At 36.1% G+C, this 246,560-nt stretch overlaps 4 protein-coding genes across 28 annotated transcripts; 1 reads left to right on the forward strand and 3 right to left on the reverse strand.

Annotated features, from left to right (window-relative positions):
• Positions 1–29,536: 29,536 nt before the first annotated feature.
• Positions 29,537–186,598, reverse strand: LOC105222614 (protein lap4). 25 transcript variants are annotated; one of them, XM_049448497.1, is made up of 35 exons: positions 186,004–186,598; positions 184,595–185,082; positions 170,344–170,461; positions 143,909–144,077; positions 143,262–143,507; positions 142,963–143,130; positions 141,130–141,496; positions 140,521–140,572; positions 139,086–139,160; positions 126,908–127,125; positions 126,451–126,780; positions 126,155–126,237; positions 125,730–125,992; positions 105,691–106,046; positions 105,145–105,429; positions 104,465–104,665; positions 103,282–103,468; positions 102,639–103,147; positions 98,481–98,768; positions 89,344–89,454; positions 86,698–86,877; positions 86,388–86,414; positions 82,892–83,050; positions 81,281–81,479; positions 80,979–81,067; positions 80,547–80,804; positions 80,118–80,453; positions 70,180–71,883; positions 69,550–69,987; positions 62,525–62,636; positions 58,561–58,927; positions 47,099–48,172; positions 44,855–44,987; positions 43,685–43,870; positions 29,537–34,474 (listed from the first exon to the last, which is right to left on the reverse strand). In XM_049448497.1, the coding sequence occupies exons 2-35, from the start codon at positions 184,754–184,756 to the stop codon at positions 32,336–32,338; spliced, it is 11,589 nt and encodes a 3,862-aa protein (XP_049304454.1). In that variant the 5' UTR covers positions 184,757–185,082; positions 186,004–186,598; the 3' UTR covers positions 29,537–32,335. The 25 variants fall into 25 exon arrangements, with proteins under 25 accessions (XP_049304454.1, XP_049304444.1, XP_049304440.1 ...); XM_049448487.1 differs by having other exon boundaries at positions 69,550–71,883; positions 184,595–184,967; positions 186,374–186,598; XM_049448483.1 differs by having other exon boundaries at positions 69,550–71,883; positions 186,374–186,598.
• A 374-nt stretch (positions 186,599–186,972) lies between these two features.
• Positions 186,973–188,846, forward strand: LOC105222612 (synaptosomal-associated protein 25). Its single transcript, XM_011200001.4, has 2 exons — positions 186,973–187,196; positions 187,257–188,846. The coding sequence occupies exon 2, from the start codon at positions 187,310–187,312 to the stop codon at positions 187,937–187,939; it is 630 nt and encodes a 209-aa protein (XP_011198303.2). The 5' UTR covers positions 186,973–187,196; positions 187,257–187,309; the 3' UTR covers positions 187,940–188,846.
• A 391-nt stretch (positions 188,847–189,237) lies between these two features.
• On the reverse strand, positions 189,238–190,770 carry LOC105222613 (mannose-6-phosphate isomerase). The gene is made up of 3 exons (XM_019989092.3): positions 190,413–190,770; positions 190,050–190,356; positions 189,238–189,983 (listed from the first exon to the last, which is right to left on the reverse strand). Exons 1-3 carry the CDS (start codon positions 190,671–190,673, stop codon positions 189,370–189,372), a joined length of 1,182 nt encoding a protein of 393 aa, XP_019844651.2. The 5' UTR covers positions 190,674–190,770; the 3' UTR covers positions 189,238–189,369.
• Positions 190,771–197,442: 6,672 nt separating this feature from the next.
• Positions 197,443–238,760, reverse strand: LOC105222630 (homeotic protein labial). Its single transcript, XM_049447846.1, has 3 exons — positions 236,892–238,760; positions 201,078–201,394; positions 197,443–200,960 (listed from the first exon to the last, which is right to left on the reverse strand). Exons 1-3 carry the CDS (start codon positions 238,180–238,182, stop codon positions 200,529–200,531), a joined length of 2,040 nt encoding a protein of 679 aa, XP_049303803.1. The 5' UTR covers positions 238,183–238,760; the 3' UTR covers positions 197,443–200,528.
• Positions 238,761–246,560: the final 7,800 nt, after the last annotated feature.

Below are 246,560 nucleotides of genomic sequence, written 5' to 3' on the forward strand. Positions count from 1 at the left end.
ATTTTAATATCAAAGATTGTTGAAATTTCTTTCACTCGCTCTCCTTTCTTTTTATTTTAGTTTTATTTTTGTGCGCTCGAATTTTAAATGCGCATTATACATACGTTTATCTTAGCAGCGTGCAGCGTGTGCGCGTATTCTTTATACTCTTTACTTTTGCCGTTATTTAAGTGGCTCGCCAGCCGTGTAGGTCTTTAAAGTACATAGATAACGGTTGGTGGTTGCCTTGTAGTTGGTGGTTGCAGTTCGTTCAAGCAAATCGAGAGCTGCTTATGCAACTACCGTTAGTTGTGCTTAATACTCCATTCACTGCTAATTCAAGAACTCACAATTTTTCGTTATTTCGGCAGCAGAACACAGTTTCACTTGCATATTTTAACTTCATTTCTACTTGAAACGTGGTAGGTTGGGTTCTATGGCTCATTTTCGAGTCGGAGCTCCACAAAGGACAGCTAAAGATATCTTTCGGTAACAGATTTCATATGGGACCGTCGTTTTTCACAAGCTTTCCTTGAGAGGAATTTTCCAGCAGCAAAATCATTGACCACAGACAGGAATAACAACACTTAGTGAGAATAAGAATCTCACCTCAAACTCACGGACCTAAGTATATACGAATCACCAACAATGTGTGACCTTGAGTTATCCTAGTCGAAAATAATTTCTGACCTTTTGGTCAAAGCTGGCCACTTCTGGGCGATTGCTTCCTTCAGACGGTCCAATTGTTGACAGTATAGAAATAAGATTTGGCCGTAGGAGATTCACTGCCAATCCATCTAACACATCGCAAAATCTTCCCAGCTGCCAATTTTAGCTTGACCACCGTTTGCGGCGGCTCACCGCGATGCATCCTCACCAAATTTTGTTTGATGCTGTCGAATGTGACCCCATTGTGAGCACCAGTAACCATTCGCTTCTGTTATGGATCGATTTTGATGCGATTCACAGATCGCTACTTGCGTGGCACCTATTGATTGATTGATTGATAGACAAGGAATGTACCGCCCAGAATAATGATAAAGTGCAATATACTGCAGGGTGCTAGCGAAGTGGTGTGATTCCTATCTGGAAACATGGATCAAAAGGCATTTAACCTGCGTCTGCAGACTACTTATGGAGTCAATTAGCAGGTGTTCTGGTGTTTCGGGCTACCTATCGCAGAACCGGCAATTTACGGAAGAAGCTAGGCCCCTGTTATGTAAGTGCTTCTTCAGCTTGCAGTGGCCATTGTGCGACGAGTCTGAGTTTCTCCCTAGGCAGGGTGATTGCATATTTAAACCTGCTGAGCAACGTGGTATGACGTATGCAATGTAGTTGTTGCCAATACCTCTCTGCACTTGGTTACGTTCTGCTTGGCTATTCAGCCGTTCTCTACACTCCTGTACCAGTGGTAGTTTATCTCATAGGAGGATATTGCTTTAAGTGCCGCTTGACTATAGCTAAGTACGGCTAAACGTTCGTTCCGACAGTTGCGTTGGAGGTTTATCTCTATGCACTCACTTATGGCAAAGACTTCTGCCTGAAAAATGCTCGCAAAACTTCTTAGAGAGATGGAGATTTTGGTGCGTGGTTCTGCGACTTCTACACCAATTCCCTCCGACGTTTTCAAGCTATCTGTATACCACTTGATTGTACTATCCCTAAGCAGTAGCTAGAGAGTGGAATTATTCCATTCAGCCTTGCTGCTAAAGGTAAACTTGAACTTCTGGGTGAACTTGAACTGCTAGGTGAAGTTTACCTTTTAGGTAATACTGTTCCTCAGGAAAAGGTCAATTATATTACACCACTGTTTCATCGGCTAGGAAGAGATTAGCTTACCTCTGCCATACCCTTCTGTTGTAATTTGTAGCAGTGTGTGTTTGATTGCCTTAGCGATTACTAGGTGAAGTGGTGTGAGCTCAAGCATGACTTCAAGTGCTGTCGTTGGTCAAATGCGCATTGCACCCGACATGCAGATATATGCGAGTCGTTGCAGCTTCTATATTTGCAGCCCTACAGTAGTTTGCGAAACATTTTGGCACCCATACAATAAATGATTCCATATATGGTTGATCTATATCACTATAGCAAAGTAATGAAATTAGAAATCCTATTTTATAGATGAAGAACCTTAAAAAACATATTATGTCGGTTTATTCTAATTCCGTATACTTCACCCGAATATCTGAAAGTTCTTGATAGTTAAAAGGGAATATTTAACAAATTTGACCTTCCTATGTAGAGAAGGATTGGACAATAGCGAGTTAAAATCAACACATTTGGAAAAGTGCGCCTTTTTCTGAGTGCTAAGAGCTCACTAGACTTCTTGAGATTTATTTCGGTTCAGACCATCTGCTTCCGTTCTAATAATATTGAGACAAAAGTGTCTTTCCTTATAAGCTCAATAGCGTGAAAATTACCTGTTATTCCTAAGAAACCAGGCACCCTTACTGTTCATATAAGAAAACATTTCGCTGTAATCAATCAGCTTCAGTACCAGTAATAATATAAGACAAAGAATTACGCTGGCTGTTTATTCTTTGTCTCATATTAGGACTGTTGGAACCATAAATCTTCTATTGCTTAACCCACAATAAGCCTTTAGGTCGGACGACATGCCTCAATAAAGTTGAGAAAAACAATTGTGACTACTTATGTAGAAAGCGTTTCCGCACCTTTAAACTGAGACTATTGAATTTAATCCGCTCACTGACAATTGCATTCAATTTCGCAGCGACATTCAAAGAATTCACCAAAAATCTAAATGAGATGAACGAATGAATTCAAATGTCGCGCTTGTCAAATCGTCTAGCGTCTAGACCAGTAAAGGGGCCACGCCGTCATGCTGCTTCCTGCCATTGTCAGGGCTGTGATGGCGAATTCCTGTGGTTTTGTTGAAGTTTTTCTAGCTGATGGTTTTTCCTTTTCTCTCACTCTTCCCCTGCTGTACAAAACTATAATGATGTCACATTGTTGGAGCGAGCCACCGCACACAAGCAAATCCCTGCCGCGGTTACTCAAACACAGCGCCGCCCTAACGGTTCGTTAGCTTTGTATGGGTTCAACTTAAACCGCAGTGCCAAAGTGTCACAAAGTTGTCAACATTGCAGAATTGTTGTAATTGTTGCATCGCACATTGCAATTGTACAAATTCGCCTCGCCACAGTTCCGAGTCGCAGCACTCAGCGCCGAGCACAATTTCTTGCAATTTGTTTGCAAACTTCAACTTTTCGTAATTCTTTCCCTTCCTTTTGTGCATATTTAAAAGCCATCAATTAAATTACACTTGTTGCACTTGTTGCATGACGGCTGTGAGTATGTGTTTGCTGGCAACTGCAACTGCCAGCTTGCTCACAAGCATATTAACAGCGAAATATGCGCTGGTGGCAAAATAATTCATTTACCACAGCAACAGGCCAAACTGTCACTTTTTGACTGCCAACCGCATGCCGTGGCGGAAGCGTACGGCGGCGTGTGCAGGCGGCGGTTTCAGATGAAAATGGGCGAATGGCCAAGCAACTGTTGATTCTTTGCCATTTCTGATACTGTTGCATGCCCGGAAATGACACACACATAAATATTTATATTATTATTTCTGGCGAAATGCCAAGGTGCAAACAGCACGAGCGGAAAGCGCACTCACATACACACACACACACATATTGCTACAACTTGCACTTTTTTATTGGCTCCAAATCCCTACAGTAACGAACTCTAATGACACTTTAAATGGCGAACAGTGAATAAGCTATAAAACTATATTAGTTAAGTGAGTTCGAGGGTAAACTTACATGACCATTGCTTGTGGCATTCCAAAGTTTTTATTTGATCAACAAAGCATGGCAGGATAATGCGATTAAAATTTGACTGTTGGAAAATCACTTTTATATTACTTTCGATGCTCGGTTTTACCAAATATATAACACTGCACAAGTCTCGGTTGGATATGGGAGCAAGCTATATCCGTTGGTTCATCTGTTCGTCCGTCAGTATAAATGCGAACCAGTCCCCGAAAAACTAATACAGCTATGTGAACAGGCATTGAGCAGTATCAAAAGTTCCGTCAGGATCGGGAGGGACCTCTCCGAGCGATTCGGTGCCAAGTGAGTTTTCAGATATGGCTTCTTCAATCAACTGCTTGAAAAAATAATTAGAGCTGCAGAGCTGAATGAGAAGGCCTTCTCTATAAGAGTGTACAGCTGCTGGCGTGTACTGATGACATCGATATCATTTGCCTCAACAAAACCGCCGTTTGTTCTGCTTTCTCCAGACTGGATAAGATATTGAAGCTTATGGGTCTGCTAGTGAACGCAAGCATGATGAAATATTTCCTGCGATCAAACAAACAGTCGTCTAGGCTCCCATGTAACTGTTGATAGTTATACCCTGGAAGTCCTAGATAATTTCGTCCCTCTTGGTATTAGCATTAACACCAGCAAGAACGTCAGCCTCGAAATCGAACACAGAATAACTCTTGCCAACAGGTGCCACTTCGGACTGAGTAAGCAATTGAGAAGTAAAGTCCTCTCCCTACGAACTAAGACCGAACTCTACAAGTCGCTCATTACTCTCGTCTTGCTATTTTGTGCAGAGGCATGAACGATTACATTATCTGGTTAGTCGGCGCTACCAGCTTTCGAGAGAAAGATTCTGCGGGAGATTTATGTTTTTTTGCGCATTGGCAGCAGCGAATACCGCAGTCGATAGAACAATGATCGCTACGAGATATAAGACGACATTGACATAGTTCAGCAAATTAAGAGACAGCGGCTACGTTGACAAAGCCATGTCGTCCGAAAAGAAAAAAACACCCCAGCTCTGAAAGTATTCGACGCAGTACCCGCCTAGGAAAACCAAGGGAGAAAAAGATCTCCACTTCGTTGGAAATACCAGGTGGAAAAGGACCTGGCTACACTTGGAATCTTCAATTGAATAATTCATTAATATTTGCGAACTTTCCATCATATAATTCAATTTTCAATATAAACGATAATCTCTATAAAAAATTTAACAAGGATATACATAGGTATTACCCTTTAGATCCATCTCGCTTGATTGTTTGCAGAGGGTATTTCAGTTCTAAGTTCCTTCGGTATTTTTACTCATTTCAAGAAAACATTTGGTATCTTCTCTTTCAACATATGCTTTTGCCATAAGTCTGAATTCTAACGCAGTTCACCTTAATATCGTTTGGTTATCTACAAAAGAGAAAGAAATTTGCCATATTTTCTAGATTGGGGAAAAACCCAATTGGTATTCTCTTCAATGTTAACAATGGAAATACTAATGTCTTTGTATTTCCTTCTTAGATTTGTATCTATAGGAGGTATAATAAAGTGTTATCTGTCAATAAGTTAATAGTTCCCACATTTTGGTATGCCAATGTCTTGATTACTTTTTGGCATAAATAATAACATTAGCTTAGCAAAGCGAGAATACCATGAGCAAATGGACATAACCATCGACAAGTCCGAGAAGTTTTCTTTCCATGTTGACCTTATGTTTCTAATTTTAACACTCAGTCAGAACGGATTCACAACGTTTGATCTAGCAATGTATAAAAATTGTATTACAATTTCTGTCTAAACGAGTGCATCGAATTAAAAGTTCATTCGCTCTCATTACTTTAAGTTTAATTTCATTTTGCTTTAAAATTTATGTCTTATCCATAATCCATGGCTCTAAATATTACTAGTAGAAAAACGGAAAATTGCTGACGTTGTCGCTATCTTATATTAAGCAAACAAATTCCTCGGGGCACATACGGAAAATACGGAAATACGTTTCCACGAAATTTGTTGAAAACAAATAAAGTACGAGGTGTGCTCAAAAAGTATAGCGAATTTTGTGTTTTTTCAAAAATTATTTATTTATTCATGAATATCTATTTTGTCCCCTTCAAAGTAATCCCCATGAGATATTATACACATGTGCCAACGGTTTTTCCAATCCTCGAAGCACTTCAAAAAATCATTTTTTTTATCTTCTTCAGCTCCTCCTTCGATGCCGTCTTTATCTCGTCAAGAGAAGCGTAGCGTCGTCCTTTCATGGGTCTGTTCAGTTTAGGGAACAAGAAACAGTCACAGGGGCCAGATCTGGGGAATACGGTGGCTGCGGCATCATTAGTGTGTTGTTTTTGGTCAAAAAGTCGCGCACAAGCAACGATGTGTGAGCAGGGGCGTTATCGTGGTGCAATTTTTTTGATAGGTAAAAATCGAAGACTATCCAAAACACGTGCAAGCAAAGCAGCTGACAACAATTAAATGAACATTCAAAATGGCCGAGCTTGTCGGCATAAGTGAGAGACATGAGTAGCAACATAAGGCAACAGAAAAATCGAAATTCGAATAGACGTAGAACGCAAAATTCAAAATTCGTGATACTTTTTGAACACACCTCGTAAATATTATTTCAGAACTCTTTGAAATCGACAAGTTTCCATTGACGGTCATTCAACTCTCTACCTCTTATGTAATTGTATCAAACCTCCTACTCATCACTTATGCAAACTGCAACCACCCCCTTGTTGTACCACTATAATCATTGGCATCTTTTCATCAAGACTTCACTTTCGAAATTGCATAAACGTTTAGCCACAGTTGAAAATGCAACAAAAAACTCAACCGAAAATTTGGAAAGAGCACTCGTTTTCATAATGTATGTAATATATGGTATGTCTCTGTGCACACAGAGATGCTTGAAAGTTGATAGCCATATTCAAGAAACATTCCATTGCAGGGATTCATAGCATTGAAATGACATATTTTCTCATCATAAAATACATTTTTTTGAATCTTTTGTTATAAATGAATTACACTAGTTAACAAAATTTTTATTTCTTTGTTTTTAAATAAAATTTGAATTATATATGAATGGAAAAACTTTTCAAGATGGGTCTTCTTGTGAGATCAAAACATATATTTCTTAAAAAGCACAAACACATAGAAGAAATATAGAAGAAAATTTATGATTTTGTGCTTCTAGAAGGTCTTTTTTAAGTTTCCAACAATAATTTGCTAGCGTTTCTCCGTTATGGAAATGTCATGACAGAACTTTCATCGCCTTGTTCGTGTGACAAAAACTGCGTTTGCCATTGTTCTTAAATTAAAAATTAAATATTTTTTATTTTCAACATTTACGAAAAAGTACAACACTTCTTGGAAATAAGGAACCTAACCTGAAATTTTATAAACGATTGGGTCTCCTTGCTCAATGTGATGAAAATCGGTTAGATACATAGAAAATAATTGAGGGTTTGCACTGCAACCTATGGTCTAATGTGCTCTCTCCTATATCCCACATGGAAACAAATGTCCAGCACTCCGAATAATTCCAAGATATTTCTGGCGCGGTAGAGATGTTGTCAACCCTGTTCACGTAGGTAGGTCCTAGAAACTTAAGGCTGTTTCTACAAATTGCTGGGCAATCTAGAATCAGGTGTTGTGGCGTTTCCTCCTTCTTATTGCGGAATCACCAGTTTGCGCAAGAGACTTTGGCCATGTTCGACAAGTTTTTCTTCAGCCTGCAGTGGCCAGTGTAGAGCGCGACAAGGAGAAGAAAGAAGGTTGATCATGGCTCTAAACCTTGCTAGGTTGTAACTTCTCAATATTAACTTGGAGTGGTGCATTCTTGTTGTTACTTCCGGTGTTGTTCTCTCTCCACTCTTTCCTCCGTGCGGAGGAAGTCCTTTATGATGTGGAAATGAATAGAACTTGCCCCATCGTCCTAGAACACGTCGCTGAGCTGGTTAGTTTGTCCACCCGCTCGTTTCCGGCTACCCCTATATGCCCTGGCACCCAAATCAGCTGCACACGGTTGCAAACTTATAGGCGGTTCAGCCGCCTTATACACTTCTATTCTTTTAGTGATTTGACTTCATAAGCTGAGATCGCTTTTAGTGCCGCTTGACTATGGTTGAGTATAGCTATACGCTTGTAGCGATAGTTGCGTTGGAGATTGATTTCTGTACACTGACTTATAGCAAAGACTTCTGCTTGAAAGGTGCTCGGATAACATCCCATTAGTATGGATAGTTTGGTATGCAGTCCCGCAATGCCTGCTCCAATTTCTTCAGGTGTTTTCAAGCCCTCAGTATACAATTGAATAACGCTGCCCTTCAGTAGTAGATCAGGCGTGGAATTACTCTACTCCGCCTTACTGTCGAGAGTAACTAAAATCGGATAACTTCGAACTCCAAATATACTTTTTACTGTTAGCAACTAAAAATAAGTAACATTTTAGCTGACTTAAAAAGCTTTTTCTTTTAAGCTTTAATATTCAATCGTCCAAAAAAACCGAAATTAATGCAACTATGGGTGGTCCGTTAGTCGTGGAATGCACCTTCAATATAGTATAGCACGTATATACCCCTAACAACACAGCACAAAGTGATTTCGAGTAAGATTTGTTTGCTTTTCGGCACTTCTATGCACTCACATTTCACTCATTCAAGCTAACAACATCAACTTCGACAACAGCGCCAACAACATGGGTTGCAATTCCTTGAAAGTTGAAGTTGTCAACATTGCAACACACTTTATTACAGCAGTAACTGGAGCATTCTAAGCCACGACACGACCATAATAACCAATAGCCATGCAACAATGCTGAAAGCAACAAATATGCGTATGTATGTGTATATGTAAGTGTGTGGCAACAAACTGTGTGCAAGCAGTGAAGGTACCTGCCACAACTCTTGCATATAAGCAAATATGTGGCGAGTCGTTACAAAGAAACACGCACCGACTGACAAGCGGCAAAAACCTTCCCCACCCAAGTAGCCATGCTGCGTGCAACATGCGTTTCAATACACGAAATATGCGAAAATGTCTGTTGCAAGTATAAATTTTGTTCGTACTTAATGTCCACTGCATATACTATACACTGGTGCATACCACCGCCACACTTGTGCGTAATGGGGCCGTGGGCGGCTGGCAACACCGTGGTTGGGTGGCAGCACCGTCGGCCACCCATTGTCAAGTCAACAACAAGTACAAGTGCACATTGGACACAGCGGCACCATTGCATGCCACATGGCGTCTGCCACTGTCATTGCGCTGCACGCCTCATTGCCGCACACTGCATGCCACACGCCACACTGACCTCAGGTCTGTCCGGACATGCGATAGCAGCAGTCGAGTTGCCCAGCAAACTTCGCACACAGTGTACGCCCGCCTCAAACGGTCAGCCGTTGCATTGTTGCAGCACACAGCGTGTTGGTCGGTTGCCTTTGTTGCACATAAAATCCATCAATGCAGAAGTCGCTACCGATTTCTCGTCCACACCAACGTCTCTGCTGCAGCCTGCGACAGCTGCTGCTTTCAATTTTGCCATCTGTCATCGCTGCTACGTATTGATGCTGCCAGTGTTGCTGCTCTGCGGCTATACATATGTATGCCACTTTTGTTGTTGTCTTGTTGCTGTTGTTTGCATTGCCACACAGTAGCTTGTTGCTGGCCAGGCAGAGTGGCGCTGAGTGGCGTTGTGACTGCTGCATATTGCCGAAATGAACCGCAGCAAGCACACAGGCATGTTTGTTGTTGCAATGATTTACGGCCAGCCGACGTCGCTCAAGCAACCGAATTTACCTCAAAATTTAAATAACTAGATTTCATTCAATCTCCTTTGGTATTCGCACGCACACAACTCTGCACATGTGTGTGTGTGTGTGTGTAGCAAGCCACACAAGTGCATCGACAAGAGATCGTTGAACAGAAGAGCTCAAATTGAATTTTTTCCTCCTCCACAAGCATGCGTAGCCCTGATAAGCCAGTGAGGGCGCCGAGCTTCTCAGGTACTTTTGCCAAAGTCCATACATATGCAGTATTTATATAGCACATATGTATGTATGTGTGTGTGTGCATTAGAGTTGTTAAATTCATTTTTCTTTGCAATGACTCAAATGAATCTTGTTTGCACTTGCAACAAAGCGTAGTATTGCAATGTTTATTGTGCATGTCAACTACCCTCTGCATTTGAGCCATTCATATGTGGCATCTGCTTGTCAAAATTGGCATGCTGCAACTGAAATATTGCACCACTTTACCTCGGTACTCGGTTCTACTTTCAAGCACATACAGTTACAAACACACATATAAACTTGCATAAATGCTAAATTCCTGTGCAACAACAAATAAATATCTTCTTTGCTTGCCACAGAATGACCATAAAGACAATGAATTTTAGCACGTAATTCGAGATTGGCAGCAAAGTCATTCCGTTAACATACAAAACCACATACATATGTGTATGATTTCGAGCATGATAAAAAGGAAACAATTTTAACAATCTGAAAAAGCCGAAAGCCATCTCAAAAATTCTCTAGAAATGAAAGAAAATTGAAAGAGTAAATGTCAATTTACTTTTCATTGAATTTTCGGACTGCTGTATGCCAGTTGATAATTTTATGGGAGTATCTTCTTCTTGCAAGTCTTTTTTTAACCGGTAATATCAGTTGTATCCAAATCAGGAATTGAAGCGGAAGCTCTTTCTTTATTCCAATCATCTAAAATGACGTGTGATTGAATAATTAAGGTGATTTATGGAACGATCTCAGTAAATCTCAAATCGCACATTAACCGACTTATTCAAAAGAAGATCTATCAGACTAAAACGTATTAGCTATATGGGGCTCGGCGAGTTATTTTATACCTTTCTCATACCAAATCCCAATCTTTTTAGAAAGAGGTGGTGTTATACTCTTATATTATAACGTTATGTGCATATCTTAAATTGGGAATTAGCTTCCGAACTCCTCGTATTCAATATAAGAGGACTTGAAAAAATGTAATCCATCTTCGTCCCTCTTAGATGGGAGTTTCCACTCGTAACAAGCACTATTTTTCATAAGTTTTACTCCGAAATCTTCAACGATGATTGATTTAAATAAGTCGATTGGTAGCATTATCCTTACATTCTTATACCTCCAGTATATAAACCAGGAATGTATTCAGAGAAAACTTTGCACGAAGCTTGAGGTTTGCCACCTTATGACCAAAAATTGTCCAGATCGAACTGAAACTGCTCCAACCTCCGAACTTTTTATCAAAAATATCGGTCAATATGTGAGATATATTATACATAGGCTGCTATATATATTTCTAGACTAGGCAACACTAAGTGTTGCCAGGTGCAATCTGACATTTCCATTGGAAAGTTTGACATTTTATAGCATAACATCACTCAGAACGTTTTGTTATTTAATCGTGAATTGTTTTATTTACAGGGAATTAAAAAATTCATCTCGGCCAAAAAATGGAATTAACTCGTGAACATTTTCGTGCGATCATTTTTCACAACTTTCGACGTGAATTATCACGACAAGAGTGCATCGATGAACTAAAATCTTTGTATGGCTATGAAGCACCATCCTATAGCACTGTGAAAAACTGTTACAACGAATTCAATCGTGGCCGACGATCGCTCAAAGACGAATTCCGTGAAGGTTATCCAAAAACAGCCGTTGTGCCAGAAAACTTCGATGCCGTACGTGAACTGATAATGCAAGACCGTCATGTAACATACCTTCAGATAGAGGCATGCCTATGCATTTCTCCCACCAGCATACATTCGATATTGCATGAACACCTGGCCGTAAAAAAGGTTTGTTCTCGTTGAATCCCGCACAATTTGACAATCGCTCAAAAAAAGGCTCGTGTGGATTGGTGTAAAGAAATGCTGAAAAAATACGATCGCGGTGCTTCAAAAGACGTTTATAAGATCGTCACAGGTGTCGAATCATGGATCTATGCGTATGAGCCCGAAACCAAACAGCAATCGACCGATTGGGTCTTCCAAGACGAGCCAAATCCAAAGGAAAAAAATACATTTTCGTTGATAAATATGCCTATTTTCATTATTAGGCCAGAAATATATATAGCAGCTCTCGTAGAAATTCCTGGTAATAGTATACTCGTATGCCAAAAATGGGATGAATTTGACTAATAATTGCCTTAGCCCCAATATACCTAATATACAGATTTTATAATTTCGGCTGACTTTACACAGCATGTTCGTGAATTGGGCTGAGCAACAACTTGAAAATAATCCGGATTTTCATCGAAAAATCATCTTCAGCCATGAGGCTCATTTCTATCTGAATGGCTTCACCAATACTCTATGAGTCACCATTGCATCCCGAAAAAATTACGGTTTGGTGCGGCTTTTGAACCGGCGACGTCATTGCGCTATACTTCTTCCGTTATGATCACGATACAATCGATTTATTGAAAACCAAGCTTGGTGAACGTATTATCTCACGAAGCCCTGTCAAATGGCCGCCTCGGCCGTGCGATTGATACCGTTAGACTATTTCCTATGGGACCAGGTCAAGCCGATGGGCCATGCCCATTGTACACCACCTCAATATACGAGTATTCAATTTACCCCCAAGAGTTTATATCAAATATGCTTTATTTGAGGTTGATTTTAGTATAATTTTCGCTGACGGGAAGTAAAATCTAGTTATAAAACTAATTTAGTTTATGGTATATAATAAAATTTAAAAAAATACCAAATTTGATTATATGTTAAATGTTGAATTCTTTCGCTACAAGTATAATCAAGTTTTGTCTACAATGAAGGTATTTTCTAGGGTGCAATCCTGGCAAGTTGTAGGAGTATGAATAGTTCGAATGCAATTTCCACGCAAAGTTAATCAAATGCAATTTATGGATATTCAAGTAGAAGAGTTTCTAATAACTTCACTAAATTAGCATATGTGGTGACGTATATGCCTAACATAAAATACGTGTACATACTACTGTTATTGACGCAGCGACATCTGGTGGTGGCAGTAAATCTTCTCGCAGCTTTGTTTGCTTGTGTATCGAATTGTTTTTTGCATAAATTGCATTCTATCCAGCTATTGCTGCTGTACTCCTATTGCAGAGTACGACGCGAAACTCGCGACTAGAGTCTTAAATTACAATGGGGAATACGAAACAAGAATAGAGGGGTGTTTTGAACTTGCAATAACAGAACAGAGCGGGCAAAAATGCAGATAAAGTAAACGTCAAATCCATGTATATGTGCAATATATATGCAGTTGCAAGACAGGCAAATACTCCACGGTATGGGAAAATTGTATTGCGTAGTTGTAGATCAGAGTTGCAAATTTACATGCCCTGCTGGAACTGTTGACTAGCTTGTGGAGGGCATTTTGCAGCACAAAACCCTAAGGTAATATGTTAGAAGACTTTGAAATCCGTAATCTTATTCAAGCCGAGGCGAGGGTACAAGTTTTTAAAGGGATGCCTAAGGCTTGTATTGTTTTCTTCATTATTTCTACTTCGAATGTCTAATTGAAACACCGGCTCAAAGAGCTTCATGAATTTCAAAGAATCTTATAAAAGTATTTGATTTTTATAAGAAAAACTTAATTGATCTCATAATTTTTTCGATTTTATTCAAAAGCACCTAAAAAAAATACCGACTTCCTTATGGATACTTCCTTAGAATGAACCTTAAACATTAAAATTTTTTAACTCAATTTTTCTCTCAAGGATAAAGCCTCCTTTGCGTATGCAAAACTATATGGGCATTTACGCAAACTTATATGAATAGTTGTTCCACGCAGCCATATGCCAAGGCGGAGCACAGTGCACATCAGGGTGCAAAACCAACATATGCGAATGCACGTCTGCAACGTTTTTCATAGAAATTTTATTACAAAGATGTGAAATTACAATAGCAAACTAGAGGAATGATGAAAAATGGCAAACAAAAAGAGAGAACGCATAAAAAATGCCAGCAAAAATGTAAGGGACAGGCAACCGCACCGGCAGGGCTCCCACGTTGGCAAGTAGTGGCGGCAGCTGGCAGCTAGTAGCTCATGTATCCAATTCGTATTAGCCCATTGTTCGCTAAGCAATTGCATGACACGATGCTGTAGCTGTCACCGGCCCTCTTTATACGCATTTGGAGCGCTTAGCTTGCATTTGTCGACTTACCATTTCGGTGCGTCTGTGCCGTCCTTTCCACGCAACAGCGGTTTCATTACTGCTCTTGTCAGCGCCAGGCTGTGCCCTATAACCTAGCAAATATAAAGTGCATGTTCGCCTGAAAATTAAGTTGACTGCATTTTGGCAAATGCAAATATGAGTGCAACTGAATGAAGACTGTCATTTGTCTGCCGGATCTGCTCATTCGCCGAAGGACTTCCATGTGGCGTCACATCATGTACTGCTCTGACCAACTTAAGCCAAGTGAATTTGTCGCAACTCAAGTTGTCGCCCAAGCAGCTGGGTTGTCAGCATACACCCGCTTGCTGGAAATAAATTTTAAGCTTATTAAATACGAAGTGAGGGAGCGCTGAAATAAGAATTAGTTTCAGAATTTTTAGAAATAATTTAAATTTAACAAGAATGGATGAGTTAAGGCAGGACGAAACTCGCATATTGAAGAAATATAAAGAGTAAAAAGTACCGTGTAAGTACCGAAGAAGTAAGAGTACAAATTTTGAGTTACTAAACAATGCGTGAACACGAAGAGCTTGAGAAGCTGTCCGACTGTAGTAATGAAAAGATGCGGTGACTAACTGTAAGTTTCAAGACATGAGTATACTCTTTTAGAACCCCCATAGGTGATCTAATAGCTGAAGCGCAGAGCATATTGAAATTGTTGAGGGAACATTTCTCCAACCTGCTGATTGGAAATGAAAGTTTAATACTAGAAAATGGTGAACCCGATTCCCCAATCGATGACGATGGAGCGGATGCTCCATTGCCCGACCGTAAAGAAGTTCAGATTGCCGGACGAGCTGTTCAAATACCGTGACGAAGAACTGATAAGGATCCAGCATCACCTTCTTTGTAGAATATGATCCGACGAAGGCATGCCCGACGATTGGAATTCAAGTGTGCTCTGCCCAATCCACAAAGAGGGAGACCCCACAATCTGCGCCAACTACTGTGAGATAAGTCTCCTAAACATCGTATATAAGGTTCCAGCGAGGGCACTGTGCGAAAGATTAAAGCCCATCGGCAACAAAGTAATTGGACCTTATCAGTATGGCTTTCGGTCTGAAAAATCAACAACTGACCAGATATTCACCTTGCGCCAAGTCTTGGGAAAGATCCGTAAAATAAGGATCGACAAACACACACCACATCTTCGTCGATTTCAAAGGTGCTTCTCACAGCCCGCAAAGGGACCGTATTCTTGATGCTTTGTCTGATTTTGCAATACCAAAAGCTCCGTCAGGATCCGAAAGGACCTCTCCGAGCCGTCCGTTACCAAACGAGGTTTCAGCCAAGTCGACTTTCTATCGAGCAACTTCTTCAATCTTAAGAGGAAATACCTCCTGTCATTAAACAAACAGTCGACTTCGCTTTCACTCCTCACTGTTGACAGTCATAACTTTGAAGTCGCAGATAATTTCGGCTATCTTGGAACCAACATTAACAACAACAACAACATCAGCCTCGAAATCAAACGCAGAATAACTCTTACCAACAGGCGCCACTTCGGACTGAGTAGGCAATTTAGACAAAAAAAATACTCTCCCGACGAATAACGAGCAAACTTTACAATTCACTCTTCATTCCCGTCCTATATGGTTCAGAGGCATGGACGATGACTGCATCTGATGAGTTGACGTTACGAGTTTTCGAGAGAAATGTTCTGCGGAAGATTTATGGTACTTTGCGCATTGGCCAGGGCGAAAATCATATTCGATGGAACTATGAGCTGTATGAGATATACGACAACATTGACATAGTTCAGCGAAATAAGACACAGCGGCTACGCTGGCTAGGTCATGTTGTCCGAAAGGTTAAAAACTCGAAGCTCTGAAAGTATTCGACCAAGTACCCGCCTGGCGAAGCAGAGGAAGAGGATGAAATTTTCATTTCACAAAATCTCGGAAAACTTAGTCTGCTTTATAAGCAATTGCTCAACGCAACATAAACTTTTGAAAACAATTGCACTTTCTTCAAAGCTCACAAATATTTATAATTGTTGAAGTTCAAAATTATACGAAATCCAAAAGCCTATAAGTGGCCACTTTGCCAAGAGAAGTAAATTTCGCCTAGTCTCATTTGACAAATTTAACTTCCGCACAAACTCCACTTTCTCATTCAAGTATTAATAAAGGGCTTATTGTCACAAATACCTTCTACAGGCGCATTACGTGTTGGAAACTTCCAAAGTCGAACAAATATTTCAGCGCGTGTACCTGTGTGCATTTGTGTGGGTGTGCGTCGATTTTGGAGTTTCCTTTGAATCCACGCAAAGGTCAAGCCATAAATTCCAGTCCTCACACGTGCTGGCATCCGAAAGCCGGCAAATAAAAAATGTCATTTGCGCAAACTTTACATTGAAAATTTAGGCAAATGGCGGATGACTACCCATATTCTCGAAGGCGGCCTGGCACATTGATTAATGGTTCCGGAAATTCGTACCTGCAGCAGGATGATTATTAGTTTTCGCTCATGTTTATTGCGGCAGGAAAAAGTTGAGCAAGGTTCTGAATATTGAATTACTTGTGAGCATGTGTTTGGCTGTGTGTGCATGCTATTGGAAATATATCTAAATAAATATTGGCGCTTCGTTGAGAAATACCAATTTAAATTGTATTGAATGAAAAAGTGGAAAGCAAGATATATAAGAGACTACAAGTGCCTCAGAATTAAATATATTACAACTGAAATATTTAAAATCAGATGTTTTAAATACAGAAAATTTATTCACTAAAAATATTTTTTTGATTTTGATTTTTCAGAAACGCAATCAAGATATCGCAGTTTTTACTCAAGTTACAGCTTGCATGTACGGACGGACGAACGGACAGACAGTAACCGAACGACTGCGAGTACGCTGCGTAATAGTTGCTAGACATTAGAAATAAAGATACAATAAAATCGGTGATATATTGATATGAAGAAGTGGTTAGAAACGCTGATAAAAATATTAAAACCTTAAACACGGTCCATTCTAAACAATCTTAAAATCGCTATGCTGCCGTAAATCTATGGAGGTATATTTAAATGATATCCAGTCCTCACATTCGTGTGCCTCCAAGACTATAAGCAGTTCAGCTAATACCAAGGAAACAGTAGATTGAGCAAGTACAATATTATTATCGTTTCCTTTGCTTAGTTGATAAGTTGCTTGAGTACAAAACCTTGGAGTCGGAGACAACTTTAAGATCGTAGTAATCAATTAATTCTTACAGCTGTTAATATACTTTCTGGCCTTGTCGCAAACGAACATTTTTAACAACATTTTGATGATATGAATAATTCTGGTTAATTGTTTAAAGATTACATACAAGTAAGAACTGCATTGATTGATTGATTGAAAGTTGAGGAATGCACTGCGACCTTTGGTTGTGCACTCTCCTAACTCACATTGACTCACTCAGCCCCAGCGCATGAATGAAATCCAACAGCTTGCATACATTCAGTTCTCCACACCAAAGGGTTAAATCCATCTCTCAACATCTCACTTAAATTGTGTAACTTGATTCAGCAAGCACTTTGCTCCTATTTGCCATCACCAAACCACAGCTCAAGGTTATCCACATTCTTATTTTTGGTTAAAATACAAATGCCAAATACACAAAGTCATTAAAATATAGGGTGATAGATTTCGAGGTTCCCTTTTTTTTGAAGAAGAAACACAGAAATTTCAAATTTATTGGAAAATGTTTATTATCATTCGAAAGAGCATGCTTTGCCTTTTATTTTTTGAAGATAGTCCAACTTTCGATGACGCGTTCAAGCATTACGGCTACTAAGTTTCGAATGACATGCGTGATGTTTTGCTCTACTGTCTGAATCGAAGCGGGATCGTCCGCTTAGACTTTAGACTTTACATATCTCCACAGCAACGGTGTGACATCACACGGTCTTGGTGGCCAATCTTGAAATTATCTGCTCACCGATGTGTGTTCTCAATAAATCCATTGATAGTCGGTTATCATGGCGCGATATCGGTCGCCATAGACGGTTACTTTCTCACCGACATCATTTTTGAAGAAATATGTACCGATGATTCCATCGACCCACAAAACATACCAAACCGTTGTTTTTTCTGGATGAAATGGCATCAGTTGAATTTCTTTACCTTGTTCTTCGTCTCAAATGCGGCTAATTTGCTTGTTTACATATGTATCTATTAAGCCAGGAATGGGCCTCATTTGCTGAACAAATTTTGGCTCGAAAACATCAGGTCTTTTTGGAGGTTTTCAAGAACCCATTAAGCGAAATGATGCCGCTTGTGAAGTCAAACTGAACAAAAATAACATGGCAGCCTGACACGGAAAAAAAGCTATTGAAAAGTACTTCTACTTAGATCAGCCGTTATAGGCGACTCTATCGACTGAAATTGTATTCAACTGTCAGTCGAAATTCGCAATTTGGTGGTCAGTCTACAAAAAAAACATCATTATATACACATTTGATTCAATTAAAGACTCATATGGCGAGGTTATGAGGAAGAAGACAACAAACATTAGGGGAAAACAAATTTAAGCCAAATTCTCATACATATTCTTATGCTTAGAAGATTAAGTAAAATTTCAAAGTAATTTAAATGATGCTAAGAAATTTTAGTTAATTCTTACATAATGTTATATTCACGGCTACAAATTGGTGTTTTTCCGAAATTGCAGCGCGTCTTTAAAATTTTAATGAATTTAAATGCAATCAAGCACGCTGATAACACCACATACGCATATACACATTTACCGTTGACCAATAGCCAAATTGCGTTCAATATATGTATGTATGTATGTATTCACCATATGCGTGCATTGGTATGCAAGTTATTCAATTTTAATGCCACTCACGTACTTTGCTTCGTATAAATCTGCTTAAAGCATATCCTTGAAAACTGCATTAGGTACCAATAAAAATGCGCCTCAATCCCCGAATATATGATGGAGCGTCTTAAAGAACGGCGCACCACGAACAACCAGCGATTGTGTCCCAAAAGCTCTCAACGGCCCAGCCAAATAGCAGTGCAATGTACCAACAAGCAAACGCCGGTTGTCACCGTTAGCAGGCAACAACTGAAGAGCCTTTTGTTGTCCCAAAACCAAAACACACACTATCACACATACAAAATGAGCTCGTTTGCTGCACGGCTTGACACAGCTGATGTTGCACAATGCGAACTTTAAGAGCGAACTGCGAGCCAACAGCACCGTTGTTATTTCCAGTAAGAGAGCGCACAGTGTATTTTGGCGCATGCGCAGCAAATAAATTGGTTTTTCATTAAATTTTCCTGTCAACTTCCAGCTGACACAAACAAAGTGCACGCGTGTGTGGCGGGGCGCAGCAACAGGCTATTGGGGGATTAAAGTATCAAGCTGCAAGCTGATATACGTTGCGCCATTAGGGCGGTGCAGAAAGCAATAAAGTAGTCATTGTTTCAGAATATTTTTTCAGCGCGTTGACCCAAATCGAATGGCGTGAATAAGGTCTGGTTCGCCACGCACGCACTCACACACACCCACCCACAAGTGAAAAGCGCGGCCATAAAACCGTCCGTTGGCGCGTATAATGAACCATTTACAGTTCGGTTCCTTCACAACTTGCATTGCCATTTAGAAACGCTTTTTATTGGTCACATTTTCGATTTTTTATGCATTTGTTTATTGCTGTTGTTGTTGTTGTTTTGGGTTTACTCCTTTGCATGACGGCATATTTGCATTTGCAGCACAGTGAGCACTTCGATTTGCAAATTTTATTGTGAAGGCGAAGCGAAAAGTTTTGTAAGAATAACAAGCGCCCATTACAAGTTCAATGCTTGCTAATGCAGCATTTGGCATTACCAACGCCTCGCTTACCCTCACCGGTCGTCCGCCTGGTCAACCTGCTCGGCCGCGTCACGTGCACTCGCTGCTACTTGTCCGCCTCACATTGCTATACAAAGTTATTTACGATTTACGTTTGAGCGCACTAATGTCCAGAAATTCACTTCAAAATGTAAAGTTTTTCTCTTCGCATTCGCTTTGCAAGTCTTTTGAAGAAGAAAATTGCATTTCGAATAAATTTGATTTCAACAGATAAATCCTGAAAGTAGGAACGACTACAAAATGCCCGGTGGCAGTCGCTTGGTGGAAGGGACGGTGTGGTTGGTATGGTGCGGCGGAACACCAACGGCATTTCCTTTTACGCTGTTACTACGGCGACCGGCACGACTTTATGTTGACAAGTGCATATTCCAAATCTCTTCAAATCCTGCCGCAAATTTGTTACATCAATTTGTGCATCAAAGTCAATAGAAAGTTTTTGTTCGGCACACGCAAAAGTGAGTCTATAACCACACTGTTATAATGCTAAAACAATAAGCTTTTGTCGCATAAAGTTCTGCGTCATTAATTCTGCATTATAAAGGTTCATTTGGAGGCAGAAATTGTCGATGTATATGTGTATGTATGTATAGAAACATGTAAAAACAATAATAACAATTTATTATAATCTTATTTTTTTAGTTACTTAGAGTAAAAATACAATTATTAATTAATTCGTATCGAAATGGCACATCAAGTGCTAATTGAGCCGGATAGACAACAGGGCTGCACTCCTACCTACAATTTGCTAAATTTATATCTGGTTTATTATCTTAACTAACTGGTACGCGTATGTGAAGGGAGTTAAGCAATAGATATGGTTAAAATTTACTTAAGGGGGTATTCTACTCTAGAACTCAAACTTTGGGCAGTTTTTTGAATTTTATTTAAAAACAAACAAAAATATTTTTAGTATCCATTTTTTATGGTGTTTTTATTGATATCTTAAGAATACCGAAAAAAAATTTTACAAAAAAATATTAAAAATTAAAATAATTAGAGGGGGGAGAGACAGGTGTAAAAAATGGCGCATCCTGGTAACATTGATCCTGACTCTCCTGGTGGTCTGAAAAAAAAATCTAAAGAAATTCTTAATCAGTAAGGATTCTGTTATAGTCCCTATTTCAGGGAACACGAAAACAAATTTTTTTGAAAAATGGCGACTGCCTGAAAATTTTTTTTCTTTTTTTTGAAATTCCTGAATTTTTTTTAAATATTAAAAACAAAGAATTAAGGATTATATAAAGAGGGTTCACACAAAATTTCTAGTAAATCGGTTGTATAGAACTTGAGACAATGCCGGTACCGTGTGGAAAAAGTAGTTTCGAGAAAAACGCATTTAAAAAAGTGAGTCTACGTACCTACCGGGCTAGGTACTGCGTCACTAAAGTAATTGAAGCTCTTAAAATAATTTTAATTTTTAAAAATCCTTCGGAGGATATGTTCTTAAGGGTCTAAACTTTAAAAATAATTTTTCAAAATTCTAGAGTTGAATACCCCCTTAACAAAACAAAAATCTTAAAAATCACAAACTAAATATTTAGCTACAGTCTTTAGTGTCTAAAAATGAAAAAAGTGAACCACAAGGATTTTTTTCAGTCCACTATTGTTTTAAAATTTAAAGTCTTAGTTATCTTAGTTAAAACTACCCAGTATTTATTTACAAGATTTGATTTCATATAGATTTGTCGTAATATTGTATGCAGCTTTGTAGGGCTTTAGGTTAATTTCTAGTTAGCTCTACCCCTAAACATTTCTCATCTAATATGTACGCGGACCTTACCTTGACTAAGACGATAAAAAGTCTAATCACATAAAATTGCTTATCCAAGGTTGAAATATTAAATCACCGAAAAGAGGGATTATACAACCACCGAATTTGACGTTCAATCATTAAGTTGTGGTATGTGTTCCATAAAGTAATTCTAAATCCCGTATTACTAGACATCTTCCCAGACCCAAATGGAGGAATTATTGCCCTCTACGAGGGCTTTTCTCTATATTTCTGGCCTAATAATGAAAACAGGCATACATACATATATCTCAACGAAAATGGTTTTCTTTTTTTTTTTCGTTGGACCCTGTGACGATCTTATAAACGTCTTTTGAAGCACCGCGATCGTATTTTTTCAGCATTTCTTTACACCAATCCACACGAGCCTTTTTTTGAGCGATTGTCAAATTGTGCGGGATCCAACGAGAACAAACCTTTTTTACGGTCAGGTGTTCATGCAATATCGAATGTATGCTGGTGGAAGAAATGCATAGGCATGCCTCTATCTGAAGGTATGTTACATGACGGTCTTGCATTATCAGTTCACGTACGGCATCGATGTTTTCTGGCACAACGGCTGTTTTTGGACGACCTTCACAGAATTTGTCTTTGAGCGAGCGTCGGCCACGATTGAATTCGTTGTAACAGATTTTCACACAGTGCTATAGGATGGTGCTTCATAGCCATATAAAGATTTTAGTTCATCGATGCACTCTTGTCGTGATAATCCACGTCGAAAGTTGTGAAAAATGATCGCACGAAAATGTTCACGAGTTAATTCCATTTTTTGGCCGAGATGAATTTTTTAATTCCCTGTAAATAAAACAATTCACAATTAAATGACAAACCGTTCTGAGTGATGTTATGCTAAAAAATGTCAAACTTTCCAATGGAAATGTCAGATTGCACCTGGCAACACTTAGTGTTGCCTAGTTCAGACATATATATAGCAACCTATGTACAATAGACCAGCGAACTTCAAAAAGGGCAATTAAGTATATACGTCGATAAATGACGGTTAACGTGGATTTTCACATTAATAGATGGGATGAACTCGCCATTTATTTAAGGACTTTTTTTCGATTACAACTAAGTTTTCAGTTTCAGAGGGTGAAAATGGGTGATATTACAAAGGGCCAAATGCCTTATTAACAACTATTCCACTCTGAAGAAAATAACAAGAAAAGCAGCCATACTCATCAGCCGTTGCAAACTTAAATTTATAATTACGAGATTTTGCCTATGTGATATTCTATCTCAAACTCATTCACTCAGGGTGATTCTTAAGAGAGAATCGTTCGATTGGCAACGACAGTAAATCTGATAGATTCGTAGCTTGTAACGTTCGGAAAACGAGGGTAAAAATCTGATTAACATTTTCGATCCATTTATTCAGACACGAAAAAAAGGCGGCAGAACTGAAAGTTGACGAGACCAAGAGTATGCGGCCGACAAACAAAACGCGAACATTTCTGCGTGTACATTCTTCTGTTGGATATAATCGACGAAGATTTGAAGAGGCGCTTTTCTAGAGAAGTATTGGATGGATTTCAACTGAGTTTGCTGCTTCCAGAAAAAGTCTATGCTTTGAAAACCAAAGAAATGGGAAATCCTATTGACTGCTTGATAGATAGATTTATAGGATAATGACAACGTCGTGCGACGTTTGATGCTCAAAGGTGAACTTGATCACTAGGAGTGCCATTAGGGGCAAAAGCAAAAATCAAAAGACAACAAGTTACCGACTACTACATCGGAAGCGTTGAAGAACTGCGATGTAGACCTAAAAAAGCATTTTTTCTCGAGAAAAAATTCTTACAACATAATAATACATACTTATATGAATACCTCAATACCTGATTGGACAGCAGGAGGTATGAGTATTAAGTATATGCTGAGCGTGCTGTTAAGAAGATGTACGAGCAGCCCAATATTCATAAATATTTACGAAAAAGCAAAAATATGCGAAACAGTTGTTGCTGTGCTACAAAAACTAAACGAGCCATGCTTAGCAAACATCAAGCGTCAGTCAACAACAAAACAGCAACAAAAGTAGCAAACTCATACACGCCAACAACAAAGTATTTTTCAGCGTGGTCGGTGCATATGGAAGTATGAAGGTAACCATCAACAAGCGGGTAGTTGATGACCTCTCTGCAGACGCACACATACAAATATACTTTTTTATGTACAAGTATGAGGGAGAGTGCGCCCTTATATGTACATAACATTTTGCTGCAAATCATTTACGTAATCAAGTTAAAGCCAACATTCTGGGCGAGTTGATAAGGTCATCGGTGGCGCTTAGTCGGTTGGCTGCTGCTTGTGCTGGTGGTGCTGGTGCATTATGCGCATTTACAAAGCTTATATTGCAATGCCGTCAGTGGCAGCTAAATCATAACCGTTACAATGGCCATTGCTGCTGCAGCGCCGAGTCATAGTAAGACAAATAGCAAGCGAATTTCCTGCAACACTTAGTGTACTTATTTGCATTTGTTCCGGGATTGTAGCGCCCTTCAGTTGCAGATATTATTCTGCAGCATTGCGGTTAATATTAGCGCAGCGTACATTTGCATGTGCCGTTAATACCGTCACCGTCACCGACACCAACAAAGCCAACACCAGCAAAACATTGTCAGCCGCGTGTTTGCCCCAACCGCACCGCAGCTCACCAGCTCACCGCAGCGTATTACGCTCTTCCGGCACATTAATCAAAAACTCATTTTTGGTATTGCCAAAACAGTCGCGATGAAAGCCGCCTCGCGCCCTCATCCCGCAACGCGAGCTCGTATCGCCCTCCGCTCTCATCATCGAAGCGTTCCGACATTCCGCAAAACATTCTGCACACTTCTAATGGGAATGACATGGCTTAAACCTGCTGGTGCCGTCCCGCATCTCGTTTGCGCCGTCGTTGCTGTTATTGTTGTTGTGTGGTTGTTGTTGTTGCGCGTCATTGTTAGCTTCCATGTCAGATGCGCCCGTGAGCGTTTCGCGTTCATTGTGATTATGCACTCACCCCTGCGAGGAGCCACATCCTGCCCGAGCATTTGGACCCGCTGGCTGTCGCTCGGGTACATTTAAGTGCCCTGACATTGAGTCATATTTGTCATCTGCGGTTATCATTTTGTATGTTTTGCTCGTTTATTTCGCTCGTTTTTGTTTCGACGCAGTCAAGCTGAAACTCACCCACAAAACATATGCAAATACAAATACACACAGTCGCACACGCACACACACACATCATATGTAAAGTAACATATTTGCAGCGAGGCGTATGATTCCCGACGCACACAATGAAATTTTCAAATCGCCAAAATTAAAAACGAAATCTACAATTCCGCCGGCAGCGTCACAAAGCTGGTACCGACTGCCTATTTAAATTGTTTTGCGACGAACAATGAAGTGTGGAGAGCTTTGGAAAATGCGTGTTCATTATCATATATTTGAACACAGCGCCGCCGGGATTGCTCAGCCAGTTTTCAGTATTTTCAGTTCGTATTGTGGGCAATTTGCAACGAAAATTCGGAAAAGGAATCTCACTCCCAACCCAGTGGGTTAATGCAGTGTAACCCAGTCCAATGAAAACAGTATTTTTTTAGTTAGAAATCAAATTGAAAAAATATATGTATGTAATTGGATATGCTTCTACAAAAAATGTGGCGTTTGCAAACCCACTTAGCTTGCTAGATCCAAAAGAGGTCGAGTAGTTGGTTCACACAACTCTGGAGTCTCATACGCAGTTCAGTCAGGCTTTCTTAAAAGCGTTATAAAGTGTAGCCGCTTGGTTCAATCACCTCAATCAGTTCATTTTTATATACGTTTTATACCATATTTTTCCAATATTGGTTCTAACAAACATAGTCTCATTTTTGAGCGAAATTCGACACTTCTGTCAAATACTTCTAACATGAGTAATTTTATAGACAATACATTGTCGATTAATAATCTTTCTTATTTTGGTTTCTTTTGTCTTCACCGCTGCAGCAGTGGAGGAATTTTTTTATTAGCTTGGGAACCTGTTTTTCCCCATCTGCCTAAAGTTCCTTAAGTTGGAGCATTGGAAGCCGTGGAATATATCCCATCTTATCCGACTAAAGGCTAGGTATTCGCATAGAAAAGGTTTCAGCGTCTCATCATTCCTCGCGCTTTTTCTGCGTTCCGGGAGATGATCCTTACAATATAACTAAGTTCCCTCTTGCCTAGAAGTAGAACCTTTGGGTTTGTTTACCAGCAAGACTATCACAAAACAATTTCCTTGTATGCCCTGTATTGCTAGTGTTCCAAAACTGGCGGTGTTCCTCTAGGGTCCATTAGTTGAAGCGAACCAACCGCGCGGGCCAGCACGTCTGCTTTTTCATATATTTCTATTACAATATTACTGAGCATCCAGTTTGTATTAACCGAGTTACATACTGAGAGTCTTGTTATTGTCTGCTTGCATAAATAAACGCATTAAAAATTAGTATTGGCTACCGGGAGCCTTAATTGCGGCTTAGCTATTCACAAGAAGGTTTATAAACTTGCTGGTGAGAACGGAAGTCCACCTGGCACCTTCTGTTATACCACAATTTCTACGTGAAAGACTAAATTGTAGTCAGTTTGAAGCTGTCTTCTGTCTACAAAGAAGCCCGTCGCCCGTTGATCCGTCTGTAAATATCTAGATTACGTTGTTGGAACTGTTGATCGCCGAGCCTTTGGTCCATTATTTTCCATTGGGGAAGAAAAACGTTTCGTTTAATTCCTTATGAGTCTCCCTTTCTCAGTCAGCACTTTTTCAATAATACCGTCCATCATACCACCACACCATAGAGTTCCAGATTCAGGAAGTCCTGTCAATGTGTTCAACTCAGCTTAGTTTTTTATTTAGGAGAACTTCGAGATATTTGTCAGAAATTGTAAATAAAACTCAAAATATTTAATTATTCATCAAACTTTGTCTTTTCGCATTCAAAGTAGTCCAATGTACCCAAAATATCCACCAAAATAATTTGAACGGACTCACGAGATGTCGAATTATCTTGCCATCTCTATGCATGGCGATTTGCAAGCACTATATCCTTCATTTTTTAAATATTTTTATCAGTTGAAGAGGTCGAAGGTTGTCGAGAACGAAGCATGTCTTCAACGATCTGTCGACTGTCTTTGAAGGTTTTGTATCACTCATTGGCTAGTGTTTTTGATAAATCTTAGGGGTCTAAACATTCAAATAAAAAATAAAATTGGTCTTTCCGAAATCTGTCTTACTTTAGGGCACCTATTCAGTACCCAGTTTCTCTACATATTCATAAATATATCTATATGAGTGTATATATATATTGAAAGCTCCATATATTGTATATGTATTCAACAAATTTAATTCCGTTGCAAAGAAATATTATGCCAACAAATGCCTTAGTTTATCGAGATGCTACCGTGTGGCACATAGCCATTTATGGTATGTACATGTAAATATATATTGCAGACGGCGAAGTGCATAGGTACGTCAAGGAAATAAATGATTCATGTCCAAACGACGCTCCACTTTCATTGCTCATTCCACTGCAGACCTTGAAAAACTTCACCTTTCTACCGTTTGACGTCTGTGAGTTTTCGCCATCAGCCGTGATAACCATGAAAACTTCATATTTGCACATTCTAAGGAATTACTTACATATATACCTATGCATATGTATGTGTATAAGTGTAAAATCGTGAATAATTAATAAAACTCTGTATTGGAAAACGTTTTTTTGCACATTCAAGAATTTGCATTCAAATATGATAGGGAACGTAATACTAAATATTAAGATATGAATATTTTTATTTAAGCATAGATATGTTTCTACACATTTACTTTCAGACATTTTTCAAAACTTTTTTCCGTACTTCATCAGTGGAAAATAACATTGCCAAGAGGACCGATTGACTAACACCTTAATAAGCAAATGTTAATTAGAAAGGAGGATGTGACGAGCCAGCAAAGAAGGTAAAATACGCATAGACCAGTTTGGTCCTTGGCGATATCATATACGTATAGAGTTCATTTGCAAAGTCAACGTTTCGGATGCCTATGGTTGACGTGAATTTTAACAGACTCTGCGATCTCACTGTCAATATCTCCTGCAGTGTATCATAACATGGAGACCCCAGATATTTACTGTGTAGTCTTGCCAATGCTTCTTGGTGCTGTGCATTATTTTCCTGGTGCTGTACATTAGGCATTTCCTGCAGTCTTCCCAATTTGTCAGCCAAATATTGTGGGCGTGTATCACCACCATACAGTGACCAGTCAGTATTCCCATCCTGTTACTACAGTCTCTTCTATCGAGTGCCAATAGGAATTTTATATATGTACTTCCGATCTAACGTTTTGCACATGACTTTTGCAGTTTTGGTCTCAGTTAGCTCGTTCCATCGGGTTTTGATTTTCTCTTCTATGCTTCTGATCGGATCTTATAGACAAAGCATGGGTTTCCCAATGTTGATCACGTTCTCGGATGTTAGCCGTACACCATTATTGGCAATCTCGTCCACTATTTCATTGCCTTCGATGCCTTTGTAGCCTGGCACCCAGTAGAAGTGTGAACTTCTGACGGCACTTTCCACTGCTGCCCTGCTTCCCAAGGCACTTTTGGCCAATATGCGATACCAGATTACTGCTTTGAAACCTGCTTGACTGTCTACGTAGATATTGAATCGCGAATTGCCTGCAGGTGCATTAGAAGCCAGCTCTGCGGCTTTTGCAATACCAAAGGCTTCAACTTAACTCTGATATATGTCCGCATCAACTCCATCGTCCATTTTCGAGCCATCAGTATAGATGTTAGCTAACATAATCTTACGCCAGCCATCTTTTTCTATGTTTACTTTGAACTTTCATGGCATGTAGTCGGAGTTTGTGCAACCGCCATTACTCACCGAGCTATGCCCGAAGATTCTACATGTACATTCCCCTCCAGTCAGTAGTCGTCTCACCGATTTTGCTGGGCAAGGGCTTTGCCTTCCAAGTTTCTTAACAGTTTATTCACCACTAATGCCCATAGAAGCGCAGATAGCACTCCACCTTGGGGAGTAACCCTACAGACTTCCTTGGCCATTTTAGCGGCGTTCTATTGTTCTTAGAGATCAAAAGGTTTCTGATCCAGCGTTGCATAGCATACACTGCTATCTATAAAATTATTATAAATGCGACAACAAAGTACTTCTATCGACCTTTCGCAGGCGAAAACCATCAACATTTCGTGTAAATTCAACTTTTTGTGAATATGTAATTTTTTTATTTGGTTTGATTTGTACGAAGAATATCTTTTAGTTTGGCGAGAATTATTTTATTTTTCAGTTTCATTCACGGAGAAGGTTGTGGTGGAGCTTTTTTAAGCACCTTAAGATATTTCGAAATACTCAATAAATTTTTTTTCACAAAAGTTCGCTGTGTATACGTGAAAGAGGTATAAATATACCCTGAAAGTTTCAAAACGGCCGATGCAGTAGTTTTTTTTAATAACCCCAAATCGACATTTTTTGGTTTTTCACACTATGTGGGCCCCTAAACACTGGCTGATCTTAGTGTTATTTTTCCATGTATCTACCAGCTCACATGTTTGTAAATGGTGTTTCAGCATATTCTCGTATATCTATCGATCCATCAGCTTAAATATCTGGCATATGAAAATCAGTCATAGTTTTCGGTTACTGGTTTTTTCAGTTCGAAAGTCGCAATGAATTTTTACACTTAATTGCTTAAATTTATAAGAAAAAAATGCTTGTGACACCCTAAAGTGATAATAAAATATTTGAAGTATCTCAATTTACTGCCAATTTAGTGGTATATGTACATAGTATTAGATTAAAAATTTGTATGTGATTGTGTCGGTGACATACAAAACGTCAACAAATCTTTATAGCAATTTGTATAAGTTAAATGCTTAAATATTTCAAACTGTGAGAAATTGCGAAAATATTTCAGCTCACTTACCATGTTCCATCCAATAAAAATAAATAAAAAATTCTCTTAATAAAAGTAATTCAAATTTTATTACATTTAAATTCAGTTATCTACTATAAAATATATTCAATAATTTGTTTGCAATATTTTCAACTTTTTTTCTTTGTTCAAAGTTCTTATAAAATTGTCACTTTACAAATTTAACTCAGCATCTGCAGGTTGCATATGCTCAGTTAAGGGTTACACATACATGCATACTTGTATGCATTTGAATGTGTTCGTGTGTGTGTGCATGTAGCTATTGTACAGTTGTACATGCATGTTTACATATGTATGTGTGTTTGGTAGCAGTGAGCTGCCACATTGCTGATATATTGTATATTTAAATGATGCTTCATGTTTGTATGTTTGTATATTTGTGTGTCTGCGTCTTAGCCGCAGTGACACACGCTGTTCTTAATTTATTAGTTGTGCATTGAATTTACACCTGTATGAAAGTTTGTATGTCTGTATATCTAATGTTATAATACCGTACAATTCAATTACAATTTGCATTACAAATAAGTATATCTGTAGGCATCATACACACACACATACTATTATAGACAAATCGTTAAACGTATTTTTGTGTACGTGTGTGTGTAAATGTAACTTAAGTCTATTGCAAAATACATTCAGTTTGCTATTTTATTATTAAATTATTGTAAAGAAATCAAATTACGTACGGAATGATGCAACAAAAAAAACATTACATAGAATTACTTAAGATGAAATACTCATACATATATTTTTAAGGTTGTTTTAAGCGAAATCAGCAAATTGAGAATCTTTAATATTTTTGTGGTATAAAAAATATTTCGTTTTCCAATTTAAAAAAAATTTATTTTTGTAACATATTTTTTTTAATAAATTTTTTCACATTCGTAGTTTAAAATATAAAATACCAAAAATATTTCGTTTTCCATTTTTTATAATTTTTTTTTGCAATAAATTTTTTCACTTTTTTTTTGGTAATGTATAATTTTGGACAGGTCAAATTACATACTAAAAGGACGAATTTTTTGTCTGATTGGATTTCGTTAAAATTCTCGTTAATTTCGTTTTTTTTTTTTAAATTTTTCGTAAAAATATTTTTAATTTATTTTATTTTTGCTCAAAAAATAATGTTTTTAAATTTTCGTATTTTTCTTTCGCTTTAAAAATAATATTTTTAATTTTTTTAGAATAAAAATAAAACTTTTTTTAAATAAAAATAATGTTCTTTAATTTTTCAATTTTTTTATTATTATTATTTCCTTTTTGCATTAAATCATTTTTATTTATTTTTCATTTGCTTTAAAAATAATATTTTTAACTTTTCAAAAATAAAAATTTTTTTTATTTTAAATAAAAATAATATTTTTCAATTTTTTTTATTATTTTTGTTTTGCATTAAATTATTTTTCATTTGCTTTAAAAATAATATTTTTCAATTTTTTATTATTTTTTTTTAATAAAAATAATATCTTTAAATTTATATTTAAAAATAAAAATAATGTTATTAGATTTTTTTTTTAATTTCTTCAAGCGTTATCTTGCTCATCGTCTTATTGGTAGCAAACAAGCTTAGGGTCTACTTGCGCTACAAGCTATTTTCAGCCTGTCATTTAGCGTCTGCAACGCTACTTTTTCGCCTAAAAGCAAAACAAACCGCATAAACGTTGGGGAAGCATTGAAAATAAAGTATAAAAAGACGGCAAAAATAAATGTAAAAATTAGTTCGTTAGCAAATAAGCAAATAAAAATTTTATTTAAATTAATTAAATGAAATCTTTCGCTTAGAAAATCAATCAACGAAAACGTGTTGGATTTTAGCATTTCTTGAGAATTTTTGTGGGATCACTAAAACTAATGTCGTTTGGGTATCGTCATTATAAATGCATATAAACACAACAAATTATATTATGGACGCTAAATTAGTTACAAATGATAAATGCAAATGGTGGTTAATTGAAAACGTAAATCATAACCAGCAACTAAATAATATGCTGTAGCAAATGTAAATAATTAAAATATCATAAAACGGTAAAAATATAAAATCGGGATTCATATATTGGGCGCTGGGGCTATAATAACATGCGACATGCAAATCGCAATAAATAACGGCTTAGTTTTCGTTACAATTTCGTGTTAATTACTTTACCTTACACTTTGAAGTAATATTGGGTAGTCGAAAAGGTATTTTCGTATTTCGAAATATAGCGAATTTCTTCATTACTTTCACTCACTTTTGAACAGCTGTAGCTTTTTTACAGCTTTCCCGAATTAAATTTTTTTTATTAATCAATTAAGTGACAAAATACGAAAACACTTTTTCGACCACTCTATATAAATTGCATTATTGGCTGCCAGTAAACTTAAAAATATCATTTAAAAAAATATTAAAAATTTTCTTTTTCTACGATTCATCATTCACTTATATTTTCAGCGCAATTTTGGAAATTTTTACAAATTGCCAAATATACAACTTGCTGTCGCCTGTTAAGTTACGCCCGCGCAATCGCTGATCCCATCTCCAGCTCCACTATTGGACACTTAAACTCGTATACATTGCTAACTAGTATATACTATACTCGCTACTCGCTTGTGTTGCATAATCCTACACAATATGTTTATGCATATACTATATATACACCCACTACTCCTCTCTTCAAATGCAACTGGTTGCAGAAAGAGTAAATATGTTTCCACATATTTATCATTCTTTCCCCCCTACACATAAATATGTACGCCACTGCATGCAGTTGTACACAGTTGCTGCACTGTGCAGCGCTGCCTGTTAGATTTAGTGCAATGCCTTGCCATTTATTTTGTGTCACATTTACTTCTTGCCATTCTTCCCTTTACGTTTTTGTTTGCTATGTTGTTGCTTCTCTGGTTTCGTGTGCGCACTCGTGCTGCTGCCGCTGCTGCTGCTGGTGCCTGCTGTGCTGGCTTCTGATTTCAGCAGCACCGCTCTGGGGATGCCGCTTTTAATCACATTCGAAATTGTGGTTGTTGTGGTGGTGACAGTGCCGTCGGCATCGGTGGTGGTGGTCGTTATTACACTCTCGCCCGTTTGCTGATCGAATATCTGCTTGTGATCGCCGCCGGCGTGCAGTAGTTTATTGAAAAGTGCCTCGCCGGACTCTTCGTCTTGCGGTTCGCGTTGCGTTTGTTTATGCTCTGGCTTGCGTATCGTCTCGGTGATGATGGTTTTCTTGACACCATCGTCGCCGATGACAGTCTTGGTTTCTACAGTGTGCACAACATTTTGCTTCGGTTTTTGAATGACCGCATCGTCCTCGTCGTCTATTACTGCTTGGCTGATTGCCGTCGCGATTTCGTCGTCATCGGCCAGCAGATTTTCTACCGATTTGCGTAGTTGTTTTGTGATCTCTTCGAGCTTGCGTTGTTCGGCTTGTAGTTTTTCGACAGTGTGTTCGATGTCCTTGTCGACGTCTTCTTGTGCGGCGCCGCTTTGCTTGCTTGCTTCGGTCTGATCCGCCTCTTTCATCGAAGTGTATGTTTGTGATTTTTGCAACTTTAGCGTTGACTCCGCATTGGGATTCTCAATCACTTGACAACCATCAACAAAAGTTATATTTACAGCCTCATCATCATCGTCAGCTTCGCCGTCTTCTTCCGAGTCACTGGAATCTAGAGACTCTTCCTCTTCATCCTCTTCGTCAACGTCATCGTCCTCCTCGCTTTCTTCATCGTCGTAACCAACTGCTAGCTTTTTAATTGTATTCCTATTACTGTCTCTTATTAGCTCTTGCAGCAGTCGCTCATTACCGTTATCATCACTAACAGCTCTAGCTGCAGAACGGCTTATCCCACTGGGGTTTGCACCATGTGTTGCAACATAGTCAACCATGTCTTGTTCATCGTCAGAATCCCCATAGGCGAGTTCGTGCTGCTCATCTTCATCCTCCTCCAGACTCTTCTGCAAATTCAATTTAACACGCTCGTTCTCCAATAACTCCACCAACACATTCTTCATTTTGGCATTCAATGAGAGTTCCTCTGGTGGCCGCTGTTGCTGTTGTTGCCGCACTACTGGCATGACAAACGTGTCGCTACGTAACACTCCTGTCGCTGCAGCTGAAAATTCCTCAGCCTCATCGTCATCATCACGCTCATCTTCCGCTGCTTCGTCATAACCACCTTTCCGCCTGGCAATATCTTCGATATGGTCATCATATGGCTTCGACCGCAAGCTCTTCTCTATTTCATTGTCGAAAATTGGATATTCGCGTTGAGCAGTGCTTCCCACCGCCAAACTTTTTACCTGCCCCTCACCGGTTATCAATGGATTAACCACCTCCACAATTGTGCTAGCTGTGGTTATACTGTGTGCTGGATAGTCGGTTTTCGTTGTTGTGCGTACTCCAGCTGGCACAACAGGCGCTGTTACGACGACTTCCTTAGCCAGTGTCTGGTGTATTGTTATCGGCACGGGCTGTATACGCAACTTTGATATGGACGACACGCTATCAATGGACGAAGGACCGAACATGCCAATACTGTCGAAATCATCAGATGGACCGGAATCATCGTCGGTGCGTAGGAAGAGCTTTTCATTATTTGCATGAACAGTCACAATGGAGGCGGCATCCTCTTCATCTTCGTCCTCCTCTTCCTCCTCGCTGTCGTCGTCGTCGTCCTCATCCTCATCATCGTCATCATCGTCCTCTTCATCTTCCTCATCGTCATCCTCGTCGACAGTGTCCAGTAGCGCAGTTTCCCTCAACAACTCCGGCGGCTCCTCATCCTCCAACGTCTCATCTTCGACCGTTGTGATTGCCTGTGTTACTGCTGCCAGCACTGTGGCTGACTGCTGGTTCGCACTTGCAGCATGTTGCAATGATGCAAATGGATTGCTAATTTTGTCCTTTCCGCCATCGTCACTGTCGTTATCATCGTTTTCTGGATCTTGCAACTCTAATGAGATTATCTTCTCCTGGCAAGTTTCCACCTGAATTGCGTGGTAAGTAGATGGAAATATTCGGATTCGCTTTAAGTAATTTTTCATTTCAGATTTTTTGTGTATTTTTTTGGTTTTTTGTTTATACCCGTTAATACTTGTAAAGTACGGGCATGCTAAGGTAGTTAGTTCGGTAATTTAATAATGTACAAGCAGTTTTGAGTAAGTTGTAGTGTACATAGTAGTAAAAGTGGTGAACACCAGCCCTGGTATATGCTACTTTTATATACACATATGAATGTACTGACAAAAGTCAGCTCTAATGCGGCATAAAGCTTAAGGTCTTCTAACTACAAGCAGGCATCAAGTATATGAAAATGTTTATATAATATATTAAAGCACTATATAATGGTACAATACATATATACATATATTTTGTTTAGTACATAAAAAACCTTCTGGCAACACCAAGTTATGAATTGCATGCATTTAAAGCTAATTTTAAAGTACAGAGATGTTAAGGCCACACCAAGCAATGTTTTAATCAAAAAAGTAAATAATGCAAATATGAAAAATATTGTGAAAATCGTGAAAATTATAATTTTGATTTTTGATTTTAGCTAATATGGGTGAATTCAATTAAAAAAATAATAATGTTTCGAATGTATTGCAACGAATTCAAAGGTCTTTTCTCTCCAAGAGAGTCATACATGTTTACAAAACCTGTATCAGAAGCTGGGACTTCAAGAAGCCAAGACTCTATTAGTTCGGGTTTCACATCCTTTGGCTTATGAGGTTACATGGGTTTAAGGGTTTCAAAAAATTGATATTTTTTATTGTCTTATTAAATTCTACAACACCTCTAGAATATGGTCCTGAATTTTCCAGTTGATCCGAGTAATAGTTTCGGAGATACTGCTTTGGGAACTTGTGCGCTCGAGGGTAGCTAGGCTAAGTGTACCGTCTTTAAACGTGTTTTTGTCGAAACTGTGTTTTTGAAGTCGGTTTGCAAGATTTCTCGAGAACTACTCCATCGATCTTCATGAAATTTTACACAGGTTCTTAAGATACAATTCTTAAAGACTTGGACGAAGAATTTAATATTCGATTACAATTATTTGAAAAAAAAAATTTGCGAAATTTTCACTGAAATTTTCATTTTTTTGTAAAAATGTCTGCCAAAAATCCAATTCTCAGTTTTTTTTCGTCCAAGTTCTAAGTTAAGGTTTTAACTGAAACACGAATTTTTTCACTTTAGATGGCCCTAAAAGGAATTAACCTGTCAACGCGAGCGCATCTTTTTTCTGCCAACGGAAATTGCGTCGCAATGGTCGAGTTTAACATCCAAATTTCAGAATTTTTTTGTTAATAGTGTATGTTTGCAAAAATAAAAAATTCTAATAGAATACTTAATTTTTTATGTGAGAAAAAAATTGTTGAAAAAGGATTTTTTTAACCGAGGAAGCCCATGTAACCCCTTATTGGTACCAGTCTTGAAAAAAAATTACAAAATTTTAAGATCTCGACTTAAGAATAAAAATAAAATGACATAATTTCACCCCTAGTTCGGTCTCTCTAGTCAATATATTTTACTACACATACCTGTACCTACGATTTCTTTCGTTTTTTTTTTACTTTTTTGTCAAAGCTACATAGAGAAAGACGAGTTGGAATGATCTTGTCACTTTCTCCTCTATTGCTCAGCTTTTGCCAGACTGAGAGTGAAATATCTCTACAGACAAAGTTCACAGCTGGACAGCTCCTACGATCTCATCCTATCTAACCTATCCACTATGTCTGCATAAAGTTCTCATCTCCTACACGTGCTCCCGATTTAAGATGTCCAAAACGCCTTCAAAAGCGCTAGATGGGTGGATATGGTTGACGTTTTCGAAATTTCCGACTACTTCAGAGCTGTGGTGCGGATCTACCTTAAGAGTAACAGAAACCTGTTATACCAGACTAGAGAGGGAACACGATGGATAGCGGTCACGTCAGGAGTAGCACAACGCTATACCAGAAGTCAAAATGCCAGATGAATCGTACTGACTTAGCTACGCTGACGACATGCAATAATTACAGCACGAGACACAGAAGAAGCGGGAAGAAAGCTTAATCAGGCTCGACTGACACAACCTCAAGCTCGCTACGGAAAAAAACAGAGCTAAAGAAATATACAATTACAACATGACAACGAAGATGGGAGAATGAGAGTCGCGGCAGATGGACGGCCAGGCAAATAAAAGACCTAAACTTATGGAAAAGCCATACATTTGGAGAACTCGACTTTTACACAATCCAGTTGTTATCCGGTCACGGCTACTTCAAAAAGTACCTCCACAGAATACGAAAACTTGAAGAGCCCTCATGCCTACATTCTTTGGAAATATGCGATGGCAACAATAACGATAGAAGACCTGGTTGGCCCAATAACCGCGGACAATTTAATCAGGGTCAGGAGAATGAAGCAAACGGGGGGACTATCCAGAATTCTACGCAGCAAAAAGCGGGATCTGGACGCAGGTACGCAGATGTAAATCTCTCAATGAGAAAAATGGAATGCCACCCTGAATTAATGGAAATGTGGTTCCAGGGTGGGCTATGGTCCCCCAAATGGGAAGTTTTGAGTGAAAAAAAGAAACATTTTACTAAAAACAAAAAAAAAACGCCTTAAACAAACCATTAAATTCTTACTAAATGGCAGATTTTTTCTTAGTGGTACGCTTATCTCAGGTTCCTTGTGACTTAATGATTTATCATACCTTCTAATTTCAGTTTAATTCGCCACAATTTCGATCCAATTACACATCCACGCTTTTTAACTAGCTTTTATTCTATTATCAGCCTCAACAGGACACATCTCGAGCTTTAGAATTTTAATTTTTATAGCATACTCTGCATACTTAATATTTCTGCGGTGAGAACCAGATCTTAATTACTTGTTTTTCACGTTAAATGCTCCTTAGCAGCGAGCAAAGTGCGCTGAATGCGCTGAGCTTATCTAAAACTTTACACTTTAAAAAGAGAAAAATTCTCAGAACTGCTTTTCCTTACGCTGTGCAACAAAAATTGGCATCCACACACGGCAGCTGGTTGTTGTTGTACGCCCTTGAACAAGTTGGCGAAGATGTGCACTTTGTACGCCTTCTGCTTGAGTGCATTTGGCGAAAATTTCGTAAAATAACGCACTCACTACAGCAGAAAGCAAAGTGTGCGCAGCAACAACGGTAAAAATCTAAAATCACCACCTGCCATAAGCACGACCATGCGCCGTACCGGGTCGGGTCGGTGAGTAAAAAAGCGAATTAAATAAATTTCGCTCACTTGTCTCCGGTCTATTTAATGTGCTTACACAGCGACACATACACATGGAAAGGTGTGCATTCGAGTCTGTGGTATATTTTTGTAATTTTTATTCGAAAGCAGAAATGTTCACGAAGCTGGCGAAGTATTTTCAATGTCGCATGGTTATGGCTCTCAGGATGTCTGCGGCCTGCAAGCGCAGCTGAGCCATTGAAATTGGAAGTTGTGTTCAACCATAGATGCACGCACCTGTCGCACAGCGAGGAAGATTGCAGTAATAATATTAAGCCACATTCATATGTATGTATGGATGTGTTATGTAAAGGAAAGTCGGTCGGGTTGTTTCAAAATTGCATATAACGGGTTTCTCAATAGGGACGCTACAAAAGTAGACCAATAGATACAGCAAACGACAACAATATTTTTTCCGCTTTTTTGATATTTCTCTTCGGTAAGGTTTGCCATTTCATCATAGAAAGGTATACGATCCAAGAACCAGCCGAAATTATTAAAATTTACTACCGAAATTTGGAGTCAGTGATCTCAACTTTAAGAATGCTACGTCCAATTTATGGTCGTCATAATCGTCCTGTCAGATCAACAATTGAATGTCTAGTGGAAAACTTTGAATCCACAGGCTTAGTACAGAATTTTTCTGTGTCAGTGAGCCAAAGAAGTGCCCGTGGTACTGCCGTCGAGAATATTGCTGCCGCTGGCGTATCAAGTGAGGAAAAATTAAAGACTTGACCGCCTAAATCCTGGATTATCGAGAAGGAAGTGTTGAATTAATCCACCTCATCTTCTTCCAACAGCTTCTGCAGATGACGTCTGGTAAGATTCCAAGCTATACAGTATGGACGCCAATAAAGCAATAACCTGTTAAAAGCCCCACGACTAGTGAGAGGCTAGCCTTGCTGAGGACTAAAAAAGATCAGTAGATCTCTTGCGTTTGATCTTCGGCCAAGAGGATTTTGCGACAGCTCATGTAGCAATGGGTCTAGCACCCGTTCTCACGACAGTTCCTAGAAATAGACGAATTCTCTGCTTGACAGCTTTTCATCGATTTTTGTCATTTCATTTCAAAAAGAAACTAAAGCTCCAATAACTATACTAAATTAACAGATTCCCACCTATAGTCCATTCTTCTGGAATTGGAACTTTCAGTTCAGTGATAATATTTTTCATTAAGTCACAGCCGCCACTTTTCATATCCAATAAACATGTGCATTGGACCTTCACAACTTTAAGTTACTAAGTATATTTTTAGTAACCACAAACATCTCTGACTCAAGGTTTCTGTGTTTCTTCACAACTTTTGCCTTACTATGTTGTTCTGGGTTTGCATTTGTAGACATTTTGTAGCTGCTGTGTGCGTGAAACTGAGTAGCTATGCATTGTGGCATTCTTTGACCGGAAAACGGAAGTGTACGAATTTTCCGTACCGTTATTTCCGTTTGCAACTTTCTGTAACGCAGCGACGAAGCTGCCTCGCCTACACTGTGTTTCAACTATTTTGTTATTTTCCTTCTCTTTGCTGATTACATTTCCGCTTTGCTTGAGCCGAAATATTGGATATGTGGGCTTATACGTTAACTTAGATGAACCCGGGAGAAAAACGTTGAGAAAATGATTTAAAAAACTGCACACGTTTACTGCTGTGGTTTTCGAAAAGGCTATTCATATGACGGCCAATCAGAGCCTTTCAACAGCGAAACCATTTGGCGAAGTTTTTTTTTACTGTCACTACACTACAACTGTACATTTAACATGAAATTCTTCAAAAAACAAAAAAGAAAATTTGGTCATGAGACTCCGGAGTTGATATAAATATGACAAAACTGCTCCGCCCGGGTCATTCGTCGTGTGTTAGTTAGTCTGCGACTTTCTTTACAATTTGTGGCGTGTGCGTGCTTGCAGTGACATTTTCCACTGTTTTAATTTTTTTTTATTTCACTTCCGCCATTTCTGTTTACTTTGCATTGCCATTTGCTGGTTTTGTCCCGATTTGGCCAAGTTTATTCAATTTTCATGCAGCTGTGAAATTCCATTAAGAAATTTCAAATTATGCCAAGGGCAAGCAAAATGTGTCAGCTTTCTGCAGGTGTGTGTATGTACATATGTAGGTACATATGTAAATAGCCAAACCACCAGCAATTGAAGTGACTTTGGTGAGCAAACAATGTAATTGTAGTCAAACATGGTGAGAAAATGTCGGAATAGGTTAGTGGGTGAGTGTGAATACTGGCTTAACCTATATGCGGCTACACTAAAAATAACAAGATAAAAAGGAAAAAAAAATCTTTCAAAATGTCCCAGTGATAACTTGATAGCCTTATATTTGTAAACAGCAAATATAAATTATTAGAAAATGTATATTATTAGCCAGTCCAGCTACAAATGCAAAGGCACTATGGAAAAAAAAAGTTGTTTCAAACTGTTGTAGGTAAATAAGAAGAGATCTATAACTTTTTAACATATTATTCCCATAATCTCAAATCTTTTTGTGAATCATATAAAAAACTATTTTACGAAATTTCGGGTTTAACTAACTTTTTTGTGTTCCAAAAACACTTCATTAATTTATTGAAAATATATATTTTTCCACTTTATTTTGGGCATTTTTGTATCATTTTTGTTAGAGATCTGTTAGTTTTGTGAATATTGGGTAAAAAAAAAACTCGTCTTACTCTTACTTTGAATGAAATAATCCTTCAGGATATTGAAATAGAGCATTTTGTCCATTGCTGACTCTATGAACCGAAGCTCCTTCAACACCTGCAGCCAGCATATAGGCCTACAACCACACATGGCCCCTGGCATGCTTCACAGTCGGCTTCATGTGCTTAGCTTTTTCTTGTGAAGCTCTGTATTGGGGCTGCTCCTCCACAGATATGAACGTCTAACGGGCTCATAAATATTGAATTTGGACTCATTAGTAAAAATAACATCATTCCTGTATCATTTTTTATGTGCTCCTTAGAGAATTTCAGGTGGTGGTATCTATTTTTTTATTAATGAGCGGCTTCTTGCGCGCAACTTGGCCATGAAAATCATGATCTCTTAAAACACGTCAAACGATTTCCGTACAAAATGTTTTGCCGGTTATGTCCTGTATCTTACTGACTAGTTTTGGGGCCGAAATCTCTGGGTCTGTTTTAATTTTTTGCACAATATAGCACTCATCAGTATTACTAAAAATCTTATCTGTAGCATTTCTTCACTTGTTTTCTATGCGGTTTTCGAAAACGAATCTGTGGATGATGGCTTTCATAGTAACATCTGGTGTATGCACAAGTTTTGCAATTTCTCGCCGAGAAATTAGGTTTTTATGGTGTTGAAAGGACCAAGGACTCGTTATTCTAATAAATGTTGAGTTTATGTGGAAAAGGTAGTATTGTTCTTTTCATTACCAACAACTTTGCCATCAACTTTTTTTCCATAGAACTCGTAGTTTTGTCGAAAATCGAGATAAAGCGTTTTCAACCCTTAAAAATTTAATCAGCCCCTCCTTTCTCTTCCTGCCCCTCCGATCCCCGGTAAATTATTTTTTCTTAATTTTTGTTATATTATATTTATTTTACAACTAATTTCAGCCTACTATGTTTTTTTTCGCTATCAGATATTTAAAAATTAGATACTCTGGGCTACATACATGACATGTGTACGTCTATCTTCAAAAAATTCACTATTTTCAATAAAGTTAAACTTCTAGGTGTGATACCGCTAGCTATTCCATAAGGACCTGCCTGAGAATACTGCTAGAAAAGTTGTTTTGTTTTACAATTGCTATTTATTGGCTAAATTTAACATCTGCGGTTAACTCAGAAAGTGATCTGTGGGTTGTAAAGGGTGATTTTTTTAAGAGCTTGATAACTTTTTTTTAAAAAAAGCTACGCATAAAATTTGCAAAATCTCATCGTTCTTTATTTGAAACGTTAGATTGGTTCATGACATTTACTTTTTGAAGGATAATTTCATTTAAATGTTGAACCGCGGCTGCGTCTTAGTGGTCCATTCGGAACGTCCAATTTTGGCAACTTTTTTCGAGCATTCGGCCGGAATAGGCCGAATTTCTTCGGAATGTGTCTTCCAAAGCTGGAAAACTAGTCAACAGGGTGCTGGCTTATTCTGTAGACTTTAGACTTGACGTAGCCCCACAAAAATAGTCTAAAGGACGGTTAAATCGCATGATCTTGGTGGCCAACTTACGGGTCCATTTTGTGATGAGATGAATGGTTGTCCGAGTTTTCCCTGCAAAATGGCTATAGAATCGCGAGCTGTGTGGCATGTAGCGCCATCTTGTTGAAACCACACATGTCAACCAAGGTCAGTTCTTCCATTTTTGGCAACAAAAAGTTTGTTAGCATCGCACGATAGCGATCGCCATTCACCGGACGTTGTGCGTCCAACAGCATCTTTGAAAAAATACGGTCCAATGATTCCACGCGCGTACAAACCAGCCCAACAGTGCATTTTTCGGGATGCATGGGCAGTTCTTGAACGGCGTCTGGTTGCTCTTCACCCCAAATTGGCGGCAATTTTGCTTATTTACGTAGCCATTCACACAGAAATGAGCCTCATCGCTGAACAAAATTTTGTCGGACGTAAAGCGCGAAAACACATTTCGAACCGAACACTGATTTTGGGTAATAAAGTTCTAATGATTTGCAACCGTTTCACGTTAGTAACTCTAATCAAGATGAAATGTCAAAGCATACTGATCATCTTTCTCTTTGCACCATGTCTGAATCCCACGTGATCTGGTCAAATACTATGCATGAAATCCTAACCTCAAAAAATCAACCCGTTTATAAGTTGTTGCTATTTGCTAATGGGTTATCATACTCATAAGAACTCATGACTGGTTTCAATTATTGATATGAAGACTTTCAGAATGTCTATCGCCATAAAAGTATTCAAACTGGTAAATCTAAGCCCTTAAAAACTGTCTAAAATTATTTTATTCGATTAAGCAAATCTCAAATCCCTTTTTAATAAAAGTGGCGTACAATTTTCATTCGTATCGACCATAAAACAAGTAGAAATTTTTAAAATTAAATAAAAATCCAAAAAAAAAATACAAAGAAATAAATCTTTTATAATCACGGCATAATCTAAATGGTGCAAAAATGTAAAATTGAGTTGTGAAAGCTTTGAGAAACTTGCTGGTGTTGGTGCTGGTGCGCAAACTAATTGATCTAATGCAAACAATATTTATTATACAGGTATAGGGTGTTCAAAAATGGGCTGATATTTTACCATAACTTATTCGAATTACTTGTTGAGGAAACACCGATTTTGACTGAATCATTGCTCTACTCTTTTGTCTTCGAAAAACAATTCGATAATACATTCTAAGAAGAAAACATTGAGTTCACGAATTCAAAGCCACAGCTCGTGACATTTCTTATTATTGAGTTGTAATTTTTAGCATACTATATTACATATTCAAGAATAATATAATTTTCGCTTAAAATATCACGTCATTTTGAGGCACGTCCTTGCAAAAATGTTTCTACAAGCATACAGTTAGTGCAAAATGTGAACAAATACAACTAAATATGCAAGAAATTAAAAAAAAAGTGTGCACAAATTCAATTAAATATTCCGTATTAAGACTAAGCCAACAAAATATTATGTGAAATATGCAACAAATGTTCCTTCCCGCTGAGAATATGTACGAGTTGTAAATGAAAATGACAATTGCTTGTACGCGCTATAACAAAAACACGCGAAAGTAACGGTTACAAATGTCAATTAACGAAGAAGTGTCAAAATTAAAAAAAATCACTCTATATATATTTATATAGTATATATCTAACGTGTGAATATTGTAAGAAAGAAACGTGATGCGTGTTTTTATTTTGGACTAAATACTAACAATTAACTAAAATCGCCACCAATTTTTAATTTTTTTCTATACAATGCCAATATAAATTGGTTAAGTGCACGGCTAACCTCAGTTTCGATGGTTTTCTCAATGTACTCGACAGTTCGCAGTTGAGGTCGCCCCGTTAACGGACACGGCACCTCTTCGGTGCGGCGCACAATTTTTTCATCGAGTATTTTTTCACGTTCACGTATTATAACCGGACCATCGCTCGATTTAATGGCGATTTTTGGAAAAACAATCTTTTTAGTCTGCTACAAATAAATATTGAGAAGAATAATGATAATGGAAATTGATTAGCAAATGTATTTCACCGTATGCATGCCAAATGTGTGGATGTAGTTTGGCGAATAAATGAAAAATTTAAATAAAGTATTTTTTATAGAGAATTTTTTTTTTTCATAGAGATTCTGTTAGCCTACGTTTCAGCGCCTTATTTTGCTACAAAACAATAATAAATTTCTACTAAAAAATATTTTATTTTTACAGCTGATTTATACGCGTTGTTTGTTCGTACCGCCAATCTCTAAAGGCTAGCGTTTCGAAGTTAGGTACTTTAAAAAAAATAATGGAGCTTTCAAAAGGTCTGCTGCTATATCTATTCGCTATTGTGATCTATATTTTTGAAAGCACGTTGCTTTTTAAGCTTAACTGCTTTAACCTCAAATATTGAAAGGGTTTTAGAAACAGTTGATTGTCCAGAAGGGAAATTGTATTGGCTATATAACATTACATTCAGCATTCCTGCTTCTTCTTAGCATCGTTGGACCCTTTAATAATAACTCTTTTATAAGTAATTATAATTGCTTTGCTGATAATAAAAAATTTTTTCTGCTACTTGGTTGCATTAGTTTCTAGTTTTTGTTCCGAATTCATGCCTATAGTATAAATGTATTCGAAATTAGTCTTCAGTTTGAAAGTTAGTTATTAAACAGTTAAATTATATATGCACTATATATGTATATGAAGTTATATTAGGCAGTAGTAATGCAAAAAACACAAGCACCGTAATTTTATTCACTTGGCGTATATGTAAGTATGTATTTTATGCATTTGGGTTACGACATTTGGTAACAAACCGTTATGTAATTAGTTCAAGCAAAACTGTTACGAAATGTATTAGCTGGCCATTAGACTGCGGGTAGGGACTTTTAAGGAGCTTTTATTCAATTCGATAATGATTAATAATTAATATTATGTAATGATTATAGTTTGTAATCGAAATTGTGCATACAAACCTCGGTGGCGACGGGTGTCGTCAGCAGATCATCAGCGATTTTGTTCATATTCTGTATGACGCTCTGCGCCTCCTGAGCGCCCTGTTCCAATGAGCGCAAGCGAGCAGCGCGCCAAGACGCGCGTTTCTCAGCACTGCAGAAGGAAAAAAGTGAAATGAAATTAATATTTTACACATTACTTAGAAACTGAAAAATAAAAATAAAAAAAAACACTTTTCGTGGAAATAAAAAGGTAAGCCGTGGGAAAAACCAAACCTTGCTACACAAAAGGAAAACGTAGGATCCCTAAATACGGAAGAGTTACGTAAAAATATTTACCTAAAATTTGAAAAATTAAAAATACACAATACAAAATATAAAGATAAAGATAATTAAGGAAATCGAGCTAATAAATACAAACACCGCAACCAATATTTACTTACAAGTGGATAAAAAGGATTTAAAATTACCAAAATTATAATTACGTTCAAGGTATATTCAACGAAAGGGGGGAGAGGGAGCGCTTTACAACAGAGCTTGATTGGTGTTTGTTTGTGAGCCGCGTGCGTTATTTAAAAATGCCAAAACATAGAATATTATGTATTTATGTATATTCATTTACCTGCGCTGAAATTGTTGTATAATATGTGAAATGTGTGATTCGAGACTTTATGTTATGAAATCGGCTTATTTTTAAGTGCTGACTTGTCAAAATATATATACAACAAAATATCGTGCAAAAAATGATATTTCTCTCTTGAGGAAAACTATATTTACGTTTTTTATAATGAAAATTTTAATTCATATTTACAAAGTTCGTTTCTTAATTGTTTCACGGATCCCTTAATTTAGTCAATTAACAAACTATGTACATAAACGATAAAGAAGTGATAAAAAAGTATGCAAAAAAGTATGCAGACCCCTAGTTTATCTTTTTATATATATAGGGTGATCCAAGTAGAGGTACTTTTTCCAAAAGCCTTTTTTTGACAGATCACGCGTGAGTGGTGTCAAGCTGTCACGTCATTTTTCTTCAGTATAGTTTCAGTTTCGGACCGGCGTATTAAAATATTTGGCGCATTTTTTCGATATCTTAAATTAATATCGTACAAAATAGAGCTTATGCAAAAACTGAAGCCGTTTTTAGAAGTTTCCAGTTGTTATCGACCCAAAATGTTCAGACAACAAGAAAAATTGCCTCAACGAACAGCAACCTGAGATTCAAGAGCTGCCATTTCTTCCCGAAAAAACAACGGTTTGGTGTGGTTTGTGCGCCGGTGAGAACATAACCGTTATACCTCCAAACTGACCGACTATTTGATGCCTAAAATTAGAACTCGTGATTTTCTTGTTCGGTTTGAATAAGACGGGGCCACTCCCCACACATTGCATCAATCAATAGATTTACTGAGAGAACACTTCGTTGAGCAGACAATTTGACGTTTTAGGCAGATCGATTGGCCAACAAGATCGAGTTATCACACCGCTGGACTTTTTCTTGTGGGGATATGTACATAAATCTAAAGTCTATGCGGACAAGCTCCGTTCGATTCAGGGCTGGGATCAAAACATCACCAAGACATTTGGCAGTTACCAGTCGAAACGCTCCAACGAGTCATCGAAAATCGGATTCAAAGAGTGGATGATCTTAGACGTAGCCGCGGCCAACATTTCAAAAAGATAATCTTCCAAAATTAAATGCCAAAGCATGTTCTTTCGAATGATAATAAACATTTTCCACTAAATTTGAAGTTTCTGTGTTTTTTCTTCTAAAAAGTAGGGAACCTCGAAATGGATCACCCTTTATATTCTTGATATTTGAAACTTTATACTGCGACTACGCGCGTTTCAACCAATGTCACGAGGAACCAAAGCACTCGAGAAACATCTTGACTTGAAACTCTATACTAAGTTTTTTGACAATGAAAACTAATTACACAAAACGTTGAGTATTTCTAGTCGACATTTGTATGCGATAACTGTACTTGTTAGGTGTATGTACAAGTATATCTATAAATAGATTTTTAATGATTATCATTTAGATTAATGAGGCAATAAAAAAATCGATGGGAGAGACAGATATTTACCTATTTATACTGAAATTTCCCTCAATTCTGTGCTTACCTCAAACAAATCACTTCGGTCAAACACCAAAGCATGATACTACTTCATAAAAACCCTTTCTTCACATATACTACTAACAAACTTCACAAAGATACCTTCCTTTGCCTACGATTTGCAACCACAAATCGGATTTCGACTTACTTAATCATTGCTTTGCTCTTCAACCCATTAGACGGTGACTGCTCGTGTTGAACCGCATCTGATGACCGCTCAACCACAACGGAAGTAGCAGCAGCTTCAACTTGCGTCCCAGCCACTGCACCGCCAACAGCAGCTGCTGCTGCTGCCGCCTTCAGCGCGCGCCGCTCCGCATTCGCAGTGCGTATGGGGATGCGACTGGATGGTGTGGTCGGTGACGTGTCCTGTTGTTGCTCTTCCTCTTGTTGCTGTTGTTGTTGTTGCGTTTGTTGCAGTAACAATGCAGGTGGTATGACAACTTTCACTTTGGGTTTCGGCAACAGTGACGGCTTCTGTTGGTTGGGCAAGCGCGTCGTTGAGGTCGATAAAATGGCTAATGGCGTCGTCGCAGCAATAACACTCTCAATGCTACTCGCCGTATCTTCGGCGTCATTGTAATCGCTTGGGACATCAGCGTGCTGTCGTTCAATATCCACAAACTGCGCTACAGTGCTACTTAGTTGTTGAGTTGATGTGGTACGTGGTGCGGGGGCGGGTGCTATTGTTGCTACAGACGGTGCAAGTGCAGTATCTACTTGAGGCTTAAACGACTGCGCTATTGTTACTGGTGTTGCTGTGGCTGTTGTTGTTGCTGCTGCGCTAGGTGTCGACTCAGTCAAGGACTTAACTAGTGCCGGCGATTTGAATGCGGCCAACGGTGTGGCCACCCACTCAGGTGCTGCCGGCTGTGCGGGCGGCTGTGCGTTGGCTTGCGCCGGTTGTGTTGGCGGTGGTGGAGCTTTTCGGTGGGCGACAAGCTCAACCGCGACGCCCTCGTCCGTGGGTGTTGTGCTCACACTCGGCGCTTTTGCGGCTTCTTTTGATTTCGCTTTTGTCTTTTTCGATTTCTTCGGTTTTTCGAGCTTGAGTCGTATTGTTGGCGGTTCGGTCGCTTCGCCACTCTTCACTAATGCCTGTGGCTGTGACTGTGACTGTGCTGCTGGTGTTGGTGGTGTTGCTGGTGTTGGTGGTGGTGTCGTCAATGATTCGATCCTTGTTGTTGTCGTTGTTGTTGTTATTGTTGTGCATTCAGCAACACTTTTTAATTTGGAATTTTATTGAATTCGTGTGAGAATGTTTGCAAGAATTAGAACAAAATTGACGAAAATTTACGAATGGTTACATACATACACATACATAGATAATGCATTTGCTTGCGTTTGCGGTGCACATTAATTTGGCATGAATGAATGCAAGTAATTCGAGTAATTGATGGGAGCACTGAGTTATTTTTTGATTGCATTTCTTAGTATAAATTATTACCATTCACTGTTAATGCTAGTTGTTTTTGTTTTTGTTTGAGCTAAGTGCATGGAATCATGATGTTAGTCACAATCAATGATGGTTGATGAGTTATTGGCTTTGGTGAGTGTGATTATTTGGATATTTCTATGCAGTCGCTTGTGCGTTAGGGACTCTGGCTCGCATGCCTTGCATTTAATTATTCACTAACACATTTTACATATAAAATTGCAGCAAAAAAAATTTAATCTCTATTTTTCATAAGCTTAACACGCGTAATTTCGTCGGTTCCTTTCATTGCCAGCAATATGCCAGCGTATTTATTGCATGCATATGCTGCCGCTCAACTCATATTACTAACCCTTTGAGAGACAAGTTTTCTAATTTCGTTGCTGACACGCCAAGCTCGCCCCACACGCGCTCGTTCATTCAATTTTATGGCACAATGCTGTGTGCCCTTTGTTTCCATAGGACCCTGTGACACCCACACTTGGCGCTACAAATCTACAAAATATATCGCTCATATACTTCACACTTCGTACTTGCACTCCTAGATTTCCCGACTGTGTACACTAAAGTGTGAAATTTTATTTAAAAATGGCGGCGTGATTCTTTGCGTTGCAACTATGTTATGTACCGTTTTTCTGCAACATAAGCGCGTATCGCCTCAATGCAAAATTAATTTTTAATGCTGTGCATAAACTTTTGACTAACTTTTGCCACTTACTCGCTTCCTGTCACTCCCTCGCTCTCGCTCTCTCGTGGGTGTACAGCGTTGCTCAGCAGTCGATTGCACTGCGTTGCTGTTCCTGTGTTTCTAAGTTTATTACGAATAGTAGCATGAAATGGGAGCGCCGAAGTAAAAATTCTTGTAATTGCTGTCATGTCATGTGTCATAGAAAATTTGTAAGTTTAAATTGAGCGCGTGGAATGCAGAAATTATGTACATACATACATATATTTCAATAAAGCGCAAACATCAAAGCGGTGGCAGAGCGTAGAAAAGGAGTGAGAAAGAGCAAAAGTTAGCTAAATCAATTGAAAATGTTTACTAATGTCGAGAAAAAATGTTTAAAAGAGAGGATTCAATGTCTTTAACTAAGTGTTGTCATACATTTGCTCAATAAAATGTTGCATGTTGTTGATGTTACAGCGGTAGAAAATATCGCTCCAGTAATTTGTAGGACTTTTGCCTGGTTAGCAATCCTTCTACTTCTTTATTGGCGTAGATACCGCTTACGCGGTTGTAGCCGAGTTTACAAGTTTGAATGATGTAGTCATGTGCAGAAGTACACGCAAGTGAGAAAAGTTCTCTGAGCGTCATTCACTTGAGAGTGGGCAGAAAGAATTATTTTACATATGGTTCAAGCAGCCCACGATTTCAGGTCTTAGACCAAGTATCCTAATATTCAAAAACTTTTGAAATAAAGTGAGAAGAAGAGCTACTTTTTTCAATAGCCTTTTATGGACAGATCACGCCCGAGTCATGTCAAGCTGTCATGTTACTATTTTTGTCCAGTATTATTCGGCATTTCATCGTGGAACGACTTTTGGCTGAACAAAGTTTGCAAATTGCAACATAATCGGCCTACTGAGCGTACTATTCGTAAAACCATCACCTTTCTTGAGACCCAGCATTCATTATTGGATAATATTCGACCAAATAGATCACGCCTGAGTCATGTCAAGCTGTCATGTTGTGTACACGAAGATATTCGGCGTCATTCGCAGCAACTCTGGCTGACGTATGGAACGACTTGGCGCATTTTACGTTAAGATTTTAAATTGAAAACGTTCATAATATAGCTTGTGCAAGAATTGAGGTCACTCGACCTTCCCAAGCGACATCACTTCGCTTAATGGGCTCTTGAAAAGTTTCAAGAAGATCCGTTGATTTCTAGCCAAATTTTGTTCAATGATGAAGCCCATTTCTGGCCCAATGAGTATATAAACAAGCAAAACTGTCGCACTTAGGACGAAAAGCAATCTGAAGAGATTAAAGAGGTGTAATTTTCTCCAGAAAAAACAACGGTTTGGTGTGGTTTGTGGGCCGGTGGAATCATCGGTCCATATTTCTTCAAAAATGATGCCGATGAGAACGTAACCGTCAATGGCGACCGTTATCGCGCCATGATAACCGACTATTTGATGCCTGAAATTGAAGCTCGTGATCTCGGCAACATTTGGTTTCAACAAGACGGCGCCACTTCCCACACATCGCATCAATCAATGGATTTATTGAGAGAACACTTCGGTGAGCAGATAATTTCACGTTTTGGGCCGGTCGATTGGCCACCAAAATCGTGTGATATCGCACCGCTAGACTTTTTTCTGTGGGAATATATGAAGTCTAAAGTCTATACAATCCCACTTTGATTTAGGTCTTAGAGCAGAACATCACGTCTATCATCCGCCAGGGACCAGTCGAAATGCGCAAACGATTCATCGAAAATTAGACTCAACGAATGGACCATCTGAGACGTAGCTGTGGCCAACATTTGAAAGAGCTAATTTTAAATAAATAAATGCCAAATAATGTTCTTCCGAATGATAATAAACTTTTCCATTGTATTTGAAGAAAGAAGTAGGGAACCTCGGATCACTCCTTATTTTGAATTTTAGACACATCGCGTAGATATCGAAGAGATACTTTTCAACGAAATACAGGCAAATTTCATCGTTTATCAATCTTCATTGTTAGATTTGGCTAGCAGTAACTCTTTTCTGTGCGCGACATGTTACGAATAAATGTAGCTTCAGGGAATAACAAAGAACACTTTAGCCGAAATCTGTAAAAAACTTAAGAGAAAGTTTGAAATATACCAGGCTGTTATTTACTCCAAAAAAATTTTAAGATGGTAGAAACTGTGTTTTACACCTCTATATATTTTCCGCGAGTATAAAACAATATAGTAAGTAATAAAACTCGACATTTCCAAAAAAAATTCACTACGCGGATTAGCAGTTGAAACTTAAATCATTTTCGAGAACAAAGACTGAAGGATTTTTTAATTTTATAGTCCATTGTGTATGTTAATTTCAGACTTTTTTTAATAATCACAAAACAATCACTTTTCAAGTATCTGGGCAGAACTTTTAGGATGTCGCCTAACCTAATGTAACCTTTCATTAGATAACCCGCCAATATTTTAGAACTCTACACCCGTAAATACTTTATTAAAATAACGTAAAAATTCTGTACATAATGCGATATACCCTTCACCAAAAGCATTATAATTTTTGTTTAGTAAATAATTTTAAATCCTTCACCAATGGCAAACGAAATGCTCGAAAATGAACAGAAGCGCATGAAATAGTTTGTAATCATTTATTTATTATATTTCCAACAAATTAGTTATGTTTTATAATAATAATCGTAATAATAATAATCTTAATGTGTAGGACAATGCATTATTTTAGGTGTAATGTAATAAAATAAATTAACTTAGAGCTAAACAAATATGGATGTATGGACTGTTGTGATAACATTTTTCGCGTTTTTCGAAAATTAACTGTGCAAAAGTGCAGTTAAACGTGGCAAACAATTGTTGGTTTCTGCTAAAGGAGCCAGTGAATGCAAGGCGAAATGCAAAAATGCTAAACAAATTTGACAAACAATCAATCAATCAGCTAATCAATCAAATGAGCGATCAATCAACAATGAGGGACTCAGCCACAAATACATTTGAGTATATATAAATAGTTATATATGTATATATACTATGCACAAGTGAGTAACTGTGATCAATTATATGTGTGTATAAATTCCGAATCGCTGGCATTTGAGTTAAGCACTGCTTCCTCGCATAAAATTCGTAAAATTCAACTTGTGTCGTGTGCTTAAAATCTAAGTTAACATATACGTATTATATAAATAATAAATCGATGCGTACAAATATATAAGTTCGTGTGTCAGTACAATACAATGGCATTATTATTAATATTAATATTTTTTTTTGTAATTTTTATAAAGTGTGATAACAGTAAATTTAACATTCCTTAACCATTCCACTTGCGTACACATAAATACAATACATGTGTGTGTGTATGTGTATGTGCTGTGAATATTAGCTGCTTCTTAGTATACTCTCAACTTGACTAAGTATTTAGTTACGTTATTATAATATCTTCACAAGTGTATATAAAAATAGATAAAGGTCTAAAAAGATAAAATTTCGAATTAATAATATTCGAATAATGTTTAGTTTAATAATTTATAAATAAATTTAGATTTTGTTGTTGTTTCGTATAAAAAAGTTTTACATCTTCATCTTCCACTTCCACTTCTCGTCTTAGTCGTATTAGATTAGTGACTCTAAAGTTATTTGCGTTACAAATCATTGTAGTTGTGTGTGTGTATGAGTTTGTGTATTAGATATAAAACAAGTGTAGTAGTAATGTAGTTATAATATAGGATTAGCTTTTAAATACTGCTTCAATTTCTTCAAGTGGATTCCTGGAAAACGGGAAGGAAATAAAGTGGTAAGAGTTAAAATGCAGTGGGAATAAGGTGTGCAAATAAGTGTGTAAAACAGAAAGAGCTTAACAAAGTAAAGCAAGTAAGAAAGTGTAAACAAGTGTGGAGCTATAATAAAAAAATATAAAAAAAAAACACAAAATGCAAAGAAATTTATTTTCTGCCAAATTTCAATTTAACTCGAATTTAATTGTGCCTTTGGGAAACGAAACGTGGATACAACGGAGTACAGAATTGGTATAAAGTATTAAATAGTAAACACTTGGGTTCAGTGTACTTATACTTAAACGAAGATTAATACACTTCCGCGAAGTGAACAGGCGAAATAGCCTTGGAGGTTTAATATTATTTGTATGAGTAAATTTTTTAAAGTATTTGGTGTAGTGCAGGACAACTAAGCAGCGTAGGTTTATGGTTGTGGGTGCGGAGAATGAATAAATATGAGTTCCAACATTTTTTGCGCACCGAAAAATATGTTCATTGTTAATCATTAAAACCGAATTTCGTGAAGTTGTCTGGTCAACTAAAAAACTTTTCCATACAATGACTTGGATTTAGCCCATCTGTTTATATGACAGCTATATGCTATAGTAGTCCGATCTGAAAAATATGTTCAGAGATTCTAGCATTGTCTCAGACAATAGTTACTGCCAAATTACGAGAAGATATCTATTCAAATAAAAAACTTTTCCATACAAGAACTTCATTTTGACCGCTCAGTTTGTATGACAGCTTTATGCTATAGTGGTCCGATTTCAACAATATCTTCAACGATTGTAGCACTGTCTTAGATAATAATAAGTGCAAAATTTCGTGAAAATATCTCAACAAACAAAACAGTTTTCCATACAAGGACTTGATATTGATCGATCAGTTTGTATGGCAGCTTTATGCCATAGTAGTCCGAACTGAACAATTTTTTAGGGGATTGCATTATAGCCTTATCCAAAAACAAGCGCCAAATTTCGTGAAGATATCTTGTCAAATAAAGAAGTTTTCTATACACGAACTTGATTTTGATTGGTCAGTTTGTATGACAGCTATATGCTTAAGTCGTCCGAGTTGAACAATATATTCAGAGATTGTAGCACTACCTTAGACAATAATCACTGCCAAATTTCGAGAAGATATCTCATCAAATAAAAAACTTTTCCATACAAGAACTTTATTTTGACTGATCAAATTGCATGACAGCTATATGCTATAGTAGTCTGATTTCGGGGTTTCCGACAAATTAGTAGATTCTTTGGGAGAAAAGGACGATTGGTATCTCTAAAACTGCGGGAGGCTCATATACTGATAGATGAACTCGGCTAAACCTACTCAGCTTTATACCTGTTTAGGGTAAAAATATATCTTAACTATGTATATAACAGTAGTTACTTGGCGTGGCCTAGATTTAATTTTGATAGATAACGCTGCAAAATCTATCGTTTTCATAATTTTTCCTGTTTGTTACCATTATACTAAAAGGAAATTACTCATACGCCATGACACACGATATTATACTTAAAAAAAGTCACTCATACGTCATGACGCACGGTATGATTTTCTTGATCAATCAATTCTTGGGAGAAATTTAAACAAGTCTTCTAAAAATCAGTTTTCTATATGTACTTTACTTTGTCACATAGTTTCTTATCAAAAAATAGCTTCCAAGATCAGCGCTCCATATATCAAAAGCAGATAAAACCAATGAGAACTCAATAATGCAGAAAAAAAAGTTGATAAAAGAAATAAACTTGAATAGAAGTTGAACAGGATATTGAAGGATTTTTAGGATGGCTGGAAATAGTTTTGAATTCTAATTTCGGACTTTTAAATGTTATATACATATGTACATACACGTATGTGATATATACGACACTTTCAGCAACGTCTCAATCTTAAACCAACTCAGTATGACAATATTTAAATGAATACACGTACATTAGGTCCATTGCAGCAGTAATTTTTCCTACACCTAGAAGAGTAACTCGCACTAGCAATTTGTTGTCAGCATTATTTAAACGTGCGTATGTTGGTGCATACGAGATGTTTTCGCAAGTATTTTGTAACACACCTCGCCTGAGAGCGACGCACCGTAATATAAATGCGCACAAGCAACGGATAAGACAGCGTAATGAAATTCTTGTTTGTACCGAATGTAGAGTGTGCGTTGGCGGGACGTGGTACGTGAGCGCTACGAGTGCGTTTGGCCAACGGCAAAATATTAAATTACTTTGTCTCTTATGGCACGAAGTTACCTTTGTAAACAACAGGAGCAAACGACGGTGTTAGCAACGGTGAAAGCAAGAGATACAGAGCGCGTGCATAACAAGCGCCACACAATAGCAATCGCCGGAAACGTTTAGTGGAAAAAATGGCTTGTTTACAACGGCGCTGGTGGTAGCCAGTTTTGTGGTTGTATGTTTGCTTTTTTTTTTGCAAATATCATAAAACAATTAGAAAGATGACCGTGAAAATGTTTAGTAGAATTTAAAGCGAGCATGTAGTGGTCAAACTGCAGTGAAAGGCAATTTGTGGAAAATAGTCGCAGTTTTTTAATCGGTCTTATACATACATACAAGAGTGTATGTATATTTGGATTTTTCAATTGATTTTCATATTTAGCGATAAATTCTCGAATCGTTTTCGAGCTTAAAAGCCTCAGGGATAGTATAGTAACCGATTACGAATGCTTATCGGATAACAATCAAAGGCAACTAGGTCACCAGTCACTATTTTTGTATATTATCCATTACTACCATTACATATTATAGTATACAAAAATGTCAAAATCAATCAGCTGACCGTAACAATCTTTAAGGAAAATATGTATACTTCATATTTTATTTCATTTACGACTTTTTCTAATACAATAATATGCCAAATGCTTAAAACTATCTCAAATCTTAAACCAAAAATATTTATAGTATTATTGCTAAAGATGAATATGCACTGGTAATGGTCAAATTATTAAACGAAATATTAATTTCTGACAAACTGACGGCTTCAAAAGAAAATTACAATAATTTGTTATAAAAAATTTAAACTTATCGTAGCTTAAAATATCGAATTTATTACCAATAATCTTATCCCTTTGATCATTATCTAAATCTAAAGGTTAAGTGAGATTTTCAGGGCGATCAATTCAGCCGTTTCGGAGAAAATTCCTCACCGAATTGGGAAACAACTTTGCCAAAAAAGGGTTTTAAGTTTTGGGAGCCGATGAAGTTAAAAAAACTTATGTTAAGTTAAAAAAATCGCACAAAACTTCTCATATATCCGAAACTAACTAACTAAACTATTTGCAATATCAATTACAAATTTTCAGGGAATATTCTCAAATACTTGATCATCCGAATTATATCAAAGAAAAAAATCGATTCGAAATTTACAAGTGGATATATTTCAGGTTAGGTTAGATTAAGAGGTCGACTCCAACAGAGATTTCACTTGGACAGCTTAGAATGTCGGTTCATTGCAGCACCTAAAACTCTTATAGTATAGATCATAATGCCATCAAAAATCGGCAAAGCGCTTTGAGCCGAATGTACTACTGTAAGCAAAAAATAGTAAGACTTTTTTAATTTAAATTTCGAAAATCCATTCGTTGAAATATTTGTTTTCTAGGTTGGTGTGACTATCAGTGACATTTGTCACAAAAAAATAATTAGTAGTGTACAGTATACGGTTGTCTTTCTGTCAGAGATCTTGATGTCGTTGAAAAATCGGAAGGATCCGTGAAAACCATATTGAAAGATCATTTGGGCCGAAGAAAAGTGATTGGTTCCAAAATCACTAAATTTTTTCGAATAGCGTTAATGTCTGTGAAAACGTGCTTTCCGACTACGGACCGGTTGTCATGAAACGTATTTTTACTAGCGATGAGTCTTAGATCCAAGCTTATGACTCGCTAACAGACGATCAATTGGCCGAATAACGTCGCAAAGGTGAGTCGAGGCCGAAAAAATCACGTCAAAGCAGTCAAAAATAAGTTATAGTGACAGTTTTCTGCGACTATCGAGGTGTGGTGCACTCCGAATTCCTTCCGATCGGCCAAACTGTCAACAAGGAATACTATTTGAGTCTTATGCGTCGTTTGTGCGGAGCTATTCATAAATAGAGGCCGGAGTTAGGGGACGACAAATCTTGTTTTTTGTACCATGACAGTACTCCGTCGCATACTGCACTGATTCTACGTGACTTTGTCGCCAAGTTTTCAACCAATATCGTGCCACAATCACCGTATTTACCTGAGCTAGCTCCCATCTGATTTCTGACTATTCAGCCAACCCAAATAACAGCTTCGGGGAAACTGTTTTGAAACAATTGAAGACATTAAACTTTAATCCCTACGCTCATTGGAGGCTTTTCCAGAAATTGACTTTAAGAACTGTTTCAAGGATTGGATAAAACGTTGCCACAAGTGTATTGGGGTCAAGGGGTATTATTTTGAGGGGACGACTTAGATTTTGTAGACTAAATAAAGAATTTTAGAATTATGAACAAAGTCTTACTATTTTTGCTTATAGTAAGTATCATTCAATCATTTAGTATTATACTTAGTAACTAAGTAGTTTCAAAAAATAAAAAAATCAGATCATACACAACAAAAGAAAACATAGGTTGACATTCGTTAAAGCAGTGTCTTAACAGCAACAATCTTAGAGCACATTTTTGACTGTTTTAGAAGAGGTTTAAGAAAAAATAATAATCCCACCTTTGGTAGATTACAACAATATTTCGTAGGACTAAATATGAACTACTAATAAATATTTGAAAAAATCACGTTATATTGTCTTTAAATATGTATGTAAATATTTAGTTACGATTATTGTCTAATTTCTAAAAGTTCAGACTTTTCATTATAATATTGTATGTGCGGTTTAATATAATAATTGTTAAACAACGCGAAGTCTTACATTTCTAGAATTATATAAAGTTCCTCCATATTGCTTTAAGTTTTAATTATATATACATATATTTATATATATATAGATTTATATTTAATTGTTGTAGATGTGATGATGTGTGTAGTTGATGTAGGTAGCATTAGCCCAAAGAAATGAGGGTAAAAGAGAACAAGAACCACGGAAAATTAATGTCGAAGCAAACAATTTATTTGGAAATATGAACATAGTGATAGTGATAATAAGAACTTATGCAGACAGTTATCTTTATGGAACAGCCAAAACCCAATCAAGAAGCACAATTAAATTCGAGTTGATAGCAAATCATAATTGACCTTAGATACTGAAAGGCATACTATATTATATTATAAATATCATAAACGACGTCACATAACTGCAACATGTTGTTGTTTGTGTGAAATGCATTTCAATTGCAACACTATTGAATTATGTATAATTAGATTGCGTTTAATGTAATTATGTGCATTTATTTATGATACAAGTATACGTGTATGTATTTGTGTGTATATTCGAAGAAGCATTAAAGCTAAACACTTTCACCAAAAGCATTAATAACAATTGAATAAAACAAAAGATGTAAGTAACGGTACTATAAATATGCAAATGATCACATAACTCATGTCGCACAACACACGCACACACACACACACGCACACTTGCCTCAAAGCCTTAGTAAATGCTTGGCGCGATGGATGTGTCCGTGTGTGCGCGCGCCGAGCGCTCGACATGAGTTGTGATCATGTCTCTAGGCGCTATTAATCTGATTTGTATTGCATGTGGCATACACTCACCTCATGTCATCCGCATCACAATTATCCCGCTCGACAATGGTATCGCGCAGTACGTGACGATGGTCAACTACAAGCCGTCTATCGTCGTCGTCATAATCATAATTCGCCCCATAAGTTCCGCCATCATGCGGTTGTTGTTGTTGTAGTTTTCGGTGTTCACCGACAAGGCACGGTATGGTGGCGGCGTGAGCAGCGCTGTTGGCTGCGGCAGAATTATTATTGGAAGCATCATACTCATCATTGCCATTTGCAGCGGCTCCATCCAATAAGCCCGTCTTCTTATCACGACGCAGTGTTGCGATTTTCCTCTCCTCTTCTTGGCGCAACTTCTCAACTTCATCCTTTGACAGGAATGAAAAAACTTTTTCTATTTATTTGGCGCAGACATGAAAAGAAAAAAAACGAAAAGAAAACTTAAATAAATGAACAATACTCGGAAACTTAAGCGCACAGCATAGAAAAGCCATAAAAATGGAACACGGCAAAATGAAAGAACTGTAGAAAATGCCCCAACAAAATGCCCCGGCAAAAGGCGAAAGTCAAGATGGTTGGCTTCAGTCGCATCAAGATTAATGCCTTTTTATCAAATTTACTATGAGTGGCCCTTTCGTTTCAATATTATTGCCCTAGTTTTCTCAGAAATCGAAAAATTAAGCGTGAAAAGAAATATAAAGAGTTACTGTTTTCAATCCATGGCTTTATAGCGTTGATGCAGAGTGCCAATCGCATTTTCTTTGTTGCACAATTTCAAAATAGAAATAAAGATTATATTGAAGCTCTTGCAGTTCTATTTAAGTGCGTAACTTTAGAGCTGTATTTACGAGGAGGACTAAGAATTTTTAAACGTTTTTATGCAAGAGAGTAACTAGAACTGAAGCTCTATATTTTTTAGTTTGACCGAACCTTTATAAGACAGGTGTAAATATTTTACAGCTGAATATTTAGTTTTTCGAGTGAAAGCATCGAAAAACAAGAAAAGGTGGTCGCTTTGTATGGCGAACTGAACAATTTGTTCGGATAAAGTAAAGATGCCGTGGAATACGTGAATATATCTTGATATATCTTGTCAAATAAAAGAGTTTTTCATATAATAAATTCCTTCTGATCGAACAGTTTGTATGGTAGTTATAGCCTATAGCGATCCGATATCGGCGGTTCCGACAAATAGGCAGCTTCTTGGGTAGAAAAGGACCTGCGCTAAAATCCATATTGTTTATAGACAGGCAGACTGACTTGGCTAAACCGACTCAGTTCGTCACGCTAATCACTCATATACAGGGTTTGTCCGGAAAGTATGGGGAATGTAGCTGTTCACAAGAAAGAGCTGGGGCGTTGTCGTGATGTAACTTTCACTCGCCTGCGATGTCATGTCGGACCCGATTAAGCCTTCGTTTGAGTCTCTTAATAAATTCCACGTATAACTTTACGTTGACGGTTTGCGCAGGAGGAACAAATTCATGGTGGACGATGCCTTTGATGTTAAAAAAATACAATAAACATCGTTTTCAGCGACCTCTTCCCCGTCCTGACCATCCAGGGGCTCGGAGACAACTGACCAGCCGCTAGTTCGTTAGTTAAACATGTCCGAACAGTGCACTCTGAACTACAATGGAATACCTCTTGATGTCTCCCATCGAGCACCTGCACAATGAGGTGCGTATGCTCCCAGCTAATGAGTATAATGAACTTATCTCCAAGCAGTTTCTGCTGGGGTGCTTTCGCAGAAATCATCACCTGCTTGAAGCGGAACTGCCTCACAGGTGCATCAAGAGGTCCTTACTCAACTTTATCGACATGTAACAATACGCCGATCAGACTTCGGACGCAACAAGCTCTAGACATACACTCACCGCCCATTCACAGTGGAGCCATTAATACCTTCACCGACTCCTCCCTCTCAGTGAATGGCGTACTTGGAGTTAAACCAATACCCATTAGAGACGAAGAACTCGAATTGCTGCGAGAAACGAGAGTTGCCCTTGCGCAGCTTCGTTCTGGATACTGTCGCAGGTGAAACTCTTACTTATTCAGAATCAAACTGACATATGAAACACATGTCCAGCGCGCAAAGAGTTCCCGCATGACACTAACCATCTCTTTGTACGCCATACTAAGCCTACACATCTGACACCCCTCTCCCTATGGTCCGACCCCGACGAAACTGCACGTTTTCTGGTCCAACCGTTGAATGACCTCGATGACAACTTACCATCCTAACGGGGAATAGGTAATCCGTTACAACAACAACAAAATAGCTTCGAAATACTGTTCTCATTCCTCAAAAAATGCGCCCATCACTTTGGTATGAGATTGGTACTCTACACTGGTATTCTATTTAGCTCTAATTAGCTTAGCTGCAGAAGTTATTTTAAAATGTAAATATCAAATTCGTATTCTCCCCTAATTCTTCAGACCGTTTCTATGTGATATCGATTACATGGCTTATATAGTTATAGTGGGTTAACCTAAAATTAGTTCAATCAACTTTCGCACATTTGCACATATATTTATATTGAAATCAGTACAACTTTAGCGCCCCTTGCAATAAAACAAATACCATAAGTGTAACTTTACTATTAATTTTCATGATGGGTATAACCAACTTGGCTAAGCACGAAATTCCTGCAGCAACACCCAATTCGTGCACTCACTCACTCATCGAGCTTGTCAAGACGTGCGCTCACTTGCTGTCTGCCACACTTTGAAAACTTTATGCCGCACTGTTGAGCAAATAGTTGTTATGTGCAGTGTAATAAGCAGCGATATTCCATAATACAAACATTAAATAACAACAAACACCTCCCACTGACAGACTAACAGAGTAACATTGGTTGCACGAAGCAGTTGTGGGTCCAGTGACACAACATCGCTTCGCAACCAAACAACATTTCTGCTCAGCTACGCCACCTTCTTTGTGCACCACGTTCCAATCCTGCATCTTATGGCGTCTGCATGCATAAATAACTGTACATAACATCTACATATGTAAATGGCGACCTGCAAGCGTAAAGATATTGGAGAAGTATATCGGTTGGTTATCTATCCCCACGGCGGCGTCCTTAACCCTCGCTCACTGTGCTCGCAGCTGCACGGCTAGTCATAAATCAAGATAGCAGGGAAATTATTTTGTTATCCAGCGTCACAGCACTGTGCTGCTGCTGTTGCATACAAGTACAATAAAGATTGGATATCTTCACTTTGAACTTATTTTGCTCTTTTGACTTCTTGGTGTGTGCGATTTATTTTCTTTGATCGTTTGTTTTAGCTCAATAAAGTATTGTGTTGAAAGCATTGTGAAATAATAAAAAAATTATAAAAAAAAGTAATGAAAACTTGTGGAAATCAAAACAACGCATAACTTTCCATCCTCTAAACGGAAATTTGTTGAATAAAAAGTTATTTCTGAGCTACTGATACCAAGCTTTTGCTGCGAAGAAGGGTACTAGTAGTTGTAGACGCAATCAAATAGCTGTTGGCGTTGTATTCATTAAGATTTTCAATATTAAAGAATAGCGCGTATAATTCTCATAGATTGGCATAATAATTAAGACAGTCCTACCAACATAGCAAAATAAATTTTTTTGAAATATCATTTAACCGAAGAATTTAATTACAATTTCCGGGTGCTTTTTTGTCACAGTGTATAATGTAGTTGATGCAGTTTTTTTATTTATTTCCAAAAATCGCTTTTCTTTTAGGGTGTCACACTAGTGCCCATACTGTGGCCCGTTGGTAGCTGCACTGAATTACAGCAGATAACTCATACGCCATGTCGGACAATTTTACTTTTTTATAGCAGAGCTTTTGTACTAATATTATTTAAGAAAATATTTTACGATTTGTGCATAATTTTTTTTTAATAAATTTATTAGAAAACCTTTTTGTAATCTTTAGAATATTATTGTGTAATACAAATAAAGTATTTTTTTTACTAAAATATAATATAATTTTTATCACAACTCACCTGTTTTTTGTGATGGTTTGTGTTGATCTTCCATGGCTGACTCAAAGAAACGTTTCTTATCAGAAACCGATTTAGGCACTTTTGTTGTTGTAATGGAATCCGATGTAGGTGACTGTTGAAGCAAAACAAAGTATAAATGCATTAATTAATATGCTATTATATAAGATATTATATGTTTTGGGAAAAAAATAAATAATAATAATAATAATAATACAGGTACAAAAAGTAGGTTTAAAAAATTATCATAATTACAAATTTACAATTTTACAGTTCTTAGATCGCTTATAAATGACCGTCATAAATCACTATATCGTCACCTAAAATGCAAAACAACGTATCATCAAAAGGCTCGAAATTGAGTTTTTTATTTTAACAGCTCCCGCTGTTAGATATAAGCAATATTTAACCACTTTATAACTAATATATAACCACTTTATAACCAATATATAACCAATAATATAACCAACTTATAACCAATTTATAACCAAAACTCAATCATTTTTGAATGGTTTCCATTATATAGTTTTTTCTTCGCCTGTAAACTTAAGAAAAGTGATGTTACGTTATTTTGCATTTAAGGTGACGATATGCTCAAAAACATACAATACTTCTCAAAAACTCTTTAATTGTAGAAAATATGTATGTTGCTTGGGTGAAAAAAATAGTACAAAGTAAAATTTGCAAGATTTTTGTCAGCATAATTCGACATATGTAAAATATCATTAACTAAAGATATTACGTTTTTGACTTATGACAGTATTTTATCAAGTAAGCAATATGTATATATAAATATATCTATGTATATATAAAGTGTATTTTCAGGTTTTAACAATTTGGTAGTTGTCGACAATTCGAAAAAAGGTTAGTGCAATAGTATTTGTGTGTAAAGCGAAGTATTTCACAAAATTCCTTTACAAATAATACACGGCTAAGAAGAGAAGGATCCCCTGACTGACCTCCAAGCGATTCGAATATCAAAGGCAATACCAACGAGCAGACCTTGTTCAGCAATGAAACCTTATTCTTTTACGAATTATTCTGCAAATTTTAGCATTTCCAACAAATTTCTGTACCACACACACACAAACACGCTTTCACACATACACATACATATGTACATATAAACATGCAACCTCTAAATGCCCGAGTGAGTATGCTTTATCAGCCAAGCCAACTGCTGTCTGTTTAATGGATCGAATGCATTTTTTCATGCAGTGTGTACTCGAAGAAGCGATGAAGCGACGGTGAGTAGCTCAGCATTCATTTCTTTTTTATGTACAGGTAATGAATTTACTGGCAAACAGAAAAACAACAACAAAACTAACAGAAAAAGTTGTACACTAGAAAAAGTGCTTTCTTTCCTCGGTAAAGCTCTGCGCTCGGGTTTTGTATTGTAGTTCATCAGAAATGCGGAGGGAACCAAAATGGTTGATGTTGCTGGGTGATGCGCTCGGTTGTAGCATACATACATTCGTGTATTGTGTAGCAGCAGCAGCAGCAGCATGACATCATTAATTCTAAATCTAGTAGAATAACGGTGTAATGCCACAACTGCAACGGCACACTACACAATCTGCCCCGAAGTAAAAGTGGTCGGGTGAAAGTAAAAAAAATGGAGGTATGACGGTGCATGAGCAGTATTATAGCGGCGGCGGTTGGCACCTTCGTGTCTAACTTATGTGTGGGTATGTGCGTGTGTGTGTGCTGAGGGCATTGTGTAATTAATATTACGTCAAATTCTTCATTACCAATTAAAGTCGAGTCAAAGTAGTGCTTTATGTTTCAAACAAGCGAGTTAATTAAAATTTATTGAGTTTCAATGTGTAAGGAGAGGCGGGAGAGCGGAGAAGAAGAGGATAGTAGTGTAAGCTAAGAAATAAAATGAAAACAAATTAAAAGACTGCAAAAAATGTTCCATACACGGAAAATAAAAATAAAAAATAATATTATAAAAATAAATAAAAAAAATTAAAAAACAAACTTAAAAAAAATTTAAAAAAAATATAAAATAAATGTAAAAAAAATTTAAAAAAAAAATATAAAATAAATGTAAAAAAGTAGAAAAAAAAATTAAAAAAACTTAAAAAAAAAAATTTTTTAAAAAAAATTTAAAAAAAACTTTAGACTTCAATAAACAATTTCATATATCTGTAAATGTGTGTATGTCTGACGTTTGGCAAATATTTAGCACTTAGGTATGTACGCGCTGCTTTAACTGTTTAACCAGCCGCTGTGAACAATGGCGTTTGTTCTCACTGTATTTTTAGACTCAGCGCTGCTAAACACAAAAAATTAGCAAACAAAAAAAAAACAGAAAAAATGAAAGAACCTTAACGATTTTTCCTACTGAGTAAGAGGTACTAAAAAGCTTTTCAACCGCGATCGGCTAGATGGCGCTGCAATTGTATTTTTACAACTAAAATCTATTACAATTCGTTAAAAAAAACCAAAAAAAAAAACAACAAAAAAAAATAAAATATACGAAAACTATCATCACACTTGCCTACACACATAAATATATGCGTAATAATTAGACGGGCGGAAGTAGACAAAACAAAATCAGGGCAACAGCCAAAGCCAACCAAAAGATAAGATAACAGAAACATGCCTTCTAGCGACAAACTTAATTAGCCAGCTAAGATAAGCGCAGCGCAAAGATAACGAATTCACATATACAGCAATATTTCACTGATAACTGCAGCAAACAGTTTTGTATATTAAAGTAATGTGGTCGCAAATGAGCCACCTGTCGCTTAGGCTAGGTTAGGTTAGGCATTTAAAGCGCACTATGCTTCAATTTAGTCATCCTCAGAGTGCTTTGTAGATATGTGGCACATATCTAGTAGCTATGATGTTGTTGTTGTTGTTGCAGAATTCTGCCGACTTCACAGTCCTTAAACGGATAAAAAATCTGGGTCCATTACGGTTATGTATAAATGACTGTCGAGGGAATGGATCGAGTAGCTACATATTTATAATGTTGTGCAGCTCAGAAAGCGCAACTGTGATTTTATAACTTCATTAGTGAAAATATAAATGTATTAGTTGCCGATCATATATGTATTTGTAGCCGACAACGAAAGAGTCTTCTGTCCGAAAACATAGAAAGTTGTAAGTTAGAAAAAAAATAAAATTTTTGATTCGCGTTTGCGAGAAAAAACATTAGTTTGTGATGTCATGCACGAAAGCGGAGGAAGACTTTGATTATTACTGACATTGACAGTTCATGTATGACGTATTACTTGGATGTCATGCACAAAAGAAGAGGAAGACTTCGAAAAAAATCGACATTGACAATTCATTTAGAACGTATTACGTCACAATTTTGTTACTGTCATTCTTGACTAGGATACACATACATATCTCACATATATTTGTGATAACTTTGAAGGCTCCACACTTCTCACATGTATTTATGATAACTCTGAAGGCTTGTAGGAATTTGGATTATTAAAAAATTTTGAAAATCACTACTAATACTGAACTAGTGTTAGCCAAAATCGAAACTCATATTGGAAAATGAGTCAAGAGTTACGAGTATCTAAGCAAAATGCTTAATGAGACGGCTGCGAATTATTGCTAGTCCCTCTAGAGTAAATTTTTTGTTGTAATGAATGTTGTTGGTATTGACCTCTAAGCACTAGATGCAATTAGATATTGCTCAGCATTACTGAAGCCTCCAAAATGCAGTTAGCCTAAGCATGCAAACCCAAACTCAAGCTCAGTGCTGATTGAGAATAATACCTCAGAAACCTTTTGTGGTAAATTTTGTTTTTGCTTGGTTTGGTTATTATTTGGGTTTAGATTGGTTAACCGGTCACTTTATCAAGCGATTTATGATTTTTGAACAACAAAATATGTTGTAATCACAACAACTATAACCAAAAATGTGCTTGATATTGATACCATGAATCTTCCTACTCAACGGCGCAGCTTCAAGCAAATAAAATTTTTTAAACAAAAACCAAAAAGACGGCACAAAATAAAACAAGTCCTCATAACGATATATTACTGATTTTTATTACAATATAATTAAATGTGTATTGGTTTTCGAAACTTACGGCTATTTTTGTGATGCAAATAGAATTAAATTAGAAAAGTTTGTCAACAACTAATAATAGAAGTTAGTATACGTACTATGTAATGCCGACCACTATGCTAAGTATGTTATGGTATGGATATGTATACTATACAGTCACTCACTGCAGTTACAATAAAAATGGAAAAGAAATATTTTATTTAGTTTTTGAAAAAACGTACAACATTTCCTAAACTAAAATGCAAAACAATGTATTTTCAAAAAAAAAACTAAATTGAGTTTTTTATTGCTTACGATTCATTATATCGTGTTACAAATATATAGCGTAAAATTTTCAGCGTCCGCTGGCATATATAACCAATGTATAACCATTTTATAACCAATAATATAACTAATATATAACCATTTTATAACCAATAATATAACTAATATATAACCAATTTATAACCAATATATAAGTAATATATAACCGTTTTATAACCAATAATATAACCAATATATAACCGTTTTATAACCGAAACTCAAATTTTTTTTAATATGAATGGTTTCTATATATCTTTCTTCTTCGTCTGTAAACTTTTGAAAAATGAAGTTACGTTATTTTGCATTTTAGTTGCCGATTTGTTTTTTATTTTAAATTTACGAAATTTTTTTTCAAACAATCTGATAAAAAACAGCGTCTGCATACTTGCGTGAGTGACTGTACTTATATGCTTATATATGTACTCTTAAAAAGTTCTAGTGTCTTGGTAATGTGCTATTGTTGTTGTTATTGTATTAACAGTTAAATATTATAATTCGATTCTTTTTACTATTTTATTGGTGCATGAATGATAGAATTTATTTTTCTAAACTGTAGAGGCAGCGCATAGCAACTGCAGAGCTGACAGTATTACTTTTAATCAAAATAAAGGGTGTTGCGATATAAATTTTATGAATTACTGTAAACTTTTCGTTTATTGTTTAATATTAGTGTAAATTTTAATTTTATATTAAATATTTTTTAAAAAAACTCCACCAAAAATGGCATACAACTTCAATACGAAAACCTAAGCTTGCATTGCAGCACCCTTTATTTGGCATAATCTGTGTGCCAACTACTTTTAAATGCCAGCAAATGACAAAGATTCAACTAATTTGTTGCTGTTTAAGTGCTACTAAATAAATATATAGATATGTTCTGAAATATAACGGTATTTGACGCGGCGACGTAGACCTGAAACCCTCGCAAACAGCGCCATGCAATTTTTTTAATCAATTTGAGCATACAGTATAAGGAAAGGGTCGACGAAATCGACATGGCTTGTTATTGTTGTTATTGCGGTATGAAGATGAATTGTATGGAAAGTGTTAGTTTTCAATTTAAATGCAAATATTTTTTATTTTATGCCACACAATTTGTTTTGCGACCTGCATGCGACGAATAGATGTCCAATTTATTGTTCGTATTGGGAGCGATGTGAGTGGCTAAGTCCCAGCAGGACGACTTTGATTAGATAGACAGACAATGGGCAAACAAACAAAACAAAAACAAAAATAAAAACAAAATTTGCATACATACAGCCGAATTGTATTTGAAATGATTTATTTCCAAACGAATGCATCCGAAACTCAACAAATTAAAGGCATAAACACAGAATAACCCACGAACTCGCTGCTGTGCGCCAACTAGTAGCGAGCAGAACGACCTACAAAGCAATAATTTGGGTTTGACGAAATATTACACAACCGACAAACAAACACAGGAGCTATGCACGACCGCAGGATCGATTCGTTGCGCGATTCGAGCGCGTGAGCGGCGTTGTGGCAAGCACCGATGGCAGCTGTGGCAAAGCGACGGCAAACAACAAATCTTGCTTATATTTAAGCAATTAAAATGCCCGACACCTACGCGCCGGCACTGCGCGTAGCACGCACACACACACACGCACACACATACAGAGAGAAAGAATGTAAAAACTTGCGGATGACTTGCAAATCGGAGTACAGCAAAACTAATGGAGAATACGCCTCAACAACGCTGCCTTACACAACGCCGCCTTGCCACATCAAGCGACGTCTGCACTAATCACACTGTGGTTTCTTTCCCTGTGGGCGGCGACATGGCACCCGAGAGCACGACACCTGCAAACTTTGGTCTCGACAGCGGCGACGATGTCAAGTCCAATTGCGGTTGCGATTGTGAACGCAAGTTTAGCGGACGTGCACTGTTCGGCGGCGGCGGTGGGGCGGTGCGCAATATTAAATGTGTTGGCTTAAGCGGCCGCTTGGGAGGCAACGGCGGCGGCGGTGGTGACGTTGATGACCGACAATTCACTGAGGTATCGCTGCTGCGACGCGAATCAAAGAATGATGTGTTGCTGTAGATGGCCTCCTCTTCGATGGTCGAGTAGATTTCTTCCGCCGTCTCGTAATAGGAGGCCGCATTCATGGCGCGCTGTAATGATGATGTCGACTCGGATTCAACCGACGCCAGAGTGGAGGTGGAAAGGTCTAATGAGTGGACTGTGTTTTGATAATCGCCGGTGCTGATGTGAACGGAACGTACGGAAGAGGAAATGGGCACAGTTGAGTTCTGTGCAACTATTTCGGATATTGCTGGAAATTGCATTGATGTGTATGATGGTGTGGGAGAGGCAAGGTTAGCAACTGGTGGTGCTGTTGTTGCTGTTGTTGACCCAGTGGCTTTTGTTGCTGCGGTGCTGGCGGTTTTAATTGTGTACGCCGCCGAACTGCTTGTGCTGTTGATGGAATGGGATAGAGAGGAAAATGTAGACGTCGCTGATGAAGTGGTAATCGAGGTGGTAGCTGTGGTGATGGTTGTTGATGTTGATGTTGGTTTCATACTAGTATATCTGTTGGTGGCGCTATTTGTGGCAGTGGCATTGGCCGCTGACGTAGTGTTATGTGTGTTTTTGTTGCTGCTTGTGGAACTGTGCGCAACATTTTGGACTTGTGTTGTTGGTTGGGTTGTCGATTCACTCACCAGTACGGTACGCTGATGTAGATGCAGTTGTGGCGATCGTTGTTGTAGTTGTTGAGGTTTCATGTATACACCAGTGGTGGCAGACGTCGCACCACCGCTAGTGGTCAAGAAAATAGGTGTAGTAACCAACGACGATGACGACGATGATGACACCTGCGACGTCGCAGCAGTGAACTGTGCTTGTGGCAGCAGTACGAGACCACCTACCGTGAATAGCGACTGGTTCTGTGGGGAATTAGAGAAGTGATGGCTCGCACTGTTTGGGACCAATTGACCAGTTAGGATGTGAGTGGTATTTGGCTGCTGGGGTTGTGGTAGCTGGGTATATTGAACAGGTAGTATTTGCGCTGTGGGGAAAATTTGTGTGGGCGAGAGTGGATTATTGGATGGAATGCCTGCCTGTAATGTTGCTGCTGATGTTAAGAGATCCAACCTTGGCTGCATGTTTGCATTGGGAGAAGTAATGGAAGAAATAGGTGAAGCAATGTTAATAGTTGAAGATTCGCTATCGCAATGGGAGCTACTATCACAACCGGGATTCAGAGCCGCAGAGGAAATCAGGTGTTCGGGCGGTGGTGGGAGAGGTAATGAATCAAAATTGTCATCTGAACTATCTATAAATGGATTTACCGAGTGTTTGATGCTTGCGTAATGTGGAACTGGTGGCGCTTCTTCGTGCGGTGCGCCCAGTTCGGGTATCTGTGACTTTCTGCTCGCACCACGCAGCTGGTTACGCACTTCATTTTCATGCAGCATGATTGTGCGGTGTTCGTCTTCAGTAACCAGTATGTGATCTGGTGAATTTTCGTGTATAAACTCAGTGTGGCGACGTTGTGAAGGTGGTATTTCGTCATCGGAGAGCGGCGGAGGTGGTGGAAGCACCTCCAAGTAGTAAGTCTCTTCGCTCTTTTTCACGTGTGGACTTGGCGAAGGAAGCTTTGGCATCGTTGAGTAGTTGACGGGTGGGGGAGGTGGACTTTCACGCGGTCGCGATGGACTACGTGGCGTCTTTACGCGCACAGGAAGTTTTGCACTACCACCAACCGGCGGTGGTGTTATTGGAACGGTTGGTGTTGTTGGTGGTGGCGGCGAACGTATTTCATGTATCGTATTCGTGGTAGGATCGTGTTCGAAGACTGTGAAATCACCATAACCTACGTCGGCTTTTTGGAAGGCATCGAGCGCAATATTGTGCACCAGCTCAGCTTTCTTAGTTTTCGGTTTCGGCAATATGGGCGGTGGTATGCGTTTTGGTTTGGCGCCGGTTGAGCTTGACAACAGATCTTCAGTAGATTTTGACTGCGCACTCACAACTGTGCTAGGCGTGCTACGACCGCTTGAAGCTGAACGCTCTGCACCTAACAAATTCTCCGTCGACTTCGAACCAAAGAAAAACTGTTCACGTGGTGATCTGAGCGCCGAGGGTGATTTCGACATAGCTTTCGCCAACTCAGTATATTCATCACTTTTGCTGTTGTCTAGGAACGCCTCACGGAATGGATTTTCTCTTTCGATCTCGGTAGACACCGTAACCTTTTCGGGTGGTGGCGGTGGACTGCGATAGCCACTACTACCACTTCCACCTCGGCTGGCTAAAGGCGAAGATGAGCGCACATGTTGCAGCGTAGGCGAATCAATTTCCTTAATACGCGCTACTGTAGGCACTATTGGCGGCAGTTTTTCGGGGCGTCTACAACGCTCCAATGTCGAGTTATTCGACGATGACGGACTGGCCGAACGTAATATACCTTTGCGTGGTAAACGCGGCCGTGCACTACCATACTCTTGTTCAGAATCGTAATAACGCGAGTAACCGTCGGGCGTTCTCGAGCGTTCATAATCAGATTTTGACCTTTCATCACCGCTAAGATCAAAACTAACCGATTTACGGTGACCACCATATGCAGAACCTGAAAGGTCGGGTGTGCTTCGACCAGATATATTTCCCAGCCTTTCGTGATTGGGCCGTTGCGGACGATAGTCATTCTCCGAATCGCTGGTGTAACGTGGCGAAGGCCGTGGTCGGTCAAAGTAGTCCGAATCAGTATCACCTTGATCGGCCGAAGCATTCGGTGAGTATGTATCGAATACATCTTCGTCTCCATCTATGTCGTCACCGTGCTCATCCGCTGGTTCCTCCTCCTCCTCCTCCTCCGCCGCGTCTTCTTCTTCTTCCTCCTCGTCGTCAATAATATAAATTGGTTCGGCTTTCGTGGCTTTGTTTGTCGTGGGAGCAATCGACTGATTTTGTCGGCTGTCTGTAGGCTTAGCTATGGGTTCTGTCCTCGTTTTGTGTATTGATGTTGGAGTTGGTGTGCGCCTCTGTTGAATGTTCTTTTGAACAGAAATGTTCGTTCATGTTAGAAAATATGTATGTATTTTAGTTTTAGTTTCCAACAATTAGTTTAAGCGATAAAACATTTACACTGAAGCGCGTTTTAAAGTGGTGATATGAGAACAAAGTGCTAATTGTGGTTTTGGTGCTTGGTGCTTGGTGGAACTGGAGTGAGCGAGTATGTTCGAAATTAGACTGAGTAGTAATTGAGTGCGCCGAAAAATACGTACATAGTTTTTGAGATTTTTTTTTTTGAGTGTGTTTGTGTGAGATTGAGTGAGTGAATTACTTACAATGCATTGCTTAGTAAACTTCGAGGAGTGAGAAGTACAAAAGTGAATTTGAATATATTTTTTGTTGTAATTATTGACAAATACTTTCGATTAGCACATTTGAAACCGAACAATAATCAACTTGATGCGGTAATGTCTGAACAGCGTATGGTATTTTGGACCAATTGCAGTTGATGTGAGAACAAATTCAAAAGTCGATTTTTTTCCAAAGTGAAATGTGGCAAAAAGAAGCAGTAAACTCAGCGATAAATGTGGGACAAAACAAATGCTGATAAACGCGTATACAAATACACATAAATGTAAGCGGAAATGAAGACAAGCGTACAAAGCATAAATACTAGATTCTGCAGCATCTCCTGCGGTACTAATAGAATAATACGAATAGCCCTGCCCTGCTCAAAAATAAAACCAATTTCGTTTTGGTTTACAGAATTTTTACAAAATTATTTCTTATTTTTTTGTTTTTTTTTTTTTTTGTAATCGAGAAGACATTGAGTTTTTATTATTTTGCTTTGGTTTTCTGATTTACATAAAAAATTTCACGGCTTTTATAAAGTTTTTGTAAATAATATGCATTCTTCAATGGAATAATCCGACTTATATTTGTATATTTTCATTATTTTGTTTGTATAGTGCCATAGTACGTGTTTTTTAGAGGAAAAGTCACCTTTATACACATATTCAAAACATTTAATTATATATATATATATTTGTTTTGTTTTTTTACTTTAATTATGCTATAAACTACACAGTGGACAATTGATATAAGTTTATAGTTCACTTGTTTGTTAGTTGTATTATCTTGGATTAGGTACACAAATCTTCAGGAATCTATACGTTCAACAACAGTTTGTAATTATTGCATCAAAGGAGGGATTTCAGCGAATTTGTTTTCAACATCTCAACAAACGAGTATACTTTTTGTAAAATTTGGTCGAATTCGAACGTGAACTGGGCTTGAAATGCGGGCGTGCCCGAATGTGGTATTGAACGAAAAATTTAAAAATAAAAAAATAAAAAAACAAAAATTAAAAAAGAAAAAAATATAAAAAATTATAACAGGAAAATACGAATTAAAAAAAAATTGAAAAATTTGAAAAAAAGATTTTTTAAAAAATTAAAAAAAAAAATTAAAATTAAAAAAAAATTGAAAAATTAAAAAAAAAGGATTTCTAAAAAATTAAAAAAAAAATTGAAAAATTAAAAAAATTAAAAAAAAATTTAAAAAAAGTTACAAAAAAAAATTTAAAAATTACAAAAAAAATTTAAAAATTACAAAAAAAATAAAAATTACAAAAAAAACTTAAAATAGAAAAATTTGAAAAATTAAAAAAATTTGTTTTGAAAATTTAAAAAATTATTTTGGAAAATTGAGAAACTAATTTTTTTTTTTGAAAATTAAAAAAAAAATTTAAAAATTACAAAAAAATTTTTAAATTACTTTTTTTTATTAAGAAAAAATATTTTCAAAAAAATTTTATAATTAATATTTGGAAAACTAAAAAACAAAATTATTTTGAAAATTAAAAAAAATTTTGAAAAATTACAAAATAAAATTTTTACGAATTAAAAATTACTTTTTTTAATTAAGAAAAAAAATTGTATAATTAAAATAAAATTGTAAACTAAAATATAAAAAAAAAACATAATTACATTCTTTGTCTAACTTTTTCGCTCATAGTAACCTAGAAGCTAACTGCTTAGTAGTTGAAGAAATTTTTTGCAGATAGGACAAGCTTACTTGTACAATTTTTAAGGGAGAAGAGGTGCAGAAAAAAGCCCTAAAAAAGTATTTTATTACTTTCTTAATGTAAAAGTCTTTAGGAATACACTCAAAAAAATTCATATCGTTCCGGTGAATATTTTCGAAGTTACAAGCAAACTTGAAAAGGCGTTTCAAGGTGCTTGGAAAGACAAGGTTAAACTTTAAACGCGTTTTTCTCAATATGGTGTATTCAAAGTCAGTGGCCAACATTACTCGAAAACGGCTAAACAGATTAGTCTCAGTGTCTTTAATATATTTTTTAGCAATTAAGGGGTTACATGGGTTTACGGGCTTTAAAAAATTTCAAAACTATGTTTTTGAAGTCGGTTTGCAAGGTTTCTCGAGAACTACTCAACCGATCTTCATGAAATTTTACACAGGTCTTTGGGATACAATTCTTAAAGACTTGGACGAAGGATTTATTTTCGATTACAACTATTTGAAAAATAAAAATGTCGCGAAATTTTCACTGAAATTTTATTTTTTTTTTGTAAAAATGTCTGCCAAAAATCGATTTTTCAGTTTTTTTTCTTCGTCTAAGTTCTAAGTTAAAGTTTTAAATATTTTTTTTCCAAAAATTTCAAAATTTCTTTGTTAATTGTGTATGTTTGTAACAAAAAAAAAAATCTGATAAATTATTTAATTTTTTATATGAAAAAAAAAATTTTTTGAAAAAGGTTGAGAAATCCCATGTAACCTCTTGTTAGCAACTAAATAGTAGTACCACGATGCCGTTTACGTTTTTCAACCCTTTTTGTAAAAACCCTGATTTATGACAAAAAATTTCGACTAACATTAACATTTTCAAAATTTCCGATTTTTTTTTCAAAACACCGCCACTTTCTGCTAATAAACCACTTATTCATAAAATTCAACAAATTTAACGCGTTGGTTTCAACACAATAATTAAGTATATTCTTCCTAGGAGACATTTTTAGCACAATAACTAAATATCTGCTTCTTACACAAACAAAAGACTAACCTCAACGACATAACAAATCTGCGTAACAGACTGCTGTGGCTAAATTCGGCAACTAAGTAAAGTTATTTACGCAAGTTGTTAGCGGAAAATCTTTAAAGGCTGACAGCATATACCGTTATGTTTGCAAAACATTTGTTGCTGTGTCAAAAGAAGCTTTGCTTGGAAGATTTTCAAATTTTGCACACATTACTTAGACACACGCGTGTACATACTACGTATGTATGTATGGCTGACTGACTATATGGGACCGTTCAACAGGGTAAATTGCAATAGATTTTTATACTTGTATAGTATTTATGTAGTATAAGTGTTTTTGTGGAAACCATTGTTGAGACTTTTAGTTGGTTAAAAGTAGAAAAATATTTGAGTTATTCAAATATAATAGTAGTGCAGAGTATAAGTAGGAAAATTTCGCTATACTTATTTATGTATGTACTTTATTTGCATGTATTGGGACACATTATATGTGGCTGCAGCAGTATCTGTTTTCATATATATTTAGCTATGTAATAATCCTCTCTGTATATATATGTATATATTATAAATGCATTTGCATAGTAACACTGTTATCATTTGATAAACATTCAATTTGTTTTAGTTCATTTTTCCGAAAAAAAATATAATACAAACAACAATTCATTTAATATACGCTACATATAACAAAATTTCAATTCAATTTTAACATTGACATACATACATACAAACACATAGTTTGATAAACTTTTCCAAAACAAACGCGCGTCAAATATTCGCTAAATTCAATAATCGCAGGGTTGCATTTTTTTGCTCTGCCTGTTGCTTTGTCTCGCATTTATTATTATTTTTACAGTAACACGTTAATTTACGCAATTATCGCGCTGAAATTATGCAACGGCATTTTCAGGTAGCGTACTTTATGCATGATCTGGCAACGCTACAACTCATAATTGGCGCTTCCAGCAGATAATGGAAGCTTTGTGTGCATGTTTACGCGCATAATGCGCACATACATACATACATATACTTATTATGTACATATTTTTACATTATTTATTTTTAGTTTATTTTATTATTATTTTTATTTTTTATATATTTTTTTATTTTTTGCTTCCAAAAATTTTTTTTTTTTATTTTAATTTTTTTTATTTGCAACAAAATTTTTGAATTTTCATTTTTTTCTTATTTTTTGTTTGCAACAAATTTTTTTTTAATTCCTGCTGTTGCACGCGCGCTTTATGTACTGTTTCCTGTGCGGGCCTTAACGACCGTTAAACTAAATATTCAGTCTTATAGTTATAATCATCCACTTGTTAAGCATTATTTTGCTCTGTGCTCTGCAATGAGAAACCAAATTCGGAAAAACGAAACAGAAAAGAGATTTTTTTTGTTTAATTTCAAGTCGAATTAGAGTAGATGGTTTAATTGTTAAGAGAGTTAAGAGAGTTCTTTTGAGAGTTTACAACAAATATTCACAGTTTGAATGCAGTGTCAATAGAGAAATACACCAATATTTGTTGGAATTCAAAAAAAAAGTAATCTGTTTTAGGTAGATAGGGTTAGAATGAGATTAACACCAATGTACATATGTATTTAATATTCGAGCAGCATTGCAAAAGTAAGTACATAAGTTTTTCAAACTAAAACCAAGTGTGAAACAGTATCTAAGATTTTTTTAATATATTTTTTGATTTTCATAACAAAAATTAAGTACTCATTTAAAGTTTTTAATTTAGTTTCTTTCAAATACACATATGTATGTATGTCTGTTTGTGTGTTTTCACGAAAACCAAATTAAAACCAATTCATAAAGTATATATATACAAAGCGGAGGGTTATAACTGCTTCGGCATGCACGCAACTAGTCTTCATTCAATGCTAAAACTAACTAAACGTAGGAGTTGTTTAAAGGAAAAATCATAAAATAAAAAAATTAACATTAAATTAACTAATTAATTTGAAAATAATTAATTAATTAATAATTAAAATAATTAATTTTCAAATAATTAATTAAAATTTCATAAAATTAGGTCTTTATTCGATGCTTAAACTAAAAGAAAAATTAATTAATTCATTTAAATTAATTAAATAAAATTAATTAAAATTAAATTAATTTAATTAATTAATTTTTCTTTGATTAATTTAATTAATTAAAATTTTTCTTTGATAAAATTGGTTAAATTAATTAATTTTTCATGAAATTTAAATATTGTTTTTTTATAATTAAACAGATTCTAAACATATTGAAATTTATAAAAAAAATGTATACAAAAAATAATAATTTTTTTACAGTTTCAAATTTCAATGTTCACTTTTTTCTGCTTAAAAAGTCTCCTCAACCGCCATACTCGCTTATTGTTGCCTACTTTACACAATTTCTTACAGTACTGTTCTTCACTTCAACCGATTTCCCATATAGTTGTAGATAATTGCATGTAGTTTCGTTATTATTTACTTAAAATTACTTAATATTGCCTTAAAATTACCTGTCAAAAGTTATTTATTAATTACAACTGTGTATATGCCCCAATATTAGTCCGGAAAGCAAGAGATATAACCAAAAGTACTGAAAATTGTTTAGTACCAGTGTTGGAAAACGTTTTATTATGTCGAGCAAGTAGCGTTATCTACTCTATATCGCTGATGCAGTTTGAACTAATTACGCGTATCATTTTTTAAATGAACTAATGGAAACAAGACATGACCTTGCAGAAAAAGCGCGAAACAGTGTTTTAAAAATATTTGAAATCATACTATTTTAAAAGATGATCAAGATGAAGATATGTTGCGAAGATCAATTGTGAAAGAAATATTTTTTTTTCATACATTTTCAGCGCTATAGAGACTAATATTGTAAAGGATTTCAAGTTGATCCGAGTAATAGTTTAATATACAGATACGGAGATGAGAAGTTTTGCGCTCGTGGCTAGCTTGACTAAGTGAACCATCTTTAAACGCTTTTTTCTCGAAAGTCTGTTTTTGAAGTCGGTTGGAAAGATTTCTTGAGAACTTCTCAACCGATCTTCATGAAATTTTACAGGCCTTTGAGTTACAATTCTTAAAGACTTGGACGCAAGTGTTTTTTCTATTACAACTATTTCAATAAATAAATGCCGCGAAATTTTCCTATTTTTTTAAACATTTCTGCCAAAAATTCAATTTTCAGTCCAAGTTCTAAGTTAAGGCTTTAAATAAAACGTGAATTTTTTCACTTTCGGTGATCCTGTAAGGAATTATTCTGCCAACGCGGGTGCATATTTTTTCTGAGGCGTCACCGGAAATATCGATGCAATGGCCGAGTTTAAAAATTTTTTACAAAAATTTCATAATTTCTTTGTTAATAGTGTATGTTTGTAACGATAAAAAATTTCATAAAATATTTCATTTTTTATAAGTATGAGAAAAAAATTGTTGAAAAAATACTATTTTTTACTCGAGGAAATCCATATAATTCCTTAAGGTTAATACTTTGGCAACACTGAAGCTCTAATATCCTTCACCGGTGCATTTTTATGCCATAAAAGAGCCGATCAGAGCAATAGTATGTTCAGAAATTGTAGCATTGCCTTGGACAATAATCGGAGCCAAATTTTGTGAATATATCTTGTCAATGAAAAAAGTTTTCTATACAAGAACTTGATTTTGGTAGTTCGACATCTGCGATTCAGATTAATTACCAGCTTTTTGGAGAGATAAGACCATGTTCAAGCGATATCTCAAAAACTAAGAGACGAACAGATGTTAAACAGTCGAACATAGCTAAGATAAGATAAGTAGATGAGGATGCACTGCGGCCTTGAGTCTATTGTGCCCTCTCCTAAATCACAAGGACTCACCTAGCCCCACGGTATTAATAAATTTCAATATACTGCTAAGTACCAGTAAGGTGATGTGATCCCTATTAGTAAGCATGGATCAAAGGACCTTTATTACGCGTCTGCAGACTGCTATACAGTCAATTAGCGGGTGTTCTGGAGTTTCAGCCTCCCTGTTGTAGAATCGACAATTAGACAAGAATAAATTATAAAGAATTAAATGCTTCTTCAGCTTGTCAGTGGCCAGTGTTGAATGCGACAAGTAGTCCGATTTTTCCTAGGGAGGTTGATTACATACATACATAGCTAAATCGAATTGGTACGTCGAATTTATCATGCTTTATAGCGTGTCCGACGTTTCCTTCAGCGTACTAACATACATTATTAGCTACGTGGCAAACCTAATATACCCTGTTTAGGGTGTAATTATAACGAAAACTTGATTTACTGCGCTTATCATTTAGGGATTCGGATTTTTTCGGCATAAAACTCAACAATATTTGACGAATTACTTATGCCAATGCAATCGATGCTCTCTTTCTCTCGCTATGCTCTCTTTATTAATCCATTTTCTACATAGACCCAGAAATCAACATTGAACCAAAAGTCTGCAGTAAAGCGAAAATCACAAATTTGCAATGGAAATTAGTGACATAAAATGAAGTATGAATGAAAAAATCTACCAAAAACACAAAAAGTATGAGTGAACCGATTTTTTCTAAAGATGACAGGCGACCGATGGCTCTTAGAACGAGACAAAAATTTTTTTTTGTTAAATATATTAATACACTAGGCTTTTATGCAAACTTTAGTCGCATATTTAAAAAAAATTTTATTTAATTCATTTAAAAATTAAAATTATACATACACATGCATGTATAAGCAGGCGCACATATGCATTTACATACATAAGTATGACACATTTGCGGCACTGCAATGCCTACCTAGGCATATATACACATAGATTCATAGTTATTGTTGACCCATATTATTAACACGTGTTCAACTGGGCAACTTTTCCGCTGAACAGCAACAATCCGCTTTCAAATAAAAATTAGCAACGCAAACAACGGCAAAATAACATACCAATGCAAAACAAAAAGAGAAAATGTGAAAATTCTTTGGAGAACAGGTGAGATATTTGTTTGAACACAATTTAAAGTTGTTAGCAATGTTTCAGTATGAGTACATATATGTATGTCTGTGTGTGGTGTTGGTGATTTTTTTTTATAAATATATTTTTTTTTGGGCGTTGGTGGGGTACATGAACACAACACAAAGAACTGAGAGCAAATGTTATTGTTCGACACGCACATGACAACACAAGGATTATGGTACTGGGATGCATGTTAAGCCTAATAACAAACAAATGCAAAATGTCTATAAACTGTCATCAACATACCTGTTGCTGAGTCGGTGGCGCGGCCACAGTTTTGCCACTTGCTGCTGTCGCAGCCACATCTCGGCTGCTGGCTGTGGCCAACGCTGGCGAGACAGGTGGTGATGTTGTGGTGGTGTTGGTCGTGGACGCAGTTGTGCCCGCAGTGGGCAATGTTGTTGGTGACGTGTGTGTTGGAGTGGAGGCAGCCGCCAACGCAGGCGACGGATTTGTGTCGAGTGTATGTTTCGAAATGACAACTGTTGTGGTCTTTTGAATTTTATCCTGATCGTGATGTTCGGCTGGCGACTTGGGTGGAACTGAGGTGAATGCATCCGCGGCACGCACGATTTCAAGCACCTACGCAAATAAAGAAAAAATGGCAAGGAAAAGAAAAGAAAATACATTAAGGCTGCGTCTATAAAACTGCGAGTATTATGCGATTGTAAATACCTTCTCGGGGGTACTCTTTTCTTTAGACTGCACCAGCGTTTTGTCTGCATTAGCAAATGTGGCGAGTGCGTCTTGGGGAGTTGTTGCTGTTGGTGGTGGTGGAGCACTGCTCTTGGATGTGTCGCTTTCAGCTGCATGCTGTTGCGGCAAAGCGCCAGCGCTCGGCGGTGTGGTGGGCGAGTGGGCCAATGCCGCCACAGATGCCAATACTGAGGGGTCGTTATTCGATTCGGTTTTCGGTGTAAAAACTTCAAAATCCTTGAATGGGAAGAAATGTTTCAAAGGTTATTAAAGAGTAGCTCCAAATTTTTTCAACTAGTAACTATTTAGTACAATTAATATTATTATTTTTTCAAGTTTTAAGTAAAGCAGGCTTTGCATATTAGGTAGAGCTAATATTAGTATGCAATAATAACATCCATTCACACTCACTTGTCGTATGCGCTCATCTTCGTCGCGGTCCAAACTCGACATGCTCTGACTTTGGCTCAGCTCCGAACCGGTTTCGGAAGCACGTGAACCTAGCAGCAGGCAAATAAAATAAAACCAAATGGAAATTAATTTTTTTAGTTTTGCTGTGTTAAAGCAACAAATGTGCAACTGAAAGTTGTGTAGTTGTAATGACAGTGCTGCCGAAGCGAATTTATTGCAACGCACTAGGGCGCCCAGCAGATTCGATTTTGCCACAATAACACACATACTACGCGGCATATGTAAATAGAAGTGTAACGTACCTTGTCGACTGCCTGTTGTGTTGAAGCCTGTGCTCATGCCGCCAGCAGCCCCAATGGAATGAATTAAATTGGATTTGTCGTATCCCTTGCACGCGATCAAATGAATTTCATTGCCAGCATTGCGCAGCACATTCACAGCGTCCTGATGTGAGATGCCCAACAACGAGTGGCCGTTGACTTCCAACAGGCGCATACCAACCTGAAAACACACAACAACAATCAAATTTACGATTTTAACAATTTTGAAAATAAATATTTGAAAACAATTTTTTTGAAAACTATTTTTTTGAAAGTATTTTTTTTTATTTTTTTTTAAGTAATTTTTTTTTTTTAATAAATACACAAATTGAAAATATTTTAAAATTAACAAAGCCGATATCAGTTATTGCAGAGGTTAATGCCTTCCGCATATTGTATTTTTGTATTCCAACCACTTTCGAACCTCTAAACTTTTATGCCTATCGTTCGAAAATTACTTTACTCAAATTAAGGATTGCAAATGATGCACTAAAACATATAATTGATTGAATATTTGAATTATTTTTTAAATGTAATTCTGAAAAAATTAAATAAAAATTATTTTCAAATTTTTAACCTCGAATACCCGATTAAAAAATTAAAAAAAAATTAAATTTTTTATATTATAAAATAATAATATTTTTTAATCATTTTAATTTTCAAATTTAAAAATTTAATTTATATTATAAAATAATAATATTTTTTAATAATTTTAATTTTTACATTTAAAAAATTACAATTTTTAATCTCAAATACGGCTTTGAGAAATTAAAATTAAATTTTAATTCCAAAAACCGGATTAAACATTAAAAATAAAATGAAATTTTTAAACATAAATGACCGAACGAAAAATAAAAGTTCCAAATTCCAAGTTCATAATAAAAAATTAGAAAAATATTTTTTTTTTATTTACATCTTTTTTAACAATTTTACCAGCTTTTAATCTAAACAATATTTTTTTTTATTACTCCCATTTTGAAATAAAAAAATTGAGTAAATATTTTTTTTATTTTTTAATTAATTTTTTTTTTTTTTTTTTAATTTCAAAATTAAGAAATAAAAAATAGGAATTTTAATTATAAAAATTAAACAAAAAATCTTAATTAAAAAAATACTTTCTTAATTTTTAATTTGGTAAATTTTAATTCCAAACATTTTGATTACAAAAATTAAAAAAAATTTACAATTCTTAATTTTTTAATTGTGAAATTTTTCTTTAATTTTTTAATTAAAAGTTTATAAAAAATAAATTTAATTAAAAAAATTAAAACACAATTTAAATTAAAAAATAGTTTCCCAATTTTGAATTTATTAATTTGAAAAACATTTTCTCAATTTTTAATTTGGTAATTTTTTAATTTCAATTCCAAACATCTTGAATCCAAAATTAGAATTAATAACTAAATATTTAATTTTTAGACCCAAGCACCTTTATAATTAAGATTTTGAAGGTTTTAAATTTTTAATTCCAATTTTTAACCCAAAAAATTTCAATTGAAAAATTCGCAGTCCCGCGAAATTAAAATTACACTTCCTCTTGCAATAAATATAGTTATTACGAGTATTTATACATACACACAGTTATTTGCATACCTTAAGTCTTCCGTCGCGTCTTGCTGCGCCGACTGAATTAATTTTCGACACAAACACACCCTCGTCGGTGGGATCACACGGATTTCCGCGCTGACCATTAAGTCCGCCCTTAATGTGCATACCCAGGCGCTCGCCTTCAGCTTTACTAATGGTGATTTCCTGTGATTTATAATAATAAGCAGTTATAAATATGAAAGTGCAACATAACTTAAAGGCACTGCCACTTGCAACAGCACAATCACTATATGGTACATATGTATAAGTATGTATGTATTTACTTATGTAGACGTAGAGGGCATAAAATACGTACTTAAGTACATATATATGCGTAGGCATATTTTTACTTATGCATACACATACATACACTACATACATAGATATATAGTATAACAATGAAGGATGCATATTGCAAACAGAGAAGTAATAATAAAATAACAAGTGAAATAAGTGAACAAAATAAACAAACGGACAGAAATATGCGGGAAAAGTGAAAAGCGTAAATATATATATAATAGCCCTGATTCTTTTGATTTTTGGCGCGATTCCCATTTTCATTCGAGGCAGTGAGCACCATATATAGCATACATCATACATACACACATACATATGTGGGGCAAATGAGAAAATAGTCGTAATAATAAAACTATGTGAGTATATAAAAGTGAAGTGCGCGATAAAAATGTGCACTGCTATGCTGCCATTAAGGGAGTGCTTTAAAAATGCTGCAAAAATGTACCAAAGAGAGCTATTTTTTTGGCTGCGCTTTGAGAAATATTTTAATTTTTTCGAGTTACTGGCTGTTTTTTATCAATGAAATACTTTGTAATGAAATATTTTGTAAATAGTCAAATGCTTAAACATACAAGGTGTGTCATAAAAATAACCAAACTTTTTGGATATAGAATAATGTGCGTTGTATATTTCTTTGAAAGTTATTTATTCAAAATAGGTGCCATTAAACTCAATACAAAGTTTGGAATGATCAACCATTGCATGCGTAGATATCTTATGTCATTTGTGAGCATGCTCTTCAGCTCCTCGGTTACTTTACTATATGTTGTCTTTTAGTTTTGGAGATAAAAAATAGTCACATGGTCAAGATTAGATCAGTCGAATTGATGGAGAAATCCGGTTTTTACGTCAAAAACTCGTTTACTTTTTTGGTCTTGAATTAAATATGTGGAAAAAAACGCCCACAGATCTTTCTTTTAGTCAAATCTTCAATTAAAATTCTCAAAATGGTAGTTTTACTTTGATTTAACCCCTCAGCCAATAATTTCACGCACTTTTTGCTATCAATTCAGCGCGATTACTAGCTTCTGGACGATCTGGCCTCCTCATTTAAATTGGTGCGACCATTTTTAAGGGGTTACATGGGTTTTACGGTTTAGAAAAAAAATATTTTTATTGAATTCTAAAATCTTTCTAGAATATTTTTCTAAATTCTCAATTTTATCCGAGTAATAGTTTTGGAGATACAGCCTTGAAAAGTTACGCGCCCGAGTTCAGCTATATAGTCACTTGAAACTTTAAACGTGTTTTTCTCGAAACCGATATTTCAAAATCAGTTCTCCTAATAAACACAAGTTTTCGAGATATAATTTACAAGGTCTTGCCCGAAGGATCTTGTTTTTAGTCAATTACAGCTATAATTCGACAAATCTTCACCAAAATTTTCAGATTTTTGCTTTCCTTTTGTCCTACCTAGTTTATGATCTTAATTAAAACACGATTCTTTTCTTTCTACTGTAGATGATGCTGTATGAAGTTTTGCCGTCAACCCGGAGGCACTTTTTTCCGAGGAACTGCTGGAAATGACATAGAGTTTTGGGACTTTGCTTCGAAATTTTTCCCATTGAAAAGAGGCTGTTTTTTGCTCGAGGAAACCCATGTACTAAACCCTTAAATCGTGAAATTCACGTATAAACACCAAATTTTACATTTTATGGCGCTTGAAAGGGTCTGAAAGATGACAAGAAACTCAAAATCTCTTGCAAGCCGGTTTTAATGACTTTGGTGGATATTTTGGGTATAAAATCCGTTCTTGCTCGACTCGATTTTTTTTTTCAAAAATAGTACGATTGTGACCGAATTTAAGGCCAAAAACGCATTGAATACCATCGATTAACCACCGTATTCACCAGATTTGGCTGCGTGTGATTTTTTCTTGTTCCCCAAACTGAAATTGCCGTTCCGTGGAACCCGTTTTCAGTCGATCGAAGAGATAAAACAAAATTCGCTGAAGGAGCTGAAGGCCATCACAGAAAGTGCTTATGAAAAGTGTTTCGAGGACTGGATAAATCGTTGGCTTAATGATTTAACACTTGGGTCGACTATTTTGAAGGCAACAAAATAAATATTGATGAATAATTAAATATTTTTACTATTATTTACAATTTCCGTGTGCCTTTTTGTCACAATATATATTCTTCTAATACTGAAAATTTTAGATAATGCTGTAGTATATTACATATTCTAATATAAAGTTCGGTTATTTTTATGACACATTTTGTATATACTATATACCCAATGATAAAAAGAAACGTGCTACCATATCATCAAAAGATCGATTGAGAGAAAGAATTTTGAAAAAAAAATTCAACAACTGTTGAAAAAAATTTCGAAAGGCCAAACTTTTTTTTGTAAAATGTATTCGAATTTCACATTTTTGAATTTTTGTTGTTGCGCATTTTATAAAATGTTTTAAAGCAAATAATTCAATTTACGTAACAAATTTTATTGGCAGCGTTTCTCTTTAAAGAATGTTTGACATGCAGCAGTGATATATTTATGTATGTATGTATATACACCTAAAATATAAAATAAATAAATTTTACTGCAAATGTAATAGTTTATATATATATATCTCTGGCGATATGCAAAAGTAACTTCAGTTCACGATAAGAACTTTCATTTTTCTTCTTCTTTATTCACATCAGCGGTGTCACGCAGTTATAGCTGACAAAAACTAAAATCAAATTCCAAGCTTGTGTTTCTTAGTTACTCACTTAAGTTCACTTAAGCTACTTTTACATTTCACCACAAATACTTCCATAAATATTATAAATATAAAACGCCACTTTCGTGCAATTTTTCGCCTTCACCCAAAATCCCATAAGAGCTTTTTTTTAAATAATGCTTTTCCATAATATTTTGCTTTGCAGCTAACTAATATTAAATTAAATCAAACAAATTGCTTACTTGCTACAGAACTTAGCTCGTAATGAAAAAGTAACGTATAACGAGTCGAACTTAATATTTAAAACTAATTTGTTAGGTCTTTAATAATGTTTAGTTCGCAGTAAAATGAACAATGCAATTTAGAAAACCCTTGAAAATGTTAAAAAAAAAGTTTTTGTAATTAGAAAAAAAATCCGAACTTGGAAAACTTGTCGGTCTTAACGGAACTCATTCATAAACTCAACAAAAATCAATAAGAATTTTAGAAACATTTAGAGAAACACTTAGTGAATAATCCAAACAAAAAGCGGCTTACCTCAGTTTGTAAAATTTCTACCTCAATCTTTGGATATTGCAATTAAAAAAGGAAAAAGGTGTAAATATTTTGCAATAGTGAGAAAAAAACAAGCTACATATGTAGTAAAAGCTAATATTTTTTGCAGTTTTAGCGAAATTGCTTACAAATAATACTTTGCTATGAGATGATATTTGCTACTACATGTTATATATAACTGTATGTATTTATTATTTATTTATACTACAAGCACAATGAAGCTTAAACTAAGCAATTCTCGACAAAACATCGAAAAAATATTTGTGTTTTTAACTCGGCATTCTTAGCTTACCTGGAAGCCAGGTGGCAGCGGATCGTGCTGTATGGTCAGCTTGATGTCGTCGCCCGGTTTCAGTAATTCCATTACAGCCTCCTGATGCGTGGCACGCGATATATCCACGTCGTTCACTTTCAAAATCCTATCGCCCATACGCAGTTTGCCACATTTGTGTGCGATGCCATCGGGCACGACCTGCAAAGCAATTCGATTAAGTTGTGTTTAAGTAACAGCAATTAAAAATACAAAATTTAATAAAAGCAAACTTCATTAATTGGATTTATGATTAAATTGGGCTGTTTAAAGTTTTTAGCCTGTAAAAATAAAGTTAAACTTAAGCTAACGTTCCTGCTTAAGCTACAAAGCGCTTGGCACTACATTAGCAGCCCGCTCGCATTGCATTCGCTCATTTGCATTTGCGCCGGCAGGGATAAGCGCAAGAAAGGCGCAAGCAACAAATGAAAACTTTAGTAAACACTTGTGTAATTTATGTAAAAGTCCAGCACAGAACATTATTACATGCCAACACAACACTGCTGGAGAAGTAAGAGCGACTTCCATTTAGCGCATTCAGCCGTTATTTACTGCCTATATACTAACATAGCTAATTTATGTAGCTATGTTTGTATACAAAAAATGCGTGGATTAAGCGAAGCAGACAATGAAAAATTGCCGCTTATTAAAATAACAAACATAAAATATTTCAAAATACAACTTTTCAACACATATTTTTCGCGGACAAATGCAAATGAAGTGAGAAGTGTACAGGTGTAAGTTTTAACACTTTTTATCGTAGAAAATATATACTATACATAGTTTTGTTGCAGAAAATTGACATAAGCCTATAATATTTTGAACTTGAGAAGTTAATTTTTTTTAAAGGGAATTATCGCTTTAGACAAGGGTAGATGGTTTTCGAAAATAAAAAAATACAGTGTGTTTGGAACATAATAAGATAAGTTCACACCAAATTTCGTGAAAGAAAGTTTTTTGTAACCGGTGATCCAAGTAGAGGTACTTTTTTTTCAATAGCCAGATTTGAGAGATCACGCTTGAGTGTACACGAAGACCGTGAAGAGTCGATTCGGCGCCATTCGCAGCAACTCAAACTGACGCATGGAACAACTTGGCACATTTTACGTCGAGATCTTAAACTGAAAACGTACAAAATACAGTTTGTGCAAGAACTGAAGCCGCTCAATCTTCTTAAACGACATCGCTTCACTCTATGGGCTCTTGAAAAGCACCAAGAAGATACGACGTGTTCGAGCCAAATTTTGTTCAGCCATGAGTCGCATTTCTGGCTCTGGATGAAGAGAAACCTGAAGAGATTGAAGAGGTGTCATTTCATCTAGAAAAAACAACGGTCTGGTGTGGTATCTTTAAAAAAATTATGCCAGTGAGAACATAACGACAATTGAAGCTTGTGATATCGGAGACGTTTGGTTTCTAGAAAACGGCGCCACTACCCTCAGATCGCGAACAATTGATTTATTGAGAGAATACTTCGATAATTTCACATTTTGGGCCGGTCGATTGGCCATCAAGATCCCGCTTCGATTCAGACCTTGGAGCAAAACATCACCCGTGCCATTTGCCAGTCACCAGTCGAAATGCTCGGACGAGTCATCGAATGTGGACTCAATGGATGGATCATCGAGACGTAGCCACAGCCAAAATTTGAAAGAGATAATCTTCAAAAAATAAATGTTAAAGAATGTTTTTCGAATGGTAATAAAAATTTCTCATTAAATCTGAAGTTTCTGTGTTTTTTCTTTAGAAATAAAGTAGGGAACCTCAAAATGTATCACCCTTTACAAGATAAAAAAAAGCTTAAAAAGTTATTAAAATTGAATCAAGGTTACGGAATCGTTGAAAATATAGGAGAATTGTTGTAATTTATCACAAACACAAGTATTTGAGTAGCACAAAGCATTCTGTGAAGGTCGACTTCGAAAATTTACCGCATGTGAATCATCCATCAACAGTGGGTTAATGGCGATAACGTCTGAAGAAACAGTTTTTAAAAATCGACGTGTTGACAACCGAAAGATAGCAGAGAATCTCAATATCTCTTAGTGGACCACCAAACAGATTTTGGATATGAATCATGTCAATGGTAGACTCGTACCAAAATATCCGAGTCTTTGGCAAAACGACGTCGAGTAGAGGCCGATAAATATGCTTGACAGCGTGGCTGAGGATCCTACTCTCATGAAATGCGTCTTTACTGGCGATGAGACATAAGTTTACGAATATGACGCCGAAACTGTCCAACAATTCAGTGAATGACGCTTCAGAACCGAGCCGAAAAAATTTTATGAAAAATTGGATTAAATGTTGCCCTACTTGTATTGACTCAGAGTCCTAATTCGAAGGCCACAATAAAGACTTGTATTAAAATTGGTAAAAGTGTTTGTTTGACCAGAGCTGTATTCGTTATCGCCACTCCCCGACTCATAGAATGAATTTCATGCTAGGCCCCAATAAAAAAATTTTCAGTTACAAACTTTTAATTGCTTAAGATTACAAATACTTGTGTCGCGAAATTTTCACTAAAATTTAAATTTTTTTGTAAAATTGTCAGCCAAAAATCAAAGCCCAAGTTTTTTAAATATAGTGAAACAATAAATTAATTAAAAATATATTTTTGTTACTTACATGCGATATAAATATGCCCGGCTCATGTGAACCGAACGGTACACACGAATGGTCCGTACCGCCAATGATGCTGAAGCCCAACGACCCTTGATTCTTCGGCAAGATAACTTCCTATAATTTGAATAAAATGGAAATGTTGAACTAATGTGCCGACTACAATAGTTACGAATGTGAAATAATATTTACAATATACTTTTTGAACAAATCGTTTACAATTTACAGAAAATCAAATTTTGAAAGACCCTCGAAAAGCGCAATGAGTGTTTGGTTGATGATGTGTGCGATAATTGTTGGTGATATTTACAGACATTACAATTACATAGTTATACACTTAATCAATAAGTGTCTTAAAGCCGTGTTAATGAAAGCATAAGAAACTAAGAAACATACATATGTACAGATATAACTGTGGACCGTTTGCAAAACGACTTATTTGACTTTAGAATGCTGCCTTTAAAGTAACTTAAATTTTATGTAAATTAAATATTTTAAGCAGATTTTAAGGATTTTTTTTTAGAATTTTTTATTCTAAAATTTTCACCTACTGCTGGCGGCAATAAAACTGCTAAGTCGAGATAAGTTGTTTTGTCGTAAGGCCACAGTTGGATATGGAGTAATGACCTGAGATAAAATTTTTTCCTAAGCGATTTCGTGCTATTGGCGTTTTACTTATAATTTAATTTTTTTATTTTTTATGTGCATGAAGTATGAGTGTATTTGTGCATGCAAGTTAGTTAGTAATATGAACAGAAATAATGACAGCGTTGATTAAATTTAACTGAAGCGATAAGAAAACTTTATGAAATACCTGAGCTGAGTGACTTTCGATGCCAAAACAAACGTGTGTGATAACAAAACAAGTGCGAATTCCTTATTATATCAAGATGTTTTAATTTCTTACTAATTAAATTGTTGTATAAATAAGTTTAAGAAAACATATATTACGCAGTATCTACTCAGAAATATTTTTACTCAAATTTTTTGATTGAATGTGAATAAATTTCTCTACACGGTTGACTAATTATTAATAAATATTATTTAAATTTCGGAATACAACACATTTTTGTAGTGGGTGAATATATTCTTGAGGAATTTTGAATAAAATATGAATGGGCACACCTGGTGTAAAATATAGCAAACAATATTTCGTAGGCACTAAATCGATATCTGTTACAGGTTTTGAGTTCCAGTCTTCTATCAGCACCACCAATTTATCTTTTAAGCCAATTTTCTCAAAAAAAAAGCATTTTCGAAGACTGGCACACCAGGTATGCCCCTTAAATTCCTTCACAAGAATGCCTTCACATCACTAAATTCACTGGATTTCGACCAAAAAGAGCGTATCGTAGACAACTGACCAGAATCATTCAATAAACTTAACGACTAAATTATAACGAGGTCATGTTTTCAGACTATTACTTGTGAATGTGATACACGAACATTTTGGAACTCAACACTGAATCACTCCGTAAAATGGGTAGCCTCTTTATTAACGAATAATAGCTCGAGTCTAAAACACTATTTTTGTCTGATAATAAGAAAAAAATAGAAAACTATAAGGCGGAGTGTCTTCCCGTAACAATTAAGAACTCATACTTGGAGAGACTTTCTTAGAGGTGTCAGAAAAGCTATTTCAGAGCACCAAACGAAAGAAAAATGGTTATTTTCTTTGACACGACACACCCTAGCATCTAATCATATGTGACCATATGTGATATAGGAGAGGGCACAGTAGACCATAAGTCGAAATGGAAAACCTCAATTTTCTATCTATCTAACATATATGGTATATAATGGTCAGTTCATTGATGCTTTCGCTTATTAACAAAGGAGTAGGGAGCTATTGAAAATCGTATTAAGATGTTTGCTGTCCCCAAGTGGTTGAAACCAATTCAGCCATAACATCAAAAAACGTTAACTACGGTTGCACTTTGATAACTACAATCATTCATTTCAGTTTTCCCATACAAGCACTCGGTTCCGATTGTGTATTTTGTATGATATATATGATATAATTTATATGATATAGTTGGCCGATATTGACAGTTGCGATAAATGAGCAGCTTCTTGGGGAGAAAACGGCATGAGCAAAATTGCAGATCGATATATCATACACTGAAGGACTAGTTCGCGAATATCAGACGGACAGACGGTCTTAAATCAATTCAGCTCGTTACGCTTAAACTCGTCAAATACGCTTAGACGGAAAACTACATCAAAGTAAATGGATATATCAATCTGAACAATGTCAGGACTTATTCGAGACCATCCAATCATCGGTCAACTGATCATCTTCTGACAACACGCTTGAAGCAAATAAAGCTCAACAGATGCAAGCGACTTCTTAAGTAATAGACGGTCAATGGCACAGTTTGTGGTTCGAGTTGGACAACGTGGCCTACGGACGAATACCCAACAGAAATTTTGAGAGTTCTTCATTTCGAGAAGCTTTGTTAAAATCATTAAAAACCTTGCATTTTACATTTATAAATGACCGAATCCTTCGACAGCGTTATCGAATATTTTTGCATCCCCCATTTAATATATGCAATTTTTAATAAAAATAATTTTAAAGAACTAATACTAAAGAACTTTATTAAAAAGTTAATATAGTTTCATTTTCATAACGGCCCGAACTTGTAACAGAACTTATGGCATAAGACAGTACTAAATAACGTGGTTCGTAATAAGTATTTTCACCTTATAGAACATGAGGGAACTATTTCTATAACCGGAATCTCTTCAAAATTCTACAAACTTCAGAGAACATATCTGCTGGCAGACCAAACCTAAATTAATTTCACGGTGCCTGCAAGTTTTATCCGTCAAGCCGGACCAAAGCAGACATATGAAGAAGACATGCAATAAAGTAGCTTCTCTTTTTAGTATAAAGTGTGCAACTGTATAAATATGTATTTACGAAAGCATTTACTTGGCTGATGAAAGCCGGTCGTCTACTCTCCGTATGACGCATATGTACTTCGTGTGTGCAACAACAACAGCTGTGCGCCAAGATGCGTCACTTGAGCCATAAGACATGACAAATATCAAATATTAACAAAACGAGCGTTGCTCTGAATTATTCTTCGTAAAGCAAGCAGCGCAGCCAGCAAAACAGCACCCACAAAGGAAGTAGAGAGTTTGGTTAAACTTTTTGTTTAATAATATTAACAAAGTGCAAATCCTAAAGTAAGTAAAAGCACAAGGAAAACTGCTGCAAACGCATAGGAAGCCAAGCGTGTGGCTGTGTAAGGAGCAGCGACAGAGTGTGGCTGTGTTAGTAAGCTACAAGCAGCGGCATTTGCGCTTCCAATAAGGGAAAAACTTTGCACTGGAGCTCACAATTATATGCCATGATTTTCTTCCACATTTTAAGAAAGTTTTTGTTTTAGTTTCCCTCACTTTGAAGATAATAATTCTTAAAAGCCACCAGCCAATATGATATCATCCAAAGAAGCGGGGAAAATATTTGCAAATGAAATTAATTCTAACAATTTAGTGACTTTGTCGAAAACTGTAGTAATATTCTAACTGCTGTAAAGTTCAGGAGGTCGAACTGAAAGTAAAGCATAGCGAAATGTTTTCGCAAACGAGGGTAATAGAAGGTCGGTTTTTTCTGAGCATAGAGAACTATTCTAAACTGCCTAGTGAAGACTAAAATTTGTTAGACAATATTAACTAGATACACTTATGATTTATGGTCTACATAATCAACCTACTGAGGGTACTATTCGCAAAATAATCACCCATCTTGAGACCCAGCATTCATTATTGTATAATATTCGACCAAATAGACCGTACCTGCAGTTCGCAGTGAAGAAAATATAACAGCCGTAGCTGAGTGACCGACGAATACCGCGGAGAGTCGACTCAGCGCCTTTGACTGACGTATGGAACGACTTTTACGTCGAGAAAGCGTACGACAAATGACAGCTTGTGCAAGAACTGATCCCGCTCGACCTTTCCAAGCCACGTCGCTTCGCTCTATGGGCTCTTGAAAAGTTTCAAGAAGATCCGACGTTTGACAGCCAAATTTTGTTCAGCAATCATGCCAATTTCTGGTTCAATTGGTATGTAAACAAGCAAACTTGCCGCATTTGGGACGAAGAGCAACCTGAAAAGATTTAATAGCTGCTATTTCAAGCAGAAAAAAACATCGGTTTGGTGTGGTTTATGGGCCAGTGGAATGAGCGGTCCATATTGATAATGAAAATGATGCTAGTGAGACGTAACCATCAATGGCGACCATTATCGCGAATTGATAAACGACTATTTGATGCCTCAAATTGAAGCTCGTGATCTCGGCGACATTTGTTTTCAACAAAACTGCTTCCCACAATGGATTTGAGAGAACACTTCGGTGAGCAGATAATTTCACATGTTGAGTCGGTCGATTGGCCTCCAAGATTGTGTGATACATATAACACCGTTAAACTTTTTCCTGTGGGGATATGTATGTTCTCTCCGGACAATCCCACTTCGATTCAGGCCTTAGAGCAAAATATCATGCGTGTCATTCGCCATTTGCCAGTCGAAATGCTTGAACGAGTTATCGAAAATTGAACTCGACGGATGGACCATCTGAGACGTAGTCACGGCCAACATTTGAAAGAGCTAATCTTCACAAAATTAATGCCAAAGAGTGTTACTTCGAATGATAATAAACATTTCCCCATTAAATTTGTAGTTTCTGTGTTTTTTAGGTTTAGAAAAGTAAGGAGCCTCGAAAGTGATTACCCTTTAGTACTTTTTGTAACCTAGCTACAAAAGAAAGCTACAACTTGGTTAAAACTTCATTCCTGTTATTTGAGGATGAATTTTTTATTTCGTAAACAATTATAAATATTTAGAAAGATTACATAAAATTCATCCTTATTATTTGGAACAGAATAAAATGAACAAATGTTTTACCTTAAATATACAGGTATTACTATTCGATTAAAACGAACATATGAAGTATGTGAAGTTGGATGTGGTTTCTCAATATTCTTTCGGGACTTACTCTCAGAGTGTGTTTTTTTAGGATATAAAAATATTTCTTATTTAAGGAGATGTCATCACTTTTTCTGAATTTATTTCATGTATGTTTTAGATCTAGTAAACAAAAATTCATTACTTCTCCAATAGATGAAATTATTATTATTAACGGGAGCTTGATTGAAAGGTTCTTAACATATCATCTTATAATGTGGACTCAGCACCAAGAGATTACTTCCTTTTACTGTCTGTAATGAATGATTATTGTGAGTTCGCCCCAAGAGATATCGATGGTCTTCAAAAAGGCAACAAGTTATCAAGCGGCCTATTTTCAACATGAATCGAATCATCGTAACTATGCTAGATGAAATATTTAATTAATAGCGAAAATAATGGATTTCTCTTTACTAGATCTATTAACCCTGGACGGTCATCCTTTTTTTTTTGTACATTAACGTCATCCTGCGTCAATATGACGACGACTTATTTCAAATCCATTTTCAGTAGGGTGTGAGTCGAAATAATGAACGCGTTTTAATTTTTTTTTTTTTTTTACAAGTCAAAAATAAAAAGGAAAAACTTATATCCCTGTACGAAAGCGGAAAAACATATTTACAATGAAAAGAAAATAGTTCGTAGTCATTTTGACGAAGGATGACCGTCTAGGGTTAATATGTGTACATGAATAATCTGCTTCTTTTTATGGCTTTTTGGTTGGGCATAGTCTTATTCATAAAAATTATTATTATTAATGCATAAGAGTAAATTATTTTTTGAAATCTTAAACTCCATCACCTAATTAAAAAAAAAATAAATATTAAAATATGAGAGAAGAAATGTGCTTCGCTTTGGAATTTTTATGCTTTTTAACTAAGATTGAGCGACAAATTTTATTACTTGCATGAAGTGTGGCTTCATATTTTTATTCATCGTTAAAGTGTCTTCCTTGTTATTTGCAGCTAGTATGAAAACAGATAACAAGGTACTCTTCTGCTAGATTACAGTGTAACAGGGTTGCAAATAATGCATTAAAAAATAATTGAATGGACATGTCAATTCATTTTTTTTTAATTGAAAATCTAATATTTTATCCAAAACTTTTTTTTATTACAAAATTTGCAGCCCTTCAGTGGAACCAACTTCTATAACTACCCAACCACCTAAATGGTGTCGAAATTATATATGCATGTAGTTGCCTTAATAAATTTGGTCGTTTTGCCGATATTTTCTTTATCTACTGAAATTTATCATTATGGACAAGACTGAAATTGTGCGATTATGGGCAACCGAAGCAGCCTATTCAAATAACCTGATCTAAATTCAACTCACAAGAAAAACTAGCATTTTAGAACGTTGCTGTAATGGGAGCCGGATCAAATTTGTTTCAAGTTATTTTATGTCACTAAAAACCTTATATCATTATATACATATCGTCAACTAAAATGCAAAATAACGTAACGTCACTTTTCATAACTTCACAGGTGAAAGGGTATAATAGATACGACTCATATTGAAACAAAATTTGAGTTTTGGTTATAAAATGGTTATATATTGGTTATATATTAGTTATATATTGGGTATAATTGACACGGAAGCTGACAATTTTATGCTACATATACATATGTAACATGATGGAGTGAATCATAAGCAACAAAAAACTAAATTCCGATTTTCTGATGATACGTTGTTTTGCATTTTAGGTGACGATATATATAAAGTACTACTTTAAATAAATTGTTCGAATTTCCGAATCGTTTGTATGACAAACTATTTAAAAAGTATAGTGCAGCTTAAAATTAGTAAACAATTTGATAACCCACCACAGGCAGGCAGGTTTGATAACATTTCATTGATGTACATATGTATGTATGTATGTAGATGTGCGGTTACTTACAAGGGCAATTTTATTTAGATAATAAACCTCATTCATTGACAAAAGCAAGAGTTCTTCAATTAAAGTAAAATAATTATCTACATGCATACATTTAACTATATCTAAAAAGTTTCAAGCGTTCAAATGCGAAAACAGACAAACAAATTTTAATTAATAATTTTTCAATATTTTGAAGATATTTTTTTTTGATTCGAGAAAATTTTGAGCAAAAAAACTATTGAAACTACCACTGATTTTTTTCATGCAAAATAAAAATATTATATGTACAACTGTGGTCAAAAAATAGTAAGACTTTTTTAATCTATATTTTGGGCGAAAACCGATGCGTCGAAATATTATTTTTCTGGGTTGGTACGACTGTCAGTGATATCTGCGCCAAATCTCGCATCAAAATAATCATTAGTGTTTGATAAGCGCTTGACTTTCTGAAGTACATGAAGTACATTCGGCGATTTTTACGATGAATGAATTATTCAACAAAGAAGTTCCACTATATTTTATATTCGGAATCAAATTTCTGGGCCCGAAACCTTCAGAATGTTGGAAAGGCCTTCGCTGATAATTGTTTGTGACGAGCAAGTCTGTTTGATTGTTACAAATTATTCAAAGAGGGTCCAAAACGCATTGACGACGAACTACGACCAGGACATCCAAGGAAAAAAACTGATGATCAACACGTCAATAAAATAAAGGAATCGGTGCTTGAGAATCGATGATTAACAGTCAGAAACCTTACTTAGTTCGTGTAAAACCATTTGGGTATAAGAAAACTGAAAGCACGATTGTTTTCAAAATCACTCAATTTTTTGGTAAAGGGCGTCGCGTAACGTCTGGGAAACAATGCTTTCCGACTACCATTGTTTTAATGAAACGTGTTATTACTGGCGATAAGGCTTGGATCTATGCTTACGAAGAGGAAACAGACGATGAATCCGTCCAATTTCGTAGCAAAGTTGAGCCGAAGTCAAAAAAACCACGTCAAAGCAGGTGAAAAAAAGTTATGTTGACAGTTTTCTTCAAGTATCGAGGTGTGGTGCACTCCGAATTTCTTCCGACCGGCAAATTTATCAAAAAAGAATACAATTTGAGTGTTATGGCTCGTTTGCGCGAAGCTATTCATAAAAGTTGGAATTCTGTGCCGACAATCTTTGGTTTTTACACCACAATAATGCACCGTCGCGTGCTGTATTGATTCTTCGTGAGTTTTTCGCCAAATTTTCAAACCGCAACCACCGTATTCGCCTGATTTAGCTCCGTGTAACTTCTGGCTATTCAGCAAAATCAAAATTACCGCATCGGGGAAACTATTTTGAGTCAATTGAAGATCTTAACAACTATTTCGAGGATTGGAAAAAACGTTGGCACAAATGCATTGAGCCCAAGGAGGACTACTTTGAGGCGGAGGACATAGATTTTGATGACTAAATTAAGAATTTCAAAATTATGAAAAAAGTCTTACTATTTTCTGCCCACAGTACTACATAGGAAATAATTATTTCTTATATATATTATTATATGAAATTCTTATTATATTGTATTAGGTATTTTTTAAACAAAATTTCCATCTGTTTTCGCACTTTAACGCTTCATTCATAACGGTATTTATGGACTATTTATGTGGCGCATGCATACACGTAAGTATGTATGTATGTACTAATGCAGGTAATTATAAGCGCCCATTTTAATAACCTTTACAACTACCGTTAAAGTGAAACCGCAAATTTTTTAGTTGCACTAACTACTCGAAAAGTAACTGAAAACCATTGACCATTAAGAGTTTGTGTGATGAGAGTTAGTTATACGATTTTGGGTGCGCCTAAGCATCCGGTTAGCAGCCGCAGTTGAAACTTCTTAATTATTTACAGTAAAAAAAAAATAAAACAAACTATATGAAGATTATGTAATTAATTTGGAGAAAACCATGAATAATGCCGCAAGTTATAGCGAAGGCATGGATGCATGGATAAGTGTGCAATCAATAACTAAATATGCAAGACAGCTTCCCGCATTTTTGCCGACTACCGTGTGAACTTAAAGTGTAGCGCTGCAACTGTTTGATTTTTTTTTTTTTTGTTTTTTCTATTTTCTATTTCTTTTTGTTTTTTTTGTTTTTGATACTTTTTGTTTTTGTTTTTGTTACTTTTACTTGTACTTCTGTAATGTTGTAAATTTTCTTTTGTTTTTTGCTTTTTGCATTTGTGCACACTTGTGATTTAAGTATTTTGTGTGTCTACTTCATGGGTCAATATTTTTTTTTGATAATCACCTCACTGATCAGTGGCTCCGCTAAATGGTTATCGGTGACACGCGTCATTACGGTTTCCGTAAATGTGGATTTCGTTATTGTTTCGGTAATGCGGCCCAGCTCCGTGGGTGCCGCGGGGAACATGGGCAGATCGGGTACAGCCTTATTCACCGTTACGGTGACCGAGGGTCCAACGCCCACCTCATTGCCACGCGCCACATTCACCTGATGTTGACTGCCACCGCTAAGGAAGTGCGCCGGTATCATCGCTTGGAAATCTTCACTAGTCAGCGGTCGGAGTGGCGGCACCTGCATTGAGCGCAAATTGTTTTCCCAGCATTACATGCAGTTCATACACAAGTTTAGACATATATATATATATTTGTTTTTGTTGTTTTTATTGCAATTGTCATTTTGGTGGGGATTTTCAATGACGTTTCGTGCGTTTGATTGTTTGGTTGGATTGCGTTTTGGTTAAAGAGTTTCAAAATTTTTGTATTAAATCAAAAGAAAGAAAAGAGAAAATAATGCTTGTTTAGGTTTTTGGGTTATAAATTCGGCTTATATAACTAGATTTTTTAGTGTCGATGTGTTAAAGCAATTTTGCGCTCATATATTATATATATTCATACATAAGGATGTCTAAATTAGCCAAAGTGATAACTGTAATACACTAGGAAAATAAAAATAAAAATAATGACCGAATAAATCAAAAATAATATCAAGGGAGACGAGCATCGACGGTTGGCACCCTGTATAATTAAAATTTATAAACTAAGCAATAAATAAATAAGACCTAAATAGACGATAATTAAATGCGTACGAACCCGTTTAAACATAAAGAAAAATTTTGCAGTGAATTGTTACAAATATATAGTATATATGTATATATAAATAGGTTCATATGTTTATGCAGGTGTAATAAAGGATGTTTATATTATTATGTATACCATGGGGTGCAGGAGTTTACACTGGGCTCTGCAAAATAGTAGTACATACAGTAATAAATTCGTCCAAATACACATTTAACTCTATGTATTCATGCAATAGACAAACACAAACACAATATTGCGGTTAATTGGAAGTAAATTGATTATTTATTTATTTTAGATTAGCACACAATAAAGGTATAAGTAAATAATCATTAAAAATATATACTTCCGCATTAAAGGCGGAAATGATTAAACAAAATAAAAATATCATCAACAATTGTTTGTTATCCGGTGAAAGAGTTAAAATATTAAGCATAACTGCGTGCCACACGCCAATGCAATGTGAAATTCATAATTTACCGCAAAAATTTGCAAAACTCTCTGAACGCGTACTCACCTTTCAATGGCAGCGCTACAACAAATATGAATTTTTATTATAAAAATAAGGCAACAAATAACAACTATGTACTATTTAATTTCGTCGTTAATACTTATTCTACAATTAATGATTATCTGAAATATTTTTGATATTTTTTAAATTTAATTTTTTTTAATTTATTTTTTTTTTAATTTATTTTATTTATTTTTATATTTTATTTTTTTTTATTTTTATATTTTATTTTTTCTTTTATTTTTATATTTTATTTTTTTTTTGTTAATTTTGTTTTATTATTTTTTTCAATCATACCGTTCTTTTATATAATTTTTAAAGCTGCCAAAACTGTTATAACAAATTATTTTAGTTATTTACTGTGATTTTTATTATTTTTAGAAATGACTTGGAAATTTTAGAACTCAAAAACGCATGTATGCCAAAAAGTGCACAAAATCGAGTTAGGTTGTTATTACTTTTCGACATAAAATTAGATTATGTTACAAAAATGTATTATAATTAAAGTCCAGCACAAACAATATTTTTGACATAAATCTCAATATGAAACATAAACTAAAAAACTCACAAAGTTGAGTTAGGCTGTTATTACTTTTCGTCACAAAATTAGGTTATGTTACAACCCAAGCCAAAAAATTTATTAAAATTAAGGATTAGCACAATATTTTTTTATAAATCCGTTGTACTGCCTGTGCAAGCTTTCAAAACGAGGAATAAACATTTCGAACTAAACAAATTTTACATACATTAATTATAGTACTTTGATAATTTTACAATGACAATCGATCTCCGTTTCAAGTCAAACCTGATAATTAACTTTTAGAGCCAATTTTCGTACTTTTTCTAACCTAAAAGTTCTAAATTTGAAACTGTGCAACTTTCATTTTTAGCTATTCTAACCTCAATATATGGTATAGTGAGAATATATGATTTTTGTGATCTAAGCAAACGAAATCTATATCTGTGGTCATATGCCGACCAGATTACTTTGAATCGAATTAGAGTTAAAGGCTCTATCAGTCTATTAATGTAGACAATTTGCTGAATAACTGAATTTAGTGGCTCTATTGGTCTATAAATATAGACAATTTTCTAATTGACTCAATTCAAATGCTACATTAGTACAATTTAATAATTAAGTTATACAGCTGATTGACTAAATTAGAGAATCTGCATTTATTTAGATTATTTGTAATTAATTGATTGACTTAATTAAGAGTCTAAAAAACTATTAATGTGAGCACTTTGCTTATTGACAATTTTAAGAGGTGCTATTAGTCTGAATTTATTAACTGACTAAATAAGGAGGCTCTATTAGTATAATAATGTCGACAATTTGCGAGATGACTCAATTAAAAGGCTTTACTGGTATTAATGTAGGCGATTTATTAACTAAATTTCCTTCTAATTGACTAAGTTAAGATGTTCTACCAGCATATTTATGTAAACAATTTATTAATTGATTAAATTAAGAGACAATTTATTAATTGACTAAATTAAGAGACTTTCTGAGAGACCCTTAAGCAATACTTATTTAATTATTAATATTTAATTAAGGAAGTGAAGTTATTTCTTAAAGAAATTTGCTGTGAAATTAGCCAAAAAAAATTTATATTTTAGTTTTATTCGGTGAAACATTAAGATAACCTCTTGTTCCTTAATCAACATGGGAATTTCAAATAATCGATCAGTAGAAGCATATTAATTGTTGATATTTATATTTGAGCGCATTCAACATAAATGTTAAGTTAATCCGGCAATAATTTTGGAGAACCGAACGTATTTTTGTTGTAATTTTAACTCGGCTTCCAAAACTTCTTTTTAAGTCGATGAGGTAAACATCTCTGAAACTTTGTAAAACTACCTTAACACATGAAGATTTATCTATCAAAGACCTCGATAACAACTCATTTGAACCCTACCACCCTAACGGAGACTAGATACCATTACAACAAAAACAATCATTTATCTATATAAAAAGGTTAGTTAAACCATGTATATGTTAACTCAAGAACGACTGAACCGAATTTCATCTCCGATTTGTTGAATTAATCTCCAGCTCAAATAGCAGAAAAAGTATGAAAATATCCGTAAGATATATTAAAAATGAAAACTAATTTAAAAAATATACAAAAACATTGAAAATACTCGAATCAAAATTTATAAAAGGCAAAACATCAAAATCAATAGGCGGTGTAGTCAAATATTTCTATATAATAAGCTAGTATTAGTAATATTTCTAACCGTCAAAATTATCAAGATATGCTTTTCCGGCTTCTACATACTTATACAACCTAATATAACTTAAAAATACCCTTTCTATACTTACCTTTCCGGTAATTTGCAATTTTAACGGTAAATTACGATTTCACATTGTCGAAATTTCGAAACCTTTAACTCAAAATTAGTGTTTGGTACAAATACAAACTCGTTAGCTGGTATGTGAATACAGAGGTGCAGGGTAATGCTTGGTATGCACGCGACTGTATGAATGGTAAAGCCACATAACTCAAATTACTTTAATACAAATATTAAACGATTAAATTGAAGCAGTTAAGCGCGTGAAATATGTATAATTTTGAAGCCATCAACAGCTGTCAGCAAGACGATCAGATTATATTATAACGGTATTTTTTCGAATATTTGCGCGCTGAAAAATGAGTAGATACATTGAATGGTTGGTGTATGGATGACTGACTGACTGACAAACAATAATTATGTGTTTAACTAACGACCAATGCGTATTTTATGTAACTATATAATGTATTCAATACAAATCGGTTACAGACAGACACACAATTAATACTGATTAATGTGGAGTAAAGGGAAAAAAATCAAACATTCGCTTTTACATACCTGAGTTTCAGCAGAAGCATCTGCGGCCGTGTTCGGGCCGGCAGTCGGTGTCGCTGTCGGCTTATTCGCCGAATCCGGGGGCTGTGCGGCATTACCGTTGGCTGGTGTGGCTTCCGCTGGCGCGTCTCCCAAAGGTATGGAATTTGCGCGCCTGGGAGCTGGCACGGGTTGACCCGTGACCTTATCGATTTGTTGCTGCTGCTGCTGCTGTTGCTGTGGCTGTTGGTATGGCACAGTTGTTGCCGCAGTCGTAAAACCATTTGTTTTCGGGGCATTGTTACCACCTACACTAGCGCTAGTTAATGTTGTTGCTGCTGCTGTGGCGTTAGGTATCGTAACAGTTTTATTTATTTCGTAAGCCGACGGCTGGTTGGTGTAGTTAAATTGTTGCTGAGCTGGATATTGCTGCTGTTGTTGCTGTGCCAGTATGGGTGCCGCTGTGGGCGCATGTTGCAGATTAGTTTGTGCTTGCTCTGATATCATGTCGCCGATGGAGCGATTGAAGTTCGCTGTTGTAATAAAAACAAGTGCAAAGAAAAGGAAAAAAGGTAATAATAATCAAAAAAGAAGGAAACAATAATCGATTTTAATTTTAAAAGAGGAAGAAATGCGTAAAATAGCTTCTGAGTGCGTTTTTATGTACCTGGTCGATTGGCGAGGTAACCGGAAGGACTGAGCGAATTCAAAACAGCTGGACTGCGTGGACTCAACGGTGCCTCTAATGGTCCACGGTACTCGCGCTGCAACACCAGACGCACAAAGCGTTGCGGCTCAGTGAGACATTGCACCGCAGCGTCATGACAGGCGTTCGTCATGTCATTGCCATTAATCTGTAAATACAAATCACACATTGGTGGATTAAGCAAAGTACACAAACAACACGCCAGCATATACAGTTTGATATGGCAATGACAACCGCGACAAATTGCGAATGTTAATGTGTAATTGCGAGCAGTTCGCATGCACAAATCCATATATAGTATGTACGTACATTAGGGTGTCATTTATTTTTCAAGTTGATTTTTTTTTTATTTTTTATTATTTTGCACACATCTTTTGAAGTAGCAGTTCTTGTTCCAAAATACAGGTTGTAATGCCAACAAGCTCTTTATTTTCAATTTAAAACGAGCCTCAATATTTTTACTTATCTTCCCATATATTTTATGTAGAATTTTTGTATATTTTCGACTTCGAAAAAGTGATATTCTAATACAAAATTTTCCATTCTACAAAAAACGTCATAGTGATATTTTTCACTGAAGCATTACTTTAACAGTTATACGCAGCCAAAGTAACGCATCAACTGGCCTGAGCAGTCATACAAGTGATTTATACATGCTGTGTTGCTCATACCACATGGTGTACTATATGAAAAAGTACACTTGATCCATAACTTTAACTGCATATAACTTTTAAAAGAATCTTTTGATGAAAAATATTATCAGTACTCTTTTTTAGAGCAGAGAATTTTGTATTGGAATCTCACTTTTTCAAATATTGAGATTTATTTGTTTTGGAGACAAAAAATTTATGATAAAAATATATAAAAAAATGTCATATAAATATACCGGACAATAAAATGATTTAGGCTCGGTTTAAATTGACAATAAAGAGCTGGTTTACGTTGGATCCTTGTTTTTTCTTGTTTTAGAGTAAAAACTAGAACTACAGACAACGTTTCCAAAAAAAAATGATGAAATTGGAACATAAAGCATGCCCTAATGTACATATATACTTATATATATGCATATAAGCATACGCTAAAGTCATTATAGCATATGCGAGTACTGCATATTGTTGTTGTGGTGTCGGTTTAATGCACTTACAGCCATCACGCGGTCGCCAACCATTATTTTGCCGTCACGATGCGCTAAACCGCCTTCAGTTATGCGTGAAATGAAAATTCCATCGCAGCCATCCTTAAATGGTGGCGAGCCTTTGCCACCGGCAATGCTGAAGCCCAAGCCCTGTCCGATTTGATCACGAATTAAAGTCGTGTGTAGTTGTAAATAGCTCAAAGGGGCATCCTGCAATGAGTGAAAAGAATGTAAAATGCAAAAGTCAAATTGAACTGGCGAAAAGGGGTGCATATTCTTGAAAAGAGCATGATTTCAATCTTAAAAATTAATTGCATAAAATGATACACATTTGTTAAGATTAATAAGATTTAGTAGAATATTGACTGATAAAAATGGTTGCTTAAGACACTAATTAAAAAAAAAATAGTTCAAAAAAAATGGCTGCATATAACATTAATTTAAAAAAAAAGTTTGCTTCTCATCAACACATTTCGAGCTGATGATGCATGTCGTCAATTTGTTATTACTTATCAAATATTCATATTTTCCAAATTATTTTTCAAATATTTGCAGCAAAACTTTTTCTGCATGAGCAAAAGTCCGTTTACTACTTTCATTTAATTTTCGTTTGCAAAACCATTTTTCATGAATTTTACTAAAAATTCAGCTGCAAAACTGACCGACGACCGACAACCTACAAAACCGACCTTGCCATTTTCCAAAACGCCATTTGTTGCACCCACTCCAACATGTTGCGGTTGGAGTTGTTGTTGCTGCTGTTGTGATAAATTTGCCGCATTTGTTGGTCCTGCTGCTGTTGCTGTTGCTGGTGTTGTAAATACATTCGCTTGATAGCTGTTGAAGTTGGCAGGCGCTTGTTGTATTTGTTGTTGTTGTTGTAGCTGCTGCTGTTCTGGAATAATTTCAATCGGTGCCGGAATGAATTTTTCATGTTGCTGCGCTGCGGCCAACGGTCGCGTTTCCACCGATATCTGCAAGTGAAGAAAATTTAATTTGCAAATATTTGTATGTTTATACACGCATTCGCATTGCAGTAAATAAAAATCAATTTGCCAACATATATTAAGCGACAATTCGCACTTTCGCAGCGCTAATTGCATGTTTAACGACACAATTTACCGCAGCAAGCGTTTAATTACGCTACAAATGAGGGATCGGCGCAACTTGTGGCGTCGACATAACGGCTATAAGTATATTTACATATATATATATATTTGTTTGTGTAAACTTACCTGTGAGACTGAGCCATCTTCGCTAAACACTGGATGGCCTATTAGGCGTGTCACTTCGCGCTCCACCACCAACACCAACACCGCACCGCAGGCCTTCAACACCTGCACGGCCTGATAGTGATCGGCGTCGACCACATTTATGCCATTCACTTTCAGTACTTTATCGCCAACTTTCAAGCCGGCCAAATCCGCTGGGCCACCCTCGGTCACGCGTGATATGAAAATGCCCTCGTCATCGCCTTTGAATGGTGTTGAACCGCGACCGCCCGCTATGCTCAAGCCCAGACCGGCAGTGGTGCGCTCAATATGGATTTCGTACTGTTCGAGACGCAGCTCGGTGAGACCGTCCACGGCATCTGTAATGGCAGAAGGAGAAGAATGCGTATGATTTAATGTAATAGAAGTGTGTGGCATTAAATACGGCTTGAGAGTAACATTTATGGCTACAAATACAACTTTATGGCATTTGCGCTTTCAGCAACTGCGCTACATATACAGAGGTATAGGTATTCCCAGAAAATTTTTGAGTTCAAGCAAGTTTCGTTGGTCTAGACGGACTTATTTTACTGCCAAGCTCTCATAGTCCTCCAAGCCAAAGGCGCACATTGTTTGCAATGCACGTCACGTTTGTTATTATCATGTAGCAATGCGCTGCGGCCACAAAAATGTAGGGCACACTCAAATCCACGAGCGCCCAAGCCACAAGCCCACCTGTGGGCGCGCACTTAGTTATGCTTTCAGCTGCATACTCAGCCGCGCGCCGACAGAGACACTTCAGCTGCCGCATCATCATTACCGTTACCATTTAGCATTACCACGTAGTATATATTTGCTTACCATATTGTCGATTGTGCTCCAGATCGCCGGTGTATGTCGTTACGATGCGCACACGTTTGTCCTTGCGCCGCAGCGAATTGCTCGGACTGCGATTGGAGGAGGCGAGTGAACTGCGTAAGCTCATATTGGCCGGACTGTTGCGGCCGCTGGTGTTGCCCAGCGAGCCCGAACGTCGCGAGCGGGGCAGCGTGTTGTCGCCCTCCTTTATTTTTAACTTAATGTTGAACATATTAACGTTTTGCTTTTCGTTTCACTTCTTCTTCTCTTCGTTTTCTACACTTATCTTTCTTATTCAATAATGCATGCGCTTGTATGTAGTTTGTCGGTGTGACTGTGAATGTGAGTCAAAAATCGGCTTATACGCTTCACGTATTCGATATAAACAATAATATTTCTGCTTTTGCTTTCTTTATTCGTTGGTGTAACAGATTTTGTGTAAACGGATCACAAACCCGCCGCCGCCTTTGTACTTGCAAGTACAGACACACACACAATTATATCTAATGCATCATCATTCTGTAAAGAGCTTTTATCAATTTTATTATTTTGTGCAATTTCATCGAATCGCAAATCGTACTCGGTCCTCTCGGTAAGTAGAGGCAACAGTTGCAGTTGCCGGCGTACGGGAAGCTGAAGCAAAGTAGCTTGGCATCTATGCGTACGCAATTTTATATAATCGCACAAGCACTAGAGCAAGATTTCAGCAGCAATGCATTGGAAGCGTTCAGGCAGCTGGCAAAGCCAATATAAGAACGTCAAGTAAAAGCATATGCATATATGCATGAGCACGGATGTGTGATGCAGTGAAAAATTCGCAGGCACTTTACAAAATATATATTTGCTTATTGGATTTTAATGCGTTGAACTGCATCGATAATAGCTTTTGAAAGTGACTAGTGACTACACAATTCATCGCTTAAATCGTGCGACTAAGCGGCAGCCAACGAAAGCTTCGCTCGTGGCGCAATAATATATCGCTTTTTGGTACTTTGTAGATTTATTGCAAGCGTTTATATATTGCTTTGTACGGTAAACTTAAATGCGAGCGGTATTTCGGAGATTTTCGTAAGTAAATTTCAGGAAAACGCGGATTATGGAAATTATTTTATCTGCTATTGTGAATTTTTCTTATTTTTCTTGCAATGAAAATGATTTCATTTAAATTTTATTTACGGGGTTACATGGGTTTCCTCGGGTAAAAAAACAGTATTTTTTCAACAATTTTTTTCTCCAAGACCTGTGAAAAATTTCATGAAGATCTGTTTAGTAGTTCTCGACAAATCTTACCAACCGACTTCAAAAACACAGTTTCGAGAAAAACGCATTTAAAGACGACGCATTTAGCCTAGCTAGCCTCGAGCGCAGACGTTCACAAGGCTGTACCTCCGAAACTATTCCTCGAATCAACTTGATAATTTAGGACAATATTCTAGAGATATTGTAGAATTTAAGAAGACCATAAAAAATTCAATTTTTCGAAACCCGTAAACCCATATAACCCCATAAACAAATAAGCATTCTATTGTTATATAGATAGTCGAGCCCCAAAAATCTTAAAAGTCGCATAGCGCGAGCTTGAGATTTCTTTCATATTTTTGGACTATCGTGCTTCAGCAAAGAGCTAACAATATGAGTCAAACTTTTAAATTTAACAACAACAACAATTTCATATTAAATAATAACAATTAGTACATTTTTAGCACTGCTCTTTCATGCCAAACCATCTCTACATGCAAAAATAAGAGTTCAAATATATATTTTATGGTGACAGTTTTTTTAATTTTTGAATTAATAGATTTATAAGAATATATTACAACAAAGTCCAAAAATTGTGCGGAAATTTTAAAAATATTAAAAAAAAAATGTTGATTCTTTTTTTCATTTCTTTAATTTTTTTTTTAATTTTTTTTAATTTTTTTTTTTAACATTTTTTAAATCTTTTTTCATTTCGGCTGCACCTAAGGTGTGTTACCCTTCAAAAGTGCTTTTTTATAGTACGAAAGTGTATAATAGATTTTTATTCTGATTTTGATCGGTCGGTTCCAATGACAGCTGTAACCTTTACTAGTCCGAACTGAAAAATATGTTCGGAAATTGTAGCGATGCCTTGGATAATGCTCTCTACCAAATTCCTTGAAGATATCACGTCAACTTAAAGAGCTTTCCATACTAGTGGTTGAATCCGATCGCTCAGTTTATATGGCAGCTATATGCTATAGTGATCCGATATCGGCGAGTCGGACAAATGAGCAGCTTCTTGAGGAGAAAAGGACGTGTGCAGAATTTTGGATCGATATCTCAGAAACTGAGCGACTAGTTTGCGGATATACAGAGAGACGGACATGATAATTTTTATGTAGTCTCCGACGTTTTCTGCCGCATGTTAGGAATTTGGTAGCAAACTTCATAGATACAGGTTCAGATTTCTTCAGGGTAAAATGCATATTTTTATCTGATCCTTAGTATATGCAATAGCTCAATCCAACAAAAAATTCGTCACATTTTTGAAAGTTTTATTTTGTTTTTTTTTTCTTTTAAATAAGTTGGTAGCAAATATTATGATTTCTAGCATTTGATTGTGCAACAAAGAAAATCAATAAAAATGTACAAGTTTTCCCAGACAACAAAGTGCAGACATTGAGCTGCGGATTAGACTGTGTAGCCATTCAAAAGACATAAAGTTGAGTTCTCTCAAGCAATAAATAAAATGCTTTATAACTTTGGTCCAAATGAAATGCAAATATGTAATTCGCTTGCGCCGCCACAAACTTCTCATCAACAAATGTTTGGCAACAAACCACGTTGAACACAATAAATCGCAAACAAATTTCTACGCCAGCCATGTCACTCATTCTACAATTTTGCAGAGTGAAAGGTCATTGAAGCGTGAATGAAGATGATCATAAATTTCGAATCGAACGACTAAACAAAGCAAGCACAAGCAGCATATTGGCACGAAAATCCGATTGACTTTTACAGCAACCAACCGCACACACAGCCCATCCACAACACACAAGACGACAGTTCAACAACACCGCAGGGCGCAACAGCCCACGGCCGCCCAACAGGGCCTCTCCACGCGCCAAGGAAACGACAAAGCAAGCGAGCGATGCCATGGAGCCGCCTGCGCAGCGCAACAATCAAGTGAATCGTTATATAGTATATAATGGCAAATATGACGAGGAGCAAATGGGAATGCTTTATTTATGCAGCATCACTGGTCAGTCAAGCATTGAATGGCTCGAACAGCCGGTCAGCATCCCGAGATGACGCACCGAAGACACAAAACCATTCGACCATGGCAGAGTTCAATGCTTGGTAAAGTACGTTGGAAAAACAGCTGGCCGGCTGTTCAATTAATGGGTATGATTAGAGTGCGACTGGAGAAGGGACTGCATGTGGCAATGCTAGACATATTATATGCGATATTACAATATTGCAGATTATTTAATTTAACAAATGCAGGCGGCAAATTAAAATTAATGCAGCTTTTGTTATAGAAACTAAAAATTAATTAAAAACGCTGATTAGGCGAAATGCAAATTTAATTAGCGGCTTAAGTATTTGATGTTGTTGTTGCATGCTCAACTACTTTGCCCTTGAGTTTGCGCTTGGCGGATTAAAGAAGAAATTCCTAAAAGGTTAATTACCTGCTACTTATGAGTTAAATGATTACTAATTGTGCTGCTGACTTAATTAAGTGCAAAAAATGTGATATCTGCCGGCAATTGAACTTCAATTAGTCACAAACAAAAGGCCATCAAATCAATAGAACCAAAGGGGAGAGAGGCCAAAGCTAATGTAATTGGCATTATGGCATTATAAGACTTTCTTGTAACTAAAACGGTTTATATGTTGAGGAAATGTTATATAATATTAAAATGCTTGAAGGCAAAATTGATTAAGAAAGTATTGAAATATCCAAAGAATTTTGCTAATCAAACCAAGCACGATCTGACGAAATTTCGCAAAGATATCTTTTCCAATCAAAAACTTCATTTTGGTTCCCATAAATGAACAGCTTTTGAGGGTAAAAGGTCAATGTGAAAAATTTTCGATCGATACTCAAAAACTAAGTTAGGTTAGGTTAATCTGGTAAGCTCATAAGCCAGCTTAGACCAGTTTTGGTCCTTTGCGATACCAAATGGAATTCGGTTGTTGCTAGGTCCAAGACGATGACTACTCCATCCTTTAGGATGCCTGCGATTGACGCGACTTTTAATGGACTCTGCGGCCTCACTCTCGATACCTACTCCAGTATATCATACCTTGGGGACCCCAAATGCTTACAATGTAGGACAAGTGCATTCTCCATGCTCCATTCTCTTCCCTGGTGCCTTGCTCTAGACATTTCCTGCAGTATTCTCGATTTGTCAACCCCATCCAGCGGGCGTGACTCGCCACCAGACAGTGACTAGTTAGTATTCCCTACTAATGTTCCTACAGTCTCTTCTATCGAGTGTCAATAGGAATTTTGCGTACTTACTTGATTTGATTTTCTTTACCAAGCTTCTATCCAGATCGTCGTATATAGAATGTATGGGTTTCCCAATGTTAATCGCGTTTTCGAATGTTAGCCATACACCATTCTTGGCGATCTCACCCACTATTTCATTGCCCTCGATGCCTTTGTGGTCTGGCTCTCAGTAGTAGTGAAGTTGCTTGCTTCTGACAATACTTTCCACTACTGTCCTGCTTTCCAAGCAAGTTCCGGCCGATATGCGATACGGGATTATTGCCTTGATTGCTGCTTGGCAAAGACCTCAGCAGTTTGATGTCCAACAGTACCTTAAGGTAAGTTAAGGTTTTGGTGCGGTCTTTGAGAGGAACTTGTGTCCCATTTATCGAAGAGAACCTCCATAGAGGAATTTTGTGTTTTCTTGTGAACACTAGCATCCGTTTTTTTCCTTGTTCAACTCCTGACCGGCTTGCTGTGCCCAATTCTGCCACTATCTTAGGTGCTTTGCTCTCCAAACTTCTTAGCAGTTTATTTACCACTAATGCTCATTGAAGCGGAGATAGCATTTCACCTTGCGGAGTACCTTTACAGACTTCCTTGGTCATTTTAACGTCGTTTCATTCTGTTCTTAACCGTCAAGAGGTCAAAAGGTTTCTAATCCAGCGTGGGATAGCAGAATCAACTCCTATTGATTGGATATTATTCAGAATAGATTCCGTAGAGACGTTGTTGAATGCTCCGGAAATGTCCAGGAAGTGTAAAAACTAGGTACTTCTTCTTCATTATTTGCGTTGACAAACTAAGGGAGTACTTCCTGCATATACTGACAGACAAGCGAACATGGCTAAATCGACGCAGATCGTCATTCTGACCATTTATATATAACATATATTCTTTATAGAGGCTCTGACGCTAGCTAGCCAGGTAGAACAACTATAGTATATAGCCGTCATACAAACTGAACGATCGGAATGAAGTACTTTTCATTTGAGAAGATATTTTCACGAAGCTTTGTATAGGTTATTATTAAATTTTGTACTGCTTAGAACAATAAAGCAATATCCGAAGAAATTGTTTAGATTGAGTCACTATAGCATAGCTGATACACAAATTGACCGATATTAAGGGTATTATAGCTTCAGTGCAAACGAAGCTAACGTTTTTTTCTCTCAAGTTTTTTAGAGGACTTTATTTGGCTAAGAAAAGTTACAAAAGCCAAAAGATATATGTATGATGATTTATGTGCAGCAGAAATATACTAAACTGCTAATTTGTACAAACAAATAACTTTAAACTTGTCAGAATTTAATTGCTACATCGGATGCACACTTTCAATTTCTCCGCTAAATGCTCTACAGTTACTTTTATCTCAAACAAATTAGTTGAAATGAGGTCAAGAGCAAGTAGCCTTGACTATAAAATGCATTAAAAGGTAAATGCAAATGACAGGCTTGTTGGATTAGCAAAAATAACTGTACTTTGAAAATTAAATGCGATTGACAGAAGAACAAGTAAAATGCTAAATGAATTTCAGTTAACATAATTAATGGCAGATATGCAAGAGTAAATTTTAACAGGAACTTGTTGCAAGGAAGGTAATTTGTTAAAAATTAAATGGAAATGTTTACACAAATGAAGTGTGATTAGTGAATAAATGAGAAAATTAGAATGAATATCAAATACAAAATAGCAATGAATAATTTGTTGCAATATGAATAACTAAGAATACAAAAATATATAATAATTGACTGAAATCTAGTTTCAGTGACAGTGCATTTAAATTCAAAAGTCCTCAAATCAAATTGAAAAAAATTATATTTGCCGAATTTTCCAGTTTACATTTTTAAAATTAAATAAAAAATGTTGCGAATTTTCCAACTTATTTTCGCACTTTGTACCTCACTCATCCACCGAATGGCTTAAGCTTCGCACAAAATGATTAATCGTCGCAAATCTTCGCGCATTTTATTTGACAAATTACACAACAAACCGTTGAAAAGTGTCAAACAAATAAGCACAAACCCTCAAACATACAAAACTCTAAAAATTAATGAAGAAAGTTCCACTATAGAACACAAACAACAAAACGACAAAATCGTAAAACAGAAAAACATTAAAAGTGCAAACAAGAAAAAAAAAACTTGAGCTAGAACGTGGCAAAGCATGAAAAGAGTTGATGAAATTCGAACAGCCAAGCGATAGTGAATCAAAAAACAAATAAAAACCATCAAAAGTCAAAATGCGAATGTTGAAACAAAAAAAGCAAGACAAAACAACGCAAAGTGTTACACTTAATAAATTGAAATGGCAACAGCGAAAACTTGTGTATATCTGACTCAGTGAATCAAAAGTTGGAAAACAGCAACAAAAACAAACAATTACCAAAGTCGGAAATGTTTCGTCATCAGTACGCTGTGCACTGACTGGGTCGCGTAGCCAATCGGGCTGGCTGGTTGGTGGCACGCCAAAGAAAATAATACAAACAAATAACTTGCGTTATCTTGCAACTACAAAATTCCATAGATAACATATCACAAAAGCAACAACAAAAACTTTTATCTATGCACCTGTAACGACATACTTATGTATATATGACAAATTAGTATTGAGCAAAGCACTAACAAAGCTAAATTAGCCAGCATTAGAAGCCAACATAAACTGCTTTTTATTCTGTTACATTTAAGGCAGCGAAATCGATGAGTGAGCCTAATGACAAGGAGCGCGGAAAAAGTATTCTGAAAGAGAAAATATAACATGCACACATGCAAACATATGCACATATAATATACACATATGGTACATGTACATATATATTTTATACATAACTATGTATATACACAAGTACGCAAGAACCAAAAGCTGATAACCAAACACTTCACAAAATTATACTTTGTTTGCATGTATGTGTGTTTAAGTGTTGCCATAAAATAATGTAATAAACTTCCAACTGGTATAAAGTATATTGAGCGCTAATCACAAAGTGTAAACAAAGATTGCGATAAATGATTGAGCGAATGGGGAGAACAGGTGTATTTTGCAGAGGAAAAACCTTTGCGATACGAAAATATGTATGCGTGTGTGTGTGTTTGGACTTGAAAAGAACAGTACGTATACGTATAAATAAAGTCGTGCTTTAGGGTGGTGTATATAATTAAAAAACTATATCAAAAATACAACAAAAAACTATAAATAATTTTGCATAATAGCCAAATAGATAAAACACGAGGAAGGAAGAGCTAACCAAATATTTTATATCCTGCCAATTTTTCAAAGTTAAAGAAGTAAGAGATAAGGTGAGGTGTAAGGTGCGTGGTTGTAATTCGATTTCGGCTAATGTAAGATTAGAATGTCAAGATAATATTAGGTAGTCGATAAAGTCTTTTCGTATTTTGTCAATAGATGTCGTTGCAATCGTATATCTCCAGTGCTACCAACCACATTGCATTATACCATATAGTGTTGGAAAGATGAGATTTTATGCTTCATTTAATTAAAAAATTAAACTCGTGGAAGTTGAAAAAAAGTTACAGGAGTTCAAAAATGAGCGAAAATAATGAAGAAATTTGCTATATTTTGAAATTTTTGTATAAAAAAGGGAAGAATTACACGTAAGAAACCAATGAAATTTGTAAAGTTTACTGGAAATTTCGATGTGAAAGAGACACCTTCCTCTGGTCGACCTATCGTTTAAAAAGGCGATGAAATTATGGAAAAGAATGGCCAGGACCGTGACATAAGCAGCCATGTTATCGCTAAGGAACTTAACATTCATCATCAAATGGTTTTGAACCCTTTAAAAAAGGCTGGCTACAACAGAAGCTCGATCCTTGGGTAACACATGAATTGTCTATGTAAAATTTAATGGACCGAATTAACACCTGCGATTCTTTGCTGAAAGCAAAAGATATCGAACCATTTCTGAAGCGAATGCTAACAGGAGGAAAGTTGATCAAATATGCCAATAATGAGCGAAAAAGATGATGGTGAAGCTCAACAAATAGTCGCAAAGCCAGGATTGACGTCTCAAAAGGTTATGCTGGGTGTTTGGTGGGATTGGAAAGGGATCATCCACTATGAGTTTCTCCAGCCTGGTCGAACGATTGATTCTACATTTTGCTTTCAACAACTGATGAGATTAAGGCAAACAATTGAAAAAAAACGGCCAGAATTGATCAACAGAAAGAGCTTCGACTTCCATCAGATCAACGCTAGACCACACACATCTTTGATGACTCGGTAAAAAGTCGGAGAGTTTGGCTGTAAAGTTTTGATACATCCACCATATAGCCTTGACCATGCACCAGCGGATTACTATTCGTTTCGGTCAACGCAGAACTCTCTTAATGGGGTAAAGTTGGCTTCAAGAGCAGCCTGTGAAAATTACTTGTCTCAGTTTTTCGCCAAGAAACCAGAAACGTTTTAAACTGACGGAATAATGTTTCTAGTGGAAAAATGGCAAAAAGTGGTCGACCAAAATGGTAAATATTTTGTTCATTAAAGTTCATCTCAAATGTAAAAGAATAAGTTGAAGTTTGATTAGAAATACGAACAGACTTTTTCGACTACCCTATTTTGGTATACAGTTTCCTCAGCATTTTTGCTTAGAACTCCGCGCGGATTTCAAATGTGTCACACACTTTTTTTCCAAAATTTAGCACCGAAAAATTATGTACTATTTAGATTTTGTTTAAATATTTTCCTTCTTCGATTATTGATTTTTTCATATATGTACAAGTATACATATATATACAGTATGATTTTAGAACACACATGCATTACTCATATATCAAAACGCTTGCATACATAAGCCTTGGCCGAAACTACATTATCGAGCCTGATAACGTGGTAAAACAGCTATAAATGCAATAAAATTATAAAGAGCACCTTTGATTCTAATATGACTAAGCCTTCAAACGTCAGGTGTATTACAAAACTACACTTTTTTGATAACAAAACATACTTCAGCAGTGAGTTACCCCACATTTTACCATTGACCTTGTTAGCTCTAGTGACCACAACGAAAATACAACAATATTTGGATTTAAGCTACAAGTACTGTATGTTTTTATGCGTATTTGGGCATTCAGATATGTATCAATTATATTTCTGTTATATATGAGGCATATATCAGGTATGTATGAAATATATATCAGTTATATAGCGGGTATGCAAGTATATGGTACCCCATATCAATTCGGACTTTATCAAAAAAGTAATAATAATCACTTAATCTACAGCGGGAAATTGATATTGAAAATGTGGTAAACTTGAGAATACCAATTTGTTTATACTTATAATAAGTGTGTGTATATTTAACAAGTGACATCATTACCTTGAAAAGTGTGTAGTGAAGTAGTTAAGGGCTTGAAAAATAAATAATTAATTTTATTTTCTTTCGCTTGCGCAAACTGTTACAAAAGACACTAACAAATGGTGGCACCACTACGTTTACATGGGCTTAGGGTGATAAATACATACACACATACATATATACATGCACACATATGCATACGTACACGTATATTTGTGGAAATGTAGAACTTTCTAATTTAGCACACGTTTGCATGTCTGCTAATTAAATTATATTTTTTCCAACAAAATAAAGGAAACCGTTAATTAAAAAGTGATGTGTTGAAAGTTTGTCGGCAAAACATAATAATGTTTCTACAAAACTAATGTCGAATGTTGCAGTAATTAACATTTTATTTATTATTTTGCAACAATGGCGGCACCAAAGAGAAAAAAGGCGGCCAACTAACGCCAGCTTAGAGATGAAAAACTAGGCCCGTGGCCTCATAATCCGACGACAAACAACAAAACACAATAAAGCTTGCCATTTGGTGTCAATAAAACAGCGAATATATGCAAAATGTTTTTTTTTTTCACTTGAGCATGCCGCGCGTAAAACGGCGCAAAAAGCATCAAGTGCGGCAAAAAGCCCTTAAAGCCTGAAACCTTTTTAAGCCAACATTTAGCGAAGTGCGCATGTATGTGCGTGAGTGTATTTGTGTATAAAAAGCGCCGACAAACAGTCATGTTTAATTTATTTAACGCACTTTTACAGCAATTGCCACAGCACACACACACACACGCACACATCGAAAAGTGGAAGCAAAAGAGGCCGCGCTTTTACAGCCGTTTATGGCAAATCAATAATTCAGTAAAGAGGAAAATTGCCGAAGGCGTAAAAACCAACGTTTGCCAACGCAGTTGTGTATACACTAATTTTCCGTTAGAAATGCGTTAAAATTAAGTTAATGAAAAATTAAAAGAAAAAACGGTAAAAAAAAGTTCCAAAATTATATTATCAGCGCTTGGCGCAATTTTAAAGCTTTTACGCTTCCCAGCAATTTTCGCTTGCAGCTTTGCTGGTAATGCGTGTGCAGCAAAAATAATGGCGTACGGTACTTTGTAAAGTGTTGCGCACAAAGTGAAGACCAACAAATTGGCTGACAAAAGCAGAGTAAGTAAATATTTTAGTGAGCGGAAAATAAAGGTCATCGATTGGGTTAAAAATATGACAAGCTGCACACACACATACACATATATACAAACACGCTCCCACAATACAATACAAGACATATAAGCACACATTCATACATATATATGTGTGTGTAAATATGCTCTTGGGCGCCGTGGCAAGCGTTTGCTGTTTAAACAAGTTCAGTGCAAATATGCTTTTATGATCTTTTTAACATCATTTTTCATCTCCTTTTTGGTTTCGGTGAAGGATGCAATCTACTGGTATTGTGCGTTTCCTTCAGCAATAACTCTGCTATTTCCTTCCGCTTAAAACCCAAAGCTGCAACAATAAAATCGCAAGCACACATCTCTTCAACTCCTCCTTTCAATTTCAATGTGTGTGTATGCTGACATAAAAATACACAAAGACTGCCGAAATAGTGAGAACCTTGAGGTTATCAAAAATTGTTAAATCCACAAGATCAACAAAAATGAGCTTGATATGTGTGGCGTGCGTGCATGCTGGTGTTGCAATCAAGTGTGTAATGCAACAGCATCGACGACGAGTTCAAAATGTTCTCACATATGTGTGTATTTATGTATATCGTAGAGGTATAAATAGAGAAAATATTTGATACGAAATAAACACAAATCCCAACCTAAATCAACGTCTTCAGTCGCCTAAAGGGTTTTGCCACAAAATACATGGGTGTGTATGATGACTGTTTGTATGAAGACATGTATTAAATCTTCGGTCACAGCTGCTAGTTAGAAATGGAAAAAATATTAGCGCGTCTCGGAGTGCAACTAGTTGTGTTGTCAGTTGGGAGATGTTCTTGATATGAGAGATTTTTGACATGCAATTTTGCTTAATCAAAAACAGTTAAATATATCAATTTCGATTTAGAAGGAAATAAATTATGGTTGATGATTAAAATGAGCTTTTTATATTTCTATAAAATATCGATAAATTTATCAATATCGATTTAGGAAAAAATATTTACATCTTGGGATGTCAATAACGAGGTTTTGGGAATATTACATTTTTTTGATGAAAAATTGTAATCCAAAACCGATAAATATATCGATTTCGATTAAAACAAAAAAATCAGATATTTTTGTGTATTAGTTAAGTATTTTTCATGATTTGAAAAATTTTTAAAATCGATTTTTTTTAACAAAAACCGATAAATATATCGATTTTGACTTAGACAGAACAAAATGGAGATTTTCATAATTCCGTGATTTTTGAAAAGTCAAAACTTTTTGTGATTAAACTTTTTTTTTTTCTAAAAAATATCGATTAATTTATCAATATCGATTTAGACAAAAATATGGAGATACATATTAGGTTCTCAATTAACAGATTTTCGGAATATAACATTTTTGGTGAAACATTTTATCCAAAAACCGATAAATATACCGATGCCGATTTTGATAAAAATATCAGAGACAAAAAAATCAGATAACTGTGAAGTGATTTTTGAGATATGGAAAAGTTTTGAAAACAATCATTTTCCAATCAAAAACTGATCAATTTCTTTTAGGTGATTTTTTTCCTAAAAATCGATAAATTTATTAATATCGATATAAATTAATCAAAACCGATAAATATATCGATTTCGATGCAGACCAAAAAATCAGAGATTTTCGTATATCGTTCGTTAAGTGAGATATGAAAAATTTTTGAAATCAAATTTTTTTCCAACCAAAAACCGATAAATATATCGATTTTGATTTAGACCAAAATATTAGAGATTTTTATATTTTTGCTTGATGATTTTTGAAAAGTCAAAATTTTTTGTGATCAAACTTTTTTCCTAAAAAAATATCGATAAATTTATTAATATCTATGGTATTTATGACAGTTTTTGTTAAATGATTTTCGAGATATTTAAGTTTTTGAAATCAACTTTTTTTCCAACAAAATATATAATATATAATTTTTTAATCGATAAATATATCGTTTTCGATTTAAACTAAACACAATTAAGTATTCGAATATGAACTTGTTTTCTAAACAAAAACTGTTAAATACATATCTCTCTTACAATTTAGTCAAAGAGAAGGTATTCGTATAACAGTTAGGTGATCTTTGAAAGATAAGACATGCTTTGGGATCAACCCGTTTGAGTAATATAAAATCGATTAAATTATAAATTTGAATTTAGACAGAAAAAATTACAGATTTTTGAATATCAGTTAGTAAACTTTCAAGATATGAGGCAAATAATTTATATATTTTCGGATGTCAGACTTTCAAGATATGAAAATCGCATTTTTTCTCAGCCAAGAAACGATAAATATAACGCTTTCAATTTAGTCTAAAAAAAAATTAAAGATGCTCAAAACAATTTGATTGATAAAATTTAGCTTCATTCAAAAACATTTTTGTTCGAAAAATTTTAAACGCCCTCACACTAGTTAGTGCCCACAAAACTACTAAGTGCAAATGCCCGCACTAGGACACTCACTATCTCTTTGGAATTTGCCATATTACTACGGGGAATGCGTATGAACACATCGAAATGCAATGGCAATCGCATATTGTTTGCTTTCCTTGTGCAACCAACCAATAAGGCAATAGTATGTACTATGCATGCAAATAAAATTTGCGAATAAGAAAATAATTTCGAACGGCAAAAAAGTATGCGGGAGTTGAAAAAATAAAGAAGTGATGGAGCCCTTGCGGAGTAGCAGTCGTCGCCCGCGCAGAAAGAATGAATGAAAAAAAAATAGAAAATAAATAAATAAATAAGCAGGAACTACTGCTCAACAAGATGGAATCGGAAAATAAAATACAAATCGCTATTGGCTCCTTGCCACAAATGCGTGGAATAACGAATGAGCGAGTGAGTTCGAGTGCGAGTTGTTGCCGCAACTTTTTCACCATTATTTATTGTTGTATTTGTTAAAGTTAAACAAGTGAATCCACTCTTGCGCTAAGAATTCGGATTTTCGCCCGATGCGCCGCGCCGCGCCACGGCACTTCGTTGCGCCCCCGGTGCTTTTGTAAGTAACTAAATACTTACTTGCTGCACTTTCCTGCTTGCCTGTTTGCTTTCTTTGGTATGAATTGCAAATGCAAATAAAATGCAACAAATTACGCCAAGAAAAGCGAAAAAACAGCGCAAAGCCACGCAACGCCAGCAGCAGCAGCGCAGGCAGCGGCGGACGTACGAAGGGCGCGCAGCAGTAATACAAATTGACGTGGAGTAAACTCAAGTAAAGAATGCGAACTGCTTAAAATTTGCACAATCAACTTTAATGCAGTCGATGGATAAGATAATACACACACACACACACGCACACGCACATAAGCGCAAACATTGCAATAATGCGAAGGAGAGCGCGAGGGGATCGCGCGGAGTTTGGAGTGTTGAAAAAATGCGCGAATTAACAGAAGCAAATGAACGCGTAATTCAGCTGCAGCGCGTGCTGTGCCTTGCCCACGGAAGCGCCCCGCGCGGTGCTACAGGGAGTATGAGTAATGCGCGTTTGTAGGTGTTTCTTTTTGTTGTATTATTTGCTTATTGCTGCTTTCTTTTTGTACGACTCCCTAAGCACAACGTAGGCGCTTCTTTAGACGCGGCTTTAAACAGCGCAAATTTGTTTTTATCTGCGGCCACTGACGCAACTGCGATACACACAACGCCACCACAAGTGCGCGCTACACAACTTCAGCTTCCAACGCCTCTGCGACAGCTTTTTTTCGTTATGTTTTCGTACTTGTTTCAGTTGAGTTTTTTGTTTGTTTTCGCTTTATGGCTTTCTTCTGCTTTTAACCGAATTATTTTCGAATGACAGTCACACACGTAGAGGTGTCATAGAAATAATTAAGTCTGCGACGTAAATGTCTGCGCCGATAAAATAGCGGTAAAGCGTGTGCAGCTCGTTCTTTTGTCCCGACAAGTGTAATGCTTTTGAATAACTGAAATGAGCTGGCGTAGCTAGAGCACTTGCAGCTCATCGCCGCACACACACGCCGCCGTACAGCGGCCCTACAAGCGCACAAGCAACTGCACACACATACAAACACACACAAGTGCAAAGGTGTGCTGCTCTTTTAGCGGCGCGCTCAGCGCACTCAGTTATGTGTTTTCTTCAGCCGCGCCGCTGACCCCGCTATCGATATATTCTGCCACACAAACACTCGCAAGCGCTCTTGTAGGTTTCAGGCCTACGACAAATTCTGCATATGGGTCGAAATAACGGGCCTCTCAACACCGTGCTACCAATCCATCTACTGCTTTGCGAGTGTATATATGTATGTATGTGTGTGTATGCTTGTTGTTGTCAGCAACAGCGGTGCGCTGGAGAGTGAATAATTTTTACTGCTCCACTTGTGCAGTCCAAAAATAGCAACAACACATAGTGCTCAAAACAAAACTGAACGCGCTGTTAGGCAGTGGGTGGGGCGCGCGGCCGCTGTTGGGCAAAAATAAGATTGCCTCAAGCAGGTGTAGTGCACAATTATTTCATACTGAGGCTTCTGAGCGTGAGTAGCGAGCGCTCAAATTTAATTTGCTGCTAATATTAAAAATATGTGTATATGTACATATGTATGTTTGTAGATAAATATACAGATCTGAAGCGCAGGCCTTATCACTACTCATTATGTGCGAATAAATATACGTGTTTATGTGTGTATATGCATATATATATGTACTTATGTATGTCCATATGTATGTATGTGTGTATGCTTTGTATTTATGTGCTCTGTTGCTCATTTAGCGTAATAACAGTTTCGAGAATGTTTTTCCAAAGAAGGTGAGAGTCAGTCTACCCCAACTCCTCACCTACCCCACCTGCCACCCCTGCTACGTTCTATTGTCATTGTGCTGTGTGCGACTCTACGTGATATCCATATTTTTGTAGCTGCTCCGGCCACAGCTACTGAAATCGAAAGGCCCGACGACGACGACGACATCAGGCTGCCGCTGCACGTTTTCCAAATAAAAATTACTTCATTCTTCCAGTTTTTGTTTGATTTTCTCTTTTTTCATTTTCTACATACATTTTGGTTTTTTTTTTTTTCAGCCAGCCGCATTTCAATGTCACAAAAAATACCGTAAATGTAATCAAAACTCGTAGGCTTTTTGTTTTGACTTGCTTATCATTAGGCGATTACCAGCCAGTAGCTAGCCGCATAGTAGTTGTCCAGGGCATCGTTTGGTCGTTTCATTGTGTCGGGAGTGAAGTAAAACTCGCTTTAACGCATTGTCAACATTATTTCGGCGCGTACGTGAGGAGATTAATTTTCTCAGTAGTTGGCAAATCCAAACAGAGAGCCTCACCTCGTACTCGTAATTATGGCTTTTGTTTGTTTTACCAATTAGACGAAAGTTGTGAAGTAACATATTGACATATAAAACAGTATGAACAACAACAATAACGACAATTCACAAATAATTCACCAAAAATGTGCATATAGTATACATGTATGTTTGTATGCATACTGGTACTTGCATAGCAAATATACTAATGTCACTTCGCTGCTTGGGCTTGGACGCCAATGCATTGCATCACTGTGACGCAATAAGTTCACGCTGTGAAAAAATAGCCTATTTAAATAAATTCAAGAAGTGACGCGCTGAAAAAATGATTTTCACTTGCGGAAAAAGAGCGCTTTTCATGCACACCGTTTGATCGGAAAATATTTGTCGCATTTAACGAATCAATAAAAGTCGCAGGCAAATGATTGACTTTGTAAGGCTTTTCTGCGGCTAAGCTATTATTTATGCAAATAAGCATTTTTAGTATATTTTTAAAGACTTTTGTTTATTTGTAATACTATTGTAAGTTCAAGGTTAAATTAATTTCCAATAAAATTTAAAGTAATTAGTAGGATGGCAAACATTTTAGCTATAATTATTATGTACCATCGTTTGATTTTTATTTTTTGTAGGCAAAAGGAAAGAAGAACAACCTTCAAAACTAAAATTAAATTATTATCATTATTTTCAAGTTTGATACTTTATGAATATTAATGGTGAGAATTTTTCTAACCTAAATCTACAAAATTTTTAAATAAGAAGAACTAATAAACCTTTGAAAATTTAAATATGACTTTCCCTATCACATTACCATCTGATCAAATTTGACCCGGACTGGTCTATTTAAAAAGCTATTTTATTATTAAAAAAAAAAAAAATTATTTAAAAAGCTTTTTTATTATTAAAAAAAAAAATTATTAAAAAAGGATTACAAAAAAATTATTTAAAAAAAATATATTTAAAAAAATATATTTAAAAAAATATTAAAGAAGAATTATTAAAAAGAATTATTTAAAAAAACAGTTTTAAAAAAAAATATTTAAAAAAAAATTAAAAATAAAATATATAAAAAAAATATTTAAAAAAAAATATTTAAAAATATTTAAAAAAAATATTTAAAAAAATAGCTAAAAATATTATTTAAAAATATATTTAAAAAAATATTTAAAAAAATATATTTAAAAAAATATTTGAAAAATATTAAAAAAATATTAAAACAAATAAAAAAAAAATATAAATATTAAAAAGTTATTAAAAACATTACTAAAATAAACTTATTAAAAAAAAATTTATTAAAAAATAATTATAAAAAAAAATATTAAAAAAATAATTTAATAAAAAAAAATATAAAAAAATAATTTAATAAAAAAAAATATAAAAAAATGTTATTAAAAAAAATATTAAAAGAATTTATTAAAAAAAATTATAAACAAAAATATTAAGAACAAAATTTATTTAAAACAAAATGTATTAAAATTCGTTCATTCGTTTCATATTCGTAGATCTTGATCTCCATATGTCAATGAGTGTGTGTTTGACAGCTTGTTTACGGCGCAAAAAGGGTGTCTGGCAATTTTTTAACATGTTTTGAGGAGTCTACTTTATCACGAACACAAGTATTTGAGTGGCACAAAGCATTAAGAAAGTTGTGAAGTCATAGAAAACTTGCCTTATGTGAGTCATACATTCACCAATGATAATGAATTGACGATAACATTGAAAAAGTGAAACAAAAAGTGCTTGAACATCATCGTGATAACATCCAAGAGATTACAGACGATCTCAACATCGCTTATGGATCGGTTCCACCACTTTGATTAAAACAAATTAATGTTGGAGTCGTATCAAAACACCAAAATGTTTTGCAAAACCGGCGTCGAGTAGAGATCGCACAAGAGATGCGTGACTACGTAGCTGAGAATACATTGAATAATGGCATCATTACTGGTGACAAGACGGAGGTTAATGCAAGTGACGTCGTTGTGTAAACCGAAAACCAAATTACGGATTCACTTAAGGCTAACACAGCCGAGGCTCATAACAAGTACTAAATTGGATTAAGCGTTGACATTATACACAAATTTGTATTAAAATATGTAAGAATGTACTTTTTTATCATAACAGTTCATATTTGATCAGCTGTTATTAAGGGGTTACGTAGGTTTTGAAATTTCAAAAATCGTTTTTTTTTATTTATTATTTTTGATACATGATGATTTGTATGTATGTCTAGAGTATTTTCTCAAAGTTTCAAAGTAATCTCATAAAAGTGGCAGAAATAAAACTTTTGGTAGAGCGACATGTCAGGCTACACCGATCGGCTATTTCAATCCCGAAACTTCGTTTTCAAATTCGGTGGTCACGATTTCTCAAAAACTGTTGAAACGATCTTATTGAAATTTTTCACAGTTCATAGAAATAGGATGACCTCCTGATTGATCGAAGGATTTTGTTCGATTACAACTTTTTTGCAATGCAATGCAATTTATGGCAAAAATTACATCCAAATTCATACTGCGAGGAGACGTTCTTTGGTGGTGCCTCCGGAAAAACAACTTCAAGAAAGTGAGATAAGTATGTCCGAATTTATAAATTAGAAATGTCCGAAATTATAAATCTTATATCTTGATCTTTTAAATCTGAGAACAAAACATTATTCATTATACTATTGAAAAATACTTGTAGATTTTGAATTTGTTTTCCCACTTAATTTTCAACAGACGTCATAAGAACATTTCGCAACCTAATCTATTGATTTATCGATTGTTTTCCGTTGAGGAATGTGCAAATTCGTCACTAATTAGTGGTACCCACATTGAGACTACATACATACATATGTATATATAAACGTATAATACGCTTCTAATACATTGCAGAACTGATTAAGATTTACAAATAGTTTCAGAAATGAAGACATTCAAGAAAAAATTGAAAAAAAAACAAAATTCAGCGCATTTTTGGAATTTTAGCAATGGAAGCAAATTGGGATTGATAAATAGACTCACCGTCAAGTAATTGTCCTGCTGACAGTGGACCAGGCACCGTTGGCGGTGGTATGGGTGAGATTGGTGCGGCGAATGGTTGTTGCTGCTGCAATTGTTGTTGCTCACTCTGCTCAGCAGCCTCGTTTTCTTGGATGGGCGATTGAACTGGAGCCAGCTGTGACGTTTTCTTCTCTTGATTCAAAGCATTGGCGAGAATTTCACTTGATTTTTTATCGGTGAGATTATGTTGTACACGTTTGTTTTTCAAGTGGTGCGGAGTGTCACTGCGGAAATCAAAGAAAATATATAATAATAACTAGATGAAGCTTAAAGTTATTTCCTAAGAGCTCTTTAACAGACCACAGCAATTAATTACAACAAAAGTGAAATCAAAATCACATAATAAAAAAATCATACAAATACATTAGTTAAAAGTGCCCCCTTACCGTCTGTGCAATTTCATTGGCCGCTTGTAGAAGTCATCATCTTCGCCCTCAACTTGAAAGCCCACACGCCTTTCCGATTCATCCTGTAAAATAACAGCAAAAACTAAGTTTATACACAAACTGTTATGAGCATTCGAACTCGAAATGTTATGTTAAAAGTACAAAATGTTGTGTTAAAAGTATGAAATGTTATGTTAAATGTACGAAATGTTATGTCAAAAGCACGAAATGTTATGTGAAAAGCACGAAACGGTTAACAGCTACGAAACTTTCGAACGGTTTCTGTCTACACTTACAAAGTCTTCCTCTTCTTCATCACCGGTAACACTCGCTGCCGCTGTTACTGCTGCTGCAGCCACCACTACAGCGGCATTGCCATGTTCGGGCGCAACACTTGCTATCGGCTCATGTACTGTTGCGGCATTAACAGCAGACTGTGGTTGTGTGCCCGCTGTCTGTGCAATAACAGGCTGTGGGGCGAATGAAATCGCTGTTGTTGGCGTTTTCGGCGATACCGGCTGTTGCTGATGATTCTCATAGATGGGTTTTGTCTCAGCTATATTCTCTACTATGGTGGAATTAGCGCCGATTCGTGCGGTGCCGCTAACAGCGAACTTTGTTGATGCCTGCAAATAAAGTTAGTAAAAAATGAAAAGTTTAGTATTGTTGAAAGTTCATTGTTTGAGTTGAAAATGATAAGCTGGCGTGACACAATAGCTTAAATTGCTTTGGTGGAAATATCAGTCAACTTACTTCTTCGGAGACTGTATCCAAATTGCCGTCCTCCGGTCGACTGCGATCTTTGGCAAATAGTTTGTGCGCCTTTGCCTTCAGCTCCTTCGGATGTGGTGTATTTTGTCGGACAAACGGTGTGTCCTTCTCCTGTGTAGATTCTTCAGAGAATTTAACGGAATGTGTTCTAGAAGCTTCACGCTCCTCCCAGCCATCCGAATCGGTTTCAAGTTCGCGTGCTAAGAATAACAAAATCGGAATTTTTTGTAAAATATTATTTAATATGGACATTTTCGTATGTATATATTTGTATTTATGATACTTCAAGATTATTTCTGTATCGGTTAAGTATTATTGAAGGTTTTTTATATTCTTATCATGCATATGCTTCGCTAATGCACAAAAGAGGCACACCTAGTGTGAAAAAAATAAAAATCAAAATAGCTTTCTAAAATACGCCCGAGTTCAGTTCAATCAGCTAAAAAAATCGGACCGATCACTTTGGACCTTCAAAAATATCCTCCTAAACGGATTATTAAAAATTCGAATTATTTTCGGAGATACATTTTGTGCTGTGGCATGATATTCTATATATCAGAACTGTTTCTCTAACTTTAAATGCGTTTTTCTCGAAATGACTGCGGTTGCGAGATCGACTTTATTTTAGACCGTCACTCTAGGTGTGCCCCTTAAAAAATACTAGAGACATATTCATGGAAAATCTATTTCAAGCGGTATAAAGTATATAGTTAGCGCCGATTATCGGTCTTGCAATACATTATCAACTTCTGTTAACAGCATTCTAGTTATTTAATTAAATGATTGGTTATTAATATGAGTAATATTGCTTAGTGAAGTAGGCATATATAAAATATTATTGTTAATATATAGTATGTGTATGTGTTAGTTATATGAAAAATCCGTAAATTGATTATTTATGGTATTTAATATTCATAAGCATTGCTAGATATAGGTTATATATAATTATCAGTATCTATAAAGTGGCATTATTAAAATCTAAAAATTCAGACAATAGAAAATGGAAATCTGTCAGCGCTTTAGACACGGGAACATGGGAAAACACCTAATTAATATGAAACGATAAAATTCGAAAGGAATATCTATTTATTTATTTAAATTTGATCTCTGTGAATAAATTTACAGGCAGACTAGGAAACTAAGGGAACTGGCTGCTTAGGCCTTCGTTCCAAAAAAAATTATAAAAACCTAAAATTTCGAATAAACATAATAATAAGCAGCTTATTACTTTACTAGGTTATAAATTGACATTTATCACCAGATTATGATATGCAAAAAAAATTAGAAAGTAAAAAGAAAAATTTTCGGTTCTTCACTGAACTTAAGCTTATTTCCACACGACCATAGACTTCATCCAACTCATTAAAGCTAACTACCTTCCACGGTTTACTACTTTCCTAAGTAAATTTAAATGAGTTAGACCACTTTTTAATCAGGATTCGAAAAATTACAGCGAACTTTATAAATAAATTGAGTTTATGACTAGAATGTCGAATCCAAACCCGTATAATCACTATAAAAGATCACATTTATAGGGTGTAAATGCGAAAGGCTACTCGATTATAGTTGCCGGTACACCTGTGTGTTGGACACTATAACAGAATTTTATTTTACAGAAGGCTACTGAACTAGAAAAGGTAGATAACAACCCCTGAGTTTACATTTATGGGAAGCACTTTTGAGAAGTATTTGTAAATTTGTGACAAAAATCATGAAATAGAAAACAATGACGTTCATTAGGTTAGTTGGTTGATCAAAGATCGGACGTGGACTGCTATATGTAGTTCTTTGTGAAGGCATAGAGAAAGAAGAACTCTTAGAACGCTTAGTAGAAGAACGTTAGTAGCCAATACAAATTTGCACAGGCGTTTAATTTCCATTCCCGCCAGTTCGGTGGGATGTCTGAAGGTATGCGCTCCCAAGTGTTTAAGTCTTGACCTCCCAAACGCGGGACAGTCAAGAAGGAAGTGTTGAGTTGTTTCTACCTCCTCTGCAGATGGCGTCTGGTAAGATTCCCAACCTTACAGCATAGACACCAATAGGTCTTTTAAAATCTCCACAACTAGAGAGAGGCCGTCTTGTGATCGATCTTAGGCCAAACGCTTTTGCGACAGTGTATGTACAGATAGTGGCTCAGCGCAGGCCAAGCTACCGCGAAGCCCAGCTATCTAGTAGTAGAACACAGAGGATACGGGAGCTCCGACCTCCTCCCATTCTACGTGTAGCGGTTCTAGGGTGCCTTTCCTTGCCAGCTCATCAGCTTTGTAATTTTCTGCTATGACCAGGCACCCATACCAGTCATATCACAAAGCCACTCAATGCTACTGATAACGAGGTTAGGCACGAGGATATCCGAGTGCATAGATACGTGTTTTTTTAGAAACCCAAATTCTCTGAGTCTGATAGCAACTTTCACAGCCATATCTGAGGATGTCTACGGTCACAATTTGCATGCGTTATGTGCCATGGTTGAAGTGTACTTTAGTGCACCACACAAGCTGATGAGCGCTGGCCGTTGAAAGTTCTCGAGTTTCTTTTCAAGAGTGGTCTTTTCTAGAGCCCTCCATCACATAAAGACTCCATAAAACAGAATGGGCTGTACAATGTCTATAGACCATGTCTGATGACAACTTTCGGTGAGAGGCCCACCTTTTGCCAATGGGTCCTCTGCAGCAGTATAAGGCAATCGATGGCTTTTTTGCTCTCTATTGGATATTCGGCTTCCATGAAGGCTTCCTATCAAGGATAAGCCCTAGATATTTCACTCTATCCACCGGTTGCAGATAGATGTCTCCCCTTTTCGACAGCGGTGCCACCGGGATCTTATACCTTTTAGTAAATAAAACCATCTCAGTTTTACTTGGGTTGAAGAAAATTTAATTACTTCTTGGGGAAATCACCAAACTCGGACTATGTTATGGTTCTAAAATCGAGAATAGCTGTAATTTGGACATTTGAAGTCTAATACCAGTCTTATATATTTGTTATCATGTTGATATTAGTGAAGAAAATTGAGAATTTCAACCTTGAAAATTACACTAGTTTACAGTCAATTTGCGACTGTGATGTTAGAGGCTGTTTCTTTCTTGAAAGTAAAAATTTTCTAACACGTAGGATTGTTTGTCTTTTGGTCAAGGGATATGGGGGTCAAACCACCACTAATCACTAAAGTGACAAAAATAGCTGTACGTGAAGGAAATTTTTTGACCTAATGAGGACAACTCATATAACCCACAGCGCTCTTAGCACATCAGTCACAAATTTTTCCTTCAAATTCGTTGACCAGTGTTATCAAATATTTACTACAAAAAGTAACTTCAAAGTTTCAACATTGAAAATGGTGAAATATTAACTTCAAACGCAGCAGCATTTACATAAATTAATAAATTTCGAGAAACACCAGTAGATACACACATACAGGTACATTTCATAAAAAACTTAACGCTTGTGCATTCCAAAGTAACACTTGTGCTAACTAAAGAAAATTGCTATCATATGCATGTGTATGTATGTATGTAGAGGTATATATTAGCATGAAAATTGCTGTGACCTATTGTTCTACTTCTAATTTTTTTATTATTCAATTAAATTATGCGTTACTCACGGCACTCGCGGTGCTAGAATGAAGATTTATGTAAATATTATTATTATGCTTAGCGTGAATAAACTGTTACCAACGCCCATATCACATTAATATAAACGCACATACCAATGACAAAATGACAAAAAATTCAGTTAGGTATATACGTATGTATGTATACCCAAACAGACTCGTATGTAGATCGAAGGTTGACTGCGTGCGCGGATAAGACAGCACATAAGTAGATATATAAGTGCTTAAGTACGCATGAGAATGTATATAAGCTAAGTAGATATATAATGACAACAATAGTAATAGCACACGAGACAAACTTAACGTAGATAATTTGAGCTTAACAAAATATTATTACTTAGTATAGTATATCTAGCAGCGTACATGTCTACTGCGTTTGCACAATAGCAAGAAGTCTAGACTCTAAGTACGAATAGGTGGGCAAAGTAGAATCGTACGAACAAAAATTCATAATTTACAGACTAAGAAGAGTGTAAAGGATAATAATGATAATTGAAAAATTAAATAGAGAGAAAAATAGTATGCTGAAAATATTAGCGCAAATAGTTTACAAAGTATACACAAAATACGTCATTTTGCCCCCTACTTAAGTGTACGCCTATGTTTGAACTAGACTTTAGCTTTAGATAACAATTAGAAGAGAACGTAAAATGTCGCTGAATATAATTTATTATTAATTAACAAGTAAGCGAAATGTTTTGGATAAATATTTATTAGGTAAAGCAAAGTCTATAATATGTACTTTTGGCATGACAGCTCGCTGTGACTGGAAGGCGTTGCATCTAACCGCTTTCATACTGTTTTTATTAACTTATGTAACGGCAGTTGTGAAGCGCTGAACACAGATATTTGTACAGAGTTCAAAAAACAGTTTTTGCTGCTGTTAATTTGCTTTAGATACATCAACACGGGAGAACAAGTTTAAACTACGCGTTGCAGCAAAACACATTTATATAACCAAATGCTTTATAACAATGTAATTAAATAATTTAAACAATAAAAACGTTAAATTCAGCTGCACCAAAGTTAGAGTACACTTTACAGGTGCATTTTTATAGTACACAGGGGTATAAAAAGATCATTGTCTTAATTTTGATCACTCAGTTTGTATGACAGCTATATGCTATAGTGGTCCGATCTGAACGATATGTTCACAAATTATAGCATTGGCTTAAATAATAATCACTGCCAAATTTCGTGAAGATATCTTGTCAAATAAAACAGTTTTCTACACAAGAAGCTGATTTTGCTCTCTCAGTTTGTATGGCAGCTATATGCTATAGTGATCCGATCTGAACAATTTCTTCGGAGTTTACATTATTGCCTTAGCCAAAAACCTACGCCAAATTTTGTGAAGATATCTTGTCAAATAAAAAAGTTTTATATACAAGAACTTGATTTCGATCGGACAGTTTGTATGACAGCTATTTGCTATAGTGGTCCTATATCGTCGCTGACGACAAAGAAGCAGTCTTTTGAAGAGAAAATGACATATGCAAAATTTCAGAACGATACTTCAAAAACTAAGGGACTAATCTTTATATACATATATAAATCTTCTGACCGTGTGTTTGCATTTGAACTGCTCCTAAACGGATGGACCGATTTTGATGAAATTTTGTGTGTATGTTCAAGGAGATTCGAGAATGGTTTAGATTTACAATTTGGTCCACTGGAAAATGTTTTTTAAATTATTTTTTCATTTTTAATCAATTGTTAATTTTGGAATGTTTGACCGATAGATGGCGCTACCATCGCAGTATCCAATATTCAAACCTTAAATTGACGTAAACGTGCATTAAAGAAAACGATGCCAAAGTAAAAGGCGACATCTGTGGATCAAGTTTTTATATTGTGGACAGAGTTGTTCGTTCTTAAGTAATAAATTGGGTGATTCATACATCTATGGGTAGCTATAACATTTTTTTCATACCTGCTAACTATTGGAGGGGGTATCTTGACAGGCAATTTAAAATTGCAAAAGGTCTGGCATAAAAAAATAGCGGCATAACTGAAGTGTTGATAAAAAATTTGAGATATACAGAAATCTTTTCGAAGCATTGCACAGAGCAATGCAATATTTAAACGGGAACGATGAATACATATGTATATGTGTACAATTCAAGCTGATCCTTCCTGAAAAATAATAGAATTGCTAAATATTGAGAATGGTAGAATAGAAATGTAATCAAATACACAATACAATGAATTAAAACTGGCTCAAAAGACTGATGCCATAACCTTGCCCACCAATTTTTTTGTCTTTCCACGCTTGAGAACCGTTTCTTAATATGCAGTCCACCAGGCTGACAATCGATTGGACTCGATTGATTTCACTGATGCACAGCCCAAATTCAATAGTATTTTTACCCCAAAAACCAATTCTTTCTTAACGCACGAAATGCTTTTTGATTAATTTTTGTTGCTTCATCAAAAATGCGATTATTCCTTAACTAATACTTATAATCTAACTAATAGAAATCATATACATATATGGCATTAGTAGTGCTATCTATGTATCAGCCACAGTAAAACGTCAGCGGGTCCTCTAGTTCGAGTATATAAAGATGGCTAAAGCAACTCAGTTCATCAGGCTGATCATTCCTGTATTTATTGTATAAGATCTCCGATATTCCCTGCTGAGTGTTACAAACATCGTGACACACTTTATATACTCCGTTCTGATATAATACATATGTATATTAATATCTAATTGTAAGCAAATTTCAAAACGATTCGAATCTAAAAAATATAGCTCGATTTGAAAGAAATCACTTTTCATTCTCAATAACAGGGCACAACAATTTATCTATTCTCCAAAAGTAAGAGCAACCCCAAAATCTCTTATTGTTATTTATTAATTTAGTCATTGACATATTTAAATCGAACTAGTTTCATATAATAATAGTGGTTAGAGACTTTACCTTCAAATAGCGGCCTAAGCATAACCTCAAAGGCATTATTCCGTTAAAACACAGAAGCACATTTGCCTTGGAATGCGCCTTTAGCAGGTTTATTTAATCTATATTTGTAAACAGTAGCATTCATGTGGTAATTTTTTGGAGCTTATCACTCTTCCATCATTTTTGGTAATCCCACCAGTGTTAGCAAACCACCACAATTCAATGGTAAAGATAAGAAATGTTCAACTAGACCTTCAGCTATTGGAGATAACCTATTTTGGGTGACCAATATATTGAATGATTAATTTTATATTGTATCTAATACACTTTACTATGAAATTCCATTCAGCAAATAGATTTGATATTCATTATCATTACTACGTGTATGCACGTGCCTTTACTCATGCCATAAATGTATACTAAAAATATATATAAATATATTTCAAAATGTTTTTGAAGATTGTTTTTTTTTTTGTCAAACTAGTTAGATATATGGTATACTAGTATACAACTAAAATTTGCGGACTAAAGGTGAGGTGGTCAAGCAAAATATGCTCAAAGGAAGAGGAGGGTTTTAGAAAAGCAAAGTCAGAGATCTTACTGGCATCGTTGGAATATCGGAAGGATCAGTGGAAACTATTTTGAAAGATCATTTGGACCTAAGAAAAGTGAAAGCACGATTGGTTCCGACTACCAGGATGTCATGAGCCTTATTATTACTAGCGATGAGGCTTGAATCTATGCTTACGACCCTGAAACAAACAATCAATCTACCGAATATCGTGGCGAATGTGGTGAGCCGAATCCAAAAAAACATGTCAATGCAGGTTAAAAATCAGAGTTGTGTTGACACTTTTCTTCGATTATCGATATATGCGGCACTCCAAATTCCTTCTAACCGACCAAACTGCCATCAAGAAATACTATTTGGGTGTTATGCGTCGTTTTCATGAAGGTCTTTATAAAAAGAGGTCGGAATTATGGGCCGACAACTCCAGGTTTTTTGTACCACGATAATGCAACGTCGATTTTTCGAGAGCTTTTCGCTAAATTTTCAACCACCGCATTCGTCTGATTTAGCTCAAATACGAGTATGAATCGACACCTGAATCTAAAACTGTTTAGCCCGCAAAAACGTGCTTAAGTGAAGATCACTTACTTTCCATTAATTTATAAACTTCTAAGAAAGAAAGCTTGAGCTATTTTACAACATGTATTACAAATTACACGCTTCAAAGAGTCACCGGAAATACAAATCAAGGTCGGCGACAGAGCGACACTGTAGCTGAAAATGGGTTTTCCCTTGACAAGAGCCACAAAAGAACGTGTTTTCAACTTAAGACATAACAATTATGTTTTTTTTATTTTTTTTACTTTGATTTACATAAAAACATAGTTAACGTCATTAATCTGTGTTACATGATGTTTCCGCTCTTGAATTCATTCTGCGTCGTCGCTTTTTGTTATTACTCAGTTATAATACTTTTTGACACCGCCTTGCAAACGCCGCCTCAAACTGATTCATGATCAAAGCTTCTAAAAGAAACCATACAATTTGCGCTGGGCAACGCCCTTTCGCACAACACGGCTGACGTCACTCACGTAACGGGTGATTTTTTTGAGGTTAGGATTTTCATGCATTAGTATTTGACAGATCACGTGGGATTTCAGACATGGTGTCAAAGAGAAAGATGCTCAGTATGCTTTGACATTTCATCATGAATAGACTTACTAACGAGCAACGCTTGCAAATCATTGAATTTTATTACCAAAATCAGTGTTCGGTTCGAAATGTGTTTTATCGACAAATTTTGTTCAGCGATGAGGCTCATTTCTGGTTGAATGGCTACGTAAATAAGCAAAATTGCCGCATTTGGGGTGAAGAGCAACCAGAAGCCGTTCAAGAACTGCCCATGCATCCCGAAAAATGCACTGTTTGGTGTGGTTTGTACGCTGGTGGAATCATTGGACCGTATTTTTTCAAAGATGCTGTTGGACGCAACGTTACGGTGAATGGCGATCGCTATCGTTCGATGCTAACAAACTTTTTGTTGCCAAAAATGGAAGAACTGAACTTGGTTGACATGTGGTTTCAACAAGATGGCGCTACATGCCACACAGCTCGCGATTCTATGGCCATTTTGAGGGAAAACTTCGGACAACAATTCATCTCAAGAAATGGACCCGTAAGTTGGCCACCAAGATCATGCGATTTAACGCCTTTAGACTATTTTTGTGGGGCTACGTCAAGTCTAAAGTCTACAGAAATAAGCCAGCAACTATTCCAGCTTTGGAAGACAACATTTCCGAAGAAATTCGGGCTATTCCGGCCGAAATGCTCGAAAAAGTTGCCCAAAATTGGACTTTCCGAATGGACCACCTAAGACGCAGCCGCGGTCAACATTTAAATGAAATTATCTTCAAAAAGTAAATGTCATGAACCAATCTAACGTTTCAAATAAAGAACCGATGAGATTTTGCAAATTTTATGCGTTTTTTTTTTTAAAAAAAAGTTATCAAGCTCTTAAAAAATCACCCTATATAAAGCGCGTTCGGTAGTCTAAGCAGCGCTCGTATTGATCAGCTGTTAGTTCTAAAAGTAAAGTCTGTGGCACATTTATGGTCACTAGATCCACAGAGTAAAAGAGTCAAGCGGCAAATCATTACGCAGCCGGTTAATTGGCACGGCATTATCATAAATAACTGTGGTAGCTCTGTTAATAACATAAATGTATACTTTCATAGATATTTTTTATAAATTATAGTTGTAGAGTCCTTATAAGGCATAGCACAGAGCGAGAATTCAAATTAGCTTATGGCGCGAGTATGCAAAATAACGTATAAGAAGACCAGTAAGAACCCATTTCCGGTACATTGTATATATTTACAATTAAATAAACATATTTACATATCTAAATTTGTAGTACGTTTCAATATGTAGGTCAAATAGGTGAATTAATTGTATAAAAAAAATAATTAACCCATGTACACGAGTGATTCAAGCTTGCACACAGCTCCACGAAGTCTACTATACTCAATAAATATGAGTAAATTTTGATCAAATAAGTTGGAATAATGTGTGTGCAGTGAATGTTGAGAGACTGTCTACAACTATCACTTCCCAATGATATTGCTCAGCTGCTAATTTGATGGTCAAACGAATAGATAGGTATGTACCATATTTATTTACCAGCACACATATGTATGAAAATGGACCAACCTTAATAATAACTGTATTTTAATGAATTATTTTTTATATATGCATATCGAAAAATGCCTAAAACTGTTAATTTTTGACCTCGAAATAGGAAAAAAAAAATTATGATTTAATGATTGAACTATTCATTCGTGTGTCTACTAATTGCCATAAATGCATTTAAAATTTAATTTGCCAAATTAAAATTCCCAAAAAAATAGAAAATTAACACTAATTAAGCAGGGTCGATAGTTTTTGCAACCAAAACAAGAAAAATGTTAACTTCGGTTGAACTGTAGCTATAATACCCTTCACGAATAAACAAGATTACCATATAAGAGCTTGATTTTGATCGTTCAGTATATCAGCTTTATGTTATAGTGGTTCGATATCGGCGATTCCAACAACTGGTCAGTTTCTTGGGTTTGAACAGAACAAGCGACAATCAGTCACTTCAATCAGATCGATATCTTAAAAACTGAAGGACTTGGTCGCTAATATATTCAGCAAAACGGACGGGCCCTTAGAATGATATGGCTTAACCAACTAAACTCGACATGCTGACCATTTATACTGGATTTTCCAATAGGAATGATATGATTTCTAAGTGTCGTTTCGGCCATTTTTAATATGTCATGATCAAACATGTGCAAATTAATCGTTCTCCAAATGCAACCTTTCCTATGCTCTTGCCATTCGTCGAAGTGTTGAAAATTTCGAGCGTACATTTTCTTTACATAATGTTTAAGAACCAATAAGACAAAATAACCGCTCGAAGTAATGAAAATGTTGCTGCCGTTAAGACAAGTGTTGCTGAAGACCGCAATTTGTCGATTCCAAGACGTTCTCAAGCTCTGGCGGATTTTGAGAAAGGATTCGGGCTTGCGTCAGTATAGAATTCTATAAAATTGTTCCCACTTAAGAACTGAAGCTATTTGACCACCGTAAAAGTCGTGATTTTGCTGATTGTGCCTCGGAACAACTTGAAAACGATACCGATTTTTATAAGAATCTTCTCCGATGAAGCTCACTTTCAACTGAGTGATGCGGTAAATGAACAAAACTTTCAATTCTGGTGCGAAAAAAGTCTACAAATTATTCGTGAGCAACCGTTACATTCACCTAATAATCACCTTTTTTCGAAAGAAGGCAGAGGTGACATCGTTACTGTCAATAGAAAATTGGTAGTTTGGTGTGGTTTTCGGTCTGGTGGAATCATCGTTCCGTACTTTTTTGTTAGTGGTTTTTAAGAATAACTATAAAAATATGAAAAAATTTAATGGCGAAGTTATGGTTAAAAATAAAAACCCCCAAAAAAAGTTGTGATTAAAAATAAAAAAAAAAACTTGGTTATTTCAATTTTCCACACGAATTTTGAGGATAGGTTAAAAAACCAAAAACTTGGTTATTTGCATTTTTCACATGAATTTTGAGGTTATGTGAAAAGATGTTTAATACAAAAGTTGTAGATCTTTTTATTACGTACAACTTTTTTCTGTAACTTTTTCTCATAGAACTCGTAGTTTTGTCGGAAATTCTGATAAACTATTTTTAACCTCTAAAAATTTAACAATTCTCCATACTTTTCTCTTCCTGATCTCTGAGGGTACCAAATTTATTGATTTCATTTTTGTTATACTCTGTGCCTTTTGCAATAGGTTTCATAATACTAGAATAATTTAATAATTTTTTAAAAATATGTTTTTTTTAATAATTTTAATACTTTTTTTTACTTGTTTACTATTTTCAGATGCTTCAGCCCGATAAGTTATATGAATACTAGATTAGGAATCTTAAATTTAAAAAATAAAGTGTATTGCGTGCGAAACAAAATAAAAATTAGAAAAAAAAGAGGCAAATACTAAAAGTTATAAATAATTTTATAAATAAAAAGTCAATGCAAAACAAAATAAAAGCATAAGCATTAAAAATATTTTTTTTTTTGGATTTTCATTAGCATTTAATTGTTATTAGATCTTGTGGCATCACAGAAATTTTTTTCTCAATCAAGAAAACATTGTTTAATCTTTCTTTCTACTATTTATTGTACTAGTATATAATAATTTTTAGTAACTTTTATAATAACTGCTTTGGAATTCGGCTAGTATTTTAGTTAAAGGTTCGGCTATGCATTAATACTACTTTCATGAATTATTATGCACATACTTTGCATACATATATACATATACATACATATACATATGTATATGCATGTAAATTTATAAGGAAGCATTACTCAAACATTCAATGTATTTATAGGTATGTATATATGTATATTTATACGCATCTATACATATTATAAGTTCAACTTTATAATGCAAATGCGGTTAATTGAAATACAACTTCACAATTGTTCAAATTTTAATTGATATTATGAGGCTATGAGGTTCGAGCAACAGAGATCAACAAATAAAAATAAACAAATTACGCAATCGCATGGCGGCAAACCTTTTTGTTGGTAAACGTGGAACTCCGACGAATCGAATTTTTCGCTCGATCTATAGAGTAGACCCGGTGGGTAGTCTTTAAACACAAATGAATAAATTAACATAGGTGCGTGTGAGTATAAGTGCGTACATAGTAGGCTTAAGTGTATGTTAAGTATGTGTTTATTTATTTGTTTTTTTAGTTTAATAAATTCTTATTTAAATAAAATTAGACACAATAATGTTTTCGTTGTTATTGCCGTTAAGTGGTCGCCATTTAATATTTTAAAGTGAATAATTTTATTGAAAATTTTAGGACGATTGCCGCATTACTGACGCTACTTAATAATAAATAATAATAAAAATTTTTGGAAAAAAAATTAAAAAAAAAAAATATTTTGGAAATAAAAAATGTGAAAAAAATATTGAAAAAAAAAATTTGTAAAAAAAAAAAACAAAATTTGAAAAAACCAAATCTTGAAAAAAAAATTTTGGAAAATAAAATTTTGGAAAACAAAAATTTTGGAAAACAAAATTTTTGAAAAAAAACAAGTGTAAAAATTTATAATTTTACGATTTTACGATGCTTTACGACAGGTTGTGAATTGAACAATTGAAAAAAAAATTTCGAAAAAAAATTATTCGGAAATATTACAGTAATAATACGAGACAACTTTATAGTACATACAATTTTTGTTGTGGCGTTGCCACGTGTATATAATGAATTTCATTTAAGACCGCCAAATTACAAAAAAAAAAAATACCCAAAACCAAAAGCTACACGACCGTAAATTTATAAAATCTTATATAATACCGCTAAATATAAGCGCTGCTTGTTTGTGTAATTTTACAAATTATATTAATAACTTATATAATAAACATGCCAATGTTTGTACATAATTCCGTGCGTTTGTGCTTACGAAAATTTCGCTTATTTCATATCTTTAGTGAGGCGCAAATAATTAGATTGCTTAACTTGGTTGTGTTATCATCATAGATATGGTGGATATCGATGTAGTGTTATCGCGTTTGTGTGCGTGTGTGTGTTTGTACACCTGTACAAAAACAACAGTGCCATACCACTGTTGCCTATTCTTGACAACGCAATAAAACAGGTTAAAAATGCGGTAAACAAAAACCTTAAAACATAGATAACGGTAAGCGCGCGCAGGACGGCGGCAAATGCCAATGCGAAAACCTGTACGATTCAATCATTGCTGACAATAGAACGAAACAAACGCTAACACAGCAGCATAGCTAATTTGCTGAGAGCTCACGTCATCACACACAGCGACTAGCCCACCCCAACCGGACAAAAAGATATGTTTATTCGAAGAAAAATTTTCGCGCACATAATCAAAAATTTTCCAAAGCGCTTAAGCAATAATAATTTCGTAAAAGTATTTTAATACTATAACCATTTGTAAACAAACCATAAAATACGATTGGAAACTCACCTGGCGTTATCGGCTGGTATTCTTGTTGTGGCAGTAGGAAGCATGTCAAAACCTAAGCAGCAGCAATCAAGGGGGTAGAAGAGACGAAAATGAAAACAAACAAAACACACAATTATTAGTTACTCATTTATAAATGCGAAAAACGGGTTATTTAGAACTCCAAGCCGCAATACACAAGCCAAATCAAAAATGAAAACAAAGCAGAAAATATGTAAAGTGTAAATATTAAGAAATATTTACATGCAAACACAGCGTCGGTATGTTTGTGTGCGCAGTATGCCGACGCTATGGGTAATGAGGTTGCAACGAAAGCGCCGCTGGCAGCGACAAGGCGTAACTACTTCACGTAATTACGTTTGGCACGCGCATGCAGCAACAAAATAAAACGTAATCAGCGCACACTTCCTGCGGCGTGCTTCCCCCATTGCACAACAAACCCAACCGCTTAACAAGTAGAGATACAAACAAACACAAATACATATATGTATATACATATATCACGTACATATGTATATATAAATTTATCTGTATAAAAAGCGCCACTTATCCATCACTCTGCTGTGCTTGTGTACTTTGGCTTAGAGCGCGCATACGCGCCGGTACACTCACCTGTTCACCTGTTGCCTCATCTGTGTCCGGCTGGAACGTTAGCAGCGGCTGTGCCTGATTTTCCGATAACCAAACAGCTTTCAGCTGCAAATTAACCAAAGTGTATGGCAAGTACTGCAGCTGATTGCCCGACACGTCCAGCACATGCAACACCGTACAGTTGCCCAACTCTGGCGGCAGTCGCTTTAATTTGTTATCGCGCAAACTCAAAACGCCCAAATTTGCACAATTCCCTATCTCGGCCGGTAGGTATTCCAATGCGTTGCGATCCACGTTCAGGTTGCTCAATTTAGTCATTTGCCCAATCGATACGGGTAGCTCTGATAAGAAGTTTTCGGTCAATATCAGCTCTTGCATGCTTTCACAACTGGAAGAGATAAGGTAAGGCCGATGGGTTTATAAATAGTGCAATAATAGTGTAATGTTATAAATTTAAATGTATATATGTAAGTATAGAAATGTATGTGCATGCATAGCGGGAAATAGATCACAACAAGTGCGGTTAGTCAACCACGAAACCCCGCAGCAGACGGCAAATCATCAAGGTGACGTCAGCCACTGACGTACCTAAGGAGCTACATACGGGTACTTATACATATGTACATTCACATTGCATTTTAGCAAAACAAGGGTGAAATTGAAATTGCAAAGCCTAATATTTATGGCTGCGTAGTATAATAATCACACAAATACTGAATAATGCCAAGATCGCTTTCGATTATATTCGCCTTTTGGTTGAATTTTTATTTACATAAATCAACCAGCGGTGATTAATTTTGCATTTCATGGGAAAAGAAAGAAAAAAAGTTAAGTTCAACTGCATCGGCGCTATAATACCCTCCATGAGTGCACTTTTATAGACTAAAAATTTATAAAAGCACGCTTATCTTGATTTGAATCGATCAGTTTGTATGGCAGCTATATGCTACAGTAGTCTGATCTGAACAAATTTCTCAGAGATTTTAGCGCTACATTGGAGAATAATCTCTGCCGAATTTCGTGGAAATCCTTTGACAAACAAAAAAATTTTCTATACAGGGACTTGAGTTTAATAGATCGGTTTACAGCTATAGGCTGTGGTAGTTCAATTTGAGAAATTTCTTGCACCACTTTTCTGTACAATAATCTGTGGTGAATTTCGTGAAGATATGTCGTCAAATAAAAAAGTTTTCCATGCGGGGACTTGAGTTCGATGGATCCGTTTGTATAAAAGTCCGAAATAGTTGGTTTCGACAAATGTGCAGCTTCTTGGGAAGAAAAGGACAAGTGCACAATTGCAGATCGACATCTCGAAAACTGAGAAACTATTGAGTGTATATACAGATAGACAGACGGAGTCAACTTATTAAAGGAGGATTAGGTCATGTGTAGAAGTTCACGCAAGCGAGAAAAGTTCTCTGAGCGCTATTCACTTAGGAGTGGCCCGAAACGCAAGCAAGCTCACGACTCCGGTCTTAAACCAAGTATCCTCTAGATAGCCAAAAAACACCCGTTTGAAGGCGAGCAAAAGTGAGAAGACGAAACATCTCTTCCCAGAGTTGTGCGTTGGGTTCGGGACCCGCCGTAAAAAACACCCCCAATGTAATGTAGAAAACAGCCTCGGATAAAAAACCAAGGGAGCTAGAACCTCGTAAGCGGCTTCTACGTCAATAAAGAAGAAGAAGAAATCATAAACTAGATTCAACATTTAATAGGTGATAGATTTGAATAGTTTAATGGCGAGCCATAGATCCATAAAACTCCGCGGCGACACCGTTAATAAATAATAAAAAGCGAACGCACGACGACGGTCCACAAATATGACAAATATACGTATTTTTTGAGTGTACTTACCATCCTATAGTTGGATTCAGCTTCTGTAGACGATTCTGATCTAGTTTTAGAATTGTCAGTCTACTTAATTTGGCGACACCATCGGGCAGCGTCTCAAGTAAATTTTGCGCCAGATCTAAATCAGTTAAATTCACGAGACCACCGATTTCATTTGGTAATTTTTCCAGCCTGCAAAACAGAAAATACAAAAGTTTTATAAATATTAAAAAATATTTATACAAAAGTAATGACGCAAACATAAATATATACAAACAGAATAGGAAGTTCAAACAATCCAGCAATCAATGAACGAAACTTACCTGTTTTCGGAAACGTCAAGATATGTCAAATTGGTTAGTAGCCCAATTTCAGGTGGCAGCCTCTCTAACTGATTGTGATCGAGCCAGAGCTCGTGCAGACCGGGCAAGTAGCCCAAATAAGGTGGCAGTTCTTCAATTTCATTGTCGCCCAAATCTAATCTTTTAAGCTTCGTCAGTTGTCGTATCGATTCAGGCAGATGTTTTAATAGATTCTCGCGCAGCTCCAATGATTCCAATTGTGTTAAGCTGGAATTGAAACAGAAATATAAATGAGAATTACAATCAAGGTGTAATCGAAATTCGAACAAAAAAATAATCATAATTTACAGTCGAAAACTGTGCTATTATAATTTGAGTATTCCGTTTTATTACTTAAGTGTTCAATAAATCTGAAGTTTAATCTTATCTAACGGTTAATAATGTTTCATGTTTACAATTTTGTTTATAGTAATCAAAAATACATGTCAGTATAGTAATCGAAATATATCTTCAAATCGATGAAGTACTCGATTACTATGTCAATGTCAATTAGTATCAATACCCGTCAATGGTTATCGATAACAATCAACTTTGTGTTTAATTTAATATATTATTTGGAGAGACAAAATAACAACTTTAATGAGCTTGAACATTTAAAGAAATCTTACCTTCCGAAATCAACTGGTAATGTGGTAAGTGACATATCATTTAAGCCTAAAACTGTTAAATTTTTGAGTTGAGAAAACCCTGCTGGTAGTTTTGGAATCGGATTTGAGCTGAAATCAGCAACTTGCAGGTTTTGTAGGTGTTTAATGTCATCAGGAATGTCTGGAATATCTGTAAAAGACAGAAAAGAAAATGATAAACATTAATAATCAAAATTAATTGATAATTTTATATAATTCAATGAAATTATAGTATTATTAAATATTTAATTTTGTAAAGGCATGTCTTCTTCTTTAATTCTCATACACTTTAAGCTAAGGATTGACTTTTTTATTTGGTATTTGGTTCCCACTTTAATATTTCCGCACATGTCTATGCTATGTAGCCCACAAAGGACACATGCACGCGGATGTAAACCATTTAGCTTACCTCACTGAATAATTTTGCTAAATTCAGTATCGCTGCCGAAAATTTCTATTTTTATACCAACGCATTTAGAAGTGCTTGTGTGTACAAGAAACGATGGTAATAATGTGACCAAACACCATGTCATGTGGACATACAAAGATATTGATAAATATGTATGTAAATATGTAAGCACATAACTAGATTATGTAAGGGGGAAAATCACAACAAAGTTCCGATAATATGGTAAATATTTATCGATTTTTACACAATTTTGACAGCATCCAATAATCAGGCTTTGGCGGCGGAAAATGTGAATAACGTCTATATTTTGGTTTCTTCTATTCCATCCCAGTAATTTTAATATGAAAGAACGGAAGTCTTCGAGTTCGTCCATCTGGTAAGTTCTATGTACGGGTGCTACACGAGTTATTGAAAAAAACCTTTCATTTCCAATTACCATCCGCGAATCGCAGCTGAATCGAAAGAAGATCGATCCAGTTCTGAAGCGGATTGTTAGCGGTGATGAAAAGAAGCGTCAGCAAACGTTCAAATCGAGGTGAGCCGGCGACAGGAAAGTTTCGCTATCTGTTTGGTATGATTGGCGGGGAATCATTTATAATGAATTGGTTTCCTACGGCCAAACTCTTTATACGGATCTGCACCGACAACATTTAGACCGTCCAAAGAAAGCAGTCGCTCAGAAAAGGCCAGATCTGGCCAATAGGAGACGAACTTGAGCCTCGAAATCGAACGCAGAATAACTTTTGCCAACAGGTGCTACTTCGGTCTGAGTAGGCAATTGAGAAGTAAAGACCGCTCTCGACGAAAAAATACTCAAACCTTTAAGTCCCTCATTATTGCTGTCTTGCTATATGGTGCAGAGGTATGGACGATAGCAACGTCAGATAAGTCGACGTTAAAAGTTTTCGAGAAAAGGTTTTGCAGAAAATCTATGGTCTTTTGCGCATTGGCAACGACGAATACCGCAGTCGAAGAAATGATGAGCTCTGATCGACGCTGATATAGTTCAGCGAATTTAGAGACAACGGCTACTCTGACTAGACCATGTCGTCCGAATAGATGAAAACACTCTAGCTTTGAAAGTATTCGACGCAGTACCCGCCGGGGGAAGCAGAGGAAGAGGAAGACCTCCACTCCGTTGGAAATAGCAGGTGGAGAAGGACCTGGCTACAATCAGAATCTCAAATTAGCGCCAAACAGCGAAAAGAAAGAACGACTGACTGTTGTAAACTCGGCTATAACCGCTTACACGGTCGGGAGCTGCCTCAAAGTGATTATTACCTGTTCCATTCTATGACTATGATATGATTTTGTTCGCCTCAGGAGAGGCTTATGAATGGTTATTATCAAGCAAACTTGACTGACTCTTGGAGATGGCTACAGGTAGCAGCCGCTTACCGATCGAACAGATATGCTCCGACAATTTTGAAGTTTTTTATACTGCGAAGGAAATGAGTTGACAAAAGATTGTCTGACAACTTTCTTTTAAAGACAATCACTGCCATATAAACCCAGGATGAACTTATGACTAATAATTGTTTAATAAAGAAATAACAACAAATTGTATTGACATGCGACATGTTGTTGTGCCAACATAAATATTGTGTACGGATTAAACAACGCGAACCAACACAAATTTTATCGCAATAAGTACTTGTTGATCGAGACAATCCAACTCACGAATTAGATGACACGAAACACATTCAAAGGAAGCGATGAAATATAGAGATAACAATACGAGCTCGAGAGCCAAACGAGTATCTTCAGTTGACAAAATCTTTGATAAAACATGAAGGGAACAACCAACGGACGTAACGACGCAATGGACGCATTTCAGGTGATAAAAGAAACCGTTAAAGCGGAATGAAAACTGCATGTTGTTGATGTCAAATGGAGAACACAAAAACCACAACAACCAACGACAGCAATATTACACAAAGTACAAATATTTGCGCCGAATCGATTTCTTCACAGCGTCAACCACGACAAGGTTGCCGACGCTGCCACCCACCACTCGCATCAGCCGGGCAATGCGCCGCGCTGCTATATACATACATATGTATTTATGTGCATTAAAGTATATAAATGCAAACAAGTTGATATAAGCGAAAAGTAATAAAAACAACAGCATCAACATGCCTACATACATATGTCCAACGGTATAATGAGGCAGAATACAAACAATAGTTCAAAGGGTGAGAAAACACAAGCGAGCACAAGAGTGTATGTAGCCGACACAGAGCACAACGTTCAACGTTTTACGATGATTGCTGCAGTGAGAGAGTGTACAAAATGTGGTAGCATAGAAAATCCTTTAACATTCTTTTTTGTTGACCTAGTTTCGGTACTTTCCGACATGTCAGTCGCGCACCCACTTTTCCGTTTTCGCCGCCCGCTGACGCGTTCGTGCGCCGCTTGGCTTGCGTTTATCGTGACATTGCGGGCTGACAACAACGATTTTGGTGTTGGTCATGGTGATTGGAACGATAACGTAGAGGTCGGTAATAATGTGCACCGTAATGATGGTGAGCTTGATGATGATTAAGTGGCCGTGGTTGGTTATAAATACACCGTGTAACAAATGTACGCGATAGCAAGCAAGGAAGTTAAATGGATTTGAAGAAATTCAGCCACTGCGTGAGCAAATTAATTGTTTTGTATTTCTCAAAGTTTTAGGTTATTTTTTTTTTCGTTGTGTTCTTTCGTAAAATGGAGTTTGCGCTGTCAATATATTTTTTTAGTTTACGAGTTGATATATATTTTTTTAATATATTAACAGAATGCCATTAAGAGAACGTAAACAAAATTACAATGAAAATTTTAACACCACATTCTAAGCGCTCTCTGCTCCCGCTGTCAGACATAGCCTATAATAACCAATACATAACCAATATATAACCAATTTATAACCATTTTATAACCAATATATAACCATTTTATAACCAAAATATTTGTCAGATATAACCAATATTTAACCATTTTATAACCGAAACTCAAATTTTTTTTCAATATGAGTGGTTTCTATTATGTCGTTTTTCCTTCGCCTGTAACCTTATAAAGTGATGTTACGTTATTTTCCATTTTAGGTGACGATATACATATACCAATAACAGTAAATAATAGGTTTACAAAACAAAAAATTCAAAAATATTTTTTACCAATCTATCACTGTAGGTAAGTACCTACTTTACCGAAATGAAACGAATTCGCTTGGCATTTCAGCATTTGAGTGCTTTCTAACTGTTGTGAGAATTAAGTATTTCATGCTGTTTTCCATATTTAAATGCTGTCTTCCTTCACGCTGTTCACATCATTTAAATGATGTTGCACTCGCCCAGCGTATTGCTCACTGAACTGAACTCGTTGTCAAGCTGACTGCGATATGGCTTGGCGCGCGAACAAATTGCTGATTTCCATATGCATGTACATAGATAATAATTATGCATGTGAGTAGAATAAGTTTCTATACGAAAAGTATTGCTTCAACAGTGGAAAACAGACTAGTCCATTTAAGACTAGTTGTTAACTAGTCTAATGATTAGATAATTATTAATAGTATATAATAATAATGCATGTGAGTGAAACATGTTTCTATTTGAAAAGTATTGCTTCTAAAGTAAAAAACGGACCAGTCCATTTAAGACTAGTTGATAACTAGTCCGCTAATAATTAAATATCAACTAGTTCCACTCCAAACTCGACAATGTTGAGGTAAAAGTTAATTAAAAGCACACGCTTTCGCTGCTCGTACGAACCTCAAACGCCAAAGACGTAAATGTACCGTTAGAAAAAATAATTAAATTGCTGCTATGAGCGTGAGAATTGTGTCGGAGCGGAAATAGTGCCTTTTCCTGCAGGGTATACCTACATTTAGGTTACTAGACTTCCATTTACACTTCCATTTATGTACATATGTATGTATGTATGTATATGCTTGGCAACGGCTCTGAAAATGCAGCAGAAAAACTTCAATAAAGCGAAAAAATATGAAAGTATGAATGGAATCATTAAGTTCCTATTGCAGCAAGCAAAACATCTGCATATTTATCGCACATTCAAGCTCATTAGACAGTTCTATTTTGCAGGCTCTTCAATCGATTGGCGAATTTTACAGAACCATCCCTTGTTGTATAAAATAGTGCAGCGAAGACAACTTACAGTAGAGTATACATAGATATAGGTATGTGCATATGAACATAAATGCATTGTTTTTGATACATGTTTTGTGATTATTGAAATGTTTAACCTACATATGTCATATGTGTGCACAAAAGAACTCACTGCTGAACGATTTTGACAGTAAAGAACAGAGATGCATTTTCACATTTTTCTTCTTTATTTTAACTGACTGCTAAGATTTCGAAATAAATATTTACATAATATTATATTCATACTTTTCACTTACTTTGATATAATTCTATTGGCAGGAATGTTATGTTTCTTGTCACTCAAGTATAGACATGGAATCAAATGTAGAGGCTTACTTACTTCCGAAATTCAGAGTCAGTCAGTTATGGTCGTCACAATCGTTCTGTCAGAACAACAATTGAGCGTCTAGTGGAAAACTTTGAGTCCACAGGCACAATACAAGATCTTCTATCATCTATTGAGGAAGACCCAAATCAGTCTCTCACACGTCGTTCTCAAGCGTTGGACATCTCTGTGACGTCGTAGTGGCGAATTTTGAGAAAGGACCTTAGCATATATCCTTACAAGATCAAAATGACGCAAAAACTAAAACCGCTTGACCACCAGAATCGTCGTATGTTCGTTTATTGAGCTGAGCAACAACTTGAAAATTATCCGGATTTTCATCGAAAAATCATCTTCAGCGATGAGGCTCATTTCTGGCTGAATGACTTCGTCAATAAGCAAAATATGCGTTATTGGTCAAGCAGCAATCCACACGTACTCCATGAACCACCATTGCATCCCGGAAAAATTACGGTTTGGTGCGGTTTATGGGCCAGTGGTGTCATTGTGCTGTACTTCTTCTATGGTGATCAAGACCGGGACGTTATTGTGAATGGGAATCGCTACCGCTCAATGATAACCGAATATTTTTGGCCGGAATTGGATGATATGGACTTGGACAATATGTAGTTCCAACAGGACGGCGCCACAAGCAAATGTCGCAACCGATTTATTGAAAACCAAGTTTGGTCAACGTGTTATCTCACGAAATGGCCCAGTCAATTGACCGCTTCGGTCGTGCGATTTGACGCCGTCAGACTGTTTCCTGTGGGTCTACGTCCAGTCTATGGTCTAAGCCAAAAAGTCAGCGACGATTGATTAACTTCATACGAATATCGAGCGTGAAATTGCAGCAATATCGGCTCAGAAGCCATCAACTTCCTCAACAGAGTTGTATTTGATGCTTTTAGTCTATCAAATAATATCAATACTTTACTCTGTGAACTTTGCTTGGTGGCCTCGAATGGTTTATAACAGCTAATGAACAAATGCAACACCTTTATATAAATTAAGAGAATATGTTAATAGAGCATGCTTTTATTGCCTACATTCGAAAGCCTACATATGTGTGCGCTTAAAATGCAACAATTCATTAAACATAATTCGTCAGCAGACAATTCTCGCCCTAAACACACATAACTCCAACTAACATATGTATGTGTTTGTGTATGTGTGTGCATAACGTAACGACGGAAACAGTTGGTGGTCATTAAGTTGGCATTCCGAAGCATCGGACCGAGGCAACGAACAGACTCTAAAACTGCCCAGAGCATGGCATGGAATGTTGTAAATGAGAAAGGCACAACTAAACAAGTACACAACCGACTGAACAATAACAATAGAAAACCCAAGAGCATAAGCAAAAGCGACACAAAAAAATAAAATATGAAATGAGAAAACATGAGGGGGAAAACATTGAAAAAGAAAAAGTAATAATTCGTTGACCTCTCTACTTTCATGCCATACAAACATACATACATACATAGAAGCATAGATACAAGTATGTTGGCAGCATAGAGTAGCGGCTTAGAAGCTCATCAGTGGTCTACATAAATCCGAGCAACTTGAAAGATTTGAAGGCACCCTGCAACAGCATTTCATGAAAACACCATGCAACATGCTGTACTTATGTATACATATGTATGTATGTGTGTGTATGCACAGACAGAATGCACAAGAAGCCGCAACCAATATGCAAAATTTCATTACTCTACCGGAAGTCATTAGGAACTCGCTGCCTTACATGTTTCCTATGTTTAAATGTATGTATGCATATGTATGTGTTTGTAGGCATAATTCTATATGGCAAGCCATCTGGAGTCTGAACACTACCGTTCTTTGAGCGTGATGCCATCAACGAAATAAAAATATTAATTTCCTATACATTTATTTGCGGTCTTGGCGAGTGCGCTTGACCTGTGACTTTCAACAGGCAAATTTAGTTGGATGCCCAGAGCAATAATTGAGTAAGTAGTCAGCAATTTATTACACATTTTTATGCTACAGCTTTAATTGCATATGGTGGATTATAATGGCACTGATTTTTCGTACGATTATGCGTAAGATTTGAGCTATAATTTAGCAAAAAGACATGAAGATATTTATTTTTTTCTTGTCCTCATCATTTTACTTTTTCTGAGGGCTAGTAAAACGAGATCTATTATTTTCTCTCTCGATGACTTCAGTTGTTGTTGTTGCTGTAGGTCAGAATTCTGCCATTTTGACAGTCTTGGTCGAAAAAAATCCGGGTTCGTTCCAATTACGTAGACCCGACTGTCATGGGAACGAAAACTTCTTCTGTAATATGTATTACCGTTGTGTATGTGCGATCAGGTCCTTAAATCAGGTTAAGCTATATAGCGTTGTATCGATAAGACTTCTTAAACAGCTTTATGATTGCTTAACTCAATATCGTTTGGTCACGCGTCAAAAATGGATCGTTCCGTTGATGTCAAAGATCCACTAAAAATGCGATAAATTTTTGAAGTGGATGGTTACTGCTGATGATAGTCACTAACGACAAGGTCAAGAAAACCGACGTGGTCGAAACGCAATGAGTCGGCTCAAACAGTGGCCAAGCCGAGATTGGTGATCAGAAAAATTTTGCGATGAGGTTGGGGTGTGGTGGGATTGTCAAAGAATCTTGATTCGGACCTGTACTGGTAACAATTATGCTATTTGAAGGACTTAATCGCCCAGAAGCGGCCAGCTAGAAGGTTTTGTCTGAAGCTCAGAGAGTATGGTTGGGAGGAGTACATCCAATTTACTTACCGGATCTACTTAACCTAAATCGGATAATTTTAACTATAATATGATAAGAAAACCCTTCAATTTGCAAAGTAATGGGCTTCTTTTACTAGACCTTATATAATTATTTAGTCACCTTTAGCACCGTGTTGAGGAAGTGAACAATGAAGAATTGTTAAGAATCTTAGTAATCTATCCTGCAAAAATTGAGGATTGAAGGACTTAATCGCCCAGAAGCGGTCAGCTAGCAGAGAAATTATGCCAGAGAGAGTATGGTTGGGAGGTTCTGATACATCCATCTTATTTACCGGATCTATTCGACCTAAATCGAATAATTTTAAACTTTACTTCAATTAAATGCAAAAAAAAAAATTTTCTAGACCTTATACAATTCTTTAGTCACCTTTAGCACCATCGGATTGTTCATTCAGCTACTTCGAACAATTAAAAATTGAACTCTTTTCTTATTATTTTTAAATAAATAACGCAGATTGCATAAAAATATGTAGTGGGCAAAGCACATCAGGTAATATCACTCCACACCGAGAAACTTTTTTACCTACAAAATTTGAGCGAAATCTGCACAAGCGCCCATTAATTAACATCTTCAAAGGGAAGCGTTTCTGCACTTTTTGATAATCAACACTTACTAAAATTATCAAATAGCTTTACAGTTATAAACATAATAAGCTAAAAATGACTAAGCGCACCCGTTCGCCCTTAAGCCAGCAAAATAAAAAACTTGATTGCATACCTTCACGTATTTGCGCTTCCGTGACCGGCTGGCAAATCAGAAAACCAATCAGACATTCACAATGGTGTGATAGTAGTAAAAATGGTAAGTTCACAATTCTTTATTGTTAAAATTTTTTTAAATAGTTCATCGATAGATCGTTGAAGACATGCCTCGTTCTGGTCGACTTTCGACACCTTCAACTGATGATAATATTAAAAAAGTGAAGGATATGGTGCTTGAAAATCGTCATGCAAGTATTAGAAAGTTGGCAAGAGAGCTCGACATCTCTCGCCAATCCGTTCGAATGCTTTTGGTGGATATTTTGGGCATAAAACGCGTTCTTGCTCCACTCGGCCCGAAAAACCTGAATTTTTTTTCGAAAAGAGTAAACAGGTCTCTTTGGAAATGCTTGATCGGGCGAATTCCGATCCCATATTCATGGAGAGCAATTGCCGATGAGGCTTGAGCTGAATGCCAGCTTTAAAGTGCTTATGAAAAGTGTTTCGAGAGTTCTGGAAAAGTTGTTGGTATAAGAGTATATTACATCTGGATTACTTCGAAGGAGACAAAATAAATATTGATTGATAGATGTCATAAAACTGACCGATCAAAATCAAGCCTTTGTGGAAAACCTTTTCATTTCATCAGATATCTTCAAGAAAATTGGCCTGGATTATTATCCAAATCATCGGCCATACAAACTGACCGGTCAAAATTAAGTTGTTTAAGAAAACGTTTGTATTTGTGAAGGGTATTATAGGTACAGCTGAATTTAAGGTCTTATTTTATATTGGGATTTGTTGTGCTAAACAAAGGTTTCAAAACATTTTTCAGATCATAAAGGAATTTTCAAGAAAAAACCTTCCAACATAGACTCGAAAGTCCTGGCTTTCTTCAAGGGGTTACATGGATTTACGAGTTTCAAAAAATCGATTTTCTATTGTCTTATTAAATTCTACAACACCTCTAAAATATTGTCCTAAATTTTCAAGCTGATCCGAGTAATAGTTTCGTCTTTAAGCGAGTTTTTCTCGAAACTGTGTTTTTGAAGACGGTTGGCAAGATTTCTCGAGAACTACTCAATCGATTTTCATGAAATTTTGCACAGGTCTTTGAGATACAATTCTTAAAGACTTGGGCGAAACATTTTTCTTCGCTTACAACTATTACAAAAATAATGTCGCGAAATTTTCACTGAAATTTTAATTTTTTTTTGTAAAATCGTGGACCAAAAATCAAATGTTTAGTTTTTTTTTCCTTTGTCCAAGTTCTAAGTTAAGGTTTTAACTAAAACTCGTATTTTTCACTTTAGATGATCCTGTTAGGAGTTAACCTGCCACGCATATTTTTTCCGAAAAGTCGCCGGAAATGGCATCGGAATTCCTTTGTCAATAGTGTATATTTGTAGCAATAAAAAATTCTAGTAAAATATTCAATTGTTTGTGGAAACAAAAATTTTTTGAAAAAATACTATTTTTACACGAGGAATGTAACCCCTTAACGATAAAAAAAACAACAAAAATAATTCGCATGAAGATTCCACGCTGGGAAACCAATTCATGTTCCACTAGGTGACAGTCCCACATGGCAATGCGATGATCGCCGTTGGCTTTCCAAAACTAAATAATGACCAGAGGCAAATTTTGTGCAAATTAAAATACAACTGCAAATTGGTTGCCCTAATTAACAATAGCACGAGTCCTATCATGCTCACTAATAATTATTCAAATATACTTATGCTGCTGCGTTTAAACTTTTTTCGCAAACAATTCGCCGACTTTGCTTTCAAAACCAAAATGGAAAATTTCTTTTGTCTCTGCAAGCTTTTCGTGCCAACTTTGTTCACACTTCGCCATCACTTTTTACTTATGACTTTTTTTGTTGGCGTATTTTCATATGTGCATATTTTCATTTTTATACATTTTTGATTCAATGCCATTTTTGCCGAGATTTTCATCTTTTCATACATATTTATATACCATATACATATATTAATTGTGTCGTTGAGGTCTGTTTTTGGCAGATGTCTGTTGTATATATTATAATATACGCTTTTGCCTACATATATTCATACATAAATACATACATACATACATACGTGCAGATGAACACCCAGTTGCGAAAATTCAGCGAAGTCAGCACACCAACACGCCAACAAAAAGAAACGTTTTTAGAGGTCATTAGCATTTCTCAGTATGCAAAAAGATTGTTTTCCTCCGAAATCCCACTCTTTTGATGCTTTACAAATGCACAGTATATATGCATATGTATAATGTGCGGCGATGCAAAGGCTGTTGCACATGCACACCCACATACCAACAGATGTACTATATTTTCATGCATATATCATGTGTGTTTGTATGTATGTGTGTATGCACTTGTGTGCATTCAAGTATGTGGCGGCAAAAGTACTTATGTGTGACTACAAGCCAAACAACAACAAGAAAAAACCGCCATGATGCACGTAACACATTGGAGTTGCTCGCCGCTGGCGGGTGCACACAACGCCTCGCTGGGGCGCGCTTAGTTTATGCGAAGTGGTGGAGATGAGCCATGCGCTTTGTTCCCCAACATTAGTGCCACTTTTCAATTTCAATGAAAGTGCTTAATGAAACTCGGTTTGAACGCCAGCGCTAATACGCAATACGCGACGAATACTCGAAAGCTTTGCTGTTTTTGTTGCTGTTGCTTCGCTTGTGGGAGCGCATTATCCCGAGCGAATACGTGTCGAGTGGACACAGTATAAATTAGAATGCAAGCATACACACGTAAACATATTTACATATGTACATACATATATTTAAATTAACATTTAATTGAGTGCGTTTGTGCGTTTTTCATTTTGCTTACTACGAAGCTTTCTGGCAGATAGCAGCGACTGTCATTAAAATTGTTAGAAATATAAAAAAGGAAAATAATAACAAAATTTTAATTACTTATTAGACTTTTTTCTTTAATTAGTTTGTGGATTGCAGAAAAGATTAAAACTGCAGTTGAGATCACTAGAGGGAACACTAATATTGAGATCTTTATATAGAAGTAGATAGAAAATGTTGGAAACGATATGATATAAATCTTATAGAACTAGTACAGGCCTGCTTCTTGGCGGCTATATGCTTTAGTGACTCAACCTGTTATGCTATTATATATTGGTCCGATATCGTTCCGATACATGAACAGCTTCTTGATGTGATGAAAAGGGCAGAAGCAAATCGATATCACAAAGATTGAGAGATTAGTTCGCATATAAAGAGAAGGGCGGACAACGTCTGGTATTTTTAACGTAGGTACCTGCTAACCCCACGGCTCTCAAGAGCAAATCAATGCGTTGAACAACGCCGTTAAAATGCCATGTACCAAATGGCAGTGTGGAATGGACACACTAACACTTAGGTAAAGTCCATCTGAATCCGCTGCCTTACTTTAGGTCCGATACCCGGTTGTGTCAGTTCTTTCCACGATACTCCCTGAGTTTACATCAGCCGGTTAGAGCGAACTACGAGGGCTCAAACTCCCTGTTGTACTAGAATTAAGTCACCGGTCAGACCTCGTAGCCGGAACTGCTACCAGTTGAGCTTCCATACTGCTCTTGACTGGTGAGCAGGAATATGGACGGGCCGATCATTTATATACATATATGTATATACATATAATTTCATTTCGAATTTTACAAACTTTAAGACAATCTTAAGATAACCCTCTCAGGGTTTAAAAATTGCGAAACTTAATGGAGTTAATTATTGGAGTTTTTAAAGACAAATTTCCTTGCTTGCATCGCCTATGGGATTTGGAGACTGACCTTTGCGACGGACATCACGACGATCCTATTTGAAGAGCAATAACACCGGCACTTTTCTTTGAGACATCAGGAACTACATGAATCATGCGTTGAACAAGCGCTCTGAACCTACCGTTTAATAAATCTGTTGAGACGACTAATTTATTTAACCGAAGTTATGACATTATAAATACATATTTCAATCTCAGTCATTCAAAAGTTGTAAAGCTCGAGATGTTTCTACCCTCACCTTCTCTAAGTGATTATATCCCCTTGTGAAATATGTTTTTTGGCATATTTTTGAATGTATGTACATAAAAACTTATGTATATATAATAATAACTTTTCTCCGAAAACTTGATCCGGCAATAGCTACGAAAAAACGAGCGAATTTGTGGAAATTTTTTAACATAGTGTAATCAGCTCCCAAAACTTTAAACTTATTCTTCTCAAAACTCTGTTTTCAGAGTCGGTATGGAAAATATCTCTGAAAGAGGCTTGATCGATTGACTAGAAATTTTCACATGACATTCTAAAACATGTCTATTTGACAGGCAATTATCGAAGGATTTTTGGTAAGAACTTCAGTTCATTAAGCTACTTCAAAATGTAATTTTTTTACACCACAAACATTTTTTTTGTGTAAGCCACTGTTTGCTCAAAAATCAAAGTCTTAGAAGTCCTTCAAAAATCTTAATCCCTGTCAGATTTTTTTCCGAGATACTTCAGATCGGCTACGGGATCTAAGGAATTTATTATTGTTTTCCAAAAATTAATCACTGATTATGAAGGCACATTAAGTTTTGTTCAGAATTCAATTGAGTTGTAATACCAAATTACAACTTACAACCCAACTAGCTTCAAAACTGTCAGTCGTAATATTGGTTATAAATTCCTCTAAACATTTGAAGCTGGCGATTTTATTTCTTCACATATTTATTTGGAAATATGTTTTATCGAAACTGAATTGTATTATTTAATACCAATATACAACTTATAACTCAACTAGTTGTCAATCATTAAAAGGGCATTAATTTCCTCGTAATAATTAAAGCGGCCGAACTACTTTCTCCACATAATTGTTTCAAAATATGCTTTTTCGAAAAATACCTATTCAATGGCAAAGATATTTCTTATTTTCTAAAATATAAAAATCTATTTTCAAATTTTATCTATATACAAGTACTATATAGTTCAGGATACAAAAATAGGTCAATATTCCATCAAGCACACCTATATACATATGTATGTATGTATATACTCTATGTGGATATGTATATATACAATAATATAAATAATTTATTGCAAACTATTCAACAATTGTTTCGTTGAGTTCATCCAATAAAAGCTCAAAAGTTTAAGTTAGAAAGTGAATTAAATAAAGCCACAACTAAACTCTTGCAGCGCGAAATAAATGCATGGAATTGTATTTACCTTTCACTAGGATCAAGATAGATGGCTGGAAGCGCACTTGTATGTGGCACAAGCACTGCGAGATGAATTCTTGCATGTCCCCTGAATTGCCAGCACTTTGTGCATCAAGCACCGTGTCTTTCAAGTGAAAGTTCGCCTAGCCATTGACGAGAAGGGAAATCAATCGTATATGCTCTCAAGGGTCTTTGTCGATGTATCGACATTGATGTACTTTTCCTTTTGAGCGGCACACTTTTTATTGTTTTCCATTTTATTTTATTGTATTTTTTTCTTATGTTTCAATGATTGTGCTTCATCAATGAGAACACTTGTCAGGGCCACAAAAACAACAAACAATAAAGATATACTTTTCAAATCTCTCATATACATTTATAGTACACACACACGGTTTACAAGTTGACGTATGAATTTTGAGGTTTGCCATTGCAGCGTGTATCAACCTGCGCTGTTCACCTGCAATTGTGGGCTTGGCAGCGGAAATGCACTTTCCAACAGAAATTGTGTCACCCTACAATCGGTTTTTAATTTGAACGTTTTATATGAGTGATTTCATATATGTATATATTTTAAAAGCAATAAAAATTATATAATACGTATATTTAAGTGGGCATACGTTATTTGACATAAATATACATACATATGTATATACTCAAACGAGTTACCGATTGACAGGAAACGATATTAAGCGGGCATTATTATGAGTGCTTCACAACTACTCACTAAAAGAGAGATGATTTATTCGAGAAATCGAAAACAATATAAAAATAACCACAAAGGTTTGTTCAAGCTTTGAAAAGGCACATAACTGTAGTTAACACACTTAGGTAAAGGTAGTTTAAAACTTACTTGGAGTTTTTTAGGTTATGTTTTTTATTCAAAAACGATTTGTAATGATTTTTCCTTTAAACCTGAATAAATATAATATAAAGCTGAAATTTGGAGTGAATATCATTCTTATTTTGCACCAGATACTATTTTCAGATTATGATGTCAGCAAATATGGGTTTAAACCATATTATAAGCATAGCTTAACAATGAAAAAAGTCACGTGTTAGCTAATTCTTAGCAATATTATGCAGAAAAAATGCAAATGTAATAATTTTTGTTAAAGATATTTCCAAAAAATGTAATTGTGGTTATGGTTTCGAAGATTACAAGCATTGTAGATGATCGCATAGAAGCTCAGACCACAACATATTTACTATGACTCAACATGTGACGAGGGGTTTCCATTGATTTCTCCGCCAAAACTTTACCAAAAGGGTGGTCATTTTAGACTGAAAAATATTACGTTGATGTAATTTTTATTATTGATAGATGCCAATAGGGCAATGGTCCGTTAAAATCCCCACAACTAGGAAGAAGCTAGCATTGCTCAGGGTAAAAAGATCACTAGAACTCTTGCGATCGATCTCAGGCCGGCCTAGCGCTGATCAAGCTTTCGCGAAGCCTACTACTTAAATAATCGGAGATTTATTTTGAAAAATGTTGGGGGCCCTTGTGTCGTAGTCGAATCTCCAGGAGGATTTCTTTAAACAAGTGTTTGGCGGTCAGAAATATTTTTCTGCTTACAATTATCTCAAATCCAAACAATAAAAAAAAAAAACAAAAAATAAATATTTTTACTACAGATACATACAGTTTAAGATCGAAGATCTAGTCAAGTTTCTGATTGCGGCTTCCCAGAACAAAAAGTGAAAAAAAGATTAGGCTTAACAAATTAAAATTATTAACAAAACCTTATTCCTTCATCGATAGTAAGGCCGTAGATCTGTTAAAATTCGTGTCTGTTAAAATTCAAGCGCAGACCATCCAAAAAGATGACTACTCCTCTTGAACCTATCAACTGAACTCCATCTGGTATCGCATAGAGCTAAACTGGTGTATACACGGCTTACTGGCCTACCAGAATATCCTATACTAACTTATTCCTACATACATTATCTCAAATACATATCTGTATATCTGAGAGGGTCGTTTGTCGATTTCAAGTTGATCGCCGTTTCGAAGAAATTCGTCTCACCGACTTGAAAACTGAGTTTCGAGAAAAGTGCGTTTAAAGTTTTGAGAGCCGATTACACTAAGGTAAAAAATTCTTACAAATACGCTACTATTTTCGGAGCTTTTTGTCGGATCACCTTCAAATTTTCGGAAAATAGTTGAAAATTTGCGTAGACACCTATTATTTTTTTTTTTTTGAAATTCATAAGTGGATATAACCCCTTAATAATAGTAGAAAATGCCGAATGAGTTTAAAGCCTTCACTTAGAGATTTTACGCTCAGACTGAACGGTACTTATTACCACTCCTACTTGGAATATCTCAGCTAATTCAACACAATTCTTATGGAGCTTATAATAATGTAAGCAAAGCTTAAGCTAAAGCATTTGGTGAACTCAATGACATCAAAAACAAGTGCGTCCGCGATATCAGCAACTCAAGCTCAACAATTTGGAAATATTACAAAAGTTATTAATTGACTGAAATATGCAGCATTAATGCGAAGTAAGCAGGCCGCGATGATGGTGACATTTTCAAATCGACTTTTAGACAACCATTACATACACACATGACTGCACGCCAGCTAAATGGCCAGTCAGTCAACCGCCAATTGGCGTGAACTGAATTTAAATGGCGCAATTTACACACAGACAAATATGCAACGCTTCGGCGTTGGAATTTCTGTATAGATCATGTATGAATTTTATTGCCGGGTGTATAATTACATATGACCCGCTTCACAACCGGCTCGACGCGACGCGATCCGATGCGCCAAAGCCGAGTGCAGCAGATACAGCGCGAGTATAATGGCGAGGAAAATCGTCATACTCAAAATGCTAAAATAACAATAATTTGAGCGTCAATGCATACACACATACGCACACACCAACATAGCTGTATGTATGTAAACAGTGGCCAAGCTGTTGGCGTAATGCTAATTGTTGATTTATACATGCAAATGTATAAGCGTTTATTATGAAAAAGCAACTGCAACGTGTATCGCATATTAAAGTTGCATTGATATTTCCAGCTTTTCGCAATGGAATACGAAATGGCAGAGACACAGCGAATTGCATAAACGAGAACAGGCTTAATAATGATTTATGGCTGGAATAATTGCACCTACATTTAGCTCTAATCGAAGCGGAAAGGCGTGGAATTGCACCGTCTTAAATGTAGATCTTCTTTCTAGCGCTAACTAAAGCCATGATAAGGGTTGGACTACATTCTGCTGTTCCTAGAAAATATTTAGGCCATTCCAGCGATTTCACACGCATTTAGCACTCCCTAAACAGCACATCAGCGCCAAGACCTCGCATCGAATCGATAAACGAACTATTCCTAAATATGGTCGGACAGACAAACGAAATTCGGAAGGTAAATAAAGATAATGTTGAAGAGCACGCGAATTGTGCCAAGACATTCACGTAATGTCTAGAGCTAAATAAAAGCAAAACGCACAAAAAGTTTACAGCAAACGACTTCAATACCATACACATACACACATATGTATATGTGTAAGTATGTATACAGGGGTTTACTAAGTATCGACGGGATATCAGTTGTGCGTGTTTGCTTTCAGCGAATTGTGTCCGAAACGCTTGGTGGCAGCGAGCCATAAAACTCTAGCTTATTTTCATTTTTCACGCATATAAAATGCACAAATCTAGCATAAGCTAGATATGGAAACACGAGTTAATGGCGAAACTAGTTGTACGCACATTACGGCACTCCGCACATACACACACGTACATATGTTTCTATATACATACGTGTGAGATTTTGAGCATGTGAGCTTAACGCTTATACGAGTATTTCAAAAGTGCATGGAAACTTAACTTTCAGACACGTAACAAATTACCCTTCAGTAAATTTAGACAGTCTCAAAACTGACAGCAGAGTACATCACAATTTTTGTAAGCTTTTTTGAACTGTGCGAGCTTTCAAGCAGAGCTGTAGAAGTAAAAGTGCACTGGCTGCGTTTGACCAAAACTGAAACAATACAATAGCCTCTTTTTGGGTTTCGCTTTGTAAAAAAAAAATAATTTACTCTGAGATAATAGAACCTTGGAGCAGCATGATGGTAAGCAAAATGTTAAAAATTTAAAGAATTTCATAGTAGACTGAAACCGATTGGAAACGAAGGATAAAATATCACAAAATAAAGGAAAAATAATCTGAGGTCGGAAAGAGGAAGAGATTAACTTGATTTCCGGCAAAACTATGAGTCTCGTAGAAAAAATGTATATATGTAGTATAACGGAGTTGTAAGTAATGAAAAGACCTAAAACTTTGGAACCAACCCCTTTTGTGACCTCAAAATGTATGTAAAAAATTCAGACATTCAAGTTTATGAGTTTTTATTTTTTCTCGCTCAAAAACTTTTATGAGGAATTTTAGAATGAGCTTACCTACTTACATACATATTTGGACAGCTGACTGCTGTGGAAGCACATCGTGGAAGAAAGAGTGAGAAATTGCTGGCTTTATATGCGTGTAGGTGAATGCTCGGCACAACCTGGGGGCTCTCTCCCTCTCTCATGCACTGGTGCTACACAGCTATTGTAAGACCAATTCTGCTCTACGCTGCAGGGATATGGTAGACAGGCGAAAATCTACCTAACGAAAGCCAGTGGAAAGGGTTCAGAGGCGCGCTATGCATAACGCGAGCTTTAAGAACAACTCCAACGGCGGCTCTTGAACCGGTACTAAACCTGCCACCTATAGACCTCTTCACTGAAAACTGCGCAGCAAAACCGGCAGGACGACGACTGGCTGCAAGAGAATTTACATATAGAATCTGCGGACGTAATGGAGGTTTGGCTAACAACGACTACATCATCCCACCTTTCAACTGGAAAAGAAGATTCAAAGTAAACACATAAAAAGATGCCAGAACCAAGGAACTTCTCTTTTACTGGGTCCCAGAACACAAAGGCATCAAGGACAATGAAATAGTGGACAAGATTGCCAAGTATAGTGTACTGTTAACATCCGAAAACGTGATCAACATTGGAAAACCCATGCATTGTCTATACGACGATCTGGACAGAAGCAAGGTGACGAAAATCAAAACCCGATGGAACGAGCTACCTGGGTCCAAAACTGCAAAAGTCATGTGCGAAACGATCGATGTGAAGTACACAAAATCATTCCTATTGGCACTCGATAGAAGAGACTGTAGGAACTTGATCGGAATACTAACTGGTAACTGTCTGGTGTCGACACACGCCCGCTGAATGAGGCTGACAGAACGAGAAGACTGCAGGAAATGATACACAGAAAGAACCTGTTAAAATTCGCGTCAAGCGCAGGCCTTCTAAAGTATGACTACTCCTCATGGACCAAGTAACTGAACTTCTTGCGGTATCCTGAAGGTCCAAAACTGGTCTATGCGTGGTTCATTTCCTACCAGAATAACCTAACCTAACTTACCTACTTATATCCCTAATACACTATATTTTTTTTAATATTAAGGAGAAACCCTTATACTGACTTAAAATTGAAAAAACCTGACATTTTTATTGGGACTTCGTATATTATATTTCATATATTTTTGATCCGATTCGGCAAGCAAATAAGGAAAGCGTGAAAACCGCTAATTATTTATAAAAAGTAGTGCGGGTCCAAAACGGTTCTGTTCACATACCAGAGCTCTATGACTTGTAATATCATTTATTAGTTGCGAATACGGCAAAGATCGAACCTATGGAAGATGACATTCTCCGTGAAACTGTAAATTCTAAATAGTAATCAAACAAGCCATAATTAGTATGAACTTTTAGTTACTAACTAATTTTCTAAAGATAATTTGGCACTCAAAATTAAATATCCAGAAAAACTAAGAGCATGCCAGTTTTGTTTTCTAAACTGCTGTAAACTGGGTAAACTAACAATATACCAACATAGACCAGCTGGTTAGTGGAATGAAGGCAGCACAATTTACTGCAAAGCATTAAGGGAAGTGAAACTAGGCCAAAAGAACATTGCTCCTAACTTTTAAACACTAACATACACAAAGCAATTTAAATTACAATCTCTTGGCTGATATCATAATGCTTTAATTGTTAAGCTCATAAGCACTTACTATGGATGTACATACTTAAATTTGTATACAGTATTAACGCTCATTTGAGTAATCCCTTTTTCCTTAATGATGAAGAGATCAGCAATTAAATTTCTCACAACGTGGGAAATTACTAAACTTTTTTCTTCAATTCCAACCGATTATCTTTATAATGACCGCACTATTTGAGTATGTATAGGTCTTTTTTATGATGGAAAGTAAAATGTATTAAGTTTTTGAATTCTTCTTTACTTCGCAAGCAAAATATAATTTCGCTGGTCACTTAAATTAATTATAGCATTAAAAACTACTCTTACTATGAGCGCTGTTCCGTAGAAAACTGATCTTTATAGGAACACACCATGCTTTCAGAGTTATAAAAAAATGCAAATAAAGAAGAAATTTCACGATTGATGAGAGATGCCAATCTTTTAACAGAATTTGTGAATCATTAACAATATAGAAAATTTTAAATACAATAGTAAAAAACGTTTTTAGCTTTCAAGGCAAAATAAATATTTTCGCATAGACGTAGATATGTATGTATAGTATATCTACAATGAAATATCTGGCAGTGATCTGAAATTGTGATAATTGAAGGAAACGCCATTATTTGTTTAATTTTTTAGTACAAAAGTATGATCAGTAGTATAAAGGTATAATCAAGCGAAGTGAGTTGAGCAAACTTGATTGGGGAAAAGACAGCCTGTAAATAATAATCTTATTTGGAATAACAAATTTGATAAAAAGAAAACAGGAAAAAACGTTAACTTCGATTAAACCGAGGAAATTTAAAGATTTACAGTGGTGGTGGTCCGATCTGAAAATTTTGTCTTAGATGGTACCCTCCACGTATCGAAGCATTCGGATATCCTTAAACGCTTTGAGTTCATACCGGATCACTTGGATCATGGAGCCGCCAAAACGAACTCTGGCGGCTCCTTCTCTGCACATATACCGACGAGGGAGTTGTAGGTGGGAAGAAGCCGTTGTAGGAGAGGGACAATGAGCCTCTTTAGGGATGGGAGAAAGCTTGTGGGGAAGATTGGTGGAGGGGTTTACTGCCATGAGCTCTCTATCAACTCCAGTTTCAGACTTCCTGCCTATTGTAGTGTCTTCCAAGCCGTGATTACAGCCATAAAGGTAACAGCAGGTCCACTGATCCGCTGTGCAGCCTCCATTCACTCAGATAGCAGAGCGGCAATACTAGCCTTTTTTGTAAAAGCCTTTTGGCCCAAGATCGAGCGCAAGAGATCTAGTGATATGTTTGCCTTCAGTAAGGCTAGCTTCTCCCTAGTTGTGGGGCTGTAAGGTATGTGTGTCAGGCCATAGCGGAATAGCAGGAAATTGTAAAGCTGACAAGAAAATGCACTCACTCTAGAGCTGGGCTTTGCGGATGCCGATATCTTTAAAACTGAGAAACTAATTCGCGTATATGCAGACAAATAGGCGGACATAGGTCACCGCACTGCACTTACAGGGTCTCCGAACTTTCCTTCTGATTGTTACAAACTTCTTGGCAACCTTAATTTACTCTGTTCCGGGTATAGTCAGAGAACTGGAAGCGACTAAAATCAAAAAATGCGAGAAATGATTTGTTGAACCTATGTTTCCAATTCGCTTTCGCTTGAACTTAGGTATGTTCTCCAAAAGTTTTTTTCTTTTCTTTTGTACTGCCTGCAATTAAACTTAAAGATGCCACGGCAAATCGTGCTAAAATTATTTTGGCGAATTTTTGTTGCTCCCCTCACAACGGAATGGTACTACAAGCAGATGCGGTCGCCTTTGACGTCACACATAGTTGGAAGCGCGATGAAAACAATTAAAACTACCCGCACACACACACACAAATCAAATCACAGCGAATGGAAAATATTACGAAAAGAAGAAATAGAAAATAAAATGCTCACTGCCATTCACCGGCAATGGGCCGCAGCCCACACAAACGAGCGCGGAGCACAGAGAAAGCCGAAAGCCGTTAGTGAACGTGTGGTTTTGTTTAGTTTTTCGTTTCGGCTTTGCGCGCTAAGTAACATTGCGAATGCGAATTGGCAAATATGTTTGCAACTGTTCACAGAACGCTGAAAAAGTGCCGATTGCACGACTCTCACACTCACACCCACTTTGCCGCGCCAACGAAAAATTCCTATCGCGCACTCGACACCGCCAACACTAGAGCTACACACGACAACGAATCGCAACAGGTACGAGTTCACTGATTATTGATTGGCTTACACACCCCCGCAACTTCGTGCGAACACACACAAACACACACACAGAGATATGCAGTGCTTTGCAAAGTGTCAGGTACTCATTTTCAATCAAAATATTACCTCCGCCGACACACCGCCAAACCACAAATTATTTCTCCAGTTGCTGGCATACAAACATACAAGTATGTATGTACATAGTGTGTATGCATTATGTTGATACATTCTTCGGTATTACGCGAGTACACGAAGGCGTGTGTTTGCAGTTGTTTCAATAATAATAATAATAAATAAATAAAATATGTTTTAAAAACAGACGAAATCCACATGTGAGGCCACGATCTCTATTGAAGTGAAAATCAATGCCGGCAAGCAGCGCTGTAGCCAAACATAATGTGAGCGCATGCACTCACACACACACGCACACATGCATTGGTATGGTAATGCTCGTGCGCCCATGGGAGTATGGCAACGCTGGCAAGTGGAATTGTATGCGTAAATCGTAAATTCCTTCAATCAGCAGAATGTTTAATTAGCGTGGAAATGTTTATTTTCTTAATATGCCTTCCAACAGCTGTTATAGTGTTAGTTTCTACACTTGAATACGTGGGGCTAGGATAGTAACTGTATGTGCACATTTGTGCTTACGTACGGACATAAATTTATGCCTATGAGATCGGCGTCAAACTTTTAACTTTGCTACAAATATGTATTTATATACAATATATACACACGAACAAACATACATATATACATAAGATATAAACCTATATACACACCTATTAGTGTACAAATAATGAAATTCCCGTGATCGTTGGCTAAACAATAAAATACGATCCGGCATAGCAACACATAATGCTCGTGTACACCAGCGAGCAGCAAACGTGATGTGGCCACCAACACTTCTCAATAATATTTAGAGCATCATTTTACATAAAAAAGTAACGCACAATTATCGGCAAAAGGTTAGCATCCAGCAGTCCCCTTTTCTTGCGGTCAGAGTTGTCTTGCAGCCTAAGCATTAACGCCTGACCCAATGCTTTGGTTGGAGTTGGCCAAAAAACGTGATCAAATTGAGTGTTTATTACCACTCTAACACAAAACTAGTGGTTACATATATAAACAATATAACGGGTGATCCAAGTAGAGGTACTTTTTTCAGACCACGCGTGAGTCATGCCAAGCTGTCATGTTATTTTTGCACAGTATTGTTTGACATTTCATCATGGAGGGACTCACACCTGAACAACGTTAACAAATCATTGAACTTTATTACTTTATTCTTTACTCTGTAAAGAGTGTGTTTCGTGCGCTTCTCTCAACCTATGGTCAACATAATCGGCCTACTGAGCAACCTATTCGCAACGCTATTACCTATCTTGAGACCCAACATAAATTATTAGAAAATATTCGACCGGATAGACTACTTCCAGTACGCACTGAAGAAAATACAGCAGCCCAAGCTGAGAGAGTATACGAAGACCTTGGAGATTCACCGATTCAGCACCGTTCGCAGCAACTGAGTCTGACGTATGGAACGGCTGAAAGTGTACAAAATACATCTTGTGCCAGAACTGAAGCCACTCGACCTTCCCAAGCGACATCGCTTCGCTCTATGGACTCTTGAAATGTTCCAAGAAGATCCAACGATTTCGAGCCAAATTTTATTCAGCGATGAGGACCATTTCTCGCTCAATGGGTATGTAAAATTGATACATTTGAGAAGAAGAGCAACCTTAAGAGATTCAAGTGCCGGCATTTCATCTGGAAAAAATAATGGTTTGGTATGGTTTGTGGGCCGGGGGAATCATCGCACCATATTTTTCCAAAAATAATGCCGGTGAAAATGTAACCGTCAATGGCGACCGCTATCGCACCATGACACCGACAATTTGAGGCCTGAAGTTGAAGCTCGTGAGCTCGGCGACTTTTAGTGTCAACGAGGCGGTGCCATTTCCCACATATCGCATTAATCAATGGATTTATTGAAAGAAAACTTGGATGAGAAGATAATTTCATGTTTTGGGCCGATCGATTGGTCATCAAGATTGCGTGATATCACACCGTTAGACTTTTTGCTGTGGGTATATGTAAAATGTAAAGTATATGTGGACAATCCCGCATCGATTCAGGTCTTGGAGCAAAACATCACGCCTGTCATTCGTCAGTTACCAGTCGAAATGCTCGAACGAGTCATCGAAAATTGGACTCAACGGATGGACCATCTGAGACGTAGCCGCGACCAACATTTGAAAGAGATAATCTTCAAAAAATAAATGCCAAAGAATATTTTTTCGAATGATAATAAACATTCCCCATTAAATTTGAAGTTTCTGTGTTTTTTCTTTAAAAAGTAGGGAACCTCGAAATGGATCACCCTTTACAACGCAATACGTACATACATATGTACAGCCGAGCACCAAACGAGCTTGTTTCTTATTGCAACTGCAAATAGTCAGTCGTATGCTTTTCCAGTGAAGTGAAAATCTATAGGCTCAACATGTGGAATACGCTTGAGGGATACTTGACACATTTAATATATTCGATATTGTTTGAAAACTGATTGTGGCTATGTACAGTATGTACATATATACATGTATTGTTATGTGAGTATCATGTTTGCGTATTTTATTAGGAACGCTTTGATGATACAATTTTGGTACATAAAAAGCGAAGAAGTCAACAAACTGAATAACTATTGAACTCAAGTTGGGACGATAAACAACCAGTGTGAATATAATTGGTCAGGCTATGTGCGCGGTACAGTCAATATCATTTAGACATCTGGGTGAACTTACGATGATTCATTTTTATCAAAACCAAATGCCAGGATTGGTACAAAGTCTTCAAAGATGGTCGAGAGATCGTTGAAGACATCCCTCGTTCTGGACAAGCTTTACATGTATCGTATCATTTCATATATAAAAATCAGGATAAGGAATAATATTTCCCTCAAGAATTATGATTAATTTTAACCCTGAAAATGAAAGCATCGATTTATCCACTTGCAATGGTGTTTCTTGTATTTCTTGCACTTAATTAATTCGCGAATTGGTACCATATTTAGCGCAATTGTTCAATGATGAGAAGCATATTGATGGCGCGCGTTAATCCAATGCGGATGCAGTCCGGGTTTCCGCGCACAAGCGGGTACATGCATTGGCTTTTAGCGGAAAAAATAATATGCAATTAAGATGTTCAAGAGCAAAATGTGTAACTCACTCCGCCTGCCAAGTACATACATAAGTACATTGACGTCATTCACAGTGGCGGCTGATGCCACTCTACTCACGAGCATAATTCTTTAAATAATAGCGAAAGCGATTGCATTTAAACGGTACAATGGTAAGCAATATGGATTGAATGCAGAGTGATGAGAATTCTGATTAGATTTCTGTGCTTTTGTTGTTGGCAAATCTATTGCAATTCAATAGCAAATCAACACAAGAACAAGCTGCAATAATAAATTTAATTGAGTGCAACAATTCAAATAGAAGTGAACAGAGAGCAAAGGAGGCAAGGTGTTCTTTGTGGGAGGTTAACACTAGAGATGTGAGCATTTAATTAGAAAAAATAAAAAAATAAAGGGAATTTTCAAATTACCTATTACACCAGCGCTGAAGCCTTTGAAAATTGTGAAAAGTGAAAACCTAGTAGCAGAATGAAATCGATTAGAAAATAATATAATAATTTTTTTTATTTCATCTACCTGTTATATCACGAGTTCGGTATACAGAGCAGGAGGATGGAATAGAATAGCTTTGAATCTGCTGGTGCGCTATTTTTCTGCATTTTCTGAGGTTACGTAATAATATATGTATGTATACATATTTTTTTCTAGACTATCAGCAAGGAGAGATTTCAATAATGAACAAGTAGGACATGCTAGGTTCGAATGCAGACTACGAAGACTGTAGAGAGTCCATACGGCGCCGTTCGCAGCACCTCGGACTGACGTATGGAACAATTTTGACATTTTACGTAGAGATCTTGGCCTTCCCAAGCGACATCGCTCCGCTCTTTAGGCTCTCGAAAATTCCGACATTTTTTAGCCAAATTTTGTTCAGCGATAAGGACCATTTCCGGCTCAATGGGTATGTGACCAAACAAAATCGCCGCATTTGAACCGAAGAGCAACCTGAAAAGATTCAAAAGCTGCCATTTCTTCCAGAAAAAAAAATAATTGGTGTGGTTTGTGGGCCGGTGAATCATCTTCTTCAAAAATTATACCGGTGAGAACTCAACGGATGGACCATCTGAGACGGAGCCGAGGCCAATATTTGAAAGAGATAATCTTCAAAAAACGAATGCCAAAGAATTTTCTTTCGAATGATAATATAGGTACATTGCCCTCTATACTCTCTTCTTCCTCCAATGAGTTTTATCCTACTATAATTTGTAACGGAATTGAAAGAATGGAATGTGAAATATAAAAAATATGCACCTATGCTCGTTTTCCCCCACTAGTATTTCTCCAGTTTGCTTTTTTGTTATTTAAGTCGCAAGAGACACTTAACTGTAACATTATATAGTATTTTTAATTTCAAAGAGTTAGTACTCACCATTTCGCGAAACATCGAGTTCTACCAAGTTCTCGAAATTCTGTATATCTGGAGGCAATCGGGCTATCTCATTATCACTTAAGCCCAATTTTCGCAGACGATGTAGTCTGAAGAAGTTCTGAAATAAAATACAATATTTTAATTATTAAAAAAAAATATTAAAAATTCAATATTTTATTTATTAAAAAAAATTTAAATACAATATTTTAATTATAAAAAAACTATTACCAAGAAGCACACCAAATATGGTCTTATATATGTACATATGTACATACATACATATGTATGTATGTACGCTGTCAATAAAATCAATGGCAGCTGATAAATCATTCGCTGTTAAAATTATTTTAATAATCGTGAATTCCCATTAACTAGCACAAAATAAATTGCATGCGAGATGATGCCATGATTTTCCTCCACAGCTTTTCTACTTTCTCCGAACAAACATGCATCTCCCAATGCCTCAAATACCATATACAAAGCCCAAGTCATCCTCTTCGTTTTTCCATTGACTTTATCATTGATATTTCCAATCATAAATTTGCAATTCGTTGTCATTCGCAATGAACTGCATGCAAAATAAAAGGAAAAAGTCACAAATACACGGAAAAGCAATGCTTCAGCAAAAGTAAAAAATTAACATTTGAAAGCCACCATGAAGTTGCGATCAATTTTTGTTGTTTGCCTGCCTTTCATTCCATGTTGTTGTGTGCAACACAATTTTCATATGCCCAATGCCTGTCTAATCTGACCTACCTAGACTCTAAGCTGGAGCAGCGCGCTTTGACTTTTGCTGCTTCTTTCTTCGGCCGCTTGAGTTTTGTGGCTGCGATCAATTTGTTATGAAAATCACGTTTTTCATTTACCGCAATAAATTCAGTTTTTGGCGGCACATAAATTGAAGCAAATATAAAGTCACAATTCCACGCCATTATTCACAAGTAAGTACTTTCCAAAGTGAATGGTGATTACCTTTTTTAGTGCATCAAAAATCCATTCTAAACATTTTAATAAAATAATAAAAATAGAAGAGAGGACAGCCAGCCAAAAGCAATTAAACTATTTGACATTTGCGGGCGTCTCAAAAAAAATGTTTGTACTGAAAAATTGTCATGCGCACTTCGTGGCTTTGCGATGGAGTTCGGTCATGACTTGTGATCTATAACCTAAAATAAACTAGTTGTATACTTATAATAAAGGATTTAACTACAGCCACGTTTATATGGAGTAGATAGTGTTGTACTTTTTCATAGTTAGTTATACGACTTTCTGATTGATCTTGAGAACTAGAGTCATTGATACTAAACCCATGTTTTCAGTAAGATAATTAATTTTTTTCAGAGGAAATATTATCCGAAAAACAAAACAGGTTAGTCTCTCCTTCAGTTCAGTTGTAACCAACCACTTGATACTGTTGCAATTTTACAGGTTAAACCCCGTAGGCATATTTTACTTAACATTAGAAAATGTTGCGTCAGAACTCAACACAGATTACACGACAAAACTGTAATTGGATTACGATCATATTTTACGAGGGCTGCTATATATACTTCTGGCCTAGGCAACACTAAGTGTTGCCAGATCCAATCTGACATTTCCTTGTTTTATTTACAGGGAATTAAAAAATTCATCTCGGCCAAAAAATGGAATTAACTCGTGAACATTTTCGTGCGATTCATTTTTCACAACTTTCGACGTGGATTATCATGACAAGAGTGCATCGATGTACTAAAAATCTTTGTATGGCTATTAAGCACCATCCTATAGCACTGTAAAGAACTGGTACAACGAATTCAATCGTGGCCGACGCTCGCTCAAAGACGAATTCCGTGAAGGTCGTCCAAAAACAGCCGTTGTGACAGAAAACATTGATGCCGTACGTGAACTGATTAATGCAAGACCGTCATCTAACATACCTTCAGATAGAGGCATGCCTATGCATTTCTCCCACCAGCATACATTCGATATTGCATGAACACCTGGCCGTAAAAAAGGTTTGTTCTCGTTGGATCCCGCACAATTTGACAATCGCTCAAAAAACGGCTCGTGTGGATTGGTGTAAAGAAATGCTGAAAAAGATCGTAACAGGTGGCGAATCATGGATCTATGCGTATGAGCTCAAAACAAAACAGCAATCGACGTGGAAGAAAGCACTTCGAAGCAAATGGTCGCCTGTCTCTTCGGCAAAACTGGTCATGTGGCGACTGTTTCGCTTGAGCAACATATGACGGTCAATTTTGAGTGGTACACCCCCATTGGTTTGCCTGAAGTCTTCGGAGAAATTCGAAAAACGAACAGAGAAGACAAATCATTGTGCACCATGACAATGCGAGCTCTCACACATCGGCTCGAACCAGCGCCTTTTTGACCGGCCAAAACGTCGAATTGATGGGTCATCTGCCGTACAACCCTGACTTGGCACCCAATGACTTCTTTTTATTCCCACACATCAAGAAAATACTGCGTGGTCAACGATTTTCGTCGCCAGAATATGCCGTTGAAGCATTCAAAAACCATGTTTTGGAGGTGTCTCAATCGGAGTGGAAAAAGTGCTTCGAAAATTGGTTTGAGCGCATGCAAAAGTGCATGAATCTTGATGGAGAATATTTTGAAAAACAATGAAGCCATTTCCGTTGATAAATATTCCTATTTTCATTATTAGGCCAGAAATATACATATATAGCAGCCCTCGTATTAACTTACATTGTAGATCGTAGACTCACTTAATTTCATTACTCCAATTTGCTTGGTGTCCAAGATATATTTGAGAATACTCAAGTATACTCACATGAGTTCACGCAACTTTAAGAAGATTTCTTACACCTTGTCCAATATTTAATGTATAAAGTATACTAGAATAGTGAAAATCATTATATGGGAGCTGAACTAACGTTGATCAACATCAAAAGCTCCTTCAGGATTGAGACGGACCGCTCCGAGCCGTTAGATACCAAACGCGGTTTCAGACAAGGAGACCACTTATCATGTGACTTCTTTAACTTTCTGCTGAAGAAAAGCTGCAGAGCTAAATTGAGAAGGTACAAACTTGTATGAGATTGTACAGCTGCTGTCGTACGCCAAAGATAGTGGCCTCAACAACCGCGCCATTAGTTCTTCTTTCTCCAGACTGAATAAGGAAGCGAAGCGTATGGGTCTGTTTGAGAACGCGGGCATGACGAAATATCTCCTGTCATCAAAAAAACAGTCGTCGCACTCTCGACTTGGCTCGCAGGTCAGTGTTGACAGTCATAAATTCGAAGTCGTAAATAATTGCGTCTATCTTTGGAACCAGCATTAACATCAATAACATGTTGGCCTCGAAATCCAACGCAGAATAACTCCTACTTCAGGCTGAGTAGGTAATTAAGAAGTAAAGATCTCTCTCGACGATCAAAAGACCAAACTCTACAAATCATTCATCACCCCCGTCCTGCTATATGGTGCAGAGACATGAACGATGACACATCTGATGAAGGCTACCTAAATTTTTATCGGGAAAAGATTCTCAAAGATTAACTGCTATTTTCGGTAAAAAGTCATCACTAGAGTCCACATATTTCAGGGTTAAAAATTTATTGTCAGCTTTCGACAATTTTGGTGCGAGAAAGCATGGTAACAATTAGTAGAGTAGTTCTTGATATACAAAATTTCACATAAAAATGGACGAAGCCACGACCTTTATCCAATTTTGACATTGGGTCCAACAAAGTCTTTCGACATATTTTGACTTTGAACGGTATTACGGAATCTAAATACAGCCATGGACACATAAATAGCACACTTGGTCATCAAATAAGAAAACGTTTTTATTTATTCCTTAGGTTTATCACTTACGGATTTAAAGAGGAATGCGTTTTATTTTAAAAAATTATTCACTTTAATATAACTATAACACTGAATTATAAAATATTTTATTATCGCCAAAAAAAGACGAAAACATCAATATCCTATATGACAGCTTGGACACATAAATAGCACAATCTGAAAAGGGGTTTAAAAAAAATACAAAAATTTATAAAAATTATTAAAAAATTGCAAAAGATTGTTCATTTCGTTAGTATTTTGTACTATATCCATCATTTTTAAGCATCCGCTCACATCTTTTCTGCATGCTGTCCACCAGTTCTTGATATCGTTCCTTTGGGATTGAATACCAAGGCTCCTCAATTCCAGCCCATAAATTATCAAAATTTTTGAATTTTTTGGTTGCTATTTTGAACTTTATATCAATTTATAAATTTTCTATTGGTTTCAGGTTTGGGATTTGCGCAGGCCACTCATAAATTTTTAAATTTTTTATTGCCGAGACCATACTTTACTACCTTTGCGGTGTGTTTCGGATCATTGTCTTGCATAAATGTCCAGTTTATGGGCATGGATTGAAATACATTTTATTTTTCAGTTATATCCTAATACTAAACTGGTCCATTTTACCATTTATTCGAACAATTGGCACGATGCCATGCCATGAAACACGCTCCAGACAATGATACTCCCACCGCCGTGCTTAATGGTTTTTTTTGGTATACCTAGGTTTAAGGGATTGATCTTGTGTGACGACGTAAAAATGATTTTTCAACTGGAACCTTCCTATTTATCTTGGTTTTGTCGTTCAAAAACACGTTTCTTCCAAAATTGTGCTGGTTTGTCTCCGTGGGCCTTTCCAAATGCCAGTCGATTATTGATGTGGCGTTTTGACAGGAGTGGTTTCTTGCTGGTAATTTGTCCAAAAAGTTGAGATAATTTGAGTCGTCTTCCTACAAGCTTTCTGGACACATCCACACCATATTCGTCCATTAATTTCGATCATAAATTTCTCTGGTTGGCTTAAAAGGATCTGCTTTGCTCTTCCGTACTATGTATTTGTCAACATTAATATCGGTTTACGTGGTTCTGGTTTTCTTGGTATCTTTTTATTGACACAAGGTGGATCTGTTTTGTTGCATAAAGAGCATTTTATAATATTTTTGGAGAGCAATATATTATTTTAGCAATTTTTTGACAGGATCTTTTCCTTTTTTGCTCATATTAGATATAAGGGACTCCTTTTTTCCGGCGTGGAATGTTTTTTTTCCTTCTCATTTTAACGAAATATCGATGAAATAATTATATATTCGAAGAATTAAATTAAAAATATGCGAGAACCTCATACAAAATTAAAAAAAAAAGTACGAACTTAAAAATGTGCTATTTATGTGTCCACCTCAAATCAACACTATACGCAATAAAATTGTCGCGTACAAATGAGCCTCATAACAGTGACCAGTAGATACATAACAAATTTTTATTGTCCAGCTACTTTAGTTTTAAAAAAAATTAGAATTAATATGGGTTTCAGATGTGTGCTGTTTATGTGTCCATGGCTGTATGTATAATATATTAGACCCATTTTTTGACTTAACCCGGGTTAGACCACAACACCTTATATATTTTCGTCCTATGGTTGATTTCAAAATCATGGTTAGATATTATAAATTAATAAAAATTAAATACGATGTGTTTCAAAATTAAAGCAAGATTAGAATTAAATACAGGGTGTCTCAAAATGAACGCAAGATTTAAATTTTCCCCCATTTATGTAGTCAACCCTAAAAAAGAAAAACCGTCAGCTAACAGTGTAGGCTTAGTAAAAATAGATTAACGTGTCTTCATTAATGAACAATAATAAAAGCTTAGCGGTCGCAGTTCGAAAATTTTAGACAAAACATGGTCAGAAGCGTGTTTCAACTTCGTCTATTGTGAAGAGATTTTGGAGTGGCTGCAAACTTAAGTCTTGTGTTAATTTCGGTACACCCTGTATAATTGTTTATATATATATTTATGTATATGACTTCATTTATATTACTTCCAACTGTTACTCTATTTTTTAAAGGCCTAGTGCTCTTTAGGCTGCCTTGTGAAGCTCTTACCAGATATTCGTTTTAATATGCCTCCTTGCATGATGAGAGAAAACAATGCGTTAAAAATCAGCTTTAGCTTTTCAACCTGCTGATATCAAAACTTTTTCGAGACCATACATAGAACTAATTTCAACAATCGCAAACAAATCGCTTTAGGTACTCATGACCGTTGCCCGTTATTTTTTACAGTGATAAATTCTGTTCTGAGATGATATAACACTGGTCTAAGTTAAGAATTTCTGTGGTCGTCGAATTAAAATTTTCACCTGCCCTGTGGGGAGGAATTTATGTGAAATTACTAGAGATCAAAACTTCAAAATCACTGAACCCCTTTTTACCTTCTGTTTCAAAATAGTATTCAATTTTTTTTAATATCCATATAATATTCTCAATTATAATTCTGAAACATAACACTGAAAAGCGCAAATCTTACTCCGCAAAGAGCTATGACATAACATGCCAATACTTATGTGCCTAGATTCCTATGAGTTCACCGGCCGGCTTATGACGCCACACGTTTCAATCCTACCATTGCTATTAAATGCAACTGTAGCTAGCTCAACAATAACAAGAAAATCTAGAAAGGAGAGTGGGTTAAAACGGCATGCATACCGACACAGACCAGCTAGCTGGGTGTTGGATATCGAAGTGTCGAGTGTGAAGTACCACACAGTTCACCTATCACACAAACATACGCAAACACGAACATATACAGTTGAAAGTTTCGTGCACACACGAGTGAGCCGCTGCACCAACCCATTCAAAGCGAAAGAGGCGTCGTCGCGAGTCAGCCATTGTAGCTAGCCAACCCAACATTTAACCATTTTTGCTATTGTATCTATTTTTAACCGGCGAACAGAAACTCACAGCAGCAAGTCGCTAAACATCTCCCAGCCTCGTCAGGCAGACAGGTAGTCAATGGACTGCTAAAATGGTGCACACGTATGTCTGTATGTACATATGTAGAATGGTAACAACGACGGCAGGCAGGGGCAATGGTACGCTAATAGAGCGGCGTTGTATTGATGATACGAAAGGCCATAAACGATTTCAGCCAAGAATTTACTGATTGCATACTGCAACCTGAACAGAGGGGATACCACTGGAGCGTATGTAACGGGTGATTTTTTTGAGGTTAGGATTTTCATGCATTAGTATTTGACAGATCACGTGGGATTTCAGACATGGTGTCAAAGAGAAAGATGCTCAGTATGCTTTGACATTTCATCATGAATAGACTTACTAACGAGCAACGCTTGCAAATCATTGAATTTTATTACCAAAATCAGTGTTCGGTTCGAAATGTGTTTATCGACAAATTTTGTTCAGCGATGAGGCTCATTTCTGGTTGAATGGCTACGTAAATAAGCAAAATTGCCGCATTTGGGGTGAAGAGCAACCAGAAGCCGTTCAAGAACTGCCCATGCATCCCGAAAAATGCACTGTTTGGTGTGGTTTGTACGCTGGTGGAATCATTGGACCGTATTTTTTCAAAGATGCTGTTGGACGCAACGTTACGGTGAATGGCGATCGCTATCGTTCGATGCTAACAAACTTTTTGTTGCCAAAAATGGAAGAACTGAACTTGGTTGACATGTGGTTTCAACAAGATGGCGCTACATGCCACACAGCTCGCGATTCTATGGCCATTTTGAGGGAAAACTTCGGACAACAATTCATCTCAAGAAATGGACCCGTAAGTTGGCCACCAAGATCATGCGATTTAACGCCTTTAGACTATTTTTTGTGGGGCTACGTCAAGTCTAAAGTCTACAGAAATAAGCCAGCAACTATTCCAGCTTTGGAAGACAACATTTCCGAAGAAATTCGGGCTATTCCGGCCGAAATGCTCGAAAAAGTTGCCCAAAATTGGACTTTCCGAATGGACCACCTAAGACGCAGCCGCGGTCAACATTTAAATGAAATTATCTTCAAAAAGTAAATGTCATGAACCAATCTAACGTTTCAAATAAAGAACCGATGAGATTTTGCAAATTTTATGCGTTTTTTTTTTTTTAAAAAGTTATCAAGCTCTTAAAAAATCACCCTATATGTATGTATTATATGTATGACGATGACGCCGCTCTCGCGCTATGGCAATAACTGCACTCGTAACTCTGTCAATAACAAAAATATTTCTGCGGCCACAATTGTGGTTGTCGTTGTTAATATGACCGCAGTTGGATTGCAGTGCGACAACATTCAAAAGCAAAGCCGGACCAAGTTGAATGCGCGCATGGGGTTCTGTCTAACCGACTCGCATGCCCACTAGAGCGTTCATTTTAACTGCTGCTGTCCGCATAGACTTCTAAAGACCGACTAAAGTGACGCCAAATTGAGGGAAATTGTGCGCGAACTTCAAGAACCGCGACCAGCTGGATTAGGAGCTCGAGAATACCAGTTGGATCAAATGAAAAAAAAAACAGATTATAAGTAAAAAAGAACATGTTCTAAAATCTTATCTCTCATTTACATTACTATCAAAACATTTCATATTTAAAAATCAAATTTTTTGCTCTCATATATAGTTTTGCTGCGTTCACACCCTACATTTGCATCGATAAAATTACTCAAAATAATCAGCATCGCCCTTCACAAAGCACCTTTCGAAGCGCATCGTGTAAACAAAGCTCAAAAGTGAATCACAGCGAACGTATCGCAACCCCAGGCCGTCCTTGCTGGCATGCTAGTGCAACAGGCGACGCGCAACAACAAACACATGCACCAACAGCAACAGCAACCACTAGTCACAACAATCGACGGCGAATAACATCAACAACATGGCATGCAATGCAACCGACGACAACAGACAGGCACAATCGTTTTCAACAGCAGCAACCCGGGCATGACGACGACGAGATGACGACGACGACGTTGCACGCAAATGGGAGAACATGAAAAGCAATACATGGCCACAGTGCAATATTTGCAGCGAAAGGGTAATATGACCAGTGATAATACAAGAGCATAGATAAATACTCGCAAGCTCAAGCGCCTATCTACACATATGGATGCATATATCGTACTATGCCTACATACATACATACATATATGTGTAAATATATACAGTTGTGAGGGCTGTGTGCTTGCATGCCCATGCATTCTCGTACCTGATTTACTCACTCGCACATTACTAATTCACTCAGTAAGCGTTTAATACCAAGTGCATTAAGCTACATACGCGTACATATGTGTGCACCTATGTATGTGTGTATCTGTGTATTTGAGTAAATCCTTAAAAGGCAAACGCACACCAGTGAAACTAAAGCAATATTGGCACATAGTCAGTATATTATGAAAATTGAAGCTTTTTACTATGAAATCAAGGGAATTTTTATTTAAAAATAATAATAATAATAATATAATAACTGTAAAAAATTAATTAAATATCCTTCACTAAACTATTATTAATGATGTGTGTTTTACACTGCAAAACCTGTCTAATTATTAACCTGTTGCATCCTCAATTTAATACGACTAATAGGACACAATTCTTTCAAGGACCGCAACAAGTAGATTGCGGTAGTGTTGGACAGCAAAATGCTGTTAAAATTCGCGTCAATCGCAGGCATTCTAAAGGATGATTACTCCTCATTGAACTCCATTTGGTTTCGCAAAGGACCAAACGGGTCTATGCTTGTCTCATTGGCCTACGAGATTAACCTAACCTAACCCATTAAACTGTCGTTTTGATCTGACTTATAGACACCAAAGTTCGGTCGTTGCCTGGGCATAATAACTTCTATAAAAATAGTATAATTAGTTACTTATTTGTGCATAAAGATTTATGCTTATCAGAACTGTTATTGACATATGGTATAATAGCAAACTACCAAGGTTTCACTAGGTTGTGTTAGGTCATGGTATTGATCTTCGCAACAAAGGTAAAGCAATATATTATTTGGTCATCCGGCAGCTGTAGTCCTTTGCGATTGCCCAAAGCTCCTAGATATATATTACCGGACCCTCTGCGAGGCAATATATGCATACCACAATTCACTAGATGTAAGGTATTTCTATCGAGGTATCATTAATGAATACTGAGAACACACTGTATTTAGAAGATGTCGCCTATCAACAAGAATTCATTGTACGAACTATGGAAAAGAAAGGAGTTTCTATCACCTCGTACGCTGATGATTACACGATATTGACGTCGGGCAATGGAATCGATGGCATGTGTTCAAAAGTAAACGGCTATCTCTCCAAACTTTCGCTTCCTTACTGCAAGGAACTTAATACTCTCCCCCGCTAAATCCACAGCGACCATATTTACAAACTGGACGAAGGAATTCAGACTTGATTAATGCTAAAATTTTAAATGACTTGACAGTTTGTGCTCATTCACTCCTCATACGACCGCGATTATTGCCAAAGTACAGAACCGCAACAAAATCCTTAAGTCGCTAGCCGGCAGCACGTGGGGAAAGGACAAAAAAATGCCGCACCAATATGGTCGCCTGGATACAGTGAAACGCAGACGATGAAGCTCCACACTTGTTAAAACACTGCACTCCGGACCATGACAGAACTACTCTCCAATCAGCATAAACACGTAAGATGTTGGAGCTTTAGCAGAAATCATCCTTGCAATCACCTGCTTTGAGCGGAACCGCCTCCTAGGAGCATTCAACTTTTGTAACGCTCTCATCCAAAAACCCGTTATTTGTTGGAACACCATTTTTTATAGCTGCCATATACACTGACCTATTAAAATTAACTTCTTATGTGGAAACCTTTTTTATATGACAAGATATCTTTACAAAAATTGTTATAGGTTAATTTCTAAGGCAATATCCGAAGAAATTTTTCGATTCAGCAACTACACCATAGAGCTATCATGCTTCACTGGACGATCGGAATCAAGTGCTTGTATGGAAAACTTTTTTATTTGACAAGATATCAAGAAATTTGGAATGGGTTATTTTTTAAAGTACCGGTACAATCTTGAAACTAATTGTTCAAAACGAACCACTATAACCTATAGCTGCTATACAAATCGATTGATGAAAATCAAGTTCTTTTCAAGGAATTTATATACATATTTGTGAATTAGTTAGTTTAATTGGCCCTATTTTCTCATATTTTTCTACCCTTTCGCGCCATCTCTCACCTTAATGGCATTTCCCCATACTATCTTGTATTAATTCAACTCGATCACCCTGTTGTTTTAACATGTAAATTTTGTGTAGAACGGCACAAAGAAACAGCGAATCGAAAACCGCTATTATCTTATATCGGATGATCACTTCAAAAATGAAATGGTAGAAAAAATGCTTTTAAATTTCAATAATGGAAACCAAGTAAGTAGCGATTGTGTCAAAAAAATTGGATAAATTTATAAGTCTAGTGATCTCAAAGAAATAAGTGTAATCGAAAGCTTGCTACCGTCCAAAGAGAATGTGAAGCGACAAACGCAAATCAAATTTCTATAAATGACAGAAAAATGCCTCTGTATTTATATTCTATATTAGAGGAGTATTAAATCAAATTTATTATTCCACAACCGGTTTTAATTTAATTTTGTTTGCTTTTAACAAGAAAGCTGAAAATAGATTGGAGTAATAGAAAATTGCCCATATAATTCACACAAACAACTGAAAAGCGCACAGTGTTACACAAATGTATACAAAAGTATAGCAAAACAAGTTTATAAACACAGATATCGACTGAAATATAAAATAGCAAATTAATCACAATAAAACTGGAAAAAGGAATGAAAAATTAAAAAGAATATTAGAAACAGACATTTAAAAATTAAAATTAATGAACTTGTGTTCTTACGTTATTTTTTATTTTTGTAAATGGCTTAATATTTATTTGCAGTTGTTGAATTTATCTTTATTTTTTTTACGTAAACTTTTGTGACTCACTGTATACAAATAAATTGCGCGACTATTTGTCGTTGAAAACTAGTTTTGAAAAAAAAACCAAAGATCATTGAAAAAGATTAATAAAATATGTACACCTATTCGAATATGAATATCTCTCACGCTATAGACCTGCTGTATCAACAACAACAACGCACACTTGTTCGCCTAAGTGTAGGCTCTCATCTACTGTTTTTTACCCACCACACGAAACTGGTGCTTAACGTTTGTGAATCGTAAGCAAAATATTTGTTAAGTAACGCCATACAATGATGTCACTACTCGATTAGGAAACCATAAACACGTAAATGTTGGAGCCGGCTTAGAGGCTGCAGAAATTCATAAATGCTCACACTCCGAACTCAAAAATTCTTGTGTGCAATTAATGATATTTCGTACAGCATTTTTCATGTTGATTAACTAGTATGAGCGTAATAAAAGCTTTATAAAACCCTGAAAAGATATAAAACAGCAGCAGTTCGCTAGCTCGCTAGCGTTCTTAATTAAAAGCTCCCATTTTCGCGTGTCTCCAAGCATTCTCTTAAGTAGATACTTGTATTTGCGGTGATATGTGTGAGAATATTTCATGTTTATTTCCATCCACAGATAAATAAATTATTTCGTAGATGTATGAATGCGTGCGAAAGGGCAGAAAAGTCGCCAACCAAGCATGAAAATAAAGTAGAAACTTTTATAGTTAAAAATATGGAAGGTAGGAGTTTTAATGATTTCAGTAAAATTATTCAAAAAATTTAATTAAAGCACTTACAAATTAAGTCTCGGACTAATATATAAAAAATCTGATACTCAACGCTTCAAAAATGTTAAAACATTAAACTCTGGATTAAGACGAAAGATCTCTATAAACCGCCCTTTTCTCTCAAAGATGCTGCTCATTTGTCGGAACCACCAATATCTAACCACTATAGCATATACATAGCTACCATATAAACAGATCTTTACCACGACAGTCGGGTTCACAAAACCAGAACAGACCTGGATTTTTCATGCGACCAAGAACTATCAACTCCAAAACAACAAACGTTCAAAATCAAGACTTTATACTGTCTGCTGATCACTGAATTTGTTTGAAGCAAATTTATGCAATAAGTTTTATAAAAAAAAGTACATAAATGGAGTTTATATTTTTTTCTAGGCTCATATTGACCCAATGTATCTTTTTTTTAAAGAAATACGAACGTACATATGTATATATACATATATACAAGCTTACGTGCTATATGTATGCATATACACACGCGAACAATAACATTCATGTACTATGTTGAGTTCTGACATACAAACTTAATGACTTTAGTGCATCATATTTCTTTTTTCTTGCGAATGTGTCTCTTTAGCATATGGCGTTTTTATTCTGTCAACATGACATTATTATAAAGTACAAAAATAAGCCGTACAAACATGCAAGTGCATGCAAAATTGTGTTTAAAAATATTCCCCTCGGGCAACAAATGCACCGGTTCACTAGCTGACATTTGCATTAGAAAACAAAAATACATAACCTAAGTTGTTGTTGGTGTAGTTGTGGCGGCATAATTTAAATGAACGCCAACGCTAGTTTAATATGTAAAAGTGTAAGAAAATGTTTAGCAAAAACGTGTCAATGGTATGGGAAATCAAGTTTTTGCATAGAAGCAAAAAAGTAAACATTGAAACAACAACAATCGCCAGCAATAACGAGTGTCAACCTGTGGAAAATTGGTATTTAAATGTCACCACAGCGGAAAACGTCGAAGAATGACACTATTAACACAATTTTTTTACTGCGTCAATGCAAGTCAAACATTTATGGGTAATAATGGTGTTCAAGAAAGTAGAATGGACAAGATGTACAACTACATGCAGAAAGTGGTCGAAATATATTATGAAAAACGTGTTGTTCAATAAAGAGCACCAGAAAGGAGGTGCAAAAAATATTAGTTTTTTTTTATGTGCTAAAAAAAACTTCACTAAAAAACTACATATGTACATACATATATGGCGAACTGAAGTATACTACGTGTTTTTTCTCTTTGCTGTCATTCTCTTCATTCAAGTTTTTCTTAACATATGTATGAATTCTATGTAAACCGAAATTCTGCTTAAAACCTAAATAGAAGCAAAATACGACTGTGAAATGTTGTTTTTTTTTTTTAATTTTTAACTCATACGCCAAATTTAATTGGCTGCTTCCGGCTGTGAATTCGACCTGTATGACAAACAAAAAATAATTATTTACGAATTTTTGCGATTCCAATTTAAGGTAGAACATAACTCGGGTGCACGTATGTATATAAAAAATTGATACGCTTTCTCAGATACCCCGTTTTTCAAAAACTTATACGTCAGCAATAAATGCTGTAGTATATTCAATATTTAACTTAAATTTTTGATTTCTGATCTCGACACATTGATAGTGCACTTAATATATACATATACGAGTATAAACAATATTTTTACAAATTAGTGCTATTCTCTTACCTTTGGCAAATCTCGGATATGATTGGCATCTAAGAACAACTCCTCCAATGTACGTGAATAACGTAGAATTTCCTCTGGCACACTGGGCAGCGAACAATGACGTTTGTCAACGAATTCAACTTGGCGATTACAGCCTTTGAATATTGGAATGCACTTAAACATGACGTCGATTTACGGCATATGTTGCGACAATTCGATTAAAAGATGAATAATTAGCATACGTTACGTTAATTCACAAGCCCGGTTCGCGCACTTCCTAAGCTGGTACACTTTCTGAACTAATCACGCAATTATGTTATTTTTTAAAACACAAATTTTCACTCCTTTGATTACGTTCGTATGTTATTCGAAATATTTGCAGAGAAAGAAAGAACTAAACGACAGTATACAACTTTAATCAGTGAAAGATCTTTTTTTTAAAACGTTTGTCTAGTATTTTTTTTAACTCTTAAAACCCCAGTTTTTACTAATCACTATATATTTCGTTTCTGAAAAAGAAGCAATGTTAAGAAATTAATACAATATAAGATTAAAAATGCGCAACAGAATAGAGTTAAAACAAAATTATAAAGCACTTGAGAATCGAGATATGCGTATTTATGTTTTTGTTGTTAGAGTCTAAATATTCAAAAAAAAAAACTTTTATTTATGCAAATTTAAATATCTTAAAGATATTAATTACACAGTTCCTTCGATTACCTTTACCGAAATGTACCATAATTAACACCCTGTACTCCAAAAGAGCTATTACTTCAGATTTATTAAGTTAAAAAAAAACGAACGTATAACTAAACATAACTACACCGTTTCATTATAATTTATTTATACGTGGATTTTACTACACATCAGTGCTATCCTGGCGAAATGAGTTGCTGCCACATACACGCATGACAGGAGCAGGTGTCAAATCAAATTATATGAAATGAAAACTATATTACTGGGGTAAACAAAAATCTGGAGGCAACTTCAATTAATTTACCCATTTTGTATCTTTACTATAGGTACATATTGAAGTGCTGCTTTATAATGACGGAATTAGTACCTGTACCAATATAAAACATTTGTTTAAGTATTAAAACATTTCCACATTAGTTGTTATTAAGTCGATATAACGTATTGGAAATGCTTTCATTTATTAACTAACGTAGCAAACAAACAATACTAAAGGCGTAGCAACTTAATACGATGTCCGAGTTGTATTTATTATCCATTTTAATAGCGACACACCCAAATTGTTCTGAACATGACGCATTAATTCATCCACATATCATTATAATTTTTTTAGATTTTTATCACATCTTATCTTATTGTAGTCACTTAATGCACTTTTGCTTTTAGCATACAGGTTTGCACAAGGTTGAAGTAGATATATGTATGTATGTATGTAGGTAAACTTTACGCGTACTCACCGTATCGCGTCGCGTAAAACAAGTATTCGATTCCAACACGTCCGTTGTCCGTTTCTTTCCACGTTACCACGAGTCGGCGGAAGCAGAAGACGCAAACTTGCCAAGTGCTACTCCAAGGCAGCGGACCAGCAACAATTCGTTTGCACTTGACCAGCTTTGCTTTTCTCCTTTCCTGCTTTCGTTACGAATTTTTCTTATTCTACGTTATTTTTATATTATCTTTTCTACTGTTTCGGTTTTCGCTGTTGCTACTACTTTTACTGCCGTCACGTCACCACGGCCACCACCTAATCCGATTTTCAGTAGCGTAGGTATGCACTTATTCAAACATTTTCACAAATAATAGGAAAATATAATAACTTTACACTACCGCAATATTTTCCAACAGGAAGGGAGTAGATAAAACTTGCAGAAATGCCGTATGAACATAAATTAGAAGCGCGCCGCTAGAATTTCCAATTTTTAATGTGTCACTAAAAAATTACAACAAAAACGACCCACCCGAATAACGTACAACGAATAACATGCGAATGCGAATGCGAACAACATTTGAACCATTGAACTACATGCGAAACAGAACTCAACTAAAATTTACTAAGTTTCCAATTCCGTTTTCAACCACTGCTTTCGTCAAGACGACCACAGGGTTGTAAGTGCCACCGAGCACCAAATTTTTCCAAAATTAAACTATTGGCAGAAAATAAATATTTTAAGATGAAATTATATGCAATGGTTTGTGTTAAACAAATTATTACATCGTTTGTTAATTATAAAAGAAAATTAGACGATATTTGACAAAATAAAACTCGTGCGGATATATTTTTATTTCTGAAGTGTACCCTGTGTTGTGCTAATAAAATTTTTTCACTGTTTATTCAAAGAGGAATTTCTCTAAAATTCCTCAAAACTACGAAAATGCTGCTAAAAACAAAATGATAAAAAACTGCTACCAACTTTGCAACCATGTATAGATATACAAAGAAATTGTTGAAAGAAGAGTTATGGAGTAGGTGGGTTTTTCGTGACGAAAGTTTGCGAGTTTTACCAATTGATTTGGCATATTTTTCAAGGGTAGAGGTTAAGGAAGTGATTGTTTATAAATTTTTAATACTTTAAGTAAATTAAGCTTAAAATAAACCAGCAGGACGTCTATGAGTCACCATAAGTCTTACTGCATTGTAAACTAAGAAAAGGTGAGCACAACAATTAGCAAGTATTTGCGAAATTTCTAAGACATCTATGATTAATTGCAGTGAAGTGAATAATTAGATAAAAAGTTAGCTGAGATCATCACATAAATATCAAGATGGCTGCACCCGAAGTACCTCGTACAGAATTGCAGGAATTGCAACTTAAATCTGGTCAGGTAGCAGATGAGTCCCTCGAAAGTACTCGTCGCATGCTAAATCTTATGGAAGAAAGTAAAGAGGCTGGCATCCGAACGCTAGTAGCTTTAGACGACCAAGGGGAACAACTGGATCGAATTGAGGAAGGCATGGATCGCATTAACGCAGACATGAGAGAAGCCGAGAAAAATCTAAGCGGTATGGAAAAATGCTGTGGCTTGTGTGTTGTGCCTTGGAAGAAGGTAGCAATAAAAGACGATGGCGATAATGCTTGGAAAGCGAATGAAGATGGTAAAATCGTGAACAGTCAACCTACAAGGGTTGTAGATGAACGGGAAAGAATGGGTGGTGTCCCAGCTCAAAGTGGATACATTCCCCGTATTACAAATGACGCCCGGGAAGATGAAATGGATGAGAATATTGGACAAGTTAACTCAATGTTGGGAAATCTGCGAAATATGGCATTAGATATGGGATCCGAATTGGAAAATCAAAACAAACAAATTGATCGTATTAACGCCAAGGGAGATGCAAATAACATTCGTATGGATGGTGTTAACAAGCGTGCCAACAATTTGCTCAAAAGCTAAACATGTTAAGTTATGATATACCGTAAAGTTAAATAAGATAAATGAATATGCACAAATAATATCACATAAAGGTAAAACCGAATTCGGATTGATATATATTAAACATAATCCTGATACACACATTAAACTGCACAATACCGAGAAGACGTACCAACTGCGGCGCATTTTTACAATTTACACGTGAAAATTAACTATATACAACTTTATACATATACAATATATACACTAAAAAACGGAAATTGCGAATGACTAATATACAAATGCTGAACTAACTACCCACCACTTAAGTAACTACTTACATTATACACTTATACAAAACGTAACGCATATTTATAGCGAATATTGATGTGCTTCGAGGCATCCTAACTATTTGCGTATATACCGTACACTAGCGCACATATATATATACATAAATATACATATTTATCGTAATTGTACTTTATTGTATTTAAATTTTTGAGAGCGGTCGATTAGCGCATTTTTAGCAGATTAAAAGGCATTATTTCCTATTGCATTACGTATTTGAAGTAAAAACAAAAATGTTTGAGATTATACACTATGAGTAGAAGAATAGATTTTTAAAACACTAAATGTACACGATTATACAAACGCACATATACAATCCCACAGCCACAACTGATGCTAACGGTTAGCACAAACGTACATGTGTAGGTGTTATGGATAAAAAATCTACAATTGCTCTAAATTTCACTACTTTATGTACCCCGTTATATTGGTAAAGAATATATCTAGTTATATATCAGAGTCTATTAGTTCATTCTATCTTAAGTAGTACGCTGTCTTCTTCATATATTTATTAAATGTATTAAAATTGTATAAAAAGTCTTAAGGAATGCTGTTCTTGTTAATTTATGTATAAATAAATATCGTGTAGATTATCATTATACTCATAATGTATTATTTAATTTCAATAATAGATAAATGTTAACATAAACGAAAAATATTGTTATTTTTCTTTGGTATTTTCTACAACTCTTTATATCGATAAGTATCGTACATTTTTTTATCGAGAAATCAAAAGCAATAGAAATTGTAAACTTAAAAAGAGCATTTCTTATAGCACAAAAGGCGATACAAAGATTTTTTTTCATTATAAAAATAGCTTCTTGGAAAGAAAATTTCAGATTGATATCTCAAATCGATTCATCTCACCTGATCATTTATATATTTGGTTTATAGGGTCTCCGACATTTCCTTCTGGGTCTTACAAATTTCGTATACCCAATTCAGGGTAATTAAAAGGATATAAATTTGGAAGAACACTACATATATATGTATATATTTTTGCAATACAAAGTTATACTAGTAGTAGCCTTTTTATTATTTAAAACTAAAAATATACATGTGCATATATAAAAGTAACTGCAATAAATATGAAATCATAACTTCGGTAGAGTCTGAAATTTTAACTATGTATGGGAGTTGGTGATTGCAGCATTAGGAGTACTTATGTAAGCCAAAAATTCCTGTTTGTCCTCACCAGCAGATGTAAATCGTAGTTCTGTGCCACTTTCAAAAGGTAAATACACAATTGAACCACGTGTTAGTTTCAACTTATCCATTCCTTTGCTTTCCAAGTAGCGTTCACCACTTATCACAAGTAAAATACCAGGGGATTGTTCAACTTTTAAAACGTATTCTAAATCCGCAGGTTTAAGTGATAATTGTATCAGTGAAAAGTCTTCAACGGGTGGTTTGAATATTAATTGATGGTTGTCAACACGTTTCGGACTAAATATTTTGCTTTCAGACGGAGCGCCTGTATATACTAGGCAACTAAGTAACTGTTTGATGTCTTTATATTTGGGTGTTAATCCAGCGCGTATTACATTATCTGAACAAGCCATACACTCGACGCAATCACCCGATAAGTAAGCATGTATTTGATTTGCGCCAAGAAACATCGCTTGTCCGGGTTGCAACCGAATAACATTCAAAAAGAATAAAGACAACACACCGACATCATTCGGGAAATCCTTTTTCAGCGTATTAAAGATTTCAAGCACATCGTATTTACATAATTCTATGAAAGAAAATAAAATAAATATAAAAATAAGAATTTTTTGAAATTTTAAGTGCACCGCATTACCTTTTGAATAGTTTTTCGAGATTGATTCAATACAGGTGCCAATTGTATCATTTTCTGCACTCATCAGTTGTCGATAACAATTACGCAAACCAAGTTCATCATTAGCGGCCAATAGATTGAGATCATTGGGATCGTTCACCGACAAAGCCTTAAGTGGTTCTATATTCAACAATATATCACGAATTTCAGGCAGAGGACGGAAACCGCATAAACCCGTAAAAGGTGTTAGAGCAATAGCCATTTCAGGTTTGTGATTAGGGTCCTTGTATATGTTGGGTTCTTTTGCATGCAATTTTTGTGCTTCTGACTGTAAACAAACAAAATATAATATTTGCAAGCTGTGTACACATTACGTGTACTTACTTTGTTAGGGTGAACTTGAATACTCAAAGCCTTGTTTATACTTAAAACTTTCAATAGGAATGGTAGCTCATCTTGTAGAGTAGTGCCACTTGATTTGTACTTTGAAGGTCCGCTGGGATGGGAGCCCATCCACAATTCGGCGTAAGGAGTTTTCTCATCCACTTTGAATTGCGGGTCATTGAGTGTTGCTAGCTGGGCCACCGCAGAGTCATTTCCTACTTTACCCCACTCGTATTTGTGTACAAAACCAACAAGCTCCATGATTTTCTTAAATTTAAAATGTTATTATTTATTAGTTTGTTTTTCAGGTCAAAATGAAGGTGACGAATAAGCAAAAAACTGTTATGCTGTGATGAATATGTGTTCTTATCAGTAACCGGGTTACCAGACAGCTAAAATGCATTTTACTGACAGCGCAAAAAGCCGCATTGGAATGTTGTAAAATTATCGATAAATAAATCAGAATGAATGATCGGTGAGGAATGAATCGGATATTTATAAAAATGGTTATAACGCTATGCCGATGATAATAGTCTTGATCAACTTAGAAATCGTCATGTTTGAAATGAGAACACAGATAGACAATTCAAATAACGGAAGGACAAAAAAAAAGAGATTATGAAGAAATTCGTTATTATTAAAATAAGAGATTGGCTAATTCGTGTTAAACGAGGCCTCCAGCGGTACTTCGTGAATTATGTATAAGAACACGTATGTACATGTCTTTTCTATGTTTTTCATTTCTTTCCAAAAAATTTGCAAACAATGTACAAAATATGTTAGAAGTGAAAAGTATAGGCATATTCATTACATTTTCGCAATTTCCATCATATTTTAGGTACACGTTTTATTTTGTCCAAATTTAACCTAATGATATATACAGATATACATATGTAGTTCTTTAGTTATTTTTAAGCGCTTTGCATTAAAAATATATCGATCAATTAATCAAATGATGTTACCTTTGAAAAACGCCGTCTACTGAGGAACTGATGGATTGCTATAAATAATATCAAAGTAAGTTCTTCATATACAAAATGGTTTTTTTTTGAGTACATGATTACTCATAAACATACATACATACATAAGTATTTCAGTTATCGAGTCGAATAAAACCTGAAAATAGTAAAGACCTTTTGATGTATTGCCTTTGACATGTGACATTTAATGCACTTGTTTATAAAAAATCGACATTTTATAATGAGAGACCAAGGATTTTGTGCACTGGAAGTTGGCGCTTTGTACTTAACTTTAAGCCGTTGCCATTGTGGAACACGAAACTTAACGCCAAATCATTTACCAGTGGTAATCCTCTAATTATTTCGAAAGATTGAAAGCCTTCAAAATATTTGAGTTAAAATATCACATTCCAAATGTTGGTTAAACATATTTTCGAAATTCAGAAACAATCTAACACATGAGAATTAGGCGATTTCGTGAATTTTTTTTTTAAGAACCAGTATTCGATATGATGTTTCGATTTTTTTTTACAAAAATATGCAAAAATAATGAAGTTATTTATGTGATCGGAGGTGCCGAAAAAAAAGTACGCCAAAACTTGTGACCATGATGAAAAAAAAAATTCCCAAAAGTTTATTAAAGCTTACAAGATATTTCGTATACATTGACCTACAATTTTTTGAAAAATATAAAAATTAACACAAATGGCGTAGATTTTGAAAAAAACAAAATCGTTTTTGGGTAAAAAAAAATTGTCGTTTTTTTATAAGCCAAATTGATTCAGGGTTGAAGTATTACCAATCAAAAAAGATCGTAGGTCCTTGCTATAGTAAATGTATTAAAAAATACTCAGTTTTTAATTTTTAGTTTAACGTTTACCCATATATGTCTAGTGCAGGTCGCTCTTTAGAACACTGCCATCCAAAAACTATTCATGCCGATTTCACAGAATATTTTTGGAAATATAAACTATCGAAAGAGCAAATAAGTTTTATTTTTTTCGAAATTGTCACACTGGTATGCCCCTTAAAGAAAGAAGAACATGTTATTAGATTGAATTAGATCTTAGAGATCAATAAAATTACTTTCTTCTTCATTTTACTGGGCGTAGACACCGCTACGCGATTATAGCCGAGTCAAACAAACAAGCGCGCCAGTCGTTTCTTCTCTTCGCTACGTGGCGCCAATTGGATATTCCAAGCCGAAGCCAGGTCCTTATACACTTGGTCCTTTCCCAAAGGAGTGGAGGTCTTCCTCTTCCTCTGAGCTTCCCCGGAGCGGGTAACAAGCGTCGAATACTTTCAAGAGCTTGGAGTGTTTTTCGTCCATTCGGGAACAACATTACCTAGCCAGCGTAGCCGCTGTCTTTTAATTCACTGAAACTATGTCAAGTCGCCGTATATCTCGTACAGCTCATTGTTGCATCGAATGCGATATTCGGCCGTGGCCAACGCGCAAAGGAACCATAAATCTTTCGCAGACCTTTTCTCCCGAAAACTCGCAACGTCGGACTCAATACAGATGTTGTCCATCGTACAAGGCCTCTGCACCATATAGCAGGACGCGGTATTATGAGTGACTTATAGAGTTTTGGTTTTTTGTTCGTCAGAGGAGAGGACTTTGCTTCTCAATTGCCTACTTAAGTCCGAGTATAGCCACATGTTGGCAAGAGTTATCCTGCGTTGGATTTCAAAGCTTACATTGTTTGGTGAGTTTGTTTACGCTGGTTCCAAGATAGACGACTACATTATCTTACAAAAACTTCAAAGTTATGACTGTCAACAGTGACGTGGGTTGCCAAGTCGCGAGTGCGACGAACTGTTTTGTTTGATGACAGGAGAATATTTCGTCTTGACCTCGTTTCACTGCCAGACATTGCGTTGCTTCCTTGTTCAGTCTGGAGAAAGGCAGAACTAACGGCGCGGGTGTTGAGACCCCCCGGATGATATCAATATCATCGGCATACGCCAGCAGCTGTACACTCTTATAAAAGATTGTACCTGCCTCGATTAAGTTCTGCAGCTCGAATTACTATTTTCTCCAGCAGCAGATTGAAGAATGCGCAACGATAGGGAGGTCGCCTTGTCTGAAACCTCGTTTTGGTTATCGAACGGCCTCGAGGAGTCCTTCACGATCCTGACGGCGCTTTTGGTTCCCCGCTCAATTGTCAGTTTTACCAACAGCCGTACTTAGTTTTTGCGGGGGATACGCAAATCCAGACATGTGCGGCAATAAAGGCCAGCTCCTTGTCGTACTGTCGAAAGCAGCTTTAAAATCGACCAAGAAGAGGTGATGTGTGTCGATTCTCTCCGTTTCACGGGTCTTTTCCAAGATTTGGCGCATGGTGAATATCTGGTCGCGTTGTTGATTTTCCAGGTCTGAAGCCACACTGATAAGGGTCCAATCTGTTTTGTTGACGGTTGGGCTTTAATCTTTCCAACAATGAACGCTCGAATGAGGAACCCTTATACGCGATATAAGGAGGCTAATCCCACGGTATGTTGGGCTGCAGATTGTGGGGTCTCCTTTTTTATGGATTTTGGGCATAGAGCACACATTAAATTCCAACGTTGGGCATTGCTTTCCGCTCCGACCATATTTACAAAAAAAAAAAAAAAAAAAAAAAAAAAAAGGGGGGGGGGAAAAAGCTGATGCATGCTCCTTATCAAGCTCTTCGCCGCCTCGATGTTTGAATAGCTCGGGCTGGCAATCCATCAGCCCCCCAGCCGCCTTTGTTGTTCTTCAGGGCGGGTAATTTGCTATTCGAACTTCCTATTGGTACGGGCAATGAAGTCTTTGTCCATCCGTCATCGGATTGGGGAATCGGGTTCGTCTTCTCCTGGAGTTGTGTGTGTTCACTGCCATTCAGCGGCTGGAGGAAGTGTTCCCTCCAGATAATTTAAAGTTATGCTCTGGGCATCGGTGACTAGATCACCTTGGGGGGTTCTACATGAGTATGCTCCGGTCTTGAAACCTGCTGTAAGGCGCGCCGCATTCTTTTGGTAGAATTTAATTGTCAATAAAATTACTTCCAGTTAATAAGCCAACTTTTTTAAAGAAAAACCACACGAACTTCAAATTTAATAGGGAATGTTTATTATCATTCGCCAGAACATTCTTTGGCATTTTTGAAGATTATCTCTTGCAAATATTGGCCTAATTCTTGGATGTTCCATCCGTTGAGTCCAATTTTTGATGACTCGTTCGAGCATTTCGACTGGTAACTGGCGAATAACCGAAGTGTTCTCTCAATAAATTCATTGATTGATGCGCTGTGTGGGAATTGGCGCCGTCTTGTTGAAACCAAATGCTGCCGAGCTTAAATTGCAGACATCAAATAATCCGTTATCATGGTGCGGCATAATTTTTAAAGAAATATGGACCGACGATTTCACCGGCCAACAAACGACACCGTCAAGTTGCCGTAAATATCAAGGGTTTTTGATAAGCTATAAGTCTTTCCCGAACGGATATTGTATTTCTTCTTCTTTTTCTTAACGGAAGAACTTCAACTACGCCTAATAGAACGTCTATAAACAAAGTTAGATATTATTATATTTTTCGGAAATATCCCTACTCTACCAATTTCAATCAAATTTGGTACGTGCCCACCATTTTTCCCTATCCAATGGTATACAAATCAAACACCAATGAATATATCAGCCCGAAATCGAACCAAAACTTTCGAGAACCCATATACCAAATATCTGGGCTCAGTGTATTTAGCTGATTTTATAACGCTTGTATTAGCTTAAGCTGTATGTTCGTATGGCACTGACATAAGAATCAACAGTTTGTGCCATATTTTTCTCATATCGAGCAACTTACTTTTTTCAATGCAATAAGATAACCTTTCATTTATTATTGTTGTCAGGTTATATTAGTAATTATTTTACACTTTCTAGTTTTATATGCTTTTAGTTCTTTTAAACTATGTTTATGTCTTCCTCTACTTTAAGGACTTATAACTCAATGCAAATTCATTCTGTGTAATAACAGTTCACAGAATATAGACTCGTAGATAGCAGACTGTTGGGTCTTTGCTCGCTTTGGTTTAGGTTGATGACTGATGATTGGACTCTTAAAAGAAATGAACTTTTATCCATTGCCACATATCTACCCAAAAACTCGGGTTTATTCTTTAATAGCTCAAAATGTTGCTTAACATCACGAAATCGTTATTGTTTTCGGTCTATTGTGATTACCTCAAAGTAATATGTAAAATACTTGATATTCAAGAATTATTTGTCCGACCAGCATGTTCAATATCAAATTCAACTTCACGTTTTCGTAAGCATAAACTATCTTGTGGATATTTTTGATCTGTAATAAAATCCTTATTTTGTAGGTCACTTACGAATTATTGGTCTGTCCCATGCAGATTCGGGATAAACACTCATTCGAACCACTTTCTGATATATGCAAGCTTTATTGGATTACATTTTTTAAGGACACAATATAGAAAAAATGAGTTGCGCGGTATTGATTAATTGCCTTTTGAGGGCAAAAAAACAGTTGAAGCATAAAATTCCCTTAATGGTGGAAGTTTTCCCGAAATTGACCAGGAAAATCAAGGGTCCAGCCCATAAAGGTTTAGCATACCAAGTTTAGAAGTGGTGAAAATTGAGGCCACCGCAAGACGGTGAACGTCCAAAGAGGTTGGTTGCGACGAAAAACGTAGAAAAAAAAAGCCATAAAATAATTTTGGCGACCGTAAGTGAAAGTTGTTCGAGATAGCAGGCAACTCTAAATATCAACTGAACGTCGTATCGTTCACAAAAAATCCCCCTCCCTCTTCCAAAAAAACCTCTCCTCTCCCCTCCCACTCCAACAACGATATTTGGGGTATTAGAAAGCTCTGTGCAAATGGGTGCCGCACGATTTCACTTTTGACCAAAAGAAACATCGAGTTGCTGATTCGGAACTGTGTTTGGATATGTTCAAGTGTAATAAACCTGAGTTTTTCCGATGAATGTGACAATGGATGAAACATGGCTCCACCATTTCACTCCGAAGTCCAATCGAATTGCTTCCGCATCCACCGCTGGGAAAAAATTTTCATCGAATGACGAGGTGACGCCGAAACTGCCTATTTTTAAGCAAAGCACAAATCGTATTACAAAAATGGCATTGAAAAGTTGGAGGGTCGCTCAGTAATCAGTATACCCTTGAAAGGAACTATATCGAATAAAAAAATATAATTTTGCCTAAAAATGTATTTTACTATCGTAGGGCGGGGACCTTTCAATTATTTTGTCATTTCCTCTAAATTTGCTTTTATTTCGTGGATCTATCGATAGAAAATCGATAGCTGCTACCTTAAAATTTTTTAAGATGTCTGTCACTGTCTTCCCTCATGGACCATAAGTCCCCAACCCCCCCTTTGATTAAAATATGATTTTTCAACAATTGAAATTATGTATTTTTATTTTGCAATAATTTATAATTAAGTATACATTTGTATATTACCGTTAGGACTAGTTTGTTCTAATATATTAAGTTAAAATTATGAACTATGATCAAATATACAACAAAATTAGTGCTATAGATAAGTAATGGATGATAAACACATCGTCTTCACATAGAACTTAAACCATTTTCAATTAGATTTTGTACAATTATTTTAGACGAATCGTTGATGCCAGTCCAAGCAAAGAGAAATTATATATAATTTAGCACAATGTAACAATTAGAGTGTGACTTTTAACACATACATATTTATGAATACAAGTACGAATCATTTAGTAATTGAAGGAAGCTAATAAATAGTTTGTGCTCATGCAATTGAATACTTTACAATTGTTGTTGCTTAAAGTAAATAAATATGTGTTACAATAATAGATTTTGATTATTTCAATGCATTACTAATTATAATCACTAACTTCGCGGGAAATTTCATGTTTTCGCTTATTCGTAATATTTTGCAGAAAATAACAATATTTCGCCATCTGCAAAACCCTGAGTTTGTAGTTTGTATCAATAATATTAAATTTCGAAATCTATATACATACATACATATTTTTATGTTTTTTTTTGTTTTTAATGGCAATTAGCTATTTGTGTACATACTTACATATGTACAGTTGTGTATAATTTACAGAACACTTATTAAGTAATGTAGATTGTATAAACTATTATTATTTGCTACAACGTTGTAAAGTCTGAATATTTTCTACACACCGAGTGGTTTTTAGTAGGCAAATTAATGTTTTTAAAAATAACTTTTGGAATCAAATGAAAGATACCTGGTGCATATAGTATGAGTTGACTCATTTTTATAAGAAAGGGAATCTTTATTTCTATTTTTTTTAAGGGGTTCAACTATAGTGCCTGCTTATAAAAGGTTAGTTTTTACGAATTAAAAATAATATTACTGTTTCCTTTTTTTCCAAATTTTAAGGGAATATTTCTACATGTTTCAAGAACACAAAGTAAAATTTTTAAAGAAAAAAGTTTTCAAGTTACATAAGATCTCTGACTTCTCTAACAAAACCGGTCCTCCACTCAATGACACCTAAACCTAACAGTTATACTGAAAACTACTGAAAGGGCGATAACTCACTGAATAAATGTAACACAAAGCTTAAACTTCAAGATGGTTGAGAGGAGCTTTATGGTATAAAATTGAACAATGGGCGTGATAGCGCCCTCCTTTAGATTAAATTTCAACCAAATTTGGTATGTGAGGTTGCCCAATCATTCCTATCACAAACTGGGAAATCGGCGAAATAAAACCGCGCTACTTCATCGTTATCGTTCATACCTTGACCGACGGTCGAACAAAAATCAAAAATATACAAAAAATTGAATTTTACCTATATTCTAAAGAAATAGCCTATAGAAATACGGAAAAATCTACTTTAAAAGCTGAGTGAGTTAAATTATTCAACAAAGAACTTCCAAAAATTGCGTGAGCAGAATCACATTTCTGGTGTCGAAATGTTCAGAATGTTGGAAAAGGCCTTCGGTGATAATGTTTGACACGAAAAAGTGGTTTTGATTGGTAAAAATTATTCAAAGAGAGTCGAAAACGCGTTGACGACGAACCACATCCAGGACGATCATCAACATCCACTTATCAACACGTCAATGAAATAAAGAAATTCATGCTTGAGAATCCACGATTAATAGTCAGAGATCTTACTGACATCGTTGGAATATTGGAAGGATCAGTGAAAATCATTTTGAAGGATCATTTGTGCCTAAGAAAAGTGAAAGCACGGTTGAATGCAAAATCACAATCATTTTTCGAAAAACAGCTTCGCGTCAACGTCTGTGTAACAATGCTTTCTGACTACCAGGATGTCATAAAACGTATTATTACTGGCGATGAGTCTTGGATCTATACTTACGAACCGGAAACAGACGATCAATCGGCCGAATTTCATGCCAAGGCTGAGCCGAAGGCGAAAAAACCACGTCAAAGCGAGTAAAAAATCAACTTTTTGGTTACAGTTTTTTTGGTTATCGAGTTGTGCTGAACTTCCAATTTCTTCCGTCTGGCCAAATTGTCAACAAGGAATACTATTTGAGTGTTATGCGTCGTCTACGTGAAGCTATTCATAAAAATAGGCAAATTTATGGGTCGACAACTCTTGGTTTTTGGACCACTAAAATTCACCGTTGCATACTACATAGACTCAGTTTTTCGCCAAATTTTCAACCAATATTGTTCCGCACTACCGTTTACGCCTAGTTTAGGTCGGTGTAACTTCTGGCTATTGATCAAACTCAAACGGCCGCTTCGGGGTAACCCCTTATGAGTCAATTGAAGATATTAAACTTGAAGCGATACACGCAGTGAAAGTTATTCCGGAAATTGACTTTAACAACTGTTTCAAGGACTGTAAGAGACATTGGCACTGGTGTATTGGGGCCAAGGGTGATTACTTTGAGAGGGACGATATATATTTTGAAGAATAAATTAAGAATTTTAAAGTTATGAGCAAAGTCTTACTACTTTTTGCTCATAGTAGTATATTACATCTCATATACAAACTTTTTATATAGAAAAATATTTACAAATATTGTTAATAATAATTGACCGGCCTGTTTGGTTTAAGTTTTATATGTATTAGGATTCAAATGTAATATTCTCCTCAAAAATGTTTAACAAATGGAGTTATCCATTTTTCAAAGACAGCTCTTCATCAGAAAATAATGCTTTATCTTTAGTATTATTTTTTTAAATAATCAAGTGTTAAATTATTCGATTAACCTTTAGTTGAAAAAATTAGCACCATAATTGACAGGAGTGACTGCTTAAACGAAAGAAATAGAATCGCTTGAACATAAGACCTTTGACATTTATTTTTTCTTCGTTAAAGATCTAACATGTTGGAGCAATATTATTTCAAATTAACTCTCGGTTGCATAAATATTCAGACTTTTTAGCAAACGCTTGTATATTAAATAAAATTGTTTGATTTGTTTGCAAATTTTATATTTAGCGAATATGGCACATTTTACGACACTCCACGAGTATCTGCACCGAATTACGGCACACACGATGTTGTTAGCACAACATGCAGTTGCGTATAACACCAGCCGAAGCTAATACTTCAAGCGATCATGAGTTTGGTAATTTCGGTGATAGCTCGTTTTATTTATTTACATACTTTTCTATGCGACTGTGCTAGGTATAACTGTACTTGTTGGGTGTAAAAATTTTGATTATTGCACGGCGTTTGTGTCTCAAAAGCAAATACTCTATCTCTGGCAAATACACGCACTCATAACTATGTACAAGCTGCTGACATGCGTTGCGCACGGTATGTACATATGTTCGTATGTGTGTGTGGGAGGATGTGTTAATTAAATATTTTGTTAGTATGTGTTGACTTTATCGTTTAAACAGTTATCACAGCCAAATGAGCAAATGCTACATGTTGCTACGCATTTTGTACACTACTCATTGTTTTTGTTGCAATCGTAGTTGTAGTTGTAGTGGGTGCGTGTATCCGTCATTTGGCAATAAAACTAAACGCAATTGCCACGCGCTCGAGTTGCCTAACTATGTAGTAGCTGCCACAAAGTAACGAAATAACCGTAAGGTCGCTGTGCTGCCACCTGTCCAGCGAATGGAGTCATCAATGGGAACACCTAGGTGATGGTGGTCAGCTTTGGGTTGGCGTTGTTGGTGCAAATGCGTTTGCGTTAATTCGATTCACGGCTATTATCGCTATGCGCTGTCAGATTACAATCTCCGTTACTCATTGTGTTGTTGCTATTCTGATTGCCATTGTTATTGTTGTGGTTATTGTTGTTGTTGTGTGAGACAGCCTCTCTGCTGCTGGCGATGCTCGCCGAGCCCAAGCGAACCGCGCTGTGGCTGCTGCCACCGACGGTGGGGCCATTGTGCATTTGCGCGCTGTTGTTGTTGCTGTTGCTGTTTGCGTTATTTGGGCAATTGTTGCCCACATTTATATTGCTAGTGGTATTCGCCGGACCCGTCGCGGCAGCAGTGTTGTTCGTTGTTGCGGCCGTCGTGGTGGAGACGCTCTGTTGTGTCAATATATCCGCCGGTATTAGACCCTCTTTGACCCGCTTCTTCTGCTTCATGCGGCGGTTTTGGAACCAGATTTTCACCTGTGGAAGAAATGGCGTAAACTCTTAGTATACATGCTAGTGCGGGTAGTCAAATGGAGTAATCTTTTAGTCAAAACTAACGTTTTTTTTCGGAATGGATAAAGGATCATGACTCACCTGCGTCTCGTTGAGCTGCAGCGTGTTGGCGATTTCGATGCGTCGCGCGCGCGTCAAGTAGCGATTGAAGTGGAACTCCTTCTCCAGTTCGGTCAGCTGTTTGTTGGTGAAATTGGTACGTCCCGAATTGTTGGTGGCACTCATGCTGCAACTGCTCATGTTCGGCGCACAAATGCTCAGGCTCGACGTGTTGCCATTGCCACCCGCTAAGAGTAGGCCCGTCTGCGTCGGCTGGCCGGCGGGCAAGCTGCCGCGGCAAATGTCTAGCTGATGCCCGTTCAGCTGATAATCGTGTATTGTGGCAGGTAGTTTGGGTGCTGCAAAGACAAACAAAGGCGCAGAGGAGGGGAAACAATAATCAGTTTGACGTTTCAATGCTGGTTTTGTGGCTTTTGAGTGATTTTCAGTGATGATCGCTGTCAAAGTTAATCAGTGAGTTTGACTTCTCTCATTTACCTCTAAACGAATGTGTGTATGTATGTATATGTGTATAGCATGTATGTATGTATGAATGTGTGTGCAATGTATGTATGTATGTGGTTGAGCGTGTAGTAAACCTTCTCTGAATGCCAGTTTTTCTGCATTCTAATAGCATTATGAGTAGGCCACTTGGTGTGTTTGTTGCATTTGCTGTGGTTAACAAAATGTTTTTGTATTCTTTTTTTTGTTGTTTTGTTGCTTTTTTGCTTTGTGTGCGTGTTAGTTGGGAAGGTATGTGAGTATGCAGAGATGATTTTGCATTTCTGTTCATAATTTGACATGCGCCCCGTGGACTTTAAGCTGACGATGATGAAAACAATATTTTGGTTTTTCACAGAAAGATTTAATAGGATTTATTACTGTGTTTGAAAACATTGCGGTATTATTTTTTTGGTTTCGGCATGAATAAGTGAAACCCGAAATGTTTTGTGGGTGTTTCTACTGCTTATGGATTTTTATTTGATTTTTGAAAACAATGAACAGCAAAACAGTTAAGATGTTATGCAATTCCTTAGGGTTTTAAATAGATATTTAAATATCATCAAAAGAATTAAGGAGTTTGAAAAACCGTTTTTTGAAAATTTTTGTTTGCAATTTTTTTTTTTTAATTTTTTTTTGAAAATTTTTTTAGTTAAAAGAAAATTATTTTTCCAACAGTTGGCTTTAGTAATCTGTATCTCGTGTTGTATAAGTGTGTTCGGGTTAATCTATATGTCGTTAGATACATAAGACTTCATACTATAAAATCTTCTCAGACAGTTTTTTGATTGCTAGACTAGGTACTGCTCGAACACGCTTCAAAAATAGACGATAGAAAATGCTCGTACACTATATTTAAGAGGTGTTCTTCGATAAAGCTCAATAAGCAAACCAGGAAAGTGGAAATGTGAATGACGTTTATGGTTCTGCTACTGTAAAAGTCCAACATGCGCATTTTTTCGCTGACTACTTTCCAAAAATTTCGAATACATCAAGAAATAATGGAAATCGTCGAGTCAGATCCCCATGAAAGAGCTGTCTAAAAGCTAAATGTTACACAAAAATCAGTTTGGAATCATTTGACTAAAGCTAGTTATAAAAAGGAACTCGATGAATGGGGGACACACGAGTTAACGCAAAGCAACCTCATGGGTCGAATTTCCATACAAGAATCGCCAATGAATCGTCATAAAAACCATCAGTTCCTAAAGTGGTTTATGAAATGGGTCACTTGAGGCAAATTCAAGATTGATTTGCAGGGAATCATCTTCTATGAGCTCTTAGTTCCGACCTGTACCGTAGATCCAATACGATCCAACAACGCGTCGAAATTATTAAAATTTTCTACAGAAATTCGGAGACAGTGGCCTCAACTTTAAGAACGCTACGTTCAATTTATGGTCGTTATAATCGTCCTGTCACATAGTACAAAATGCGCCCGTGCCAGTGTGACAAAGAAATCGAGAATATTGCTGACGCTGGAGCATCAATTGAAGAAGAGTCTCATCAGTCTCTCACATGTCGTTCTCAAGCTTTGGGCATCTCTGTAACGTCGTTGTGAATGCGATTTTTTTCGAAAAGGTATTGGTCTACATCCTTAAAAGATCAAATTGACGCAAGAACTAAAGCCGCTTCACCACCAGAATCGTCGTATTATAAGTTCGTGAATTGGGCTGAGCAACCCCTTGAAAATGATCCGGATTTTCATCGAAAAATCATCTTCAGTGGTTAGGCTCCATGAGTCACAACTGCATTCCCAAAAAATTACGGTTTGGTGCGCTTTATGGGGCGGCGGTGTCATTGGGACGTATTTCGTCCGTGATGATCAAGACCGACACGTTACTGTGAATGGGAATCGCTACCGCTCAAAGATAACCGAATATTTTTGGCCTGAATAGGATGATGTGGGCATGGACAATATGTAGTTCCAACAGAATGGAGCTCTTATTAAAAAAACATGTTACTTAAGGGCTTAGGTCATTCTAAGATTTAAAAAAAAGAATATATATACAGATTAACCAAAATTTAAAAATATGTTTCCGAAGATTGTTTCGATAGATACCCTTTTTGCTTATAATCACAATAAATTAAGGTTGCTGACCTTAGACTGGCCTGTCCCTTTAATGGCTTGTAAACTTTCTCAACCAACAATCGCAACAAAATTCATCTGCCGATAAACCAAATGCTAATTCTACCATAAGCCCTGCTAGCTTCCCTAAAAGTTGAAATTTTCATCCAAAAATACGTACGAGTACGAATTGCTACAAATGCGCACATATACATGTTTATACAAATTTACTCTTTTAAATTACAGCAAATATGTGCGAGTATTGTAAATTGCTGTAAATTTACAGAGCACTTGAAATAATTTCATTTTAATTGATGTCAACTTCGGTGTATTTACATTGGAATTAAGAGAAGTCAGCAAAGCCTGAACATTTATGAGACCAATTTATGATCTCTGAGAGCATTCAACAGCGAGATTATTACACACACTTACACGCACACTTATGCATTTGTATGTTTGTGTGTATATCACACTTTCGGTGCGTATTAAATATAAAGTGTCTTTTTCCAGTTTACTCCGAATATATTTCCCTGCTTTGATTTTGATGCCTTTTATCGAGCTTATGTAAGGCATTAGAAGGGTAATTTAAAATGAAAATGGCGCCAATATAATCAGAATGCAAATATCGATAAGCAAACACATTAGCGTTGTCAATTAATGGACATACAAAACAAGAAGCTTCTACAAACGGAGAATTGATATTAATTTTACATATATATGTATACATATGTACATATACTACATATATTTACATACATGTAGATACACACTTGTGGGAGTAGCTATAACTTTTTTATACTTAATATAAGCCAATAGCAGCGTGTATGTCAAGGAAAGGTGAACTATTTAATAGTTTTTGTACTTCAGCAACATGTTTCTACAGAGTATTATACAATAATATTTTTCACCTAACGGTTGTCTGTATAGATAGATGTAGGGTTATATATACATATGTATAGATAAATAATCAGAATGACGAGACAAGTTCAAATCCGACTAACTATCGGTCCGTCCGTCTGAACCATTGCCACGCCCACAAAACCCCATTGAAGGAAAACATAAAAAACCCCATAACTAAGATACAGGACTGTAATTTGGCACAGAGAATTGCAATAGCAAGCGTTGCAAAATTTGAAAGTGGGGTTGGATCCGCCTTCTAATAACTTTAACGTACATAATTTCTAAAGCTAAAATTCGCTTACATCAATTTAAAAAAAATCGGATGATAATCTTCAACGTTGTTGTTTTTGTAACGGTTGTCTAGACGCTTTTACGGTGGTAAAGTTCAGATAAGTTGTCATCGAGGTTATCCAAAAGTACGCGCAGGAAACGTGCTCTTCGAAGGGGTCGGACCGTAGGGAGAAGGGTGTCAGATACGTAGTGTTAGCTGGGCATGAAAAGAGGTGGTTAGAGTCATGCGGGGACGGACTCGTTGAATGCTGGACATGTATTTGGTATAACAGTGACGATTCTTGGTTCTCACGACAACTTGAGATCGTTGTCTGCAATGCGTGGTTTGACTGCAAATAGACCATTCACTGAGAGGGAGTCGGTGAATTTGCTTTTGCCTCAGGGTGAGTATTTCGTCGATGCTCCTAGGAGACGATTCCGCTTCAAGCAAGGTGTCAAGCAACCAAGGCTGAGCAGGGTCCTTAAAAAGCCCAGTCTCGAAAAAACCTTCCGCATAGCAGGCGCCTAATAACATAGCCTTGCTTGCGTAGGCGGGGGTGTGCGAAGGCGGCTTGTTTACTCTTCGACTCGTGTGTCCAATATATGAGCCAAATGAAAGACAAAAATTAAAATAAAAATGAGAACAATCCGACTCTCAAGCAATAAAGCTGGAAGACACAACCACATCAGCAACAGCCGAAACCAAGCCAAGCATGACGGGAAAAGATATACTAAAAGGGAGGTTGCTGAAAGTGCATCTGCTAAAGAATAGCCGATAACTCAGATAAAACAAGCTATGCGGAAAACACTTGTGCTGTCTAACCAGTGCCGAAGGGTAAAACCGCTAACCAAAGACGAGCTTACAAAAGAGTTTCCAGAATCCATTCACTGTGTGAAAGCGATTTTACCCAAGTGAAACACGACCTCAAAAGCCGGCGGTAAAAAAAACAAAGGTCAGCTGACGATACTAAGCTGTCGGCAGAAAAGCCGAAAACACCCACTAAATCGTTCGTCCGTCTGTTTTGTAATTGGCGTTCTGGATAAGAGGCATTCAGAAGGGGAAATCTGCAGAGTCTAACAGAAGTGGGTACAAGAGCATCAGTATTCGCACGAAGAGTATTACAGCTCCGATAGGTTTTTTCTTATTTCTTTATGTAAATAATAAATATAAATGTATTATTAATTTTGTCGAATTTTATCTAATAATAGCTAATCTTCGAAACAGCTGTGGAATGCGTCTTGCGATAATCGTTATTTTATATAAATTTATGGAATTCTAAGGAAAACGTAATCTAAATACAGATATGTAAGTGCAAGTTGCTAATCATGCTGAGATTAAGGTATATTGGCTTAATACAGTGGACGTACAAACACATACTCATACAGCCATATCTCAAGCACACCTAAGTGTTGGTGTTGTTGGCACTTTATGTGGTTATAAATAATTCAAACTTTCATATTCAATATTTTCATTTTTTAAACAAACTTAAGAGGGTATATACATACATAAATACATACATATGCATGTACATGCATAATCAAGCGTTTGTTTGTATGTAAATGAACTGATTATGGGATCATAAATACTAAACGCGTCAAACGGTTTAAACGCCAAATCAATGATGGATTTATGATCCCTTCTTGAGGAAATAACAATATTAAGCCTTTAACAACAACAATCACTTGAGTTGTGCAAACAAACTGGAACGGTCTCTAAATACATCAATACACAGGCATAATACATACATACATACACATATATTTATGTGCAATCACCAACCTTCCCTCCCCCCGTCACATTTCCACAAACGCTTGAGTGAAACAGTAGCTGTCATTAAAATTGTGACAATACACCGGCGCAAATGTAAATACCCGTTAGTTGGTGTAATCACAAGAGAGCTGCGATCTCTCATAAATACCGATGCATTATATTCGCATTACGCCCAAGTGCAGACAAATCCAAATAGCGCCACATAAAAAGCTGCCACCATTACACCGATGGCTGATGGCCGTTTGTTCAGGTGCCTGTGCGGAGTGCTGCCGGGCATTGAGCATTGAGCGGCTTACTAATCTGTTTGCGCTTCCAGTTGCAGCACGCTCGTACTTTGCGGGCATGTTTGAGTATGAGTGCGTGTGTGTGTATGCAGTTATCAGCTTCGTGGCGCATTGACACAGCTACTCGCATACACGCAATCGCTTCTTGTCAAAAGCGACGCGGCCAGTTGGCGGCAATGGAGTTGGCGTCCGGCGCCAGCGATATCTACAGCGTATGCGCTTGTAATGTGTACCGGAGTTTTAGAGAATTATCAGGGATCGCTTCCACTTCATCGGAGCGACAGACAAACTGACAGAGAAGCACGGTGCAACGGCGAAAGGTGTGTTAGTGTACAAGACACGGCGCACGATGGATGCATGCACACAAACGTGTGCATGTAAATACATATACATATACATTCACACACGTATACATATACATACATACTCACACATACGCATATATGTGTAGTTGCTGCAAGCAAACGCTTTTCCAAACATTTGGCTTGGCTACTGACGTTACTACCGTCACCATCACCGCCGCCGCCGCGGCCGCCTTTGAGCTGTCGTGTCGCTTGCATTGGGTGGGTGTGGTGTGAAAAGCAACAAGGGAAGTGTGACATCTAAGCGCCATGGCACCACAATAAACTGACACTGACAGTCGGAAAGCAAATATTGATTACGCACTGGCGTACACCCGTTAATACCCCACCCTCTTCATTCCCTCATTCAGCTGTCCGGCGCGTTTGTTGTAACCCGATAACATCGAAACTCTTGTTAATTACACTTACAGGCTCAGTGTAATTGTTGTTGATTTAACTATAAATTTTATAATATTTATATAAATTGATAAATGAAGAGTAATGCCTAAGCAAATGCAGACAAATCTGCATAAACATATGTACACACATAAATTCATAAATACTTATGTAAAGAAAGCTTGTTAGCAGTGGGGTTATGGAGTTTGGGAAAATCTCCCACGAAACTTGAAATTTTGAAAATGTTTGTTGAAAGCATTAACTTTGTAGGGTTTTATGTTTTGATTTTTATTTAGATGTGTGTATGTATATATGTGTATATCTACTCTAAGCTAGGTGGCGTCTTTTTATGAGAGGCCTTCCATTGTTAGTGCTTCAAAGCTCTTGATTTAACTATAAGGTTTTTTATGATTTTTTTTTTAAATCAGTTAGTACTGTGTGACAGCTAACGGTGAAATTTGTAATGTTACTTAAAGTGATACCTATTTTTTAGTGACATTCACCGTTGAGCGGTTTAACACTTATTTAATTTTCTTAAAGAATTAAAAACTCTTTATAGTTCTTAATCCTCTTTTTAACAGATATACCCTTTAAAAGAATAAAATTTAATATAGAAAAGTGTTTTGAATAATAAATTCAGACCGTTCCATTACGACCGTCCCACAATAAAATTTAAATATGCAAGATCTAACCTAAACTAAAGCCGAAAACGAAAGCGCTATATGTATTTATGCCGAAATGCGTAGTAAAATTGTACAACTGACGTATTGACTTTTTATTACAATTATACGCTCTACTGAGAATGGAGCCATGTGTAGAAGTTCACGCAGGTGAGGAAAGTTCTGTGAGCACCATTCCTTAGAGAGTTGACAGCTTACGACTTTCGTTCTTAGACCAAGTATCTTATGAGTAGCCAAAAAACATCCGTTTGAAGGCCAGATAAAGTGAGAAAGCGAAAAATCTCTCCCCAGTGTTAAGCGCTCTCTTTGGGATCCACCACGTAAAAAACTCTCAAGTTCGAAAGTATCAACCGCCTCTTCAGGTGTCGAAAAACGTTCAGCTATTAGTTTATATTACGTGCGGAAATAAAAACGAAAAATCACTCGGTCGCAAGTCAAGACTATACGGTGGATTACTTATCGAATTGATGTTCTCAATCAGAATGGCAAAAGTGCTTCGATAATTGATTCAAAGTCATGCAAAAGTATACTTATAGATCTTAATGGAAAATATTTTGAAACCCATACGATAATTTTCGATGATTATAATTAGTTTTTTGCGCTCGAATATCTTAGTATAAAAAATTAATTTTCATTATTTTGTAAAAATGTTTGCCAAAAATCCAATTTCAGGTTTTTTCCCCTTCGTCAAAGTTCTAAGTTAAGGTTGTAACTAAATCACGTATTTTTTTCACTTTAGATGATCCTGTAAGAAGTTATCTTGCCAACACGGGCGCTTTCTTTTTTCCGAGGGGTCACCGGAAATGGCGTCACAAAAGGCGAGTTAAAAATATTTTTTCAAAAACTTCAGAATTTTACTATTAAAATTGTATGTTTGTAACAATAAAAAATTGTAATAAAATTTTTCCTTTTTTATAAGAGAAAAAATGTTGAAAAAAGCCTGGTTTTTACCCAGGGAAAGTCAAGTAAACCCTTAATATGCCACGCCTCCTACTATCGAATGTATCGTACAAAAAAATGTGGCGCCTAACCGTTATGTTGTGTTAAAAAATAGATAACATCGAATTCTAAAATCGCCATTTTTTAGACGTACTTGAGACAATCACACTACTTATAGTGATAACTGTATGCACACTTACAAGCATTTTTTTGTACATCCTTTTTCACATGTCTAACACAAAATACAAATAAAATGTTACGATAATCCCATCGACGTTTTGTTGTACAAACATGTCAACACCTACGCAAGCATCCGGTCGACATACTAAAACAGTAGCCAAAAAGGGGTTTTCTGATAACGCTTTTCACTTAAGTATCGGACAATATTTACTAAAATAAAAATACACACACACAAGCGCACATTTAGCTGTACACTAATATGAATGTGTGAATGTTTGCTCCGGAGAGAGAGTATGACTTAAGAAAGTCAAACACAAGTTGTTTGCCTTTCACGCCAATATATGCTACCGAATTTTATTAAAGTAAATATTAGCAGACAAATATATACATATATATATGTGTACATATGTATATGTATGTTTGTTATTGCGTAAATTATATGTTACCTTTACCTGTCACAGCTGAAAAAAGTGGCAGCGGCTTTGGGTATTTCAGGTTTCTTACGATCAATTTGAAGCATACATTAGGGATTTCTTTATTTACATATCACATATATACATATATATGTATGTATAACATAAAATGTATGTCTACATATGTTTGTGCGTTTGTAAGTCCTCAGCCTTTTTGTGTAAGTGCACACCAAGTGGAATTCGGTGTACGAATCTTGTCACAATTTGTTAAATATAACGGCCGGTGGGTTTCTACCGTAATAAATGCAGCATTCTGGCAGCCTTTCGACATTGAGTAGTGTCCAAAAATGGGTGCCCCACATGTGTATGCACATATTAAGGTACTTTGTGTGGCACTGCGAATGCACATTTGTGGCATGAAGTGAATTTGACTTTACTGATCACACATATAGACACATACACATACATATATAAACGCCTATATACACATATACTCACATATACAGATATATACACACATGTGTATATATACTCCACCTATCAGGAGCAAATTTTGTAACAAATCGTGACTAATAAGCCAGCAGGCGGTCGCAGCCACAACAAATTCCGTTGCAAGAACGCGGCCGAAAATTGAAGCTGTGTTGCATTTCATGCGTTTTTTTCACATTTTTCTTATTTTTTACGGCTTTTTGTTTTCCTCTCAAATCACACACAAAGCTCTGCGCGCTTCTGCAGCAATCGCTTGTAGATTTCTTCAAATTTTTGTAGCTTTTCTGAGACTCAGATGCGCTTTATGAAGTCAAGATGACAAGTAGAAAGTTCAAATAACTGACAATGGCAACAATAACAGACAGAACAGACAGCGACGCAGTGGCGAGAGGCGAGGGAGGCAAAAAGGCAGCAAAGAAATGACAAAGTAAACAGATTAGTGAATTTCGTCAAGTCATTATATTGAATATTCAGAAGAGAACGCATGTAGCCACACACATATGAACCTACACATGAGTAGATATGTATGTGTATAACTGTCCAGCCGCTTGTTAGACCCCTTCAACAGTTAATAATGCTTGTGCTTGCTTTTGTTGTTGCAACATTTTTGTATGCACACAAATACAGCGTGATTGACTTCGCTTGATGAGCTAAATGGCTAAGAAGCTAATTTAATTAAATTGCTCTTCCCGTCGCTGCCTTCGTGCTTATTGACTGAAAGGGTTAATTTTGGTGTTGACAAATACTTATTTGGCGTTGGCATTTAGAAAGGGAAATGCACTTTCAAATGTTGATGTGGATTTAGCGGCTATTTTAGCTCATATCCTATTGCGCTGGATACCCCTTTTACTGTGTCACATTGCCCAACGCGCAAACTGACCACCATATGTTGAGATCAATATATTGCAACATATTGGATAATATTGTTGAGAAGTAGCATTGGTCCGTCAAAAACAGCTGACCTTACACACAGTTATTAGTTTTCAAGTAAATGCCTTCAATTTGAATTAAAAGGTTTTTGTTTGTCTCTGATTTGTTAATCAATATCTAGAGAACCATGATTCTATTTGAATGTACTCGTATTTTTGCATTTTTGCGAAAAGGTTTCTTGTTTTTTTACGTATGATTCCGTTAATCCTAAGCCGATTTTCACGAGGAACTCAGTAAAAATGTAGTGGGAAATTTTTTCTGCTTAAAATGATCTAAAATCTAAAATCGAAAAATTTTGTGTGGTTGGATACAGGTTATGATCGAAGGACCAGTAAAAATTTTAATTTTTGAGAAAAGGGCCGGCTTTCAAAAAATCGTTTTTGTGGCAGATTTCACACTTCAGAGTGGCTTAAGAAATCGAAAATGATTACCCATTTTTAATCCTTCGATCATAAGCTGCAAATATATCTAAAGAGATCGTGTGAAATTTTCAATTCAATCGGTCCAGTCGTTTCGGACAATTTTTTTTCACCGACTTCAAAGCCGATAAAAACAACTTTTCAACTTTTGGGCTCCGATTACCCTGAGTTAAAAAAAATTGTGTCACTCTTAGATTTTAGTCTTAGTATTATAATTCTCTCATATATGTATCTCTTTATTTATTCTCTCATTTAACATACAATGTGCTGTAAACTACGATTGCTTATGTTTTCCTTTTATGTGAGTTCAGTTGTATTTTGACGTTCAAATAAAGAAGACGCCCAGCGGTCATTCTAATCTGTCTGGTGACAATTGCAAATATATTAGTATCTCCGAAAGTATTTGAAACTTGAAATTTTCAAACACATGAAAAAAAAAACATTTCTTTTACATTTTAAACACACAGGTGAATATAACGTCTTAATACAGTTTTACGAAAATGTTCATCATGCAGAAGTAGCTTTTTCTGGTGATTCGACGGTCTTTCCTCACCATGCTGTCACTCTATGATGCTTCAACGGCTTTCGTTTGCGGTAGTTTTCAGACAAAATTTCCTTTAAAACGATAATTAAGCGTATTCCTTCAATGCTAAAGGCATTATTTCAACGTGTTAGGCGAAAATTTTGAGGTTGTTGTTTGAAATTAGAAGAAGAAAGGTTCATAAATTGCATGATTGGTGCAGTCAACCTCGATGGGAAGTTTATTTTAAGTTTGACTAGTAGAAATCCGGTGACGAAGGTATGTGAAGCAGTTTCAGAAACTTTCTACATAATCATAGTATACGTTTCATACTCAATTACAAACCACTTTAAATGCATGTCTTCATTAGTAATAGCATCAAACTTCTTCCATATGAGACTTGTTCGTTGCTTTTGGGTATCACAAAAGACAAACGTACCCAGCTGACCAAGTGAGATCCAGTGCCAACTTTGGTGCGAGGATCAACCCGACGACCTAACCTAATCTAAATCTTTATTATCCCATGCTATTATTTTAGTATTAGCAAGTCATTTAATGTTTTCTGATTATTTGGTTAACAACGGGTTATCTAAGTCAAGGTGCTTTTTTCAATAGCCTTTTTCTGACAGATCACGCGTGAATCGTATCAAGCTGTCATTTTATTTTTATTCAGTATTGTTTAGCATTTCTTCCTAGAAAGTCTTACAACTGAACAACGTTGACGATTCATTCAATTTTATTACGAAAATTCACGTTCTGCCAAGAATGTGTTTCGCGCGCTTTGCTCTACTTATGGCCAACTATTACTACTGAGCGAACTATTCGCAACACAATAAACTATCTTGAGGCGTATCAGTATTGGATTATATTTGACCGAATAGATCACGACCAGCACGCAATGAAGAAATTATAGCAGCCGTAGCTAAGAGTGTATATGTATATAGACCGAGGAGAGTCGATTCGGCGCGTTTGGAACGAAAAACAGCATGAAGAAACTCAAGAGCTGCCATCATCCAGAAAAAACAACGGTTTGGTGTGGTTTGTGGGCCGGTGGAATCATGGGTCTATATATCTTCAAAAGTGATGCCGGTGAGAACGTAATCGTCAATGGCGACTGTTATCACGCCATGATAACGGACTATTTGATCCCTGAAATTGTAGCGCGGGATCTTGGTGACATTAGGTTTCAACAGCGCCGTTTCCTACACATCGCATCAATCAATGGATTTATTGAGAGAACACTTCGATGAGTAGATAATTTCTCGTTTTGGGCCGCTCGATTGACCACCAAGATCGTGTGATATCACACTGTTAGGCTTTTTCCTGTGGAGATATGAAAAGTTTAAAGTTTATGCGGAAAATCGCACTTCGATTCAGGCCTTGGAGCAAAACATCATGCATATCATTCGCCAGTTAACAATTGAAGTACTCGAACGTGTCAGCGACTCAACGGATGACCATCCGAGACGTAACCGCGGACAACATTTAAAAGAGATAGTTTTCAAAAAATAAATACCAAAGAATGTTCTTTTGAATTATTATAACCATTCCCCGTTAAATTAGAAGTTTCTGTGTGTTTTCTTTATAAAAAAGTAGGGTATCTCGAAATGGATCAACATTTAGTTAAAAATACCATAGTTTTCTGCTAAACTAAAGTAAAATGATTCGTCCAATTTTACTAATATCATTATTGGAAATTGCAAATAATTTAGTCGAATTATTCTCATCATCATCAGAGAATGAAATGCGGAGGTTAATTGTTGAAAGAGATACCCTACTCAGACTGAAAGGATTCGTAAAAGGCGTGGTGCACGCCCTCTACTCTGACTCAGAGGTAAAAAAAATGTTAAATTATAAGCTTAGTTTCATTATTTTCGTAAATTACAGTTTAAAAAGTTTATTAATTTAGGTATACTGATTTATAATAGATTTCTACAATGTTACCCTATAAGCTGGCAACATTTTCATCGAGCAAAACAAACGGTATATGTATATATGTAAGTAAACGAACATTCTACTTCAAATAAATCTTCTACTGCATAAGTTTGCTGTTTATTTGATTAAACATGTGTATGTAAGAATGCATGTATAATATATGTACATGCATACATACATATATACTAAATGAATGTCCAGATGACTCGTTAATTAATTATACGATGACAGAAACATTTTCTTGACTTGGAATGTGTTCATATACGAATTATAGATAAATATGTACATATGTATATACATACATATGTATGTATGTATGTTTATACATACAAATTATATACGTACATTTGATAAATATATGGTATGTACATACATATATATAATTATAAAGTTGTTTTTGAATTACTTAATTTACTTAATTTTGCTTACTTGATTATCAAACAAGTTTAAATTTGCATAAATGAGTGAGTATATTTTATTTGTAGAGTGTTTTATTAAGGTGTATATTAATATATTTATGTACATATTAGGATAGGTTAAAAAATCTGTTAATTAGTTCTCTTTATATTCTGAAAATTGGTTTGTAGACAAACCCAACATACTTTTCTCCAAATATGAGCTCTTGATATTAAAAAGAAGGTCCTCCGCTCCTTAGTCATATATTCTTCCCTCATTATTGGATTCTCCGTTTCCTATTTTTTGTGCTCATTATTGAAAAAAAAACCATATCTCACTATCTACTATTTGAAAAAAGCATTTCCTCTCTTAGATTTGTAGGAACTTGAATTATTTATATTTATATTTACATGTATGTGCTTGGTATTTTGCTAAAAGGCAAATATGGAAGCTGAAACTAACTGCTCACGCACGCCATTTTGTTTTGTTTGCAAGTTTCTACATACGCACCACGGACATTATGTTTCTTATGTACATACACTCGCATGCACGCAAGTACCATACATACGAGCATGCCTAGCGGTACATTTTTTGGAACAGCATGTGCAGCCATATGTGCGTAAAGTGGTGGACTGAGTGTGAGTACATCTGCGCTTTATTCTCTATGTATTAATTCAATGCCAGAAAAAGTAAAAATCTTAATTCGAATAATACATTCTGACAACATGACGGATCACCAACGAAAATACGGAGGCAAAGGCATTCAAGCTCTTCCGACTATTGTTGTAGTTGCCATTGCAGTGGTTGTTTTTTTACCCCTCAAATTGTATATGTATATTTTCTGAAGAATTTTTTTGTTATCATACACACATACATACATATGTATGTATATAGTATGAACGAGCATATATGTATGTATGTATGTTTGCATATTTCTATTTCGATATTTTTATGAATTTATTTGCAGAAATATATAAATATATATGGGTACATACTTACATAATAGCATGTTTGTATATGTATGTATGTATGTATGTTTGTACCGTATATGTGACAGTTAGGCACGCAGTTTCTTTATTTCTTCACTTTTATGGAAGGGTGATTTGGCATACATATAAAGTCCAAGCACATTTTCACATTTAAATGCATATATTATTTATGTATATACTTGTGTACATATACTCATATACGTGTAAGGACTCTATACGAAATACACGCTTCCCAATATCTCGTAAATTTTATAATGAGCTATTTTGAAAATAGGATGTTGTTCTTTGGCACGAACTAGGGTACTCAGAGCTATACCATCTCCAATGGAGTACCGCAAGGCTCGGTCTTAGGTCATCTACTATAGAACTTGATGTAGGACGGGGTGCTAAGAACCCAACAACCAACCTAAAAATGTTAAAACAATCGCATATGCGGATGATCTTTTAGTAGTAGCACTGGCTAAACATCTAGATGACCTCCGGCTCAAATGCAATGATTGCAGAAAACGGCAAGACTTCCGTTCTCACAAGCACAGTGAAGATGGAAGAAAGGGTATCACTCACCATAGGGAAGTGCGAGATTACTTCGCAGCCGCAGCTGAAATATTAAGGAATAATATTGCACCCCAAGTTAAAACTTAAGGAACATTCGGTTTACACTTCCGGCAAAGCAAACATAAGATATAATGCTCTATCGAGAATGATGGGCAATGGAGGCTGCTGGCGTTCCAACCGGCGATTTTTAATAGCAAATGCAATAAGTTCCAAGATATTGTATGCAGCACCAATATGGATGCAGGTGGTGGACACAAAATCATATTCAAGATCAATAAAAGCAGTGCATATCTGCAATCCGAGGAATGAGCGCTTTCCGAACGATATCAGGCGATGCTGCTGAAGTACTAGGCAGCTTGCTGACTATAGACATTCAGAGGGACGAAATCGCGCGACAATAGCAGCTATCAGAGCCGTCTATAAGGCGGCAAAAAGTAGAGAGAACCATTTTAATGTGGCAGCAGCGGGGGCAAACCTCATCCACAGACTGATCCCAGGCATTCATTCGTGGATAGACAGACGAATGGAGATCTGAATTTCCACCTAAGCCAAATATTGAGTGGCCATGAACGCTTTAGACGTAAGTACGTACTGCCCGACGTGTGTAGAGTGCATGGAAGATCCTGAACACGGCATATCAGCAGTAATCAGAGATCGAGACACAGAGAAAGCACGAAGAAAGCTGAATCAGGTTATGATTCCGACGCAAACATGGTTTGATTTACATAGCTCCAACTAAAGATATTCTAAGAATACAAAAAGCTGTGAATTACCTAGGCGTAAGACTGGACCACAGATTAAACTTCTGAGTACAAATCCAACACGTCGCAGAAAAGGCAGAGAAAATCACTTTCTATCTAATGGCCAACATAGGAGAGCTCGCACAAGAAAATAGAAAGCTATTAATGGCAACAAACATCCTTGCTTATTATACCGAGAAGAGATTTGTCAGGTAATGCAATATTAGTCATAAATGGAATATGTTACCATTGACCTTCAAGGGCACGAAAAAAAGCTCCAGGAGCTAAAGAAAGCAGATGAGAATAACAATAGCGCAATTGATCAAATAAAGAAAGACACGCTAGTCTTATGGCAACGAAGATGAAAGAATGAGAGTCTCGCCAGATGGATGGCCAGACTTATAAGAGATTTAAAATTATGGAAAAGTCGCAAATTTGGAGAAGTCGACTTTTACACAACACAGCTGATATTCCGACTAGAATGGGTGAGGTCGAAAAGACGTCATACCTTTTCGACAGAAGTCGACGCAGAACACACATTCTTTAAATGTGTGCGATGGCAACGGGTACGCACCGCCATAGACGATCTGTAAATGTGGATCATTTAATTGATGACTTGCTGGAGAGCCAAAAAAACTAGGGGATTATTCAGAATTACTCAGCAAAAAAGCGGGTCCTATGCAGGTGCGCAGTTGTAAATCTCTTAATGAGAAAAATGGAATGCCACCCTGAAGTAATACAAACGAGGTTCCAGGTTGGACGACGGTTCCTTAGAGGGGGATTTTATTGAACTGAAAGTGGTACATACCGTTGCTGTCGTCACAGTTCTGATAATGCGGAAAGTATTTTCCACCCTTTCATCCGCCAAAAAAAATGCTCGCTAAAGACGCACCTATTATAATTATGGAAAAAGTTTACATAACTCGTTCTTATACTCTTACCGATCGAACATTGAAAATTTTCGATTAAAATTATAGCAATTTGCTCTCAAGCTGATTGAATTCAGCAACTCTGAGTGTTTTGGCGCGGCTTCTGAGCAAATTAAAATGTCAAGGTAACAAATTTGCGCAATGTGTTTATATCAATAATTTTTATTTTCGCAAAGCAATTTGAAAGAAGACTCCCTATTCAATACCACAGGCCACTTAACGTCTTATCATAAGTTTTTTTTTGCATTTGCGTTTGAATGTTTTCTTCTAAATTCTTGACAATGATGCTAATGTCATCATCAATCTTAGACGAAAATTTTCACAAATGGCCGCAGAACAAGCGAACAAGCAGAAGGACATACATACTTACATACACGTCACTACGTAAGCGTGTGTGCACACGGTATCTAATATTTTTTAGCAAAGAAAAGGCAAGAAAAGGCGAGGCGCTGCTTTCCTGCCGAACTGCCTGCCGAAATGTGTCACCGCAAATACCAACACAAAAAGGATGGCTGACAGCAGAGCGGCATGTGCTCGTGTTGTGCATGGCGCTGTGTCACCAGGCCGTTTTTGGCGAGGACGACTGATTGGCATGTTGGTTTATTGGCTGCGCGCTATCTTCTCGCTGCTTCGCTGTTGACAACGCAGAATTTTCATTAGGCAAATTAACAGTATTTCGCTTTGAATCGTGCCACTTGTTAAAAAGTGGCTTAGTGGCGTATATTGTAAGCTTGTGTGCTTAGGGGTGACAGTGCAGTGGCAGTTATTGGTGTATTGGTGTTTTGCTGGTTAGCACTTGTGGCTGACAAGACACTACAGAGCTTTAATGTGTAATTTAACTTTTCGCAAAAATGACTTGTTTACAAGAGATAATTCGCTCCTAATAAATCATTTTCAGTTTTACTAATTCAATTAAACTGATATTAACGGTTGAGTTGGGAATTAAAATGTCAACAAGTGCGCACTCATACATAAGTACTAGATTTACTAGTGTACATCCCTGCAAACCATCAGCGGGTAAAAAACCAGATAATCAGTGGGTAACATGGTGGTAAACGTGGGATAAACATATAGAGTGTGTCTTAGGCCGAGCGAATATTTTACCCACTCACGTACGTATACATGTGATCATACAACAAAAAATAACCCGAAAATGTGCGTTGGTGTTAGTGCATAGAGAAAAAATGTGTAGTTGTATTGAAATATTTGTCACGAGCGGGTAGCCGTGGTTGGCTGGGATAATTCTTATTGACACATATACATACTTAGTAGTATGTGGAAGTAGCTACTGTGTCTACCGCCTTTAAATTGGTATACGCAGGTCGGTTACGTAGGTTGTTGTAGTTGCTTTTTAATTAAATATGTTCGAGAGCAAGTTTTCAAGTATTACTCCTAGAAATATTAGCATAAAACTTAAGCTAATAACCAATGTTTGCTTACGGTTATCCAGCCACTTGAGCGGCACAAGTATTGACAACGAACGTCAGTGGGCCACTTGAAAGCCAAAGTTGAAGAAAATCCTATTCGATAGCAGATATCTGCTTTTAACATACTTCAAACTATATATTGCTTGTGTATACATGTACTCTTATGTGGGTTAGCGCCGCTATACGAGATAGATATGCAAGCTATGCATCTAGGTTTTTCAATTTCTTCGGCTAAAAACATTTTTTTCTCACAAAAATATTGCACCTGTGCCTATCTACATATGTATGCTCGTGCTGTCAAAGTTGAGCCTTTTTCCTCAACATGTTTTCAAGAAAATAAGGAATAGTTCGTAGCTAGCACTGTCATAACTAGAAATGTAGGTTGGCACAGGCAATTGCAGTAACAAGTGACGTCTATGTGCTGAAAATTAAAAAAAAGTGGGCTTGGCCCCGAGGTTTAATTTACATATCTCCTAGACGACCAAAGCTATAATAGTCAAATTCGACATTAAATTTTACAAATTAAAAAATTGACCGATAGACGTGTAAAACCACACATCTCAGGACCTGCTCGACCGATTCCAGCCAAATTCGGTACGTAATATTCTTCTGGTCACATTGCGAAAATGGCCAAAATCGAAATGCCACCACACCCACTTCCCATATAACACAATTTTAAATTCCATCTGACTATGTGTGTGAGAAATATAGTTGAAATTCAGGGATATCTGTGTGCCAAAATGGGCTGAATCTTTTCAATACTTCACTTAGCTCCCATGTACCTAACACAACGATTTTGGAGCCTTCAGATGACTTTATACCGTATATATCGGCCAACATGTGATTTAGCTCAATGAAAATTACATAGCGTGTTTTACTGATAACAGTGTATATTTGTGCATAAAATGGATAAAATTGGACGAACGCTTGATCTAACCCCCATATAACAAACATGTAACATCCAAGTGACTTTACTCCATTCTATTGGTGATGGTATGAGAGGATCAGGCAACATTATATTAGTATGTGGCATATTCATGGTATGTAGTATTGGCAAAAATAGATAATATCGGGTTGATACTACCCCCAACTCCCATATATCCGAACTTGGTCCTTCTTTACTTGTTATTTATTATTTCTGAAAGCTTCAAAGTATTTTATACAGTTTTTGTCGGTCAATTTTATTAAAACTATTTCTGGAAATTGCCAAATAAGTTGGTCGATTCATCCTCATCATGATCAGAGAATGAAATGGGGATGTTTATATTGGATCTATAACCACATTCCGCGGGTTTGTTAAGAGATGACGTAATTTGATTACTATTTCATTGTTCCAATATTCTGGAGATATTACAAATAAAAAACTACTATGTCCTTTTCAGTATGTATAAAAATTTTTTTATTCAAATATTTCGAGCTTGGTGTCTGAAAAAGAGTTTTTTCTTCTTTACTTTAATATGAAGAAAACCTCAGCCGAAAGTCATAGTATTTGGATGACAGTTTATAGATAATATATTCCACTTGCAGCTGAGTGAACATGCCAAAAGGGGTTCGCATGATTTAAAAGTGGAAATTATTGCTTTGAATAGTGTTCTGGTTGGCCAAAAAGTTGGAAAATAAGGAACTTCAAAACAATCGATTTTTTTTATTGCCTTATGAAATTCTAAAACACCTCTAGAGTAATGTCTTAAATTTTCATGTTGATCCGAGTAATAGTTTCGGAGATGCAGCCTAGCTAGCTAGGCTAAGTACGCCGTGTTTAAACGCTTGAAGACTTGAACCAATTTCTTTTTTATATGAGAATATAATTGTTGAAATCAGGCTGTTTTTTACCCGAGGAAACTCATGTAACCTCTTTAACAATGATGATTGTTACGCAGCACAAAAAGAGCTCGCCCAATGTTTAGAGGTTACTCAAGCAGACATTTCAACACGTTATAAGACAGCTGGATAGATTCAAAAGCAGGAAAATTGGGTGTCATTTAAATTGAAGCCAAGAGACTTTGAAAGACAGTTTGCCAGCCAAAAATGTTGCTTGAAAGCTAAAAAACTTTACATCGAATTGTGACTAGTGGTGAAAAATGGATCCTTTAAGAATCTTATCTATGTGAAACCTGGTCAACTACCAAAATCAACGGCAAAGCCAAATATCCATGACTGCAAGATATTGCCCTGTATTTGGTGGGATCCTCATGCTCTATAATGATCATTGCCGAAACACACTCCAAATTCTTGAAAGGACAATAGGTATTGAAAGTAGTGGATGGAAAGTTTTGCCTTACTTGTTTATAACCCAGACCTTGCTCCTTCTGAGTATTATTATATTTGTTCCGGTCAATGCTGAACGGCGGTTGACATCAGAACATGGTTTAAGAAACTTGGAAAAAACGGCAGTCAAGGATTTTCAAAAAATCGATTTTATTAATTTAAAGTACACTTTAGAGTCCAAAAAGTATTATTGATTGGTGGAGAAGTAAAAGAAAATATTTCTGTTCACTCCGTTATAGTGTCGAACTGTTCGGGGCAGTCGGCTTTAAGCTTTAATCTAACTTTAAACGCATTTTTTCGAACTGCATCTTTCTAATTCGTTATATAATCAATTTATAGCTAAATATTTTTGGCAAAATTTTACTTTTTTTAAAAGATTGCTACTTTGAAAACAAAAAAAATATTTAAAGTTAAAAGCTAACACAGGTTCCGAAAGCCCTAAGATAAAAGTTTTTGACTTGTCTTCATCATTTTGATACATATTTTTGGCTAATTTAAATTTTTCAATTTTTTTTGTAAATTAGAAATAAAATTAAAAAGAAGTTAAATTCAAAATTAAATTTTTTAATTACAAATATACATAAGTATATTAAAAAGAACCCCTCGTATCGACCTTTTTCAACTAAGAAAGTTTTGAATACTATTTGTGTGAGTGAGTGTGTGTCTTTAAGCCAAAGCATATTAGATCTCTTTCTGTTTATACATACTCGTTTATATATCTGTACTTATGTATATAATATTATATGTACTCGTATGTATTTTTCTAAACGCATGCTTATTAAACGATTTACCGCTATGGCGGTGCGCTATGAATACTTACAACAAAACACACTTAAGTGTGACCAATTTTTCACACAATAACTGGGAATTGCTGAAATCACTGCCCTTACAAAACTGCAGCACAGACAGCCGAAAGTAACTGAAAACCGTTACAAGCGCTCTCCTATCCACCTTGATAAGGTAACACAAAAAAGTCGTGAGTTTTTCTGGAGGCTTCAAGAAATGCCTTGCCGTTGGACACGCCAACACAAACAAGCATACATGTAAATCCATAGAAGCCCAAGAGTGTTATGTAGATATATATGTATGTAGATATCAATAAATATATATTGTCACCTGCACTATAATAGCAACCGTTCATTCTGCCGGCGGCATTCGGTGAACAAGCCAATTGTATATTGTGATAACTGAGTGACTGAGTAAGTGTCGCGTTGAAGACGCGGAGGAGCGGCGGGTTGCAGGGAGTGCCGAAGTGTGGTAAGGTGACACCGCGTCCAATAAGTGGTGCGCATAAACGCAAAAGAATGTCATTGAAAAGACGCGGCTTCTTTGATACAGCCATCACTATTTAATGCCAACGATTTATAAAAAGTCAAATTCAAAGCGTTTGAAAAAAATAGAATGCCGCCCTTGTCATAAATTTATCGGCTTGCTTGTTGGAGTTAATAGTTGACGGCTGATTAATGTTTGTATGTTTTTGCCATAAATATACCGACAAATGTATGCACAAGTTATATGTATACCCTTCTAGGATGTAGACAGACGCTGAGCAAAAGCAAAAGCTCAGCTGAAATGCTTAGACTTTTGTTTCGAACACAATAACTAGTTGAGGATTGTTGAAATTGAAAATTGAGTGTGACCACTAAAGAAGACGCTTTCAATATAAGATCTCGGCGTATAATGTGCCAAGTCGTTTTAAAAGGCAGTCCGAGTTGTTACGAACGGCGCCGAATTGACTCTCCATGATCTTCGTGTACACTCTCAGCTACGGCTGATATACTATATGTATTTTCTTCACTGCGTGCTGAACGTGGTCTATTCGAATTTGAAAAGGTACCTCTACTTGGATCACCCGTCATATGCGCATACAACTCATTCTTTGCTATTAACAAGATCTTAAATTTAATTTGACTTTATACCAACATAGTACAAGGTTTGTTTCAAATAATTGACACTTCTATTATATTTCCAACAGAGAAAACAGAAGGAGCCCATTGCTCAAAGCTCAATAGCACCTAATATTAGAAGCTATCGAAGTTTACATGAACCTTACTTAGGTTGGTTATATGCACTGTGTATTAAGGTGAGCCAAAAAGAAGTATCATCTAATGGTTTATATCTAAGTATATTTTTTTTGAAAATTTTTAATTTTTTATTTGAAAAAAAAAAAATTCTTCTGAGATAAATTTTTTTTTTTGCAACTGCAATTAGGAATATTTTTTCTCAGTATATTTCAACATAACTTTTTTTTTGGTGTGAAAAAATCATAATTTAGAATACGCTCACTTTTTGCATACTTAAATATTGGAATTTATTTAACATTTCGACTATTTATATCATAACATTTGATATTATGGCACCTGCTGTTTCATTTGTTTCTACCACATTACATATATATACATATGTATATATTTACATTACATGCTTATATGTATGTGCACATTTTTATATGTAGAGGCAATCTTTCATAGCGATATCAGCACATGTGATCGAATAGTTTGTTGTTGTAGTAGGCACATCACACTTGGCTTCCTTGTGGAAGCGCCTCTAATTCTATAAGATGATGGATTACCCGGCGCCAGTGTTATTCGAATGTTTGTTATCAGCAAAATTTATGTGAGAAAAAAATAAAGTGAAGAAATAGCTAATTAGCTATTTACATAAATACACATACCTGTACATATGTATATATTAAGGTGCTGAAGAAATATAAATTTGTAATATTTTTACTCTAGTACAACATTTTCATTCTCTTATGTATGTATGTGATATAGATATAATATAATATGATGTTTGGTAAACTTCTGTTCTAAGTTAAAATAATCTGTTCATATATACATACGTATACATATGTATATGTAGATATATTTTTATGCGGTAATACATGTTTTTCTAGCCTTATTAACAGACTATGTTGTATTCCATATATTAAATTTTGAGTGCTTTCAGAGACATACATAGCGGTATCCTTAAGTGCCAAAGAACGTACGAGTACATCAAAAAAATTGAGCTTCTTATTGTCTATGATTGTAGGCATACAATCTGAAGCTTCCACTATAAGATATAACCAATAGATAACCAATAAATAACTGATATATCCAATATGTAACCTATATATAACCAATAAATAACTAATATATCCAATATGTAACCTATATATAACCAGTACATAACCAATATGTAACCAATATATAACCAATAAATAACTGATATATCCAATATGTAACCTATATATACCCAATAAATAACTAATATATCCAATATGTAACCTATATATAACCATTTTATAACCAAAACTCAAATTTTGTTTCAATATGAGTGGTTTCTGTTATATCGTTTTCCTTCGCCTGTAACCAAATGTACCCGTAAACTTACGAAAAGTGATGTTACGTTTTTTTGCATTTTAGGTAATGATACGTATGTAGTACATATGAATATATGTATGTATTTATATATATTCATATAAACCTTTATATATACATACATATGTATCCCTTCCAATATTGTGCCGCAGATATCTGTAATCTGATATGTGCGAGCGTTTCGTCAAATTTTGCGTCAACTCGCCGCCCAAGCAATCGACTAAACGCAACTATGCGCGTTTCTATCGCGCTGAAGGAATTAAACGCGTTTTTATTAACGCAAATAAAAGATAAGATATCCTCGTTTACTTAGTGAAGAATGTGCAACCAAGAGCGGCACGTCACTGGATTTTATTTCGTCGATTCCACGAGTGCTTTCGCACACACAGTTGACATGCACCCAAGCAAATACATAAAATTCTCACAAGTGCCTAGACACCTATCTATTACGCGTATATTATGTAATTCGTGCAAATCGAATGGCTAAAACAACCCCACAGCGCACTTGTGACCCTCATGCCTCACGCCGCGCAAAGGTCACTTCTATGATATTGGTTAAGCCAATATTACTCAAATTCGGTTAGCTGCTTTGTTTTGACTTCATAAAGAGCAAGATGAAATAATATACTTATACAAAGCAAATAAAACCAATACATTCAAACTATATGTGTGTATTGGTGGATAGTGGGAAAAGCGGTCAAGAGAGTAAGAGTGGAGTTAAAATTGCAAAGGCGCGTGTTTTGACCGCACGCTAATGCGGTTTTCTTGTAGCGTCGTCCAGCGACTGCACAATCCTCAACTCATGGCAGGCTGAATTTTATGAGAAGTGACATTTTAGGTGTGCAAATATGACAGAACTTCATGTCAACTCGTTGCCAGTGTGTTCTAGTGAGAGCTACGCTCGCTCGAAGATAAGCACATGTATACATTGCTAGAGGTTTATTTATGTTTATATTCCGATATACTATATAACTACGGTATATGGCGAAAGTATCATGCCAAAATTTTCCTATGCGAGATTGACGCTTTGATAGCTCCAGCTCCAGTATTTGCCGTATGACCTAGTAAAACGGCCAATTGACGAACATTTCGCTAACCCGCCGGTCCCCGCCGAAAAGGTGATTAAGCAAATAAAGATATAAAAATACATATCTACACACGCATCGTTGTAGACTGGTAAAATATGGTTGATGATTGAGGTGAAGTGTTTATTAATTTAAGTTTCTTTATCGCGCCATAAATCGTAGATTGCGATACAAATCTTACAATAATAATATTTAATAATTGCACACGAATATTTATTAAGTCTATCAAAGTTGAATACTGTTCAATCCTCATAAAAAAATCGTATAACAAATTTACACTAAAAGCAAACGAATATCTAAAATGTTTAGTGGAGATGACTACAGTACTTTGTTTATACAGTGACTGCTGTGATTGAACGGGAGCATTTATTACATTTGGTTTACGAATATGAGGATTATCAACAAATAAATCAATATTAAAAGAAACAGTTTTCTAAATTGTTTCTAGCATTTCAATCAATTTACATATAGTATGTACATATGTAGGGTTGCCACTTTTTTGAAAAAAAAAATGTTTGAAAATAAATAATTAAATGTTAAAAGAAGATTTAAAACTTTTTTTGAGCATTTCAAATCTATGCGTAGGGTTGCCACATTTTTAAAAAAAGAGAAAATAAATAATTAAATATTAAAACCGGCAGATTTATAAAATTTTTCGAAAAATTTGATCCTACATACATATACATACATAAGTAGAGTTGCCACATTTTTTAAAAAATTAATAGGAAATAAATAAAAATATTAAAAAAAACTAGGCTTATAACTTTTTTCAAGCAGCTTGATCTTAGACGTAGTGTTGCCATATTTTTGAAAAAAAAAATATGAAAATCTGAAAATTATTCGTAAGCAGATTTAAAGGGTTACATGCTGTATATTCACTTGAAAGTCAGAGTAAACGATTTTTTCATGATTTTTTTTTTTAAGTGGGATTACCTTCGAAAAAAGTTGTTGATTTCGATCCTATACGTAGGGTTTCTCTCATTTTTTGAAAAAAAAATAACGGGAAAGCTCTGAAAAATTTTTATAAACGGATTTGAGGGTTTATACATATGTCACTTTTTCTCAAAACTTTATTATATCCTAATACTCCAAATAATTGTAAATTTAACTCGCTGAGCGCTAAGCTGCAAGAATATCTCCAAAGCTTTCAGTAACACATTTTTATACAGTTATTCCTTAGCGATATGTAAATTTTAGTTCTTCAAGCAAACCACTTCTGTACAAAGCTAGAAGGCACTGTATGAATTGTTTGCATGACAGCTATTAACAGTTGGCGCTTAAAAACCTACAAGCAACGAGACTTGGCACGAATTTAATAATACGTTTTCAAAACTGTTAGCTCGGCGCACACAGCGACTTTGTCACGATATTACAGAAAACAAAAAGAAAATACGAAAAAAATATTAAAAAAACACGAAAAACAAAACTGAAGTCTAACAAACTGGACTGTTCGCTGCCATAGACAATTCGATACGACTCGGGTCAAGTTAACCCTAAACATATTTATGACACACACACACACACACTCACAAGCGTACAAATGCATACACACGGCTGATTTGGTTGTGGCCAGTGATGTTATCTGGCATTCCTGGTGGTCACTTTTCAATCTACAATGAATATCATTTTATTTCATTTCGTTCAACTCAATTCAACTACTTTTCAAAAATGTTGGTAATTAATTCATTTCACTGCCTGTGGCTCTGACTCGCACACTCTATAGACTATATATGTATGTATGTATGTGTGTATGGCTTTGGCTGTGTCAATTTATGTGTAGAACTATGACGCTCGTGCTAGCTAGTCAAGAATGCTTTTGCTCGTGTGTTGTTGTTGTTGTTATTGTTGTTGCGTTTAGGAGCATACCCACATGCATAAGTGAAGTGAAAAAAGTTTGTGGAGTAACGTCGCGTGATAGTGTCAAGAAATATCAAAACATCACATCAAATAAATGTTAACTACTCGAACCGTTGGTGGACATTTGGCGGCGAGTGACTGGGGAGACGCCCGTTCAAACTGTATTAGATAGGTTTTTTTTACACTTTGCCTTACATTCACTTTGCATATGCATATGGACGCGTTTGGTCGCGTTCGTTTTTTGGTGAAATGCTTGACAGACATAACGTCTGCCTAGATATATGATATGCAGTTATGCTACGCACACACAAACACACATTTTCAGTTAGCGCTTTCATAATTTGGGTCTTTTGTTTCTATAATTTTTATCCTGAAATATTAGTATTTGTTGTTGTACTGCGTTGCTCTGTGGTATATGCAAATTATATATGTAAATATATTTCACTTTCCACTTTACACTTCATAATTCACTTAGCCAGTTGGGGGACAATGACGGGTGTCTAACTGTGTAACATTGCGTGATTGCATATTTTGTAAGGAGGATAGCAGTTATAAAGAAAAAAATAAAACACCAAAAAAAAGTAGAAAAATAGGAAAATATAAAAGATAAAAGATAAAAAAATTAAAAAAAAAAATAAACAAAAATATTTATAAAATATGAAATAAAGAACATTAAAAAACTATAATTAAAAATAATGTTTTTTATATGAATAGTATAGAGAAAAAAAATCAAAATTGAAAACAAAAAAACAAGATAAAAAATAAAAAAAAAAAATAAAAAAAAAGAATAAAATAAAAACAAAAAAATGGAAAAAAAAAATAAAAAAAGTATCAAAAAAATTAAAAGTAGTAAAAAAATAAAAAAAATTAAATAAAAAAAATTAAATTAAATAAAAAAAAATTAAGTTAAAAAAATTAAATTAAAAATTAGAATAAAATTAGAAAAAAATGTTAATTATATAAGCTTTTAATAATAACGCTAATTGATAATAAAAAGTGGCAGTTGGAAAAAAGTAGTTATTTCTTCAAAGCAGCAACGAAAGGCAATTCACATTTAAATTTTTCTCTCTTAAACAAATGCATATAAAATATGCATATAACAAGATTCCAGGAATAGTTAGTTTTAATTTTTAATTTAATTAAAAAAAAAATAAATAAAATATAAAATAAAAACAGAAAAATAGGAAAAAAATAGAAAAAAATAAAAAAAAAATAAAAATTAAATTAAAAAAAAAAAAATAAAATAAAATTAGAAAAAAAAAATAATTATACAATTATTTCGTAATAACGCTGAATGGCAATAAAAAGTGGCAGGAAAAGTGTAAAAAAAGTACTTAATTCTTCAAATCAGCAAATAAAAGTTGCCACATTGCATATTTACATTTTTTTAATAAAATGCATATAAAATATAAAAATAACTGCATTCTAAGAATAGTTATTTTTAATTTTCGTTTGTCTTCGTTAAGTACCACCTACATACACGCACACATCCTTACTCACATACATACATACATACATATGTATCATATATACCAGCTGTGTTCGCCAGTCGGCACTGTTTTATTTGACAAACTGTCACTTCCGGTCATTTCAAACACCTTGGAACAGTTATCAATTGATTGTACCGTTCTAATTAGAGATTTGCTCAACTGTCAGGCGCCCAGTTTATTTATAAAATATTTCTTCACTTCTTCCATGGTTGCCTGATAAAGTTATCAAAGTGTTTGCTTAGTTTGGCGAAGGTGTGTCAATTTGTTTTCGTTTGGCGAAATATTTTTGTCGGCTTTGATGGTTGAACGTGCAGCTCTCCTGCTTTTGATAAAATTCATTTTAATATGTTGCGATGTTTGATAACTAATTCAATTAAGAAACCGCTAAATTTTCCCAATCATGGGTTATTTGCTATAATTATAAGTTTGATAATCATGTTGGGTTATTCTTATTTTATCATATTTAGTTCACGTTATGAATGAAATATTTTAATAATCATGCAATCATTTTAATAATAATGAAATATGTCACATACGCACCCAAATATCCGGCTTAGTTCAAGAGGTCTCGAGGTTGATTTCCTAATATAACCGACAAAATACGTTAGTTTTTAAGAAACGAAAAATTTACGCATTATTATTTTTATAACCTGATAAAGGTATATCTTGGAAAAAGCTCGTGAAAGAAGGATCGACACATACATCCTTGTCGATTTCAAAACTGAAAATTTACTTTGAGCAATACCAAAAGCTCCATCGGTATCGGGAACGACCTTTCCGAGCCGTTCGATACTAAACAAGGTTTCAGGCAGGGCGGCTTCCTACCGTGCGACTTCTTCAATCTACTCTTCGAACTGCAGAGCTAAACAGAGAAGCTAAAATCATCTATAAGAGTGTATAGCTGCTGATATCGATAGTTCTGCTTTCTCCAGACTTGTTAAGGATGCGAAACAAATGAGTCTGATAGCAACGAACAAGACGAAATATATTCCGTCATCAAACAAACAGTCGTCGCACTTGCGACTTGGCTTCCACGACACTGTTGACAGTCATAACTTCGAAGTCGTAGATGATTTCGTCTATCTTGGAACCAGCATCAACACTAACAACAATGTCAGCCTCGATATCCAAAGCAGAATAACTTTTGCTAACAGGTGCTGCTTCAGTCTGAGTAAGCAACTGAGAAGTAAAGTCCTCTCTCTACGAAGAAAGACCAAACTCTATAAGTTACTCATTATTTCCATCTTGCTATATGGTGCAGAGGTATGGACGATGACAACATCTGTTGAGTCGACGTTACACGTTTTCGAGAGAAAGGTTCTGCGGAAGATTTATGGTTTTTTGCACAATGGCAACGGCCAATACCTCAGTTGATAGGAGTATGAGCTGTTCGGGAGATACGACGACATTGACATAGTTCAGCGAATTAAGAGACAGCGGCGTTGGCTAGGTCATGTCGTCCGAATGGATGAAAATACTCCAGCTCTGAGAGTAATCGAGGCAGTACCATTCGAGGGAAGCAGAGGCAGACCAGGTGGAGAAGCGCCAGGCTACACTTGGAATCGTCAAACAGCAAAAAATAGTTAGAAGTATCGAACAAACCTCTGCATGATGATCAAAGGCTATTATGAGGATAAGAGTAAAAGGTATGCTAAGAGTTTGTAAGGGCTTCAAGTAAGTACCATATAAGGGTGGACGAGCAGAATATTGTGATATCTGAATCAAATAGTTTAATGATTGAAGAGGTAATATAATAGAGCATCTTGAGATCTAATAAATGTTCTATGGTAGATCAGTGAGTTTTAAAATATCATACTTAAAGTTCACCAATATCATTTAGAGGAACTATTTGGGTCTTACTTATTGTCTATAATGCAGAAAGTCATGAAACGAAATGCAAAATTTATTCACTTCTTCATGACAAAGTTCATTATAAACCAACTTCTATAGTTTGACTAAACTTTCGATATGGACATGATAAGCAAGAGGTGCCAATGAAGAGATATTGATTGTTTTTATTATAGATTTTTAAGAAAAAGTACTGAATTATCCGAAAACTAGTTTTTTCAACTTTCTAATTTATTTGCTTAAATGGCTTATTTAACATTTATAATGATTCGAATGAAAGTGAATGCAAAAGTTAACTCACAACAAAAGAACAAAACTTTGTTAGACTAGTTGCTGAAATTATATGTATGTATATTAAAAGAGAAGCCATATCCACTTGTTGAAAAATTAATACTGAAATTGAGAATTAACTCTGTCTACAAACTTACATAAATCCAGTTTTAAAGCGAATATTCTCTTTTATTTTATTTTTTCATATAAAACCCTTAATGATTAACATATTGAGCGCAGTACGAGTAATTCCAGTGTATCTCTTCTGCAATTTACGCTTTAGGCTGTTACACAATACGAGTATATAAGCTAACTACTAACGGCTTGAGTGTTTTCGAACATAACATTGGCTACCACTTTCAATTATTGTGCTGATTATGCTGTTCCTTAACTGAGCCTCGCTCGCGAATGACATGACAGATGGATGAGCCATGCTTGCAAGCCGATAGCTTTATGCCACAGCACAGTGGTCGCGGTTCGAGCAAAAAGGGGAATTTAATTTATGTTAACTTTTTATGGGGTTATATGGTTTACGAGTTTCAAAAAATCTATTTTTTATTGTAATAGTTTCGAAGATACAGCCTTGAGAACTTGTGCGCTTGAGGCTAGCTAAACTGAGTACGCCGTCTTTAAAGGCATTTTTCTCAAAACTGTTTTTTTGAAATCGGTTGGCAAGATTTGCTCATGAACTACTCAAACGATTTTCATGAAATTTTACATACATAGGTCTTTGAAATACAATTCTAAAAGTATAAAAATATTTTTTTCCAAAAATTTCAGAATTTTTTTTTGTTAATTGGGTATGTTTGTAACAGTAAAAATTTCTAATAAAATATTTTATTTTTTATATTAATTTTTTTTTTTTTAAAGGCTGCTTTTTACCCGAGAAAACCCATCTAACCCCCTAGCAACGTAAGTCATAATTATCGCCTTATGAAGTTTCGCTCATTTTCACCTACTCGTATATACATATATGTTTAACTACATGACTATTTTTTATTTAATTTACTTACAATATTGCCACACTTAAACCACTGTGCATCAATTGCAGTCGTTGTCAGAGTCCTACGTTGCAACGACAGCTCGGCTGCCTGTTGCAGCACATTTCAATAATCATTTATTTGACAAGCAACTTGACTTCCAGATCAGTAAAAAAATGTGCCTTTTTCAGTGCTCCTTTTTATCTGATTTGCAAGTCTTATTGGCTCGCTTTTATTGCGTGTGCGCGCCTGCAGGCCGAGTGGGAACCACAAACATACAAATATACAGTAAAACACACATACACACAAGCGGCCGCTGCAATTACTTATTGGCGTCACCATCTTCCCTGTCTCGTTGAGTGTGGCGTTCTCATTAATTACACATTACGATTCATGTAAATGATACTTTTTAGCACCGATAAACGCTTCACACAGGTTTATTTGATCAATTATAGGCTTTTAACTTTTGCCCGAGAGATTGCGAGAATATCACACAAATATGTATAGCATGGCATTTACTTATTTCTTCTCTAATTATTTGCATATTTTTTACATTCAAAAATAGAATTTTCATGCACATTCCCTTCTTAATAGCACAAAATACCTGCCGCCACATGCCTCCCACCCAACCAAAAGGGCATACATGTGGGCTCGTCTAACTCTTCTGCATTCCGCACTGCCGGCGTACAGGCTAATTTTGACTTGTTCGCACGAATTCCTGACAAGTGACAACCTGACTGCACCGAATTGACAAAATTATCTGAAATATGCAACATTCGTGAAAACGTTCCGTCATTCTAAAACAGCGATACAGCGGAGGAGCAGACTCTAAGACGTTTGCCCAAATGCCGAAGCGAAAAAGTCGCGGAGGCGCGTTTGTTGTCATTTGCGCGAAATATGATTGTGCATTTATGTACAATACATATGTGTGTGTGAGTGTAGTTTGGCAACGCGAGATTTTTATTTTTAGGTGACATACCCTCGGTTGGACGTCCGCTGGTTAGCGAAATATCTTGCCTGTCAATCAGTTGCCAGCGTCATCTTTTTCTTGTTTTCTTAATTGTTGTGTTGATTGTTGTTGGCATTGTGTTTGTTTCCTAGTCAGTTTACAATGCATATATTTTCATGTATGTAAATTTGATTTCTTAGTGTTCGAAATAAAACTTGCTTTTTGGTCAGGTCGCGAAGCGTTTTTGAAATATTTCAATAATTTGAACGGGTTAAGTTGCTCAATATCCTAATTGAAACACACAATATACATATTTATATATGTATGTGTATATATAACTATTTTTAATAATTATAGGAATGCTTTCCCTCACAGAGATACATTTTTTTTTTATTAAAAATTTCAAAAATTTGCTTCATGAAAGTTATGAGGGTTGAGTCATATCACCGATGAGTTAGCTATTTGGGGTACTCTTGCCACGCTCACATCGGCATGGAACCGAGTTATGCCATATCTCCGTCCGTTTTAGCACTGGACTTCTGGTGTGCTTAGCAGGCGATGATCGATCGTCTGAACTACTTGACCTTAGCAAAGTCTTACATTTGGCGAACCAGCTTACTTAGCCGAAGCTGATATTAATCTATTATATGGGAGTTTCAGGCAACACAACAGATCGGCGGTTTTAGGTAACACAATCGACCGCTAAACCTAACCTAACTTAAGAAAACATGAAAATTAAAAAGTGGCGAGATAATTTTGTATAACTTTCAAATCAAAAACATAAAATGTTTTGTGAATATAGGGATCTTTAGATACTTTTGATTGGTCAAGACACCATATAGAAAGGTTAAGATACCAATAGTCTCAAATAAAATATTTTATACACGTATGTATAAAGCTTTTAATCTTTATAATGAGGTGTTTTAAATAATGTCTTTACTGAATTTTTACTTTAAAGAAAATAATAAATCAAACCAGACTTTTATGTTATATGTTTAGTGTTTTTGCTGTAGCTTACAGGACTTTTTCACTGGAAAATCAGAAAAAAATAATTTATTTAGTATGTTTCTTCTTGATAAGAAAATAAAATATTTAATAAATAAAAAATGCATATTTTCCGATCTAACGTGTGGAATTATTTTGATAGTTAGTTTCCTTTAATTCCGTAGCCGAGTTCCAGGAGAACCCTCTAAAAAATATAAGTGGCGGTGAGGAAGATTTTGCTTCCAAAAATTATCTAGAATAAACGCTGAAAATGATGATAGATATAGAGATATCATGGCTATAATGATCAAAGACTACTAAAGTTCTTGATTTTTGAAAAAAATTGCCGGTTCTAAAAAAAAGACAGTTTTTCATGACTGGCTTAAAAGATCGGAGTTATTCCTTTGATTATTACTTGTAGAATATATCTAAGAAAATCCTGTGAAAACCATTTAAGGCTTTTGAGCCGATTACTTTAAGTTAAACAAAAACATAATACATACATTCTATAAACGCTTATATCTCTGAACTATTTGACCGATGAACTTTCAGAGAGAGACTTTACAGAAAAGAGTTTCAGATATTGTAGAATCTATAAAGAGAAAAAACTCCTTATAATTTCTTCACAAATAATCAATTAATCCGAAGTAGCCTACATTTTGGTTTCTACAGAATTTTTGTAGAGCAAATCCCGAAATTTTCTGTGTCTTCTAAATCTTGAATTAAATTGAAACTACCGATTAAAATGCTCATGTGCTAAATAAATTAGTGAAGGCAAATATCTTTGTATGAAAAACTACTAAAAAGAAATTAGCAATACTCCGAAATTTTCAAAATAGCAATCTCATTTCAAGTTACCGGAAAAAGTATGAACAAAACATATGTATATGAGAATAAAGTCTGAATTTCTGTTTTCTGAAAGATCACATAATTTTTAACTGGTACTGAGATAGTGATAATAACTACTGTTAATCTTAAAACGCTCTGTAGATCTTATGTAAATTTTTCCAAATGATTGGCAATTATGATGATTAATAAGTCTTTTATGTGTTTAATTTACTATTTTATTATTTTAGTACATATTGTCTAACATTTTTCCAAATACTGCAATATCTTAAAAACTTCTGCAATTATTTTCAAAATCTTTTAAAACAGAATAAAAGAATAATTGACACACCATACATGGCTCGAATATGGAGGATGGAGTTAGTACAGGTCTTTTAAGTTGCAGAACTACTGCAGTATATTTCGAGCTGGGGTCTTTGTTATTGCAAAAGCGGCAAGGCTGGCCTCTAATACACTTGCAGGCAATTCCAGAGTCAACATCTATGTAGACAGTCAAGCAGCAATCAAGGCACTAACCTAGCTTCGCATATTGAAAAAAGGTTATTGGGAAGCAGGGCAGCAGTGAAAAGTGCTGCCAGAAGCAAGCAACTTAACTTCTACTGTGTGCCAGATCACAAAGGCATCGAGGGAAATGAAGTAGTGAGCGAGGTTGCCAAAATTGAAAACATGATCAACTTTGGAAAACTCATGCATTGTCTATACGACGATCTCGACAAAAGCATGGTAAACACAATCAAAACCCGATGGAACGAGCTACGTGGGTACAAAACTGCAAAAATCATGAGTAAAACGATAGATCGGAAGTACACAAAATTTCTATTGGCACTCGATAGAGGAGACTGTAGGAATATGATCGAAATACTAACTGGCTCGCAGAATAGGCCGTACAGATCGAGAACAGTGCAGGAAATGTCTGGATGAAGGCACCTGGGAAATAATGAGGCATCTCTTCTGCACTGGTCCCGCTTTGACAAGACTATGCTGTAAGCATCTGGAATTCTACGGTATGATACACTGGAAGTGGTATAAATAGTGAAGCCACAGAGTCAGAGTCTGTTAAAATTCGGGTCAAGCGCAGGCATTCTATAGGATGGCTACTCTTCAGAGACCTAGTAACTGAACCCCAACTGATATCGCAATGGACCTAAACTGGTCTATTTGTGGCTTATTGATCAGACTAACCTAAGCTAATCATATTGACATACAGAGAGATTACAGGCTCTATAACTATGAAGGTATTTTTATATATAAACAGAAAAGAGGAATCCAAGAAGCAAATTCTTATACTCGACGCATAAATTCTTGGAAACACCTGTGATAGTTACTTTCGTGAGTACCAGAGTACGTGAGTAAAGAACCTAGCACATGTAAAGATTTTAAATTTCACAATATTGCCTCTACCACTCTCTTATTATTGCTTATCGCTTTGGCTGCAAAAGCTACCACGTGTGCTTTACATTCCACTAATTTAATTATAAGTAGAGTTGCGATAATTCGATAACGACTATCTCAAGAGCACAAGGCAAGTAGATTACGATGTGTATGTATGTATGTAGGTGTATGAGATTAATCAAAATAAACAAACTTGTTAGTTATAATTTTTAATTGTTGATTTTAGGTTTGTGTATGAAATGTTTTAGAATGTGGAAGAGGTGTTTCAGGAGTACGAATATTTTTAGAGTGGTCCGAAGTCCTTTCGATGTACATATATGTATGAATGTGTGTCCTTTCTTAGTTTTACGGACTACAAGTTTCCATACATTCCTTCAATTGTGAAAATTTACCGTTTTTGGCAATCTCTCACACATTTCCATGAAATTTGGATAAAAAAAATCGCGCACTCACCTTGTGGTTTGGGTACATTGCGCTTCAACTGCATCCACTTGTACGTTGGCAAGTTGCTGGCTTGATTCGGGGATTTGTTGTGTGAGCCGGCTTGACTAGATGAGGAGCCCGGCGATGACGGTAATCCTGTGCAGTCGGGCGAGACAACTTGCTGGCTGCGTGAGCTTAAGCACGGTCCATTTGGCGAGCCATGTTGTTGTTGTAATTGCGGTTGATGTTGTTGCAAATGTTGTTGCTGTGTTTGTGGTTGCAGCTGATGCGGATGTTGGGGTGGCGCCACCGTTTGCATGTGCGCCATATTCAAGGGATGCATGCCCAGCGACTCCATCGGAATGCCAGCATCCATTGTGTACCCGCCACCCATGTGCTGATGATGCCACATTTGCGGTGGTGATTGTTGTTGACTTGCTGACATGGCTTGCTGCATAAGGGGTTCGTCGAATGGTAAGCTTGAGCCGCCGCCATACGCGGAATGCAAGACAGCGGCGTATTTTTCCTCCACATTAGCGCCACTGCCGCCGCCAACATTATTTACGGCGGGCAACGAGGCATAGTTGTGTTGCATTTGTTGTTGTTGTTGTGCGTGCGTTGGCGCATTTTGATTGTACAAGCAATCCAAATTGGTGTAGCTTAAGCCATTTTCGGAGCTTATGATTGGCGCATCAATTGGCGCCGTTGGATTACCGTGCACCGCGTTGGACGCGGACGTCGGCGAGTTGGTGGCAGGTGGTATTGCTGCCACTGCAGCCGTTGCATAATAGGAATGTACCGAATCGCTTTCATAGTAAGAATCTGTGGGCGAATGACTGGACGGGTGCAAAGGTGTGCCTGAGGCGGTACCCGCGCCAGCGCTCGAAGAGGTCGTAATGCCATATTCGGCGGCGCTTGGACTGAAAAGATGTGCGTGCGGGTACATCGATTGCTGCTGCTGTTGTGCCTGCGACTGTTGTTGTTGTAGTTGCGAGCTAACAGCAGCGTTTTGATTGAGGACCGCTGGTGCTTGCTGCAACGAGGGTGGTGGGGGCGTTAATTGTTGTTGCTGTTGTGGGTAATAGTTGGGCGACGAACCGTCCGTCACATAGCTGGCATAACCCAACGGGTGTTGGTGGTGGTGCGCCTGGTGGTGATGCGTGGGCATGGTCGCGGCCGCAGCTGCCGGAAAATAAGCGTTGGGGTAACCAGTTGAAGAGACCACAGCGGCCATATCGGCGGCGGTGGCGGCGCTGTTGGCATGATAGCTATTCTGATGATGAGGGTGGTGATTGCCGTACATGCTGCTAATGTCCATCATATTGAAAAGCCGCCAAGTTTGAGTGGGATATTGAATACACACGGGTGCAAGGGTTCACGGCGTATTAGTCAGCTATGCGATTTTGTTTTCTAAAGTTCTTTAAATGTAAGAAGCTTGCTTAAGTATGCACTTTCACTTCACACGCTTTGATTTTGAATATGTTAGGCACCTATTTGTATTTGTATTAGTATTTGCACAAATCTACGTTTTACACAAATTGGCACACAATTGATTACTAGCTAAGCTTCTAATATTTGCTAACAGTACAAAAACACCATACACTGCTGGCAGTACATTGCGTTCAGCCGAACACGCTAAGCGTTTAGTTACTTAGAGTAAAAAATTTAATAAATTTTTTACACACTTTTCAGTACATACAAACACATACACATATAAGCTTCGTGTTCGGTAATGCAGCGTCACGTCGTTACACGCTCTATGAGTTCTACATTGAAAATTTCGTACGACACGCGCTCACAGCACACTTTATTTAGTTAACACCGCACAACCAAATCGTAACTGAATCAGAGCACGATTGCTGGCGAACTACATGGCCAGCCACGGCAACCACTAACGCCAACACCAATGCGCGCTAACACAAACATCACTGTCCCACCACCGCTGCTGATAAGCCGCAGAAACCCGGTTGGACGCGAGCTCCGCCTCTTTACGCTAAGTGAAGTCAGCCACGGCGCCGTCTCTCTCTAACAGCACACGAGCTGCCTGCGTGCATGCTGCGAGTGAGTGCAATGCAAGAGTGCGCACATTTGCTTCAATGAGCAGTTGTCGTCATATGCTGGCAGGGAACTCAATGGGTCCTGTGATAATGCCTAAAATCAGCAGCAAATTTTTTTTCTGTCCGCAAATGTTTGGGTATTTGCTTTTCCAATAAGGTATATACATATGTATATGTATGTATATAAGTATGTGCAGTTGTATATAAGAATGTACAGTTGTATATACATATGTGTGTGTATATATTGTTTTTGTTAGCACCTAGTACGTGCGTAGTTGTTGTTCAGTAGTTCTTCTAGCTAGGAATTAGTCACTTAAGTCAAACCGGTTGTTTTGTTGTTTTATTGGTATTTTGGGTTTCGCTTGGAACGCCCCTGCGCACTTTTTTGTTGGCTTACCTTTAACGCAAATATTTCTATGACAGTTTGGCCAACGGAAAGGGAATAAAAAAATTCATAATAAAAAAATTAATTTGTTTAAATATTCATATCCTAGAGCATAAGCTGTGGACACGAAATTTCAAGGTGCAGCAATTGGCAGTGCGGCGGCCACGCAGTTGGAGTTCGCTTTGGCCACAGATGCTGGTCACAAGCGCACAACGTATATATATATATATTTCTACATATACATACGTACATATGTAAATACATGCATATTCACTTTCCTAAATGCTCAGCTTATGATATGAGCCTTTGTAGCAGCAGCAGGAAAACCTTTCGCCAGTGTTGCTGTTGTTGGTGCTGCTTAACATGTCATGTGCAATTTACGCGTCCGACAGCTATGCCCCATGGATTGGCATTCAGAGAAATCGTTTTTTTCGCAGCACAGTGGGATTCTTACGCATGTGCTTATTAAAGGTACGTATATGCACCTACAAACATACCTACATACATGCATGCCAGTGGCTGGAATGCAGCTTCAGCTTTGGCTCTTAAGGATATGGCTCGCTCAGTTATTTGGCGGCTGTGGGCGCACCGCTTGACTATCGCCTGCCACTTCGTCATAACGGCGATACTTTATCTCACTTATTCCACAGACAGTTGCTGTTGTTGCTATTGTTTTATTGGTACCTACTGTTCACAGCGTCGATATCTCAATTTTGTTCCTCCTGTTTTGCGCACCTTTCAAACTTCAGTCCGAAGTACAAATATTCCCTTTTGTGTTGTGCAGCGTGTTCATGTATGTTTGTCCTCTGTCTGTCTGTGTCTTGTGTCTTTATCTAAAGACCAATATGATTGACATTTTGAAAACTTCTGTCAGTAATTCATGCGGCTGTAGTGTGGTAATTTCTGGTTGGGCTCCATTGGGCTGGATTAACATGTTTCAAAAGAAGCAAGGATATATAGATGTCTGTACATGTTCATATGCAAAATTTTTATATATGTATGTGCATTTGTATATGTATTCCAATAAGTATCCAATAAAGCAATATTTTTTTCCTTTATATTTTTGCGTACATACATATATACTATTGCATTGTACGGTTGTGTAATTAAACCTTCGGGAAAAAGTTTCGAAATTCTTCGTAAATTTTTCGTCGTTATGTGAAATTTATTACATTATATACAATATATTAATACTATATTATATATTCTTATTGTATTTATTCAGGAGTTAGTCAGTGATTTTCAAAATTCTTCGAAGTTTTTTGGCCCAAATCAAAGGATTTTTTTTTAGATATGTGATTTTCAAAAAGAATTAAAACGCATATAATTGAATGTTATTGCATTTAGCTTTATTATAATGATGCGAGTTAGTCATTATGTTTTAAAAGTGATTTTGGGCAAGCGACTACCCCGGCGGGCTCGAATGAATTCCAGTCGAGAGGCAATTTGGGGCAGCATGCTAGCAATAACGCGTTGAATATTCTCTCCCAAGGATAGTCTAGTGCTTATCTGGGTAGACATGTGACTTCATATAACTACAGACCCTCAACACGAGCTAAATCGCTCACCTCCCTTAAAAAATTGATTGTTTCGTTACCCATATGGCATGCGGCGTCGTCGTATTGGAACCATTCTATATCCACATCCTTTCATTCAGGCAAAAAGAAGTTTTTATTCATGGCTGCATAGTCTTTCTCATTGAATGTAACATTATGGCCGGCCGGCTTCGTTTTTGAAGAAATATGGACCAATGATTCCCTCTGCTCCTGGAGCACACTAAGCAATGACTTTTTGTGGATGAAAAGGTGTCACAACATTAGCTTATAGATTATCATCACTCCAAAGGCGACAATTTTTTTTATTATATTATATTAAGGTACCCATTCAACCAATAATGAGCTTCGGCGCTTAAACAAATTTTCTTGTGAAGATTGGAACAGATCAACTGGGCCTATTAACATAAATAATCAGCGTGACGAGGTGCATCGACTTAGCCATCATGCCCATATGTCTGCAGGGATATGGAGAAAAAACGGGGCTCAGGGAGGATATAGGATGCAGGCCGCCTGATCCATCAAAAAAATCTATAAAAAATTCCCAATCTCGCTCAGTGACTGTTTGTCTGTATACACACGAACTCTGTTCCTCAGTTTTTGAGATATCGCTAAGCTTTTTTTGTTCCCCAGACTATTTAAGCATGGAATTATGTACATTTCATCGCTGTTACTCCATCAGGGGTAGATGATTGCTCAACTTCTGAAGATGCGTTATAAGCGCATAATATAATACCAATTTAATCGTCTTCGATTGGGAGATCTTGTTTTACATACGATTTTTACATGCAAAACGCGTTGACGTGCACGTCCAGGACGGCCACCAACATCTACTGATGATCAACACGTCAATAATATGAAGGATTTGGTGCTTGCGAATCGGCGATTATCAGTCAGAGATCTTACTGGTATCGTTGGGATATCGGAAGGATCAGAGATAACCATTTTGAAAGATTATTTGACTCTAAGAAAAGTGAAAGCACGGCTGGTTCCGAAATCACTAATTTTATAAGAAAAGCCGCTTCGCGTTAACGTCTGTGAAACAATGTTTTCCAACTACCAGGATGTCATGAAACATATCATTACTGGCGATGAGTATTAGATCCATGCTTACGACCCGGAAACAAAGGTGATCCGACGCCGCAAAAACCATGTCAAAACTGGTCAAAAATCAAGATTATGTTGACAGTTTTCTTCGATTATCGAGGTGTGATGCGCTTCGAATTCCTTCTGTCCGGACAAACTGTTAACAGGGTATATTATTTGACTGTTGCGCCGTTTGCGTGTAGCTTTGAACGCTATTCAGGAAATTGACTTTATTATTGAGCATTGAGGACAAGAGGGATTGCTTTGAAGGGAACGACATAGATTTAAAAGAATAAATTAAGAATTTCAAAATTATGAACAAAGTCTTACTTACTTTTGCTCATAGTAGTATGTTATTTCCATCCTATTATAAACCATCCAATACTCTTTTGTATTGAACTTTGATCACTGCTGTAAAACATTGTTTAGAGTTATTTTAGACGCTTTGGATACTCTGATATTTAAATAGTTATCAGATCTTTAACATCGTTGACTTTTACGTCAGTGGTTGTAGAAGAATTATATATACATATGTATATTGCTAGAACACCTCAAAGAGCTCCATTGTAAGACGGATGAACTTAGCAGATATGGTATTCGTCTCGGCTAAAGAAAAGACAGAACGGAAGGAATTAAACTCTGAACCAATGGGTTCAAATTCGGCTAGTGGCTTAACATTAATAGTTTTATGACCGTCAGATCTCTCTGAAATGAAGTTTTAAGGGATTTTATCCACTTTCAAGTAAAAATAAACTAATTTTTTGGTGGGTTTTTTATAGGTATTATATTATATATTCAATAAATAAGTAAGTAGAGTACATTTACTGAATTGAATACACTTTAATAATCGGTGATTGATTTTAAAAAATTTTGGATACATACAAACAAAATTTTGTAAAATTCGACCAACACAACCGAGGTCGACTGACATAAACAGCTGCAGTAAACACACTGATGTGTTTAGAGAGGGCGAAATGAAGAATTCCCGATACTTTCATGATTGGGTATTTGTAAAACAATTGATTAAAATTCCCAAGTGGAGTCTCGTGAAATGATTAGAACAAAAGTCTGACCGGAGTGAGTTCCGCAACCAATTAAAATGAAATTAGAACTCCCAGCATGTTAACAGTATTTAATTACAATTTGTATAGTGTTGACAATTGGCTCAGAGTTATGTTTTCCCAGAGAATTTTAAGGCTTTAAACACCTGTCGGTGCCAGTCTAGCCGTCGAGTACGTAAATACCACTAATCGATAACTTCAAATTGAAGTACCAATGCAACCAAATGCAACGCCAGCCGCCACACTTTGTGTGCTTTGGGCTTAGGCGAGTAAATGTGAGCTCAGTGTCAGCGATGGAATCAATCAATATGGTCAAATCGTTCATGGTGGCCCTATTGTTGCGGCAGTTAGTACGGTTTTATGGCTGTGGCGCGACAAATATCGCTCAAAACCATTGCATATTGGCGCTTATGTATTTGTAGAAAAATAAGAAAAAAGTAGCATGACGCCAACTTGGCACAAAAATCTCATTAAGCCAACCTGCAGTTGACTAGTGCTACGCACGAGCTCCAGTTTTGTAGTCCATTGGCAAGAGATGCGGACCACATTCAAAATCAGTTATATGTCGCCTCATTAATGACAGTTGACAATACGTCAGACTTTGTTACCAAAAAGTGTAGCCGCGCTTGGAGATGAGGTCGGCGGTGCGCTTAGCGGTCGGCGGATGGCGGTCAGTGATACACGAAACGTCGATCAATTTGTCGTCGGAGTGATAAGTTCCCCACAACTTTGCTGCGTAACAACAAGGTATGGCTACCACTGTGATGTTGGCGCTTGGTGGGTTTTGGTTGTGTTGGTGGACTGCTTGGCCTCTTACTTACGCTTATGCTGTGTGCGCTGTAGCTGCGTCGCCCCTTTTGGGTTGTGTGCTGGTAGTGACGACTTACAATGGTAATTTGTGTAAAAATAATTGATGGATTAAAGTTTTTGGCGCCGAATGTCAAAGGCGGCGACGTCGGTAGCTACGTAGTGGCAGTGACAACTTTTCCGCCGCCACCATTCGTTCTGCTTTGAATTGTTTTCTCTTTTCATAAATTTTGTTACATTTTGTTTTTGCTTTTTATATCTTGTCACTTATACAAATTGAACATGGAACAAAGTTTTCTGTTCATTTGCGGCATTTGTGATGTTAGAAATATAAATGACAACCATTGTTATTGTAATTTTGTATTTATGAATATACAAATGTACATATGTTTGTATGTCTTTGTGTACATAGTAAATATGGCCTCCATTTTCTGAACCAATATACATGTGTATATGTATGCACATGAATCTGGTGAATTATTACTATTGAAATCCGTTTGAAGTAAAAATCTACAATATAAAACTTGTAATAAGTATCAAGAAATGCATTTATATAAATGTTTTACCATAATGCGGTAATTATTAAGATTTTACCGTTAAAAGGCACACTTAGTGTCAAAATTATTTTATTTCCATTATATCTTAAAAAAAGCATTGTAAAATTTCAATCAATATCTCAAATAGTTTTTGAGTTAAAGCCATTTACAGGGTAGGTGCTCAATTCAATCTCTTGACTCTCTGACTGAATCAGTATTTTTGATAATATCAATATTTTGGGGTAAAATTCAAGTTTTTTTAGAATATCGCAGTTTTATTAAATTCTAAATTTTTTTATGGTAGGCTATTGTACGGAGAATATTTTCGAGTTTAACGACAATTTTTTTTTTATTTTTAGTTTTTTTCACTGCAGCAGAGGAATCCTTTCTTAAACGCCGCCGGATATCTCGTATGTCCGGATTTTTTTTACATTTTTTTCTCTGTGTATCTATATTCATGTTATAAGTACAGTGGTACTCCAATATAACGAATGATATAATGTTGGGACCTTTCGTTAAACTGAAATATTCGTTATATCGGAAACGAAAACTAAATTAATATTGGAACATATATGTTTAAAAATAACTATTTATTCATGAATTCATAAGCATTGGTTGAAATAAATACATATACAATGGAAAATGCATACAATAAGATTAAGAAAAGTTGAATTTTATAACAAAAATATGAGCATTATTCAACTGAAAAGAAATTTGTTATGTTCATTTGCTTTTGTGGGCGAGAAATTTTGAGATCCTGTGCCTTTTGATGTAGGCTTTTCAATAAAAATATTCTTTCCTATTCCACGTTGTTTTCTTCAGACCATTTGATACACTTCTCAAAGCAGTCGATGGCATCAGTATGCTTTATTGGCGGCACAGCTACAACTGCAGCGGTATCACCTTCCTCCTCTTCCGAAATTTCTATAGCTAATTCATTTTCAGCACTCGTACATTTAAATTATTTCCACAAATGCATAAGTTAAACCGTACCTGGGGAAACATTGTATGGATAAGAGAAAGTGTGCTCTCCATAACAGAAAGGTCTTCTCTGAATCGCAAATCTGCTAGAGGTATATTGTCCTCATCATCTTCATCGTCAGGTGTGGTTTTATTAATTAAAATGTTTTTCCAACACTTATGAAGAACAACCCCTGAAATTCCGGTAAAATAATTTGGTGAGGCGAATCGCGTCGGTTAAATTAGAGCCGTTACATTCGGTGGCATAAACACTGTCCATATTTTTCCATCTGGAGTCACCAAATCTTCTTCTGGTGGATGACTAGGAGCGTTATCCAGGAGTAATATTGCTCGCTTTGGTAGATTTCGACTTTCAAGAAAATCTTCAACCTATAATTAAAAGTATTATTAAGGAGTATTGAAGTGAAAATTGTTGTAATATACAAACCTGAAGCACGAATTTACTAAAAAAAACAGTTTTTAAAAATTTCGACACTCATCCACGCGGATTTTGAGTGCGCATAGTCCACGGCTTGTGTTTTGTTTTTAATGGAACGAGGGTTTTTTGATTTTCCTATTACAAGAGGCTTTAATTTCATTGTTCCCTTTGCATTTGAGCAGGCAAGAATTGTAACTCGTTCCTTGGATATCTTTCGGCCAGGTGCTTTGTCTTCATTAGCGTGAACTAGAGTTTGGTTCGGCAACATCTTCCAGTAAAGTCCAGTTTCATCAAGAATTATGCCATTTTTTACGATAATTTATTTTAATTTTTCTTTGAACGGTGCCACTAAATCAGCTTGGAAGGACAGTTTTTCGCCAGATTCTTTTAAAATTCGGATCCCAAACCGTTTTTTAAATTTACAAAACCAACCATTACTTGCCTTAAAATTTTCATTGGGATATTTTGTATTATGGATTTGCACAGCTTTCGCTTTTAAAATATTGCTGTTAATAGGTACGTGCTTTTCACGCTGGGAAACAAACCACTTATATAAAGCTTTTTCCATCCTATGATATTTGCCTTTCTTTAACGATTGTCGTCTCAATGTGCCAGCATGTGTACCTTTAACACTTCTTATCACTTTCCGGCAATTTTTTAACATTGTGCAAACACTCGATTTTGGAATACCATATTTCAAAGAGATTTCTTTCAGGGTTTTCCCCTTTTTATTGTCGTCAAATATTTTTAATTTGTCATCTAAGCAAAGCCGTTCTCGAATTGAAGACATTTTTATATAATTTATGCGATATCCT

Source organism: Bactrocera dorsalis, chromosome 2 (genome assembly GCF_023373825.1).
Source record: "Bactrocera dorsalis isolate Fly_Bdor chromosome 2, ASM2337382v1, whole genome shotgun sequence".
Classification (NCBI taxonomy): domain Eukaryota; kingdom Metazoa; phylum Arthropoda; class Insecta; order Diptera; family Tephritidae; genus Bactrocera; species Bactrocera dorsalis.

Bases quoted from the DNA above. Each gene is read 5' to 3' on its own strand.
- LOC105222630 (XM_049447846.1), bottom strand. From the start codon at position 238,182: ATGATGGACATTAGCAGCATGTACGGCAATCACCACCCTCATCATCAG. The intron at 201,395-236,891 runs GTGAGTGCGCGA...TTGTCTTTGCAG, and splicing joins CAATGTACCCAAACCACAAG to CACCCAAACTACCTGCCACA. The intron at 200,961-201,077 runs GTGAGTCATGAT...TTTCTTCCACAG, and splicing joins TGCAGCTCAACGAGACGCAG to GTGAAAATCTGGTTCCAAAA.
- LOC105222612 (XM_011200001.4), top strand. From the start codon at position 187,310: ATGGCTGCACCCGAAGTACCTCGTACAGAATTGCAGGAATTGCAACTT.
- LOC105222613 (XM_019989092.3), bottom strand. From the start codon at position 190,673: ATGGAGCTTGTTGGTTTTGTACACAAATACGAGTGGGGTAAAGTAGGA. The intron at 190,357-190,412 runs GTAAGTACACGT...GTTTGTTTACAG, and splicing joins TTCAAGTTCACCCTAACAAA to TCAGAAGCACAAAAATTGCA. The intron at 189,984-190,049 runs GTAATGCGGTGC...TTTCTTTCATAG, and splicing joins CTCGAAAAACTATTCAAAAG to AATTATGTAAATACGATGTG.
- LOC105222614 (XM_049448487.1), bottom strand. From the start codon at position 184,756: ATGTTTAAGTGCATTCCAATATTCAAAGGCTGTAATCGCCAAGTTGAA. The intron at 105,430-105,690 runs GTAAGTTTACAC...CTTCACTTGCAG, and splicing joins AAGATGGCTCAGTCTCACAG to ATATCGGTGGAAACGCGACC. The intron at 89,455-98,480 runs GTGATTATCAAA...TTCAAATTATAG, and splicing joins CGGAGCCACTGATCAGTGAG to GAAGTTATCTTGCCGAAGAA.